This window comes from Argopecten irradians, chromosome 4, assembly GCF_041381155.1.
Source record: "Argopecten irradians isolate NY chromosome 4, Ai_NY, whole genome shotgun sequence".
In the NCBI taxonomy this organism is placed as follows: Eukaryota; Metazoa; Mollusca; class Bivalvia; order Pectinida; family Pectinidae; genus Argopecten; species Argopecten irradians.
In genome coordinates, this window is record NC_091137.1 from 15,817,416 (window position 1) to 16,093,634 (window position 276,219).

General features: G+C 34.5%; 11 protein-coding genes, 1 long non-coding RNA gene and 3 pseudogenes across 18 annotated transcripts; 9 read left to right on the forward strand and 6 right to left on the reverse strand.

Annotated features, from left to right (window-relative positions):
• Nucleotides 1-3,605: 3,605 nt before the first annotated feature.
• On the forward strand, nucleotides 3,606-5,592 carry LOC138322405 (uncharacterized). Its single transcript, XM_069266436.1, has 2 exons — nucleotides 3,606-3,692; nucleotides 4,945-5,592. The coding sequence occupies exons 1-2, from the start codon at nucleotides 3,647-3,649 to the stop codon at nucleotides 5,361-5,363; spliced, it is 465 nt and encodes a 154-aa protein (XP_069122537.1). The 5' UTR covers nucleotides 3,606-3,646; the 3' UTR covers nucleotides 5,364-5,592.
• Nucleotides 5,593-14,243: 8,651 nt separating this feature from the next.
• LOC138320744 (uncharacterized) lies at nucleotides 14,244-56,078 on the reverse strand. Of its 3 annotated transcripts, none has more exons than XM_069263921.1 (4): nucleotides 55,939-56,078; nucleotides 55,075-55,215; nucleotides 15,862-16,014; nucleotides 14,244-14,623 (listed from the first exon to the last, which is right to left on the reverse strand). In XM_069263921.1, exons 1-4 carry the CDS (start codon nucleotides 55,946-55,948, stop codon nucleotides 14,457-14,459), a joined length of 471 nt encoding a protein of 156 aa, XP_069120022.1. In that variant the 5' UTR covers nucleotides 55,949-56,078; the 3' UTR covers nucleotides 14,244-14,456. The 3 variants fall into 3 exon arrangements, with proteins under 3 accessions (XP_069120022.1, XP_069120023.1, XP_069120021.1); XM_069263922.1 differs by having other exon boundaries at nucleotides 55,883-56,067; XM_069263920.1 differs by lacking the exon at nucleotides 55,939-56,078 and having other exon boundaries at nucleotides 55,075-55,353.
• LOC138321998 (uncharacterized) lies at nucleotides 20,274-21,274 on the forward strand (annotated as a pseudogene).
• On the forward strand, nucleotides 24,894-27,229 carry LOC138320743 (integrase/recombinase xerD homolog; annotated as a pseudogene).
• LOC138321999 (uncharacterized) lies at nucleotides 36,722-52,791 on the forward strand (annotated as a pseudogene).
• A 206-nt stretch (nucleotides 56,079-56,284) lies between the features above and the next one.
• On the forward strand, nucleotides 56,285-86,261 carry LOC138320747 (uncharacterized). 2 transcript variants are annotated; one of them, XM_069263925.1, is made up of 5 exons: nucleotides 56,285-56,841; nucleotides 73,824-73,961; nucleotides 78,564-78,710; nucleotides 79,813-79,922; nucleotides 82,199-86,261. In XM_069263925.1, exons 1-5 carry the CDS (start codon nucleotides 56,565-56,567, stop codon nucleotides 82,448-82,450), a joined length of 924 nt encoding a protein of 307 aa, XP_069120026.1. In that variant the 5' UTR covers nucleotides 56,285-56,564; the 3' UTR covers nucleotides 82,451-86,261. The 2 variants fall into 2 exon arrangements, with proteins under 2 accessions (XP_069120026.1, XP_069120025.1); XM_069263924.1 differs by having other exon boundaries at nucleotides 56,288-56,841; nucleotides 78,546-78,710.
• LOC138320746 (protein OS-9-like) lies at nucleotides 86,255-105,212 on the reverse strand. The gene is made up of 16 exons (XM_069263923.1): nucleotides 105,028-105,212; nucleotides 103,708-103,887; nucleotides 103,193-103,256; nucleotides 102,767-102,846; nucleotides 100,989-101,096; nucleotides 100,472-100,673; nucleotides 99,799-99,912; nucleotides 98,830-99,180; nucleotides 95,566-95,764; nucleotides 95,333-95,418; nucleotides 94,397-94,530; nucleotides 92,988-93,111; nucleotides 92,733-92,870; nucleotides 91,875-92,030; nucleotides 91,366-91,481; nucleotides 86,255-89,866 (listed from the first exon to the last, which is right to left on the reverse strand). Exons 1-16 carry the CDS (start codon nucleotides 105,181-105,183, stop codon nucleotides 89,762-89,764), a joined length of 2,313 nt encoding a protein of 770 aa, XP_069120024.1. The 5' UTR covers nucleotides 105,184-105,212; the 3' UTR covers nucleotides 86,255-89,761.
• Nucleotides 105,213-115,975: 10,763 nt separating this feature from the next.
• LOC138320748 (DBH-like monooxygenase protein 1) lies at nucleotides 115,976-125,708 on the forward strand. Its single transcript, XM_069263927.1, has 11 exons — nucleotides 115,976-116,536; nucleotides 117,219-117,365; nucleotides 117,707-117,889; nucleotides 118,813-118,896; nucleotides 119,083-119,256; nucleotides 119,831-119,933; nucleotides 121,036-121,202; nucleotides 121,885-122,067; nucleotides 122,347-122,406; nucleotides 124,905-125,144; nucleotides 125,557-125,708. Exons 1-11 carry the CDS (start codon nucleotides 116,141-116,143, stop codon nucleotides 125,638-125,640), a joined length of 1,821 nt encoding a protein of 606 aa, XP_069120028.1. The 5' UTR covers nucleotides 115,976-116,140; the 3' UTR covers nucleotides 125,641-125,708.
• Nucleotides 125,709-133,511: 7,803 nt separating this feature from the next.
• On the reverse strand, nucleotides 133,512-172,485 carry LOC138322407 (C-type lectin domain family 1 member A-like). Its single transcript, XM_069266437.1, has 3 exons — nucleotides 172,427-172,485; nucleotides 141,398-141,577; nucleotides 133,512-134,196 (listed from the first exon to the last, which is right to left on the reverse strand). The coding sequence occupies exons 2-3, from the start codon at nucleotides 141,552-141,554 to the stop codon at nucleotides 134,006-134,008; spliced, it is 348 nt and encodes a 115-aa protein (XP_069122538.1). The 5' UTR covers nucleotides 141,555-141,577; nucleotides 172,427-172,485; the 3' UTR covers nucleotides 133,512-134,005.
• A 2,109-nt stretch (nucleotides 172,486-174,594) lies between these two features.
• LOC138322408 (uncharacterized) lies at nucleotides 174,595-177,364 on the reverse strand. Its single transcript, XR_011208389.1, has 2 exons — nucleotides 177,062-177,364; nucleotides 174,595-175,994 (listed from the first exon to the last, which is right to left on the reverse strand). It is a non-coding gene; the product is annotated as an uncharacterized lncRNA (long non-coding RNA).
• Nucleotides 177,365-187,559: 10,195 nt separating this feature from the next.
• Nucleotides 187,560-203,333, reverse strand: LOC138320749 (transient receptor potential cation channel subfamily V member 5-like). 4 transcript variants are annotated; one of them, XM_069263931.1, is made up of 3 exons: nucleotides 203,105-203,333; nucleotides 195,761-195,887; nucleotides 187,560-193,314 (listed from the first exon to the last, which is right to left on the reverse strand). In XM_069263931.1, the coding sequence occupies exon 3, from the start codon at nucleotides 193,265-193,267 to the stop codon at nucleotides 190,571-190,573; it is 2,697 nt and encodes an 898-aa protein (XP_069120032.1). In that variant the 5' UTR covers nucleotides 193,268-193,314; nucleotides 195,761-195,887; nucleotides 203,105-203,333; the 3' UTR covers nucleotides 187,560-190,570. The 4 variants fall into 4 exon arrangements, with proteins under 4 accessions (XP_069120032.1, XP_069120029.1, XP_069120030.1 ...); XM_069263928.1 differs by having other exon boundaries at nucleotides 195,756-195,887; nucleotides 203,105-203,330; XM_069263929.1 differs by having other exon boundaries at nucleotides 195,756-195,887; nucleotides 203,101-203,330.
• A 5,152-nt stretch (nucleotides 203,334-208,485) lies between these two features.
• LOC138322122 (arginyl-tRNA--protein transferase 1-like) lies at nucleotides 208,486-213,291 on the reverse strand. Its single transcript, XM_069266181.1, has 10 exons — nucleotides 213,198-213,291; nucleotides 213,018-213,081; nucleotides 212,256-212,524; nucleotides 211,727-211,908; nucleotides 211,343-211,405; nucleotides 210,824-210,985; nucleotides 210,244-210,425; nucleotides 209,510-209,609; nucleotides 208,896-209,013; nucleotides 208,486-208,676 (listed from the first exon to the last, which is right to left on the reverse strand). The coding sequence occupies exons 1-10, from the start codon at nucleotides 213,289-213,291 to the stop codon at nucleotides 208,486-208,488; spliced, it is 1,425 nt and encodes a 474-aa protein (XP_069122282.1).
• Nucleotides 213,292-220,754: 7,463 nt separating this feature from the next.
• Nucleotides 220,755-231,767, forward strand: LOC138320750 (gigasin-2-like). The gene is made up of 10 exons (XM_069263932.1): nucleotides 220,755-220,848; nucleotides 221,570-221,663; nucleotides 221,822-221,938; nucleotides 222,238-222,345; nucleotides 223,319-223,536; nucleotides 227,355-227,458; nucleotides 228,033-228,172; nucleotides 228,744-228,825; nucleotides 229,438-229,627; nucleotides 231,081-231,767. Exons 2-10 carry the CDS (start codon nucleotides 221,618-221,620, stop codon nucleotides 231,147-231,149), a joined length of 1,074 nt encoding a protein of 357 aa, XP_069120033.1. The 5' UTR covers nucleotides 220,755-220,848; nucleotides 221,570-221,617; the 3' UTR covers nucleotides 231,150-231,767.
• A 9,111-nt stretch (nucleotides 231,768-240,878) lies between these two features.
• LOC138322409 (EGF-like domain-containing protein 2) lies at nucleotides 240,879-250,842 on the forward strand. Its single transcript, XM_069266438.1, has 10 exons — nucleotides 240,879-240,976; nucleotides 244,376-244,427; nucleotides 244,686-244,802; nucleotides 245,336-245,443; nucleotides 245,751-245,956; nucleotides 246,146-246,249; nucleotides 247,558-247,682; nucleotides 248,485-248,575; nucleotides 249,037-249,214; nucleotides 250,419-250,842. The coding sequence occupies exons 1-10, from the start codon at nucleotides 240,971-240,973 to the stop codon at nucleotides 250,479-250,481; spliced, it is 1,050 nt and encodes a 349-aa protein (XP_069122539.1). The 5' UTR covers nucleotides 240,879-240,970; the 3' UTR covers nucleotides 250,482-250,842.
• A 6,270-nt stretch (nucleotides 250,843-257,112) lies between these two features.
• On the forward strand, nucleotides 257,113-266,904 carry LOC138320751 (EGF-like domain-containing protein 2). Its single transcript, XM_069263933.1, has 10 exons — nucleotides 257,113-257,247; nucleotides 258,259-258,316; nucleotides 258,569-258,685; nucleotides 260,301-260,417; nucleotides 261,732-261,934; nucleotides 262,054-262,157; nucleotides 262,641-262,786; nucleotides 263,072-263,156; nucleotides 263,698-263,845; nucleotides 265,223-266,904. The coding sequence occupies exons 2-10, from the start codon at nucleotides 258,259-258,261 to the stop codon at nucleotides 265,283-265,285; spliced, it is 1,041 nt and encodes a 346-aa protein (XP_069120034.1). The 5' UTR covers nucleotides 257,113-257,247; the 3' UTR covers nucleotides 265,286-266,904.
• Nucleotides 266,905-276,219: the final 9,315 nt, after the last annotated feature.

Sequence of the window (276,219 nt, forward strand, 5' to 3'; positions counted from 1 at the left end):
ATCATCGAGTATCAGGGATACCAAGAAAAACATACTGTATACGTATCATCGTGTTACATGGATACCATGACAAACATACTGAAGCTACGTATCATCGTGTTACAGGGATACCAAGACAAACATACTGTATACGTATCATCGTGTTACATGGATACCATGACAAACATACTGAAGCTACGTATCATCGTGTTACAGGAATACCAAGAAAAATATACTGTATACGTATCATCGTGTTACATGGATACCAAGACAAACATACTGTATACGTATCATCGTGTTACATGGATACCAAGAAAAACACTCTGAAGCTACGTATCGTTTTATTTATTTTGCACACTGATTTGTTAGATTACCCAGTCCATATGTCATACTTATGTCTGCTATAACGCCGTGTTTACCTGTGTGCTATAGACAAATCTGTCAACGAGACTTAAATTTCAATATCGATGTGGTAGATTAATTTTGAACAAATTAGATTACTGTAAATGTCCCTCTTAAGATCTCACAGATGATTTACTTGATATAATTATCCTTAGATCATTAGCAAACGTATGTATGATAATTTTAATGTTATTTTTGGTTCTAGAACGAATTTCGTATAATCTCGGGAAAGGTCGAAAATCAGTCTAGCTAATTGTCATTATACGAGGAGATGAATTGAGATAGCATAAAAATATCATTCTAGTCTGACATCTACGTCATAGCAGCATAAAGGCAACCTGGTGCATCTGCGCTCAGTTCAATAAATTATCCTCACTATATCTGAAATAAAGAATTTGAAACTCTGGAAAAGGTTATTATTCTCTAAAAAAAAAACCAGCTAGTCATTTACGTATTCAGTAGACCCATACACATTTTCGTTGAAATAATGGACTTCATTTGAATATTGTAAATCATATATATTCAACAGGTTGTGCATTAAACAATCATATCTAAAATAGATTATATTTATACTAGGCCTATATAGACCTAATATACTATCTCCAAAATTATTAAAACCTGTCAGCTTTGGCATATATCTTAAAAAAGGCGACTGGTGATAAGATAAAGTATAGAAACTCTATAGGAAAACACTTGAAATAGGAAATCACTTGAAATAGGAAAACACTTGAAATAGGAAAACACTTGAAATAGGAAAACAGGATCAAAACTACATTATGATTCACCTGTTTACATTTTTTTATATTTTCTGTATTACAGATATGATATAACGATACACCAACAAAACACTAGCCTAAGAGAAGAGATTCAATGTTAACCTTGATTTAATGTTAGAAACTCTGATTTCTAATCCATCTAAGCTTCAGTAAAACACGTTATAACGAATATTCTTACAGCAAACTCACGGTTATAACGTTGTGATTTCCAGTCCCCGTCAAGGTTCTTATAGGAAGAATTTTAGTATGTGTATAATGCACTCTGCTTATAACTAGGTAATTACGCTAGTTCCCAGAAGTTAAGAGGGAATGTTGTCTGGAATCAGTGCTTGCTTGGACTGGTGCTGTCTCTTGTTTAGATAAGCGTAAAGATTGCTAATCAGGTTGAAAGGATTCAATTTTGTTTTTGATTGCCTTCTGTTGGGAACACATTTTAAATGTCTTTTTGGCGATTTTTTACAGGTACATAATAATTAGCTTAATTTATGCATCGAAAACACCAATACAAGTGTCATTTGATTAGATTTTATAAGAATTTGTTTGTGTTAATAATGTAATTTTCCTGCATCAACAGTTTTAACATGTTTTGAATTTGGCTTTAAAACTTTAATTTTGAACTTCCGCTCTTTCCCGTCCTATAAAGGTGTGTATTTTGTATATCCCACATATGGGCTTTTTTGTTTTGTTTTTAGGCGGTTTTTACTTTGTAAACCCCACATTGGCTTTTTGGTTTATCAATTCTTGAAGCAAATATTGTTTTATATATATTTCACATAAGTTTTGTCACAAATTGATTTAAAATACAGATCATTATAACCACTCCGTTCAATAGAGGATCTGACAACATCCCATAAGGGGTCATGTTCGGATGACATTTTTACCACGAGTACTTCAGATCAAATACATTTTAACACATCGCTACGTCAATTTATAATGCCATTTCGTCCCAGTAAACACATATATTTAGCTTTAATGTGCCCTTCCGGCGAGATGACTACGTACACGAAAAAAATTCGGACAGCATTTTAAAACTATTTCGTCCTTAGTCAAGATTCTGGTAGCAGTAATTGTATTGGCCATTTCCCAAGGTCATGTGAACGTGACCCCTAAAGGGATATTGTCAGATCCTCTTATCAAACGTAGTGATAATAAGGATATGTATTTTAACCAGATTGGTTGAGTTGAGTTGTTACTTGAAAGTGTGCAGATGCATAAAATGCACTATGATTAGAACTAAGTAATTACGTTGGTTCCCAGGGTTATTTAGGACCGTGTTCTACTGTATATGGTAACGGGTTTTAGATAATTTTACTGGCCAACTTTAGATAGCAAATAAAGTTATTAACCAAATTTAACGTTATTATATTTCTAACGTAACAAGATATTTTCAGCAGCAGGTGGTCCGTACATGTTCATTAGAACCATGGTTTACTGTAGATGGGAACGGATTTTGGACCAATTTAAGTACTGAAATTTACATAATGCTATTAACCATATCCAACAACCTCATATTTGTCACGATCATGATGGTGGCATTCTCACTTTTTAAGTTTGCTATTTATTTAGTAAGGTTGGCTGTGGTCTTAATGTGCATTTACTAACTAACTAAATTAGTTATAAAGTAAAACGGGGTTATAACGAACCTCTTCGGACCGACGAAATCACTTCAGTTTTTACATAGTTCGTTATATGCACATATTATATCTTATAGGAACCTTGACAGGAATGTAAATTACTACGTTAAAACAACGAATTCGATGTCAATGTGTTCCTTATAAACGCTTATAAACGTGTATTATTTATTGTAGTTTACTTTCGTATGCTTTAGTAAGAAATAACCTGGCCATAACCTCGTCAACAATGCTTTTATGAAGTAGACTTACTCAAGTACTTCGTGCAGGTAACAATATTTTGGAGAACTTGATAATAACTTTTATTCGACCATTTTTTGTTGTTGTTGTTTGCTTTATTTGCTGAACTCTCAAGTACAATCGATAATCAATGTCAAGGTGTATACATATATATATATATATTTAGCAATAAAAAAATGACACAAACTTATTCTATGATAAAACACCATTTTTTACCCGTCGTAAACGAAATCGATAGCAGCATCTTAAAATTATCATGATAAACACATTGACAAACACATTGTTTGATACTGATTAACCTAATGTGGTAGGAACAAAGCGTGGGGAATTAAACGTCAAATAGCTTCTTAAAAATGTTTTTGTTTGTTTAATAATCGCCAATTTTTCTATTCGTCAAATATCTCATAACATTCCATAATAAAATATTTTATTGCAAAATGTATTCGCTTTATGTCCATGGCACGTGGCTAGTGGATTAACAGATGTTTCCGCTGTCCAATGAAAAGGACATTGAAATGACGGGATAATTCGCTGTCATGGTATATATATAAATGTAGTAGTCATTGAAACAGGATTCGTTACTTGTTAATATCTTAACGAAGGGAAAAGGGAGTCGGCATGTCTGCTATGTCATCGGTTTATAACATACTGACATTATGTTCAGGTAAGTGTCATAATTTGTATGCTCAATTTCATAATCTTTAATCTAAAAGAACTAAAGAGAACATGTGATTCGATAGGAATGAAAAGTTCTGAAGAGATATGATGTGTTTAATTAATTAAGTACGTCACAATGAAAAAAATCGGAGTTCTATGTTAGATCAAAATTCAAGTAAATAACCGTGAGTTTGTGTTTTTTGTATGTTAGAAATATGGATGTTTGTAAAATAATGTGACACGAATATTGTATAACCTAAACCTACTGTACTGATAATTATCGTGTTTCGACAATGGAATAATCAGCCCTCCGGTTAACAGGATGATCGGAAAAAATATATAGGCTCATACGTATCGAAAACATACATTTATTTACTAGAAAAAAAGTAATGAAAAATAAACCTTTCAAGTCATTTCATTCAATACAAGAATAATTCCTGTTCGTTCCAAATCAGTGTCCTGTGTCTGCATATAAATATGTAGGTAGCAGATTTTCAATTAGATCAATTGACCTAAGTTGTTTGAATATAATAGTAATACTTTATACCTCACTGGGAACCATTGGTTTTGAAAATATCAAATATCATCTAAGGAGAAAACAATCATAACAATAGTTAGATAAGTTCAGTATAAGTTTGTGGGAATTGTTAGAGCACCGATCTGATTATTATCCTCCGGTGATCTAGCTTGTACCATAAACCAGTCTAATTAGCATCCTCCGGTGATCTAGCTTGTACCATAAACCAGTCTAATTAGCATCCCTCGGTGATCTGACGAGTACCTTCACAACTTAACACTTTCGTATCTAAATAATCATTTACACATATACTGAACAAAAACACAATTCGTTCATATATGAAATAAATTTCAGAATATTTCCATAAATTATGATTCGAAGTTATTTGCGGTTAATATGTATCGATGATTATATTCACAGGTTTTAAGAAACAACTTTGACGTTGAATACATCGACCGGAAAAAGCATTAAAAACCCATTTGAATCGTATATGCAAAAATATTTTATTTTATCAAATAGTCTGAAAAAACATCTTTAAGCATTGATGTTACTTTTTTTTTTTAATTTCATTGGGTAATGAAAAAAAATGTTTGCGACCTTTTGTCAAAATCCGCTACACGAATTCACACAGTTTGCAAAAAATATTTTCATATCCATATGAAATAATATAAAAAAGCAATGAAATCGATTTTGGAAACAATTAGGAAATTACTATAGAATTATATGGTATCTTTTCTTGCAGCGATATCCCTGTTTACGGTGGTGACGTCATGCAATTGTCCCGAGGATGATTGTATGAAGATACCAGACACTAGGAGGAGATGCGAGTGTTGTGTCTTTGTGTTCCTCGGTAAACGTTCCGGAGGTACAGCCCTCTCCTCGGGAGGGACACCCATACCTTCAGGGGCGACACTGTCTGAATTCAACAGAGAGCGCAGCGACAATAATTTTGAAAACCAGAGGAGTGTACAGTCTATGGCACGACTCTACAGGTTACTTATGGAGCTGGCGAGGTCGACACCAAACAACGAAAACAGGGGGAATGTGTCCCCACATTACAACAGAAGGAATGTATTTCCAAGAATGGTTCATATCTATGACCCAAGTGTGTTCGGAATAGATTGGGCTGATCAATCAAATCAGCTGGAAAAATTCACATAATCATCGAACGTGGTCTAGAAACATTGGAACGCTACGGAATGTTTTCTTAGTAATATATTGTAATAAAATTAAGTAAATTCCCAAAAAAACAAACTATCAAATACAGGCACTCAATATCCTGAAAATACTTTTGATTTGAAAAAACCCAACATACCTCCATTAAACATGATTGTTGATTGTTTTATCTGACACATGACGAATATTTATAAGTATTAAAGAAAGATGCGTTCGCAAAATGATTTGTTGTGTTGGTGATGTTGTTAACAGGGTTTTCAACAGGTGTGTCGAAAACAGAAATGGCTGGTTTCGAAAAAGCGATAAATTAATGAGAGGATTGATAAATTTTGAGACTAAATGATGTTGTTTTTACAGGTATATAAGAATTATATATGGTATTACGTCTAAAACATCAGATATATTTAAGATATAGTACATCTTTGATATCATGGACCCAGTTTCACGAACATTTCTTAAATATGTGGAATCAATTACCTTAGAATTCCCCATAGGAAAGCATTACAGATTTTAAGGAAGGCTCCTTAACATTAGATGGTTTCCTTAACTTTTGTAATGCTTCGCTTTGGGGAAATTTAGCCTACATGTTAGAGATTCCTTAAAGTTAAGGAATGTTCGTGAAACTGGGTCATGATCGTATATAAAGACTTGTTCTTAAAAGGAACAAAATGAGACAGAGTTGGTATGTAACTCTGAAATTGTTATAAACTACAAATATACTAGTTTTACTTACAGCAGTAGTGCTAGACAGTTTGATACAAAGAACTGATGACGTGACATTGCTGTACTATTATAGTGGGTGCAGTGCATTTACTGGTCTGATATCTATAGTATACAATTTCACATGCTTCGTTGCTTATTGATTTGAACAACCTGGCTGGAAATGGATTTATTTATCAAATTCAGAAATGAAATATCAGATTTTTTTTTCTCTCAACTACGAATCATAAATTAATGAGCGTAAGATATAAGATTTAGTGAAACGGGTAATTGTTTTGTCGAAGAAATATGGAGAATATACGTTTTACAAAATGACGAAGTACATGTACCATGCACTTTACAAACTTTACTTCTACCACACTAGAAGTGTAATTCCACTCTCAGACCAGTGTATATAGAAATTGAACAGTGTTTTTTTAGCGTTAAAGGTGGCATGAACGCAATTGGATACAGACATATTCAATGTTGCGCGTTAGCAATCAAAACACTGTTCAATCTATATATTTGCATAAACAAGTTATGTTCGTGATAAAATTTAAAACGATGTTGGTTGCTAGGCTGGGTCACTACAGTTGTCAGGAAGACCGAAGATATAGTTCCGATTGTTGAATGTTATAGTTGCTGTTTGGTTTGAAATATAACAATGACAGCTTTCAATTATTTTAAAGATATGTTTTTCTCACCTCCCCCCTCTCCCCCCAATTTATCATATATCAATAATGTCTATTTCGAATAGAAATTGAGATAACCGAGGCGGAACGACTACCGGTATGTATCGTTGTCAGGGTAGTGATGCGGTCCGAAGTGGAGCGAGCCGCCATATTTGATTTTCAATCCAGGAAAGTTACTGTGCTATAGCCTATTGAATCATGATGTTATGACCGTTGAGCTGCTGAATATTTGTCTTGTACGTTTCGGTCTACGAACGCGATATAGACTGAATTATTCATAGTGTGTGTATGCAAAGTTCCTATACATAACCTGGTTACCTATTGATCGCTTAGACGCTCCCAGAATTGTTCTCCGACAATCAGATGTTCTGTATATTTAGGCGAGTTGACTGACCGTCCATGTGCAAACATACTGACGTAACTATGGAATTACCCGAAAATTCCTGAGGAAAGCCCCCCGGTTGTAGCCCTGACCAGCGATTCATTTTGTTGTTGATCTAATAAAAACTCTTATTGTTATTTTTTAAGTCCGTCAACTAATGACCCAAAATCTTATCGAAGCGTAAACTAGAAGTAGTCCAAACCTGCACTGCGTTTGTATTCATACGTCATTGCAATTACGCTAATTTGGACGCAACTCCCCTCCCATTGACTATATAGGGGCATATGTAAATATAAATGTGTTAAGTGTTCGATAAATAATGTAAAAATACCTTTCGAACTTCTGGTTGGTCGAGAGTTTTAATTTTGACCTGAACTACTTTTTTCTCAATGTCACATCATCAATGATCAAATGACGTCATACTATAGTACACTAACTTTGGTTTGGTTTGTTTATTTTTACGTCCTATTAACAGCCAGGGTCATGTAAGGACGTGCCAGGTTTGTTGGTGGAGGAAAGCCGGAGTACCCGGAGAAAAACCACCGACCAGCGGTCAGTACCTGGCAACTGCCCCACATGGGATTCGAACCCGCATCCCAGAGGTGGAGGGCTTGTGGTAATATGTCGGGACATCTTAACCACTCGGCCACCGCGGCCCCCTTACACTAACTGCTGCTTACAGAATAAACCGCTGTTGAAACAGGATGAGTGCATTCGTCATGCTTTAACACTAGTAGTATAAAATATCGTCAATAGTTAGTAATGGTCTTTTGTTCAGTGTTATATCTTGCTGTACGCGGGCCCTGTGGTGATTTCCTTAGGATTAAGACATCTAGACCGGACTTGAACTTGGTTACACTGATTCATGATTATTTGGCAAAGTACTTCTGTATATGTCACTTTACCGTTCACATACCCGCATGTAGTTCGAAAACGAGTAGTTTATTGTTCAAGTTCCAATAAGTGAATGCTTTTCAACTCTCAGGGTGTCGATTGATTTAAGGCCAACTACCGAAATAAAAAGATACACAATTGGAAGCCCTTTTAATCCTCTTTTCAGTAAATAAATATCCATGTTAACAGTATCAAGTTGTCAAATACCAATAATGTCAAATAAGTTAATAAAACTGTGATCGTGCTTGAAGCAATGCGTAGTAGACAGACTATCTTTAATTACGAAAAATATCAGGCGGGTGACTCAATTCTGCGGTGATGAACAGCAGTTTAACTCAACTTGTGTGTACAAGATACTAAGTTGTACGTACAAGATACAATCTTGTACGTACAAGATACTAAGTTGTACGTACAAGATACTAACTTGTAGGTACAAGACAAATAAAATTTTGTAGTGGCCCTAATACGCCGCCGTAAGAATCCGCTACGCGATTTTTATTTAGAAATTACCAATTTGGCGTCGATTTCGAAAATGATGATTTCACCTATAACTGTAAAAAAAAACTTTTATTCGCGTGCGATTTACTTTCGCGAATTTCGCGATCGACTAAAAAAATTGCAAATTATTATCGATACATTTGTATGACTGTATAGTTAAAATGCTCTAAAGTTGGTTCACAGTAATAAAAGTTAGTTTACGGTAATAAACGTTGGTTAACAGTAATAAAAGTTGGTTTACGGTAATAAACGTTGGTTTACAGTAATAAAAATTGGTTTACAGTAATAAACGTTTGTTTACAGTAAAACAGTTGGTTAACGGTAATAAACGTTGGTTTACAGTAATAAAAATTGGTTTACAGTAATAAAAATTGGTTTACAGTAATAAAAGTTGGTTTACAGTAATAAAAATTGGTTTACAGTAATAAAAGTTGGTTTACAGTAATAAACATTTGTTTACAGTAATAAACGTTGGTTTACAGTAATAAAAGTTGGTTTACAAAAATAAAAGTTGATTTACAGTAATAAAAGTTGGTTTACAGTAATAAAAATTGGTTTACAGTAATAAAAATTGGTTTACAGTAATAAAAGTTAGTTTACAGTAATAAACGTTGGTTTACAGTAATAAAAATTGGTTTACATTTATAAAGGTTGGTTTACAGTAATAAAATTTGGTTTACAGTAATAAAAGTTGGTTTACGGTATCAACAGTTAGTTTACAGTAATAATAATTGGTTTACATTATAAAAGTTGATTTACAGTAATAAATGTTGGTTACAGTCAGAAAAGTTGGTTTACAGTAATAAAAGTTGGTTTACAGTAATAATCGTTGGTTTACAGTAATAAAAATTGGTTTACAGTAATAAAAGTTGATTTACAGTAATAAAAGTTGGTTTACAGTAATAAAAATTGGTTTACAGTAATAAAAGTTGGTTTACGGTAATAAACGTTGGTTTACAGAAATAAAAGTTGGTTTACAGAAATAAAAGTTGGTTTACAGTAATAAAAATTGGTTTACAGTAATAAAAGTTGGTTTACAGTAATAGAAATTGGTTTACAGTAATAAAAGTTGGTTACAGTAATAAAAGTTGGTTTACAGTATATGGTCACGTACTTCGCCTGTGCGACGACATTTTAAGCTGAATCAAGTTAAGATTTGCTTTAAATCAAGCTTCACTGTCAAAGACATATTAAGCATAAATTTATCTAGCAATAAATGACCCCTGGCCTAGAATTGGAATATCTCGTTGCATACTATACATTTATATAGCTATAGTCAACCACTCCGAATATACCTTAAGCGGCACGCTGATTGGCTAACCCTAGACGTCATGCTGAGATGACTTCGAACGGGGAGTTGTTACATCTTGTATTCGAGCACAAAAAAGAGGCGGAATTACACTGAGTCAGTTAGATTTAATCAGTCAGCCACTGATAGTAACCAATCCACAGGGTTTGAATAAGAATGTGTTACCTGATGTTACCTTTGTGGATAAGGCGCGATCACTATTTAAAATATAATGAAATCGCTTCAATCTCCCATTAATAGATAACAAATGTTGTAATATCAAACAGTAAAAACCTACATTGTTTGACAGTCAATGTCACATGACGTACTGATGTACCTTATGTGGTAGCAGTAGGACAGACGCGTGGGAAATGACGACAAAACGCTCCTTAAATTATTTTTCTTCACGATAATTGCAAACACTATATTAATCAAATGTCCCATAATATTCCATATTAAAATATTTTTAATATAAAATGTTTCTGTTTTTACGTAAATGAAACATAGCTAGCGGATTAACAGATGTTTCCGCTGTCCAATGAAAAGGACATTGAAATGACGGGATGATTCTTTGTCATGGTATATATATAAATATAGTAGTCATTGAAACAGGATTCGTTACTTGTTAATATCTTAACGAAGGGAAAAGGGAGTCGGCATGTCTGCTATGTCATCGGTTTATAACATACTGACATTATGTTCAGGTAAGTGCCATGATTTGTATGCTCAATATAATATTCTGAAAAATTACTTTATAAAGCACATATAATTCGATATGACTGTAAAATGCCTTATAGTCTGAATTAGATATGAAGTGATTCATAATTGCAGTTCAATAACAAACGGTTTTACTATCTCAAAGGATCTTGATATCAAACGATCCATTTTGAGTGTGATGTTGAGGAACAAACCGCAAGAAGTGTTGTTTGAATATTTATGTATTTAATGCCTATGAAATTACTAAAATTAATCTGATCTTTGTAAAACTAATTATTTTCGTGTGCAGTTCTTCACTTATTTCGTGAGCTACATGAAATCGTGAAATACAGGTAGATTAGAACCATATAGCTCTAAGGTAGCACATAACTGAAGAACAGCTCGACCCCCGTCTATATTTTAATTAAGTGGGGATCTCCTGTTTTGAACCATGCAAAAAAAAAAAAAAAAAAAAATCAAATATATTCTGAAATTGGTACATCCAATATGGAGGGTTTAGTTTAAGTTTCATTTTTTTTAAAATAAACATAACTAAAATGGGTTAGAGATTACAATTTTTGGCTCCTCCGGAAGTGCGTCTTGACTGGAACTGTTAGTTTTACTTGAAGTAAAATCCATGGCGCGGGTTTAGGTTAAAATATAGAAAAATCCACAAAATTGACCTTTCAATGAATCATCTTTTTTTGAATTATCTTATTTTGCCATTGTGAAAGAAATGCTCAGATAAACTCAGGTCTGAAGGGAAAAAAACGTGTACAATGTTTTGAAATTTTGGGCTAAAAACATGATATTTTGAAATTTTTCAGGTATTTTTTTGTTGTTACCATGGTATACACGTGCATGAATAAGCGCAGAATATGGCCAAATCTTTATCAAAATATCATATTGTAATTGCAAAAGTAGTGAAGATTAATTATATATATACACTTTTTTACAGGTATTTTTACAGTTACAGTAAATGACTCTACCATTATTACTAAGGCATGCGCCTTGTTTTCTTAAATTGTCTAAAGCTACTGTTTTCTGCTACCTAAAATCGCGAAATGAAATCACAGTGAAAAGGGCGTTATCATTGACCGCGCAAAATTAAGTTGTCGCAGAAGTAAGTTATAATTACAGTACTTAACAATTGTGTATCGAGAAATAGATGAGTGGTGATTCGTCTGATCGTATTAAATTGAATCAGTGACATGCTAAGAATAGAAAACAATATACATTTAGTTTCAATCCTACCAAAAATGGGGATATGATCCAACGTTTTCTGCCGCATTGCAGCATTGACATAAAAAAATAATTCCCCGTTTCTTTTAATGGTCATCATGTTATAAAAATAATTCTTTAACAACATTTCTTTATGTCTCGCGAACTTTATCCTAATTTTTTTATATCGAGTTACCTTTTTTGACCGATTGTCTTTATATGTAACAGAATCGCCGCACGTGTTGTACTGTCATTATACACTGGTATTGAGTCCATGTCAGTGCAAACTGTGAATGTTTTTCTGTCACACAGTTTTAAACTGAAAGTCTATTTTGATAGTAAACTAAGCGATGTCAATGGTAGGTCTGATATTGTGTACAGCTACTTCAGTTAATAATTTATATATAATATAAACGTAGTAACTAGGCGGCTCGAATAGTCATCACAGGACTGTGTAGAGGTTGGAACTTCAAGATTTGTTTATTTTCGCTTTCTACTACAATAGAATGTGTTATTCAACTCTCAGGGTATCAAATAGCAATGCCACTTGACGTCCAAACTAGTGTTGGAAAGCGAACTGTATGTGTCTATAGGACGATAAAGCTCATGTCTTTTGTAAATTTTAAAAAATTATTCACGAGTGTGGAATAAATTCAATATTCAACAACCACTGATTGTGTAACCTTTATGTATTCGCGTTTTCTCTGACCTCCACGAATTCTAAATATCAGCGAAATATTCAGAAATCTATTGATGTACATTGGAACAGTATTGGTTATATTCTCAGATAACTTGGATCGATGCACAGCGATATTTAACCTCCGCAAATATGTTCCTTATATCATTCATACTATAGAATAATATGGTGTCTTTTCTTGCAGTGTTATCCCTGTTTACGGTGGTGACGTCATGTGATTGTCCCGAGGATGAGTGTATGAAGATACCAGACACTAGGAGGAGATGCGAGTGTTGTGTCTTTGTGTTCCTCGGTAAACGTTCCGGAGGTACAGCCCGCTATTCGGGAGGGACACCCATACCTTCCAGATGGACGTTGTCCGAGTTCAGAAGAGGAATCAGCGATAGTAATTATATTGAAAACCAGAGGGGTGTACAGTCTGTTTCACCATTCTACATGCTACTTATGGAGCTGGCAAATCCAACCCAAAACAACGAATACAGAGGACATATGTCACCATATTACAGAAAAAGAAACGTATTTCCAAGAATGGCTAATAGATATAGCCCGAATGTGTTCGGGTTGGATAGGACTGATCAACCAGAACAGCTCGAAAACTTCGCAGATTCATGGAACGTGGTCTAGAATCTTTAAAATCGAATGAAACGTTGTAATATGTTATAACATATATATCGGTTAACAAATCACTTTAATACTTCGTTGATGTTAAATGTCTGTCGCATGACGAACAGCTATTACCAATAGGTATTAAAGAAAATTACAGGATTTGTTGTGTTGGTGGTATTAATTAACAGGGATCTGAGTAAAACCGATGTTGAATGATTATATGTATTCTGCTCTACGATAAGGTAAATACGCACAACTCATCAGGTCTGAGCCCACTGGTTGATTTCAACATTTAATAAGCTATATGGTATTATATATCAAATGAACATACACTGATAAATATAAGTTCCACATCATTCTTTAAGGTAAGCATTTTTATATTGGATGATTTATTCCTTTTTTATTTCTTTTCACAAAATACACCATACCTGGCTATTTTATGAACATAGATACTAGCATGTTTATATCACTTTGAAATTGATGATGACAGATTTAGACACCACGCCCCTATATAGCTGTTATTTATATAGTCATATCATTAATTTCCTATCGTTTTTTTATTAAGAAAAATACATTGCTAAATGATTTTTGATGTACTACACAACAGCTATGGAATTAAATGCAGAAAATAGAAACATATTTACATAACAAGAACAAAATCCCTGAAACCAATATTGCTATCTAATAATAGGCTTTGGTTACTGATCGGATATTTGCCCTGCTATAAGACGTATGGTTAAAACGTTGTTATGTTAGATTTATTTTATGAACTTCTATTAGCTATAAATCTATTTAGCTATATGTATTATGACTGAATTGTCATATCGACTACTTTGTCGGTTTCGGCTGCGCTTAAAACAACGGATATGTTTTATAGTTAAGCATGTATAACAGACATATACAACTTACAATAAACAGTCAGCTACGTTCAACGTTAGATCAGAGTCATAGAGAAATCGCTACTTAAAGTTGTCGTTCTTTTTAGTCCGGTTGCTAATGTAATTCCGTGGGCTTTTCGGGATGAAGGGTGACACCATACATATACGTATATATCAAAATGACCTTCGACCCCTAACCTTGAGCCAACTTATTGGTCAAAACAAGTGACACGATCATTTTTCCGCATAACTTGTACATTCAAAATCCAGGAAAATTTTGAAAAAAATACCGTTACAGTCAATGTTTCCTCCCGTTGAATGGTATTTCTAGTGAAAATTACAATATTAATATCAATGTAATCAAAGGAATCTGATTTTTTCTGTGTTTTGTAGCGATCATTTTTTTAAATGGACGCCAAACTTTGCCAGGAAATGTTCTCAAGTGTCTCCTTATCAGAATTCACTCAGTACATGTTTCTTGACGTATAAGAAAGTTTCATGTTTGTAACCATAATATCACAATTTTGTCACAAATCTTCTGTGTTAATAGTGCATAACACAATGACGTTGATTACACAAAGACCAAGCGCTGCAATGTTGAATCCAAACGACCATGATAATCCCATCTGGTTGGTCAACGCATAGTCTGGGAAATTATCACCGTAAGCACATACCGTAATAAGCACTGCTAAACCTGTAAGACAAGTGACAATGTTTAACACAAAACTTAACCTTTTACAGGTATACTTCTCGGGACATATTAGTGTGTCTCAATACAGTGATAAAAGGAGATGAGTTACAAATTGATCACCACAGATAATGTATGCTTGTTAATTGGTCTTACAGAATTTACGGAATTATGTTGTTTTTACCATTAACATTTCTCACATTGCTGAACCTCAAATCATTTAGTTTCATATCGATTAAACGAATGATATGGAACAATATAATATAAAGAAATAGAAAAAAGAATAAGACTGAGTACGTAGAGTGTACGAGAAGGATGGCTATAATAAGTATATTAGATGAGGATGATAGTCAAAAGAAGATTAATAGAAAAATAAGTGTTTGATTTTGATTAAAGATGAAGAAACTATATATACTGCTGTTTTATAAGACTTAATCTAGAAAAAAATAAAAAGAGTCTCGTTTTACATGTAGTTGTAAACGGAAACGATGACTATGTGGATCATATGTGAACTCTTATTGTGAGTGTAAATGACTGACATTTTTTTGTAAGTAGTTAAGGTTTTAGACGCTGTTTAAACAAGTGATATTTTGTATACCGATACATATCGCTATTTGTATTTGAACATAACTTAGTTGATAAAAAGTATCTATGCATCGGGCCTAACCTTGATCAATACTGTAGACTCGTAGATTTTTGTGTTGTTTGTAATTTTTGGCACAATTTGCATTTTAATTTAGCAAGTTCACAGGGTTCGGTACATATTTTTATCACCAAATGAACATGCCATTTTGTTAACTAGTGTATATAGCATGTGCAAGGACCGCTTGTTTGTCCGGATACGACTTTACAAAAACATACACATCGAGTCTTTTTTTATCTTGTCATGCAAATGGCGATTGTAGATTATATCATGTAAATATCTAATTATTCAATCTAATGTGAACATGGTGGTAATACGGTTTTTAAGAAAATGAATTTTAAGAGGAGTGTAGGTGCATTTCAACAAAACTGTGTGTTTGCCGCAAATACAGCTGTTAATTTTTTTTTCTAAAAACTAGTCTTCGTTTGATGGCCAGTGCTCCGTAAAGTGTATAAAAAGTAATAAGGGTCTAAACCATCTTAAAATGAAATATACAATAAAAGGTTCGTTAGCTTATACAACATGTACATATGTATATTATCGTTTCATGGAATGGTCAGAAAATTATCGTTTATAAATAGGTCCCAGAATTTTAAGTTACCTGAAACCAAAGTAGCGGCTATGTTTCCACCTCTGTACTTTATGTATGCGTTTGCCTCATATGACTCTCTTATTGTATACGCACACAAAACCATTGTGCCAAATAGCAAACAAACACCCATACCAGCAAACACTCGAGTCGCTTGAATGAATTCTGAAACGAAAGATCAAAATCAAAATGATAAACAAAACAACAATATATAACGTGAAAGTGTCACACTGCATGTGATGTATCATACAACAGGTAAACTTTGTAGTTTCCCAATTAAAATTCATTGTCGTGCATGCGATGCCATCCACAATACTTGTTATTTTTTCGTGTACAATTATATTCAATCGTTTTGATACTTCAAATTAAGTGAAATGGATTTTTTTAAATGCGAGTTGCTTCAACTCCGCCAGTTTGAAAGTTGACGATGACACGGCGAAAGACAAACGTAACAATTCAAGCTTTTTAGCCCACCATCATCAGATGGTGGGCTATTCAAATCGCTTTTTGACCGTGGTCCGTCGTCCGTCCGTCCGTCCGTCCTTTTCCGTCCGTCCGTCCGTCCGTCCGTCCGTTAACAATTCTTGTTATCGCTATTTCTCAGAAAGTACTGAAGGGATCTGTCTCGTATTTCATATGTAGGTTTCCCTAGGGCCCTAGTTGTGCATATTGAATTTTGGGACCAATCGGTCAACAAGATGGCCGCCAGGCAGCCATCTTGGATTTTGATAGTTAAAGTTTGTTATCGCTATTTCTCGGAAAGTACTGAAGGGATCTGTCTCAGATTTCATATATAGATTCCCCTAGGGTCCTAGTTGTGCGTGTTACGTTTTGGGACCGATCGGTCAACAAGATGGCCGCCAGGCAGCCATCTTGGATTTTGATAGTTAAAGTTTGTTATCGCTATTTCTCAGACTCAGAAAGTACTGAAGGGATCTGTCTCAAATTTCATATATAGGTTCCCCTAGGGTCCTAGTTGTGCATGTTGCGTTTTGGGACCGATCGGTCAACAAGATGGCCGCCAGGCAGCCATCTTGGATTTTGATAGTTAAAGTTTGTTATCGCTATTTCTCAGAAAGTACTGAAGGGATCTGTCTCAAATTTCATATATAGGTTCCCCTAGGGCCCTAGTTGTGCATATTTCGATTTGGGACCGATCAATCATCAAGATGGCCGCCAAGGAGCCATCTTGGATTTTGATAGTTGAAGTTTGTTACTGCTGTTTCTCATGAAGTACTGAAGCGATCTGTCTCAAATTTTGTATATAGTATATTTGCAAAAGTTTGAAAAGCAGAGAAAAAATCCCTCTTTCCATTGTCAGACATAGATAATTCTTTGGTGGGCGCCAAGATCTCTCTGGGATCTCTTGTTTTCGACTGTGATTATAAACAAATAGAGGGGTTCGTACCTACCGATTGATTCTCACTCTACACTCAATATATCGGCATAACTTTTAAGTGAGTATCTTTGCGAGAATGCACAGATGATCAAGGAGATTATGCTTTAAATGTTGGATGGATGTTTGTGTCACTTTTGTTTGTGCTGCTTTCAATATACAATCAGTCTGGTGTCGTATTGAGGTAGGCCTAATTTACTGTGCACTTCCTAGAAATGTCGTTATTTATGTTGATTTATGAATTATTCGGTACGTATAACTGCAGGTTCCATATACAGGATATTTGCAAATAAATACATCAATAAATATTTGGCCTAGGCCACTTCTGAATTAATTTATAAGCGGCGATTGTTTGTATCTTTCGCCAGCATGATTCAAGTTTGATTTCAGATTATTGACAAAACAAATACAGCGTAGTAAACAAAGACCTAATGAAACAAACCAATGGTCCTCGATGCGATAAATTCGTTATACAGTCAGTTTGACCCCATATAAAGGCATAGAGGTCAGTAAGAAGTATAGGAGGCTCAGGCTACGCCCTCGCCCCTATAAATCTTACTGACCCTCTATGCCTTTATAGGGGCAGTAACTGACTAATTTGTTTATTTGTTTTAACGGCCCATCGACAGTTAAATTAAGGCCAAACGTTAAGATACAATACTTACAATGCCTTTGCCTTATTTGAATAAAGGATTACGTTCCGAAACCATAAATCAGTTCATTAAATTGAAGGATATGTGTTGGGCCTAAAGTTTTATAAATCCCTTTAAAAAATCAATGTCAAAAAGTGAAAAAAATATCATAAAAATCCTAAAGTTACATAAAGAAAAAAAATAAGTTTTGACTTTAAGTCTACACTTTTATATATGTATGCATAACTACAAATGCACATGTACATATCAATAGTGATCATAATTAATTTAAAAGGTCGAAGGTCGCGCATTATAATTACTATTACATTCCAAGCAGATCCGGAATTTTCATTCAATATAGTCATTAATATAGGAGTTTGTTTTTATATAGATTTAGGATTGTAAACATGTTGTTTACAACATTGAATACAATTTTTGTATCTCTTGTCTACATAAGCACACACATTTCTAGGAACCAGACCCGAGTTCGGTTTTACATGAATAGAACTAGGAACCAGACCCGAGTTCGGTTTAACTTGAATAGAACTAGGAACCAGACCCGAGTTCGGTTTATCTTGAATAGAACTAGGAACCAGACCCGAGTTCGGTTTAACTTGAATAGAACTAGGAACCAGACCCGAGGTCCGTTTAGACCCGACGCTTGCATAAATGTTACTTTATGTAGATTTTTTTTATGAATATCAAGATGCGTTTTGTTTTACAGGAGTCGTCTTCGGAACTTCAGGACATGCAATCACAGTAAAATCAATATAGCGAAGATTTCTTTACACGGAGCCGACAACCAGACCCCAGTTCCGTTTAAGATTATACGGATCTAGGAACCAGACATGAGTTCCGTTAAAGTCAATGCTGGCGTAGACATTGCTTGTAAAGACTTTTATGAATATTTTGATGCTTATTATCGCGTCGCAATACGGGTGCATTATAGTAATCAGGTTGTCCGTCTATCTGTCGGTCCGTCCATCTGTATGTCGGTCCGTCCGGCTGTCTGTTTTTTGTTACCACTATTTCTTCAAAAGTCTTAAAGTATCTGGTTTTTTTCTATCACCTACAACGCAAGGGCGACACTTATTAATTAGGTATCACTATGTCGGCGTCGCAGTCGGTGTCGTCGACGTCGGCGTACGGGAAACGGTTTCGCTCTATAACTTAAGTATTTATGACTTTACTTTGACTTTAAACATATTTTATTGTCATAAAAAGTACAAATGGATTAAGCACAAGTAATTTTAACTTAAGAAGCCTTCTCCACTCAACATGAACTATTTACAGGTAATGACATAGGTATAGATAATAATTGAATTTATCAAAGTACAAAATAACAAGATATACTATATAATATTATATAATTTTCAAAATCTTCAGCAGGACTTTATATATGATTGCACATGTTCAAATATATAACAATTTAATTCCAAAGCCAAGTTTTTATTTTCGTAAAGTCATAATTTAAATTTACTTGTATATTTAGATAATTCAAAACTTAGAGATCATGATTGCGCACGCGTCGAATATGGACGTCTCTTCCTGAGTAGAAAAAATCTGTTTATAATCCTATTATAATTTGCAATCCGAGTTTCTAGATGATTTGAGAAGTTTATTTAGTTTACCATCCAACTTACGGATCCATTTCTTTTTGAACTAAATAATCTGTGGTGGACCAAAATGATTGTTTGAAACATTCATGGTGAGAAGGCCAATAGTGAGGGAGGGACGGCGCCATCTTTGAAAAAATGTTATTACGGTGAAATGATATATATTCATGGGGTTGTGGGAGATGGAATTTCACTACTGAAAGTAGAATCTTTTTTAATTTCTACATACACAACAATACTACCTTATGATTTTATCAAAACTGGACAAAACTATTCGTAAGCTCAGTGCGGAACTATTGTTGACCGATAGATGATATATTATGTCTCTGTGAGACCAAAACTGATTATTTAGATGTTATCGATTTACCTGGTTTTCAATTAATAAAACCGTTTTAGAATTAGAAAAGTCAAAGCGGATGGAATAGCACTGGCATTTGAGTGTGGCATGGAAAACCATATGAATAGTTTAGAAATTGATAGTAAGTATGTAAGTTGGTTTAAGATCAATGTAATGTTTACAATTGTGAAGAAGACTTGGTGTTTGGTATAGTTTACATACCACTTGAAAATTCTAGGTAAATTATTGGTGGTCCATATTCAGAATTAGAAAATGAATACTTACACTTTGCCAGTAACCATAACTATGTTTGCGATTTAGGCGATTTTTATGCGCGAACCTGTACTGCAAATGATTTCTTTGATATAAGCGAAATAGATAATAGTATTGACAATACCAGTGAAATTCTTAATCACTCCCAAAATACTAGTGTTTCAGATATTATGTTTATAAAATATAGAGCAAATTATGATGAAAAAAAACAATTTAGGAAACCGGTTAATTGATTTCTGTAAATTTAATTAATGTAATGCTCGAACCGGTAACGACAAAAGTGTTGGCAAACTTACCTGTAAAAACGCTAGTGTGGTTGATTTTATATGTATATATATAAATTATATACTATGCTAAGTTTGTTCGAAATATTGATGAGTTTGAAATTGCTGATTTTGACTCCTTATTGTCTGACGCACATTGCCCGATTTCATTAACATTACAATTTGCTGATACTTTGAATAATACAATTTTATGTGACAATCCCACAGGGATTAGGAGGGAATTAACAATTTGAATGCTGAAAAGAGAGCTGGTATTGATGATGATTCAATCAAATGTATTACTGAGCTGATTGTTAACAGTAATGACCCCTTGGAACTTACTATTGACGAGTTGGTAGATAACTATTGATATTTTTTTATTAAATTAATGATTGGCACTCAACACATATTAAAGTGTATAAAAAATAAGAAGTCAGTCGCTTCCAATAAGCCGGGGTTTGATTGTGATTGTAAAAAAGCTAGAAAAACATGTCGACGATGTAAAGGGCAGTACATGCACAGATGACGTCGAAACGAGTATTTCTATAGTAAATATAAAGAATATGAAAAAGTTTTTAAAAGTACTATGAATAAGAGAATTAAAACCTATAAATATGATGTTCGCAAAAAGTTAAAAGTTATGAAAACTAAAAATCCAAGAGATTATTGGAAGCTGCTGAATGAAAATGGAAAAAGAAAACCTAATAGTAATATTACTATAGATTCTTTTTTTCAATTTTTATAAAGATCTCATCGCTAGAATTGATGAAGATTTTACTGATGTACCAGATCTAGAAGGTCCTAATAATATTTTTTTAAACTCTGATATAACCAAAGGAGTTGAAAAAGCGATCAGATCTTTGAATCAAAGTACTGTAAGCCTTTGTAATCATGATTTTAGAAGTTGAAAAGCTTCACAATTTGGTAATGGTGTGAAAATTGAATTAGCTCAATGCATTATGGTATTGGTATCATAAATTAGTAAACTACTAAATATTTTGATATAGTAATAAATGGTCTGAATAATTAAATGACATGCTTTGACATTAGGGGGCCGCGGTGGCCGAGTGGTTAAGATGTACCGACATATTACCACATGCCCTCCACCTCTGGGTCGCGAGTTCGAATCCCATGTGGGGCAGTTGCCAGGTACTGACCGCTGGTCGGTGGTTTTTCTCCGGGTACTCCGGCTTTCCTCCACCAACAAACCTGGCAAGTCCTTAAATGACCCTGGCTGTTAATAGGACGTTAAACTAATCAAACCAAACCAAACATTCAGGTGGCTTACTGTAGCTCCATATACTATATATAGCTAGGGGCCAATATATATATAATTTCAACCGTTTGACCGGGGAATTAGGTTGAAATTGTTTTCTCCGTGATATGTTACGCCAATAGGTGGCGCCTATTTGCACGTGCGGGTTGTGCAAATACGGGGACGTACACGTGTCGGTATATCTGTGTTGGTCATTCAGGCGACTCAGGTAGCGGGATACACACGTGTTAATTTTACGGGTCCCAATTCATTCGTCATTATAAATGGAAGAAAGAAGTGACGATACTGTTGATGTGTCTTCGGATAAGGAGGGCGCTACATTAAATGATATTTTGGCGCATTTGAAGGAACAAAAACGTGAGTTACGTACTTATTTGGACTCTAGGTTATCGGTGTTGGAGAATACTCAAGATGTATCCAAACAAATGCAGAAGTTAAAGGAAGAGAAAGATACTATATGGAAACGTGACGGAAACAAGGAACAATATAAGTTTAACTCGGAAGTTCTGGAGGAGGTACAGCAGGTGCTCTGGGCGGTGAAGGCTGGGAAGTTTGAGTATTCAGGAGAACTATTGGAGGAATTGAGTACAAAACTGAAAAAACGAAACAAGCTTATTAGAATAGCTGATTCTTCGGAGGCAGGATGGGGTGCTGTCAAAGAATATGTAGCAAACCCATTAGCGAGTGATTCGGATGACGATCGGAAAATTGCCAGGGCCGACAGTAAGGCTGTGAAAAGGTTGAAAGACAAGAAGAAAAAGTTAAAGGACAATAGGCGCAACAGATCCAGTTATGGAGGACCGAGTTTCGCGTCGGGGTCGGCACGCCAGGATTCTTATTCTGCTCCAAGTGTGGTTGGTGATAAGCAGCTTTTTCGTCCCCAACAGAATGGAGCCCGGGGGTGCTTTGCATGTGGTGAATTCGGGCATTTCCGGAGGGAGTGTCCAAAAACACGGACTGGAAATCAATAAATCGGATTCTAAGGAAGGGCAGACAATCAAAGATAAGTATGATACTATTCATGGTGGTTTTGATGAAGTAAATGACTGCAAAGAGAATAGTAAGGAATCCAATTCAAGTGCTATGTTTACTGATGATTTTTATGAGTACGAACAAGGCCAGTTAGATATAGTAGTGAGAGGTCGGCTTAAAAAGAGCATTGGTTTTTGGAAAACTATAGGAAGTTCAGATTTTGTGTTAGATGTAATTGATAATGGTTACAAATTACCATTCTATTCAAAGCCGTTAAATTCCGAAAGTTCAAATAATATATCGGCTCTAAAGAATAAAGATTTTGTCGAGTCAGCTATTTTAGATCTAGAGAGGCGAAGGCTGGTAGAGCGGTGTAGTACTATTCCATCGGTTGTGAACCCATTGACTGTATCAGTACAAAGTAACGGAAAGAAACGCTTAATTTTAGATTTAAGATTGGTGAATTTACATTTGTGGAAACAATCTGTGAAGTACGATGATCTTAGAACAGCTCTGACATTTATTGAAAAACAAGGTTGGTTGATAAAATTTGATATCCATTCAGCGTACCATCACATCGATGTGTTTCCTCCACATACGCAGTATCTTGGTTTTTGCTGGAAGTTTGGTGAAGAGAAAGTCTATTTTAGGTTTTTGGTTTTACCGTTCGGTTTGTCAACGGCACCTTACTGTTTTACTAAAGTAACTAGGCCATTGATTGCGAAATGGTGAGGTGACGGATTTCAGGTTTTGATGTATTTAGACGATGGTCTGTGTCATAATACATGTAGAGCTGTGTTGGAAGAGCAGAGTTCAAAGGTCAAAGGTGACTTGATCGATTCAGGTTTTGTCCCAAAAGTAGACAAATCTATGTGGGATCCGGTGCAATGTATGTGTTTTTTAGGAGTAGATATTGATACCTTGTTAGGGGTTTTAAGAATACCGGATAGGAGAATAGTGAAAGTACGTACGTGCATTTTGGACATCTTGAAGTGTGTTTCAAGTGGCAAAGCAGTACATGTCAAGGCAGTGTCTAGTTTTATTGGTCAGATTATTTCTATGGGTATAATACTTGGTAATATCACCCAACTCATGACTAGATGCATATCTATGTGCGTGGCGCAGGCACAGTCCTTGAATGACAAGATTTTGTTGGACGAGGAGAGTACGAGTCAAATGCGGTTTTGGCTGAATCACTTAGGTTGCATTAATGTCAGAGAAATTTGTTACACCCCTCATTGTAATAGAATAGTATATTCAGATGCTAGCGGTACTGGGTACGGTGGCTATTGTGTCGAGTCTAGCACAGGGGTTTCACACGGGTTGTGGTCGCCGTACGAGGCAGGTCAGAGTTCGACGTATCGAGAACTAACAGCCGTATATAGGGTTTTACTTTCATTGGTACATGTATTAAGAGGTACCCGGGTCAAATGGTTTTCAGATAACCAGGCTGTGGTGAAGATTGTTGAGAAAGGAAGTATGAAGAGTACTTTACAGCATATAGCTTTGGACATTTATAGTTTTATGGTGCAGAATCATATTTCATTGGAAATGGAATGGGTACCACGAGATAAAAATGACAGGGCTGACTTCATAAGCAAACTTGTTGATTTTGATGATTGGGGTGTGGCTGAATGTGTGTTTCAGCAGCTGAACCAATGTTGGGGTCCGTTTGAAATGGACTGGTTCGCATCGTGGTATAATGCAAAAGTTCCTATGTTCTATTCCAGGTATTGGAATCCAGGTTCTACAGGTATCGATGCGTTTTCGGCGGATTGGTCAAGTATAAATGGTTGGTTTAATCCACCTGTGTATCTGATTACTAGGGTCATTAAGCACATGCAGATCTGTGGAGCATATGGTGTCCTTATCATTCCGTTTTGGAAATCGGGTAGGTTTTGGCCATTCTTATGCCCAGATGGAAAGCATTTTATATACGGAGTACGAGAGTACAAAGTTCTAGGTACTGACAGGTGTTGTTACATTCCCTCCAGGTCAGGGACAGGTATATTTGGTAATGTGGATTTAAAATTCCGTATGTTAGCATTGCGTATGGATTTTCGTAGATAGATATTAGTAGATTGGCTGATGTTGATCGGTTATGGTGCGGCAATATGACGTGTGTAGTCAGTTGTCAGCAGTGTGTTGCTGAGGTTGACCGGTTATGGTGCGGTATTATGACGTGTGTAGTCGGTTGTCAGCAGTGTGTTGCTGAGGTTGACCGGTTATGGTGCGGTATTATGACGTGTGTAGTCGGTTGTCAGCAATGTGTTGCTGAGGTTGACCGGTTATAGTGCGGTAATATGACGTGTGTAGTCAGTTGTCAGCAGTGTGTTGCTGAGGTTGACCGGTTATGGTGCGGTAATATGACGTGTGTAGTCGGTTTGTCAGCAGTGTGTTACTGGTGTTGCCCGGTTATGGTGCGGTAATATGACGTGTGTAGTCAGCAGTGTGTTGCTGAGGTTGACCGGTTATAGTGCGGTGATATGACGTGTGTAGTCAGTTGTCAGCAGTGTGTTGCTGGTGTTGACCGGTTATGGTGCGGTAATATGACGTGTGTAGTCAGTTGTCAGCAGTGTGTTGCTGGTGTTGACCGGTTATGGTGCGGTAATATGACGTGTGTAGTCAGCAGTGTGTTGCTGAGGTTGACCGGTTATAGTGCGGTGATATGACGTGTGTAGTCAGTTGTCAGCAGTGTGTTGCTGAAGTTGACCGGTTATGGTGCGGTATTATGACGTGTGTAGTCAGCAGTGTGTTGCTGAGGTTGACCGGTTATGGTGCGGTGATATGACGTGTGTAGTCAGTTGTCAGCAGTGTGTTGCTGGTGTTGCCCAGTTAAGATGCGGCAATAGGACTGGAGTAGTTAGTTTGTCTGTAGGTTATGTTTTATATGTCACGAATGTGCTGAATTGTAACGGTATACATGTAGATATGAGAATATGAAACACATACAATGCTTATTTTGTAAATTCATTGGTGTTTTCATGGTAGATTTTTATTTTGCTTTTATTATTTTGTTTTTTACGATTAGTTACTCATGCTCTGCGGGAGGAATTCGAAATGGTCCCTAATCACCTTAAGGATTTAGCGATGGGTGTGCCCGAGCTGCTTCAGAATTGTAAAGCTAACAATACTGTTAGAAAATATTGCTATGGATTTTTAAGATGGAGGAAGTGGGCTAAACAGAATGGTTTCGAGGAGGAGAATATTTTTCCAGTGAAGCCTTTTCATTTGTGCATATACTTATCGTTTTAGTGAGAAACAATGGGAACATCGGTTCATTAACTGATGCAATGTATGGTGTTAAATGGGCACACGATATTGTAGGCAGAGTTTCGCCAACAGTGTCATTATTGGTCAAAAATGTATTTGAAGGTGCTAAAAGGTTATTAGCGAAGCCTGTACAGAAAAAACAGGTGATTACTGTTTCTATTTTAGATAAACTTTATGATAAGATTTATGATAAGGAAAATTTATATAATCAGAGGATTATTACAATGTGTTTGTTTGCTTATGCAGGATTCATGAGGAGCGCAGAGGTGCTGGCATTGAGGAGATCGGACGTACAGATACGCACATCGCATATGGAAATATTTGTTGAACAGTCCAAGACGGACATTTACCGGGATGGTGCATGGATTATAGTGAGTAGAACTGGATCGCGTTTGTGCCCGGTGTGTAATTTTGAATTATATTTAAAATTGGCTGGAATATCAGTTGATTCGGAGGAGTTTGTGTTCAGAAATCTTACGAAAATGGCTTCCGGCAGGTATAGCTTAAGGAATGTCGACAAGCCTATGACATATTCTAGATTCAGGGAAATTTTCATTGAAGCTTTCACTACTATTGTTCAGGATATCAGTCAATTCGGTTTACATAGTTTGCGTGCTGGTGGTGCTTCTGCCGCTGCGAATTCTGGTATTCCGGACAGGATGTTCAAACGACATGGCCGATGGAAGTCGGAAACAGCAAAAGATGGATACATTAAAGACGATTTTCGTGAACGTTTGAATGTGTCTATGCATTTAAATTTGTAGTTTGGAGAACTATCCTTCAATATAGTAACTTGTATGCGTATCTGGACATTTATATAGACAGACTATAACCCGTTCTTTAGTCTTCAGCCAGTGCCTCTGTCGCCGTGAAAATACATTTCTTGTGTTTTGGTTGTTTATCCTATTGGATAATAAATGGAGAAATATAATTTCAACCGTTTGACCGGGGAATTAGGTTGAAATTGTTTTCTCCGTGATATGTTACGCCAATAGGTGGCGCCTATTTGCACGTGCGGGTTGTGCAAATACGGGGACGTACACGTGTCGGTATATCTGTGTTGGTCATTCAGGCGACTCAGGTAGCGGGATACACACGTGTTAATTTTTTTGTGAGTTTTGGGGTGAAAATTCATAAAGAATAAGATTTTGTTGTGTCGAATGAAATTTTTCTAAATAGGGTATATTTGAAGTAGTTAATTATCTACTTTACATGCATGTGTAAGTAAACATTTCCATTAATTATAGATGAATGTATATAAATGGCGGTTTTGTAATAAAGCCAGTGCCTCTGTCGCCGTGAAAATACATTTCTTGTGTTTTGGTTGTTTATCCTATTGGATAATAAATGGAGAAAAATTGCTATGGTTGGTCTACCTATAGGAGATTTCAGAAAAGATGGCGTGACGTCACAGAAAGTTTACATCCGGGTCCTCAAAGGTACAAACACAATATGGCGACTAATAAAAACAATAACAGATACGTACAGCCCTGCTACACAATCGATACTGTGGCAAAAGTATACACTTTCATACTTGCAAATTCTGACATTAAAATAGTTTCTTATTGTTTCAGAGGTTACAGACATTTATATTTACAATTTCTTATTGCTAAATATATTTGTGTAGATTTAGTGTTGAGGCCAGCTTGCGAAGCGGTGCCGGGCCGTCACATGTACACGCTTTTTGTTCACACATAGAAATCCATGTTGTGAAAAAGTTATGAATAAATAATTGATTTCAATGTATCATATTTCTGTAATACACGGAAAATCTGTTCATAACACTATTTAATATAAATATAACGAAATGTGAACCACCTGGTCAGACCACGGCCGCTCGTGCATGGCTTCGCCGGTAGATCACCTCGGTCAACAGCCAATAGTTGGGAAATTAATAATATTTATACGTAATTACCAACGTATATCTCAATAAGTACTTGTAAAAGATATATATTTCGTTATTTCCTATGTATATCTGGTTTTAAATAAATGGTATAAACCACGGTTACACATAAATGAAGATGTATGTGTACGTACACGTACAGTATTGCTGCCGATATCTCGAAAAATAAAATAGTGAAATCGTTCAATTTCATGAGTTTATTTTTTAGTCACTTTTATTCCATGTGCCGTTATATGAAATGCCAAATTGAGATGATATTACTTTTAAGTAATTTGAATGCATGTTAGATAGACTACATTTAGATTTATGAATTACAACATAGCTAGATCGTAATACTAGAAATGCCGACCAGGACACATTGCGCACGGCATCGAGAATCCTAAAATACTCGAAGTTTTGTTTTAAAATATGATAAAAAGAAACTACAAAATGACTCTTTTGAATGTCATAAACTAAATTCCAAAATTTCTGACGAAAAAGTTAACCAGAATATATAATTTTGTGACTCTGAAAAATGACGAAATTCGGGATCTCGGCAGTACTGTACGTAATGGCTGCCGTGCGCTTGGGGCAAGGATTTATAAGTGATAAACGTCCTTGGCTTGGGGTAATCTACGAAGGCAAATTTTAATTTAGTCATAATCACACATCGTAAGATGTTTTACCAAGTTAAACTTAGAAAACAGTAATCGATTATTAAAATATCATTATATTATTTGGGAAAACTTGGAATTTTTATATGTAGTTTCTGATAATTTTGTAACTTCTGTCAATGTTTATACGTACATTTTTCTGTATGTCTAACGTCGACCGTGTTTTTACTCGTGGCGGTCGAAAATGGAGTATAAATAGAGTGAAATATATGAATACCAGATGTTTATATCTAAATATTTTTGTTAAATATATTTATTTACCCTTTTTATAATTAAAATAACGCAATAGTTCTCGGATTGTCGCACTATTCATTACAATAGAATGTAAACAATCATCGCCAGCGGCTGTGTTCCCACTATGTTTATGTGTAGATATACAGAGTTGTACCTTTGAGCGCCCGGATGTACCTTTGTGTGACGTCATCGCCATCTTTTCTGAAATCTCCTATTGTTTCTGTCCTAGCCCAATACTTAAGATGTGTATTAGAGATAATGCGACTTTTCTTTAGAACACACCTGAAGCCCGAAGCCATTGACCCCGATTCGGGACCCCAGACCTGTGACGTCACGAGGACAACGGGATCGACTCTACTCGCATAAGTTAGAGTGGCGATTTTCGGAGTCTGCCATCTAAAACAAACTATCTGTTTGTAAATATCGATTTTGAAGACACAAATACCTGTGTACATGTCCGATACCTATTTAATATTATCCTCGATCACAGATATGAGTTTGGAATATGCTTGAAAATAGGGATTTATACCATGCATATATGGTGTACATGTATCAGTCGTAGATAAATGTTATTACACACAATAAAATATACATAACTATACACTTACGTTGTATACATGAATTCAAGGACGTACATGTTCTTGATTATGTTATCCAAAATTGCGTTGTCTGAAATCGATCAGGTGACTTAATTGATACATATTTAAAGGATTTGTGCAGTCAAAAATGATAATTTCAGTTTATGCTGGAAATGGCTTTAATAGACCGTGTAGAAATCTCTCCGTGCCGCGCGCGACCGGAATAACCTGTAAACCACCGATATCGTAGGTTGTGAGAAAGTCTGCTGTGTATACATGTGTACTATATACTATATAAAAGGACAAGGGAACCAACGGCTCGCTTGGAAGAGGTACACCTGCCTCTACAAAAGTCGCCCGTATTCCGTCAAACATTGATAAATATGTACATATTTAATACCAATATATTCTTAAATAAATTTTCGACATGGAAAACATAACTTCAAACACGAAATAATATATTAACATACCTTTATTTCACTATGAACGTGGAAAATGCAGTCAGATATCACCGATGTCGTTTTGCCTGTCCACTGAAATCTAGGTTAAACACGTTTGTGTGGATATTATGTACCCCATACCTGGACCCGGACTGGAAACACCATATACCCGGTGTCTGTACACTAATGAACGCTACAATATCAATGTGGTAACGGTCAAGTACAACATTAGAGTCTCCATTTAAGTTAGATTCTTCAATTAATGATATATGTATCTCAAATAAAGGTTCTTCTAAGGACCTAAACCATGAAACTTAATATATACAGAGTCTGAGTACAGAATTTCAGTGTAGTATCGGGTAAGGGCGAGTACACCAAAAAGGTACCCATCATCAATTACAATATGGCGGATTATACGAACAAGAGTCGAGTGCTGGATAAAAAAAGTGTGATTCCTCGCTTAGCTGTTGGATTGGATTAATGAAAGAGTTATCAGAGATAGCCTATTTGTATTTGCAATGGAAAAATATCACCAGAAAGTGAAATGAATGCATACAAAATCTGTTACAAGGGAATATGGATGCTTTTGACCTAGATTTTACTGGACAGGCAAAACGACATCGGTGATATCTGACTGCATTTTCCACGTTCATAGTGAAATAAAGGTATGTTAATATATTATTTCGTGTTTGAAGTTGTGTTTTCCATGTCGAAAATTTATTTAAGAATATATTGGTATTAAATATGTACATATTTATCAATGTTTGACGGAATACGGGTGACTTTTGTAGAGGCAGGTGTACCTCTTCCAAGCGAGCCGTTGGTTCCCTTGTCCTTTTATATAGTATATAGTACACATGTATACACAGCAGACTTTCTCACAACCTACGTTACAAGTCCCTGTGGGAATAACCTGTAAACCACCGATATCGAGGTCAAATTTTCTGACCGCCCGATCATGCATATTTTCTAGCCCTAAACCGTGTGACGTCACAATAGTCCGTGGCTTATAGCTGTACTTTAACTGATGTGCTATCACACTTACATCGACGGTCACAGGAAATGCCGATCAAAGATTTTTTATGAATCGTGCAATAACTTTGTCCCGAATATACATAACTAAAAGAGTGAAATTCGATGTTTCAAATACTCTAATTTATGCTCTAATAGCAGGTATCTTTGTGTAATTATGAAAGAAAATCCACACAGAAATAAAAGTTTCCGATTTTTTTGTTGAGGGGTTCAGCAACGAATACGCTTTAATTAGATAATATTTTCCTGTAGTCTGTATCTTTGATACATTGTGAATTGCAAAGTTTGTGACTGTAGAATGAAATTTTACGCAACAATTGAAAAAATCCTTGATTAAAGCATCAAGGATATGATGCTTGACATACGTACACACCGATGATTTATCATTACAAACATTGTGTTGTGTGTTGCTAACCGAATAAATCGAGATACATTTATTACAATACCGTAAAACGTTTCAACATGTGGCAGAAAGAATTTACTTTTGATATTATAAAAGATCTAAATATTGAGATTTTAAGCAAAACAAACTATTTTTCAGACCGTGCGGTCGCTTTCAATTTTAAATCGATATACGAGTAGATACACTGACATTATAGATATATAATTAGCCATGTCTTTGGTTTGCTGGTAATGTAATACCTTGACCAGGATGTTATTTACCTGTACACAACGCCATTCATCGAACTCACCTGTAATTACCTGGCCGCGGGCAATTTGCTATTCGGTGGACTATATCGGGTATTTGCTATTGTCCTACTCTCAATCAGGTTAGGACATCCGTTAATTGGATTGTGATTTTAATTATGGAAACCCCGTACATCTATGCTCTAGGTTTTTTTATTGTCACCTCCATTTTTAAAATGAAGATGTAAAAGCAAATGGAAATAAAATATACCTGATCATACCTGGGAATACATATTACATACACATATATATATGTCGTACGCAGGTAAAACAAAAATGGAAGGTGACTTATTCGGAAACGAAAAAGGTTCTAAGAACTAGTTCAACTAAAGGTTTAACCTTAAAAATTATTCCAGTCTAGACTGTAATTACGGAATCGTGGCATATAGCAATCTCCAGTAATTTCTAAGGTTTTAGTAACAATTCTAAGCATGTATTTTCACCGTTTCGAATCTTAATGTACATGTATAGTCATCTAAGAAGGGTTACAACATTATCACACTAAATATACTTATTTGAATACCACTTAATATATTTTTAAAAAGATACAAGATATCATATCTATTTTTAATGCCTGTATACGAGTAATTTCAATTTTCATTTGAACACTGTATGTGGTTACTTTTTGGATTATACGATAAATGTTCATATATCATACTATTAAATCTCGGTATGATATACAAAACGGTCGACAATGAATATACTATTTTAAGTATTTAGTATAATTTTGAAATAATAAAGTTAAATCTATACTTAAACTGTAATATAGGAACATACATCAGAAATACCATTGATGTATTTCTGCTTTTTAGTAAACGTTATGGATAAAGTTTCAAAGGCAACAATATAGATATACATATTATTTTCGGTATAAGTTCGGTACTGTAACTCCAATATCACATAACTGATAACCGTCCACATTTTATTTTTACTCAAAAACTGTGCCGTGTTTGCATCGTTATAGCAGAAGTTTGAATGAAATAAAAACACGGATTCTAGATATATTCATGCTAAATTTTGGGATTTTACTCGTAAAAAGATAGTGTTACATTATACTTTTTTTTATTACACTGAAATTTACATCATATGCTATCTAAATCTCAGTCCAGACTGATCCGAACATCATTTTGATATCGCTATCAAATTGGACTGATTATCTAATCGAAAGTTAAATATATGCTTGTTTGAATTTTTGAAGTGGTGTAAATGGAATGTTTTGAAACTGAAAATATCTACATCATAAAGCTAGAATGACCATTTACTCGAAAAAAATCAAATTGTAGATCTAACGTATACGTATATATGCTGTATACATGTATAGTACTAGGCTTACCTTGTGTAGCCGCGGACTACTCTGACATCACAAGACCACGTGACCACCAAGCTCATTATCTCTGAACCGTAGTCGACACTACCCGTAAATCACGACCAAAACCAACCGATAGCGCTAAAAGTTAGGCGATTCGTTGGGTAGGACTTAATTTTTCATTCATCAAAAGCAATATCCTGACGTATTATCAAAAAAAATTTTTGGCCGCACAATATATATTATCAGTATATAAGTACATAATTGTTTGTTATTTAATTCTACCGTGATTTGGCGGATTTATTTCTACCAGAAACATATATTTCTGATTCTATATACCAAGTTTTGAGAACCTTAATATCACAAATATTTATAATTTAGCAGGAGTGATATTTTTGATCCTTTTATTTTTTGACTAAATACATTCAGCTTTCAAATAATACAGTTCATCCGACGACTTGTTAATATTTCGCTCAAGTTGATCCATTGGTGTCTTTAATTGAAAAATAAATCATGCACGGGTCAAACGGGAAAAAATGAGACTGAAGATGTCTATTTCAAATCAAAACAGTAGATATGAGGTTTCAAAATTCGAATAGCCAATGTCGTGCTGCGTTACCTGTATACTGCAGTAACTAAAACGCGTGCTCAACCGAGACTAATGAGCTGTGGGCTAACCAGATTACGTAATAAAGGTGTTTAGTGACCTGTCAAATTTAAATTCAAATTCAAATTCTTTATTTGCATTAAGTTTTACAACTTATTTGCTTTTTACGAAGAATAATATCAAACTACAATTAGCTATATATAGCATACATACAGGATAAGTGGAGAATGGACAAAGCATTACATTAATGACTTTCTCAAAATAGTTGTATTATAAATATATTTACTTAGTAGATTTAATTCTTTTATATTTGTAGTACTCAAAAGTTTGGTTAATTTAAATACAGATGGTTTTTCCCAATAATGTCTTTTTATAAATTTCTTTCTAATATCTTGATAAATTGGACAAATGAGAATAAAATGGTATTCGTCTTCAATATCACGATGAGGGTCACAAAACTTACAAACACGCTCACTTCTATCTAAATTTGAAAAACGTCCAGATTCAATGCACAAGTTATGTGCCGATAACCTTATTTTTGTCAATACAATACGGTTTTTTGTTTGGAATATACTTTGTCAAATAAGTTTGTAAAACAACTTGATTCACCAGGTGACGATATAAATAGCACTTAGAAGAGTTTTCTAATATAGATGACAACTCTTGAAAAGCTATATCATTAATTCTTTGTCTGATTATTGGTAAAATATTTGATGGAACAACTTTATGCTGGTTTACCCAAACATCACCAAAACCATGACTGTACAATATATCTTTAACACATTCTACCCAATTAAATACATTGTTCGATTTTGGTAAATTCAATAAAACATTATAAGCAGTTTTTAAAATACAGTTATTAGAATCTATAATTTTCAACCAGTATTTTATCATTCGATACTTTCTGGTGTAAAAAAGAGGAAAACGCCCAAGTTCAAAATAAACCATTACAAGCTGTATCTTTTCAATATCTGGAGCTTTACAGCCACCCCAGACTTCCGATGCATAACTTAATACACTGTTAACATATGTATCAAATAAATTTAAAAGAGTAACAAAATTCATTTGCATAGATTTACATTTTGAAAACAAAGCAAACACAGCCTTTCGCCCTTGTTCTGACAACTTTTTTTGTAATGCATTAAACTTATTATTAAATTTAAAAACAACTCCCAAATACGTAAATTGGTCTACAACTTCCAACTGTTTGTCATCATAAAACCAACAATCTTCTTTACGTAACTTGCCACTTTTTCTAAAAGCCATTATTATAGTTTTTTCAACATTCACAGTTAGATTCCACGTTTCACAATAATTATGTAGGCTGTTCAGCATGTTTTGTAAATCTCTGGCAGATTCCGCAAACAAAACTAAATCATCAGCATACATCATGAGAAAAAGGCTTAACTCACCAAATTGGTAATCATTTACTCCATGTTCTATAAAATAGTGTTCAAAGTCATTAACATACAACGAAAACATTATCGGTGACATAATTTCTCCTTGAGCGAGGCCCATATTGTTTACAAAAAATCTGAACATCTCGATCCCATTTACAGTTACACAAGATTTTACTTGGCTATACATTGATTTAATAGTTTTGAGTAAGTTTCCTCTAATTCCAAGATGAGATAATTTAAACCACAATTTGCATCTATTTAAAAAAATATGGAACGCTTCACGAATTTGCGTGTCAAACAGTGTTTGTTTCTTCTATTAATTAAAGAGTCAATATTTGTTTCAGAATATAGTTTATAATGAGATGTACCTCTCCTCATACCGGTGAAGTGCTTCGATCTGTATTTTTTTCAATTTCACTGGAGAGATACATTGTACAATTGTTCCATACTATATCAGCGTATTCCAAAATAGGTCGTATAAAACTTTTATATATAATTTCGAGGGATTAAAATCATATCTTCGATTCCGCTCTGATACTCTACGATCCAGTACGAAGATCTGAGGACACCCGGTAGGAGGTCATGTTCTGGTGACCTTTGGGACAGCCAATCAGCGACGCGCTGCCAAAAATCGAGATGTCAATCGGAACTCCTCGGGCATTCTCTATTATTAACAGAGCCGGAAACGTTCCGAGTGTAAAATGATGTAAACATGAACGCTGTCACAACAAAACACGGCGGAGAAAATTGCTTACATCCTGACGAGAAGTATATTTAATACGAAGGAAGCTGCCGAAATAAAAGTCAGTTAGAGAAGTCTAGGTTGCGAGTTGAGAATGTATTTTTAACAATGCCATCTCCACGTAAAACAGTCGCTGTAAAACGGGGATTACGGTCACCACTTCAATATCAACCATCCAATAAACAGCGTAATGGAGTTGAAAATTTCCCTACTGTGTCAGAGTTGGTTGTAATAAAAAAAGTATGCATACCTCTACAAACACAACACGAACAACACAGGTTTCTACTTCCAAAGACTGTTGATACTACCAGCGCCGATCAAACTGCAGTTCTCGATAGTAAGTACATATGTATTTTATACCATTAGTTAAATAATTATTTAACATAAACCTAGTGTGAAGCACCGACTATGCTCGAGCAGTTTTTAAAATACTAAAACTGATAGAAATTAAATGACAAGTTGATTTTGGAATGGTCATTTTTTTACAAATAAAAAAAATAGTATATATATATATATAACATATATATTAGAGAATCCATCAGTATTAGACATGAACTGGCTATGATTATTATCAATGATTATATCTGATTTGTCTGCAGAATATATAAAGAATGGATTACATAAATGTAGATTTTGCTGAGAAAGATTAGCCTTGACTAGCCACATGTTGCACAGCATGCATTTCAATGGTTTGAATTGTTTTTATTGAGTAATGTAACAGATGTAAAACATATTTTAAATCTGTGTGTATTGTGTCATTTTGTGTACCTGTTGCAGAGTTAACACCAGGAATGTCAAGGACCAGTCAAAAGCTGCCAGAAAGTCTTTGGAGTTCTCAGACAAGGGTGACAAAGATAAAGAAAATACATTTTCCCCCCATTGACAGCACGTTACACGGCGAAGTGGAGGTGCATATTTCTTATTTTTAAATTTTTTATTTATAAGTTTAAATGTTTCAAAGTTTATTCTCATTAAGTTATTCCGGTTTTTAGAATATAGTAATTTTCAGTTAGATTTTAGTATGAAGTTCAATTACATCAAGTATTTATAAGTGAAAAGGATTTGTCATTGTCTCTTTACACTACAGCAGAGGCCTATGAACCGGAAATATAAACCATTTTTCTAGTCAAATACTTATCTTATTGAGTCATAAGAAACACCAATGTAAAGCTTGATATATTTCACAATATCTAATCCTTGTTTTAAGGAAGGAAGATCCAGAAGAAATGTTTTAAATCTTCATTAAAAAAATATGACAGCTCATGACGGCCTGTCTCAGAAAGTAAGACAATAAACCTGGTACCCTCAAGCTACATCAAAGGCTGTGCTGGCGGATATCAAAGGAAAATCAATTATGAGTAGGCTGTAACAGTTATCGCCCAATGTTCAATGCACAAATATGAAACCTTATTTGTCCAAAACCCAGTGACAAATCCTTCTCACTTATAAATCCTTATAAATAATTATTTATATAGTTGCAAGTTACAAGAATCAAAGACTAAGTCTTTTGTAAATATTAATTCGTACTGGAGCGTAGAGTATCAGAGCATAATCAAAGATATGATTTTAATCAGATTGACTTCACACACCACACCATGGCTAGTTACATATCAATACGCCAATATCGTAGGAGTTATTTCCCTTTGTTCAAGATAACGTCGGTGCGAGATAAATCAGAAGATAAATTGCAGCACCCAAAATGATAATAAAAATATTTAAAAAAATAACAATTAATTTTAAGATAAATTCCCATATCATACAGCTCCGCTATGCCATATTTATGTGCGGAATGCGAGCACCCGTTGCGTCGTCTGCTGTGCTCAACATGTCGGACGAAGAGCTTACCCCTCAAGAACTTGTAAATATTGGGTACGGTTCTTTCTATATACCCCCCGATGTAATGGAATTTTCGTTGGACGACGATTTAGAAATTTTTAACATGTTGACAAGTGTTCCCGAAACTCAAATTGAAGCAATGAATGACCAGGAGTCCATCAACTCAACTGACCAGACATCCCCTGCCCCAGGGGAAATTGTACCCGACCAACCACAAATGGCTGAGATTGAGACAGTACCTATTATTTTGGAAATTATTCAAGAGGTAAATAACTACACTCCGATATCATATTCAAGGAATAATTGAAAAAAAAAAATTAATTTATAAAAAAAAAAAAAAAAAAAAATTCCGACAGTTTCTTTATCAATTTGACAATTACTAGGTTCCTAATGCTCTGGTAACGTTACAGAAACCTAACACTGAAGACCCGACCACTCCCCCACGGGAAAGTTTGAACACATCCCCAGTAGTGACAGTTAATCAGGACTCTAATTCAGAGGTAAATATCTCGATCACAAAGCCTACAGTAATTAAAGAAGACACCGGTATTGACCTGAACGAGAAAAAAGAAGAATCTAAAAACTTTAGTAGATCTAGCATCTATAAGTATAGTAGCTTATTTTTTTAACTAATCAATGCAGAAAACAACAAACCATGATCAACAGCCACAAAAACGGTTCAAATCAATATCCTTGGAGGACCAAAAAAAAATCTGGAATCTGCCAACCATATTGGCTTACGAGACACTAATTTGAAGAAAAAAAAAAATCACTGTCACACTGAGACAGGTAAATGAATTAAAACTGTACATGAGATCAAGTGAGTTTCCTCCTCAACACTATTTAGATGAGCATATATAGAGTACACAGATGATCCTGTAATTAAATGTTTCGACTTTTAGCTTAGGTTACCACAACGAAATTTTGCTAATAGTAGGATACTTTATATATTTATTTCCATTTGTTTGGGCAATGTCATTCCATAGTCGTCGATATCAGTCGGCTGCATCTTCCCGGATAGATACATGTACATACATGGCTTTTAGAAGGCACTGTTTAACATTAGGAATAGGTACATAAAAGTCGATCAACGATCGTTCGGTAAGTAATTTGTCTACCCGACATTCCCAGCTTCTCCATTTCCCTTTTGACCACTGATGATTTTTTGAGTCGTTAGCCACAGCCTACACACCTCTATTTTTTGTTTCACATTAAAAATCTCCATTCTAGATCGCCTCTTGTGACGACTTTGGTTGCATTTGTAACAAACTGGACGAAACGGTATATATGAATAGAATATTTTGCTAGTTCTCGTGCATAACACGACGGTAGATTTTGCTAGTTCTCGTGCGGGCATTTCCATATTCAGAAATTCGGTAAATCATAATCCAAGATATTTGTATTTGTCGGTAATGTCGATTAGCAGATAACCACAAATAAAATGAAAGTTAGATATGCACTAGTTGTCATAGCTGATAATGAAGTCTCGTTCAATACCATTTGCGTAAAATAAAATAGAGATATTGAAGGCTATTTCGGCAGCCAGGTCGTTTATATAAATCGTAAAAATTGTCGGCGAAATATTACAGCCTTGTTTTACGCTATTTGTGACGTCAAACCAATCATCAAAGAACAGGTACGTGTCAAATTATAACATCAGTATACTAGTAGTGAAGATATGACCGAATCATTACAAAGACGATGTAGAAATGGAAAAGAATTTTCAATATTTAAACAGTAAATGCAAACTCCGGAGTAAAGTTTGGTAAATATAGTAACTGAAAACTATATACATGTATTCCATGTTGTGTTGCACAGATCGCACAGCACATGCGCTGCGGTATCAATATAGTCGACTTATATTGCGAGCCGTGCTCTTGTCATGGGTCGGTGATGAGCTCGCCCGCCGGCTCACTGCGCTATCGCCGTAGGTGGTTACTGAGAACAATGGAGAAGTGGTATTTGCATGGAAAAAAAAACCGCTTTCACGAAAAATAACGTTTTCAACTTAATCGTAACGTGGTCACGCAAATAATTACATGTTCTGTTGATCCTAACAAAGTTCCACATAAAAATCACGTAATATGCTAGCAATAACAAGGTAAATTAAAATAATAACCATGCACAATAAATAATAACATCAGCCACTGAATCTAACATCATTTATATAAGACTAACGCATGCAAAGATAAAGATAACTCAGTAGCAAAAATATAACGTGTGCTAGAAAATAGTCACATGCTATTAGTAAAAATAACTATATATAACCAACGTAAATATTTAAATAATAACTAATATGATTAAAATAACAGTTTGAGATCGAAAATTAACAGAATAGGGCTACCAGTGTATATGGTACTATATGGCGGGAAAATGTCGGAAACCTACTACGTCAAACAAGGCGTCGGTCAAGGCCGCATCATATCTGCCTGGGTGTTTCTCGTCATGATTGACAGCTTAGCGCATGAATTGGACGTCTCTCGAAATGGAAAGTTGTGGGAAATATACATATTCCATGTATACTTCTTGCGGACGATACTTGTGTCATATCTGGAAGCAATACCACACTGCAACGACTCCTCGATATCGTATACAACTACTCACGGAAATGGAGGCTCAACTACAATTCTACTAAAAGTGCAGCAGTATTATTTCGTACAGAGAGAAGAAGAGTCGATTTAGGAAAATGTAAAGTATCACTTGGTGAAGAACAACTTTCTATTGAAAGGTCAAAAATATACGTGGGCATTACTTTCAACGAAAACCTCAAAAGCGACCTCGCTATGCAGGAGTCGACTGCCAAGTATAGGAGGAAATTGAACAGCTTCATTTCGATAGGAGTTCACAAAAATGGAATGAACCCTATCTCAAGTGTTTCAATTAGGAAAAAAGTGATTTTACCATCTCTCTTATTCGGATGTGAACTGTGGAGTAATTTTTCCAACACCACGTTAAACGATATGGAAATATTTCAGCGTCCAGCAGCACGCAGAATACAAGGATTCGACACCCGCTCTCCGAAAGCTGTAACTATATCATTATTAGCTCACCTGGTCCGAAGGACCGAGGTGAGCTTATGGGATACCGCAGCGTTCGGCGTCAGTCGTCCGTCGTCCGGCGTCCGTCGTCCGTTGTCCGTCGTCCGTCAACAATCGACTTCTTCTCCATAACCGCTGGTCGGATTTCAACAAAATTTGACTGGTATTATCCTTATGAGCTACTAACTGAAAATTGTACAAATGATGGGGGTGATCCCCCGGGGGCCTGAGGGGCGGGGCCAAAAGGGGTCAATTTGGCTATTTCCATAAAAACGAGTTCTTCTCTGAACCTAAGCAAGAGATAGCACTCATAATGCAATGGTAGTATCGTTATAGGGTGGGGATTCAAAATTGTACAAATGATGGGGCTGACCCCCGGGGGGCCTGAGGGGCGGGGTCAAAAGGGGTCAATTTGGCTATTTCCATATAAACGACTTCTTCTCTGAAACCAAGCATGGGATAGCACCCATAATGCAATGGTAGCATCCTTATAGGGTGGGGATTCAAAATTGTACAAATGGTAGGGCTGACCTCCCGGGGGCCTGAGGGGCGGGGTCAAAGGGGCCAATTTGGCTATTTCCATATAAATGACTTCTTCTCTGAAACTAAGCATGGTATAGCACCCATAATGCAATGGTAGCATCCTTATAGGGTGGGGATTCAAAATTGTGCAAATGATGGGGCTGACCCCCCGGGGGCCTGAGGGGCGGGGCGGGGTCAATTTGGCTATTTCCATATAAATGACTTCTTCTCTGAAACTAAGCATGGCATAGCACCCATAATGCAATGGTAGCATCCTTATAGGGTGGGGATTCCAAATTGTGCAAATGATGGGGCTGACCCCCCCCCCGAGGGCCTTAGGGGCGGGGTCAAAAGGGGTCAATTTGGCTATTTCCATATAAATGACTTCTCTGCAACTAAGCATGGTATAGCACCCATAATGCAATGGTAGCATCCTTATAGGGTGGGGATTCCAAATTGTGCAAATGATGGGGCTGACCCCCCCCCCGAGGGCCTTAGGGGCGGGGTCAAAAGGGGCCAATTTGGCTATTTCCATATAAACAACTTCTTCTCTGAAACTAAGCATGGTATAGCACCCATAATACAATGGTAGCATCCTTATAGTGCGGGGATTCAAAATTGTGCAAATGATAGGGCTGACCCCCCAGGGGCCTGAGGGGCGGGGTCAAAAGGGGTCAATTTGGCTATTTCCATATAAATGACTTCTTCTCTGCAACTAAGCGTGGTATAGCACCCATAATGCAATGGTAGCACCCTTATAGGGTGGGGATTCCAAATTGTGCAAATGATAGGGCTGACCCCCGGGGCCTGAGGGGCGGGGTCAAAAGTGGTCAATTTCCATATAAATGACTTTTTCTCTGCAACTTAACATGGGATTACACTCATAATACAATGGTTAAATCCATATAGGATGGAGATTAAAAATTTTGCAAATGATGGGGCTGACCCCCCGGGGGCCTGAAGGGTGGGGTCAAAAGGGGTTAATTTAGCTATTTCCATATAAAAGACTTCTTCTCTGCAACTAAGAATGGAAGAGCACTTATAATGCAATGGTAGCATCCTTATAGGGTTGGGATTTGAAATTGTACAAATGAGAGGGCTGACCCCCGGGGCCTTAGACGACAATAGATGCGAGGTCAAAAAGGTCAATTAGGCTACTACTTTCATATAAATTACTTTGTCTCTGAACCTATGTATTGGATAGCATATTTGTATGGTATCAATAGCATCATTGTATGGTTGTGATTCAAAATTAAAGTTTGGGAGTCAATTTTGCTTATTTTTCTAATTGTCAGAGTCTTGTGATAATTACTAACAAAAAACCAGGTGAGCGATACAGGCCCTCTGGGCTTCTTGTTAGGACTTAGCGAGTTAAATGCAGAAATTCAGAAGTACAAGCTCTTCTTCTGGAATAAGCTTTATACAGGGGATGACGTCTTTCTATGGACGAAATTATTTGATGTCAGACTGAAAAATGAAAATATATACGACAAACAAAATCAATTGGATTGAACAACCCTGCCTACGATATTCCTTCAAAGGGACGATGGAAACAGTTCATAAAAGGGATAGTACAAAATCGCGAGGAGGAGAAATGGAGAGAATCTTTGGCTGCTAGAGAAAGTCTACACAATTTTGCTAGCATACATACTAAGCTGGATACACATCCACTGTGGAAGATCTCTACAGAAGTACAGCTATAAGCCACGGGCTAGAAATGATGAAATACATCTCAAAATTGATACCAAAAAATGTATGCAAAAATTGATGAATATTTATTAAAGACAGTGACGAATCTGAGAAACAACTAGAATATGAACAATCTCTAAACCTGACATAACGTAGCAACGTTGCTCGAACTTGTAAATATCAACGTTCAAGTATTTCACATGAACTGGTTCTACACTGCATTTTTTTTCTTTATTCCTTGCTGTTGTAATCTCATAAAAATGAGGAAATAAAGAATATCTATCTATCTATCATCGATCTAGAGGAATTTATGGCCCAAAATAATGTTAATGGTCTAAATAATATTAGCACCAAGTAACAAATGATTTGAATATTTATTTAAAATTATTTATTGCTTTATGCTGACGATGCCTTGATACTCTCAGACTGACCAGATGATCTGCAACTGCAGTTGAATGTTTTTAATGAATATTGTAAACAGTGGAAATTGAAAGTTAACATAGAAAAAACTAAATGTATGGTTTTTAGTAAGGGATGTAGAAATAACATAATAGAGTTGAGCTTTTTATTTTTCTTCAGTTACATATGTTACTTACTTTACACCATTACCACCATTGGAAAGTTTTAGCTTCTTATTTTTCTTCAGTTACATATGTTACTTACTTTACACCATTACCACCATTGGAAAGTTTGAGCTTCTTATTTTTCTTCAGTTACATATGTTACTTACTTTACACCATTACCACCATTGGAAAGTTTGAGCTTCTTATTTTACTTCAGTTACATATGTTACTTACTTTACACCATTACCACCATTGGAAAGTTTGAGCTTCTTATTTTACTTCAGTTACATATGTTACTTACTTTACACCATTAGAACTATTGAAAAGTTTGAGCTTCTCGTTTCACTTCAAGAGAAAAATATCACAACAATTTTTTGCATCCCGAAAAAATCTGTGGCACTATATCCTATATGGAATGAACTACTAATTGCGCATGCACTAAAAGCAAAATAAATCATGTTGTATTGTTTTTGTGTTAATTAGACATACATATACACGATTAAACATCAATTATAGTTCAAATGATGAATATCGTTTATGGTCCGTCGGCGTTGCAGCATCTTTAAATAATGAAGTGATAGAGTGTGTGGATAATTTAACTTATTTAGGTGCGATTTTCAGTCGTTTATTTAAGGAAGCAATAGAAATACATTATTAAACATGCCTCAATTGCCATGTACGATGTTATCAAGAAACATAGACGACACAAATTATCAGGCCAGTGTATATATGATCTGTTCGACACAATTGTTAAACCAATTTTGTTGTATGGTTGTGAAGTATGGGGTTTTACTGATCTCAAAGTAATTGAACGTGTACATTTAAAATTTTGCAAATTATTATTTGTATTAAAAGCCACTACTCCTAATTGTATGGTATACGGGAAGCTGGGTATTACCCCACTTGAAATTTCAGTGAACACTAGATTAATTTCATACTGGTCACAGTTGACCCATTCTAAAAGTAGTAATTTTAATGTCATTTTATACAGACGTCTTTGTTACATTCACCACTTTGAAGATAAGCCTGTTATATAATGTTTTGTAAACTCTATCCTTAACAAGTGCGGGATGAGCTACTTGCGGAACAATCAATTTAATTCTGATTATGATCCTTTATGGTTAAAACATATTGACAAAATTAAGATTACATGACCAGTGCTTACAGAACTGGGAGAGTGATGTGAATAACTCCTCTAAATCTATATGTTATGGAATTTTTAAAAATATAATTTAAAAAAATATTCAGATATTTTAGAAGATAAAGAAAGAATAACATTATGCAAATTTCGTACAACCAACCATAAATTTATTGTTGAAACAGGCCGATGGCAACATATTGTACTGTATACTATATCGACAAATAGTCAGCAAATTGGCGATGAATGTATTTAATGAAGTACCTTATCCGCCAAAAGAACTGTGTATATTGATCGATATATTGGCTACAATAAGTGATATAAAGTTTAATGAACTTATTAATTCTACTAACGTAAAAACACTGAAGAAATTGTGTACTTTTATTAGGATAACTAACAATATTATGTGTTCTCCTTAGCTTATGTTATTCATATAAACAACTACTGTATACATTTTTCAAATAATAATGATTGTATATAATATTGAAAATATGTTTTATCTGTGTATTCATAATGAATAATATATCCCAGAGGATCTTAGGATCTTTTCTCTGCTTTTCAAACTTTTACTGCTGGATACACTTTACTACATATGAAATTTGAGAAAGATCCTTTCAGTACTTTCTGAGATATATAACACTAACAGACTTCAATAGTTAAAATCCAAGATGGCTACCTGTAGGCCATCTTGTTGACCGATCGGTCCCAAAATGCAATATGCACAACTAGACCCCTAGGGAAACCTGCACATGGAATTTCAGACAGATCACTTAATTACTTTCTGATAAATAGCGGTAACAAACTTCAGTTGTCAAAATTCAAGATGGCGGCCTGGTTACCATCTTGTTGACCGATCAGTCCCGAAATGCAATATGCACAACTAGGGCCGTATGGGAACCTACATATGAAATTTGAGAGAGATCTCTTCAGAACTTTCTGAGAAATTATGAAAACAAACTATTAACTATCAAAATAAACAATGGCTGTCTGGCGACCATCTTGTTCACCGATTGGTCCCAAATGCAATATGCATAACTAGGGCCCTAGGGGAACCTACATATGAAATTTGAGAATGATCCCTTCAGTACTTTTTGAGAAATAGTGATAACAAGCTTTGAATATAAAAATCCAAGATGACTGCCTGGTGGCCATCTTGTTGACCGATTGGTCCAAAAAAGTAAAATGCACAACTAGGGCCCTAAGGGAACCTACATATGAAATTTGAGAATGATCCCTTTAAACCTTTCTGGGAAATATCGATAACAAACTACCAATCTCCAAGATGGCTGCCTGGCGGCTATCTCGTTGACCGATTCGTCCAAAATGCAATATGCATAACTAGGGCCCTAGAGGAACTTACATATGAAATTTGAGTAAGATCCCTTCAGCACACTGAGAAATAGCGATAACAAACGTTAACTATCAAAATTTAAGATGGCTGCCAGCTGGTGGCCATCTTGTTGATCAAGAATTGTTAACGGACGGACGGACTACTGAACACGGACGAAACGCGATTTGGATAGCCAACCAACTGGTGATGGTGGGCTAAAAAGGAAAATAAAATGAATTTGAATATGAATTTATGCTTGTATTAACATATACATGTACATATACCTTGTATCCTTCTAATAAATCCGTTGTCTCTAAGTCTACCCATGAGGATGTATATACACATGAGTATTATATGTGAATGTAGGTGGGTAACCCATCACCAATCTCAGTTTCTCAATTAATACATGTAGGGGTAAATTGCTACATCTGAATACATGTGCTCACTGTATTGTAATCTAATTTAAAGCTTGCAAAGTTTAAAAAATATAAGGAGTACGTGGGAATACCCGACACCCATATCCATAGTTCACAACAAAATACAACTACTACTACTGCTACTAGGCTACATCTAAATGTTTAGAAACAACCACGGCCGATAATAATAGGTGACCTGTATAACTGCAATATATATAGATAAAACTTATATAACATCTGATTAAGTCCACGATTACAGCTTGGTAACTATACTAGTTGTATGTTTCTCATCAGTCCAGCATTAACATAATCATGTGTGGTATTAATATATAATTTTATTTTGTGCATGAACATAGTAGGTATACATGAGTGTATGTGTCAGTGGATTAGATATTTCCAATAGTAAGCTGAACGTACTACGCGGGCGGACTCGGTTGCGTTATAGTCGATTTCCGGGGTCATCTAGCTCAAAGAAAAGTACCATTATCTGTCTTTGCAATGAATGTAACTTTAAATAGAACACTGCATCCATTAGTTATAATAGAATAACTCATTCGGATATTTTTCTATAATGGTTCGCCTGTTGTCGGCATTATGTGACCGGATATGTTTGTTACTTGGACAACAGTTCCAATATACCAGAAGATCTAGACACGACAGGAACATACCGCAGTCTCCTAGGACTCAACTCGCAAAAAAGTTGACGGACGAAGGACGGACGACGGGAACTGGAGGCCGCGCCATGACATTAGCTCACCAGTCCTTCGGATCAGGTGAGCTTTAATAATGTCTATGCACGTATGGGGTTACCCGGAACTCGGGTTTGGTTCCTAGTTCCGTATGAGCTTGAACCGAACTCTTGGTGTCTTCTTCTTTTTAGAACTCTACGTTTTAGAGATTTCTATTTTTTTATTTGTTGCTAAATGCTTCCATTACGATTAATTTATGACATTTGTAATTAAACAACTGATCATAAGTAGAAATAATAATAAACAGACCCCGCTCAGTAATACAAGCCTGAGGTTAAACGGAAGTCGGGTCTGGTTCCGAGTTCCGTTTATGCTTATACGGATCGAACTCGGGTCTCATTCTGAGTTCCGTTAATGCTTAAACGGATCGCACTCGGGTCTGGTTCCGAGTTCCGTTTAACTTAAACGGAACTCGGGAATGGGAGTTGATCGAAAACTAAATTAAAATGGATTCATCACTAGTAACCAATAGAAAAAAAAGATAACAGGCAACATTTCTCATATGTCTAAAGCATAATGACAGACTTTATCTAAAATGAATAAAAATTTTCTTAAACAAAACTCGAAAATGGGGATTTAATTGAAAACATATTTAAACTGACTATATCACAAATCATCCATCGCAAAACACAACAGACAACATTTGTAATATATTTCAGTCACATGAACTGAATTTCTTTAATCTTATTTTAAAAACAAAATCCTTAAACGGAACTCCGAGTTCCGTTTTAATTAAACGGAACTCGAAACTGGTTCAGAGTTTCATTTAGCTTAAACGGAACTGGGAACTCGGTACCAACTTCAGCGTGTGAAAAGACTTTTTTCATGTAAAACCTACTATCTCGCGTTATAAACCTTTTACGAACTCACGTAAAACATGTTAATATGTAGGTCATTTTATTATATTTTTTCAAACTACATTGTACATAGAATACGTTTTTTTTCTCTACAGAATAAGAATATATTCTCAAGTACTCACTATGTACACAAAGTACTCAATATGCGTACTGTAAATTGAGATATTTTGGTCCTACATTTAAAATATATTTGTTGAGTCACCATCTGTGTCGTTGTAGTAAAGGATTGTACTAAGAACAATAACAACAGTTTAAATTAATTGGTATCGGGTGTATATATGATATGAATACCATGCATAGCGGACAATTAATTTCCGATTGAGTTATTGTTGTAGTTATTTAATCGGAAACCATTTGTCTGTCCTGATCTTTTTTCTGTTAAATATATATAAAAGAGTCGACAGACCCTGACTCTGAGCTTTTATTTAACATATGTTTCAATCTTAATTAAATATATGTTGTAAGATATAGTTAGTTCTGTACAGCGGGTAGGTGTGATTTGTACTTTGTACATTATTAGTTAAAGGTATAGTGGCATGGGTCAGTAAGATATTTAGGGGGCGAGGGCGTAGCCCGAGCATCCTATACTTCTAACTGGCCCTCTGTGCCTTTGTAGGGGTCAGTAACCTACTATTATAACGAATTTATCGCATCGAGGAACATTAGTTTGTTTCATTAGGTCTTTATTTCTTATTCGTATTGTAAAGAATCTGAAATCAAACTTGAATCATGCTGGCGAAGGATACAAACAATCGCCACTTTTAAAATATTTATCGATGTTAGGCCGGGATCTGGGGGGGGGGGGGGGGGGGGGGTCCACGTGCCCCCCCCCCCCCCACCCACAACTTAACGAAACAATGTTTTTCTGAAGCCTTATGACCCACTGATAACGAAATCGAGAGGTAACATTGTATAAACTGGGATGAACTTCCGGTTATGACGTCATCAAGATGGCCGCCATCTCGAATTTCACTAAAGATTGAAAAATAGTCATAACATTGACATTTTTCAACCGAAGAAGACAAATGAGGCATCAAAAAGACCACAATAGAACAACAAATACATATCAGAACCATATAATCCAATATATGAAGTTATTTCTACGCAGGAAATGAAAAAATCGGGGGCAATCGGATTTTAAGCTCAAAAAATGGTAATTTTTTAGCAAATTTTTTCATATTTGGCTTGACACAGCAAAAATGTTTGCCAACAGCAAACTATTATTTCTAATCAGTTATTTGACCTCTTATCAATCAGTAAAAACAATAACAACAACAAAAAAACAATGTTAACATTGTATAAGCTCTGGTTATGACGTCATCAAGATGGCTGCCATCTCGAATTTCACTAACAATTGAAAAATAGTCATAACATTAATATTTTTCAACCGAAGTAGACAAATAAGGTATCAAAATGATCATAATAGAACAACAAATTCATATCGGGACCACATAATTCAATATATGTAGTGATTTCTAGGTAGGAAATGAAAAAATAGGATTTTAAGCTCAAAAATGATAATTTTTTAGCAAATTTTTCATATTTGGCTTGACGCAGCAAAAATGTTTACCAACAACAAACTATTATTCGTAAACAGTTATTTGACCTCTAATCACTCAGTAAAACAATAAAAATATATAGAGATACAAAAAAGAATTATTGTTATACCATCATTAAGTTTACAAAACATCACCGGGTGCGTATACTGGGTATATGCTATTTTTCTAACTCCAAACCGCTGACACTACAGTTTCCTGGTGTATTATAAGTTCCTCAAATAAGTTTGACTATTGGTGATTTATAAGTAGGAAACATGAATGTAAAGTTGACAAAATATCTAGGTAGGACAAGCCACAGTTTAGTTTATTTCCTATGCATAGTATAAGCAAAATGTCAGATGGTTACCACAATGTCACATATTTCTTTCACTGGTTCTCAATTATAACCATTATCATTGTGTGTGCTTTCCCGCCTCACTGCACTATCCTCTGACGTGACTCGGCATGTCTGGTAGCTGGTACATGCAGTCCGGATCAGAGTAATCGAGATAACAGTATCCAATTCGTCGAAAGCCAGAGCGTCGTCTTCGATGTCGATGAGCTAATGTGACACTACATTACCAGTGGTGTTCTAGCCTCTTATCTTTCATGACCCATCCATGGTCAGAGTTTATATCAGGAACCACAGGTCCAGGGATGTGGGATCTCCTTCAGATTCTAACATATTGTATATGCTGTTTCAGACCTCTCAGGAAATTACACCAGATCCAGATTCTTCGAATGGTGGAATGATTCAAGCACCATTCATCAACCTTGTGGACACTCGTGCGACTATAGATGGCACAGGTGATATCCTCGGGGTCTTTAATGAGGTCATAAATGTTAAAAATTTCATTGGTCAGACTTTCCCCAGTCCCTTGAAGGTACTGGTTGTATCGCATCTGGTGTATGCGTGGATACACCATTGAAGACTCTCCAGAAAAAAATTTTTTCTACAGTGCTCTACAGACTTGGCAAAGAGAGGAACTTCACTGTAAACCTCATTTATGACCTCAAAGAATTCACATGTGCCATCTATGGTCACTGAGGGTTCACAAGAATGAGGAATTGTGCTTCATACGAATTAAGGAAAAGCAACTCAACCCTTCGCAGAATGTGGCTCTGGTGTCTTTTCCATCCTACCGGAGAGGTCTGGAACATCATATACGATATGTGAATCACTAGGTTGAAAACAGGATGAGCTCCCACATCCGCGAACCCGATGTTATTGATGTTACCTCTGGACGGTTGACAAGTTAGAATGATGAACGATGATAAACCGGTAATGTGATGTCACATCAGCTCATCGACACTCTGGCGAGAAAGCACGCACAACGATTATGCTTATCATTAAGAACTATTGAAAGAGATATGTGATACTGCTGTAACCATCTGACATTTCCTTACATTATACACAGAAAAATAAAGTTAACAGTGGATGCGCTATTTCTAAAAGAAACAAATTTCGGAAAGTGTCGTGTTAATTAACGGAAACAAATGCTTTCTTCAGTTTAAATTTGATACCCTATTATTTGGTCCTGATATGTATTTGTTGTTCTATTGTGGTCATTTTGATGCCTCATTTGTCTTCTTCGGTTGAAAAATGTCAATGTTATGACTATTTTTCAATCTTTGTGAAATTCGAGATGGCGGCCATCTTGATGACGTCATAACCGGAAGTTCATCCCAGTTTCTACAATGTTACCTCTCGATTTCGTTATCAGTGGGTCATAAGGCTTCAGAAAAACATTGGTTCGTTAAGTTGTGTGGGGGGGGGAGTGCACGTGGACCCCCCCCCTAGATCCCGGCCTATGTATTTCATTGCAAATATCCCTGTATATGGAACCTGCAGATATACGTACTGAATCATTCATAAATCAGCATTAATATCGAACCTTCTAGGAAGTGCACAGTAAGTTAGGCCTACCTCAATACGAAACCAGACTGGCTGTATATTGAAAGCATCAGAAACAAAAGCGACACGAACATCCATAAAGTTTTAAAGCGCAATCTCCACGATCATCTCCGGATTCTGGCTGAGATACAAAGGCATAGAGGGTCAGTAAGATTTATAGGAGGCGAGGGCGTAGCCAGAGCCTCCTATACTTCTTACTCACCCTCTATGCCAGTAACTAACTATATAAAACGATTTTATCGCATCGAATCTCTGCATTCTCTCTGAGATAATCAATTTAAAGTTATGCCAATAAATTGATTGTAGAGTGAGGAATGGTCTTTAGGTCCTTCGAACCTCTCCATTTGTTTATAATCACAGTCGAGAAAAACGCGTCATCAATTTTCAGCTGGCGTAGCGGAAGTAACTCGTATTTAAAAAATGCATTTCATTTGATTTTAAGTATTAAACGATTGAAATTAATTTTACACAAAAAATAACAAGTAATATAAAGCTTTATGGTAATGAAATGGTATATTCAGTTGAATGTTACAAACACAGAACTCATTTTAATAGAACTGACATAGTCGAATTGATTTGTAACATTCGCGATATAGCTATTCGACACGAAAACACTAGAATTGACTTTGACAGTGTCAATGCACTCCATGATAGTGATTATATCAATCTTACTGGCCTGTCAAAGACTGAATTTGAAGATTTGTGTGATCACGTAACCACTATACGGACAACAAAAAACAGAACAAGTAGAACATGTCTAGCATTACTTTTAGTGAAGCTCAGATCCGGTATGTCAAACCAACTTCTGTCGACTTTATTTAACATGTACCATTATATGGAAATGTTAAAGATTTAGAAAAATTACCTTTATGTATAGATTTAGATAATGGATATCAATTAATACACTTTGTCTAGTATAGTTATTCATGTGCCTTATTCATGCTCCGCATCCAGCGATCATATAATTTTGGCGGCCTCTTTTCAAAAATCTTCTACAACTCATGCACTGAATATTACTTTTCCTACACACAGACACCTTAATATTTCTATGAGTTCTTTATGGACACCTTTTCATCAGAAATTTCCAAACTATTCAACTTTAACCATACCTAATCACCTTTAACATATCGACAAACTATCAATGACATCATTAATTTCCGAACTCTCATCTATAGAACCTGTTGATTGTAATTTTTCGGGTATACAGCAATACATTATACCAATTGTTTCTGTAATAGTTATCATTTGTTTATTTATAGTTTCGTTATTTTTGTATTGCAAATGTTCACACAAATGTAAAAAGAATGTTAAATCTGCTAAAAATGTAAAATACCACAACAGAACATACAACAAAACCTACAGAACATCTACATTTCAAACATAAGGAAATAAGGAATACGACGAGCCATCTCATCTGCAAGAGCAGCATTGAGTTTGTATTTCATGCCTGTATGTTGGGTTTTCTCATGTTTCAAGAGATACCATTACTAAGGAACACACTAGACCATTGGCTCAAGAACTGTTTGGCAGTTTGTGCAGTCTCCTGCAATACTCGTACTCGACGGAACATACATATACATACAAAAATCAAACAATTTCAAGTTCCAGAGGAGAAGTTACAGCAACCACAAAGGCCGTCCCCTTGTGAAACCGATGATGTTTGTTTCAACAACAGGATATATTGTATAGATTATTGACACCATGTATTTTAGACATTCGATTCTCACATAAAAAAACTTGTTGACTATGGTAACCCTCTTTAACCATTGTTGATACAATGATTTAAAGTTATTGATATTGTGTTAATTTAGATTAGATGCATTTTACATTTGCTGATTATTTTCCATTAACCATGAAAAGAAAGAAATAGTAGGAAATGTTTTCAAAAGCGTTGCAGGGATTGCAGAATCCGCAGTATAGATATTTGTCAGCTAAATATTTTGTTTTATCTATAACTCCTGATATGTTTCCAATTATAATTAATTATATAAAACACATATCCTATGTTGGGGATACATCTAAATTGTTTTTGAAAATTGACAACCTGAAATAAGTCAATATTTACCTTGTTTCAATTAACTCAGTCATCTGAATTGTGTAGAAACATTCCATAAATATGCTGTTGCTATACGATTGATTTGGTTGCTATGGCCGTTACTTGTTGTTATGGCATTTCATACTGTTAATAGTAAACCATTTGCAGTGATACTTTATGTTTGTGACTTGTTTTCAATAAATATGATATTAATTGTTGATAATATAATCAAATAATTCAATTTTGCTTGTTACGATCATTTTCATTGGTTTAAAAATTTACTTTATCAGCCCATAAAGGAAAAAATGGCGTCACCGTTTGTGACGTTGCTTCTGATTGGCTGAGATGACGGCGTAATGATTTCATAGACAAAAGAGTCCCAGAATGAATTTTGAGTATTGAAGAGATCATCTTTAGTAATTTGAATTATAAGGATTAATTTGAATAGATTTTTTATGTTATGGAGATATAACACAAAAATTAGAGTGTGCTCTCATCATAAACCGCTTCGCGGCTTATTTAGAGTACACTCAGATTTTTGTGTTATATCTCCATAACATAAAAAATCTATTCAAGTTAATCCTTAAATAACATGATCAGTCTCATTTTTCGGATGATAATCAACTAATTTTGGTATGTTGGTATCTAAGGTCGTTGCTAGGCAACGAGATGCCCAAATTCATTGACAGTTTTCGTTTTAAACCCTTTAGATGACCATCTATTTAGATAACTTCATTATAAACATATTTAAAGTTGGGCCAAAATTGGCCCTTACTGGACCTTGTCCCTTGATGATTTGATCCCGAACATTCCAGTGACGTTACTTTTAGTAGGAGTGAATGAAACATCAGTCAGTCCCGCCAAACAGTGACGTCACAATCACCAGAATGAGGTCGCTTACATATTTCCTACGATAGTAAAAAGGAGTACATACTCATTCGGTTTAGTGAATGCATCTTTTCTTGATCATCAAAGAAGCGTCTCAATTTAAGCGAAATTGTGTAAATAACAGGCAATTTGCATTCGTTTTGAATACTATCTTCTGGTATAATGAATTAGTTGCAGGATATACAAGTTTTATTTTGGTGTCGACACGGAAAACCAAGATATTTACATAAACCAGTAATTACAATAAATCATTGAATTCATCAAGACTAAAAATAATTTGCAAATCTCTTACATGTTGCCGCCTGCAAGGGGACGTCCTAGACCTATCGTAACCCATGATGCTCTCAATCGTGGTCTTGTTTTATGTAACTTTTTATCGGATATTAGATCTAGATATATCTGTTTATACTACAGTTATAGTTTTATGAACATGTGTTATGAACATGTGTACAACATAAAACAAACAGTCTCAACTGCTCATTCGAGACCATAAAATGCCATCTTGATCACCTCAGCCAAAGCACAAGGGCACGCAAATTATGACAGAAACGTTTACTAGTAAATTGATACGTATGTCATTTGAAAGTATGGGAGACCTTTTGATATGCACGTGTATATTATGACGTTTCAAGTGACTGCTCGTATTATTTTTTTCCCTATATATGTTTTAAAATTCGATTAGCCTTTTTATTATCATTATCAATATATATATACCAATTATGTGATATTTGCACGAAAAGATAGATTTTACCCAAGAAGCTAATGATAAAACAATAACGACTGACACGTGAGCGCTTTCGCCCCATTCAAGGAAGCTCTTCAGTCTGAAGATCTCCGGATCAATTGAATGGGGGGAAAGCGCTCATGTGTCAGTCGATATTGTTTTTATTTATTATATATTGTGTCCGTAAGGATTTTTAATGCAAGTATCGGTAAGCTTGTCAGAATGAAAATAATAAGAAACTAGATTTGATCGCGAACAAAAACAATAGGGATTTCCAGCCTGAATGGACGGAAATCCCTAATTATTATATGCCTTACAATGTCACTATGAATAAATTCTATCAGATAAGATGTATAGAAATGACTACCTGGCATCTCCATATTATTTGCGTCCACATATTCCTCTAGCTGAGCACAGCATTCTGTGTTATTCTGCTTTACACAATACCAGAACAGGCCTTGGGTCGTGTCAGGGGTTGATTCCGACATCCAATTGCTTGTCGTCATTCCTATTAAAGTTAGAATTAATGCCACCGTTACTAGCGTACAACTGATTCCGAGGGGCATTGGACATCCACCCACAACTTTGATGACGTTGATCAAGAACGATTTACAACACATTTTAAATTCTCGTGAAAGTTTATGTCACTTTATGTCACTTTAAAACAAATGGTTATCCTCGTAATGATAATTGGTATCCATATATAAACCACTAAATGTAGAACCTCTCTTGAATCAAGTTCTTGGTGTGTGTTTAAACAAGTATCAAGTATATTCACACAGGGAGGTAGCTATGGAATTCTATCACAAGTCTGAACATGTTTCTGCACATTTGATTAGTAAGGCAAAGAAAATATACGTTTGTTTAGGGTCACATCAGGCCAAAAAATAGGGTAGGTAGGTCGGATTTAAAAAAAATATATATAATTTTCTTGTGTCACAGATTTATTGTTATGAACTTCCATGAAATTGTTAAATGTGCATTAAACAGTAAGTTTGTATTGTTCACCACACTTTATGTTTCTATACAGTCTCTTTCTCATTTACAAATAATTGCCTTTAAATTTCGCTTATTTTCTTGTGTCAATTTTGCAATATATATATTTAATAATGGAAAATATCGCTTTATAGACTGGTAAATATACATTATATACACGCAGAATTTTTGTCAAATACCTCAACACTAAGCACTGTCACTGACCGGCACCGCAGTACTGACACAACACACTAACCATTTACCATGCTGAAAGTGGTCCACACACCAAAAGACCTAGAATATGGTGCCTGAGGTGTTAATTAATTGGTGATTGACATTCAAGATCAAATTTTCATATGCGGTTGCCGTTTTGCGTCTGTACCTCGGTTAGTTTGCCTGCGTTTGGTAAAATCTAGGTAGGGTCGGAGGACTCTAAACAAACATGTTTTTTTGGCCTAACGTAAAGTTTTAAAATAGAGCGACGCTTTGTTTTATGTGAGACAATGCATGGTATCATCGCCGTTACCGAGAAACATGCAAACATAACGGGACACAATGCCCTTCTAGGTAAATGACTCGATCAAGTTCTCGGACAGACAGATATAAATCGCACTATTCCCAAAACTAGTCAGTAGAATCATAACCTAATCGTCATCAATTGCCATATGGACTATATAACAGTACAGACATTTAATGGTTAGCTTTTCTAAAGACACATTGATTCTTGAAAGAATTCTCGACATTTGCGCATTACTGCTTTATAAGTAAAAGCAAATAACATTTGATACATGCTGAAGAAGATGACATGATAAATATCTGAGGATAACTGTTTCAACCATTGTCATATTACCAACTTTGTGTGTTTTACAACGATCTGATAAAATGACAGGGAGGACAAAAACAGAAATAGCCATCGATTGTGTCGAGCGGTTTTCGTCAGCGCCTCGCGTAATTAAAATATCGTTTGTCCTCACGAATCTAGCATTTTTACTCGTCATTGTTGGCTTTGCGACCAGTGGCTGGGTATACATCACCCGTTCAGGTCAGAAGGCAAGCGACAAGCAAGGACTATTTAACCACTGCGCAGTGGCCGGAATTTTTACGTGCTGCCAGAGTCTCAACTCGTACCTGAGTGATAACGATGTCGAATCTGTACCAGGTAAGCTTTTATGATTTAATCAAGCTAGAACATTTTTATTGTAATTATTTAAAGGGCTATTGGACTTGACAATGTCAGTTTATTAGGTTATATGCAGAACACCTGAAACGACATGTTTAATTTTTAGCTATATCTTTAAAATCAAATTATTATAGCCAAAACAATATATATATACAAAACTATCACACATTTTTTACGTCTAAATGCGAGTCGAGTATCTTCTAAAATGGTTTCGCTTATCAGATATGCCATTTAGGGCAATGTCGTGAAGAAATTAACAAATAAGAATAATTACCAAATTGAGGTACACCTCGTTTGCTATGGGCCGTACACCCGCCAAATAAAATATCAGCTATGAGCCGTGTACACCACCGAGATTTTACATTCCTCCCATAACACAAATAGATGGGTCTGGGAAGCATTTTTCTTGTGAATCTACCCTTATATATCATAATAGAGTAATGTTGTACTAAAAATATGTATTTATGGTCGATGGAAAGTTCTTTTCTGTTCTAACGACAGGCGATTTACGTTGGTATCTCCATTGGTGGTGTAGCTGCATGTTTTTTTTTTGCGACGCATCATTTATATATCATTGTGTGGCTAATATATTTGGAAACCCGTGTACCAAACGTTAGTGTCCAAAAACAACTCAAAATGCAGATAAAAGCGATAATCTAAGCTCTGTTCAAAACTCACGCTTCAGAGGGTACCTAGTTCCGGTGTCATTACCATACGGCGATAATCTCATTTGCTGAATTAAACCGATGAGAGTATTGATATAGTATTTGATTAAAACTTTAAAAATAGCACACTTGTATTTGAAGAATTCTTTATGAGACATTCCCCTATCGAAAAGTACCAATTATCAAGGACACAGCTGTAACAGCTGTGCGATCCGTTCGGTCAATCAAATTTGAAAAATCATCGTGTTGATGAGTCTAATCGTTTTAGTAATATCTAAATCTAATATTTCATTTCTATTTAAACATGTTTCTACACATGTAGTATTCCATCATAATATTTGAAATATAGTTTGATTGATATATCTTTAATTTTGATTTATTCATTGTATTGTCAGTTTGGATGATCTTCTTTATATATATATTATGTATAACATGAATGTGAAAATTACTATAATAACTTATATTTAAGCAATAAACTGTTACCAGATTGGACATACAGTTGATATGAAGCCCATCCGGAAGGAAGATAAATAGAATGGCGCCCGTTAGGGCGCCATGAATATTTATCTTTCGGACGGATGGGCTTCATATCAACTGTATGTCCAATCTGGTAACAGTTTATTACTTATATATCCATTACGATCATTCAAATTCAAAACTATACATGTATATCTTTTGAATTTCCCGCTTGCGCTAGTGTTGACGTCACCAAGTTCAATAAACGGAACAGCCATAGCATCAGATTCTGAATATAGTTCAACACAAAACGGTTTGAAACAAGCTAACAAATGAAAATTATGCGATAATATTTTTTAATACATGCTATTTTGTCAATACGATAATACCATTAGATTTCATAGACCGCACAACTTTAAAACCACTTTTAAAAATATTTGACCGTTGTGTATAGGCGTAAGTATACAGTGTATACATTCTCAGTGACGCAGCGGAAACGTCAAATATTCATACGCTTGACCAGATTGGAGTTCATAGCCAGATATTGCCCATCTGGTTTAACATAGATTAAACGGGAAACTGAAAGTAGAATGGAAATATAAAAGAAAATACCACACTAAGTAATGTTAATATTGAACAACTTCTAGAATCTTATACTGTTCCTAAATTATCCTAAATAATCTTTAAATATTGAAGGACCCCTTACAATAAATCAATTAAACAACACACTGCTAAAATGAAAAATGATAAAAGTCCTGGCTCTGACGGTTTTACAGTGGAATTTTTGAAAATATTTTGGAAGCAATTGGGACCATTTGTTTTAAGATCACTTAATTATAGTTTTAGCACATTAGAACTTTCAATAACTCAAAAACAAGGAATAATTACATGCATCACAAAAAGTAATAAACCCCGTGATAATTTAAGTAATTGGCGGCCGATAACACTTTTAAAGTTATATGTGCCGTAACTGAGATATATTTGTTTATCGGCGTATTTTTTATTGGAAATTTGATGAAATTGATAAATATTAGTTTTTAAATTATTCGCCCCATGTAGTCTACCTATAATAATTCTAAAGATGTAATTATAACGCTGCGAAGACACTGTACGGGAAATGCTTAGTCCCGCCTTCTTATGAATATTGAAACAGAGAGGTACCGAAAAGTCACGTGATCTTCATTCGGAACACATCAAAATAGATACCGATCGTAAGTGCCATGGTTGTTTTTGTTTACCTTACTGCAAAGTGAAAGTATGTTTTCGATAGGATTTTTCCGTAGAAAGTTGCAATTTGTTTCGTAATGAGAATTTATCAGAATAAGCATCAGCTAAGAGCGATATAAATAATGTCGTTTGTGGTAATTGTCACGAATAAAAATTACGAAGAATGGCGGGGCACCATAGGGGTAATTCTTTACGAAATATAAGGGAACATTAGCTGTCAAACAAGCCAACTATTATATAATTTAGTGAAGCTGTTATAAATCATTTAAATCTCAGTATACCGTGGTATACAAATGCCGAAGTCACAATAAACTTCCATGCTCATCTGGTAGAAAACTAAATGGTGACTTATCCGACTGTACAGTGCATGTAAATGTTACATCTGTATGCATTATAGAGTTGTGTATGTATACGTATATCATAATTACCGATAATAAGTGTAAGCAAGCACACAACACACAACTATACATTCGCAGAAAATTCGGCCCAATTGTAAGTCTGGAGACTTACTTTATTATATGTATATATGAGTAGAGGCATTACATATAAATATGCTAACTGATGTTTTACGCAATTCCATCAAAATTATCTCCCCCTGAATGTACCTGTACATTGTATTTACAAAGAAATGCCCTTTTACCCCATGGCTACAGAAAATTTGAGTTACTGTTCAGATCAGGTATATAATATATTATAATATTACTCTAATACAAAAAGGGATGAAAGGGCAATTACCAATATATATAATACATGTATAATGAATCTGTATTATAAATACAGTGTTGTATATGAATTAATTACAGTGAAAAAATAGCATTAAACATTATATATACATGTACATGTATATATAGTTATAATATGCAAGTTAACATACAGGTATAAATATGAAGAAAAAAAACAAATTAAAGAAAAATTTATCCTGCACAAGTAGGTGTGCTGTGTAATGTTCTACTTATAAAAAAGTGTAGCAGCTTGTGCTAACCACATCCTAGATATTTATAGTTATTTATAGGGAGGGATAGGTGGGTGCAGAATGAAATAAAATCTCTGTGAAAAAAACCCACCTGCAGTCGTCATTGGAATCAGAATTGGACTGAGGCTAAAGATGACTGACCAATGAAAAAAGATACGCAAACGTATCGGTCAAACTTGTGTCAAGGTTGCTGAACCGTGGGGTGACCATAACTCGGGTCTTGGCCTACCAGGCAACAAATATAAAAGCATACAATACCGTGTTTATACAACGAAATATACATGTTTATTTATGTATATAAACATACCTGTATGAGGGTAGCTAATTAATATAATTAACCATTTTGAATCAAAATATACAAATCGAAGGTTTTATTGTAGTGGATTAGCAGTGGTCGACCCAGTCCAATCCCGCTATAGGTATATATATATATATTGCTGTTCCTTGTTTTCTGCACCCATTATTTTTACATTGGCTGTCACCAGTCTTTTTGGCAATCCTTTTCACTCAATTTGAATTATCATCGACATCAACTGTTTCATCTCTTTCGAATTCTGTCTCATTTCACTGTTTTCGTACTCAGACCAATTTCCAGGAACCCTTTCGAAGATATTAAACGTGGAGGTCCAGATACATGTTTTCATGAACTCTGGATATTACTGGTCCACTGAAATCAACATGGAAAATTTTATGGATTTTAATGGATGTAATCTTATTTCTCATACATTAGGATAGCATGTCATATCAGTACTTTACATAGGCTGAACTTACACAATCTTTGTTTTGTTAAAAACAAGCAAATTCGTGGAATTTATATCCCCGATTTTGTTAATCAAAGGCCAATAATTCTGCCAAAAAGGGTCCAATGAAAGTGTCAATCAAACTTGGCCAAAGTCCGAAGACATTAAACCATGTTACAAAGTTTTCGAGAAAAGCAAGTAATATTTTTGAGAGTTACTGAACGGAAACAGACGAAAATGTCATTTTTCATTATTCAAATGGCCATAACTCTGCCAAATAGGGTCCGTCTAATTGAAGTCCTGATCGAATTTAAGCAAGGCCCTAAAATATTTATCCAGGTTCCCAATTTTCAAGAATATCCGGTAATATTTGTGAGAGTTATTGAACACAAACTGACAGAAATGACATTTTTCATTAACCTGACAGAAATGACATTTTTCATTAACCTGACAGAAATGACATTTTTCATTAACCAAAGGGCCATAACTCTGCCAAATACGGTCCGATGTGCTGAGCGAATTCATTCAAGCCCTTGGTACATTTGACCATGTGACCAAGTTTGAAGAAAATCAGTTAATATTTAATTATTACAGTTATTGTACCGAAATGGCAGAAACTGACTTTTTTTTTTATTTAAGCAAAGGGCCATAACTCCGCTAAATTAGGTCCATTGAAAGTCGCGATCGAAACTGGCAGAGCCCTTAAAGCATTTAAACTTGTCACCAAGTTTGAAGAAAATCGGTTTACATTTGTAACAGTTATTGCACGGAAACAAAGTGTAACAGATAGACAGACAGACAAACCCAAATTAATGTCCCCGTTTCGGAGAAAGCGGGGGATAAAAAAAGTATCAATATATACCTTAAGCTATGAATTAATCGGTGCTGATGAATCTTCTGATGAAATTTCCAATTTTATACCATACAAAGACATGTAAGGTGGTCTGAAGGTAGTCCCTTTGTCAGGTGTTGATATCATATTGGATGGAGGGGCCTGTCTCACGTTACTATAGCTATCATAGCTAAAAGAAAAAACATACATGTACATGAACAACTATATAGTATTGTAACAGGTTGAGAGTAGTGAGCACATGCTGCAGCAGCACTTGAACCTGTGACCCCTGACTTACTGGTCCGCAGCTCTATATAGCAAAACGGAAATTCCCCCTAACGCGAAGGTAGAAGGCAACCGTATCACTATCCATATGTACAATAAAACCTGCTACAGCATCAAACATGTACAGAGATATTGTATTAATGTAAATGAAAAGATGTAGAAGCTCTATATAGCAAAATATAAACAACAATAAACTAGTAAATCTACTGGAAACCATCTCTAATGGTACCTTCTCTCACATATTACTGGTGGGTGATTTCAACTGTAAAGAAATCGACTGGAATACCAACACAACCTCTGTAGGTGAGGCACATATCGCCACGAGGTTGTTGGAGGTAACAAGGGACTGCTTTTACACCCAACATGTCAAAAGACCGACAAGAATTAGGGAGAATCAGATTCCATCTTTACTCGACCTCATCCTAACAAATGAAGAAGGAATGATTACAAACATCAAGTTCAATCCAGGTCTAGGCAAAAGTGATCACCTAATGTTAGAATTTGACATGTTATGCTATGCTGAAATCCTATTAACATTTGAAATTCTATTAACAAAGAGTTGGCTGAACACGCATCAGAAGATACTACAAATATGGATGCGGATGAACATTGGACACACCTTATGAATATTTTATCTACCAGTATCGAAAAACATGTACCATTATACAAGAGGCGATCCAATGATATCCGCAAACCATATATCAATAAAGATGCAATATCTACTGTAAAGAAGAAACACCAAGAATGGACAAAGTATCTCCACTGCAAAACAGACAACAACTATCAACCATACAAAATTGCCAGGAACAAAGCCACAAGACTGTTGCGATTATCACAAAGATCTTACGAAAAATCCATAGCTGAAAACATAAAGGATAGCCCAAAACTCTTCTGGAACTATGTCAGATCAAAAACAAAGACAAAATCTACCATCACCAGAGTCAATAATCCAAATGGAGACCTAACAGAAACAGATAAAGAAACAGCCGAAGTTATGAACGATTTTTTTTGTCAGTGTATTTGTGGAAGACGGGAATACCAATTTACCCCCGTTACCCAGGAGGAATATAACGAGTCCACTGATAGATTTTGAAATCACGGAGGAAATAGTACTAAAGGCACTATCTAAGCAAAAACCAAATAAATCACCTGGTCCGGACGGAATTCATCCGAAACTTCTACTAGAAACAAAGGACATCATAGTAAAGCCTTTAACCTCACTTTTCAAAAAATCAATAGAAGAAAGTGTAGTGCCAAAACAATGGACCACAGCAAATGTTTGCCCAATACACAAGAAAGGATCAACAAAGGATCCAAATAACTATCGTCCTATTAGTCTGTCATCTGTACCCTGTAAAATCTTGCAGAGAATAATACGTGACAATATCATGGAACACCTAAAGATCAACAATTTAGTGTCACCAGAACAACATGGATTTACGCCAGGCAAGTCTTGCACAACACAGCTCCTGGAGGTATTAGAACACTGGACACAGGCCCTTGACAACAACAACAACATCGATGTTATTTATTTGGATTTTAGTAAAGCCTTTGACAAAGTGTCCCATAGACTCCTCATATACAAATTAAAATCCTATGGAATTGGAGGCAAAATTCTGTCATGGATTCAACAATTTCTGTCGGGACTACAACAAAAGGTTATTATAAATGGAACAAGCTCCAAAACCAAAAAAGTAAAAAGCGGTGTACCTCAAGGAAGTGTACTCGGGCCCATACTATTTCTAATTTATGTCAATGACATCCCAGAGGTAGTGAATTGTGTTACCAAACTATTTGCGGATGATACCAAATTGTATTCAAAAATCAACACATTACAGGACTGTGAAGAGCTACAGAGAAATATTGACAGGATCTCCGATTGGACTGACCTCTGGTTAATGAAACTAAATAAAGAAAAATGCAAGCATATGGAAATTGGAAATATCCCCATTAACAGACAATACACCATAAAGGACGGCGACAACAGAATACGACTTGGGAAAACCAACAGTGAAAAAGATCTGGGAGTCACAATAGATAATACCCTGAAGTTTACAAATCAAGTGAATAAAGCTTCAACAAAGGGAAACCAAATCATGGGTATCATTTTTAGAACATTCACGTATCTTGACAACCAAACTATTAAAACACTGTATAAGACTCTGGTTAGACCTCATTTGGAATACTGTTCTGTCGTTTGGTCTCCTTGGATAAAAAAAAGATATAAAAACCATCGAAAATGTCCAACGAAGAGGCACAAAAAGACTAGTAAACCTCAAAGATCTCTCCTATCCGGACCGATTGAAGACCCTGGGTATCCCAACACTTATAGAATATAGAAGACTGAGGGCCGATATGGTGGAGACCTTCAAAATTATCAACAAAATCGATATTGTTACCAGTGAGAACATGTGTACTCCAATGAGACACACAGGTACAAGAGGTCATAATAAAAAAACTCTACAAGAAACCCTTTCGTCTCAACTCGGCAAGAAATGTTTTCAGTAACAGGATAGTGGAGTCCTGGAATTCTCTCCCTGTTGATGTGGTCAATGCTGAAAACCTGAATATTTTCAAAAATAGGCTAAACAAGCACTGGAAAAACCACGCCACGAAATTTTCACCATCAACCTAGGAAAGACATTATATTATACATAAACCTAGGACATACTATTAAGAATTTAAGCAATCATTTTAAATATTTTACCATTATTGTAAATATCACTATACATCTTTACAAGCCGTTTGTGGCTTCCCAATGATGTTGGACTGATGAGAAACTGATGATAAATTACAGGGACACGCTAAAGATTTTAAGCATTCTATGGCTATATTTTACATCTAAGAAAGTGTCATATCAATCACATTCAAACTTTATTGACATTACCATGCTCACTGTACGGTAGATTACCCCTAATCGGGCCCCACAATCTCTATAAACACCATCTGCATTGTCAGAGTCATTTCCACTCAAAAAGTAAATACATGTCCACACTTATCGATACACGAGAGCGAAAAGCGATGATCGCGTTATTTGCTGTAGTCATCTAAGATCTATGTCACAAGTACTGTTAACGATAACGATACTCACATGGCGAGGAGGAAAGCTGCTAACTTCAAGATGGAACTGGATCGAGGTTTTCTCTTTCTTTCACCGAATTCCAACGCTAGATGTTTTCGCCGATAACCACTTTGCTTTCAAGGCGCTGTTGTTGATATTCTAGTTTGCTTTCCTTCTTCTCAGATGGCTTTACGTATGACGGCCTTCCACGCTTTCGTTTTGAAGTGGGGGAAGCCATATTGTTTTTGTTTGTGGCCTGCTGCTTTTGTCACGCATGCGCTGACAACATTAAGTGAGCGGAACCTATGATTTTTAGCAGTACTGCCAAAAATCGAATTATTAATTTTGTAATTTAATTACTTTTAAACCAGTAACTTATTTGCATCGTAATTAATTAACGAAAAGTTCATAACTTTTAATGTTTATTAATATATATATAACTCTGCTATATTCGCGTCAGAGCTAGTTACGGCACATATAACTTTAAAGGATTTGTGCAGCCAAAGTTTTTTTTTTTTTTTTGATAATACGTCAGGATATTGCTTTGGATGAATGAAAAATTAAGTCCCACCCAACGAATCGCCTAGCTTTTAGCGCTATCGGTTGGTTTTGGTCGTGATTTACGGGCAGTGTCGACTACGGTTCAGAGATAATGAGCTAGGCGGTCACGTGGTCTTGTGATGCCACAGTAGTCCGCGGCTACACAAGGTAAGCCTAGTACTATACATCTATACAGCACATACACGTATACGTTAGATCTACAATTTGAGCTTTTCGAGTAAATGGTTATTCTAGCTTTATGATTAAGATACTTTCAGTTTCAAAACATTCCATTTACACCATTTCAAACATTCAAACAAGAATATATCTAACTTTAGATTAGATAATCAGTCCAATTCGATAGCGATATCAATATGATGTTCGGATCAGTCTTGACTGAGATTTAGATAGCATATTATGTAAATTTCTGTGTAATAAAAAACAGTATAATGTAACGCTATCTTTTTACGAGTAAAATCCCAAAATTTAGCATGAATATATCTAGAATCCATGTTTTTATTTCAAACTTCTGCCACAACGATGCAAACACGGCACAGTTTTTGAGTAAAAATAAAATTTGGACGGTTATCAGTTATGTGATATTGGAGTAACAGTACCGAACTTATACCGAAAATAATATGTATATCTATATTGTTGCCTTTGAAACTTTAACGTTTACTAAAAAGCAGAAATACATCAATGATATTTCTGATATATGTTTCTTAATTACAGTATAAGTGAAGATTTAAATTCATTATTTCAAAATCATACTAAATCCTTAAAATAGTATATTCATTGTCGATCCTTTTGTATATCATACCGAAATTTAATAGTATGATATATGAACATTTATCGTATAATCCAAAAAGTAACCACATATAGTGTTCAAATGAAAAATGAAATTACTTGTATACAGGCATTATAAATAGATATAATATCTTGTACCTTTTCAAAAATATACTAAGTGATATTAAAATAAGTATATTTATATATAATTAGTGTGGTAATGCTGTAACCCTTCTTGTATGACTATACATGTAGATTCGAAACGGTGAAAATACATGCTTAGAAGTTTTACTAATACCTTAGAAATTACAGAAGATTGCTATATAGATATGCCACGATTCCGTAATTACAGTATTAGACTGGAATGATGTTTAAAGTTTAATCTTTAGTTGAAATAGTTCTTAGAACCAGTTTTGTTTCTGAATAAGTCAACTTCCATTATTGTTTTACCTGTGTACGACATATATATATTCTAGGTATGATCAGGGATATTTTATTTCCATTTGCTTTTACATCTTCATTTTAAAAATGGAGGTGACAATAAAAAACCTAGAGCATAGATGTACAGGGTTTCCATAATTCAAATCACAATCCAATTAACAGATGTCCTATCCTGATTGACAGTAAGACAATAGCAAATACCCGATATAATCCACCGAATAGCAAATTGCCTGCGGCCAGGTAATTACAAGTGAGTTCGATGAATGGCGTTGTGCACAGGTAAACAACATCCTGGTACTGGTATTACATAACCATCAAACTAAAGGCATGGCTAATTATATATCTATATCGGAGTATCTACTCGTATATCGATTAAAAATTGAAAGCGACCGCACGGTCTGAAAAAAATAGTTTGTTTTGTTTAATATCTCAATATTTAGATCTTTTATAATATCAAAAACAAATTCTTTCTACCATATGTTGAAACGTTTTACGGTATTGTAATAAATGTATCTCAATTTCTTCGGTTAACAATACACAACACAATGTTTGTAATGATCAATCATCTTTAATCAAGGATTTCTTAAATTGCTACATGTACGTAAAATTTCATTTTACAGTCACAAACTTTGTAATTCACAATGTATCAAAGATACAGACTATAGGACAATATTATCTAATTAAAGCTTATTCGTTGCTGAACTCCTCGACAAAAAATCCGAAACTTTTATTTCTGTGTGGATTTTTTTTCTATATTACATGAAGATACCTGCTATTAGAGCATAAATTAGAGTATTTGAAACATCGAATTTCACTCTTTTAGTTATTTACATTCGAGCCAAAGTTATTATACGATTAACATCACTCAAAAGTAATCATAAAAAATCGTTGATCGGCTTTTCCTGTGACCGTCGATGTAAGTGTGATAGCACATCAGTTAAAGTACAGCTATAAGCCACGGACTATTGTGACGTCACACGGTTTAGAGCTAGAAAATATGCATAATCGGGCGGCCAGAATTTTGGACCTCGATATCGACTTCTTAGGGGTTATTCCGGTCGCGCGCGGCACGGAGAGGTTTCTACACGTGCTAATAAAGCCATTTCCAGCATAAACTGAAATTTTCATTTTTGACTGCACAAATCCTTTAAATAATATATACAAATTAAGCATCAGACGCAATAGCAGAACGATTCAAAAAGATAATCAGTAAATTAATTAGCAATGATCAAATTGGTTTATCCCTGGAAGATATATTGGTGAAAACACAAGGTTAATATATGATGTTATGCAATATACAGAGGAAAATAATATACCGGGACTTTTACTTTTAATAGATTTTAAAAAAAGCTTTCGACTCTGTATCCTGGAACTTTATTGATAAAACTCTAAAATACTTTAATTTTGGTCCTACAATAATCAAATGGATAAAACTCTTTAGAAATGATATACAGTCAGCAGTAAATATTGGGGGAAATCTCTCCAACTTTCTACATATAGAGCGAGGCTGTCGTCAAGGTGACCCCGTCTCTTCATATATTTTTATTTTATGTGCAGAAATTTTATCCATACTACTAAGAAATAATGAAAATATTAAAGGTATACTATTACACGAAGATAAAATTCTATTATCTCAATTTGCTGATGACACGTCTGTTATTTTAGATGGCTCAAAAAAATCTTTAGATCAAACTCTCAAATCACTAAATTTCTATGCTAATATATGTTTAAAATGAATTTCTCCAAGACCCAGGTAATTTGAATTGGCAGTATGAAGTACAGTAATAATGCATTTAATTTTAATTACTTAAAACTTAAAATGGGGAACCACATGCTTTAATCTATTGGATTTTGAATATGATGTAGATCTAAGCAGAATAATCCAACTGAATTTCGACAAAAAACTTACAAAACTAAAATAACTAATATCAATTTGGAACAAAAACAAGAGGCCCAAAGGGCCTTAACGGTCATCTCCCTACTTTGGCAATAGTAAAATTGATTATATATGGTGTCACTTTGTCAGGACCGTGTCAGGATCATTTTCAATTTCTTTCAACAAATTTTATTTCAAACAAGAGGCCCAAGGGCCTTAACATATAGGAAATTAATTAGATATAGTGTCATGGTAGCCATCTTCGATTTGTGATCAACCAGAGATATAGCAATACTTTGTGGGGACCATGTCAGGATCATTTCATGCAAGTTTCAGTCAAATCGCACCAGTAGAACTTGAGAAGAAGTTCAAAATGTGTTTTCAAGATGGCTGCTGTGGCGGCCATCTTGGATTTCGGATCGACCCGAAAAATAACAACACTTTGTCAGGACCATGTCAGGATCATTTCATGCAAGTTTCAGCCAAATCGCACCAGTAGAACTTGAGAAGAAGTTCAAAATGTGTTTTCAAGATGGCGGCTGTGGCGGCCATCTTGGATTTCGGATCGACCCGAAAAATAACAACACTTTGTCGGGACCATGTCAGGATCATTTCATGCAAGTTTCAGTCAAATCGCACCAGTAGAACTTGAGAAGAAGTTCAAAATGTGTTTTCAAGATGGCGGCTGTGGTGGCCATCTTGGATTTCAGATCGACCCGAAAAATAACAACACTTTGTCAGGACCATGTCAGGATCATTTCATGCAAGTTTCAGCCAAATCGCACCGGTAGAACTTGAGAAGAAGTTCAAAATGTGTTTTCAAGATGGCGGCTGTGGCGGCCATCTTGGATTTCGGATAGACCCGAAAAATAACAACACTTTGTCGGGACCATATCAGGATCATTTCATGCAAGTTTCAGCCAAATCACACTAATAGAACTTGAGAAGAAGTTCAAAATGTGTTTTCAAGATGGCGGCTGTGGCGGCCATCTTGGATTTCGGATCGACCCAAAAATAACAACATTTTGTCAGGACCATGTCAGGATCATTTCATGCAAGTTTCAGTCCAATTGCACCGGTAGAACTTGAGAAGTTCAAAATGTGTTTTCAAGATGGCGGCTGTGGCGGCCATCTTGGATTTCGGATCGACCCGAAAAATAACAACACTTTGTCGGGACCATGTCAGGATCATTTCATGCAAGTTTCAGCCAAATCGAACCAGAAGAACTTGAAAAGAAGTTCAAAATGTGTTTTCAAGATGGCGGCTGTGGTGGCCATCTTGGATTTCGGATCGACCCAAAAATAACAACATTTTGTCAGGACCATGTCAGGATCATTTCATGCAAGTTTCAGTCCAATTGCACCGGTAGAACTTGAGAAGTTCAAAATGTGTTTTCAAGATGGCGGCTGTGGCGGCCATCTTGGATTTCGGATCGACCCGAAAAATAACAACACTTTGTCGGGACCATATCAGGATCATTTCATGCAAGTTTCAGCCAAATCACACTAATAGAACTTGAGAAGAAGTTCAAAATGTGTTTTCAAGATGGCGGCTGTGGCGGCCATCTTGGATTTCGGATCGACCCAAAAAATAACAACACTTTGTCAGGACTATGTCAGGATTATTTCATGCAAGTTTCAGCCAAATCGCACCGGTAGAACTTGAGAAGAAGTTCAAAATGTGTTTTCAAGATGGCGGCTGTGGCAGCCATCTTGGATTTCGGATCGACCCGAAAAATAACAACACTTTGTCGGGACCATATCAGGATCATTTCATGCAAGTTTCAGCCAAATCACACTAATAGAACTTGAGAATAATTTCAAAATGTGTTTTCAAGATGGCGGCTGTGGCGGCCATCTTGGATTTCGGATCGACCCGCAAAATAACAACACTTTGTCGGGACCATTACAGGATCATTTCATGCAAGTTTCAGTCAAATCGCACCAGAAGAACTTGAGAAGAAGTTCAAAATGTGAAAAGTTAACGCACGGCGCACGGCGGACAGCGGACGGCGGACGACGACGGACGAAACATGACGACTATAGGTCATCCTGACCCTTCGGGTCAGATGACCTAAAATTCTTACACCACAAATAGCTGTAATAAAAACCTTACTAATATCCCAGTTCAACCACTTATTTATATCGCTTCCAAATCCTGATAACTTGTATATTAAACAAATTAATTGTCTGTGCTTTGATTTTTTTTATGGAATGGTAAACCGGATCAAATTAAAAGAGATGTAATTATCAAAATATATGAGGAAGGGGGGCTTAAAATGATTCATCTAAAATATTTTATAACTGCTCTAAAAGTATCTTGGATAAGAAGAATTTATTGTAAAGAAGTAAACTGGGATATTGTTCTAAGATCTCTATTCGACAAACAAAAATTAGCGAATACTGGATTTGAACATTGAAAAAAAAACTACCTAAAAATTGCAAAAAATATTTTGGAGAGATGTTCTAGATGCTTGGTGTATGACCTTAAGTTCAAGTAATATTTACAAAACAAAAATATTTAGAAAACCGTATTTGGTTTAATAGTGAAATCAGAATAAATCATAAAGTTATTTTTAAGAAGTCATGGTATGAAAAGGGTGTTATATTTATCTATAACATTTTGAAAACAGACAAATCCATATACATTCTAGAAGAATTTCGTGAAATGTATAATATTCAGACAAATTCTAGAATATCAGGGTATATAAATGCCATTGAACATGCCATCAGAAACAATCAACAAAGTTTTGACTCTGAAAACAATATAACTCTTCCGAACATACCAATAAACCTCAAATTGATTTTAAGTTGCAATAAAGGTGTTCAAAATATATATAATGTTTTAATTAAAAATGAAGTTATACCTACTGACTGCTCAAAATAAATGGAATCAAAATTTTGAAATTGATCGGGATGGATGGGGAAATATTTATAAACAACCTTTTAATGATACCACTAGCTCTAAGCGTCAATGGTTACAATTCCGAATAAATCACAGAATACTAACTACAAAAACATTTCTATTAAGAATTGGTAAATCAAACAACAATCTATGTACATTTTGTAAAACACATCCAGAAACAATCACTCATATATTTTGGGACTGTGAAAATGTATCAAATTTGATTGAACAATTAGAATTTCTATAATTACTAATAATTCAAGTCTTAATTTTGAAAAACAGGATTTTATCTTCGGCAAGATAGTACAAATACTAATTTCCATATTGAAAACATGATACTGCTTCTAGTAAAACAATACATTTACAACTGCAAATGTCTAGGAAAAGAACTCAATTTAAACAGTCTTAAAAAATCATATTAAATTTTAACTAAAAGCTCAAAGGATTATAATATCCAACAGTAATTTAAAGCGGAAATCACAAGCACTTGCAGAATTAAAAAAATGGTTAATGTATAAACAGTAATATTTTAAAAATTATTGAAAGAGATGTGACCTAGGTTTACATCCCTTCCCCCCCCCCCTTTTTTTTTATCTATTTTTGTTCTGTCTTTGGTGTAATTTTTTATCAAGAGTTGTCTCCCCTAGTTCACTTTCTCACTACATCAATCGCGTCATCTCTGAGTAATTTCTCCGAAGATTACCGGAAATTTCTCCGATGGGTAGGGATATTACTCTTGATAGATCTTTTATGTGAATGGTAGTATGTGGGTATTTGTTACGTTAATAAGTTACTTGTAAATACATGTATGTACATACGTTAAAATATTCAATTTGAAATAACTCTACAAATCTAACTTCTACTGTACTTGTCTTTCATGTATATTTTCATCACAGATTTCAATGATTAGGTAGCTTTTTTTGTTGAATTTTACTGTTATAACTATATTTTCTAAATAACGCATGCGGAAACGCTAACCGGTATGTATATACATGTATACACTAAACAACATACAAGGCAGTGGATACATATTAGTTCCTCAATCATTTCTTCATTTTCAAAATAGTACGTGCTGCCGCTATAAGATGATTGAAAAACTATGGTTTAGATTGTTATCTTTTCTCTTCCTACCTTATTTTCTCCTTCGTAACGTCTCCCTTGACACCGCCTGACACGAGGTAGGATTTGAAATTCTTGGGACTATCAAAATTAAGCGATCTTGATCCGTTTCCATAAGGAAAGGTTAACTAGGTTCGAACAATAAAACAACTAAAATATCGTGTGTATACATTTGTGTGTTGTCATGAAAATGACTTTAGACTTAAGAAATGATATCTTAAGAACTACTATCAACTGCCATGCATATTGTTTCAAGCGTTCCATATGCGTATAGCTATACCATGGCCAGTCCGCAGCGTTTCCGCATGCGTAATTATAGCAGTAACATTCAACAAGAAAAGGTCACCAAATCATAGAAATATGTGATAATTTTTATGAAATGAATCCAGTTTTATTTCTGTCTCTCGTTAAGATATATATCTGTTTGAATATACGACAAAATCATACTTTTCAACCATGATATGACATACCCTTCTAAATTGTGCGCGAAATACAGGACAAAGTATAATACAATAAAACATCATTTTTTCTTCTACGCATTGGTGAAACACTCTATTGTTCCATGGGCAACTTGTATTTTTGGATTATTGGCCGTGAGTTGAACACCGAGCAAATATTTATCACGTACATTATTATGTACGCACCCCTAGACGACATTTTCTATGTAAAAGAAGCGTTTCCACGAGCGTAAATAGCGTAGCCCGGTTTGTACGATGTTTGATAAATTAAGCTTTATAACCTCCAAAATTGCGATAGTGTCGTGCAATAGCCCTTGATTCGTAATTATGTTATTATTAAGTAACGTAAATTGTGATGTTGCTGTCTCTGATTATTATTTTGATATTGCAATTGACAAAATTAGGAAAAAATCGATATGTCCCATCCGCTGGTTACCAAAATGATGTAAGCACTAAAATTAGAAATGTACTATTGGGTGTTTATGTCACAATTCAATTTAATTCAAATCTTTTATTTCTCACAGATACATATATTTATCGACTTTATGCTTTATGGAATGAAAGGCATAATTAAATAATCTTTTCCATTTGTTACAGCGTGGTTTCAATTTACTAGGGCGATTGTTGGCATGGGGGTTACCACTTCATTTATAGCCACAGTAATATTATATATGCACTCTTTTGGAGATTTTGATTTCCTCAGGCGTCCCTACTCAATCATCTCTTACATCAGTGGTAAGTATGAACAAACAAACAAACAAAAAATACATTAAATATCACAAACAGTCGAAATACAGAACAAGTTATCTGCAGTTTTCATATATAACGCTGTAAAAACTCGTTTTCATTTTTACATACATTTAGATTAGCAAATAAGGTCTGTAGGGAAGTTTCAAATTTCCTACATGTACATCGACACACGCGTGTTGTCAATCAACAAAGCAAATATCAAGTGCCTGATCTTTACTTATTTCATTGCTCAATTGAAGGATGTGTACGGTGACTGATTTAGGCCATATAAAAATATTTGTACACAATTTTACCGTACCATCGAATTAAATTCACAAAAGTTGCTTATCAGAATTAATGCATCCCGAAAAAATTCCGTGGCACTATATCTTATATGGAATGAAGTAATCATTGCACATGCAACAAAGGCGAAATAAATTATTTTATGTTATTTTTTGTGTTAATTAGGCATATATATACACGATTAAACACCAATTCTTGTTCAAATGATGAATATCATTTATGCTCTGTCGGCGGTGGAGCATCTTTAAGCAAATGGAACTACATATCTTCACCGAATACACGTCCAAAGACCTTGACTCAAATGTCTTAAAATGTGTACAAAATTTTATGAAATTAAGTCATTGTACAAATTGTGAAGATTATAAGTAAAATGACATGCATGTTAATTTGTAATTTGTATTTGTTATACTAAAATGTTTAAATGCTATTTGTGTTTTATACGCTGTTGTTTGTTATTTCAAAAACAATTATACTTAAATCAGAGAACGTATCTAGGCAAGGGTAAGATTCACTTTCCGAATAGATAAGTATCACGTGGTGTGCATATTTGTAGTCGTCGATATTTCAATGTGTGGGATTTTTGGTGTTTGATTTCATGGAAGAGGAAAATGAACCATTGTAAGTAAAAGCAATTAATTGTGGGCGTGCTACCTATTGTTTGCGATAGTGTGAGTTTATTTGTCGGACTGGTGAATTGTTTCCGGAATGGGAATACGTAATATATTCCGCCACAATATTACCAGAAAGTTGTGTTTAAACGCAAGACTATTTTCAACAATTGATACCTAATGTAATAGATACGTGTATGATTTACTAATAATATATTATAGCTACACCTATTTCTGTTGTGAAAGCGTTGAAATGACCCAGGGAACAATGTTTTACGTGTTACCAAAGATCTGTAGAAGCATATATTAACAGGACAACAAAACGTCTGCTGGGATACTTTTTCTTTGATAGCTCAGAAAAGAATCGAGGTAGAACTAACATATTATCGATATTAAAGCTGACAATGCAAGTTAAAATGTATTTAATTGAGATTTTTTTTTAAATAAGTACACTTGTGTTTCAAGAATCATTTATGAGACATCCCTCTCTAGAGGTCAGCCATTTATGGTTTTCTCTCTATCTGTATTCCGTTGCTATATAAAACGCGTGAATTGACACACGTGCGCGCAGTCTATACACGTTCACACACAGCTAGCAGTTGTCCACTGTATATCACCTACTAATACGTAAACAAAACTCTTACCTGTAAAGCTGTATGGGGCTTGTTTTTAGCAACAAAACACGTCAACTCCTCTAAGCTGACATTTACATATTGGTACAAAATGATATTTTTACACAAGTAAATAAAAATCCAAATAATAAACCGTCTACATATCTCCACGTATATTATCGTAACCGATGTACTCGACTGGCCATGTCCACGTGACTACCTGTCCCAAATAAGCGGCAACTACCAAGGACACACACGTTTTGGACATATTTTGGGATTTAGCTGACATCACAGTCATGTATTACTTCAATGCAACCTTGTCGGGTGAATGCAGTGTTTCTTTGCAGTTTGACATTGTTATTTGCAATATCGGGGCATGTGTATCTGAGAAAGCTATGTCTAGAATGACGCATAGGGGGTTGATCAGTGAAGGTAACTAAGCAGAGCAAAAAGAAAAAAATGACTGCTACTTCCTTGCATACAACACTGTCATATATGGGGGTTGTCTCAGTTTTTGGAAAAAAAATATTTCATTATACTGTATATATATATTTTTAGGTCATCTGACCCGAAGGGTCAGGATGACCTATAGTCATCGTGATTTGTCCGTCGTCGTGCGCCGTGCGCCGTCCGTCGTGCGTAAACTTTTTCCTTTAAGGATGTACACCTCTGAGAAGTCAAAATTTTCTTGTATTAAACATTTTTTCTCTTATAGATTTTTGGAAAAAGGAGTTCATACCATAAAAGAAAATGGAAGAAAAAACATATGTCCGTGTGCTCGTTTTTCAGCTTTTGTCACTCAAAGACACCTAGTTGACAAAATATTGGATTTTATGGGAATTTTGACCATATAAGATAGAGATTAAAGCCATAATTTCCTTATGAGGTGTTTGATATGTATGGATGTCTGTATAATTAATTTTCTGGTAGTCTTCTTTAAAAATATACCAGTTTTGGTCAATTAGACCAATATTTTTTCTCAGAATAACAACATATGCTACCCCTACCCCTTAATTTTGTGCTACAAAATGCACCATTTTCAGCCATTTTTGCCAAATTTAACCCTTTATAGAAAACGTTCTGGTATTAAACTTTTGTTATTATTTTGCATTTCAATAGGGAAACGGTTGTTCTTTCTAAATCAGGATGAAAAATTGGGGGTACGTGTGCTTTACTTTTTTGCCCCATTTGAATTTTTGTTATTTTTCAGTATTTTAGAGTAAAACATAAAAGTGCCCAAATTACCATTAAATGTAAAAATAAAGTCACAAAAGTGTATCGTTGCACAGATTGCTACTCAATATTTTAATTACTACGAACCTAGTAACGATTTGCAGTGAAAATTAGCTAAATACAGCAAAAAATGCTGGCGCAGTTATGATTTTAGCAAAAACAATTTCCAAAAAACGGGTGAAAGGGTGAAATTATTTCAGTAAAAAATGGTAAAACTGTGGCTCTACTTGAAGCAAAAAAAGACACAATTTCAAAATGGCCGCCAAATGGGCCATTTCTTAAAATCCGCGTATAGAAAAATCTACTTAAAATAGAAATGTAATTTTTTGACAAAATTAGCATGTGGCAACTTGCTACAGAAACTGATAAATTATATTTGAAAATCTCATAACTTCTTTGGTCTATGTTGAAACGAGACTTCAACGGGACTGAAACCTCAGAAGAATACATCCTTAAAACGCTACTCCTCCTTAACCGCTAAGCGGATTTCATCCATATTTGGTGGATTTCATCCATATTTGGTGTGAAATATTATTGGGGAAGGACAATCATATTTTATATAAATGAGCTTGGTTCAACCCCTAGGGGCTTAGGGGTGGGGCCCCAAAAGAGCGAATTTTCTTAATTTTAGCTTTAAAATCCTACTCCTCCTTCATCCTTGGATTGATTTCATCCATATTTTGTGTGAAAACATCATTGGGGACGGACAATCATATTTTGTATAAATGAGCGTGGTCCAACCCCTAGAGACTGAGGGGTGGGGCCCCCAAAGGGCAAATTTTCTTAATTTTAGCTTTAAAATCCTACTCCTCCTTCATCCTTGGATGGATTTCATCTATATTTACTATTTAGTGTAAAACATTATTGGGGAAGGATAATCATATTTGATGTAAAAGAGCGTGGTCCAACCCCTAGGGGCTGAGGGGTGGGGCCCCAAATGGGCAAATTTTCTTAATTTTAGCTTTAAAATCCTACTCCTCCTCCATCCTTGGATGAATTTTATCCATATTTGGTGTGAAACATCATTGGGGAAACACAATTATATTTCATTTAAATGAGTCTGGTCTTAACCCTAGGAACTGAGGGGTGGGGCCCCTAAAGGGCAAATTTTCTTAATTTTAGCTGGCCCACTTCCTGTTTTAAGGTTTCAGTCTCCGATCTCAATGAAAATTGGTATATAGGGGGTTTTAATTGATGCCGAACAACATGCAAACATTTTCGTAAAGATTTTGGTATTACAAGATGGCCGCTGGTCCACTTCCTGTTTTCAAGTTTCAGTCTCCGATCTCAATGAAAATTGATCAATAGGGGTTTTAATTGATTCAGAAGGGGGAACTGTAGGTGAGGACAATCATATTTTATAAAGGACCGAGCTAAGACCCATGGGGATAGTACGGCGGAGGTCCAAAATGGGAGCTTTGCTGGAAATTTGGCTTTGAAATCTGACTCCTCCTTATATTAATCCATGATTGGGGTTACACCCATATATGGATGAAGGGCTACCAAGTTTGTTCAACAAATGACATTTACCTATTTCAGAAACTTACATATTCAACTAAGGAGTTCCTTGTATTGTTTATATTAATCGTTAACCAATACTTTATACTGTGACTTTGTTGTTTTGTGCTATGAGTCAGATGACTGTTAAGGCCCATGGGCCCCTTGTTTGAATTTCAAATACATGCTTTTTAACTTGCATTGTCAGCTTTAAGTATAGGAAACCAGTCACTTATGTTTGTAGTTTTTAGTCACACTCTTCGCTACCGGGAGTTAATAATAAAGTTAAAGGAATTAATATTGATGAAACCGATCACTAACCTTTTCCTTTTGCAAAGGTGTATTCCTGCTTCTAGGCGCCTTAGTGTATGGGGTAATGTTTGGGAAGGATAACTGGCAGAGATTGGCGACCATCCATGGCTCTTATGGCGTTACACCATTTGCCGGTGTCCTTTTCCTCGTAGCCGGATTTGTCACCCATTGCTTAGACAACCCAAATCAAGGTGTGTAAATTTCTGATTGTTCATAAGATACTTGTTGTTTTACATGACTTTCTCAAGTCTAAGTTTACGCTATTGAACGATTGATGACACATATCAGTAAGGAAACATCAGTGTTTACACTCCCATCACAGTTCTACCTTTATTGTGTATGCAAAAGATCCAAAATGTGAAGTTCTTAACTCAGTTTGAACATTTAAAAGAATAAGACCCTATTCGTAAGATGGCCTAAAATACATGTATCGACGGAGAGAAACATCAGAAACACGTGATTAAGAATTGGCGATAACCGGTCAGGCCATGTGGCTGAAGAACTACTATCGCAACAACATGCAACAACTGATTCACATGATGTGATATAAGAGCTCGACAACAGGAAAAGAACATGATAGTTTTTTTTTTATACAATCGTATAAATACGTGACACAATGAAAAAGAAAGACGAGCGGGAAATAAGGAGTTGATGTGTAGGCCATGGGCTAGGAGGGTCCCACATGCATCCCCCCCAACCTCCGAACCAATATTTTTCTGAACCCTTATGACCCACTGATCACAAATCAAAATGTTAACATTGCATAAGTTGGGATGAACTTCCGGTTATGACGTTATCAAGATGGCCGCCATCTCGAATTTCACTAAAAATTGAAAAATAGTCATAACATTGACAATTTTCAAACGAAGTAGACAAATGAGGTATCAAAATGACCACAATAGAACAACAAATACATATCAGGACAAAAAAATCCAATATATTGAATTGATGTTCGTTGTTGGAAAAACAGAAATTTACCTAAAAAAAACAGTACATACTTGCGTATCAAATCTGAATTCACAATTTCAGGATACCATTTATTAATGAACAACAAAACAGCTAAAGCTCCCATAGGTGTATGATTATACATAAAGGAAAGTCTTGGAAGAGTAGAGGTGAATAATAAAGGCCAAATTCAGGAAAGTGTATGGGTTAAAATCAAACCAATGGAAAATAATTAAGTTGTTAAACATTTACCGTTGTAGTTTGAATAGTATCCGACTTTTTGTTTACATATATTTCAAAAATGATAAAATATTCTCTTACACGTGTATAAATATTGACATCTTACAGTCGAAGACTTGTCAATCGCCCAGACGAACGGAAGGCAGTTAAATGTAGTAGTTCATCCATGGCAGACTCAAACTCCGATTGGGGCAAACCAACAAGGAAACGGGCAGCCGGTAAGAGCCGTACCTAGTATTCTGTCGACCCTATATATGGAACGCCATAGCTGTCTCATATGGTTCAAATATACTATATGAATTTGTGTTCTCATTATATTGTATGGTTTTATCATTATCTTATTTGATTTTATCAATAAATGGTATCATTTTATCAATATTTATTTGATTTGACCAATATATCATTTGCTTCCATCACTATTTTATTTTCATTTGTCATGGTATTATTTTCTTTTATCATCATATCAATCGATGTTATCATTATTTGATTTGGTGACACATATATTTGATTTACATCTATCATTGTTTTATTTGGTGGTATTATTGTATTATTTTCATTTATCGTTATATTATTTGATTTCATCTTTATTTGATTTGATTTCATCTTTATTTGAAGTATAGCCATATAATGGAAAAGTATAAGCATAGAATGGAAAAGTATAACCATACAATGGAAAAGTATAACCATACAATGGAAAAGTATAACCATACAAATGAAAAGTATAACCATATAATGGAAAAGTATAACCATATAATGGAAAAGTATAACCATACAATGGAAAAGTATAACCATATAATGGAAAAGTATAACCATACAATGGAAAAGTATAACCATACAATGGAAAAGTATAACCATATAATGGAAAAGTATAACCATATAATGGGCAAGTATAACCATATAATGGAAAAGTATAACCATACAATGGAAAAGTATAACCATACAATGGAAAAGTATAACCATACAATGGGCAAGTATAACCATATAATGGAAAAGTATAACCATACAATGGAAAAGTATAACCATACAATGGAAAAGTATAACCATACAAATGAAAAGTATAACCATATAATGGAAGAGTATCACCATACAATGAAAAAGTATAACCATACAATGGAAAAGTATAACCATATAATGGAAAAGTATAACCATATAATGGAAAAGTATAACCATACAAATGAAAAGTATAACCATACAATGGAAAAGTATAACCATACAAATGAAAAGTATAACCATACAATGGAAAAGTATCACCATATAATGGAAAAGTATAACCATATAATGGAAAAGTATAACCATATAATGGAAAAGTATAACCATATAATGGAAAAGTATAACCATATAATGGAAAAGTATAACCATACAATGGAAAAGTATAACCACATAATGGAAAAGTATCACCATATAAAGCATTAATGGAATAAAATAATGACGTTTGAAAATAGCGTAAAGTAGAATGATAAGTTTGTAAAAGGGAATCAAATAACGATGGAATCTAATAATATTACGATGGATGAAAATGATATTATGATAACATCAAATAAAACAATGGTAGATGTAAATAAAATATATGTGTCACCAAATGAAAAATGATGAAATGGATTGATATAATGATAAGGGAACACAATACCAAGACAAAGGGAAATAAAATAATGGTAGATGCAAATGATATATTAGTCAAATCAAATCAAATATTGATAAAATGATACCATTTATTGATAAGATCAGATAATGTAATGATAAAACCATATATTATAAAGAAAAAAACCAAATTCATATGGTATATTTGAACCATACGAGACAGCTATGGCGTTCCATACCTATACGAGAATGTGTAGTTTGTTTTCATAAATAGGTGAACACAATTTTTGTGTCATGTTGACACAGCAGTTGCTGTACATTTTGTGCTGAGACATGTTCGAAGAAATGTCAGAGAATTATAGTGGTCGTAATAAACACGTTATCACAGTATACAAATAGGAAAAAAATATTCGATCACGATCTGTGATTGAAATACTAATGTTTAAATAATAAGAAACAGAAGGCGAAGAGGGATGCAGCCTTTAGTCGACAAGGGATCGAGGGTCAGGCAGAATGGGGAAACATAAAGCAAATGAAACTGTTTTTGCTGTAGTTTAAGGACATTTTGTTAAGCTACATGAAGTCAAATCTAAATACTGTGAACGTACAATGTACGCTGAGGTCGCTGGATCGCGAATCTTTCACCCGTGCGTAATACTTTGTGACGTGTCGTATTTTAAGGATAAAACAAATAAAAAAGTTACGTTAAAACTTTATAGGGAAAATAACCCCCTTGCTTATAGTTTACCACAAGAAATCGTGAAATTAACCACCCGCGAAAATATCGACGTCAACAGTACATAGTGTTATGTTATTGCTCAACGCATCCTTTTTAATTAGCTTTTGAAATGTGTGTCTGAAACCACCATGTTATTGAGTCTGTATTACATTATTTTTTTTCTGTGTTGATTGGCAGACGAACGGAAGGCAGTCAGATGTTGTACTTAATCCATGGGAGATTCAAACTCCGATTGGGGCAAACCAAGCCGTACCTAATGCACCGTCGCCGCTCCTGCAAGAATGTGTAGTGTGTTTTGATAGAGAGGTGAACACAGCTATTGTGCCATGTGGGCACAGCGGTTTGTGCACAGTTTGCGCTGAGAGATGTACGAAGACATGTCCAATTTGTAATGGGCGTATTGAACAAGTTATAAGACTATACAAATAGGAATCAAATATTCGATATACATCAAGATCTGTGATTGTAACACTAATGTTTGAAGAAAAAAACAGTGTTAAAATAATTAAAATATATAGGGGGACGAACGTGTCTTGATATGCGAAGGTGTAAATAAGTTTCACTGTGTATGCGAAGGGTATAGGGCGTCGAAAGCTCCGCTTCGGGTATCACCCGTGATTGAGAAATCATTCATGTCTCTTTTATGTTTCATGCAACACTCTTATAGATATTGCGTTTCGGTGACAAACGGAATGTAGTTTCTATAAATACAAATATGTATAAGAGATGATTACTGTCAGAAAAACCATGCCATTTTCACGCAAAAACAACACTTGGACATGATTTATATTACAGGGCTTACACAAATTACACCTTCACATACCATGACACGTTGGACCCCTGATATACTGTTTATATATTCATCATAGTTTTATCAATAACCGCAGCGACTAAATGACTTTGGATTATGAAAGAAAATGATTTATGATAGAAACTTGGATACAACATGTTCAGCGCCAACTTCCTAAAATATTAGTCTTTTGAATGCCTTTCAGATGTAGCATTACTAAGCTTTTAAATGACGATGAATTATCTGCAGGTTTTCTTTTTATGAATTTAAGGCTCCTGTCTCAAGTCATATTTAATAAATTCCTATGAAAACGCTAAATTTACCCTTCAAAAAATTAGCTGATAAATTGTTGAACTGTCGTGACGTAAATCGGGCAGAAATGGGAATGGTCGGAGTATGAAATAGTGATTTCAATGATAAATATACAATGTATTTGAGTGAAAATTTGCATTCTCAATTTAATTTAGATAAGTTAATTATTTTTTAATCTATTATCTTTCTTTAACAATCGGCCAGAAACGGCAGAATAAGCTTCATGAATTTGAAGACAAAATAATGTAAATTGATAATTATCTTACAAAATGCACAGACATGAAAAATTGTCTTAAGGAAATGAATCGCTGAAACATGTACACAACAAGCCCAATCCAGTATATCTTGAATTAGTCACTTCCACTGATGTTCCTCGATATCGTTTAATATCACCTAATTCACCTAGTTCCAACAATGATTATTATTGCAAAGGGCAATAACTCCGTAAAATGCAGTCAAATTAAGTTGAATTTTAAAGTCGTCCGAGAACTTTCCACTGTTAGTATATACACAAAGCTTCATTAATATCGATGCATATTTACTGAAGTTATCGTATTCAAAATGATTTATTATTTCAAAGGACTATAAGGGGCCGCGGTGGCCGAGTGGTTAAGATGTCTCGACATATTACCATGAGCCCTCCACTTCTGGGTCGCGAGTTCGTATCCCATGTGGGGCAGTTGCCAGGTACTGATGATGGTCGGTGGTTTTCTCCGGGTACTCCGGCTTCTTACATGACCATGGCTGTTAACATGGCGTTAAAACTAATAAAACCCATAAAAACCAGGACAACAACTCCGTAAGTTACAGTCGAATTACGCTGATTTTCGAAATTATTATCATGTTCACAAGGAAATGTTTCCGGAATACGAATATGTCCAGTAAGAGTTAATAAACAGGACTAAATCACCTCAATATGCGCAAGATATATATGTTATTAAATAATACGCCTGATATCAAGTGATTTCGCACATGTAATATTTTGGAATATGTCCGTATAGAGAGTTTTCCTTGTTTTTTGATGAATAACAGTTATATTTCATCGAATGGGATGGAAACTTTGATATATTTGACGAGATGAGATAGAACTGTTATTTTTTGTATCTGTGGTTTAGTCGAAACTAATCATCATTTCTTTATCATGTTCTAACTATACTACATTTAGACAAAATACACTACATCAAAATAGATACATGTATAATTCCTACCGAAAAAAACTTTGGGGAGATAATACATGTAGCTATTCAATACAAAAAAAACGAAGAAAGTTTCTAGTAATACCTATATCAAATTATATATTAAGTAAAAGATTTTGTTGAAGTGTAATTTCATCAGTGATGTTAAACTGGCTGTTTATTAATAACACTTCATACTAAATTCTATGAATCAATTTTCTTATATTGTAATCACCACATGTATGTTCATTGTATGTATTTATCTTGTATTCACCACCTGTTACTATGTACACGTATTTTTCTAAATCTAATATTTTTCTACGTTAAACTTTCTTTATACATATCTTGTAACAAGTGATTCCAGTGCCGAACTTTCCTCTGGCCTGATATTTCAGAGAAAGGAATTTATATAATCTTTAAGCTTGTTTTCCGATTCCGAAATGTGTTTATGTACTGTATTATATGTATCATTATATGAATAAAATACTGTTTTAAACTAACTGTTATTCATCACGAAACATGGAATTTTCTATTTATTTACGTATCTTTACGAGGTCTAAAGTAGGCCAATTATAGTCCGCTAAATCTTCCAATATTATTAGGCTTTCTTTTCCCTAATATACATAGATAGAGGGGGAGGGGTCACAACCAAAATGTACACAAACTCTGTTCCCCATCCCTCAAGGTGGTTTCTGCCTAAATTTGGTTACAATACATGTTGAACTATATGACTAGTAGCGATTTAAAGGAAATTTTAATGAACGAAGGAAGGACGGACGCCGCACCCTTCGGTCCAGGTGGGCTAAAATGAAAAATTTATAGGAATGATGCACGTAATATCATATTTTTGGTTTAATATTTCCGACAAAACGATAGTCTCACTGTAAATGCCGTGTTCTATGAAGAGAAAATATCAAAAGTGATATTTTCACTCGGGTGAAAAATACATGTATTTTCACCACAAAAACTTATACATGCATACGTATTTTACTCTAGGGCAGCGGGACAAAAATAGTGCTGTCTTTCAAATACATTTGACGCGAGATTCTTCGAAATGTAGGTTGTTGTAGTTGTGTAATATTGTGTAATTTTATTGTTCATTATATGTGAGACTGTATGAAACTCGTCTCGATGTTTTATCTTTAATAACAAGAGGCTCAGAGGGCCTGTATTGCTCACCTCATTGACATTTTTAGGAGTTAAAAGTATATATGTTCGTCCGGTAATATTCTGACGGGTAATAAATTATCAATTAAGGAATGATTTTGCATGTATCTCACAATATACACTTATTTGTATCAACAAATTCCACTCGTTTAAAAGTATGTGATTACCCAGTACGTAGTGATAATAATGGATTTAACGAAACGGATGAACTTGGATATTAAATCGTATTTGTCTTTGTTACGACACTTCCAATCAGTTATTGTTGCAAAGTGTAGCTTATTTCGAAGGATTTTACCACAATAATAAAACCCAGTACCAATTACCACGTTGCACAAAGTTAATATACAAACAGAAAGTTCATCAAAATGTTCTTTGTACATCTTTTATATATTTTATCATGAAAAAAATCCTTGATGACATAAGTATTTCGCCGCTAAAGTGTTCATCCCTCCTGGGCATCTTCAAGGCGACCTAGCTATCATGACGTCATGATAGTAAGGGGGAGATAATATAGCAAGGGACGTAATAAGATGAGGATATTGCTCATATCATAGCGTCATACACCTATTTATAGTTAAATGGCGGTTCAAAAAATTCTCTTTGTAAGTTGGACGATTGATGATTTTTCCGTTTTACCGTGTGATAATAGTTTCAATTTCATGTATATATATGACATACTCAAATATATACGAGTGTATTTAGTTGAGTTGTAAACTATCAGAATGAATTTCTGTTCGCTGCAGTCAATTACCGGTATATACATTTCTGAGAAATAACCAAAAAGCGATATTGTTTTAGATAATATTTTATTGTAAACCTGTCATCGAGACTTAAAACAATTATGTACCTGCTTTAAGGATGAATTCAACACACGTTTGTAATTAATAAATAGGTCTCATATGGCGGTTTTCTAAACTAGTCATGCTTCTGACGCTCTTACCATGAAACAAGTCATGGAACCAGTTTACTTAAATTTGGATACTTTCGCCATCCGTTTCCATTAATCTCAATTGATATGTAATTACGAAGCATGTAACAATTTTACTTGCTTGACTGGTATTTATAAATATTAAGCCAGACAATGATTGAGTATGTGTCCCACTATGGTTTACCCTCATTTGTATCACGAAAATCTATTTGTTTATTATATAAGAATATGCTATCAGCCAATAACGCAAACATGCTTGAATTCAGATATGGAAAAAGATAGATTTCGTTAATTGTGTTATTGTGGCTTTAAGTTCAATCTTGAGAATTTCTCTGAACAAATCATACCATGTATTTTTTACATTTAATATTAAATGAAGATTTTTTTTATCAGAGAACTACTTAACATTGGATGTCATTCTATCATTGATCTGAGAACCATTTAGTTAATATTGGATGTATTACCAAGTTTTGCAAAAACACATGCGAAATGACTGGAGTAAAAACACGTCATCCCTATTCCTTATTTCCGTAGGTACCAGTGTGTATATCACCATTTACGTAGTATTAATTAGTAAAATCATTTTTTTCAAAGTAAACCCAGAGATATGAAAACAAAGTCATTTAAAAAAAGAGTCCATAGTTCGTCGTGTCTGATTCTATCTATACTTTAAAACAAAATAAATACATACATGATACATAACAACAAACCACATTTTATCAAAATCATACACAATAATAACGACCATCATCACAATGTAACTACTACTTGTAACAATAGTTATAATAGGCTATTCAGAGTACAGCCTTAAAAGACACCACTTCGTCCCTCCACATCGGAGTGACTTCCTCTCCGCACGCTAGATAAAATCATATAAAAACCCATATATTTATATCAAAATATGTGGTGGTATAAGATTCAAAATAGTACACAAACCTTAAATTCACAATGTTTTAAACATTAGATCAGAGTTTTGATACTTCGATAACGAATACCACATTTACTTTTAGGCTAAATCACTAGTGTACATAAAGGAATGTTTAATAAAATAGTTCGTGAGTTTGAGGCCCGGATAGGGCACGAGTCCATTAATTGTCACGCTTTGTTAAATTGTGTTTCTTTGATATTTAATATTCACTAAACACAATGTATCATATACACTATGTGTTGTTGATCTAAAGATTTAATTTGACAATTTCAACAGTGACCATGTCAGCATATCGAACCGATTATCACTTCGTCATAGAGACGTCCTTCTTTGCGGACGTGGAAGTGGCATAGTGGTAGAAGGCGCAGGTATGTTTGGCTAGGCGATTGGGTGCCGTAGATCGTGAGTTCGAGGCCCGGGTAGGGCACGAGGCAATAAATTGTCATGCTTTGTTAAATTGTGTTTCTTTGATATATAATATAGGGTGTAAACTTTCACCTCTCATCTATAATAAACATAACATATAATATCTTTTGAATTGTGTTCTGGTTGTTTTTAATGGACAATCGTTAATATTGTACACTCATTTTCTATGTAGTGTGATATGAAATTAAAGATTAAAATCTAACAGGGGAGTGCGTATAATATATCTGGAAGTTATAAGCCATAAAATATGTGTAAAACATTTCTTTTAAATCTTGTGTCGCCTTTTTCATATAAAATGGAATAAAGTAAAATAAAAGATTTAAAAATATACATAAACTTGACATCTTCTATGAATCATTACATGTATTATTTATACCACAAAATAAGATGGCAAATGCATAAGAAAATTCAGATTTACCTACAGTATATGTAACATGTCCTCAAAGGAAAAAAAACAATTTTTAACTTTACAATAAAAATAATGACTAGATTTACTTACCTATTTATTTCAGTTTCTCACATATACACAATATATTTATGAACCTTAGCTTGTTACATATTTTTTTAGCTTTTTATTATCATTACAACTTGTGTCTAGTCAGAATAATACCGCTGTTAACATATCTACACCAGCAAAGACAATGGCGTGACCCTAAAACCTTATTGAAATTTTATCCCACTTGACCAGTACATCAGGTAAAACCGCATTACACCAAACACAATCAAGTTACCTGATGAGACATGTTCTTTTTTACATTGAATACAGCCCTCTGTGTTTTTGTTTTGTTACAGTGTTGGTAGTTCTAAGAATGAGAAACAAGCATATCCATATTTTTAGACAGGGAGCAACAAAGAAATACTGCTCCTTCACACCTTCAAAGAGGTAAAATTTACATATATAACCAGTGCCAATATAAACTTCTCAAAATCGTCAACTCTACACTGGAGAAGAATGCTTGTTTTCTTCATTACGTTTTTCGGCTAGTTGAAAATACATTGTAGTACGTTTAAGAAATTAAAACAGACATAAAACAAAACAAAAACGAAAATAAATCAGTTATTAAATTTCTAATTACAAAATCAACAAGCTCAACACCTAATTCAAACTAATTTACAAAATATCGTAAAAACGATATATATATATGTACTATCATAGCCAGTAATTAACCAACCCTTCAATCAGTGATAATATGACGAGTATCAAACCCATCAAAGTTGTTATTATCGCTATATGACATGGCAATATAGAAAATGAAATCAGGGTCTAGTTCCCACGATAGAGATTTCCAATGTGATTTACTAAAATTCTGTATAAAAAGTGTTCATCATGATTTTTACAGACAAGTTTAATGGTAGACAGTGGTATCTTTCATCAATCTTTGGTAGACAGGTGTCAAGCTAACATGGGTGTTCCCATTGACGGTGGTCATAGTTCATTGAATCCATAATCTATCTCACACAGTACTGTAGTGGCTGCTCAGCGTCATGAACATTGTACTATGAGTTTTATAACTATAATATTCTTAATAATGAATTCCTGGATATTTGCGATCTCCATCAACATATTTCGAGGTATTTTTTGTCTTTTTTCCCCTGGATTCTATGGATTATGGGGTTTGTGTTGATATCAAATAATTTGTAATGTAACTTGCAGGCAGAAGTAATCAACTACTTATGCACAGTTCTGTACACCGACTCCTAATTTATACAACTGAAAGAAAACTACAAATTTGGTAAACCTACCTTTAAGTATCTCTTTTATCAAATGTACAAATGATAATTAATGTTGAGATTTCAGACTTCAGTAAGGTCAGACTACTTTGGTGAAACAATGTCTATAAAGGAATAGTTATCTTAATAATTACCTTCTAAGTCTGTACTGCCAGTTTGAATTTAAGATAACAACTCAAGTCTTCAAAAAACGTAAACAAAAATATGATTATATTATTTCTTATGAAAGGCTAATGATTTTTTTTTGATTGACTAGAAAATGTATTAGATCAGCAAACTGTTATTAAGGCTTGGTATCCTTTTTCTTGTCCTTCCCCCAAATAAAATTATAATTTTCCTCTAATGACTGATGATGCTGCTCCTCACGGGCCGCTTCACTGTCTCCTTCCTATAAAGGAACGAAACACAGCAGTTAATTCATCAGATAAACTCGTTTACTTTCATCAGGTTAGTTGAAATTTAGGGTAAGATTAAGGTTATTGTTTGATAATTGATCAATTAAATGTGTTTTGTAATTTCTATCAATCATTAGTTTTACAAAATATTATTCTTTCAATAGTTCGACTTTTGTTTCATTTGGATATTAATCTTTTAACGTTGGACATTATATTTATCTTTCTGGTTAAAAATATCTTTAAATGGTTAAACATTTTGTTATACAGAAGTTTTACTTCCATGAAACAGTGTGGCTATCACTCAATAGTCTATGCTACATTTCAACAGTTCGGATCATATTCATCTCACATCAATAAAGATAACATTTTTTTATCATGTCTGTCATTTTATTTTGTTTGCCTTAAACTAATTTATAATATATTTGGTTTATTTTTTTTCTTTGATCATGCAATCTCACTGGTTTAGCTAAGATTTCTTGCCTCAACCTTTTGCTTTTTCAGAAGTCTAATTTTCATTTTTTCAGAAGTCTAATTTTCATAAGTCTTTCACTAATTTGCCAACAATTTATCGTTTAATGGTTGGACTTCAAATCGTTTATCATCAGAAATACTGAAGGTCAAATGTTATTTTGTCTAGTTGGTATGACATTTATTTTTTTCAGCTTAATTTGGCTAACATTGAATTGATTCAACTTTTACTTTCATCTTTAATCAATTTGGCTACATTTTACTTTTAATTCATCTGGTTGATATTCATTTTTGAATAAATGTTTTTTTTTTGAATTGTTTGAATCTCATAAATCCATTCATAATGCATTTCAGTAGTTTTAATTAATTCTATCCGACAAAATCTACATATTGTTTTTATTTCTTAATCAGAATATCGCTTTTGATTTTGAGTTTCATCTGTCTATTTCCCAAGATGTTATGCTAAGTTATGATTAATGTTTTACTATTTGTATACAGAATGTAATATTTGGATTATATTCTACATTTTATGGGTGAAAAGTAAAATAAAATTTTTACAACAAATATCACAATGTCAACATCTTCATTTATATGTTTATATATTGCATGAATAATTTAAGCTGATTTGTTATACTCTCTTCTATTAGTTAAAGGTTTGCCCTTATGTTTTCATAGCCTGAAATAACTGTATGTCAATTGTTTATGATGTCAATAACAAGGAACATTTTTACAATATTTTTTTAAAGTGGCACAGTCATAGGCCAAACTTAACAAATGGCTTAGATATCAATATACACAGCTTAATAGTGTATGCCTAATTATTACCTCACTGAGTTTCTTTATTAAATATAAGCATTATTCTAAATATTTTTCCAGTTTACGATGTAATATACAAAAACAGCACATTCTTTATGGTCTTCCGTTTCTTGTCTGACTTCATAATTATAAACCCATTTAACAAATTCGAAATATTACTTAAATATATTTAGTGTTATAATAATGAAACGTTCAGATGAAAACATACCAGTATTGAGACTATCATATTTTTGAAACTTTTGGACTCTTCATCAGAGAGAACATGTACACTATCGTCGTCTCCTTGGTAACCAGCTGTTATAATTTTCACTTGGATCTTCCCACCTGTTCAAAGTACAAAATAATGTAGTAGTATTTGTCATATACTACCAAAGCTGAAGGAGTCAGTGTAAGAATTCCATCAAAACACCAGCAACCTGAAATGTTTATCCTGACAGCAGATTAAAGACCTTACTGTTACATATATACTCAAAATATTTTGTTATGATTATAGTTTACATACAGGTGATAGAGTTGCATGATAATTTATATTTATTATATATACCTTTCAAAAGGTATCCAACCTTTGCTGTATTGTATTGCAAAATATTTCTGACTTCCATTAAGAATTATATACATGTAGATATGAACCAGGATGTGGTAAGTTACACCAATGTATTTTGTATGTATATTATCCTCGTCAGAATATTTTAAAATTCCAGGTACTTTGTACTTTACCTCCCAGATCCAGACCAGCTTCCTCAAGGCCCTCCTTCACCTCCTGTTCTAGTTTATCAGTCTCAGCCGTCTGTTTGGCCTGCAGTGATCCATGATTTAACTTCGTCACTTTTGTAACTCTTATTTTCACCCTGTCATTGTTGGATTTTAATGGTCCTACAAACAGAGTAAAGGTTTACATTCTAAAATAATATTGTATATACATGTATAGTAATAAAGAAACCAGATAAAGAAGTATGCAGTAGCTATACAATATGCTACATATCAGGACCTCTGATAAATCAATCACTGTACACACAAATGTAATGTGAACCAACTTTCTTTCGTATGCAATTTACTTTGAATTCGTGAATTTAGCAATCCAAGTAAATTCACCAAAGTTTATCTGTGAATTACTGTAAACCAAATCATCTTTCGTTTTACTAAATTTCGCGATTTCCATTTCAAAGCAAGCTCGCAAAGATTAATATTAACAGATTTAACAATTAAATGATAATTCCTTTCAATATAGATGATGTAGATATTAATTCATAAAGATAACCTTTTGCGAATTTACTTGGATCAAAACATTTGCGAAAGTAAATCCCATGTCAATAAAAGTTGCTTTACAATACCATCAAACTTATATATATTGATAGGAATTTCCATTCATCTTTTCAATCTGCAAAATTTAACCTTTCCAAAATCTTTTTGAAATGAAAATCACGATATTGGATCGCCACGACACGATATTGGATCGCCACGACACGATATTGGATCGCCACGAAAGAAACTTGGTTTAGAGTAGATCTGATATAATCCTTAGCACTATACAAGGACAAAACAAAGCTACATGCGTGTTGTATTAAAAAGTCATACCTTTTGCTTCATCTTTTAATTCGTCTGATAATGAATTTTCTTCTTCATCAAAAATGCTATTTGTTTCTTCAATGTCTTCTTCAGAATGATGGGATTTTTCTTTCAACATACTTATTTCCTTATCAACTTTCTTTATGTCTGAAAAGGGAATGGATTTTAAATGTCAAAAGGCAAGTCATTTCTGAATATAGAAACATAAATAACAAATATAATTTAAAGTGCCTCAAATCATTATTTTGTCTGTGCGTCACTCACCTTTTTCTGTTTTATCCAACTTGTCAAGTAATTTATTGAGAACTTTTGACATGTGTTGAAATGTTTCTGATCTGTCTATTTCTGTATCTAGTTCCTCTTCTGTCATCCCTAACTCCTCGCCTGCCTACAATATAGAGTTCAGTAAACATCAGTCTGTATACAAAATAAAAAAATAATAACCATTCTTCTGCTGTGGTAGCTTTTTAAAACTTACGTGTTATCAGTTACAGAAATCTCATGTAAAATTGCTACCAAGTGTAATTTCTACTCATTTGTCACCCTTTTTCATGTCAAAAGTTTTAATTCAAATGTATCTTAAAGGGATAATTCATTGAAGCAAATTTTCACACATAACCATAAAGTAAATTATTACACAAAACTATTGTTCTATATTCCTTATAAAACAAGAGGCCCAGACGGCCTGTATCGCTCACCTGGTTTGTAATGACAAGTAATGATCTGAATTCAGGATCATTGTTTCTTTTCTGAAGGAATTTAAAGATTAACCTCTAAATTCCCTGTTGGACATCGCCCCTCCTGCTCCCAAGGGGTCAGAGCCAAAAATACAAACTCTGTTCCCCTTTCCCCAAGGATGTTTCTGGCCAAATTTGGTTACATTCAATGCAGAACTCTATGACTAGTAGCACTTTAAAGGATTTACCTCTATTTCCCCTATTGGGCCCCGCCCCTCCTGCCCCCCGGAGGGTCAGAGCCAAAATTTATACAAACTCTGTTCCCTTTACCACAAGGATGTTTCTGGTCAAATTTGGTTACATTCCATGCAGAACTCTATGACTAGTAGCGATTTAAAGGAAATGTTTACGGACAGACGGACGGATGGACGGACTGATGACGGACGCCGCACCATGACATAAGCTCACCGGCCCTTTGGGCCAGGTGAGCTAAAAATAAAACAAAAAAATACTAAGCAATATCATGTTATTGTTAAGAATCTTAATTCATACTGCTAACATTTATACAATTGTATAGATATACCAATAGGAGTCTGATGTGCTTGCTATACCCATATATGAGTCGGACTCCTCTTAGGTTTGTATATGCAACAAATAGTTACATTTTTACCTGTGAATTGCTAATTGCTTCTTATGTAAATGATCAAATAATTTTCACAAGTTTGTTTAGTCTACAACATAGCCATCAATGTGTAACAGCAGAGAGCGAGCTAATTTTCCCATCCCTCACACTGACCAGGTTGCAGAGATTTACAGCAGATCACAGTGATACCCCAATTTTCATTAGAACAGGTTTATTCTGATGTAAATCAGAATCACAGTGCATTCTTTGACCAAATTGTTCCTTTCATACTTTAAGACAAAGAAAGTAAAATTAATACCATTTTTCTACTACTATCAATGTTGTTTATATAGTTATTGTTATAGTGATCTTACCTCATTTATAATATTGTCAAATTCTCGCATCATGCTTTCTTGAATTCTTTTCTTCATGGAAAGAAATCTGTTTTTATTTTTTTTGAAAATATCTTTGTACTGTGATATCTTTAATGCATCCATTTCTTCTAAATCTGTAATGTGGATATCCAAACCATTACTACATTTTTTAAGTAAGATAAAAATGATTTTGTGTTATTATTAGATTGGATATTTTAAATACAATATAATAAACGAAAAATTTAAAAGACTTAATTTCAAAGATGCTTCACCGCCGACAGAGCTTAAATGATATTCATTATTTGAACAATAATTGATGTTTAATCATGTTGATATATGTCTAATAAATGCAAAAAATAATATAAAATAATTTCTTTTACCTTTGGTGCATGCCCAATCAGTACATCATTCCATATAGGATTTAGTGCCAGGGAATTTTTTCGGGATGCAATTAATTATTTTTGATATTTTAAACTTGAAATAAAATTAGAAGCTCAAACTTTTCAATGATGGTAATGGTGTAAAGTAAGTAACTTTTGTAACTGAAGAAAAAGACTAAATCGTCTGCTGCTGTTTTTGATAGTGAATAAATATCATTTGTGAGTGGTGGAGCATCTTTAAATGCTTCCATGGCTATTACACTAACTTTGCATTTTATAGAGTTACCTCCCTTGCGGGTAGGTGTCCATTGTGACATGATTATTTTGTGAGCGAAACTCACGTCATCTTCTGTAAAAAGTATGATGTTACACTCACAAACAGATGATGTATCAATAAATACATACCCGCAAAGGCAGATAAATCTGTAATATGCAAAATACAGATTATCTAAAGGAATGGTACATAACACAACAGGGTAGGATATAGACATAGATTACCCTCAATTTCTAGGGGTATAAATAACAGCCAACGACAGATATAAATGCACATAATTACCTTTGTTAAATTCTTTTATCATATCAAATTCTGTTTCATCTAAATCTTCATCAAGCGCTTGAGTCAAGCTATCTATTTTCTTTAATCTGAAAAAAAAGAAGATTATTCTTTTCCTAATATCTTTTCAATGACAATTCTACACATCCACAGAATCAGATTGCTAATTTTGAATATTCATATGATTATTGATTGGATTAAAAGAATTATTCACTTATGGATCAGCCCTGGCTTACCTTTTGTCTTCAGAAGACTTGTCTTTTATGAGAGCATCAGAATCTGTGGCTTCATCACCTGTCTCCTCCTCCTCCACCATCTGAGATTGAAGGTAAGCCTCAGTGTCCTCCTGAGCCTTCTTCACTGCCTCTTTAAGGTCCTCCATGCTGCGAATTATCTTCACACCTTGTGGCTTCGTCTTCAGACTGGTCTCTCCTCCTGTCAAAATAATATACAGAGGATCCAACGAACATGTTTAAAATACTGCATGTGGAATTTTGAATAATCAAATATCATAATTTGAAATCTAATCTATAGAATTGTTTAAAAAGTGTTACAAATCACCTACAACAAAGCCACAGCTGTGCTAGATTATTGTTATCTAATAAATTACATAATTATATCTTTGAAAATATATAAAGCTTCCATATTCATTTCTATGGTAGAAAAAAAAGAAGAAAATAATTTTAATTTATACTTTAAACATGCTTGTACATATTTATTGATATGACAAAGCATATAAAAAAAAAAAAGCCCAGAGGGCCTGTATCGCTCACCTGGTTTTTTGTTAGTAATTATCACAAGACTCAGACAATTAGAAAAATAAGCAAAATTGACTCCCAAAGTTTAATTTTGAATCACAACCATACAATGATGCTATTGATACCATACAAATATGCTATCCAATACATAGGTTCAGAGACAAAGTAATTTATATGAAAATAGTAGCCTAATTGACCTTTTGACCTCGCATCTATTGCCGTCTAAGGCCCAGGGGGTCAGCCCTATCATTTGTACAATTTCAAATCCCAACCCTATAAGGATGCTACCATTGCATTATAAGTGCTCTTCCATTCTTAGTTGCAGAGAAGAAGTCGTTTATATGGAAATAGCTAAATTGACCCCTTTTGACCCCACCCTTCAGACCCCCGGGGGGTCAGCCCCATCATTTGCAAAATTTTGAATCCAAACCCTATAAGGATGTAACCATTGCATTATGAGCGTAATCCCATGTTAAGTTGCAGAGAAAAAGTCATTTATATGGAAATTGACCACTTTTGACCCCGCCCCTCAGGCCCCCGGGGGGTCAGCCCTATCATTTGCACAATTTTGAATTCCCACACTATAAGGATACTACCATTGTATTATGGGTGCTATACCGTGCTTAGTTTCAGAGAAGAAGTCGTTTATATGGAAATAGCCAAATTGGCCACTTTCGACCCCGCCCCTCAGGCCCCCTGGGGGTCAGCCCCATCATTTGCACAATTTTGAATCCCCACCCTATAAAGATGCTACCATTGCATTATGGGTGCTATACCATGCTTAGTTTCAGAGAAGAAGTCGTTTATATGGAAATAGCCAAATTGGCCCATTTTGACCCCACCCCTCAGGTCCCCCGGGGGTCAGCCACATCATTTGTACAATTTTGAATCCCCAACCTATAAAGATACTACCATTGCATTATGAGTGCTATCTCATGCTTAGTTTCAGAGAAGAAGTGGTTTATATGGAAATAGCCAAATTGGCCCCTTTTGACCCCGCCCCTCAGGCCCCCGGGGGTCAGCCCCATCATTTGTACAATTTTGAATCCCCACCCTATAAGGATGCTACCATTGCATTATGGGTGCTATCCCATGCTTGGTTTCAGAGAAGAAGTCGTTTATATGGAAATGGCCAAATTGACCCCTTTTGACCCCGCCCCTCAGGCCCCCGGGGGGTCAGCCCCATCATTTGTACAATTTTGAATCCCCACCCTATAAGGATGCTACCATTGCATTATGGGTGCTATCCCATGCTTGGTTTCAGAGAAGAAGTCGTTTATATGGAAATAGCCAAATGGACCCCATTTGACCCCGCCCCTCAGGCCCTCGGGGGGTCAGCCCCATCATTTGTACAATTTTGAATCCCCACCCTATAAGGATGCTACTATTGCATTATGGGTGCTATCCCATGCTTGGTTTCAGAGAAGAAGTCGTTTATATGGAAATAGCCAAATTGACCCCTTTTGGCCCCGCCCCTCAGGCCCCCGGGGGGTCAGCCCCATCATTTGTACAATTTTGAATCCCCACCCTATAAGGATGCTACCATTGCATTATGGGTGCTATCCCATGCTTGGTTTCAGAGAAGAAGTCGTTTATATGGAAATAGCCAAATGGACCCCATTTGACCCCGCCCCTCAGGCCCTCGGGGGGTCAGCCCCATCATTTGTACAATTTTGAATCCCCACCCTATAAGGATGCTACCATTGCATTATGGGTGCTATCCCATGCTTGGTTTCAGAGAAGAAGTCGTTTATATGGAAATAGCCAAATTGACCCCTTTTGGCCCCGCCCCTCAGGCCCCTGGGGGGGTCAGCCCCATCATTTGTACAATTTTCAGTTAGTAGCCCATAAGGATGCTACCAGTCAAATTTTGTTGAAATCCGACCAGCGGTTATGGAGAAGAAGTCGATTGTTGACGGACGGACGACGGACGGACGACGGACGACGGACGACGGACGACGGACGACGGACGCCACGGTATGGCATAAGCTCACCTTGGTCCTTCGGACCAGGTGATATAAAAAAAAAAAGATTATGATGTCACAGAAGGGATTGTACATGTCCTGTTATTTTAGGATATGGCTGTCTGAAATAGTATTATTGCTAGAAAGGGTAACCGGATAACCGGTTCACGGTTCGTTTTCAGCTTGTATCCGGTTAGCATATTAGCTATCCGATAACCGCCATATACATTTTGTATGGCAAAAATACTCCTTAAATTAATGAAATTCCTGTACTAACGATCGTCTTCACCTATAGTATAAAGTATTTATTGGCTTCTATGCAAACGTTCTAGTGTGGATGATGTGCGCAAGTGCTGTGTGCAAAAGAAACCATGTGCAGGAAGTAGGCCTACTTTGACATTGTAAGTGTTTACAGATAATACACCGATTTCCATTCACCATCATGGTCTTATTAAAAACAAACAAAATACCTCTAATTCAAAATAATAATTCTTTGTGTTAAATGAGTGTTTCCTGAAAGTTATGAACAATTGTTATGGAATCCAGAGGAAGTATGACAAATTCATGGCATTGATGTACAACTGTAACGTTAAACAGCAACAAAATTTGTACGGTTATCCGGTTATGGTTCGGTTAATCCGATCTGGTTAACCGGTTGGCATTTTTACTAACCGTTCTAGCACTAAATATTACAATTGTATACACAAGTTTCATTAAAATTAGATAGCATATCAATATAAAGTGTTAAATTATGCCTGTATTTAGAAATATTTAATACCTTCTTCCATGTATTTCTTCATGTCTTCATTTAATGAAGCTTTGAGAAGCTTTTCAAGCTGTTTGTTGTCCCCAATGGATGCTTTTATCAAGTCATCAAGATCCTCATCAAGTTCATTTTCTATCTCGGTGTGTATGTCTGCTGCTCTTGAAGTCTCGAGCTCTGTATCAGTGAGATCAGCCACATCAGCATCAGTTGACCTCATGACCCCATCCTGATCAGATGGTCCAGATGCTGTATCAGCTGGTCCATCTACATTGCTATCTGCTGATGTTGCTGATCTTTGTCTTTGTGAGTTTTTATCATTCCAAACAATATCAGATTTCAACATTTTTTGTATAGATGACTTATCTGCAAGAAAATAACTTTAAATGTCTTTATTTTATCTCACTTAATTAGTCACCATACTCCAGACAGTATATATATGGTGTATCATTATCTTATAAGCTTGACTCATTTGATAAAGTATTAAAAAATATATTTATGAGGATTATAATTTACAGATGTATAAAGAAAGTAAAGTCTTGATTGCATGTCACACACATCTGTTACATATAAAAGTGTCAACACAGATTAGAAAGGAAACGATCAGTTCTAAAATGGTTGGCTGATCACAACAGGGAAAAGTGGTAATATAAGAGTACATGTATGTGTTGGCTCAAAAGAGAGAAAAAAACCCTTTAACAAACTAAGTGCTGACTAATATGAAATCTATTGAACTAAACAAGTATAACAGTCTGGTAAGGAAATATTCTGTCTTTGCATATAACAGAGTTAGCTTCGTTGTGTTTATGTATCAATTGTGACGTCATTATTTTGTGAGCGTAATTCACACCCTTTTCTCTGAAAAGTTTGACATTACACTCCCAAACACATGATGTCATAATCAATACCTACTGTACCCGCAAGGGCAGATAACTTTGTAATATTGTATATGGAATATGGGGAACACCAGTTCAAGTCAATTACCTGATTGTTCTTTTAATTTTGAACGTTGTTCTTCCTGAAGTTTCTGCTTTTTTAATTTTACTTGTTTTTCCTGTTCTTGCTTTCTTTCTCGTTCTTCTTGAAGTTTTTGATTTTCTTTAAAAGAATGAAGATCACAAATCATATTGATAAATCATAATTATGAATATCATATTCTAAAATCATAATTACAGACATCAAATGCAATTAACCTATGGAGATATTTTAAATATTAGTACATTTTCTTCTTATAGTTACAAATCAATGTTCCCACCATGTTTTCCCAATGCCTTATATCATAATTCCTCTATCCACTGTACAATTAAAGTTTGGTATTTGTCGTGTTTTGCAATATTACAAGAATATTTCTTCATGTTTCACAATATAGAAAGAATATGATGACTTTATATAAATCTAAAATATTCAACTAAAAACATACAATATACTGTACATAATTCCTCTATCCACTGTACAATTAAAGTTTGGTATTTGTCGTGTTTTGCAATATTACAAGAATATTTCTTCATGTTTCACAATATAGAAAGAATATGATGACTTTATATAAATCTAAAATATTCAACTAAAAACATACAATATACTGTACTTTAACCATATGTCATTATGTAGTTAATGCTAGCTAATGGAGGAGAAAATGTCCTCAGAAAGATAAAATTACCCAGTTGGTGTTGTTTGTACTCCACGAATTGTGTTTCAGAGAGGAGTGGCTGACAGGTGATGGGTACAGGTGTATTTTTGGTGGGAGGTTTAAGGTACGGATGATGGCAGATCTTGGTGGTATGAACTGTCACTATGTATCCACAGGTCTCTGGCTCATCTATCCGAGCAATGGAATCACCAGCTCCCTCCTCACACACAAACTGAAACACAAGATCAATTGTCTAAAATCACAACACAGAATCACTTGTCTAAAATTAATCTATTTAAATTTATCAAAACACGTAGGAAATCATATACACAAAGTCACAAATACCAAGGTTCGAGTCATTAACTATTGACTCAAATTTGATTGAGTATCAAATTATATCGTTTTATTGATAGTTTTTCTTCTTTTTATTTTTATAGCAGAATAATATCTTTCTATCATAATTTTCCTAGAGCATGAATGTATAAGTAAAACGTCAACTCATTTTATGATACTTTTAATATCCTGTCTTCTGCCCCTTGAAACTCACCCTAACTTCAGTTTTTCTTGGTCGGCCTGTCAGATCACATCGTGTACCGTTGATATATTGCTGACTGTGGTACCGATTCAATCTATTGTAGTTCTTTACTTTCTTGTCCTGCAAAATTAAAATTATTCACATACATGTAACTACCGGTATGTACATTTATCTATAGATACTGAACTGACAAATCATATATATTGTAATCTGCCAGGAAAATAATGAAATAAAATTCTGAATATCATATTTTGAAATATACTATAACAGAATAATTCATAACAGGGGCAAAACTCTGTGAAAGACTACCCCTCCAGCAATTTAAGATTGATATACTAACCAAATCTGAAGAAAAGTTCTGATGTGTTGTGGCACAAAAACAAAATATGTCTGATATACAGAGATCAAACTAGACTTATCATCTGTTATTTCAATGGAGAACAGGTAAAATTGTACTAGGAGAACAGGTAAAATTGTACTAGGAGAACAGGTAAAATTGTACTAGGAGAACAGGTAAAATTGTACTAGGAGAACAGGTAAAATTGTACTAGGTGAACAGGTAAAATTGTACTAGGAGAACAGGTAAATTGTACTAGGAGAACAGGTAAAATTGTACTAGGGGATATTACAGCAGTACCATGTGTTACCTGATGTCTTATTAAATAGAGTCGAAACTTGTTATCTCAAAAACGCTTGACTCAAAATTCCGGTTGAGTCGAATTAATTTTGAATTCCCGTTATTTTTCCTCCTTTGTATATGTATTTTAAGATCGGATGACTCAAATTTTGATGACTCAAAACTCCCGTTGAGTCAAAGTCAATTCCTGGTCCCTAGAACTGATATTCAGCTCAAAAAATAGTTGCTATCTTGAATTTCATTTCAGTCAAAATTTCAAATTGATATACCATGCATACAAACAATTGAAATTCACCTGTGGTTTGTCGTAACTCATGATCGGTATATGCAGGCCTTTGAAAACATACTACAAAAATGACTGCTAATTATTAATAGTTTAATAATCCTCTCAAGTCAGGCTTACATAGATCTAGACACAACTTGTGTTCACACGATCATAAGCATGGCTCGATCAGCGTGGTTGATCATGACCGGAAGCATGTTTGTTTAAGAATCATTAGAAACGAAAGTGTTTTCTAAGGCTTGTATAGAATATTAATAGTGCAAAATAATTTAACAACCCCACAACGTTAGATTTTTAACTAGACATTGTATATGTACTAGTATCTCAGTCATACAATGTATTTCTTCGTTGGTATTGACTGTACTTTTGTTTCTTTTACTGTAAATTATATTAACCAGTATGTGTGAACATGGGTGCGAGAGCTGGAAACGGAGAGTGTAGTCTGGCTACGGTAGGTGAAACATATTGTTATTTTGCTATGTTATTATTTTGAAACAAAAAATGTACCATTTATTCTGAAATAAGAAAGATGCTTGTTTTTATTTTTTCAGCTACTATATTCCACTGAAGTTAGTATACCACCTATGGGAAATCAGGGTGCATGCCTATTATCGTGACGATCATGTTACCGTAACTCGAATTTATTTTTTTATTTAAAAAAAAAAAATAAATTTGAAAACATATAATCAATATGATTTAATACAAACCTTATAAATTGGAAAATCACGATAATATGCTGATCAAGGTCATAGGCATGTACCTGGTCGTAATTTACGTTTGAGTCGAATTCCGGATGAGTCAAATTATTTTAGTTGGTCTGTTGAATTTCGAGATAACGAGTTTCGACTGTATATGACACCTTTTTATTACCTGCTGGTCAGTGGTATTGTTCCAATCATATTCTGATTCATAATATCCAAGGAATGTCACTTCTCCCACAATCTTTCCATCTGAAATGCACCTCTATGTTTATGTGGTAAATGTAAATGTAAGCTTACAATGAATACTGGTCATCTAAATATATGATACAGGATTACAAAATCCAACAGTTTATATATAATAGATCAATGTGTTACTGCCATATTCAAAAGAATTAAATATATTTATATCCACACATAATATGTACCAATGAACCTACTTACATAGTGTAATAAATACAATATATGTTTAATAAAAACAACTACATGTAATATATTATGTATTTTACTAAAAAGTTTATATAGGACCATATCGATGATACAGAGCATGTTAGTTAGTGAAATATTTTAACAAACATATAGTTTGTATTTTTTATACCTTCAATATGAAACTGCCTCACATATTTTCCATAACAAAATTCATAACTCCACCAGTCTTTATTCTGCAAAAGTAGACAAACAACATTAAATTGTATTGTACAAATGGATGCAATTTGGACTAAAATTATGACAAATACACTAATATTGGCAATGTATGCATAAAGAAATGTCTTAAGTTCTTTTAACATAGATATTATGATGAACACATGTACACATTTTGTCAAAAAGGCACACCCCTTATGCATTCGAACCTTACTACATGTACAGTATGTAATATACATTGTATTAGCTGTTAAGACAAATTTTATTCCAGCTTTTCTTTGCCAAGCTAATATATTGTGTATTGGCTTAAAAAATACATGCATTATCAGTTTTTTCATTGATGTTTTTAAATGTGTATATAAATCATTTGATAAAAATACATGTATGAATCTGTTTTATTATATCTACCTGATCGATATAAACAGTATTTTTCATTTAGAAAATATTTATTATAAAATCATGTTTACAAACTTTAAATAAACATGGTCCAGCTTCTAAAGGTTTTAACAATTCTGGAATGCCTGTCTCCATGGCGACTTTCTCTTTCTCTTCTTTTTTCTTGTCAGCTTCCATTCGATTAGGATAACTACATCTGTAGTGTTGTCCATACTTAGAGGTGACCTGAATGCTGTTACTGGTGATAGCAGTGTTCTGTATGAAAAAAAAACCCAAACACTTACAGTGAAATGAAAATAAAGGTTGCTATCCACTACCTCAAACTTAGCCATGTGGCATTAATGTTTATTAAAGGAAAGTATTTATATAGTTGACAGCTTTTACTCATGCAATTTCATGGTTGCCACAACTATACCAATGAAAAAGCATAATGAATGTATTTTAATGGGTTTTTTTTTCTATCTAAATGACTGATTGTATAGTGCATAATACTAACATTTCTGTTTGTTCTTTGCTATATAACCTTACCAACTGGAAAATCGTTTACACTTGCGTAAACGCAGTCGGTTGTCGCCCAAGAATACATACACCAGAACACTGACTTCCGCAAGTAGTGTTAATGCGTATCAGATTGGGCTATTCCGTCTTTGCATATTACAGAGTTAGCTCCCTTTCGGATAGGTATCGATTGTTACGTCATTATTTTGTTAGTGAAATTCACACTGTTTTCTCCGAAACGTATGACGTTATGCTCACAAACATATGACCTCACATTCAATACCTACCTGCAAGTGCAGATAACTCTGTAATATGCAAATTCCGAATATCTTAACCATTCGGCCATCACGGCCCCTACAACATTAGTTACAGTACTGGGACCCTACCTGTCGTTGTGAAGGAACGGTAGTCGTGATTTTGACAAAGTCTATTTTTTGCATCTCATGAAACACATTATATCGTTTTCACATAAACAAAACAACATCATCCTGAAGAGTGAATTATTCGTCTGCAGCTCCAGACATTCGGAAATCTGGATTCACAGTAGAATATGCACACAACCACGACTACTGGTTGTGTCCCAGTAGACTTAGTAACCTAACTATATATATATATATAGCTAGTGTACCAATGCTCTGTCACAAAAACAATCTTTTTGGGTTTTGGAGACTCTACATGTAGATCGTTTGAAAGATGAAAACAAATGAGGTAGACAAAGAAATCAAAATAATCGTGGTAAAAAGTTATAATGATTAAAAAAAAATTGCGGAAATACGTGCTAGGTGACCGAGCATGATTGGTAGGTTGAGTCTAACGTTATACGTTTAATTTAACCATTAGATTTTTAGATGACAGGTCGATTGCTAATACATTGCGAACACCTGGGGAAAATGTTACCTTTTGCGTCCATAGCACTGGTTCGCTGATTATATCTAACCCGTAGTTGACACTTTTGAGCTCCTCGATGTCAAGAAAGCCGTCAGCTGGATGGCAGTTGCGAATACAATAAATAAACAAAAATGCAACTAGAAAAACATCTGTTCTGGTAGCCATTTTCTAAACGACGCATGCGTGATTGAAGTTATACGTCTTCGTGTATGATGCATTCTGGGGAAAAAAGGCTATATTTAGGACTATTTAGTTTCACTTTACGTACCCTTGAAGGACAGGGTAATCAAATCTTCTCGGATATCAACAAACCAGCAAGATATAAAATGTACCAATTTCATCAACACAAATTTCTCCATGATTTGTAAAATGGTTGAAAATTGGCAAAATTACCCTACATTAACGATGAACTGGGATCGGCGGGGTGGGGGCGGGGAACACTATTTTAGCTGGTGACTGCGCATGGGTATAGGCTTTCCCCCTTTTTTTGTTGCCTTATATCAGAGATTTAAATAGTTTAGCGGACTAGGGTAGGCTACATTACATTGTACAGTGATCAGGGCACGAGTCATGCTTTGTTAAAGTTATATGTGCCGTATTTTTCATAGTCACGAATCAAGAAGAGCTTTTAATATGTTATTCAACTCCAAAAGTTACCAACATTTTGAGAATTACTATACTTTTAATGTATAGGTTTTAATTTTACAAGTACAAAAGAGAGCTGAAAATGATTTTTGGCAGTACTGCCAAAAATAATTATATTAACATCTTTAGTGTAGTGAAATGAGTTCATAGGTCAGACCATGAAGCCATATTATTGTCCTCCATTTCATTGCACATTTTTACAGTATAATTAATAATTGTAAAGTGATTTCTGAAGGTATGTTTCCATCTAAACGTGTATAAGGCATAAAAACAAGAATTTCACAGTGCATAACCTATGTGTTCCAACTAACGTTTATAAGGCATTATATATGTTTGTCTGTCCAGATAATTGAAGAAAAAAATAACATGTCAAAATTTTCGGCCAGTTACGGCACATATAACTTTAAATGGTGTTTCTTTGATATTTTATACATTGTACGTTAATATAGGCCTACTTTAATCTGCAGAATGTTTTCCTCAGTTAAAGTTAATTAAGATGAGTATAATTTCCACATGCATATATACTTCATTTCTTTCAAACATATTCCTACATTAATCATTAATATTGTAGACAAACAATATTCAATCATAAGCTATGAAATAAAATTTGATTCATATATTTTAATTATCTTTATTTATTTATTTTTTGTTGTTGTTGATATTATCATTTCGGGTGGTATACCTATCGACATTATATCTACATTGTACATTGAAATCACGCCAAATTTGCAGATGATGTGTCATATAATTATGTTGTCAGAAACATTCTAATTGTCAATCTGTTTTAGTCCTTTTACACACAGAATAATAAGTTGTTTCTATTTTCACCCAGTAAATTTATACACTCCGGGATCCTGAATCGTATCATTACTAATCTACATGTATGTGTATAACCAATGTATAGACATATTAACATACAGACACAGATGGGGATACAGGTATATAAATGTATATGCAGTTGTGTAATAATTATAATAAATAATTTAGATGGTTTACCTGTAACTATCTTTAGCTACCGAACGACACCACATCCTTTATTGAATACGTAGTGAACCAGCTGGATTGAGGGCGACACAACCATGTGGAACCACTACACATACAGACTCTATATACAGTGTAATAGTAAAATATGTATGATACAATACATTCTATTTTTTTTACACAAGGAACCTCTCTAGTGAGATTACGATCTCATTGAAGTTTCGTTTCAATATTGATCAAAGAGTTTTTTTGTGATTTTCAAAAAAAATCTCAAATGTGCCAAAAATGAGACTTAAATTGTTTCAAGAAATTACAAATTTGGCAGCCGTTTATTTAAAGACAACATAAAAATATACTATAATATATACTACGGATCTCGAAGTAAGGTTAAAGATACAGATTTTAGCATTTCAGAATATTTATATTAATAGCTTAACTATGTATAGATAGCTGATTATGTACAGATACCAAAGAATAAACAATTATTAATCACATCGATTATCTTTAAAGTGATATATGAAGATAGTATTGATGCTCCACATGACACTCATCACGCATTTTTGAATTGAAAATGGTCATCTTATAAAAATAATAACATCTTATTAGCGCACCTGGCCCGAAGGGCCGGTGAGCTTATGTCATGGTGTGGCGTCCGTTGTCCGTCGTCTGTCGTCCGTCCGTCTGTCCGTCACCATTTCCTTTAAATCCCTGCTAGTCATACAGTTTTGCATACAAAAAGTAGATTGTTACCAAATTTGGCCACAAACATCATTGAGTGAATGGAAACTGAACTTATATAATTTTTGGCTCTGACCCCCCCCCCCCCCCCCCCCCGGGGGGCAGGAGGAGCGGGACCCAATAGTGGAAATAGAGGTAAATCCTATAAATCGCTACTTGTCCTAGAGTTCTGCATGGATTGTAACCAAATTTGGCCACAAACATCCTTGGGGGACGGGGAACAGAACTTGTATAAATTTTGGCTCTGGCCTCCCCGGGGCAGGAGGGGCGAGGCCCAAGAGGGGAATTTGAGGTAAATCCTATAAATCTCTTCTTGTCCTAGAGTTATACATGGATTGTAACCAAATTTGGCCACAAATATCCTTGGGGAAGGGGAATAGAACTTGTATAAATTTTGGCTCTGACCTCCCGGGGGCAGGAGGGGCGGGGCCCAATAGGGGAATTTGAGGTAAATCCTATAAATCTCTACTTGTCCTAGAGTTATACATGGATTGTAACCAAATTTGGCCACAAATATCCTTGGGGAAGGGGAATAGAACTTGTATAAATTTTGGCTCTGACCTCCCGGGGGCAGGAGGGGCGGGGCCCAATAGGGGAATTAGAGGTAAATATTCCACCTGTATTCATAACAGTACTTGGTATTGCAAACCAGGTGAGCGAAATGACGGTTTATAAAAACTTAACCATGTTAAATATAACAATAACATGAATATCATCAAATGATTACTTACAAAATAATGAAATGGTTATATCATAGTAGTTAGGACTCCATACTAGATCAACTGGACACTTTGAAAATGACCATTCCATTAAACATTGTTACAATACATGTACCTGTTCTCTTTTCATATAAAGAACAATAAACACAAATCATTACAAAATATTATCCATATTGTTGGGATAAGTTAGAATAACGCCACATAATGAAAATGCTGACAAGTAAGAGAGTCAAAATGTTCACTGCCCAACAAAATACATATAATGAATGGTTTTCTTTCTACAATCTTAAATAACCATTTAGTGTTTTCAAATAATACAAAGCAAAACATCAGCCCACACATTGTGCAGAGGTCTTCAGAAAGGGCAAAGATACCTCCTAACTAGTGAGACTATTTTAATGTATGACACAATAACTATCAAATACACGCTTTTGTATTTGTGAGACGCAGTAAAATTGTTCTTACAAAACGAATGAGATGATAACAGTATAGGAATAAAGACAATAAAAACAAAACCTTAATAGAAGGTTCATTCATTATAAGCACAATATACAGTAGTATATATATATATGATACTACGTATGCTGTCACCACACAGAAGGAAACCCATTCGCCAATCACACTCGACATTCTCTCACTCACGCTAGACAATAAGTATTATACTTTAAAGAGTATGAAAAGGCGTTGCTAATCAATGATAATTCCGAACAGTTGGGAAATAAAAGGGATGAAAACGTAAATTAGATTTACAAGAAATATGCTTCGTTGCTTCCTCATCAACAAAATTCCTCCTAAAGCTGTAAAATTCTGTGATAATTTTAAATGACAAACCATATGCATTCATTCGCTCTTGAAATTTAATCACTCTTAATTTCGATATTATTTTTACAGACAAATACATCCATATTTGCTGTGAATAAATAATACGAATGCTACGTTTAAGAACGTGAAGGTTTTTGACAAAGTGAAACATTCCTTTTAACTTGTGTGGTATATAACCATGAAGGACTTTGCGATGTATGTCATGATATAACTTGAAAGTTTTATCACGTTCTTTCTCTTTCATACTAATACTAAACCAGAAATGCTCAGGGTCGAAGATATTTCCATACACATAATCAGTGTCACTCAGCCCCATAAAACGGGTTTTCAGTTGCGTTAACGATTTGTTTGATATTCTATCGAAATATAAACATTGATGTATTAATGATCGCTTGAAAGTTGTATTGTTGATTCCTATGATAGAGATATGGATGGGATGATTTGACAATAAAATGAACGTAGTCTGGAATATATCGTAATTCCGAAATATCACCTGTACCTAAAGTTTCCAAAAACATTGATTCTGTCATCTGATTAGGGTATACCTCATTAACCGATTTTCTTTGCAAATATTCTATCATATCCGAATGTTTGAATATTTTAGCAACGTACTAAGAAGTTAATTGATAAAATGTTCTTGCACTGCAGAAATTTTATTTCCTAAACGTTTATAAATAGTCACCATGGGATTTAAGTGACCTTTAATAGAAAGTTGGTGAACAAAACTTAGTTGTGTAGACTTTGTTTGGCAGAAGTATGAAAAATTCATTCTGTTCTCTTTTGATATTTCCGATAATACATAGGAAGCGGTTTTGTCATAATTCTTTGTTTTGCTATTAAAATAATTTTCAATGTAAGGCTTTTTTGAGAAAACGTGTCCTTTGATAATTGCATTAAATATATATTTCATGCTGTGTCGTAATTTTTTGATGCCATCCACATAGATATCTGAATGCGTAACACCAAACGAAATCATCTGTACATGTCTTAACAAAGGTTTCTATATTTTCATACCGCTATCTATAAGAAATTCGACAGCGACAAAGTTCCTTCCCATAATAGCATAATGAAGTCAATTGCTACCTTCTCTATCATAACAGTTTTCCCAAAAAGTAATAGGTTTCTCTAGTACAACGATTAGGAATTCTTTCCCGTGTACCCAATATATCCAATGTTTGCTGTCTTCTCTTATTGTTCTATGCATAAGGCTTTCTTCAAAGGTTTTATTACAAAATTCAGAAGAGAAATATGGCAAAAGCAGAAGCGTTCGTATTGGTGGTTGCTCTGCGCAGAAGAATGCATTAAGTAAGTTTTTGTCGACATGTACAACAAAAGTATGCGATCAGAACTTTATGATTGAAAGTAATATGAATGTATAACCTTTCATTATGGCAAGTCTGAGATACTTAGGAAAATTAACTCTTTGTTGAATATATGGGAATGCTGAGATAATATGAAATATTTTAATACAATAAGTTCCATCTTAGTTTCTAGGTAATTATTTTTGGTATCATTAGCTTGTTTATGAAATATATTTTAATAAGTGAACAGTTTACACAATGTCTGTATTCTTTTTGGTTTGGTAAATTGTCGAATGTAGTATCTATCACACATTATTCATATAACTTTCTTCTTATAAGAGTGATACATTTAAAGATGCTCCACCGCTGACAAATGGTATTTTTTCACTATCAAAAACAGGAGCAGACGACTAAGTAGTTTTCTTCAGTTACAAAAGTTACTTACTTTACACCTTTACCACCATTGAAAAGTTTGAGCTTCTAATTTTACTTCAAGCTAAAAATATGAAAAATAATTAATTGCATCCCGAAAATAATCCGTGGCATTATATCCTATATAGAACGAAGTACTGATTTGGCATGCACCAAAAACAAAATGAATTATTTAATATTATTTTGTGTGTTAATTAGACACATATATACACGATTAACCACCAATCATTGTTCAAATGATGAATACCAATTATGCTCTGTCGGCGGTGGAGCATCTTTAACCTAAATGCAACTTCAATAAGGATGTACATTTCTGCATGTTCAGCAGCGTAGTTCAAGGAATTACTTGAGTTATTATCTAATGTTGACGTCTTTAATATATATTTATCGGATAATAGTAGCCCCATTAAATGGGGTTCGCCCGGCACATAATCTGAAACTATGGTAATGGAACAATCCTCGCCCTTCATTGTCTACCAAAATGCTGTAGAACTACATTGTCTACCAAAATGCTGTAGAACTACATATGAATGAAGTGTATTACACAAAACAGCGGAATGTATTGACTGCGAACCATTTGTCGCTGAATCGTAAATATCTACATATTCATATTCGATTATATGACACATAATTACCCATTCGTTGTTACAGACTGCATAGTGAAATGGTGCACTACTATACTCATTCTTTACCATCCAGTTCAACGATAAACCGCGAGAACGTAGATATTGTAATATTTGTAGCCTACCATCCATAGACAGGAAATGTTCCACACTAGCTCCTAGTGGTTAGATATCGTTGAATATACTTGATATGTCAATGGAATTTTGCATCCACGCAGACCTATAGGTACATTCCTCACTTAGACTCCCCCGTTATATATAATAAGGTAAATGATTTCAGACTGATTGTATTTTATTGCCGTCAGAACGGGAGTTCTACCTCCATATTCACGACAGGACGTTTCCATTTTGCGATAACAGGTGAAAAACAATATCTTTAAAACCTTTTTGGATGGCGTTTTCTCATGCTGTTGTATAAAATTTTCGTCACCATTTCTAGCATATGACACATTTTCAATCTCTTCACATTTCGACATCAAGGACAGATCACAGTCTAATCCTTTACCAGTATCATAATAAGGGTGCAGCATCATTCGTTTCTGTAGTTATTGTACAGGAAGAATATATCTAGGCACGGGACGCATGTGTCTATAGCTCCATGATGTAACAAAGACAACATAGCTGCCAAGCGGTCGTGAATGGACGCCAGATACAGTGCATGACTATCTGAGTGTAATTTATAGCTAGAAGTCTAGTCAATATTTCTCTATGGCCACGTTCTGCAGCTAAATGGATAGCGTTAAAGGATAACTGGTTATAGGAATACAGTAGTAATGTTTGATCTTCATAGAACAAAAGTTCTACTACATCTAAATGTCCATTTAGAGAAGCGCCCGGTAAACTATATCCCCATACATGTTTACATTTGCAGTGGTTGACCGCATCCCTTCTTCCTCTTGTTTCAGATGGGTTCGGTACTCTACTCTAGTGGTAATCTCCTCCTTCCTCCTCCATGACTCGAAGCGTTTCAGCGTTTTTAAAAGCTGCTGCATGAAATGTTGCGTGAAAATTTGATGATCTGTCAGTATTGATGTTTTCTTTGCTGAGGACACTTATAAGCAACTTTGTACCAAGAAAAGAATTTTTGAATTTTGCCATTAGATGAAGATGATAGTCAGATACTAAACTCTCTATTAAAAATTGTGTATCATGCTTAAGCGAATGGTGTAGGTCCGAATTATTAGACTTTGCTACATGAATTAGCATGTCTATTTTATCAGTCCTGGTGAGATTATATCTATAAAGAAAAATAGCTCGCAAATAATTTATGACCATTGTGTTTAGATATATTATACTTTGACTGGACGGAGGTTTTGTTGCTAAGGTGATCGCATATTGCCTTGTATATGCTTATATGCATTGTTTTGAATTTTACGAAATGGGGCATATGATTTCCTAGAAGTCTCCTCATGTGTTAATTAGGATTCTTCGTTACATTTAAAATGCCTTCCAACTCTTCCAGTCGTAATTCTTTATAAGATGTACACAGCACCTCAAACAAATTCCTACCGAGATCGTATAACTGCGGAGTGTTACCAAAGACGTGATCTAAATTTGCATTGTAAAATTCAGTAAATGTCTGAGGGATATTAGTCAATGTGCTACCCCGGGAATCACGCAAGAATCAAACTGCAAGGTCAAAATATATGAAATTAGATCCAATTTTTCTTAGAATAAGACTTTTACCTCCTTAAAATCAGTATATTTACCAAACAAACGAGCTAGTGCAAATGCGTGTGTGCTTAGAAATGTCGATTTTGATTTTTGGATATTTTCATAGCTTTCGTGGAATATTTTTACACCAGAAAATTTGTGAGTCACCATTGTGATGTCTCCTGCAGTTACGGAGAATTTTAGCCACCACGGCATTTTGCTTATTCTCCTAGACAGGACATCGATATGAGATTTATCCCTAGCGGAGGAATCCCCACACTCATCAAAAGTATCGATGAAAACGTATCTTTCCTCATCAAACTGAAGCCGCTGTAACGGATGAATAATAGCGGCGTCCAAACAACCAATAGGATCATCAGAATATTAACTGGTTTCTAAAAAAATAATTCCGAGTTCATTAGTCAAAATGGCATTCCCGGCGTCTGGAAGATTCATGCGAGGTATTAACAGAATAATCTGATCTCTCAGTGCTTATTACGTCAAAATTACAGATATGGTATGGCAATATAAAGTTCCGTATTTCGCTTTCGGAGGTACACAGAAAGTGCGAAACAAATGTAGATTAACCGTATCCCATTTCCGCTGTCAGCAAGACGCCTCCAGAAGGCTTAGCAAACAAAGAAGTCTGAATCTTGTTAAGAAGCCATTCCCGTTCAGGTAGCCATCAAAGGTAATATCTGGCTTCCTTGTGCAGGTAACAGAAAACTTCAGTGGCAAACAAACTGAAATACATAAACACTTCAGATATCCTTCGATACATAGGATGGCCATTTGGACTTAGTTATATTTTTATAGTTTTCCCCCTTATTTTGACGCTGTTTTACCAATTGTAGACCTATTTATGTGATTCCATGGCCTATATATTTTATTTTCCTCTTCAGGTTTGTCCTACTTTTGTGCATGTATGATTCACATCTATCGCATTATGTGCGAACTATGCCTAGTTTCTGATTTAGGGGAATTCATTGTATGGTCGCTTTACTCTTTACGCCCTCTTTCTAAAATGCTTTTCTCTCCCATCATCGACAAAAAACAGTTAGATAGGTTCATGACAATCGAGAAAGTACTTAGACCTATGCGTTATTTACTCGACATGTTCGAGAAAAGATGGGATGCACACAAAATGTAAGTATTATTTAGTATACACAATTAAATAAAACCGGCTACCTATCTATAAGCACGAAATAACTGTAACCCAATCAGAGGCACAGAATATTTAGTATACACAATTAAATAAAAATTTTAACCTTTCCATATAATCAATAATTGTTATGTTAGTTTTACACAAAATTACCCATATGTATATATAAACAACCGATAAGAAGCATATGCAATTTTGCCGGAGTGATTTTCTGCGGCAGTGCTTCACTAACACGCATAACATTTAGGGACCATTTCGTACCCGGTAGGAGAGCATAGTAGGCCGGGTACGTGTATTCGTTCTAGTGTTACATGTGTGCTTTATTCATAACAGATAACCATTCCTTGAATCCATTCATTAAGATGAGACATTGAAAATTGATAGCAATACGCCATGTATAATTAACAGGCTTCCGTTAGATATCGACAAATTAAAAGCCAACAGGCAACATTTCTCATATGTCTTAGGCATATAGAATGATTTTATCTAAAGTGATAGAAAATTTCCTTAAACAGAACTCGGAACTGGTTCCGAGTTCCGTTTTACTTAAACGGAACTCGGAAATAGGAGTTGATCGAAAACTAAATTAAAGTGGATTCATCACTAGTAACCCATGAAAAAAGACAACAGCCAACATTTCTCATATGTCTTAGGCATATAGAATGATTTTATCTAAAATGATAAAAAAGATTCGTTAAACGGAACTCGGAACTGAACTGAGAAGGTTAAAGTTTTGTTGATGCCGCCAATTCTTGGATTTATTTAAATCACTGCTAAACCGACTCTTTCAAACTATCACTGTCTTTCCGCGAGCTGAAATATCACAATGCTAATGATATGTATCCAAACAATATTGAGTCAATTCCATAGTAAACTGTACATACTAAAGCGTATAACTCAATTCAATTGGCAATGATCCTTTGAATGGACTTATACGCTTTAATATGTAGTGTCTCTTGATGTGAGCCACATATTATATCTTATTTTGTAGTTCACTTTATTTTATTTCATTCTATATTTGATTTGGTCTATACCAGAATGAATGCCAATTTGACAGCGGTATATGTAGTAAAGTGAACAACGGTATCCTATTTGATAGGAAATTTTACAAAGATCTGAAACCATTCTATCGCTCGAACAATTACCAAACATGTTATTACCGTAGAGGACGGAACAGTTATCGTAAAGAACACTGGCAAATGGTATTTGTTCTCTATCAAAAATTGGAGAAGACATATTACTATCTTTCTTCGGTTACAATTGGTATTTGAACCAATAACTGAATTGAAAACTTTGTGCTTCTCATTACAATTTTAATTAAAATTAAAAAAAAAAAAAATACAGTAAACTGTAGAAAGATAATTATTTTTTTCCCGAAAAAAATCAATGACACTTTATCCTATACGGAATTAAGTTCTGATTGCACTTTCACCAAAAGTGAAATAAACCATTTTATATATTTTTGTATTAATAAGACAAATTTACACTCGACTAATAACAATTATTATTCAAAAGATGGGTATCGTTTATGTTTCGATGGTAGTTGAGCATTTTTAAGAATCATCTTTCGTAATCGCCTGCATAACCTCACAATGACAGATATATATTACCATAGGATATATAAGTGACTGACAGTTACGTAGCCTATAATGCTATCTGGTATTGGCTAGATAACATTATAGCGGGGTTACAATGAGTGTTATCCTATTTTCTCACAGATTCTTCAGAGAAATTGAACGCTGCACCGCAGTCTATATTAGGGCCTGATATCGTGTTTATTTCAATACAGTAAAACTTCTCTCTGGCATTCAGCTCATGTAAACATATTTGTCATTCTTAAATGAAAGTAACGCTTTTGGTTTACACGAATATCTTATCTGGTCACTAGAAAGATGATACTTCATAGTTGTAACACGTAGTAACACAAAAACGTCTGACTGACCTGTGTCCAGAAAAACCAACAGTTTACATAAGTGGACATTGATAGACGATAGCTAAAATAGCACAGACATTCGATTAAAAGTAGAAATCTGCGGCCGACCAAATATGGCGTTTCGATTCGTCTTTCTTTTGGGTTCGCTTTTATCATTTATTGCATTTTCGCATAATATCGATGTCGATGTCCCTGTTCCCTACTGGAATGATATTATGCATAGATTTCGAGTTCACAACAGAACCGTGGCCCCAACACCTCCCGGAAATCTACCTACTGTGGACCAGACTAGTACACCAAGCCGTCCTACACAGACATACGAACACACGAAACAGTTGGACCAGAAGGGTGATTACATGTTGTTTTGGCGTACCAATAACACCCACATTACGTTCGAGACCCATGTTAAAACCCTTGGATATGTCGGCTTTGGAATTTCCCAGACAGGCGGAATGTATCCAGCAGATATTGTTCTAGGCTGGGTCAAAGACGGTCAGGTCTTCCTAAAGGTGAGATACTTTCACTTGCTTATCATTTTTTTTGCAGATAATCGAGAGTTTTGTAAGTTAATATATCTAATTATGTGTAATTCGTAAATATGTGACGCATTTCTTGTTGATGATAGTGCTTGTCCAAAGTTAACGTAATTTCAAAACTTACAATTCATATGACAAACCGAAATAGCAAACATCGATATCGGTGTCCGGAAGTAAACGTTTTCCGCCATGTCGACGATAGCTACACTCAAGATTTGGGTAACATTTAGAAAATAGTGTGCAGTGTATGGAATTTACAATGCAACCTCTAGGTATGGTAAATCTTTTATCAGATCGACAGATATAACTACAACATACCTCCTTACCTAGTTCCATTGTTACTATTTTTTTATTAATCTAGACTGGATGACTGGAGTCGTTAAGGCAAACTATTCTATTGCGCTTGTTTTCACGGAACACATGTGTACTATTTGTTTATATTTCCCATTTTCATTCGGTTTTTCAGTTGTTTATATTTGGTTGTTTATATTATAGTTTGTTGATGCTTGAGGACACAATGGAAATCGTCATCATTATGCTTTAATACTATAACAACCAGTGTATCCATCAAAAATAATGTTGCTGAGTTACATGTGTTTGAACAATCAAGTAATGTTTAATGCAAAGATATAAACATCTCTATACCATCCACCAGGACTGTCACACTGTCGGATATGTGGCGCCAGTCGTGGACCGATCCCAGGACTGGGTGTTAGAGTTCGGTAGTGAGACAGATGACTGTACCATTTTACGCTTCTCCAGGAAGATCGACACATGCGATTCTGATGACATTAAAATAACGGTATGTAATTATAAAAATAAACAGCAAGCATTGGAACGATTTTTTGGGTCCGTTATCATTGCCAATTATATGCTTGAAAAAATGCTGTAATTTATTTGTGTTGATCATAGCGTGCGCTTACAGATAATGATTATGCCGATTTGTGGTGTTAAAAAAAAAAAAAAACCCGACACATAAAAGATAAATATATAGATAACCGGAACAAAGGTGTAAAAGCTATAGAAATATATATTGTTTTATTGAATACATCATCACAGTTAAAACAAAAAGTATGGAATAAATGATCTACCTACTGCCAGCCAGAAAGATAAAAAAATCTAATGCTTTTATTGTATTTACAGGACGATACAGCCAAGATAATATTTTCTTACCATCCAGATGACCCTGTGTCAATGACGTCACTTCCATGGCACGGGACAACTCGTCGGGGTACACAGAGTCTCATGTTATTGGCTACAACTCTGTCAGAGGAAGCCTCCGGAATGCCAGAAAACGTCATCACCCACGACTTCCTCAACCAACACGTATGTGTGTTTTTGACACCGTGTAATTTGAAGTAGATTATTCTACATGTATAAGAAATATAGGATCTTACATGAGTGTTCATTCATATGAGATTTTATGAAACGAGTCTAAGAAGTTTTAATTTTGCGAGAATTGGCGAGCAAGAATTAAAACTTCAAGACGAGTTTCATAAAATCTCATATGAAATGAACACAAATTTAGGATACTTTTAATCACATTACTACAAAAACACACATAACAATGAATTTCACGTCAAAATGTATTCCCAAAATCCGGCGAAGGCCGCCATTTTATCCCGATGTCCTCATAATCCTGACGTCACGTCATTTTTCCTGAGTTCATGTTATTGTTCTTTGTGACGTCACAATGGATTTCCAGCCAATGAAAATCGCCCCAGGTTATATTACACTAGTGTCATTTCAAAAAAAAGAATATTACACGGGCGAAATCATTGGATCTCAGGCGGATTCTGTGATAGAACAGAGTTCTATTTGATTTGTCTGGTCATATTCAGATAATGCCGTCTTACAAACATTCTGTTATAGTGATAAAATTTTATATATCAATACACACAATGTATTTCTGTATTCACTTTCTAGTATGGATTTGCAAAAATAAGGGTGATAGAAGTACACTACCTTAATATAAAATATCAGTAAGAATATATCTCAGCGTCTGATAGACGTAGTCATTAATCATGGCTATTTCATGCAAAAATAAGTCAAAACATGACCGCATCCAATGTATGCAATTTACGGTTTTGCCTTCTTGCATTCATGGAAAACTGTAAATAATTGTTATAGAAACATTATATAACGAACACTACCATATACATATATGTAACAGTATATTAAAAGCCCGTCCGTTTCCTGTATTGACGTGTACTTGTGACCCTGTAAGATGTGTTAACCATTTGTTGTAGTACCGTATTCCACCTGTACCCACCACATACAGATGTACCACATTCGACTTTCCTGACCTGGGCAAAAAACATCATGTTGTGAAGGTGGGAACATATTTACTGCACCAGAGAAATTATTTATATTAACATCTTTAATAGCATACTAATGACGACGATCTTAATTGTCAAATTATGGACTATATAGAAATGATTTTATAGTGCAACATTATTTTTACATCTGTTTTCGGTGCGGATCTGGGCATTATTGTTTGCTCAATTGTTTATGCTTAGGTAGAGGCTAACATCCAGGAAGGCCACACACCTTATGTCCATCACATGTTGTTGTATCACTGCGCCAACATATCATTGTCCTTGGCTAACAGCACATATATGTGCTATGACAATGCACCTGCCGCGTTCGTCAACTGCAGAGCTGTGTTTGCAGCCTGGGAGATCGGCGGAGGGGTAATCTTATGTTGTTTTGTTGTTGTTTGTTTTTGTTTTGCAAAACATAAACATAATTTCATGGTTGTATAGTATTGTTGGAATCGGTGTTATATTGCATGTACAAATAATTAAAAAGTTAAATTATAGTACAAATAGTAGAAAATTACATTATGGTTCATATCCAATATTGGCATTTATCTGTTATTTATTAACTTCGCATATGTTCTTCCAGTGAATTTGCAACAAGTGTGATACACGGTTTGTATTGGCTATGTCGCGCAGGATTTTAATTTTGAGCAAGGCTATAAACAATGACGTGATGTCAGAAAACAATGGTAAAGTCATAAAGTTATGCTTATAATTTAAATGTTTTCGGTTTTATGATACATGCATTTTTTGTAAAATACTCGCACAAATGTAATATTATCAGACTTGTTCCATAAAATCTAGAAAAGAAAGAAAAATGATTTAAGATCAGTAATATATCTTATTATTTAACGTTTTCTGAAAGAACATATATGTGATTAAATTAAGTTCCCAATAGGTAAATGTATTCATATATATACTCACTATAAATCTAATATTTTTGTAGGCTTTTTATTACCCTCCAGATGTTGGCATGTCTTTAGGAACAGACCGAGATCCTCGATTCTTTATTTTGGAAACTCATTATAACAATCAGGCTAATATATCGGGTAACGCATACATATATTCATTGGTAGTACTATTTACATTTAGGTTTTGAATAACATGAAAATTAAGCGCCGATGAGTTCTTCGTTCTTTAAAAGTCAGATACTTATGAAAGGTCTTTCTATATTTGTATATCGTTTGAGGAGGTGATAACCATTGTGCAACTGTTGTTAGGGGATTGTGGATAGTTGATACTCTTCGATCATTTTCCAGGTTTATTTTTTCTTTAGTTATAAGGACTCTTCATCAAAAGAAAAATCAAGTATAATATACATATTTACCAGTACACACAATAATGAAATGTTATCAAATATCACATACAAGTAGCAGTATAGACAACAATGAAATGTTACGAATTCTGAAAGTCGAGACAAAATGCTAACTCTCCAATTCATGTGGTACTCAATATGGTTTCTTTACTTCATGTTGATAGATAACTCTTTGAAGTTCAGCAACTTTTAAGTCATTTATGATATAACTGGGTAAAACATTTAGCATGTTATTATTTCTTCGGTGATCAATTAAAAACCATCTGGTTTGATGAATAAAGCTCTGAAAATCATTCAAACGGACAGACAAACATATATGATGCTTTATAAACGTTAGTTAGAACACAGATGTTATTCATCGTAAAATTATAGTTTTTTTTATTTATGTATGTTTGGATCGAAACATACTCGCACGAATCACTTTACGATTACTAAAAAATACTGTAAAATTGTTAAATGAAATTGTAGACAACAATTTGACTTCATTGTCTGACCGTGTGTACTAATTTCACTGCACTGTAGACTTTAATGTAATGAATTTTGCCAGTACTGCTAAAAATCGTTTTCAGCTTTTATTTGCACCTGTAAAACTAAAACCTGTGAATTGAAAGTATGGTAATTCTCAAAATGTTGGTAACTGTTGGTGGTGAATAACTTATTAAAAGTTCTTCTTCATTCATGAGTATGAAAAATACGGCACATATAATTTAAACTCTTATAATTTATACATAAAGCAATTTCTATAAGGTATACTTAATTGCATTCCGTAGTTTATAAAACCACAACAATTTTATACAAATGTTTGTACGTACGGCATGATGTTTTCATGTTATTAGGAATTGTGGACTCTTCCGGCATCCGGATAACCTATACACCTGAGGTCCGGAAGTACGACGCTGGCATGCTCATTACCGGTTTCTTTGTAGACCCTTCTGAAATCATCCCGCCGTACGAAGAAAGTTTTATTTCGAAAGGCTACTGCTCCGAACAGGATCTTGCAAGGGTTTGTCACGTCCATTTTACTGGCATTTTACCATTCTATCAATGGTTACGTTTATATATAAACTATTTATGTTTTAATCATTGAAGTGCGTTCTTGGGGATTCATGGTCCTATCATTCCCCCAGGATTGCATACAAATTAAATAACGTGCGTTATATTTCCGTTCTCTGTTATTTTTTAGCCAACCTGTAATGCACACTGAAATCGCTATTACCAAATCAAATTCTCCGCTTCCCCCGTCAGTAGAACCTCTTCTTCTGACGTCACAAGTACCCCCGACGTTATAAGAACTCCCGACCTCACTTGCGGTAAAAAATAAGTTCATGGAAATAAACAAAATCTTCAATACACTTCCGATATTTTCATCAATTTGTTTCCTCTTTAGGATATTTAACTTTTTAAAATCATAAGTACAGATATTGTTGCGAAAAACATAGAACAATTGGGGGTTTTCATTCCGGTAGCACGCAATTACGCACAAAAATGCGCATTGCGTCATAACGTCATGAGGTCGTTCAGAATGACGTCACAATACATGTTGTACTTGTCACTATATTAACGGGAGTTATAGGAGAATTATTATCTCATAAATTCCCTTTTCTGTTGGTAAGGTTATATAGTGTCAGCAAATGGAAATATTTAATTAGTTAAATAATTAGTTTGTTTATTTGTTTTGTCGGTAGGGTGTCCCAGAAGAAGGCGTGAATGTATTTGCAGTGTTACAGCATTCCCACCTGTTAGCGAAGAAGTTCCGCACACGTGTGTTTAGGAATGGATCCGAGATGGAACCATTCGCTGACGATAACTACTATGATTTCAACTTCCAAGAATTTCACTACCTTAAACGTGAACGCAAGCTCAAAAAGGCAAGTCTATATATTTGAAAATGAACTGGGTGTTGTGATCAACTGCTTCAACGTATGGGTATACAAATAGAAGGGTTAATAAAAAAGTACTGCATGGTTATAACGTCATAGCTTTCTGGATATTACCAGAAATAAGACTTTTATTGGTCCTTATTCACTTTGTAATGCTGATAAATCAAGTCTCAATTACTTTTACAATAATTATCACTAAAATGAAATGATTGTACTAATTGTTACTATTGAAATTTTTTTCTAACATTAAGTTCGGTTCCCTGACAGGGTGACAGTATAGAGGTGAACTGTGACTTTGACTCTAGGGCACGGACATCCCTCACTCTGGTAAGTGGTACAGATTGTATACAGGGAAAATATTATAAACAAATCTATATTGCGATAATGAATGCGTCTATAAAGTTTGATAAGATACATTTATTAATTTTGAGTTTTAACCTTTTTTGTGGTATGACACAATAACTAGGGTGATCTCATTACCTCTGTTTGTGTACGTTTGTGGACCTGGAAATAAAAGAAACAATGTTATAAGTGTGAAGATATGTGTCTTTCCTGTTTAACACTGTACTGCTCTATAATTCAATAACCACCACGGAGTGTATACATAATTGCGAGTTGTCTTTCCTTATTTACAAATACAATTATTGCAATAACCAGGGATCTATCTTAGTATTTATTCTTTTTCGTTTTAGAAGTACATTTTAGAAGTACACAGGGTGGTCTATATACATATGTCCTTCCTGTTTTACAAATACACATTATAATACCCAGGGTGGTCTATATACATATGTCCCTCCTGCTTTACAAATAACCAGGGCTGTCTATCTTAGTATATGTCTTTTTCGTTTTAGAAATACACATTATAATACCCAGGGTAGTCTGTCTACGTGTCTGCTTATTGTTTTACAAATACACATTGTTATTACCAGGGTGGTCTAAATACACATTGTAAAAACCAGGGTTGTCTATCAAAAAATGTACGTATCTCCTTCCTGATTTACAAATTCACATTGTAGTAACCAGGGTGGTCTATCCACGTATGTCTCTCCTGATTTACAAATACACATTGGTATAACCAGGGTGGTCTATCCACGTATGTCTCTCCTGATTTACAAATACACATTGTTATAACCAGGGTGGTCTATCCACGTATGTCCTTCCTGATTTACAAATTCACATTGTAGTAACCAGGGTGGTCTATCCACGTATGTCTCTCCTGATTTACAAATACACATTGGTATAACCAGGGTGGTCTATCCACGTATGTCTCTCCTGATTTACAAATACACATTGGTATACCCAGGGTGGTCTATCCACGTATGTCCTTCCTGATTTACAAATACACATTGGTATAACCAGGGTGGTCTATCCACGTATGTCTCTCCTGATTTACAAATACACATTGGTATAACCAGGGTGGTCTATCTACGTATGTCTCTCCTGATTTACAAATACACATTGGTATAACCAGGGTGGTCTATCTACGTATGTCCTTCCTGATTTACAAATACACATTGGTATAACTAGAGTGGTCTATCTACGTATGTCTCTCCTGATTTACAAATACACATTGGTATAACTAGAGTGGTCTATCTACGTATGTCTCTCCTGATTTACAAATACACGTTGGTATAACCAGGGTGGTCTATCTACGTATGTCTCTCCTGATTTACAAATACACATTGGTATAACCAGGGTGGTCTATCTACGTATGTCTCTCCTGATTTACAAATACACATGGTATGTTGTATAACTAGAGTGGTCTATCCACGTATGTCCTTCCTGATTTACAAATACACGTTGGTATAACCAGGGTGGTCTATCTACGTATGTCTCTCCTGATTTACAAATACACATTGGTATAACTAGAGTGGTCTATCCACGTATGTCCTTCCTGATTTACAAATACATTGGTATAACGGTGGTCTATCACGTTGTCTCTCCTGATTTACAAATAACATTGTAAACCAGGGTGGTCTATCTACGTATGTCTCTCCTGATTTACAAATACACATTGGTATAACCAGGGTGGTCTATCTACGTATGTCCTTCCTGATTTACAAATACACATTGGTATAACTAGAGTGGTCTATCCACGTATGTCCTTCCTGATTTACAAATACACGTTGGTATAACCAGGGTGGTCTATCTACGTATGTCTCTCTCCTGATTTACAAATACACATTGGTATAACTAGAGTGGTCTATCCACGTATGTCCTTCCTGATTTACAAATACACGTTGGTATAACCAGGGTGGTCTATCCACGTATGTCTCTCCTGATTTACAAATACACATTGGTATAACCAGGGTGGTCTATCTACGTATGTCTCTCCTGATTTACAAATACACATTGGTATAACCAGGGTGGTCTATCTACGTATGTCTCTCCTGATTTACAAATACACGTTGGTATAACCAGGGTGGTCTATCTACGTATGTCTCTCCTGATTTACAAATACACATTGGTATAACCAGAGTGGTCTATCCACGTATGTCCTTCCTGATTTACAAATCCACATTGTAGTAACCAGGGTGGTCTATCCACGTATGTCTCTCCTGATTTACAAATACACATTGTATAACGTATGGAAATAACCAGAGTGGTCTATCCACGTATGTCTCTCCTGATTTACAAATACACATTGGTATAACCAGGGTGGTCTATCCACGTATGTCTCTCCTGATTTACAAATACACATTGGTATAACCAGGGTGGTCTATCCACGTATGTCCTTCCTGATTTACAAATACACATTATAATACCCAGAGTGGTCTATCAACGTATGTCTTTCCTGTTTTACAAATACATATTGTTATACCCAGGGTGGTCTATCCACCTACGAGGAGATGTGTCTATCCTTCCTGTTGTACTATCCGCGGATGGACGTGGAGGCGTGCTGGAGTTTCCCCCTCTACCAGACAGTCAGTAACGACACTCTCCTGGCACAGCAAGAGATGTACAAGTGGGACTGGACAAAACCTGAGGTCCGCCGAAAGTTTGATGTTGTTATGAATGAAACACTGTATCGGCATTCTTCTTTTGGAAACTTCCTTGAAGGCGGGGTAAGATGAAACATTCTTGACATTACATCATATTACTAAAATCAAATTTTTATCTGTAATCTTTGCATAACTTTCAATGTTCACAAAAACACACCTTGTCTACTGTGTAATTCAACATGTAAAGTTAACATCGTGAAGAAACAACAATTTCACTGTATGATTCAGTATGTCAGTGATGTAATTCGACAATTTCTGAAACGTCCTCATAAGCCTTGATTATTTCATAATGTAAATAATCCCACGTGTAAAGATGGTTTGACTTGCAGTATGTTCGTGTTGTGTCTCCTTGCGATAATGGAACCCTTAACCAGTGTTATCTGACTGACGAGAATACAAGTAAGAATAAAATAATGATTAATGTTGTATAATTTGTATCATTGATGTTATGTTACAAACCCTATCTATATTTCAGTGGCAGTTTCATGACTTCTATCCACCTCAGAGGAGAAACCTGTACGTCAGACCCGAGGTGGATATGTGTTCTAATTCCCCGTAAGTGATCGGCATGTACTGGGTCTTGGAATATGATCTGAATAAATTAATGTAAATAAACTTTCAAATTGCTTTCATTTTATCTTTTTCTTTTTGTGATACACGATCTCGAAGAATTGGGCATGCATACTAATGACAATCCATAAGTAGAAAAAATAACTTCGAGACGTTTAACGAATCGTAACATGGTAAGTAACAGCAATAGAAGATAATGGAAAATGGTAAAAAGAATATTATATTATAATAGTTTATACGGTAAATTGAGACACTTCTTTTTTGATTAACTCTTTGTAAAGCAAGGGCAAGAAAATCTCGTTTTGACACAAAAGGGCATTTCAAGCCAATTTTTGCGATGCAATATCGTGGACATATAACTGCTCTCATTGGAGTCCGCATTTTCATTGAAATACATATTTTCACTTCTGAAAATCAGCTTTAGTATGGCTGTGTTTCTTGTCGGAAAAATGAATGACCTTGACCTCCATGCAAGGTCACGGGTATAAAAAGGCTAACATCTTGCAGTGTACTTCAGTTCTACTATAAGATGCATCGTCTAATTAATAGTCGAATGACCGTTAAGGCCCATTGGGCCTCTTGTTGTTGCAATACATATTCCCGCTTGTCAAAATCATATGTGAATGCCACAGAAATGTTTTAAACAATTTAATTGAATTACGATTTTATCGACACGTTTCCTGGAAGCTCACCCAGACTGATCTTCCATCGGAGTATTACACCACGAAACTCCGAAAACCGTTGATTAGTCAAGATAATGGAGAGTTCGAGGCCTGGAGGGTCGAGAATTATTGATGATTATTGATTATTGAATTAGAGATGTTTCTCTACTAAAACAAGGCACTCTCCTGATGTACAGTGCTAACTATAGCTATTGTGAAACTAATCTACAACTACAGGTAAGGTCTCTAATCACTTTGACATTGTGACATTAGGCATTGTGAAAACTGGACAGATAAATAACAAATAAATCAAATTTAATTCAACATAAATGTTATATATAAAAAAATATATATATTACATTTATTAAATATTTTCTGTTTTATGGGCATTCATTGACATCAGCATCAATCCAATCACATCAACCACAATACATAAATTTACTCCTCATGTTAAAAATCCAAACACTTTAGTAGTTCGACAGCACTTGCATTCCTACAATGGTGTTTTGATTTCAAATAAAAATATGTACTTTCTTTCTTTGAAAATTGAATGAATGCTTTCGGTATATTTCCCAATAATTAGACTGTTAATTGCTTCATTTCTTGAATACATAGACGTAACACATATAAATCCAAGTTTCCTAGATTGAATGCTTTATGTGGTATAATTCCTTATACAAGAATCACATAAATCTAATGAACAAATCTGAAAAATTAAGCAGGTAAACCAACAATCTCAAAGCTTCCTATTCATTACTTTGTCGTTCTCTTTGAATTTCAATGTAGTTTCCTGTAGAATTAACTAAATCTTGATAATATGTTTTTTCAAAAGACCAATCATATTCTTTATTGTTGTTATTACTGCATTTCATAACGTAGAGCGGTATATTCAAAATTAAAACGTTTCCATGAAAATCCTCCATATCTCGTGAATTTCCAACAATTTGTCAATGGTCTGCTTCTGACATTAACAGCAGCTAAATTAAAATATCACAAATTAAACTCCCTTAATGGAAATTTGATAATCATTTTAGATTCGACGTCATAAGATCTGATCAGCACTGTCTGCCATGTTGCCTCTTGTACTGCTCCACTCATAACGAAGTGAATTTAAACTCACAAATAGTACTCTGTTAAGAACATTGGTATGGAATTTCATCGAAAAAATTCATGCAATGCATGACCAGAGTAAACAGATTACAATTGTGTCAAAGTGATTAGAGACAATAACTATAGTTAGCACTGTACATCAGAGTGCCATGTTTTAAGTAAGAGAAACACCTTTAACTGTAGATTAGTCAATATAATGAACAAGTCTCGGCCTCCGGGCCTCGAACTGTCCATTATCTGGACTAATCTACAGTTTTCGATGATTCTCCTATACTTAATTTGATTTATTTGTTATTTATCTGTCCAATTTTCACAATGCTGTGTGCAATGTTGATCTCTACCTTTCACTGTACATTTAGTTTACTTGGACCTGAAGATTTGTTGAAACTAAACTACAACTACAGGTAAACTAATGTATAGTAAAAGGTGTACTAATCTACAGACAGAACAAGTACTTGAACAATAGTCTAAATAAAGTTTTGGTAACAACAAAAGATGACAGCATAGCCATGTTTTAAGCATTGTTATAAGTTTTAATTTAAACAGTAATTTTTTTTCACAAAATTTCGGCCTCTTGGCCATCCTCAGGTGCGTGGAAACAAAAACCAGTTATGTAAAATCCAACCTGAACTTCTTGATATGATACCATAGCGAAACATATCTGGTTTATGCTTTCATGTACCTGAGGTCAAAAAGTTATAAAAGAAGAGACATTTATGCTGTTTAGATTACATACATTTTCTTTCTCTGCAGGGCGATTCTTTGAAAATTAAAAAGTTTTAAAGTAATTATAGGTACGGAACTAATCCATACAAGTCATAAAATAATATTCACACAGCTGTGCTCTATATCACCTAAATGTTACTGTTATTGAATCACCTTAACATATTTTGATAGCGATGATGTGCTGTTTTATTGAACAAGATTTGTTTATGTAACAGACATGTTAAAACATTTCGATACAAATCAACTTTTATTTGTATTTTATTGTACAGATATCTTTAAATGCTATTATATGAGACTGATTCGAGAATGCACGGGGCAGGAATCAGTATTTTAGGCGTCGTTTCACGTCATACTGTTCGCCCTGGAGTGGTCTGGTGAACTAGCCTATGTAAGGATCGAAACAGTTAATGTTACAGATACTCCGCTTTGTGGAGCACCCATCAGCACACGATATCGGGGTTGGCGAGGATTTACATATCTCCATACACGCGTTATGGGAATCCTTGCATTGTTCCTGGCATAGGTTGGTGTCTCCCAATCCGACTAGACACATCAGAAAACATACGATCAGAAAGGAACGCATGCTTCAGGAGGTACTGCAACCTTCAATTATAAAGACAATAATAATCAAATATTCTTCAGACACAAGCAATGAAAATGTAAGATCCTAAATATCAGAAATGTATCAAATATAGCACATAGTCAGAAACATCTTCCTATATTATGGATTTACCTCCGTTACAGGAAGGTAAACATTGATGTTATGATTTTATCAGCGCAATTTACTTCATTTTCTCTTGATCAAATAGTCAATCATCCCCAGGGTGCATTGTAGTCCCCAGATTTTCGTGTAAACGTCCTATGGAAATGTCAAGATTATTGAAAAACAGTCTTTCGGACACATATTAAATTCTTTAATAAATGACAGAAAAATGATGTGGTCATTCAATATGAAACCAAACGATAACTGGATGATATTGCGGATATACTAGATTAACTTTTAAATAAATGGTCATGATTTGCAGACAACGTCCGCCGTTTCAAAAAACTGTGACATATGTATACAGGGTTCGTTGTTTATTAGACAATGATCAGTGACTCTGGGTCAATAGCCCGCCAGTCCGTGAGTTGTTAACAGGCATGACTGTGAGGACTGCAATGAACTCTGGGAGATATTGCTAAAAAGTATGAAGTAACGATAATACCTACCCGAGAAGGCAGATAGTTCTGTAATATGGTCATACAGAATATTATAGGAGAAGAAATGACACCATTCTTATCTTACACATTTTTCAACTCTAATAGTAATGGTTTTATTGATCTACAGGTAAACAGCATTCATAGAGGGATATTCACATTTTCACTGCAACTCCACTATGTCACCTTGCCAAACGCGGTTGGCATTCATCAGTACATGAAATGTCATCTGCTTATTTTGACGTTACATGACTTGATAGTGATCTTGGAAAATGGCTTTTTGAATAGCTGTTCCATTCTTGCCAATAATGAATAGAATTTTATCATAAATTAAAAAAAAAAGTAATTATAAACATTTAACTAAATTCATATCGCAAATATGGGAGCCTGAATGCTAACTGAACAAAGTAAAGTTGGCCGTTTTCAGATGGTATTCATAGTATTATAATTGCCATCTGAATACAGTTTAACGCTTCAGTATTTCACTTGTTGAAGCATAATCGCTTAAAAGTCTGTTGACATAAAGTGTTGAGGTGTTGAAAAGAACCAATTTGCAATTAAGCTATAAATAATCATGAGAAAAACAAAGTTGTGTTAGGAAAAGTATTCTGATCTCGCTACTCATTAGACTGCAGGCCATTTTCGCAGACAATAAAGTTAAGACATAAAGTGATAAACGCTAAAGCATGTAGTTCATTTTATAAGATTGGGTCAAAACTAGATACAGATATGTAAGTAATTTATTAAAAATGATATTGTTCTATCTTAATACTCATGAATAAAATAAGTCGTTATGGGGTTTCAACTGATCAACTTGTCAATAACGTCAGGCACATAATGTGAGACAGGCGAAACACAGTCCCAGTTATGTTTAAAGTAATCAATAATTTCAATGGTAAGATCGATATTTACTGATTTTGATTTTAACAAACATAACTAATAGTAATTTATTCAGATTAACAGACACCAGGAAAAAACCGTTATTAAATTATTTGAATAGGAATATATTTCAAGTTTTCATTTAAAACATCAAACACAAAATTTGGTTTCGTGATATAATTATAGGAGAAACTAAATCAATACATATTATATTTATAATTTAAACTTACTATAGGACATTAAACTATATTTATAATCAACAAAGCAGATGGTCAATTTGTATAGCCGAATCAACGATTGTGTTAAATGATACGTAGCTAGGAATATTGATAGCTGATAAACGTTATATAAATCAAGGTAGAAGTGTTTGTATCAAACATACTAAGTATAAGACAATTGCAAACGAATATGATTAAAATCTATAGTTATTGATAAATAACAAATTGAAATACCTCACCTTTCTGCAATCCAACTACAAAATCAACAACAGGTCAAGCACAAAATTAAATACTCACTGATTCTAAAAGTGAACGTTGGTTTATTTCCTCGGCCGTGAGGAAGACGTTGGTTTGATTCAAAGTTGTTGATCTGATTATTAAATAACGACGGGATCTTCCTTAAATAGCTGGCATATCAACAGCTATCAGAAGTTCGTCCAAACAATAACACCCGGCTTACTATTATCGGTTGTGTAAGTAGGTTAGTCACTCTGCTATGTTTATATACAATGTACTCGCTTAACTCCCACGACTAATAGACAATCGGCAACTTTTGATACCTGAAATGTGTTATTTAGGTAACTTAAAGAGCACGTTTTATTTATCGTTTGTTTATTAATGAACCAAATTACTAATAGGGGCTATTCAGAGAAGCTGTAATTGTCTCTGTTAATGTACCGTTATGGAAAATAACACCAAACCATAGAGAAATCTCACGGTATTGTTAACTATTATAATCGTTATCGTAGAAAATTCTAGTATATAGCCATGTTTAAAGACAATGCCATTAAAACGATGTTCATAAATATCTAACAATACCCCATAGTGGTCACGATCTGGTGACATTTGCTTGCATATTTAATCGCCCAATCAAATCGCCGATGCCAGGATTGTGGTCGGTTAGTTAGAAAATAAAGATATACAAGTATTAGCTTCCCAAAAAGCTAAAAAAGCTACCATACAGCATTATTTATTATGAAGCAATTATAGGAAAGCTTGACGAATTGTTCTGTTCACAGTTAGCTGGCATAGTTTTTATGACAATTCATTTTTGAAGAATGATAATTTAAATGTTTTCACATTCAATGTAAAAGATAATCAACTTGATGATATTCATGAAAGGCCACTAGGCTACTTTTCCGAAACAAAAATTTCTTTAAAACAACTACAACAATTGATAATGATGGCCAAAGATGAGGTTACAACACTAAACACATTCAAATCTATTTAAGGAATAGATGTTTATTTTGTTGAGGTTATTAGGATATAATGATAATGGAGCCGGGGTTACATAGTTTACACGTGCTCCATTATCATTATACCCTCATAACCTCAACAAAATAACATCTATTCCTTATATTTACAGTTTTTCAAGTAAATGCATATTATTTTTTCCGCGGCAGTTGCATATTTTTTATTAAAATACCCATATTTTTTTCTCTCCCGTCATCGTCACTCATATGTTCCCGCCAAAAGTGGGGTCATGACCCCACGTTGCTACGCCATCGACTATTCACGTAACAATAAAATCGGCGCGCGTGTTTTGCTAACATTATACACTGATAATGATAATACTAGAAAGAATGCTTATTGAGTCCATGTCAGTGCAAACTGTAAATATATAACTGTATTTACAGTTAAGATACAGGTCTCTGTTTTGCCGCTGGCGCAGTAATAGTCAACTGACGGCAGGTATTTAGGGCGACGTCGGGAAACATAATACTACCTGCGTGATGAAAATTAACGTTTTGAATATTTTAATACGGTTGCTTTGAAGGTGTGGTGGAATTTTTCCTAATGCTAACAAGTTTTCCTTCGAATATACCATGTACGAAGTACGGATATTCTTGAACAAGTTGGTGAAATACAAGCGTAACATTTCGGTTAAAACTGCACTTTTTTTAGCGCATACAGTTCCACAGATATCCCCTAAGTAAAGCCTAACATTTTGTTTTAGCATCTCCCATGTACGGACAGTAAGCTACAAGTAGGTCATGTTATATATATAGATGAACATATATATCACCGAACATTTGAAACCCCTCTAGACTTACCCTATTCAGTACTAGTCTCGTTCAACCAGATGCATTCTCTGTCTGACGTAGCAGACAAAGCCAACAGGAGTCTGGTTGAATGAGACTATATTCAGTACATGGAGCGTCGCCTTGTGTGATTTTTAGAATAATGCCAGATAACCAGAAAAAAGCATTCGGACTTCTCTGGGTTAATCTAATGATAATTTGTTTGCAATAATTCCCCAACTGGTACCCCTTACACACATGACATCTTCAACAACAAGTAACAAATCTCCCCCGGGAAAAAATACGATTTAGAATGGCTGAGATGAGTTTAACGATGTGTTTTAATGAATTTGCGAGGAACGAAGACGCGAGATTTTGTTGTTTGTGGGGCCCGGGGGTTTCCCCTGAGAAAAAAATAACGATTTGGAATAGCCTGAATTTCAACGTTACCATATAGCTACTTTAGAAAAAAAAATCCACTGGCATATGTTCGGGTTGAAGGCCACGAGACGCAGCTACCACCAATATGATAGAGGAAAGCCTGTGTATCCGTAGAAAAAACACTGACAAGCGGCCAGTACCTGACAACTCCTCCACATGTGATTCGAACTCGCGGTAAAGGACCTGTGGTAATATGTCAGGACATCTGAACCAATCGACCACCGCGGCCCTTTTATTTACAAAACTATGATCCTGGTTGGGGTGCTTTTTTATCTCAGCTTTTAGAAACTTAATCAAAATTTTTTTATTTCTTTTATTTTCCTGTGATGATTTATAAATTACAGTAAAATTGAATTACTGAACTAAGGCATGAAATTATAAATTATTTTAAAACTGTATATCTTATTTCAATGAACACTTATTCAGGTAAAACACTGTCACAAAGAGTAGGGATTCAATGGCTGGAGCCAATGACCATAACGTGATCAATAATTAAAGGAAGTCGGATTTAAAACTCTTCAAAAAGAAATAATCATAATGGATTTTTATTTTTATTTTCACAATACATAAAGTACATGTGAATATACAATGTATCGAAATCCAGACCTGACTCCCAGAATACGATGTTTCTAGACCTAACCAAGACATACCGACTTCCACAACATACTACCTACACGCGGTCCTTCTCATCAAGACACCAACACAACACTAACTAAGCACAATATATTACATCATTTCCACTCATTAAATAAACCCAAACTATTTTAGTTTTTCTTTTCTGATATATGAGGAGGAGGAGTTACCTCCCTTCGTTTCGCTCCATTAGTACCGACTTAGTGACACGAAGGGAAGTAACTGCGATAAGTCAGAATGGTGTTTTCATCTCGACATTACCACTATTGTCATTATCAGCATCCGTGTTTTATTGCTATTTATCAGCCATACTTAATTACAATATTCTACACCTTGTGTTAGCTCGAGTTTCTAAACGCGAAATGTTTACACCCAAATGTTAAACGGTTAGCATGTTAGTTCTTCAGCAATATATCAACGTAACGGCCGCACATCACATTCAGGAAGTCAAGCACAGTTGGACGGTGTCATTTTTCGCATATTGTTTTTTCTTTCCAATTACAGTCGTGGTCATCCAGTCCGTTCAAGTAGAATCCGAGACAAAATGCGTACTCAGGTTGATTGTTTAGAACATACAGGTCACTGCTTAGAGGCTCACCAGTACTCCAGGTCCACACACTGTCCACCTTTTGAGCACCGACCCACCAGTTTGTCTCGCCTGAAATATGAAGTCTTCATTGATCGCAGCAACACTAGGTTGGATTTTGAATGCTTCACTTTTTATCGATTATTCATTTATAGACTTCACAGCCATGTCTTTAGTTTAGAAATTCATTCCCATCTACACTTGTTATGAATTGTATTGCCTTTGAAAGAAAAATCGTCTCTTGTATGTAACGAACTATTAGCTTAAATTCTTTGTCATCCAAAAAAGTTCAAAATTCACGCCGTAATTTTTATTGTTGCCTTCGGTTGGCTATTTCTCATCTATTTTCAGAGAAAGGAATTCCTCTAGAAAATGGAAATCCACACCATAGAATATAATAACAAGGATTAACTTGAACATGTATTTAAAGGATTTGTGCAGTCAAAAATGATAATTTCAGTTTATGCTGGAAATGGCTTTATTGGCACGTGCAGAAACCTCTCCGTGCCGCGCGCGACCGGAATAACCCGTAAGAAGTCAATATCGAGGTCCAAAATTCTGGCCGCCCGATTATGCATATTTTCTAGCTCTAAACCGTGTGACGTCACAATAGTCCGTGGTTTATAGATGTACTATAACTGGTGTGCTATCACTTACATCGACGGTCACAGGAAAAGCCGATCAACGATTTTTTATGATTACTTTTGAGTGAAGTTAATCGTACAATAACTATGTAAATAACTAAAAGAGTGAAATTCGATGTTTCAAATACTCTAATTTATGCTCTAATAGCAGGTATCTTCATGTAATTATGAAAGAAAATCCACACAGAAATAAAAGTTTCGGATTTTTTGTCGAGGAGTTCAGCAACGAATAAGCTTTAATTAGATAATATTTTCCTATAGTCTGTATCTTTGATACATTGTGAATTACAAAGATTGTGACTGTAAAATGAAATTTTACGTACATGTAGCAATTTAAGAAATCCTTGATTAAAGTATTGACGTACGTACACACCGATGATTGATCATTACAAACATTGTGTTGTGTGTTGTTAACCGAAGAAATTGAGATACATTTATTACAATACCGTAAAACGTTTCAACATATGGTAAAAAGAATTTATTTTTGATATTATAAAAGATCTAAATATTGAGATATTAAACAAAACAAACTATTTTTTTCAGACCGTGCGGTCGCTTTCAATTTTTAATCGATATACAAGTAGATACTCCGATATAGATATATAATTAGCCATGCCTTTAGTTTGATGGTTATGTAATACCTGGACCAGGATGTAATTTCATTTTTCATTTGAACACTATATGTTTGTTTACCTGTACACACTTATACTGTAATAAAGAAAACATAATATCTAAATTTATCTTTGATGTATTACGCTTTTTAGTAAACGTTAAAGTTTCAAAGGCAACACTATAGATATAACATAATAATTTTCGGTTAACAGTTCGTGTTACGTTCTCCAATATCACATAACTAGATAGACCGTCCTAAATTATTTATACTCAAAAACTGTGCCGTGTTTGCATCGTTGTGGCAGAAGTTTTGAAGATAAAAAACATGAATTCTAGCTATATTCATGCTAAATTTTGGATTTTGCTTGTAAAAACTCACTGATGAAGTTATTATTGTCCATTGTGTCCTAGATTATCACTTGTTTGAATGTTTGAAATGGTGTGAATACCTATATTAAATCATAAAGGCTAGCATAACCAATTATTCACGACTCTGAGTTGACTCTGTATAGATGAATGAAGTTATACTTGTCCATTGAGTGGTCTCTTAGAATTATCCATCGTTTGGTGGGGCATACCTATCAGACTGAGTTGACTCATGATGAAGTTATACTTGTCAAAGACATTGTGTCTAGATTTATCACCTGTTTTTTTTATTTATATATTTTTTTACTTTTACTCCCTATCATTTGTATAGATTATTACCTACCTGTCATGAGAGTTGAGCTCAAGATGAAGTTATATCTTGTCCATTGAGTCTAGATTGGACTCATATCATACTGAGTTGACTCATGATGAAGTGTATATGTGTCTAGAGTTATGTCCATTGTGTCTATAACCATTGTGTCCTAGATTCTTACCCTCCTTCATCTATACTTTCCATAAACAGACGATTGTGTCTAGATATTCCGCCTCATACCAGGTCATGTCATCCACGTCCGAAAACAACTTTACACACATCCCTGAAGAGTTCATATATCCATCGCCGAGGCACACATCTACAGGAAAACGATAACTTAGTACTTACAGCAACAGTTTTTAATTTAATAAATGTACGGCGAGATAATCTATATAATGCATGGCAATATCATTTTATGTTTTTGTTCACCAGAAAACCACAAAGAGGAAGATGACTCATTTCGGCCCGTTTCGACCTAATGTTTCTCGAAAATATGAAGTCATGTCCACCATGTCCGAAATGAACTTGATACACGTCCCCGAAGAGTCCATATATCCATATAAGGTGAACTGAGATTCATTAGGTAATGCATGCATAATACAGCAGGGTTTATCGAAAAAAAGGTTCATTTACGGTGGGCGTTTTAATCCTCCCAAAAATATCATTTTGACTCTATTTTCAGAAAGCAACAAAGATAATTGATACTACATTTGCTCCCGAAATATAACCAGAACGGATTCGGAGTATACTTTCTTTAGTTAGTGCATAGTGTGTAAAATTGCATATCGCAGTCTAAACTAAAAAAAAAACATTCATGAGATTGTTCACATTCCTAGTGCTTTTCATTTTTGATTTTATATAGAATGTGATATTTAGTATCATTATCTTTTTGATTTTATATAGGAGATTGATATTTTGAGCGGAGTAGAGTACTTCTAATTTTGATTTTATATAGGAATGTGAGATATGGCGTAATACTTTTCTTTGAAAATAAATATCAATGTCTCTTAAAGAAAGAAGAGAGTCAAATTTTTATTTGACTGAGATTTTTTATATTGCTGGAACATGAGAGAAATGATAAGCTTGTGTCTAATCAATCTTAGTGTATATCTACCTTTGTCGCTTGTGTAGAGCTGTGCTGTTAGAAGAGGAGGCAGGTCCAGGTATTCGAGGGTACGAGTAAATCCATGACAAACCTTGTTTTCTGACTCCCAACTGATGGCGTTACACCACGATTTCAGGCCACAGGTTTTAACACAGTCTATCTTGGATCTGATGCCAGTAATCGGTTCGGCATTTCCAATTTTAATGTTAAGAATTCTTCCTGATGGCATTTTAAAGGTATGCTCTATGCCGAGAAATTCTGAAATATATATAGATAATGACGTTTTACAAACTAGACTTCCTGAATGTATCATACATTAAGGATAGTAACGGTTTTTTAAATGAATGCTATGTAAATGAGGATATAAAATGATAAAAACGTGACTTAAATATTAAACATTGAAACAATTGTATGAAGAACAATACAAAAAATAAATAATTTATTAATATACTTAATATACATTATCTTTGTTAAATCATGTGCACGCTTATGCCTATGATGATTCCCTCAAATCTTATGTATATTGGAGATTCATACGGATCAGTGTATTTCACTGTATGACTTGCGACTGTTGATACATATTGATTCGGTGTGGAAATAAAGTTAAGATTTATTACATTTACATGATGTCTAAATGCAATAATACTACTGATTGTTTGATTTTCTGATACATATTTTCACATCTGAAAGTTTATACATTGTATGAAGGTATGGCTATAGTAAACGGTGATTGTTTTCAATTTTCTGAGAAATTTGAAATATCGTATATCCTCGATCATAGCATTGTATATAAGAAACAACACTACTTGCGTAAAGGTATCCTGCGATCAAACATAACAAAAGAGTATAAGGACTACAGAGTAAAAGGTAAAGAAAACATAACATGTACAGTATAGTGTAAATTGAGTTAAGAGTTAAAGGTAGTAAAAGTAATGAAAACATAACACCATAGCATAGTAGAAATGGTAAGGACTACAAGAGCTACAGAGTAAAAGGTAAAGAAAACATAAACAAAAGGTAAGGGACTACAGAGCTAAAAGACAACATAACAAAATGGTGTAAAGAGCAAAAACATAACAAAAGTAAACGTAAAGTACATAAGGACTACAGAGAAAACATAACAAAAGGTAAGGAAAAGTTAAAAGTAAAGAAAACATAACAAAAGTTAAGGACTACAGAGTAAAAGGTAAAGAAAACATAACAAAAGGTAAGGACTACAGAGTAAAAGGTAAAGAAAACATAACAAAAGGTAAGGACTACAGAGTAAAAAGGTAAAGAAAACATAACAAAAGGTAAGGAGCTACAGAGGTTAAAAGGTAAAGAAAAACGTAACAAAAATGACAAAACAGAAATCGTAACAAAAGGTTATGAGTCAAATATGAACAGAAGATAGATTAATAAAACAAAAAAAAACGTAAGAAAAAACCCAAAAGATGAATTAAACCATTCAAAAGGCTTTGCAGATATTACTTAACTATATTAGTATACTTTTGATAACTTATAGCACGATTACCACTCTAATAATGTATAAAGAAAGCAATATGTATATAGTTTTTAGTAAGACATAATTTCAATATTTTACCTGTCATTACGGCAATGAAGACAATCATTATAGATTTCACGTACATCCTGCCTCACGGTACATATTTTGCAAAGTGCTGTGAAGACTGCGTTCAACAACCGTAGCGATAACTGAACAATTAACTGCTTTACTGGTTCTGATTTTGTTTAAAAAAAATCAATAATAGCGTATATATTTTAATAATATAACAATAAAATCTGACGATCCGTGAAAACATCTTAATGTAAAGATGTGAATTGGTTTATTCGAATTCTAACCATGATATTCCACAGGGGATGAAAATTACTAGTTTGTGTCAATCTGAATTAGATATGTACATTGTATATGAAATCGAATTGATGAAAACGCTATGTTGCAGTGATAATTGTATATGTTTATAAACAATATCAGTTGTACTATGTTATGTATTATTCATGAGATCTCATGGCCAGATAACAATGACTGCCTAGAGTAAGGTTTCGAGATTTTCCATCATGTAAAATGTAAAATTCGACATACAAAAAATTGTATGTTATGGTAAATAGTATAAACTTATCAAGCGTATATTTTTATGCCAAAGAGGGGGTATCACGCAAAAAGGAGCATACAAAAGAAAATATCTTGAAAAAGTTCTGTACATTTCCATGAGATTTCGCAATCAAAATCATATGTTTACCATCAAAATGTCAATCCTGTATTCAAACTGTATTAGCTGTATTAATCCTAACTCAGACTTTTCAAATACGATTCCAATACATCTGTACGCTTCAAAAATGTAATTAAAATAAATCATTCATTAAATATAAATGTCATATGTTGTATCACCATCCACACCTCATACCGTCAGCACAGTGTTTCCTAATTGTAACATTAATATCCGGTACTACCACCATTTCTAAGTGTGTCCTATCGCGTCCGAATGACATCCACACGGTACAATGTGACTTCTGTATTTGTAACAGCGGCATACTGTGTCCACTATTTGTTGTTTATAAACAGTGACCTAAGCAGTTTATTTTTCGCAAATTGGTTTCTCTTGGCCAAAACAGCCGTGGTCATCCAGTCCCTTGAAGAAGAATCCGAGGCAAAATGCAATATCCGGTTGATTGTTTAGAACATACAGGCCACTACTTAGAGGCTCACCAGTACTCCAGGTCCACACACTGTCCACCTTCCGAGCACCGACCCACCAGCCTGTCACGTTTGAAATTTGAAATCAATTAATGATCGCATCAACACATACTTTCATTTGGAATAACATTATTATTAGTGACGAAATACTAGACATAAAGGCCCACTAACTTTCCAAAAACGCCTTTTTTTTTTTTTTTTTTAAAGGGAATTCTGTAAAACGAGATTGATAATTCTGTAGTCACTGTTTGTTGGCTTATAGTTAATACTACACTGTTCATCATCTTCTGAACAATTCAATTAAAGTCATCAAATGCTAACTTTTATAACGAGGTTTATCTTATATTTCTCGCTGTTGGCGTCCTAGCTACAATAGTTGATTATTAATGCGCCGGACGGCAAAGGTTCACCGAAATAAATCTTCACTGTTACACCACATTTGTTGGTGTTGTACCTCAATCTTGTGTTGTAACCTCATCTTAATGTTGCATTTGTTTGGTGTTTGTAACCTCATCTTAATTTGGTGTTGTAACCTCATCTTAATTTGGTGTTGTAACCTCATCTTATTTTGGTTGTTGAACTTAACTTAATTTGGTGTTGTATCTCATCTTAATTTGGTGTTGTAACCTCATCTTAAACCATCGACATATATTTCTTTATGTTATTAGTGTTTTGTACAAACTTTGAAATTTTGTTTCGGAAAGGTAGTGAGCCTTTACACAAAAAAAAACGACCACGTCCCTCTGGTCTGAAATCAATTGTCCACAATCTACAACATCAGCAGTAATACAGTCTTCAATGTAACGCATCATTAAATACATCCCATAACGTGATAAACAAACGTTCCATTCTGTAGTGGTCGTCTCCCCTGGTTGGCTGATTTCACACCATCCTTTTTTGAAGAGAAACAAAAAATCATAAATCAAAGTGTTAAATTAAAACATATTTTTTTTGTTATGGAGTACACAAAAAATCTGGGTGTACTCGTCAAGCAACATGGGCAGCCATGTGTCTAGATTATCACATACCTATCATGACTGAGTTGACTCATGATGAAGTTATACTTGTCCATTGTGTCTAGATTATCACATACCTATCAGACTGAGTTGACTCATGATGAAGTTATACTTGTCCATTGTGTCTAGATTATCACATACCTATCAGACTGAGTTGACTCATGATGAAGTTATACTTGTCCATTGTGTCTAGATTATCACATACCTATCAGACTGAGTTGACTCATGATGAAGTTATACTTGTCCATTGTGTCTAGATTATCACCTACCTATCAGACTGAGTTGACTCATGATGAAGTTATACTTGTCCATTGTGTCTAGATTATCACATACCTATCAGACTGAGTTGACTCATGATGAAGTTATACTTGTCCATTGTGTCTAGATTATCACATACCTATCAGACTGAGTTGACTCATGATGAAGTTATACTTGTCCATTGTGTCTAGATTATCACATACCTATCAGACTGATTTGACTCATGATGAAGTTATACTTGTCCATTGTGTCTAGATTATCACATACCTATCAGACTGAGTTGACTCATGATGAAGTTATACTTGTCCATTGTGTCTATAACCACGATTCTTCCTCCTTCACTGATACAGAAGACTTCCGCCTCATACCAAGTCATGTCATCCACGTCCGAAAACAACTTTACACACATCCCTGAAGAGTTCATATATCCATCGCCGAGGCACACATCTACACGGAAACGGAGATTAAGTAGAAACGAACAACAGAATTGTTTTATTTGAATTATTTTATGGCGGAGTAGTTGATAAGATGCATGACAATATGATAGTAATTTTATTTTCAGAAAAGAACGAATGGCACACTTCGGCCCGTTTCGAAATTTAAACCTGATATCGAAATAGGTAATTTCTGAATTCATAATTGTGCTTCACATCTCAGATATAAATGTTTTAGCAATAATTGATTAAATAACTACGACGTTGCATCGTCGTGCGATTTCCCGCTTCTTAAAGGGATATTCCAATTTTTAATCCATTTCGATAGAGGCATCAGAATACTTGCGTATGACTTAATGTAGAACAAGTTACAGTATCAGGCTGTGTAGCTCAGATGGTTCAGACGCGTACAGTATTTGTTATACAAATGTACCACCAGGTATTCTTGTTGTTTTTATTAAAAACAAAAGAAATCCTTTGGTTTTTTTTTTCAAATTAAATAGTGATATTAATTAAACATAATTAAGGAATGATTTTTATTTTTTGTTGTTTACTGGTGTGTAAACTGCAGTTTTTTGTACATATATTTTAAATGACGCGCGTCAGCGCGTCATGTTGAAATATATGTACAAAAACTGCAGTTTACACACCAGTTAACAACAAAAAAATTAAAAACATTCCTTATATTTACATTTCGACCGACCATTTCATTTAAATTTAGTGTTCCGGTGAAATAAACCTTCGTTTTTTCAACGTTTTAAACGATTGATGAAACAGCTGAGTAATTGATGGAATCGCGAAACAGCTGGCTCCAATTTGGCGGGAACATGTGTCAAGTTCCGGGAGTAAATAAAATATAGTTCCACAATAACTTTATCGTTTTTAATCCATTTATTCCATATGTTTTCATTTTTTATTTTTTTAATATTAACACAATGCTTCCCATTGCATTCATACTGATGTTGATATCGAACCCTTGTAATGGCATATATTTTAGCCTAACCGGATGCGCATTCACATAAGGGCGGAAGCCAGTGTTTTAGTTTGTGTTCTTGCGCAGCAGCCCCTCTGCGTTTACGCAAGTGTAAACGATTACCCGGTTAGTAAGGTTATATAGGAAAGTGAAAACGAAAATGTAAATATTTATAAATAAACATGATAAGAGAATGACAAAAAAATATAATAAACATTATTATATGACCGGTAATTTTGCTGTATTTTGATTGGACGAAATATTTCTCATAAGTATTCATCAACTGCGATATAAACCCCGAAATTGGCAGCGAAAAGCACGCGAGGTTACCAGATACCTCACACGAGTCCAGTAACCTGTGTCAAAAATAGATTGAGGGAAACACCTTCTAGATGTGACGTCATAACCACTTTTGACGTCGACTCGTAATCAAATATAGCGTAACGGAATTTTCCTAATTCAATGACGTCGAGATAATCTATTGTGGCGTTATTATTATAGTCGACAACATTTATAGCGGAATGCAGCAAGTTCACTGCGATCACCGGTGATCAACTTCAAACTTTAAACTTCAACTTCAGCGATAAAATATTCCGGTTCTACCAAATTAAAAAAAATAACAAGATGCATTTTGATATTTAGCATATACTACTTGTAATAGATAAACTACTTAAAAAACAAACAACAAAAAAACATAAAAATCTTTTGCATGTATCATCCTGTTTAATGTAGTAAAGTCTGTTTGAAGAGCCGGGCTAATATCCTTTAATTTCATAAAATAAAACAGTTATCGACCTATTTTCAGGTGGATACTGTGGGTCATCAACCCTCGAAAATGATATAACCGTCAGCCTCCGGCCTCAGGATACATCACGCACTCAGGTTGATAACTCACTGTATGCAACTGAATACAGGTCGATAATTGCAAAATACGCAGTTTCCGTATCTCGTAAAAGATGAATTGCAATCGTTGTGTCACTACAAAAAGTACCCTGAAATATGCCATGGCACTCTATTTTGGACGTGGGCGACCCATATTACGGCACGTGATATTTAACCTATTGTGCATTTTAGATCGGGGAAGAGCTATGCGTGGCCTCGATCGGAAATTGACCATACTTGTTACAAATAGACAATATTGAAAAAAACCCACTATGGATCGTAAAACAGTCTGGTGAAAATCTTATAAAGTGCGGTATACACTTGCTGCAATAATTTGGGTTTTGCATATTTCTGGAACATGATAAGAATGATTGTTTGTCTGACTAAATTAACGTCCTATGTATGCGGTGTGTAGCGGATATGAAGTTCGTGGTGTGTGTTTTGCGATATACTTGTGCTGTGTAGCGGAACTCTTGCCCTTTTAGCATGCCACCGATTACACACGCAACACAACCCACACGGTCACATTATATATTGAAAACGGGCACACCAGTCGTCCCACTCCCGGTATGCTGAGCGCTAAGAAGGAGCACAAAGAGAGGAGTGATAGGTTTTTGTCTGACCAATATTAGTGTATACATGTACCTACCTTTGTCACTTGTGTAGAACTGTGCTGTTAGAAGAGGAGGCATTTCCAGGTATTCGAGAGTACGAGTAAATCCATGACAAATTTTGGTTTCTGACTCCCAACTGATGGCGTTACACCACGATTTCTGGCCACAGGTTTTTACACAGTCTATCTTAGATCTAAAGTCAGAAATCGGTTCGGCGTTTCCAATTTTAATGTTAAGAGTATTTCTTGTGGACTTTTTAAAGGTGTTCTTTATGTTGGGATCACTGAAGAGAAATGCTGAAATGCACATACATATTCGCTTCGATTTTAATTTATTCTGCCTTAATGTACATAAATATAGGATCTCATACTAGTGTTCATAAAATACAAGATTTCAAGAGTTTTCAAATCGAAGCAGTTTGTAGCAAAGATTAAAATACAAAATTACAATAAAAAGCATTGTGAAGAATTTTAATGAAAAAATTAAAATATAAAGCGAATCAATACACTTGATATATACTATAAAACTCTTTCATATGTGGATATGAAGGATAGGTGTGTTCTACCCGAGGGTCACAAAATCCCGAAGGAAGAATATTTCTATCCCTCATATCCATATTTGATAGAGTATCTTGTCTCATTAGACGTTTTATTGCAATTTTATTGCTATGATTATCCGACATTTTGAAATGAATTCGGAAAAAAATCTCCAGACATGAAAATTGTGTGATATTTTCAACGCTAATCCCCTTGTTTGTATATTTTAAAGAAAGCCCACCCTGGTTTCTGAAAAAAAATGTTTAAGTTTTACATAGAAAATAGAAATTTTGTTTACGCTGTGACGTCATGAGGCTGTATTGCTTGGGTAGCCATTCAACACAGCCTCAGGAAAAATGAGTGTTTTGCCAGAGAATGCATCCTGATTCTGTGTGGAAGGAACACGTTAAAGCTGTGGATTGTAATATATAGCGTTAACATGAAATATTTACTACTGACTAAGAATATGTTTTGAATTAATTAACATTATAATTGATCTGTTTTTGTCTTCATACATATTTTATATAAGTTTTTATATTTACATTGCCACAACACAATATCTTAATATGATAACTTGCACCATTAGCAGTTCGTCTCTGGGGTACTAATACATTCATCAGACGCAAAAAGGTCACGAACATAATGGGTTTACGTCGTTGTGAGAATTCACGAAAACTATGAAAGTATTTTTAGAATATATATTCAATATCGATTCAAAATCGATTGAAATGTTAAATTTATCTGTGTATATCCGTTTTATCGATCATCCACTGTTTTCCATGGCAACACACCTGAACCAACTGGCGCCAACTATTTCCCGCAAAATCAAATAATATTTTGCTTTATACAGACGATGGAAATCAAACCATTTACATTTTAAACGGAGAAAAAATTCTTCCAGGATGTAGTTGTAAAATTCGATAGTTTTTTTTTATAAATAGTATAAAGGTATCAAATAACTTCACGCGAACTATACTGCATAATAAAGCAGAAGACTTAAGTCACCAAAACTCGTCAAGGGTCCTATAAATGGAGATCGAGGTTTTCATGGCAGAGGAAATGTGGTGTGAACATATTCATTGTAATTTCGGAGGTCAAAGATCAAAGGGTGAAAATTCACATTTTCATTTTTTATTAATCAAGTATTAGAATAGAGATAATTTTGGTATTTTTTGAGTTGAAAATAGTTCGCAGCTGCTCAACTTAATACTCGTAAAAATTCTGGTGTTAATACAATAAACAATCACGTGTGATTCGAAATATTGCAGAGAACAATACTAAAAATTATTGGGCATATACATATTGTAGCTGAATTCAATTTCTGTTTGGTTATGAAACATGTTATAGCAAACGCTAGTGTTATGTATGACACTAAATACATGTAGTTATTTAGTATGTGTTAATTTGGTACCTTGAAGGATTAAGGATTATACCAGGACATTCACATACAGATAAGTAACATTTTAAATTCGCGTATTACTCTTGTACTACCACCAATTACTTTAGATATTGTAAACCATCTCTGAATAATATTGTATATATAATTAAATTGTATTGTAAATTTAGCTGCTGGTTTCTCATTTCTGTTAATCTTTCTTGTAACACTAGTTTGGATCTTAAGGATCTTAAAACTTTAAAGCCAATTCTATACAATATATGCAAGAGTTTTGAGATCTCTGAGATACCGAGAGAATTAATCTTTATTTATTACTTTTCAACCAAATATTAGCTTCGGTCTATGATTTCGTTAGCGTTCGTTTTTTTTAAAGAATACATAAAAAGAACGCTTCTACATTTAGAATACTGTATACTTCACCCGGCCATAACATATGAAGCATCTGACTCCTGTATATTGTATTGAGGCCAAAATGAGGATTTATGTCTGTTTTCATGTAAAACTACTTTCTATGCTCCAAACCCTTGAATTACCGTCGGTTGTTCAACCGTGGCGTTGCTACAATATGATACTACTGATACATGCGCAAAAGTGCGCATAATGATTTCAAATTGAAATGCCTTTGTGATAGATATATTTTGATGACTGCTGTGTTGAATTTGGGCCAAATACAAGAAAAAACCTACCATCTACTTATTTTGTTTTGTGGATTAAAAGTCGCAAATAAGGTACCAAATTGACTGGGATAATTTCTATAGTATTATGATTGATTGCGACATCAAGGAGGGTAACAGGAAAAAAATCATAGTTAATAAAAATAGATTAAAACAAAACTACACTGTATATAGTTATCAATTAAAGATCAATGTACGTTATGAAGAATTTTTTTATCCCATATTTTCTCTCTGAACACTCTTTCATTACTCTACTATAATTTAATGACGTTTAATGAGTTGGACTGAGCGCCCTGTTAACCATTGTATCACCATAGTTGGCAAGTTGTATTTTTTATATTCCTTTTAATCTGTTTAGAATGTTTCTTGTCTAATTTGATGTGATCTTCACATTCCCACCGCAATTCTGCTACCTTGGCTATGATAAGGTGTGAAGGTATCTGACTCACGGATGGTGGTTATTCCAGTTTTAGCTCTTTTGAAACATAAATAAAAATCATTTTGAATAGGGTTTTACTTTTAAAATATAAATTTTAATATCTTACCTTTCACAAGGGCAATGGAGACTATCACTGTGAATTTCACGTACATCCTGCCTTGCGGTACATGGACGTGTATAGTCTCCACAAATGATTGCGCATTCGCCAGATGCGAAACATTTCATTAACTGTTATAGATATTTAGTTATATCAATGCCAAATAAAAAGGAAATCATTGTCCTAATCAAAATAATTGTTTACGCTTCGTCGATAGCGTTACCACAGTTTATTGTATTTTTCTTATGAATTATTTTCTTATCATAATTCGTATTGCCTTTTTATTTATCAATAACCAGAATTTATCTATTTAATTAATAAATTGTGCCATGGGTCGGTGCCTTTCAAGCAATTTCTTCCTCAAACAAAATGGATAGATATGACCAGACTAATGGCTTGTATGGCAAATTACTCGTAGAAGTTGACAATGCGCCAAAAATTAGTATCAGTGATTCACGATTCGATTTATTCTCTCTCCCCGAAAATATACACAACTATATACATTTATATAGTACTAATAAGTAGATGTTCTTACACACTGAAAACGGGGTCATGGAAGTCTTTCCGTTATGGAAATGTTAAGATTATCTTATGATCAGGGGAGCTTGACTAAAGCATTAATATAAACTTACTCATTAATATATATTAAAACATAAATGTGTAATCTTATTTTCCCCTTGTACTTCCAATGTATTGTGATCGATAGGATCACTGACATTATTGCTCATGACCTCAATCCAGTGTCTGAATAATATGTTTAATCACCGCCTTTGTTTTTGCGTCGTTTGATTATGTATATCCGGGAGTCATGCACCCGATGTAACGATTGTTGTCAAGCGAGGAAACTCAATATAGAAAATAGTAATGTTTTTAACGCAATAACTTTAACACTATATCTCTATATATTTGTAGGATTATCTGCACCATATCAGACTTAAGTGGGCAATTTGATCGTTATGTAATGACAATCGAGATGACATATGAATAGATGATTTCTATTCTATTTTCCCCATTGGGCGTTGTTTGAGAAACAATACCATGCATATTGAATGCAACTTTAGTATTAGATTTTAAAAAGGTGACAGATCATTCTAAAAACCGTTTATAGTTTACCAAGCTAGACTTGAAAGTGATCCGATTTAAATTCAACAGTATAACTTGCAGATTATGTATATAGGCAACTTCGCTAGCCAAGGGTATTAAGTCCGATTCTCTTCCTACTACCCTTGGCATATCTCGCTTCAAAACAGGTGTTTTTGCTTTCAGATTTTGATTGGATGCGGCTAGGTTCAGGCGACCAATGAAAACGCAGCTTTGAGATGTCAACAAAACTGAACTGAAGCGATAGTATAGTGACCTACATTTGTATGATGAGGCATCAGGCATGTCATGCCTGTCAACATCAACTCCTAACGAAGTTTTATTACTATCTATTTAATCAATTAGATGTTATATATACCAGCTAAACCAGCTGAACGTCTTGGAGACGTTGCTCTCCAAACAGATTAAAAAGTACGTGCGTGGTTTATGTTTCACAAATTAAAGAATTAAAAGATATACTGCGATCTCGTTACAAAATTGGACATTGCAGAACTTCTGCATGAAACACAAAAACTGGGTGTCCGAACTTATTAATAAACAAATGACACACACACATGTTCATCTTTGGTATTTTGAATCTGTTGCAAACAACACACTTGTTTCATAGGGCGCTGCCATTTTTTCATCCATACAACAATGATACGAGCTTTTTGATTGGTTGCTTATTACGTAATGGAAGAGGACACAACTTTGCGAACCCCGGCACGGATGTGAATTGGTTAGGGGTCACCGAGCCCGATCACGTTGGATGTTTCTCCGGGTACTCGGTTTCCTCCCACACTGAGGACCCCTCGCGCGCTTACATCCGGGCAATCCCGAGAAGGATGTACATTAGTTGTTATAACTTGTTTCTCAAGTCGATGAGAAGAAATAATATATATATTTGATATATATTTAATTCACTAGAATTTAGAACATTTTTTTGACCGTTCGCAACACATGTGTATCCGTTTGTAGGGATATTATCTTATTTTATGGTATATATAAACGGAATATTTATCGATATTGAGAGCAGAATACTATAGTCAATTATCAAGATGGATTCCTTTATCTACGAGAATTTCTCTCTCTGTCTACTACTCTGTCTACTTTCCAAAAACCGATAGCGTGTTTTCATGCCCGATTCGTTTTAATTCTTACTACTCTGGGTTTTCGTTTGGTCTTGACACTATTTTTGTAATTCTAAGGCCTGTTCACAGTTTTTAATGCCTTAGATATGTTATTTCGTTCTTCAGGTTTGCCATGCTGTTTGTGACTAATGTGTCACATTAATTAAGCTAATGTATATAGGATGTTAGTAATAGCCATTGCCAAGTTTTAGTTTTTAGTCTGTCAATTTTTGTATACTTATACCTTTACAGTATCGTTATCTCCGTTTAAATGATATCAAGGAAAGGTATAGTGCCATTGTTTTCTTCTTCACAAGTGAAATTGGCGCTTTTACTGGCATCGATTGTGTTCATGTAGGAGGTCAGCTGCTGTTGTGATTTTTCTTGATAATTCTCTATAAACATATCTCTAACATATTACCATGTATTAGAAAAAGAGTAGCAAATTTAAGCAATTTAGGCCCATTTTTCAGCAGAAATATAAAGCATCGATGCCCGACTTTAAATTTGAAGACAACTCGTATACGTCAACACCTTTGTGTACTTGTCTGTGAATTTGCCTGATGCAGGCGAGAGTGTACGCAACGTGCGAGTCATCGAAACGGCACACATAATGTTCAAAGATTGTGCATCAATGTGATTACATAAACCATAATTTCAACCCGACGATTCTACTGCTAAAGCCATGTTTGTTAATAAGTCTGCTAAATAATGGCTTGGGTTTTAATAGCTTAACGTCTTATTAACAGCCAAGGTCATTTAGGGATGTGCCAGGTTTGTTTTTGGAGGAAAGTCGGATAACCGGAGAAATACCAACGACCAGCGGTCAATACTAATTTATTTACAAATGGAAAGAACGTCATATATGAACTTATACAAAATAGTCACACACCCTCGCTAACACGCACACATTCAAACAGTTTCCTTAAAATGTGCTGATATTGTAGCCTCATACAGAGTTACATAAATAAGACAAATAGCTTACAAATTACTATTGACAAAACACTCAATTCAGAGTCTCGGCAGTATGACCGTAAAGGTATACAACTCAATCTAGAGTTAATATACCATCCTTGTAGCACAATCTAGAGCAAAGAGAGTAGTAGCTTACTCTATTCACACGTGTCCAAGACACGATAGGTATAGAAGTTATGTTGTTCACAAACAACCTTCGCTGCAAGACCACCATAGCGCACTATCGCTGACCTTGACCCAGATGGAGGATATACATATTCCTGGTCGGTCAAGTTGCTTGGGATGATGCTGGGTTATCTATAGCTTGGTAATGGGTGATGGTTTCGTAGGCTTCCAACTCCGATCATATGAAGCTACAAGTGATTTATTGATAATTATCATTTTCAGTTTTCACACAAACTCGAATACATAATCCTATATAAATTATATATATAATAAATCCATATACAATTCAAACTATTCATGCTTCTGTTACACATCCCCGGGCTTCCGAAGGAAGTGATTCACTTTCTGAATAATCATGATGCATGTAGGTCCTATAGCCTACTCAAGTAGTCTGCCGCAACGTTGTCAGATCCCTTGATGGCATGAGTCTTCGGTCAATATTGCTGCAGGAGTAGCACCCAACGCATAAGTATTGAGTTTGCAGTTTTCGATCAGAGAATAAATTCCTGATCATAGATATATGGTTCAAACTTTTGCCAAACACTCCTTCTCTATAAACGGAGTTCTTCTGCCACGGAAGAAGGTTTCTGCTAGCATAGGCAATCGGCATCTTTTTTCCATCCTCTAACTGCAACAGAACAGCTCCTAGACCAGTGTCTGATGCGTCGAAGAATATACTTTTGTTCCAAATTTGGTAATCTTAGATTTGGTTTTAGTTTGGTTTTATTAGTTTAACGTCCTATTAACAGCCAGGGTCATGTAAGGACGTGCAAGGTTTGTTGGTGGAGGAAAGCCGGAGTACCCGGAGAAAAACCATCGACCAGCGGTCGGTACCTGGCAACTGCCCCACATGGGATTCGAACCCGCATCCCAGAGGTGGAGGGCTTGTGGTTATATGTAGAGACATCTTAACCACTAGGCCACCACGAATCTTAGAACAGGTCTGACCGTCAATATACTCTTGAGCGTCGAAAATGCTCTGTCATAAAGATCGGTCCAAATCACCTTGTTCGGCCTACCTTTCTTCGTCATGTCCGTCATTGACATAGAGACTGCAGCAGAATTGGGAATAAATCGTCGGTAAAACCCGGCCAATACTAAAAATGACCTCACTTGCTTCTTCGTATGTGAACGCTGTGCGTCTGCGACAGCCTTCCCCTTAAATTCCTCTAGCAGCATGTTCTACAATATGTCCCAGACACGATAGACTAGAAAATCCGATTGCACATTTAGCTGATCTCGCTGTCAACACTGCCTCTCGAAGTCTTGCGAACAAATCCTTGAGCACCTGCATATGTTTCTCTCACGTGTCTGTGAAGATCAATATGTCATCTATAAAGTTGTCTCCTTTCAGGAGTTTCTCATTAATCTACTGAACTTCGCTGGCGCGTTCACAAGGCCAATCGCCATCACCTTGAACTGAAACAGGTCATGAAGTGTTGAAAAGGCTGTCATGGACTTTGCTTACTATAATGGCAATAACTTTTGCTAAGGTCAAGTTTGAAAAAAAATGGCTACAGCTATCCACGAGAAAATGTCATCTGTGTTGGGCATCCGTTCAGCATCAAATATTGTGACACGATCATATCTCTTGAAGTCGATGCAAAAACGATTTGTTCCGTCCGTCTTTCTTCTTTACCATGACCACAGCAGCCGAGTATGGTGAAAATTGCCAATTGTTCTAACACCTCCATCTCATTCATCCTATTTACTTCTTCTTTGGTAACCTCTTTGGTGGTATGAGGTAGTGGATAGAGTTTCACAAAAACTGGAATCTCATTCGTTGTGTTAATCTCATGTTGTGCAAGGTAAGTCCTTCCCAGCAGGTCCATCAACACAATCTTGTATGTATTCAAAATCTTTCAACACCCTCGTCTGACCCCTACAAATCCTTACAAATCACTGGACACATGTTCAACATGCTCCATCTCTCTGTCGCCTGGAAGTACTTCCACTGTACTAGAAAAAAAACATTTCTGTTTGAGACTCTCCTTCCTCAGTTACCACACTGGTCACGAAACACGTAAAATCCCTCCGTCAATTTGTGTCACTGCTTTTTCTGTTTCAGTGCATTTCTTCAAAAGATTAATGTGCGGGGTTTTGACTTTCCATTCCCTGTTCACCTGGTAACCGTAGGTTCCAACCTTTTCCACCACCTCGTAAGGGCCACGCCATGGCATCAACAGCTTCTTTGTTTACGTTGGTAAGAGGCGATTACTTTGTCTCTGGATTTTAATTCTCTGAATTTCGTCCATCCTCCTAATGAAATTCCTCTTCTGAACCCGTCTCCTTTAAGTTATCCATAGCCGCTCACGAAGGTCCATCACATACTGATAAATTATCTTGATGTCTTCATTTCGTAGTTCCTTAGTGAGCAGTTCTCTAAGAATCTTCATAGGGCCGCGGACAACTCTGCAGTAGAACAGCCCAAAAGGCGAGAATCTAAGACTTTCTTGAGGAACCTCTCTGTATGCAAATAACAGCGCGTTTAGATAACGGTCCCAATCCTTCGGTTTTCCGCTGCCATCTTTCTAAGCATCTGTTTCGATGTACCATTGAAGCTATCCACAAGGCCGTTGCATTGTGAAATGTAAGGGGTAGAGGCCAGCTGGCGAATTGTCAATAACCTGCTAACTTCCTTTTTCAATCCAGATGTGAATTGAGCCCCTTAGTATGTCAACATCTCTTCTGGTACACCAACACGACTGAAAATTGCAATTAGCGCCTCAGCAACTATTTCCGTCTCATTCCCTTTCAGTGCCACAACCTCTGATTACCTTGTAGCGTAGTCCACAACCACAGTTAAGATGAACCTATTACCACGCTCCTTTGCTGGTTTAATGGGTCCCACTAAATCCACAGCGATCCTCTTGAAAGGAGTCTATATATCAGTGACATACTTCCCAGTGGGGATTTCGGCACTCTTGCCATTGGAAACGTGCGTTAGCAAATATCACATGAACGGCAGAAACGCGTAACGTCCGCTTGGATCATAAGCCAAAAGAACTCCGCCAGACTCCTGCTTGAAGTTCTCTTTGCGGCGAGATAGCCAGACATTATCGACTCATGCGCACGCTCTATCACCATCTGTCTATACTTCGTTGGAGCGATCAGCTGTCGAAACATCTTCTTGTAGCGATCTTCGGACTCTGACACCTGTAGAGTAATCCTTTGTGGTAAATAATCACAGACTTTCCGCACGAGTTCGGATACCTGCAGTGGTTTAAACGGCTTCTTCACTGCTGCTCTTATCTCTACTGCATAGACGGAATCTGTCTGACACTGTTCATTAGGCAAGAAAACGTGAAACTTCGTATATGGCCTCTTTAGGCATAAGGTTTCAGGAAAAAAATCGACCTAAAACAATGAAGGCCTGGCGGCCGCCATATTGGTTTTCAAGATGGCCGCCAAAAACTACCTTCTGCTACCCATACCTTACGTTTTATGCCAGCGAGACCAAAACAATGGACGGCTACACGCATATTATTGACGCTTAAGTACATTCAGGTAGTTTTAAACCTCATGTAGAAGGACCATCAATTTGTATCTCAAGATGGCCGCCAACTTTGGCGCTATATCTGTATATAATAATCTTATTGGCTTGGCTAGGTTGACTTTAAGCAAATACATATCTGCAAATAGAATGAGACTATTTATACTTTGTAGTGTTTGATACAAAAATAATTTTATTCTTATATCAATTTTTAAATAGCCGTCATTTTGAAATGGAAAATGGCTGTTTAAATTCACGTTATTTCCGTTATTCACTCTTTAAGAGATCAAGCAAAAACCAAGTACACACTCTTAAAATGTTGATACATAAGAGATGTCTGAATGATAATGGAACAAATCCCTGAATTGCAATTCTACAGGCGTAAACAAAGGGTCATCTTTATGAGCTTTCAAAGTCGCAAGTCAACAGTGATTGACCGAACCACTGCTCATCTGCGGATAAAGCCTAGCTCATGCGTTGTCATCTCTACTGCGATCAAGTGGATATATATCTCGTACTAAATAAAATAAGATTTCATGACAATCGAGTAATTTGATTCTTAACATTATCTGTTTATTCCCATTAAACTGAGAATATTCGACACTTGTAAATTAATACTAATACATGTATATGTTTAAAGGAAGAATATAGTCATATACAAATATAGTCAAGATATACAAATTTTATAAGCTCCTACACGTTCGAGAAATAAGACTAAACATATATCTACATGTATTTCATATGCATATATCTACCCAAAAACATTAAAACGACACAGTTGTAAAAGAACATTTTTGTGATCGAGTTTAAGTTGTCTATTTCGATCATAGATGTTAAATAGACATGCATTAGATTACTGTCCGTCAATCATTGCTCAAAGAATGTCTAATGATAATATTCCGTCAGTGTTGAAGAAATTTAAATATATCTGACGAGGAACAAGAATATTGTACATCGATGATAATGAGTAAATAGAGAAACATATACCGTTCGTTCCATTTGCAGATACCAGTTGTATCGATATAAATATGCTGTATCTCAAATGGAACGCGCCTTACCAGCAGAACTGTACCGGTACAAGTGGTTCGTTTTCAGAAGCGAACCACTTTTATCCAAAATGGCGGACCCGAGAATTTCATTTGACACCGGAATGTTTTCTTTGTTGAAAACACATCAAAGAGTATACATACCGAATAAAATTACATGAATGATTTATTTATGTGTATGCCAAAAATGTTCAGGTATTACTTTTATATCCATTCTATTGTTAACATCGAAAATACTTTTCACATGAGTGTCGCCATCATGGTAAAATCAAAACGCGTTTCATTTGGCGGTGCCATATCACTTTAGTACAAGTGGTACGAATCCGCAAATGGAACGCACGGTAAGTGATGATTATACCCCAAAGTTACTATAAAAAATAATAAAGTTGTGTGGTCTGTTTCTGATTTTGTCACAGGAAAAACGTGTGATATTTCATGTTACATTTACCACTATATTTGTGCTTTTATGGATCTGACCTATCATACATAATCACCCTTTATCACACATTGTATGTTTTATGACTGTGAAAAGTATATAAAAAGAAATACATGATGTATTGTCTGCTGCTTCTCCGAGTTACACAAAATTCAGATAAAAGAAATATGCTTGAAATTTCTTTGGGACAATGATATACATTTTGTTTTGTCTAAAAAATACTAAAGCATTATAACTAATATAACGAGCAAAATAGAGACAGGTTTATACTGTACAATCTTCAGAATAATCATCGTTCCCATATACTGACTGATATATAGCTGGGGTATCAATTTAAAAACCATTTAACTTTACTCTAGTCAGGATCTAAGCCTTCTTTTATCACTTTTGAAACAGACTCGAAAATAATACATATGATAATACATACCTTTAATATTTCATATATGGTATTTACTTTTAATGTTTTAACCAAAACGGTGAAAAGTTAAATGCAGACACCAGCAAGAGCACCTGATACTGGTTATTGAAGCAATATCGTCGATTGGTGAACTTCTATATTGCATTTTAACGTGAAATGGTCGATGAGTTCATTTTTCGCATATGGGTTTTTCTTTTATGTAACAGTCTCGACATCCAGTGTGGTAAAGTAGAATCCGAGACAAAAAGCATTAAGTCGATTGTTATGAACATACAGGTCAATGCTTAGAGGCTCACCAGTACTCCAGGTCCACACACCACTTACTTTACGAGCACCGACCCACCAGTTCGTCTCATCTGAAATGTCATTTAGTGATAGTAGCAACACTTACTTTCATTTGGAATTATTTTATTACGCAATACTATTTAGATTTTACAATCGAGTCTCTGGTTAAAAGTTAATTTCCACTTATCCACAATACATGCAGTAATTCAGTCGTGATCGTAACGTCTATTTGAATTGGCTGAACAAACAGATTAGCTGATTCACACAACCTTTAAGAGAGAAAAGATCCCCCTGATTAGGGAAATTTGTAAATCTGAGAAAAAATGATCTCGTCATAAACTGCGATAGAAGAAACTCATGTATCTAGATTATCACCTACCTATCAGACTGAGTTGATTCACAATGAAGTTATACTTGTCCATTGTGTCCATAACCACGAGCCTTCCTCCTTCACTGATACAGAAAACGTCCGCCTCATACCAAGTCATGTCAACCATATTCGAAAAGAACTTGACACACATCTCTGAAGAGTTTGTATAGTCGCCGAGGCACACATCTACAGAGAAACGAACGAACAACAATATTTTTTATCGCATTGTTTTACGGCGGAGCAATTGAAAAAATTAATGCCATTATCCTTGTAACTTTATTTTCAGAAAACGACAAAGAGAGGTGGCGCATTTCGATGAAGGTGACCGTTTTCAAAATCCAAAACTTAATATCGAAATATGAAGTATCAACCCTGGTAGGGGAAGAGTCAGTTCATGATGTATGAAATAATAATTAATTCTCTTTTCGCACCTAATTGCGTTTTGTTAAAATAATAAATATTGCTGTGTTTGCCGTTTATTATGCGATCAATGAAATATAAAATGGCAACATACATCACGTGTCATTTCACCTGTTGTATTCAAGCATAAGTGCCACGCATGTAAATGATGCGTGGCAATTTTCATATGATTTTCACATGAATCTTATGCGTAAGTCATATGATTTTTCACACGCTTGAATTACGCATGCAATTTCTTAATTCACATGTGATTATCATGCGATTTCTATGTCATTCATTTCACACATAAGAATCACATGATTCATGTTTACACGTGAAAAACATGCATATGATACATATGAATATCACATGGGTCAAAGAAGTAATATCAACAGGATTTTCCAGATGACACGGGATCCAATCAAACGTAAATCTGTTGGATACGAATTACTTTAAATAATAAATATGGGACAAGGAAGTAATTCCAACCGTGTGGACAAAACAAAATTGTCAAATTTTCGAGGCGATCTGCCCCTTTATCAAGACATACAAAACGAACACGATTACATAATAGGATACGAACAGTAATGCGGGACAAAGTAGACAAATATTAAACTATATAGCAGCACAGTGGAACGCAATTAACCCTTCGGCAAGTGGCAGCCGAAGGCCGGATCTACAAAAGTGTATCCATGCTGTTCGGCAGAACGCTAAAATTTAATATGAGCGATGACTGGAAAGCGTGCCACGTGTGACGTCAAATGTGTGGCGAAATAGATTTATAGTGCTCATTGGTATAGGATGCAAATTTAGTCGCCTATATCCTCGGTGTGTTGGCAAAGAAGCAAAGTTCCAAATTTAATCGCCTTTTGCTGGGCAGCATATGTAAAGGATCAAATACGCGGAGAACAGAACGGGAAAATGCTGGAAATAGGGATAATTAATTGAAAAGCAAGTGATCAATTGATGTCAATTTGTATATTTAACGTTCGTTAATGCCTTTGGGATAGCGGGTCTGTAGATAGGTAATCCAGAATCTCTCTCTCGATCGACGCTTGGTTTGTGTCCAGTAGGAACAGTGCTCAATTGCAATCACCTGCATGTCTTTCCAACTATGGATGGGCAAGTTGAAATGTCTGGCAACCGGATAGTCAGGTTTGTTCTGTTTGATATACCAGCGGTGATTGTTGATTCTGACGTTGAGTGGACCACCGGTTTATGCAATACGTTGTTATTGTGACACAAGCATTAAAAAAAGAGTATTCTTGACATCTTTATTTACAGCAAAATTTATTCTTCGTTGATTTTATTGCAACCGATAAACATATCTTGGTTTAAAAATGATTTTAAAATATATTATATAAATTATTGAAACCAGTCGGTATATCTGCGCGTTTGTGCTATCCGCTTCGGAAATTACACCATCCTTGTACCAACGGACGCTGCCTGACGAACGGCCGTTCGACGAACGCTGACAGGAGACGAATAACAGTCAATGTACGGTAAGTTGTGTTAGAGAGGAGATATAAACGGTGGTATGCGGGCTAAACTGTTTTCATTAGCTCACTTTGCCCGAAGTATCAAAGGATTTGGCCACAAACATCCTGTGGGAAAGAGAAACTGTCTGAGAGTTTTTATTGATGCTGTGAAACAGCATTCCTAGGTAAATTCAATCAAATTAGGCATACTTATATAACATACAGCACAAGCTACATGTATCAGTAGCTGATATTTTTATAATTAGTTGTTTATTTTTTTAGTCTTGTAATATTTGTATAATTATTTGATATATACTTTTTGAGAAAAAGTGTTTTATTTCTATATAAAACGTTTTTGTTGTTAAATACAAAGAAGGAAATGATGTCATAAATAAAGTAATGTCATAAAGTTACTTATATTGTCCCGTGACTGTAGTTGTATTTGTGCATGCACTTTAATACCTTTGTGTTAATGATTATTGTAGAATACCTATGGTATTATCTTATCGTTTTGATTTTTACAATGAAAGGAAACTTCAAATAAATGCAAGCATTTATAGCATTTATGTACCAATAAGAGGTAAAATGCAAATGGTGAAGTTATCATCGATGGATCACATCAGCATCGAACAATTAAGAAATTGTGGGCTCAATAAAAAAAGACAAAAGGGTGTTAATGAGATTCTGGGAACTTGAACACATGTGTGGCTATTCATGATTTACGCATGTTGAAATTTACGCACGAGACACATATTTTAATGTTGAGAGTGCTTCTTGTTGACCTTTTAAAGGTGTGTTTTATGTCGGGAACATTGCAGCGAAATACTGAAATGCACATAAATATCGTGTACATAAATATTGGTTTCGATTTGAATATATCCTAATTTAATGTACGTACATTTAATACGAGATTTTACGAAACGAATCTAAGAAGCTTATATAGCAAACATTAAGAAAAACTGCACAAACTACAAGAATGTCAGCGTCAAATGTATATATAAATGCGAATCAATAAACTTCATATCAATTACCTTTGGTTAGATTATGTCTACGCTTGTGCTTAATATGCCCCCATCCCCGAATATTTAATTCACCTATTTAAGACTGATTCCGACTAGTGTACCGAATCGGTTTAAGATTGTATGACTCGAACTGCACATGTCATTCTGATTCTTTGTGAAAGTAAAACGTAAACGCTGTTAAATATTAACATTGTCACTACAGTAAGGATCAAATTGATGTTAATTTCCAACATTGGCTCTCGCGTATTAATACCTGAAATCAGAGCGAAAGAATTCACGGAAAGACTGGATTTACGTCAGTGCAATAATTAACTAAATTATAATATTCATAAATAGAAAAATGATCATTGAATATGAAATATATTGTATTTAGAATATTTGAAACGGATTGTGTTGTATTTATTTTTGTATCTGCTTTATTTCTTCCTTTGTTATGGTTTAGTCGGTTGTCCATAGCAACCGACCGGAACTGGCTGACTCCCACGATTTCCTGCCAAATCACAGTTGTTTCAGCAAATGATATTTTTCTGTATGCAGACGATGAAAGTTAGACTGGCCAACAGACCCGAAGTTGCTGATAAGACTTTCTTGGCAGAGTTCTTTACTAGATTATCTCCCTGTTATTTAAAATTTAGGCAGAAATGTGATAGAGACAAAATCATCAAGCCATTTGCTTTTTCTAGAGACTGATGGCCAGTCTAGATGCAAGTGTATGGATGGAAATCAAATCATTTTCATTTCAAAATGAGTAAAATCTCAAAAATCTTTAATAAATTGACAACGATTTAGTTGTAAAAATATATATCTATTATGAATAGAATACAAGTATCAAACACCTTTAAACGAACTACGAACTATATTGCTAAATCAAGCAGGCGTCAGATTGGTATGTTTTTGTCACCGAGCCTCGTCAAGGTTCCTGTAAATGATTGAGGTTTTCATTGTAGACAATGCATGATGTGAGCATACACAATATCTTGAAACTGTAATCTGGCTTACAGTATACACATGTACAAGCTTGCAGATAGTAGCTGTAACCTGGCTTACAGTATACACAGATTTACGGACATTAGCTGTAATCTGGTTTGTAGTCGATACAGACTAGCGAATAGTAGCTGTTATCTGGCTAACAGTATATACAATCTTACGGCCAGTAACATATTAATCTGGCTTACAGTATATAAAAGCTTGTGGATAGTAGCTGTAATCTGGATTTCAGTTTATACAGGCTTACGGATAGTAGCTTTAATATACTTTTAGTAGATACAGGCTCTAATCTTTCTTTCAGTATGTACAGCTTGTGGTTGGAAGCTGTAATTATTTTTAGCAGTAGATCTAATTTTTGTGTTATCCCTGGTGTAGGTGGTAAAGGAGGTGTTGCATGGCCGCCCACGATCGATTTTTAATTTTTTGATGCAAATACATCAATAGGCACATAATACGTATCGGACTAGTACTTATTCCATGAATAGATTAATCATGCGACTACAGCGCCACCTTTTGTAAGTTTTACGTCCGATTCCTACTTGTGCGCCTTTAATGCATCATATTAAGACATACAAAACAAAGAGATAAATTATTTTGGTGTAATAACATAGCATTTCGTATTATCTTTTTAACGATATACAATACGTCATTAGATCTGTTGGGGTTTTCTTGCAATTTCCAGTTTTGCTCTTAATTTTTCATGAAAATAGAGGAATTTCATTTCATTAGTTTTTAATAATTCCTTAGATAACAATGGCAAACCCCGAGTACCCTAAAATTTCAGCAATCAAAAATATCTTCATATATCATTTATTGACTCAAGAAAATATTGTGTCGATGAATCACTGGGTATGCCGACTTTTTTGCACTTTTGTACGGCTACCCCCTTTATTTCTTACCCAATATCAAAGTACTGAGAGTACTGAGAGTTAAATATGTTAAACGAAATCTGTCCTTCTCTCGGCTCTATCATGTATCAAAAGCCGCTTTAGCGACGTCATACTTGAGTAAAACGTATCCTATGTAAGTTGGTGTACCAAAGTTGGTCAAACTGACTTATATATTGACCTTTGACCTACATCTAAATAAAAACTTCTTTTGCCTATATCACAAAATGTTAATTTTAGGGTCATATATTGAACTAGACAATATGTTAAATAGGGTCCTATAATATTTCCTACACCAATCGTCAGAAGTATTTCTGTCTTAATGGGTTCATTTACTTATTAATAAGCAAATGTTCCGTTTAGCGAAACGTATAATGCTATATCGGTGTAACTTATATGTTGACCTTAGATATTTCTCAAAAGAATATACTGTTGTTTTTATGTCATAAACATGTCATGCATAATTTGGATTTCATTCTTCAGCCAAACAGCCCATCTCGGACTATTATTCACACAATAAAACTAGTCAAACTATACAGTAATGAAAAAAGAATACAGTGGACTGAAATTGCTTAACTTTTTGGGGCACAAAATAAGATATTTCACTCTAGGAACTCTTCAATTGACGTTCTTGGTGTCTGATATATTTAAAAACTGTTACTATGAAAGTAGGTAAAGTAAACAAATCATGCGGAATATTACAGACCCACTATCTGAGTTCTTTAGGCCTTTAACATATTGAAAAGCTGTTTGAAGATTTTCATATATTTGACTTGTCTGAAGCCCTTTATTCCAGCATACTGCAAGGCGTCTTAGTTATTGTCAAGAAGTCGTTTATGTTTGCCAATTTGAACCCTGTGACCTTCAATTAACGTCAATGTCATTCATTTGACAAACAACTTAGTAGCCCTTTATTTAAGAATATGTTAGGTCTAACATCATGTATTGATGCCTTCCAATTATTGAGAAGTCGTTTGAATGAAAAGTTTATGAACGACGGCGCACGAAGTACGATCACTCAAGGTCACCCTGACCTATCGGGCAAACTGATTTAGGAACATTTGCCCTTCATCCTAACATGCTACATGTACAATACCAGGTGTCTAGTCCTCTTAGTTATCCACAAGAAGTCGTTTAAAGATTTTAGTCTATTTGACTCATGTGACCATGAAGGTAGGTCAAGGTCATTCATTTAAACAAACTTGGTAGTCGTTTAAGCTATCATTCTACAGTCCCAATATCAGATTCCAATGCCTCTTAGTTATTCACAATAAGTCGTTTAAAGTTTTTAGCCTATTTGACCCTTGTAACCTTAAATGAACTTGGTAGTCGTTCATGCCAGCATACTTAATGCCTTATATCAGGTATCTAGGCATCTTAGTTATTCACAAGAAATCGTTAAAATATTTAGCCTTTTTGAATTCTTTGACCTTGAATGAAGGTCAAGGTAATTCATTTCCACAAACTTGGTGGTCCATCATTTCAGCATTCTACATGCCTAATATCAGTTTCTTGGGCCTTTCGGATATTGAGAAGAAGTTGAATGAAAAGTTTATACGTACGACGAAATGCGAACAGCGCACGACCATAGACAAAGCATGGTGACTGTAGGTCATCCTGGCCCTTCTGGTTAGACGACCTTATGACATTAAAATGAAATAACGATGAAAATGCGGTCCTGCAGGTAGGGCGTTAGAATTGTACCTACTGCCCTTATCGCATGATAAGAAAAGGCGACTAAATTTAGGATCGTATCATATATATAGCATCTCTTCTTCCTAACTTAATTTATACTTCTTAACGTCTTCCTTGACACTGTCTCACATTTGGCCTTCGGTTGAGAGCTCGCCCCTGTGAGGTAGGCTCTGGGTTCTGTCACCTGGCGGAGACACACCCTGCTTAGCGCTCAGCATTAAGGGAGTAGGACGACTTGTTCGTCTGTTGTCAGTATGATGTGACTGGGGGATGTGTTGCTTGGTGTCTTCGGCGGCATGTTTCAGTGATATAGCACTTTGAAAAGGGCAAGAGTTCCACTATAGAAGAAGACACAACATGAATATACCGAAGTCTCCCATATCGCACACTACGCACTTCATACACTCAGGACACTGCATACATAAGATGCCTTCCTTACATGATCCTGGCTATCAATAGGGCTTTGATTTAATCAAACAAACAATGAAAACAATTTTATAGAGTCAAGAATGCAGGAATTGGTCTACTGCAAAAGTAAACTGGTTGATTCGCTGATTTTTATTGACGTACTACTACAGCTATAGTCATTTAAGGACGGCATCCCGTGTATGTCCTTTCATATATTCTATGGTGTTGCCCCATCAAAGGACAGAACCAAGATATTTCATCAACGTTTTTCCCCTATAATTAATTTAGTAACAATCGTATTTTTCTTTTGAAAATAGTGAATCTGATATAAACATTGGCCGACCAATTCTAATAAACTCATTGATATAGGTATTTCGGTCTCCTTTTGTTTTAAGAAGTTAGACGAAAATATCTAGCAAAATGAAGCTGCTAGAAATCATGCACTTTCATGAAGGTTGTTGGATGAAAAACAAACTTATAACTTGTAATCAGTACCTGGTAAACATTTTAGTGGTATTATTTCGCGATACCTATAGGTTACTAAAGGTAAAATGAGACATAGCGCCTCGTCTGATGTCTGATTGACGCCAGCAAAATAGTTACCAAATTCAGTCGCCTTTTACGATCATGTAATGGGTATAGCAGGTGCAATTCTAACGCCCTACCTGAGACGATGGCAACGTTGATGGTTCCCTTTAAATAACAATGGGCAAAGGACACATACTGTCCTATTTATTACCTTAATGCTTATACAGTTTCTGGAATGCAACATGGCATTGTGTATATGTTAAATCATAACTGTCAGTTTTATGTGTCCCACTGTTTCAAAACGGATAAGTAGAATTTCTGAAATTAGAATTTAAACATGAGTTTATGATGATTATTTCAAGGTTTGGTCGAAATACGCACCTCATCATCACATTCTACTCCAACAGTAAAGTCGGTAATATTAGACAGTGTACTCTCATTACTTTGATATTATGGAAAAAACAGGGGGTAGACGAAATTAACCTAAAAAAACGTGGCATATCCAATGATTCATCAACTTGAGCTGTTTATGGTAAATCGATGATAACCTGAATATAATTTTAAACATCAAAATTTTAGGGTACTCGAGTAGTGCCTTATATATTCTGGTGCTCGAACGAAAAATTGAAAACTTCAAAAAGTCGTATTTTCTGTCAAATTTGATATTTACGTTCGATTTGTGATCGAATGATATTGGATACAGCCAAGTGTGATATGTCGTTAAAAAGGCAATTTTATGTGGTATTTTAAATCACAAGAAAAACGTGATTTCAGTGTTTTTACTATGACTTATGCTAGGTAAAAGGCCAAATGGACATTAAATTTACCAGTGTTAATGTAGGGGGCGCTGTAGTCCTAATAATGGTCCAATCGGGTTTTAAGTATTATAGACATATGTGTATTAATGCAATTAACTAATTTAAATTCAAAAATAGAAAAAATATCGTGGGCGGATTTTCACCCTGTATGCAACACCTCCTTTCTGGGGGCAGCAAGTGTAATTGCTAACAGACAGTTTTAAATGTCTCCGATTGAACTATGTATAGCTCAAAGAAATCATAATTCCATTGCATTACCATTCGAAATACCGACAAGGGCTTGATGACAGTCATTCTGAAATATGGCCAAATTCGAAAAAATGCCATAACTTTGTTTTATTTGTTAATCAAAAGTGACAAATGAGGTAACAAATTACCTGGGATGACTTCTATAGTATTATTTTTTTAAATGATGTTCAAATCCATGAAAATAGCTAGAAATCCAATAATAATTAAGAAAAAAAGAGTGATTGTAACAATACAACTACATTGCATATGTAGTTATTCATTTAAGGTCAATGTACGTTATGAAGAATTTCTTCTTGACTATCCCATATTTCCTCTTTGAACTCATCACTAAACTAAAATAATGACGTTTCGGAGTTAGTTTCAGCGTTGTTTACAAACGTATCACCATAGTTGACCTCTTGTATTTTTCATATTCTTTTCTCCCGTTCAGAATACATCTAGTGTCATTTGATATGATCTTCATTTTTCCGCCGTCAATTTTCTACCTTGTATATGAAAGGATAAATAGAGACACACGGACTAAAATTGCACAATACTTTTGGTGGGTTGATCAAGTTTCAGATCTGTTGAAACCCAAATGGAGTAGCAGGTCAATTTCTAAGGGCAGAACATTTTATTAGTTATAGACAGTTTGAAATGTATCCAATTTACCCTTTGTATAGCTCAAAGAAAGAATACTTCCATTACATCACCATTCGAAATACCGTCACGGGCATACTGGAATGTGGCAAAATACGAAAAGAATTGCCACAACTTTCGTAGCGACGGCAGAATAATCAACTGCTCATTTGTTTCTGAGGCTGTATTATCAACTCAAAAGCTGTGTATATCGATTACGATATAGCAATAAAAACTGACTATCCGTGAAAATATCTTCAGATAGTGATGTGAAAGGGTTGATTCGAAATATGATTTTCCATCAATGATAATAATGTTTTGGTTGTCAAGATATGAGTAACCTCGAGCTCATGTTTCAGTGATAACTTGTCTATAAACGATACATATAATATATTTTATGAATATTCATGATTCTATAACAATGATTATCTAGATTAAGATTCTCCACCAGGTATCATTCTCATTTCAAAGTGAGTAAAATGAAAGAGCTTCAAACGAACTATACTACATAAAAATCAGATGACCGTTTGAACTTATGTCACTGAGGCTCGTCAAGGGTCCTAAATGGAGATCGAGGTTTTCATTGTAGACGGTGTGTGGTGTGGACGTACAGAATACATTGTAGCTGTAATCTGGCTTACTGTATAAACAGGATGGCAGATAGTAGTTTTAATTCCTTTCACGCAGTATATATACGTTTTGGGGGTTGTCTTTGGAGGAGCAGCTGCAGTTTCTAGAGGCATGAAGTGTAAACTAGCCTATTCCTACTTATACAAAAATATTCTAGACTATTTTCTTGCGCGCAGACCGATGCTAATCTACCAAAGTTTACGAGCAAATGAAACAGGATTTATTCAGTAGTTTTAATGAGTCCAGCTTCAGTATGAATTGAAATGTTTTTTCATAAATTATATAAAGATATCAAATAGCTTCACATAAACTATACTGCATACTTGCGCAGATGAGCGCTTGGTCTTTAATGTCACTAGGCCTCGTCAAGGGTCCTGCAAATGGAGATCGAGGTTTTCATGGTAGAAGTTGTGTGGTGTGTACATACAGAAAAGTAATATTCGAGGAAAAATCAAAATTCCACCTAAATTAAATGATAAGTTGACTACAAAATTTGTAGACTAATGGTTTGCATGGCTTTTTACTGTTAGAAGTTTACAATGCGCCAACAATTAGTATCAATAACATAATCACGATTTATTTCCTCTCCGTGGAATAGTACTAAAAATTAGACGTTCTCAAACACCGAGAACGGGCCCAAGGAAGTCCTTTCCGTTATGGAAATGTTAAAATTAACTTATGATCAGGGGAGTTTGACTTAAGCATTAGTATAAACGTACTCATTGATATGTATTAAAACATAAATGTGTAATCTTAGTTTCCCCTTGTACTTCCAATGTATTGTGATCGATAGGATCACTTACATTATTGTTCATGATCTCAATCCAGTGTCTTAATAATATGTTTAATCACTGCTTTTGTTTTTTGCATTCTCTTGAGTCATACACGTACGCGATGCAACAATTGTTGCGATGCGAGGAAAGTCAATATAGAAAACATAGTAATGCTTAATGCAATAATTTTAAACTTATATCTATTTACGTTTGTTGGATTATTTACACAGACTTCAATGGCCAATTATATCACAATGAAATGACAGTCGAGATGACATATGAATAGGTGAATTCTATCCTATTTTTTTTTCTTTTGGGCGGTGTTGGAGAAATATTGCATTGCATATTAGATACTATTTGTTATTAGATCTTAGGGGCTTGAATTCTAACAATAGGTGACAGATAATTTTTAAAATCGTTTATAATTTACCAAGCTAGACCTCAAAGTGATTTGATTTAAATTCAAGGGTACAAATTGTTAGATTATAGGTCATCATTACCTAATTTGGTAATTTCATGTATTTGAAATATCACTATAGCTCTACTGTGTATCCTTAATGTACGGAGGTTACTAGAATTTAACCATTTTGTGACGTTTGCGAGCACATGTGTATGTGTTTAAACGGATTTTCTCTTCTAAGCTATATATTAACGGAATGTTTATTGATATTGAGAGCGGTATACTAAATTATTATCCAGATGGACTCCTTTGTCTACCGAGAGATTTCTCTCTGTGTCTACTACTCTGGCGTTTTCCCAGTCGATTGCGTGTTTTTTTATATAAGTTTCACGGCCCACTCCGACTGTTTTCTTTCATATCGGTACGTTTAATTCTTAATATTTACATTTTCGTTGCATTTTTCTTACTATATCAGCCTACCAAGTTCTATTTTATTTAAGCAATAAACTGTTATCAGATTGCACATACAGTTCATATGAAGCCCATCCGGAAGGAAGATAAATAGAATCTAGGAATATTTCCTTTACGATAATTCAAATTCAAACTATACACGTACATTGTATATCCTTTGAAGTTCACGCTTGCGCTAGTGTTGACTTCACCACGTTCAATAAACGGAACAGCCAGAGCATCAGCTTCTGAATATAGTTCAACACAAAACTGTTTGAAACAAGCGACCAAATATCAATTATGCGATGATATTTTTAATACATGTTATTTTGTCAACACGATAATAGCTATTCGATTTCATAGACCGCACAACTTTATGTATATGCGTAAGTATACATTGTATACATTGTCGGTGACGCGGCGGAAACATTAAATATTCATACGCTTGACCAGATTGGAGTTCATAGCCTGACATTGCCCATCTAGTTTAACATAAATCTACGGGAAACTGAAAGTAGAATGGAAATATATGACTATGATCCGAAACGAGTATCTAAACGAGAAGTTGTTGTAAATAATAAAGCTTTGATATTTTCACTAAAATTGAAAGAGTAAGTATTTTTTTCTGGATCATAAAAAGAAAAAGAAAATTCTAATAATTTTTCTGTATCGACTTAAATCATTTAAAAATATCTTTGATGAAATTTTGTCGTCTGCTACTGATAATGCCGGAAAACATACACGGCGATTTCCTACTGGAATCTACAGAGATCGGAGACTTCGGATATGACCTAGAGCCGTTTGATTTAGATGGAGATGCTATTTTAGCTACCTTAGATTTAGGTACTGGATTATTTACAGCATCAACGGTGTCAAACGACAGAAAAATGAAAGAAGAACTTATGGTTCCAGCTATCTTAGAGCTCCCGACCGCTGAGACACCGTGTATAGAAAATTCGAGAAAACGATTTAAGCAAATGCCAACCGAAGAAATTGAAAAGAATGTTTGAAACTAGGCAAGCACCATCAGCCAAAAAGAATACAATATGGGGAGTGAAAATATTCCAGGGTAATACATTTTAAATGATAAATATTGTTTTCAAAATCCAAAAAATAAACATTGAAATACAATGTATGAAGGTTTTGAATACATAATTGTGTTTTACATCTAACATATGCAGGTCTTATTTGGGAATAATTCATCAAATGACCATTTGCATCAACGTGCTATTTACGACTTTCCTGCGTTAATGTTCATTTTTGTCATAGAGCGCATCAGAAGACCATTTTATTTATTGCTTGACTCATTTTATTTAAAAAAGTAGTCCTCCAATGCGTATGTACCGAAAAAGAAGAGAAAAACCTGTTTGATGAAATACTTTATTTCAATATCAGCCAGCAGATAGACTGCGTATGTATTAATGTCAGAGCAAATTACAGTATCAGGTATGTGTAGCTCGGAATGTTAAGACGTGACCAGTGTTCAATATACCACCAGGTATGCTTGTTAATTTCATGAAAAACCAATAGAAATCCTCTTTGTTTCATTATACTGCATAGTTATTTTGAAGGGAGTGTAAACATAATTTAAAAAAAACTAAAATAACAGAATTATATGTAAAAAACATATTTCTACAATAAACGACGCACATGTTTCGTATCAGGCGATATGAATTGTAATCATTGTGTCACGTTAACCGTGGTAGAGAAAGAGTCATTACATTATGTATGGATTAGTAATATGACATATGTAATACATTTCACAACGAGTGTATGTTTAATTTGCAGTAGCTGATTTGTGTCATTTTGTCTTTTCGTTGTTTTGCCCCGAAAAGCGAAAGATGACAATTTAAGTCGCTATTTAGCGTGCATCCATTTGTTTCATCTTTTCGCCTCAAAAACACTAGATACAAAAATTAGGTTTCGTCTTTTTGGGACAAAATGACAAAAGTCAGACACCGTAGATATTATCTACTAATAGACCTTTCTTAATATTAGCTCATGAATATTCATCTTTGAACCAAAACGAGGCTTAGTGAGCATAGCGGTGGTAGTAATACATGTGCAGTAATAGTATAATGTGTTGTAATAATTTTACTTACCTTATCATTAGATGGAAAAACAAATTTAAGTTCACATAATATTCCCATAGAGGTACATGGATCAATTTGATCACATCAGTGGCTGAATTATGGCATAAACATGTATAATATATCCCAGAGCCGAGAGAAAAGAAAATGCAGGTATTCATGTCAATGATTTCCTTTAATGAGGCCAAGCTAAATTACAGTATTGGTACCCATTGCCTTAACTGGAATAAAGCTATATATTATACATGTATGGTGCCAAATAAACAAGGGACATGAACCAAACAATTAAGTAACATAAATACCATTCTTAACCTTCATTATCAGAGTCTCAAGTTGCCTCCCCCTTATTTCCTTTAGGCCAGTATTTGGGTCCCTGTCTGTTTATATTTAACAGCTGTCCCCTCTGATCACATTTTGTCATTAATTTCCCTATTAGGGTATACATAAATTAAGTTGTTATCACAAATTTCACCTAGCTCTGGCTGTCCCCTTTACCAATCCTTATTTACTCCAATAATCACCCTTTGTCTATGACATGTGAACAATGACAAACACCAATTATGTTCACGATATTGCAAAAAAAAAATGATATTTGTAATTAGAGTAAAGCATTCCTTAAAGACTATCTCTGTATAACGACCAACTGCTTAATAAGACCAATTTCTTTATGGCGCAAACAATTTGGTCAATTTTACATTATATGACCTTTTGTTGTGACCACTTGGCTACAAAGCCCAATTTCTCATTGCACTTTTGGGTTTAGATAGGCTTCCCTGTATATACTGTATGTGGTGCCCTGATTTTCTCATTTTTATGTATCACAAAATAAAAGTACATTGTACTTGATATATTGAGAATGTTGCAAGTATTATTTTAACTGAAATATGTGTTGGTCATTTCTAAGTATTTAACAATGCTAGAGGGGCTATTAACAAAGAAATATTAAGAAATTTTCTGAAATATAGGGATCGTTTTCAAAATCTAAGGATCATAGTCCAAAGGGTCACTCTAAAATTACAAAATTATCCCTGAAGTTGTGATCACAAAATACATATCCTATAAAATCAGTTCACAAATATGTCATAAGCAAGAGAAAACCTTAAATATAAGTATAAGTATACCACCCATTTAAACTGAAACAAAATGATTAATAAAAAGAGGGGTTGCGATTGAAAGCCTTATTTTTTCATACATTATAGAAAATATCGCAAATGTGATTTTTTCAGTAAATATATTTGGTTTTCTTCTAAATAAGTGAACCCTTGTTCAGATTTGATTATTGATGTCCATAAATCATTATATTCAGTTATTTTATTTAAGCTTTTCAATATATACCAGAAATATGAATTTAAGATGTTAGTTTTAGAAATAATTCACTCTAATAATTGACATTAAAATATATCAGCTTTTATCAGCTCTAAGATAGTGTCCTCGTGATAATGCACAAAAAGTGTTGTTTCATTTTAAGGGAAAGGTTATGCATGTATACATCAACCGGCACGTTCACTTAGAAAATTACGGTAAAGAACTAAACACTTAATTTGATATTTGTTCCATTTATGTAAAACACATGTATGGAATTCTCCACTCTTGTACTTAAATGTGTGAAAACAAACTACACATGCAAACAGATAAACAACTGATGATAAAAACCCATAATGTATTGTTATACAGATAAATCTACAATGATCTTCAACATAATGCATCCTTTTCTCTGCCTATGTTGATAATCAACCTTCTTTTACACTTCAATATTAAGAATTTGATGAAAATGAGAAATTGAACCTATTTTCATGACATTGAACAGCAATTCGGTTTGCTTTGTAAGATATGTTGCATTAATTGTATATACGTTGCTACGGTGCCCGTGCTCACTAAGCCTCGATCTGAATTAGGAATGTCAGGCATGCATATAATTTGAGAAAGGTCTATTAATATACTATTAAAGTAATAAATGCTGCTGTGGTTGTCGTTTATTATGCGAACAACGTAATCGCCCATGCTAATCAATTTCGGACATGGGGAACCATAATACATCACGTGACATTTACTTGTTCTGCATTTTAGCTCGTGGAAGAGATGTACGTGGCCTAGGTCGGCGCGGGCCGAAAGTGACCATGTCCCGATTTCTCGAAACAAAAATGCAGACTTAAGTCAAAACTTAAGTTTAAGCTTCTTATGTAACTTATATTGCAACTTATGACTTAAGTCACTTTCTGACTTGTTTCGAGGAATCGTGTCCATATCCCTTTCCAATACACAATATTGAAAAAATATAGAATCTTAAAATAGTGTGGTGAAACGCAACCCATATTAAATAAGTATGGTATATCACTAACTGCAATAGTTTGGGCTTTGCATACTGCTAGGACATGAGAGTAATATTAGGTGTTTGTCTGACCAATCTTAGTGTATATCTACCTTTGTCGCTTGTGTAGAGCTGTGCTGTTAGAAGAGGAGGCAGTTCCAGGTATTCGAAAATACGACGTGTAAATCCGTGAAAAGTTTTGGTTTCTGACTCCCAACTGATAGCGTTACACCAGGATTTCTGGCCACATGTTTTAACACAGTCTATCTTAAATCTTAAGCCAGAAAACGGCATTGCATTTCCAATTAAATGTTGAAAGTGCTTCTTGTTGACTTTTGAAAGGTATGCTTCATGTCGACAACATTACAGAGAATAGCTGAAATACATTTATATATCGGCTGATTTTAATATATCCTTAAATGTACGTGTCATAACTATATGATCTTAATCTAATGGTCATTTTATACGAAATTGTTTGAAACGAAGATTTTGTAGCTAATAATAAAATAGCATACATTTTGAAGAATATCGACGTCAAAATGAAAAACTCAACGCGAACCAATACAATATACTTAATAGATAAATGAATTGCATTTTGCAAAATTATTTCCACAATTGAAATTATACAAATGTAATAACCCGCCTCCCCCAGAATCTTTGAAATATATAGAGACTGATCCGGATATACCATAACATACTACACTCCAAACTAAACTCGTTTTGGTGTTTAGTGTTTGGTGTGTCTAGGGCCCTCCCCCGGTAAAATATTACTATTTAGAATGGCTGAGATGAGTTTTTCGTTTAATTTTGATGGTTTTAAGCGTTCTTAAAATGGTATTTTTTATTTAAAGTTACCTGCATTTAGAAATGATAATTGTGAATGTTGTCATATCATTATACAACCCTGCTCGATTTGAACATAAACTGCGATAAGCCAGTGTGGCTAATAGCGAAACATCCGTCGTTAATATACTTTTCTGTACACGCTTATTTTAACAATTCTCTACAGCTCAAAACGCACAAATTCGTCAATTATAAATATTTTGTTTCGTGTGGATGGTTTCGACGAAGGAAGCCATCCAAACTAAAAACCTCAATTTGAAAAGGCGAAGCAGGAGGTGCATCAGCCCTCAAGGCTTAAGACTCTGTGTTGAAGTTTTTTTTTAATAAACGTTCAAATAGATTTGTATTTCAATGACATTTTGATGAGAACATTATATCTTAAGTGATTCGCAACTGAAAAATAGTTCTTCCGATCAAAATACTCAAAATAATAATAAATTGATTGTCTTGCTAAGACATATAAACAAATTAAATCTTTTAAGAAACATTTTTAAAAATAAACAACCTAATCTCTGAATCATCCCCGGGTTTTCAATCGTAGCATTGTTACAATGTGATAACACTGTAACATCGCCAACCAGCGCGTACTAATATCCCATTGCCTCTATGATTGATATTTTTGTATCCGCCTCTGCAGAATGACGAGTGGTAATGTTTTGAATATGTTACGGGACTTGATTTGAAATACATTTAATTCTCACTACACTGGTTTACGTCTGGTCTTTTCATTTTATAATTGTACCCATTCTAGGATCCATTTATAGGTTTAATTGTCTCAAATATTTTGTTTCTCTCTTCAGGTTTACCATGCTGTTTGTGACTATCTGTCACATTAATTAAGTAATGTGCCCACTACGTCTAGTTTCTGATGTATACAGCGTTAGGAATAGAAATTTTTGTATTGGTCTTTGCTGGGTCATCCTTCTATATACTTATACCTTTACAGTAATGTTATTCGTTTAAATGGTGCCTAGGAAAGACATAGCGCCATGTTTACTGGCAGCGATGGTGTTGATGTAGAAGGTCAGCTGCTGTTGTGCCCTTCTTGTTAATTCTCTATAGACTCTCCCACATATATTATTACTATGTATTAGGCAAAGAGGAGCAAGATTGAGTCATTTCGGTCCATTACATAGATAAAGCATACAATGTAGTACTGTATACTTGTGCCGAAATCGACATCAAGCATCGATGGCCGACTTTAACTTCGAAGACAACTCGTACACTGTACCACCTTGGTGTACTTATGCTGTCTTTGAGTTTGTCTGATGAAGGCGAGAGTATACAAATCGTACTAGTCATCGACATATCACGTAGAACATCTTCATGGTTATGTCATTATATGAATCATACTTTCCAACCTGAATATTCTACTGCTAAAGTCGTGTTTGTTAATAACTTTGTTGAATAATATACAGAAAATAAGAAAGAAAACAAATCGCTTAAACATATTTATTTGTGCAACAGAGAGAGAAAACCATTTACAGCAATCATTACAAATGATAAGGGAGAGGTAAGAATAAATAGCATTGCAAATAAACAGTCATCATCTAGCCACATCGGTCTCCATCTGGCAAACTTCTACATTTCATTAAACACCAATGGTAATCAGATACACATTTGTATATTTGAAATGGTATTTACAATAACATAAGTCATCATTAAAGATGCTATACACCTCCGTCAAATAATACCTTTTATCTATTCAAAATAAGAGACGATGGCTATATATTTGTATGGTATATGTATTCTTTCACTATTACAATAATTGATAAGATTAAATATCATATTTACCTTTAGAATAAAGAAATTCAAATAATAAATTGGAGCATAAAGAAATTCCTTGTCTCTTTTTCTGAGATGGAAATATTGATTGCACATACGCCTAACAGGTGTATATGCTATAGGTAGGTGTTAATTAGACATGCATTAAATTATTGTCTGTCAATCATTGCTCTAAGAATAATAATATTCTGTCGATGTTGAAGCATCTTTAACAGAAATTTAGATTTATCGGACGAGAAACCACAATGCTTTACAACCATGATGATGAGTAAATAAATAAACATGAAGTGATGATTCTACCTCCAAAGTTACTAAAGTATATCAACAATATATAGAGCGAAATAGAAACAGGTACATACTGTTCAACGTCAAGAATCATCATCGTTCCCATACACTGACTGATATATACATATCTGGGGAAATACATTAAAAGCCATTGAACATTAGGTCAGGACTGTGGCAAGACCTTAGTCTTCTTTTATCACTTTTGAAACTGATTCGAAAATAACATATATACCTTTATTATATATCAATCAGGTATTCAATTTATTATTTAACTAAAACGATGAAAAGTTAAATGCAGACACCAGCAAGGTCATGGGAGCAGTATCGTCGATTGGTGAACTTCTATATTGCACTGGAGTGTGCAAATGGTCGGGAACTTCATCAGGGAATGTTATATATTTACTACACACAAACCCCATACATCAAACACAGTTTTACAATTGTCATATATGTTATAATGTTACATTCATCACAGGAAAGTACAGGAATGGTGACACGAGTCTGTTTCAATGCTGCCATATCAACTCAAGAGATAAGTGGAGAACTAATTTATAAACCACGTGTTGACACAATTGATGTTGCAGATACTTTTCCTAGCAGCACATTGGTCAGAGCATTGATCAGGTGACTGTTCGGACTTACAGATGGTGAGACACGAATGCTGGAACTCTAGGCATTGCTGTTGACAAAGGTCAGCGTAGAGCACGCCAACAAGGCACAACAGGCAGCACAATATCAATATTGATCGCATGGTGCTTCTGTAGGTACCTATAACAAAAGGAATAAGTGTCATTTATATAGCTTCGTGTATAGTAAACTATATCAGTACAACCAAAATACAAGGAAATTAAATGCATTTATTATGAAAATAAATTCAAATTTTATAGCATATGCATTAATTGTGAACATAAATTAAAAATTTAATAGCACGTGCCTTTATTGTGAACATAAATTAAAATTTAATAGCACGTGCATTAGTTGTGATCATGAATCAAAATTTAATAGCATGTGCATAAATTGTGAAATAAATTAAAATTGAATAGCACGTGCATTAATTGTGAACATAAATTAAAATTGAATAGCACGTGCATTAATTGTGAACATAAATTAAAATTGAAAAGCACGTGCATTAATTGTGAACATAAATTAAAATCTAATAGCATGCGCATTAATTGTGAAATATTCTTTAAATTATCAGTAATCTATATTTAAAAAAAAAAACTTTAAATTATTATGATTTTAGGATAAAGTATATTAATAATTAATATTACATATAAACATTGCTTTTCTAGTACTATACAAATACATTGGTTCATGTTAAAGAAACTGAGCATGCATCCTGATCTATTGGAACGGGAAAAAGTCATAACCTTATAACAAAGCCATATAGGTAGAAACTGATTTAGGATAAAATACATGTTTATAGATTTCTATTGACATAACTTTGAACGACTTGATTTATCGTTGTATTGCCAAACGATATTATCCTCGCTTGGTAGTCTTTATCTTTTTGTCTTTTCTATCGTATACCTAATAAACGCCAATTCCAAAACCATTACGCTAGGTTATGTCTTAGTATGATATCCGTAAAGATATTATAAATTTGATTTTATATAGACGTTCAAGAAATGTTTTAACGATAATATCTCTGAAATTCATGATTTATAAATGAAGTTATTGCACATAGATTATTAATGTATTTTACTTTTGTAACAATACTAGTCTGGTATGAATGACTTAAGATATTTATGAGTCAGATCGCAAAGTAAAAGACCGGAAAATAAAAATAAAATATAAATAATAAATATAAAAATAAAATAAACCAAAATACTTACTTGGTTTTGTTAAGCAATGAAGGGATATGGAACCCTGGATGTTTTCAGTGATGTGTGATAACGAGGTGGTTTTTTCGTCTACTATTGGGTAAAAACAGGCTGGAGCCGGTTTAAATAAGCCTTTGAATCACGTGCTGTTATTCCACGTTTGTTATCAGGTCGTGACATGGGGGCATTCTGGAGGTAATTGTGTTAGCTGTTTGTCGGTGATATATCTCCCTCCCGCAGTCTTATGGTCACGACCAGGTACCCCGTTTACCGGCCTGAAACATCCGTGGGTCCATTTCACTTATCTGTATGTGTACATCAACTTCAGGAAATATAGTGAAAGTTATCTTCTTGTGTAGACTTATAATCATAAACAAAGTTCGACAATGTTTTGACGAGGAACCTGTATCAGAGCATTGTCAGCTTTATATCATTCTCTTGTTGTTTGAAATCTCACACGTAATATAAATTAGAGACTAAAAACAAATATAAAATTATATGGTATGTTCCAATATGTGTGAATCAGAATATGTATTGAAATTATCATTAAATGATTTACAATGAAATGATATTTTGAGTGGTCTGATTTCATGCTGTTAAAATTTGTTGTAAGTGAAAAGTGTTATGGTTTCAGATGTTGATATACCGTTGGTGATCGACAATACAACTCTATCATGCTTTCTGACTGAACTACCCCACTGATCGTGATGGTACTAATACTTGTTATCTGTGTTTTTAAAACCCCTAGAGAAACAACTACCCACTCAGGCCCCATAGTTCGAAATCATGTATGTTTGGTTTTATTTAATTCGAAGTCGTGTTGTTTTGGCGGAAAATTTGCGTCATTGACTTTCCATTCGTTAACCTTTTACAATGACACCAGAAAAAAGCAAATCTAATTATTATACTCTGCAGCAACTTTCACGATATAAAGTCAACCTCTTTTTGTTTCGACAGCAGTGATGACTTTCTATCAATTTTGTTAAAGTGAATAGTCGGGCAAAGAAAACCAGTCTAAATGCGTTCATTGGCCTTCCAAAAGTTCTCACATATTAATACGACGGTCAAGTTCTGCTTAGTTTCCCAGTTCTGACCATTAAAGTAAAGAAAAGTTGAAAGCATTGAAAGCGAGGCTGTGTGGAAATGTAACCACGGACATAGTGAGCCGGGAGGACGTTTTAGAATTCCCATACTTTAAATCAATTTCTTCGTATGCAGACAGATTTTGACGAGAGATTTTATTTTTCCATTTCATAAGAAATTATACTGGATACATTCACACCATTTTTACCGACTTTAGCCATCCTTGCCCGACTGTTCGCTTTAATGAATGTGTGTAATCTCCAGAGAACAACAAATGAGATATATTTCATATAAAAAATTACAGCATAAATAAGAATCATTAAAACAAATTTCAACTACTTTAAAACGAAGTTTTAACACACTGGTAGCATTACCCACAGTTAAGATCAGATTCAAATTAAAATTGATTGTCAGTAATACATAACATTCGTTAGCTAATAACCGTGTTGAGCGGCAGATAAAACCCAACAATAACATATGTAATTATTAATAAAATCACATTGTAGCACGCACAATATATCAAGATACATGTAATTAATTTCCTGGTGAGACTGTGGTGTTGGTTATATTGTTTTATCAACCAGCACTATTATAACTTATATCTCGTGTGTCGTTACCTTGACCTAGACGTGAAATGGTACATATACCATGTATATAAGGTGATAGCTTTGTTAAGCAGAGGCGATTAGCATTCTCCTGCAGCTCACCCACAGCTATGTAGAACCAAATGGTACAAACAGTATTAATTGAAAATATCATTAAATAATCAGGCTGAGATTCCAGGTATATGTTAGGTTGTCAGAATCCCGGTACTAGTTGACCTATATTGTTCGGGTGCTAGAAGGAATTTCTTAATGTAAAGAAGATAAATTATTCCGAAACTTAAATTAGTGATTAGAAAGTTGCCAGATTATTTGACATTTTCTAGCCTAGTACTGGCAAGCTACCAAGTACCCATTCCCGCCATCGCATTTGTGTTTGTGTGATTATTGGATTTTTTGTTGTTTTTTTTTAGAAAAAGTGGAAAAAGAAGATATCTCTAAACTGATTTTCTTGCCTGAAAATTATGAATATATATGTGAGAGATCGTATCATAAACTGCAATTACTGTCTACCAAAACATATAAACCCTAATATTTCACAGTGTTGTATTTTTAATCAGTCTTTGAAGTATGATTACACCGATCCATCATGAATTTTAAACTACTTTTATTGACTTTGGTTTGGTGGCGATCAATGGATATGTTTCCTGATACCGTTTATATAACAGTATACCAACAGTGAGATGGAAATTGGCTTGGCATTCACGTGCAGGATATATCGGTCACGAACTTGGTACACATTCCACCCACATATATAGTTACGTAACTTTGATTCTCGTCGGTTATGTAAACCCATTTATAACATTATATCTTACTTATCTTGGCCACGTATGCTTTAAATTTAGAGAAAAGGTTTACCATAAACATAAATGAGGTCTACAGGCTATGACTTTATTTTATTTTAGAGAAATTGTTTTCCGCTTATCCATACGATGTTATCCGAAACGAGTGTTTAAAATATTTTCAAAAACATTTTATAAATTACTTCTTGGTAGATACCTTTGGTTAGAAACGCTATTACGATATACATTTCGAGTGTTGGGTCATAGTAGTTATATAACAGTAAATGTTTTTTTAGGAAACACGGTAACTTTTGTTTGAAAGAAGAAAAACGTATCAGATAAAGAAATGAAAAGGAAAAGTTATATGTGCCGTATTTTTCATGATCACGAGTCAAGAAGAGCTTTTAATATGGAATTCCCCATCACGACATTTTTTACTTACTATACGTACCAAAGGTGTTCGATTTACAAGTACAAATAAACGCAGTACTGCAAAGAGTCATTATAATTACATCTACAATGCAGTAAAATGAGTGCATACGGACAGGCAATGAAGCCAAGGTGTGGTCAACTATTTCATTATACGTTTTACAGTGTTATTAGTAATTGTAAAATAATTTCTGTATGTTTCCATCTAAACAAAAGTCAGTATAAGTACATCTACAATGCAGTAAAATGAGTGCATACGGTCAGGCCATGAAGCCAAGATGTGATTAACCGATTCATTTCACATTTTTACAGTATTATTTGTAATTGTTAAGTGATTTCTATATTTTCCATGTGAACACACACATGGCTCACAAAACCAAAATTTACGGCGCATAAAACGTTTAGAAGACATCATACAGGTTTGTCTATCCATTTGAATGATATTCATAGCTGAATTAATCAGACCTCATGATTTTCAATAGATAACATTTAAAAGAAAACTTAACACAAATTTCGCCCAAAAGAAGGGTTTGCCAGTAAGTAATTGTAAGGTTTATGCTATTTATACTAGAAAGTATGACTTAGGATTTATTTGTCGGAGGCAACTTACAAGATTTAAGTAAGTCAATGTCATTTCTTACTGGTCCAAAACTGTTATCAAGAACTAAAAATGAAGGATTACGTCTATAAATAACATAAAAGCAAGTCAGATTTAATTAATCAACACAACTTTGCCCTATTACTTACGGTGTTTATTCTTGGATTTACACGCTGATCACATTCTATAGCCTTCACCTAGAATAGATTTATATAATTATGAATCTTTCATAGGTCCACTAAATTAACACTAAGATATAAAATAGAAAATGGTCATGTGTTCCGTAGGGAGTGACGTTTAGACATAGTCAATGGAAATTATCATTGCTTTACACAGAAGTAACGATATAACAAAAAAGGGTGTTGAATGGCGTCATGCATTATTTTAATACATGTATATACATTTAAATGTTCTAATGGTAACTTAGCCTATGCTGTTTGACATTGCTTTAATACATGATTTTCCTGATTGTTGTCACTTTATGTACAAGGCCTAGTTACGTCGTGGGACAGAATTTGTTGTCAGAACAAAAAAAAATGTTTTCGAGGCCCATTTTATAAATAATATTTTAACGGGTGCTGCATTAAAGCATTGTAAATGTCAATTTTATGATATTAATTAACCCTATAAGAAGATAACGATTTCCCATGGGTTATCATTAATATCCGTCACATAATTATCAAATTATATCAAATGAGTTCGCCCAAATATTTTTGCAAATGTCGATAACTATTTAATGTTTGAATGCAGAATACAACATTCAAATAGGATATGATAACTTTTATACTTATACCTCTATGATGAGAAAAAAGCAACATAATGGTACGGTAAAAATAGATGAATTTGTATTAAATTGTAATGGAATCGTCTATATATGCTGTAAAATACATGTAAGTCTCACAAATTAAGTTATTACTGAGATCCGTATTTATCTAATTTCATCGGTTATGAAAATAAATGTTTCCCTTCAAGTGACTATGGTTTATCTAACTCGATTTAGGTAATTTTTCTATTTTGAAAACGCACAACCTTTAATTAGCAAAATAGGTCACTGGTCAGGAACTACTCGAATTCACAAAGACGAAAACAAAATTTATTTCAAACCCAATGAAATTATAAAAAAAAGTTAATGCTTAAATGATAAATGGGTCAGTTTTATACACAATTTATCTCGTAAATATAATTATTGCTCATCAGATAGCTCGCAAAAAATCTTGCACATGTTTTATAATGTCTTATGAAATGAAAACTTGTGTAAGATCCAATTTGTTTACTTTAAAGTGCTAAATATCAGTTATGTGACCACAACTCTAGCTGTTGCCAACATTGCGGTATTGCTGGGTAGACGAAGAACCTGGTGTTTACTGTTGTGTCCAAGGTAAGTGACATCACCTATCGTATAACACCGTTATCAAATTAATGAAGGTTAAATAAACCGCACCGGGTTATACTTTATGTTGGGAACCCTGAGATTTATTCAGCTACGTATTCTTCAAAGTCTTCACATAATTTGACTACGCTGAATTTAGCCCATAAACAAATGTATTTCAGAGCATACAAGATAATGTAAAAAACGTTTTATATAGCCTGTAGCAGTTGTGACCGCTAGAAGTAATATCATATAGACTTACTATCAAGTATATTTAGAATCATGTCATAATTTTCGCATATCATATCAAAAATGAAAATTAAATGTAAATTTTTTCATTATCAAAAACAGGAGCAGACGATTTAGTATTTTTCTTCATTTACAAAAGTTACTTACTTTACACTATTACCACCATTGGAAAGTTTGCGCTTCTAATTTTATTTCAAGATAGAAATATGAAAAATAATTAATTGCATCCCGAAAAAATTCCGTGTCACTATATCCTATTTGGAATGAAGCACTGATTGCGCATGCACCAAAGGCAAGATAAATTATTTTCTATTATTTTTTGTGTTAATTTGACACGACATTTAAACACCAACTATTGTTCAAATGGTGAATGTCATTTATACTCTGTCGGCGATGGAGCATCTTTAATTTATAGAGTTACAATAAATATGATAATAAATATATGATATAAAAAATCCTGTAAAAATGACAGGCTTTTATGTAGGGAAATCGCAAAAAACAACAACTAAAATCGAAATAATCATCCAAATTATGCAGCCAAATGTCATGCTTTCTCATAGGATTCTTTTTACTCTATATAATCTATCAGATTTGTTTCCTTTCGTCGACGGAATGAAACGAAGGGAAGTAACTCTGATATATCAGGATGCGGGTTCTAATGCAAGTTCTACGGAATATATTATAACATATATTTGCACGTAATCTATAATCACCACATTTTATACAACTGATGGTCTTTAATCGAGTTTGAAAATACTCTTAAGGTGCTTCACCGCCGATAAATGGTAATTTTTATCTATTAAAATAGAAACAGGTTAATTATTATTTTTTTAGTGACTAGTGACACAAGTTACTTACTTTTACATTATTACCATCATTGAAAAGTGAGAGCTTCGCATTTTACTCCAGAATAAAAGTATTTAAAATAATTAATTGCATCCCGAAAAACATACGTGACACTAGTACTACAATGTACGTCCTGTATAGAATGAAGTCTGATTGCGCGAACAACACTAATTATTTTAGATATGGACTTTTGTGTTCATAAGACTAATAAAGTATGCGATTTAACATCAAATATTGTCCAAAAGATAGATACATGTATTCTTTATGCTCAGTCTATAGAGAAGCGTCTTTAAATATACCAAACTCACAGAAGTTATTTTCAATCGGTTTAATCACGATTGTTTTTCCCTTAACATTCTTGTTACATTTGATGACACTAGCTTTTTGAATATCGATGTCATTTGATTCATAATACATGTACATCTACATCAGATTTTAGTTAAATTATAGTATTGAGTTTCTTGGTCATTCCAATCTACTGTAACCCAATGTTCTTTCGCGGCTACTAAATTTCGCGATTTCCGTTTCAAAACATCATCGCGGGGATTAAGTTTCGCAGATTTAAATGGAAATACCTTTTAATTTAATTTTGCAAGAATTGTGAAAGTTATTAATTCGTGGAGATAAACTTTCACGAATTTACCTTGATCGCAAAGTTTGCGAAAATAAATCGCACACGAAAACAATTCGGTATCTGTTTCGTATTGTTTGATTCATCCGAGGGTTCATATTCAAACTGAACTAACAAGGACGTTAAACCCCATCAATCAATCAAAAAACTGAACTAAACTTGCAAAAAGCCGAGGTTGTCCGCGTCCATTTGAAAACTCAAAAAGTACGCTAGCTCTTTTGAAGACACTTTCAATATATTATCGGGAAGCACTTCCATTTCGATATGAGTTGAAATACAATTAGCGTTCGATTAAAGTTAAATGTGCCTTAATTTTTTTGGAAATGAAAGAAACCAGAATCAAGAAGAAATTATAATATGTTGTTCAGTACTTGAAATTAAGAACATTATGAGAATAATAAGACTTAAATTGCACAGGTTTTACTTTCACAACGTCAAATAACATCTCAAAATGGATTTTGGCAATATTTCTAAAAAAATGATATTTTGCAGTACAAATAGTGTACAGAGTCAAATCAAAAGCAGGAGTCATCTCACTGTTTGCAGTATTATATAATTTTGAAGTGATCTTTTATGTTATCCTTTTAAAATGCATCAATCATTCAAAACAAAAACAAAAACCCAAAAAACAAGAAGCCGGAAAGCAGTTGATATAAAAACTCAAATACATCAAGATCAAAGTAACTATTATTCCAGTTTTTGGAGTCATAGTCCGGAAACAAAACTAAACGGTAATTTTGTATTTTTGACTAAGGTGACATGGTAAAAGAAAAAACACCAAACATGAAAGGTCCGTAATAGGCAAAGGGCACAACTAGGGCATTCATCAGATCTCTACAGAAAGTTTCAAGGGACTGCTTTGAACGGTTCTTGAGTCATAGTCCGGAAACAACGGGAAACAGTAATTTAGTCTTTTTGACGAAGTTTCCATGGTAACCGGAAACAAAGTGGAAAATAGAAGGTCTGCAATAGCAAAAGGCACAACTAGGGTATTTGCCTGATATATCCAGAAAGTTTCAAGGAGCTGCGTTGAACGGGTAGTCCGGAAACAAAAAGAAATAGTAATTTGGCATTTTTGACCAAGTTTCCATGGTAACAGAAACAGTACCGAACATGGAAGGTCTATAATAGCAAAAGGCACAAATAGAACCATTGTCTAATGGATACAGAAAGTTTCAAGGAGCTGCGTTAAACGGTCTTTGAGTTATAGCCCGAGAAATCATCAAGGACAGAAATACGAACGGACAGACGAACGGACGGAATCCAATTTAATATCCACATAAACGCGTTTCGCGGGGGATAAAAACAACAACAACAAAAAGAAAATTAAAACCAAATAAACTAACAAGCAAACAAACAAACAACAACAACAACAACAACAACAACAACAACAACAACAACAAAAAACAGCATTTATTAAACAACATACACATTTTTGTGCAGTATAACGGATTTCATCAGCTTTAAGGAATAATAACAGGTCCAAATATTTGTCGCGTTAGGACACATATAACTTCTCCGTCCTCCAAATAGATTCAGGCCATCGATACCGACGAGTTTTGGCTGGCCTTTTTGAGATTCTGGTTTGTCTAGGATTTCAATTAGATTGGGAAATGGATAATGCTGATGAATCAGAAAACGCCCATCCTTCTGTATCCTCTTGGTCTAGACTATCTATACCTTTCCTATCTCATCACACATAAATAATTAGTAAGTAGAAGTTAAAATCTTCTTTACTTTCAGTACTTCGTTTAAGTCCATTTTTTCAGGTTAAGTGTGAATAGAAAACAGAATATGATATCAATGAAAAGCGAATCTAAAATCAAATGTAAGGCTTTTCCGACATTGTACTAAGGAGTGATTTATTCTTTTTGACTTTTCCAGCAGATTGTATAAGGAACTTCTTTATGAATTAAGCCGTGGTCACAACTCGGCGTACTTACAAGTACGTGCTGTCTACGTGAAAAAAGCGCAGACAAAACGCTGAGATACGTAAGTGGCACGTAAGGCTCAGTACGCATTTGGGAGCACGCAGACATAAAGTAGCATTTTTAGAGCATGCAGAACTTCCGCTGAGCACAGGCTGCGTTCGGGTCTGAGTTCGGGCCACAGATTTAAAAATGAGTGTACGACGACGCACGTGCACCGCACGATCAATGCGCGTGCACATTATTTTTTCATTGTTTTTTTTTTTTTTTTTTTTTTTTTCTGTCACATTCATATGTCATATACACAACTAATCATTACGACAATACACATAAGACAATACGAAGAAGGAACTTAAAAGGCATTGTACACAAGTTGTGCACACCTTTACATTAAGATGTGCCGAAAATATATACAAAGTTGATTTTTTTTTTACTTTTCAGAGGTGTACATCTTTAACAGTAATTTAAAGGAAATCACTTAATATTTGAGGATAGCATTACAACTGGTGTGGCATATTCAATAAATGTTCTTTAAAATTATGTTATTAATGTGATTTAACATCGTTTATCAAGGCGGGGTTCTGACCACGGCTTTTTTTAGTATCGTACTATTTGGAAGGTAAGAACTATTTAACAAATTAAAGGGAAGCAACTTTTATAAACTGGAAGATTGATTTAATTGTTTATATAGAGACTATTATGTGTGACGTTGCTCTACCTTGATGTATAGTGATATTCTGTACGTGTACCAACACCACAGGGGTATACATAGAGATACTATGAGTTATTATATCTACATATTATTTGCCTTCATTTTAGAATATAAAAGGTATAACCATTAAAGAGACAATCTGTTTTTGAACGTTCTACAAAGCAACATCAATACCCATAATGGATTTACTTTTACTTAGTTTTGAATGCATATTAGTGTATCTGAACAAATAGATGCGATTGCCTATAATTCCCTAGGATTGAATTATTACCAGGTAGCGCAGACAACATAGGGAGTTTGTTCTACTTTCATAGGTTTGACTTTAAAAATAAAGAACACTGCAGTAGAAATATGTACACCATTTTGACTTCTTCAACAATAACCCACCTTGTGAAACAAGCATGGATGTTGACAAAAAACTTTTCTAACCACATGTGGGAAGTTTGTAGTAAATCGGTTGTGTTAATTGGCAAATCAATTTCATACTTTGAACTGATCTTATCTTCATGGCCTACTATCTTTTCGAAAAAAAATTTAAAAGCGTCTTAAAACATTTCTATAACATTTATAGATTATAACATAAGAACATTTATATCGATGGCCTAAGACGAGGTTACAACACCAAACAAATGCCATGTGCAATCTATGTTAGCAGTTAGGATTCATCTCGCTGATAAACCTTTGTTATGAAAATTAAGATATTATTTATTTAAATCAAATTGTTCAGTAGGTAATGATAACTGTATTATTAACGTTAAGCTAACAACTTTTGTGATCCTAAACAATTATCAATCTCATTTCACAATCCTTTTTTTAATTAAAAGCCATTTGGAAGCATTAGATCAGGTAAATAAAGCCATATGGTAAAAGTGAGGTACGCCTTGTACAAATCTATGTTACTGACTTATCCGATTCCATACATTCCAACAATTCCGCCAATGTAGAGACTTGTTCCAGAAATATTCAATCTTTATATATCCGAGAATTTCATTTCATTTATATCATGACAATGTGCGGCGAATAAAGTTTTAATTCTGTGTTGCTGCAACCAAGTAAATATACAAAATTACACCTTTGTAATTTTTTAAGAAATAATACAGATATTTTAGAATCAACACATTTTTGAATGGTTACCATTACCATTAAGTTTAGTTGCTCATCCGTAAGGTTTTTATGATACTATTGTTTACCTTTTATAATAGCAAATTAAAAAATAAAATAGATATTACAAAAGTATTTAAAAAAAACCAAATAAAATGGTAATGAATAGCAAACATACAATTAAACACTGAACAAAATATTTTATTCAAACTGCACCAATATATAACAAACAAATGTAAACAATTCAAACATCAAAATACTTGTTGATTATCACAGTATAGAAATTAGTTTAAATGCGGTCTAAGTAGATTGTATTTAACCTCGATCCAAAACAACAAGTGCTAGCACAGCCAGGATCTCCGTATGGTAGCTATCACAATAGGAGATTATTGTCAAACCTATATCGCAAAAGTTGCGAAAACGAAATCAAACTTTAATTTTCAGTTTTGTCTGTGTTCTTTATTGTTTCGTATTTGGGTTAGAAACTAAAAAAAATCAAAGTAGATTTTCTTGCTACAATTAGTATTCGCAAACATAAAATTGAATGATTATTAAAACAATAACAACACCTTTAAGATATTTCGAAAACATACACAATGACAAAGGAGAACAACATATTGTTTTTGTTACAATTACAGTTCACCATGCGAGGAACTTTAATATTCCTGGAGTTACTTCCCTTCATATAATGGTAGGCAGAATTCCATTCCGATGTAAAATGACTTACGTTGTTCCTTTAGGTAAAGTCATTTTGATAAAAATATATTTTCGAAAAGTAAACTTTATGGCAAAATTAGATAAATGTTTGAACAATATGAAATACAAAAAGAAATTTAGTTACTGACTGGAAAGTAAGCTTTGTCGACAAACTCGATCATTTATGTAATCACTACTGTATTGGCGATAACATAGATTTCAGGTAGATTAAAGCAATCATAACAAAATAGGAAAGTTTTGGTATTTGTATAAAAATAAAAGATATAAAAGATAAACATATGTCTACTCAATTAACGTATCATTTGTATATCGAACATTCAAAATTATCTCCTCAAAAAGTGAAATCAATAAAAAAGGACGGCATACATTTCAATTCAATGATGAGCTTATGTAGAGTAAATTATAAAAGCATGTATATACCTTATCTTGAAATCATAGTATCCAGGTGTTTTGCACGTACTTTCTTTACTCTAATACTCATTGAGTATAGATGTCAAATGTTGATGGATTAACATAGGAAAATACGTATAGCCCATGTGTAAACATCAGCGAAACATAAGAGGTTCTCGTTTCGTTACGTGCACACACGTTTGACCAGTCAAATTTTCGAGATCAGTAAACGAAATGCACTCAAGATTGACACCGTTCAAGATTATTCTTTAAACATACAGCTTCCTATTCAAACATACCTTATTTTTTATATAAATCAACAAATATGCTTTTATATTCATAAAAAACAAACCCTGTAAATGCCGTGTGTACGCTCTTATAAATTCCGCTGTCAGAATCACATTGTTGACATTAGATTGATACAAACGATTAGCACAAAACTAGCAAAATATTGAAAATAGACAACTTCCGACTTTGATAAATAGTTGTGATTTGCATTGAAATCTTAATACATATCATTAATCAACAACTGTAATTTCAAAAACAACTGAAGGTGCAAACATCTTTCATTTCAAATAATAATGTAACCCTCTGCCTTGTTTGGTCCCTGTGTTGTATAGGTGTAAAGGTGCTTGAGGATTTGTTAATTACAAAAGCCTTTGGTATCCTAAAAGTAAATGCATGTTTGTTCTGATTAACTGACACATTATAATACACATGCATAATACAATATCTGTATTCACATGAGGGGGGTGATTAGCTGACATATATAGAACAACTCTTTAAAATTAGTCTTATATAATAAACACAGTTTATGAGAAACACACAAACACTATATTGTGTAAAACGTTTTTTTCAAATAACATGTTTAATGCTTCAAGTATAGTATTTACTCTGTACGGTACATTGCATGAAATGGTCCTTGTATATATCAGGTTTCGAAATAGACATCGAACAAAGTATTTATTTGAAATAATTGTGATTATGCATAATAACAACACATATCTTTGATCAACAACTGTGATTTTAAAAAAACCCACCTTGACAACGGTGATTTGAAGGTGCAAGCATCGTTCATTTTAAATAATTTGGTAACCCTCTATTCCCATTTGGTCCATGCCAAATACTATGCTTTTATTAGATTATCTGAAGTTGCAGAAGTTTGTAGAAAACTGCTTGCGCTTTCTTCAGATATGTTTAAAATCTTTCTCCTTTATTTGATTTTTGGAATATAGAAGAACTTTGACGTCAGTTTGTTTCATGTTCTGCTTCATGATTTCACTAGTGAAATTTACAATATCTGAAAAGAATTTAATATCTTTTAAAGTAAAAGACGAAAAATTATACATTACATATTTTTTTAAGAAATTTACAAACATTCCCACGGAATTTAAAAAAACGAGATTGTGATCATTGAAAATTTATCAACATATATAGATAGATGAAATATGTATCATAAAAATATGACGTACTTTTGTCCGATCACTTCCGTTATAAAAGGTGATTGAATGAGATGTTTTATCGTAAGGCTATTTAAGTCTTCAAATTCAAAACTATAGAGTTATTCTAGATCTGATTAACACTTTAGCATAAATTTGACCATATACTTCAGTATCCTAAAAGTAAATGCATGTATGTTTTGATCAACTAAAACAATATAATACACATCGTATAATAGACATAATGCAATGGGAGTCGCGCGAGAATGATAATTACATATAGCTGTCATAAAAATACCAACTTTTTAAGAATTAGTTGCGAATATATCTAATCAACACAGGTTATGCCAAACTCACAAACAACATGAAATTAAAAAATATATAATTATGTATATCTATTCTTTTTAAATAACATGGTCCATGCCCTACTTATTTACTATTTATGGTACTAAATCTGTGTCACCTTCAAACCAGCATTTACAGTAATGTAACTATAATTACTATCATTACAGTGTCCCGTGATAACCATGAACCACTGATATCAAAGCTTATAACTAAGAAAGAAAATCCAGGTACCACTTCATGATATACAGTAGAAAGTAGTAAAAATACCATATCTCCTCTATTAAAGGAACTCCTTTCTGTCTAGGAATGAGTGGAGTGTACAGTTTGGATATCGACCTCTCGTCTATCCCCTACAGCAGGGAGGCCTTCCGGGGCTGAGGCGTACATCGATCCATTCGACCCTGGGTTCACCATCGTGGGCGAGGAGGGCTTCTTTTCATGCAGATTTTCCGACTTGTGTCTTTTTCTCTTCGATCTTTGCTTTTTGAGTAATATTGGACTAGACTGGCTTGGTTCAACGTCTGGAAATTCGCCAAAGGTGTCCATTTTTCTTCTCCTCGGGGGAGGCGTATCTATTTCTGAATCTTCCTCTTTCAACACGTGCAAATTTCGTCTTGGCGGTTTTATTGGAGAAAGGGTGTCCCTGTAAGACCGAGAACGAGAACTAGGCCTCCTCATCATAGTCATTGTGCTCTCTCTTCGTCTTGGACTGAAACTTAAATCATCCCGATACACACTAGTCGCATTTAAATCAAACTGTGATGTCATATTCTGTATCGTTCCCATGCTATTGGGTATTGTTGGTTGAACTTGTGTTTTCATTACACCCGTTTTTTCTTCCTCTGTTGCATACGTCATTTGCAGGGAATGTATTTCGAAAAGGTAACGTATATCCGACTTGTTCTGTTTCGTTGCAGTGTCAAAGCCGCGTATTTCTCGTGCTTCAGCGTGACACGGTAACACGTTGGTTAAACAACAGAAACAGAAAATATCTTCCAAAAACAACATCACGGATAACTGCTGTAGCCGCCATTGTGGATATCTGTCCTCCAGAACGATCGCGCATGTCTGTGACATCATTGCGATTAGAGCATTCAGCAGCAAGACATAAGATATTATAACAAATATTACAAACAGCGTCACCGACAGCCACGGAACACGGGAGTCGTATAGGCTCTCAATGTCACCGAGGCCGAGCATCAGTTTAAACATAGCAAGCATGGTATACCAATAAGTGGAATATTCGGTTTCAGCACCATCATCATTACTGGAAGGATCATCGTCCACTTGGAAGAGGATATGCATTGCTGCTGTGAATGAAATAAGTTCAAATAGCAACACTATCCCAAATCTGAGTAAGTCTCCAAATATCACACGCTTGATCATTTCAGTAAAGAAGCTGAATATCCTCAGAGGTCGCAGAAAGAAAACAGTGAACCACCAACCAGTGATCAGAGCTATAATAAGGGGAATACTGTCATGTGAGTCATCTGAAGCTGTCATCAGCGCGTCTATGATAATACAGCTAGAGTGCACAGTGAGCATCACAATATACGCAAGGTTATGTAAAAAATACTGACTTGAATTTGAGCGACGAAATTTTGGCACAAACAATAAAATTGACACTACACCATAAATCAGTCCAACGACAAACGATAGCCATTGGTATGTTCTGATAAAGCTATTCACTTCCGGATGCTCCAATTCCCGTTCTGTCCGAGATTTGCCGGTTGTGTTGTAGATAATATGTGGTCTTACTACCGCATACCCTGTCAAACCTATGATAAATAGTACATGGAAGAAAAACCAAAAGTAATATATCCACCGGTAGAATGTCCACTTGGCGCGGACCAGATTCTTGAACGGAGGCATTTCTGTTAGTCTAAATGCGTCTTTGCTATGATAGCTATAGCTGAACACCATCTCAAGAACACTTTCAGTCTCTGGATAGACCCCGCCACATGACACAATCTGTTGTTTTGATTTCCGCAGTTGTCTAGTAGCGATACCTTCACGTTTCGGTAACACACTTCCTCGACCGTGTGCTTTTTTCAAAGAGACGTTGTTGGAAGCATTCGCTTTGATTGTAGCGATTGAGTCTACCTCCGTGACGTCGTACATTTTGATATCGAAGAGACCATCGTGTGTACTGAAAAAACAGTATACGTCTTCTAAGTTAACGATGAAGTTAAACGCTTCCACCACACCATGCTTGGCTGCCAGTTGTAGCGGTGTGAGGTGGTCGTTATTACGTATAAACCATACATACGTGTATTGATATTTATATTGCAGACTATTACTTTCTTCTGACAGTATACGCTCCGTCGACCCCTTTTCTTCCAATTCTCCTTGAAGATATCCAAGCATGGAAACAACATCGCTGATCTTTTCTGGATATATAGCAGCGTATTTGATTAAAGAGTGGAATACGGTATCACCTTCCTCGTTTGTAAATTCGATTTCTGCGTCATTTTCAATGAGTAAATGGACGATTTCAGGACAAAACGCCAAAGCAGCAACACTAAGTGCAATTCCGCCCATCATCACCGTGTTCACAAACCTTGCACCTGTCGCCTCTGTATACATCATCCTCTTTAATATATCGGAGGTAAGTCCATCTTTCGCGTGTCGTAGCATAGCTTCAACGGCATCAGTGTTGCCCTTGGTGATGGCGATATGGAAGGCAGTCTGGCCTTTGTAGTTCTCAGAGTTCTCTCTCGCCTGGGTAAGCAGCTGAGGACACAACCTGACAAGAAGTTCCACCATGCTGCTGTCGTCTTGATATTTGACAGCTGTATGCAAAAATGTTTCATCTTCATTTTCCCGGTACTTGACGAGAATATCTTTACGGTTATAATTTTTAATGAGATCTAAAAGATCGGATGCCTTTTCGTTTTCGCCGTCCTTGATGAAACGCGACAGAGCTTTTTCACATTCGGTGGAACCGGAATCTGTAACCAGTTTGTTTTTATAGTGACTTTTCTCTCGCTTTTCCATTACTAGTTTATATGTCTTTCTTGTACCTGAGTAAGGTCCACATCCGCCTAAACGAAAAAAAGAAGAATTTATTAAATATCTTTCGTCATAAAATAAATAGTAATTTTATACCACATTTATTTATAAGAGTGTATGAAAAAACGAATAGAATTAAAATATACGATATTTATAAACTACATTCACGCATAAAAGTGAATGAAAACTCCACATTCTAAGCTTGTATGTTGGTATAAACTAGTGCTATGCCATTAAATTACGAACATCGGTAGGAAATATTTCGTTTTTGAAAACCAGACACAATCAATGTCATCCGATAGCATTCAACAGAGTACCATGGTTCCGATACCACGACGAAGATAAATGGCATACAAAAGCACCATAGAAGGAAAGTATATCATTTATTATGATACCGAGTGAGTAATTTATAAAAGCCATGTTGTCTAGCAATAACCGTCAATAACGGCATGAAGTTTTAAATTAGTGTACAGATACAGTATATATATTTAGATATAATATATGACTTTTCCATGAGGAATGACAATGCTATTTTATTTATTATTCATTAGTCCCTTTTTCACTTCTAGCCTACTTATTCCGTCTTTGCATATTACAGAGTTAAATCTTAATTGCTTGGATGTTATCGATTGTGACGTCATTATTTTGTAAACAATACTCACGTTACGCTCACAAACATATTACATCATAGTCAATGCATAACTGGAAGGGCAGATAACTCTTCAATATGCAAAGACAGAACAAAGGTTGTATTTATTGCAAGTCTTAGATTGAGATCAACTCTGATCATTTAAATATATATTATTAATAAAAAAAAATAAAAAACTTAAGACAGGTGAAAGATCTGCAGTGTATTATTGTATTTTGATGTTAGTCCAGGGTCTCATAGTATTAGCATAATATGATATGAAGAAACCTTACTATGTTCAGTGCCATCCACGTTTTCACATATAACTTGGCAATACTTAAAGTGAATAGTCGGGTAAAGAAAACCAGTCTTAATGCGTTCATTGGCCTTCCAAAAGTTCTCACATATTAATACGACGGCCAAGTTCTGCTTACGTTTCCCAGTTCTGACCATTAAAATAAAGAAAAGTTGAAAGCATTGAAAGCGAGGCTGCGTGGAAATGTAACCACGGACATAGTCAGCCGGGAGGACGTTTTAGGATTTCTATACTTTAAATTAATTTCTTCGTACGCAGACAATTTTTGATGAGAGATTTTATTTTTCTATTTCATAAGAAATTATAATGGCTACATTCACACCATTTTTACCGACTTTAGCTATCCTTGCCCGACTGTTCACTTTAAATACTATCTCGATAGTCTTATTATGTTGTTTTAACTGTAGGTGTATATATTTTCATATATTGAAGCGTTTAGCAATGTTACAAAAGATTCATATATCATTATAATGCAGTCTACACTCGTTACATGTAAACGCCTCCTACCAAAATATAAATATCCTCTGTCTTGTGACTGTGTGTGACTGTCTGTACTATGTGTGTGTGTGTGTATGTGTGTGTATATCCCTTCTTCCCCGGTAGTAACTTAAATATTAAAGTGTTTTCGTCGAATTCATAAATAAAACATTGTGATAGAATCCATTCCCCAGATACTGTAAACCAACTTTCGTACAAATTTCGCGATCCAAGTTTATTTCCGCGAATTACCGTTTACAACATATTTACCGATATGATTTTCCATTCAGTTTTTAAATTGAATATGTTTTAACTTGTTTGAAATTAAAATCGCAAATTTGAAAAGCTGCAAAAGAATGCTGTATTACAGTAATCATTGAAACCTGAAACATGATCTTGCTAGCAAGTCGATATACGACAATTCCACATACAAATACTGAATAAGAGATCCCAATCGATATATCGTGTAGTGACATTGGTTGGTTATTCGACAGAAGTTTATCTGGTAATTGTCCATTTTAATGACGATCAAATATTAATAGGTATTGGACAAAGGTACATAACAGACTGGGCAGTAACCGGACAGTCCCCCGATGTAGGTCATTAAATAATCACTGTATGACTCTACAGGCTTGCCCAGTGTGGTCAGTCAAACATATGTTCTCACCTTTATTTTGATAGTTTACAAAACCAACCGATCAATTCACAGGTAATTAGAGTTCTGTGTTGACAGATGTTAGAAGGATGAACTTTTATGTTGATTGATTCTACATTAAAGTCTCCAATAAAAGTGTTCCAATGGGATGATTGTCAAAAAAAGACATCTCCTTGTTTTACTCATTCATTACATTACCCTGCCTCTTTCAGAAAAAAACCCATATATATTAAAAACCAGCATAGCTATATTACTCAGAAATGTGACTAAAACGTATAGAACATCATAAGTCAATGTTAATGTGACAACTGATATGTTTAGGTTGCGAACCTGAACGCAATGTTCAATTTTAATGACATACACATGAGTGTTTAAATATCTTGATTCTAGTACAAACCTTACTGATAGTCGGGATCCATTGTACGGATGCATTGAATTGAAGATTCCATCATGGAAGTAGTGAGAACGCTAAAGAATCCATTAAATCAGTCGCCAGCATTTTATCCGTAAAAAACGTCACTGATGAATTCTGGAAAAAAAGAAACATGTCAAACTTAAGTAAACACAGAGTTAAACTTCTATAACAAGGATACTGATAAATATGATATTTCTTGGTTCTTGGTTTTTCTACCAATCTCATTGGTAGGTCGCTACCCCGCGTGATCCCCTTTGATACACTGGTCAACTAATAAAAGTTGATTAAAATAACTTGATGGTTTAGTTTGAAAGATTAAAAAAATACAACTGAGACAATGCCATGCCTGAATTGTGAGGACATACAACAAATAAAACTGAATTTTAGTCCCTTTATTTATCTTAGTACCATTGATTCATGTTAATTAATGACACCATACCAGTACTCGCTAATTAATCAATCTATTAGTATTTATTTAGTCATCTTAGAAAATTGCGGCTAAGCCAAAGAAGTTTGGAGTAAATCCAGTTTTGGTTTATCTCCGTTTTACATTGATTAGTCGATGTGGCCAAGTTAGCCTTCACTACTAGATTTATCATGTTTAGTATATCTGGCTCCATTCATCATGTAAGGTCATGTAAGGTCATATAAAGGGTAGTGCCAGTTTCTTGCCCCTCATCAATGACAGGTTGTGTGGTAAACAGCGTAGTTTATAGATATGTATACCCTAGGTTTGACTAGAGCCCAGTGAACACATACATTACTAACTCATTACTAACTGATTGTATATACTTTCCACTGATGCTAAATCTTTACACTCATTGTGAAATGTACATTTTAACAGGTTCTTAATCTCAAAAGATATCGGTATAACTTGGCTGCTTCCTCCTTGATCTCGCGACATTCGTATGACTGACCAAAGTGGAAAGATTAAAATACATGAGTTTGAATTAGAAGAAATTGAAAAAAAAAGAGATGTATACTATTCTTAGGTTTATCTCGTACCACTTTACATATGTCATGAGAATTAACTATTTACAAGTTCAATGCACATTTATAATCAATTGAAATTACATTTCCTGTAGTTTTCACAAAACTATCAGGAAATCAGGTTGTCAGTAACGAAAGTCCTACATGCAATAAATTATGTTGCTGGTTTAGGAGTTTGGTGGCTTGAGTTTCTGGTCGACCGTTTATGTAAACCACATAGCAAGTTATACTGGAGTCAACCGCAATGGCTAACAATCTGTATGAGAGTGCACATTTGTCAAATCTTTAGATCACTGCATAAACTTTCTTTTAATTGTTTTAAACGATAATGATTTTTGTAAGTGTGGACCCATATTCGTTGATTTTAGATTTAGTTCCTATTAGTTTTGTATTGTAATATTGTAATACACAAGCTGAAATGCAACCGGAGATCTGCTTAATATCTCATATATATCTTATCGTCACACGTCACATGTGATTGTACCACTTAAAGATGTTACATGTACTTCAGTTGAGTGTGCGGTTGCCTTAGTCAAACAAGTACCACAATGCACATGCTCCTCCGAGTCCCAGTCATGTAAGTACAGGCCAGTTTTGGTCTCAGCACGATCGACCAAGTCCTTACTATTATATAATAACATTGATAAAGATTGAACAATATAAACAGACGCTGAACTTTTCAGATTTTTTTATCTCAAGAGGACTTAACTTACAACTGCTAACGCGATAAATAGTCAGATAACACTCGTGTTACGGTCATTACAATACCTGCTTCAATGTTTGAAAATTTCACCGATGTTATATTTGTGGTAAATGATCTTACTGAATCTTTAAACATTTCTAATTTCTGTATGTTACTTTCAAGTTCCATTTACAGACCTATAGAATATCACTTAATAGTCTAGGAAACAGATAGGTAAACATTATAATTGTTTAAGCTCTCTACATGAATATTGCATTATATATTGGCTAGGTTGTGTATGTTGTAGTTACGAGACAATGTTTTCGTACAGTTTGTGTTGTACTTGAAACAATGTGTGTGACACTATTGATTGACAGTGTAAGGCACGCTTCATTGTGTCTGCCATTGTAGTAACAGATCAGTAGATATTCCGTTTTAACAGGTACATTATCATGCCTTATATAATACGTTATTGTCTATACTACAGTTGTGTGTAACAATAATGACAGATACTACCAATTCTTCGATTTCTACCATAAAGAAGAATGGTCTATTCATTTAGATGAAATCTACCTATCACGCCATTCTTTCTGAAAAGGGGCACAAATATCATGTTTCTTCTTTTAGATTTTCTTTTATAATACCATCAGTTATCATTAGTCCTGGTTAGCACCATTCACTCTTAGAGAAGGATTCTTGTCAGTAAGGCAGTATGACATTTAAAGTAATTAAACTCGTCAACCTATCAGGAGTTCATGTATATTACTAAATAATAATACTTATTCTACATTTTTATTGAACAAATCCAGGACGGGTGATCATTTTATCGAATTTCATAAAACACCGAAACGTTTGAACATACTGTTCCAATGGCGAACTAAACCCAATCCAAGGACAATGCATTGTACAATAAAATTGGTGATTGAGCATTTTCTGTTTGATTCAGAAGGTAAGTGAAGTCACAGAACATCTGATGGCGAGATTTGGCGAGAAAGAAGTGTGTCATCTAAAAAACACAGAATACCTAAATTATAGTACTGTAAGAGGTAGCAATTGCGTTCATCTACAAACAAACATGGTAGGCCATTCTGTTTAGACAACGGATGACACAAACCTGAATATAATTCAAGTTTTTTTTGTGATTCTAAAGTATCGCATCAATAATGGTCATACATATAGCGAATACTTTATCATTTTGATAACATTTTCAAATTTACTATTAATAACCTAATGTTTGTAAGCGTTCTTGTTACACTGAACAAGATTTCTAGATAATTTAAAATCCTAATTTCAACTTTGACAACAAAGGATGTAAATATAAACCAATTTTAAGGCTTGATAAAATTGACGAATTCCGAATGGCCGTGCCATAGAAATAGGATTAGCTGCACTACAATGCATTAGAGCTATGTTGATAAGTTATTAAAGGAAACCTAAATCTCTAATAACTTTGTACGTACGTATGCTAAAAGGGGAAATTCTATTTCAATACTTGTAGTCCATATCCTTGTACGAGGATATCAAAGAGGACTGAACATGAGAGACTTTGTTCGCGTATCCGCGTTTAATCTTATAACTTCATTTATGCATCTACACACTTACAAGTAACAACTCAACAACCATATTGAATGAATAAGGCCATGTCACCCTCACAGAGGGTGACAGGGTATTTATTAAATCAACAGCAAATGATAATCAATAAAATACATGACAAAATTTATGTGAAATACACATAAAACAATATTTGCTTCAAGAATTAAATAAACCAAAAAGCCATATAAAACATTACATGAGTTGAGTTTAAATACATGTATTGTAATGACCTAAGGCCTGTAATGAGCTATATAGGCCCAACTCCTGAGGGTGAAGTACTGTACTACCAGTTCAAATGAAATAACTGGGAAGGTGGAGGCTTCATTCAAGTCATAGAAAATATAAACATCGAAAACCGTGCACCGAATCAAGCCACTTAAACCTTATTAAACCTTATAGAACAATCCTGTGATTGCTTACCAGAAATATCTCAGATGCTGATTTAATCGCTAATCGTATGCTACGAAAGAATTTCACCATTCCGACAGAATTCAAGTGGCACCCATCTGCGAGAAAAAGCTCCAACGGGCTATGGAAAATGCGTTGGTTGACATTCACACGCCTGTCCTCGTAGACTTCCGGGGCCATCCCACGGGGTTTAGGCCGAGTGAACAACTCGCATACATAAACAACTACCTTCCACCGCTCATGTAGGAACACCATGAGATCGTAAATATCATACGCAAGCTTCGAGGGGGGGGGGGGGGTAGACAGGAATTACAACAATCGTTACCACCAATCTGAAGAATTACAGCGTGAGGTTGAAAATTGTCTAATAAATTACAAAGACGCCGATCATTACGCAGTCCCCGTACCGTACCTCCTCCAATTCCAAAACCCTGAATTTCACACTGAGCTAAATCAAAATTGTCAGGGAGAATACCTGCACGAATGTCACTAAATAAACGCCTGATAAAACTATGGCCGAGAACAAGTATTCTTGGCCGAAAGTCTACATTGTTGTGATCCATCTATGATAGTAACATAAAAGGCGTAAACATAAAGTTATACTTAAATCTGTGCTTCAGTCGTCTTCATGTGGCTCTTCTAGTCATGCAGCTCTCCCCATCATCCAGACCAAATAGACGAGAAAAAGTGTCTCAAATCTTTTACAGGACGAGAAAACAGCAGTTTTTGTCGTCGAAATCCAAGTGAAGGCTAATACCTTGACCTTGTTACATAGTTGACCGCTGAATGTAATTCAAAAATAAAGTCTAAAAGCCAAATTCAAAACAGGTTAAAACTGTTGAGGAGGAAAATTTCAATATGGCTGCCTGACGCTTAAGGTTCTGATGAAATATTTGGGGTCTGGGAACCCTTTCGGACACATTGACCAATCAAATGCCCTTCCTCTATCCCAAAGGGGCATAACTCGTACCGACAAAATGTATGTAAAATCCATACGAGGGGGCATAACTCGAATTAGTGTATATGCTGAAGAAAAGGACATTATTAACACAAACAAATTCTACAAAAATCTAATAAAATAAAACTTGTATTGGTGCTTCCGATGCATAAATTAAGCTAAATACTTAGCTGCCTTGTATGTACCGGGGTATTCTGATATCAGTAAAATTATGTCACAGAGATCATTTAAGACTGAACTGGTTACAAATGTTTCCTATAATGTCCATTAAGATGAGCCCCAAATTGTTAATATAGTTTATGCAAACTATTTATCTGTGAACTAAGATGAGCCCAAAAATATTAATATCATTTATGCATCTACACACTTACAAGTAACAACTCAACAACCATATTGAATGAATAAGGCCACCCTCACAGAGGGTGACAGGGTATTTATTAAATCAACAGCAAATGATAATCAACAAAATACATGACAAAATTTATGTGAAATACACATAAAACAATATTTGCTTCAAGAATTAAATAAACCAAAAAGCCAATGTGGGGTTTACAAAGTAAAAACCGCCAATTTATGTGAAATACACATAAAACAATATTTGCTTCAAGAATTAAATAAACCAAAAGGCCTAGCCCGTATATGAGATATACAAAATAAAAAACCTTTATAGGGTGGGAAAGGGCGGGAATTCAAAAATAAAGTCTAAAAGCCAAATTCAAAACAGGTTAAAACTGTTGAGGAGGAAAATTTCAATATGGCTGCCTGACGCTTAGGGTTCTGATGAAATATTTGGGGTCTGGGAACCCTTTCGGACACATTGACCAATCAAATGCCCTTCCTCTATCCCAAAGGGGCATAACTCGTACCGACAAATTGTAAAATCCATACGAGGGGCATAACTCGAATTAGTGTATATGCTGAAGAAAAGGACATTATTAACACAAACAAATTCTACAAAAATCTAATAAAATAAAACTTGTATTGGTGTTTCCGATGCATAAATTAAGCTAAATACTTAGCTGCCTTTTATGCAAACTGTAAATTCGTGAACTGAGATTAGACCAGGACTATCAATGCTGTTAATGACAACTGTACATTTACATCTTAAATGTACAAATTGTAAAATTTAGATTGAAATAAGTTGTGGAGATGAAAAATCAAATATGTAAACAGAAATCCCATTTAAACAAAAAGCAGTTCTGTATCAGGAACTTGGAGAAGTGTCAAATCTTTTTTCACATTTTTAAAACCTTAATAAGATGAATAGATTCTTATCGAGCTTAAATCAAAACTCATACAACGTCTCGGTATACAATAGGTCCAAATACACATGTATACATTATAGCGAATTCCAGATACCAACTATTTGGCATTAGACGACAGTTCAATATGTAAATATATAAGTATTGATTTAATAAGATCGATATTTATTCTGTTAAAGCCTACTACGGATAAGACGGCGGTGCTAGTTGGCTATCGAGACATTTCCTTATGTGATTACATTGTAGTATCATGCATCTCTGTATCTCTACATTTTCAACGCTAACGTACGATATGTATTATATTTAGATATTAACAGCTAGAGTCATTCATTAAAGACCTTGTCATAGTGTAGGAAAGTATTCGGAGAACACCGACCTATCATATAGAGGTAGTACATATATATATGAGTTTTTCTGTGTTGATTTTAACGATGTGTCTAATTACAATAAAATAATGTATAACAGGAGGATAGCTATTCAGAATACCGAACACCTTAACTTCCCTGTCAACATGTCTTGAGAGATTCTGGTGCAGTTCTCTAGCACATTTATTGTATAATACATGTTGAATATGTAGACCACTGTCGAAACAGAAACTCTCTCAGCTCCAACAAATCTACGGACGTTTATGCAAACAGAACACGTTCCTGATATTCACCTTGGCCACTTAATCTGGTTATATTTATTTCGATATCGATTAGGTTTTGTCGGAATTGCAACGTATGCGAAAACCAGTTACCATCTGGCTAAAGAGATCGATAAAGTGTTTTGTTTTGAAACGCCAGCTCAACATGCACGATTCATTAAACTATCCACACTTAGACATTTAAATTTTGTTTTATTACTGTTATGCGTGATCTTATTAAAGTACACATATAGCGTTTGATTTTGTATAGAATTGTATTTGATTACAGAGTAATGTTATCAAGGACCAGCAGTTACAGATATGTATCGCCAATTAACCTATAGATCGATAAAACAGCTGGTTCTCCGCATTTTAGTCCACTTTTTTCTCTGATAACGGCACTGGCTTACACTCTCACAGAAATAGTCGTCGAATGTGTCAGAATGTGGTATCAGGGTCAGAGGATACTCGGAGTTTTTTTATTCGAAAAAAGTATTATATATATATATATATCGATCTTAATCAAAGAAAACCAGAGATTCCTTATTTACATCCAAGGTACTAGTTATTTAAATGACTTATAATGTGTGCCATTTAAGATCGAGCTCGACAGAAAACATACATAGTTCGACTATCTCTTAATGAGTTGATATGAGTTTAACCGTATAAAAGGTTATGATAAAATACATATAGCTAATTACATACAGATTTCTTAGTTAAACACCAATGCCTTCCAATGGTCGATTATGTAATATCACGATGTGACGGGAGACATTTAAATATCACGCTGCCTCATCAACAATGCGTACCTACCTGACCGTGCCCAGGGACGAATGTCGTTAGCTCTCCACATCAGGTATAGTCTCCTTCCGTACAGGTAGGCTCTGCCGCCTTCATTAATAATAAAAAAAGTGCGCAAATTGGTGTATTCTTTGTCTCACAGCCAAGTAGGCACATGTGTATCTGTGTATTGTCGGGTATGTTCAGTTAAGGCTGAGAGATAAAGGTAAGTCTAAAGATCGATACCCGTACATGTGTGTATATACATACACTATCTATATTTATACACAGGTATATTTTGCACCTGAGAGGGTTTTACCCTATGACGTATCGCCTCCCCTGGTGTTTCTTTGTGTGGTAAGTCAGGAGTCACTGAATCCAGTCCTTTGTCCTGGTCAGGCCAAACTCCATTGTGTATTGCCAATGCTCAGATATACATGTACATAATTATTAGGAACATATTAGCTACTCAGATAGAATAAATTATGACTAATACAGTCCGCATTAACTATGTACGCATATCGTTTGTACAATATATAGTGGTGACAGTACACAAATGAAAAAAAGTCCCAGTGAAAATCCAGTAGATAGTTTTTCCCTTTAATATAGTTTACATGGAACACCTCGTGATGTATTGAACATATGATTTAAGGAGTGTATTTATAGGTCCACTCGCATATACGGTGGCTTAATCAAGTGAAAGTTTTACCAGGTGTTCTGTATAATTAAGAATTATAATTGAGATTATTCTTTAATTTCTGTATAGAAAAAACTGCATAATTTTGGGAACCGAATCTTTTGTGATACATGTACCAACCACCGCGGAGCTTGAACTTCCTGATTGGTTTTGAAAATAAAATGCTTCCCCTTCAGTACAATGTAAGTTTGTACCGTTACTTCGATTTCCTTGGCCATGTACTTCGTCTTTAATATGTTTAAAAAAGGAAGAGGAAAATGAGAGATGAGCATTTCGGTTGGATAATTGCTTAATGTTAAGTCATAACTACTTTTGAAAATACAAATTTGGTCAAATATAATTTGGTGTCACGTCAAATTCATTTGCTAAACGATGTTATCAAATTTTTAATTTTATGGAGACAGCTTTCTTTATCTCATCCAAGTTCATTTTTATTTTTGACAAGTCCTTCATGTATAAGATTTAGTTGTGAACTTTAAACAAATTACAAAAGTAAGGAGTACGACATGATTACGTCAATACAAACAGAACGGAATGCGAAACATGATATAGGTGTTATATCTTTGACGGCTTTGAAGAAAATTTAAAAGAAATGTATGATCTACAGTGTCCTTAGATATGGTAGTTTTTCAGTTTTGTGGTATTCAATCTTAATTTGGAACGTGTGTATGATAATTATGTTAATAAGGACATTTAAGTTTGTTGTATACCAAGGTTGAAATTGCAACGTTTTGTCCGAAGAGCATAATTTTCCATTGGATATTGTACTGGTTTCTTACTGACCTAGAAAAAGTAACAAAACAAAAATAATGTTCAATTTTTAATTTGTTATCATTTAACCACACGTTTATCAGCACTGATAGAAAATTTCAGCCACAAATAGTAGTACATACTGTTCAAATATGGCTTGATGTATTGGCTCCATATGTAAGGTTCTACGAGCTGTGAATTACAAGCTCTATGTGTTAGACCCACTTCTATGAAGCATGTCCTTCTGTTTTTTGTCTATGACTTCACAACCCCCACCCCCCACCCCCCACCCCACCCCCCCACCCAAAAAAAAAATAAGAATAATGCTTATTACATAGATACCATAACGTTTGTGTGGTAGTAGGGTCCCCATGCCAGTAGTGATGGGACGTATTTCTATGTGATCTTCCCGCTGAAATGACGTTAGCGCGGGATATCATCTTTTATCGTCATCAATCGCACATAGAAACAATATAGTCCCCCTCCTATGTGTTCGACATTGGTCGTCTGTACTGCTGTAAAGTAATTAGAATTATGTCCCTTCGTCCAAAGTGAAGATAGTGGGAAATGCAATAAAATACGAAAATGTTGAACGGGTATCAGGGTTATCCTCTTGTTTACAGTATAATACGGTTGTATACAGTGTATCATTCCAATATTTCCGAGGTTTTACTGCATTAAGAATTTGGTTTGTAAAGTCATTTGCAAGAAACTGATATAGGGGTAGATATCCTATATGTCGTATGCTAGAAATGTATTTCAGTATCTTCCCTTTCTTAGGGCCAATCAATTGATACTCATATTAGAAATAAAAACACAAATGATAATGAAACAAGATATGAACACAGACTTCATACAAAGTCCTCTGTCACAGTCAATCTTACCTGTTTTACGTTTACAACTGAGTGGTGTATCTGAGCGTCGAGAAAGAGAAACCCAATATTTAAAGTAAGTATAAAGACATACAAATCTAGCGAATTTTCAAGTTAGCTGAGCGGATTTGTGCACAAATACATAAGAAATGTGCTATTTTGATTACAATAATGAAACTTAGTATGCTTCTAGATAAATATATTATATGTAAATTAAGATTAGGAGCCACCTGAAATCATGTCTTTTTTAGCGTAAGGCGCCATTCAAGATGGCCGCCATTCAGAATTTTCGCTAAAATAGACAAATCGATATAGGATTGTAAAATATCAGTTAAATGCTAAAAAGAGGTTCCAAAATGCAGGAAATCATGCGTGTGGTATGATAGATTCCAAAGATTAATATTCAATACCACCAGGATTCAAAATGGCCGCCAAAAGGGTAAAATTAATTGCTTTTCCCAAAATCAGTGTCCAATTTTCAACATAACCTTTTTTTTCCAATTCTTTGGTGGCTTATTGTGTTCAACAATAGGCAGCAATATTTCAAATATTGGACGCACTTCCGGTTTTGCCATAGTCAAAACGGACGCTATATACTGAATTTCCGCCAAAACTTTAAAATACCATACGGATCTTTTACATAGAAAAATGTCGTCTAGGGTGTGCACGTGATAAATATTTGCTTGCTATTCAACTCACTACCAAGAATCCAAAATTACAAGTTTCCCACGCAACAGAATAGTGTTTCACCAAAGCGTAGAAGTAAATTTGATGTTTTATTGTATCATATTTTGTCCTGTATTTCGCGCACAGTAAAAGCGTGTATGTCATATCATATTTGAAAATTGTGATTTTTGTCATATATTCAAAGAAATGTATATCTAAACGAGAGGCAGAGATAAAACTGGATTCAGTTCATAAAATTATCGCAGATTTCAATGATTAGGTGACTTTTTCTTGTTGAATGTTACTGTCATAACTAAATTTTCTAAAATACGCATGCGAAAACGCTACAGACTAGTATAACTGTGCGTATATTGAACACTTAAAAATATACAAAACAGTTGATATTAGTTCTTAAAATGTAATTTCTTCAGTCGAAAGTCATATCCGTGACAATAGTACCAACCTGACATCAAATTAAATACGACGTTCCGTAGGAACGAAACCGATTCGTCTAGTAGGATTCGATTTAGGGTTTCAAGTTCTAAGACGCCTATCCGTCATGTTAAATAAAATTTGTTCTTAAAATGTGATTGGTTCACAGCAAATCCTTGGTTCATAAGAGTATAATTTAACCAGAATGTTCCCAAAACTTTAATTTCGCTGTTCACAGATAAGCGTTGAACTATTTTCAGTTGGCTATATAATAAGAATAGGGTGAATAACAATGCTAAAGTTGAAATGAATTTATTCTTCATACACTGATATACTTAAAAATTACTTTTTCTATTATTTTACTGAACCAAGAGGTGATAGAGATGGTACGATAGTTGGAAATATCATTTATATCACCTTTCCCTTTGTATATGGCATTAATGTTAGCAGCTTTCCATGGCCAGGGAATACAGCCGGTTTCCATAGTTTTATTGCAGAGAATGGTAAGAGGAATAGAAATAGAGGGTGTCAATAGTTTTATGAATTTTGGGACAATACCATCAGGTCCCGCAGGTTTCTTTTCATTAAGATTAGAAAGCTGATCTTTGATATCCTGTTCAGTAAATACAATATTGTCAATCTTAAAACTCGGGAGGAGGGGGAAGAGGATCAAGATCATTAGAAGAAGTGGAGATTGAAGAGAAGTATGTATTTAGGTGTTCCGCTTTTTCAAAAGGATGTTGGAGAAAAGACTCATTTTGTTTTAGAGGGGGGATAGACGTTTGCTTATAAACAATTTTTAACAAAGATTTAGCAATTTTCCACCATTTATCTGGAGACAAGCTATTATTATTTAACGATGATTCAAGTTTCATGAAATAATTCTGTTTTGTTTCTCTAATTAGGATAATAGTTTAATTTCGAACTAATCTGTACCTTTCCCATTGAGTAGAAGAATTTGAATTAATAGTTTTTTTGTGGATGCGGTTCCTCTGTCTAATTTTTAATCTAATCGTGTTTGTAAACCAAGGCTTATCATTCGGTCGCACTGTAACTATTTTTTGTGGTACATGGTCATTTATTTGTCTGTTAATTGTTTCAACTAGAATATTATTAAATTCGTTTACATCATAATTTTGTGAGATATATATCTTGTCAATATTACTAATATTACCATTAATCCTATCAATATCAGCACCATCATATTCATATATCGTTTTCTTATATGCAGTTTGTCTATATACTGAATATGATATACAAAAGTTAATAAGACAATGATCACTGCAAATTGGAGCAAGAACATTTGTATCCCTTATAAGATGATTGTTGTTAGATAGAACAATGTCAATAGAAGAAGAAGAGGTAGGAGTAATGCGAGTGGGTTCTTTAATAAAACTGTTTAGATTATGTTTTGTAAGTAAACGGCCTAGATGAGAGTGTGGCTGAAGGTTTGACATATCAACATTTACATCACCAGTTATAACTACATCAGTAATATTATCATCAAAGACAATATCGAACATGTCATCTAATTTTCGCCAGTATTCTACATTAGATTCTGGTCTATATATACACGCTAGTAAGAACTTATGGCTATCTACTGAAACTTCTAACCAAATAATTTCAATATTGTTAGACTCCAAATCTCTTCTTCGCTTACAGATTACAGTATCACAGTCACTACATGTTCTAAGCACGGGTTTATGTCCTGCACTCGTTACCTTGTGGAGGGTAATAACACCCAGCTCTTCTTAGCGAGAAATGTGTGATGTCGCCGAGATTTCATTATAAGTTTCCCTGGGATAGGGACCTTCAGAGATGTACCATTTAAAGTATACACTATCTTCTGTTACAGACAAAACAGTACTGGATTTACGGGAGTTTTACGATCCGACCAGTGGAGAATGATATCTAAAGTCGGAAATTAAACTTGTTGCTGTGGACTGGGAAACTCACCGTTCAAAGAAACTTCCGAAACACTTTTTTTATAAAAATTCTCATTGGCTTCGTACCAATATCAGTTTTCGTGCACACTTTTTGCCAACAAGATATGCATACTCCGTGACTTCTTTTTCTTCTGAAGTTTGTCCTAGAAGAGATTTCAGACTTCCGAAAGACATCATTTGTCCACGAAACAATACAGATACATCGTCAACCTCATCCACCCCATGTTTTCTATCAACGTCCTCTGAAAAGTTGAATATGGAATCTGCTTAAAATCTCGATTCTTTCGACGCATTACTATTTATCTGTTGTTGCTTAACTACAATGAAACGCAGGTAAACGCATAGCGTAGAAAATGCCAAAAACATTCAACGTAGATCTTGAAAATTTAGACAGACTATCCTCTCACAATATCTTATCGTTTGCGCGTAATCAGATTATAAGAAATTTAAAGATTACTTACTGACGTTGTCGGTGGCCAGTCTACTATATTCAGATATATCCAGCTTTGGTAAACAGTTCGCTACAAGATGCCAAGTATACGTCTCCGGACACAAAAGAGAGGACGGAGTAAAATGAGTCTGGGAACATATAGAAATCACAGGTAGAAACATACAGCTTAATTTGTAACTAGTTATCAACTTCATAATATATACCTAATAATATACATTATGATCATGACTTTCTGCACCCGAAGAGAGCGCCACATACACCACGTGATCTGATCCAGATTAACCAGCTCATTTGGTGTTTGGTAGATATATATAAATGTATCTGTCTGTGATGTCTTTGTTAACCAATAGAAACATACAGTCTAAATAACGTTTACTAAATAACGAAAGCCATAAAATGGAACTAGAAATGGCGATAAATCATGGTGAAAATGTAAAATTACGAAAATTAAAAGTCACGTTTTCAAACGTTATCCGTGATGAATAGATTAATACCACAGAAAATTACAGTCATTATACTTTAAGTATTCAATGATAAAAACATTTGATTATAGGAAAAGGAAATATTTAGTATAGAATGTTTCTACAATGTTCTTTATATATGAGCTGTATAAAAGTAACGTACCTTGTACTCGAGTTTGGAACACGAGTGTACATAGTAGCCGAGGTAGTAATACCTAAGGTTTGGGAGTGATTTGTTCAGCTTCCGAACTAAAGCAATTTCTCTGTAAAATTATAGAAATACATTTGTACTTACTTTCATAGTGCAGTACTATATACAATCGTGATTTAGCAAAAATATTTTTTTCTTTTTTCTTCATTTAAGCTTTGAAGTCACTATTTTTTAATTTCATCGGGGTATGAAAGAAATCAATGTTTCTATTGTGACGTCACGATAACGTCGGGTTTCCTCGCCATTCTCGGAACATTTTTTCATCGTGGAATGAAAAAAGTAAATAGGCCAATCAGAAAGCCAGAAACAAAGAGAAAATAAATATTCTCATTTTAACTCAAAATGAAAATATTCAATAAAACAAAATGTCACATGTAGCAGCCTGTGGAATTCATTTAAAGATTCCAAAAGTTGTGTGATATAGGTTTCGTTATCATTCAAAACTTAATTAACATAATAGTAGTCAAATGATATTATTTACTGAAGAGTGTATAACGCTTACAAATAATGGACTCCGTAGATATAAAGTAAAGCATAGGTTTGAAGCAATATTCCATGTGATAACTTTAGCTATGCCATTTATTTACAGATGCTATCCAACCATGGTCTGTTTCTGAGCACCACCACGTTATTTGCAAATCATTGCCTTATTATCTGACGTAAAGTAAGTAAAATATGATTTATACCTCAGAGCTGTGTAGGTCCCTATAGACAGAAACCTGTACTCTGGGAGGTAGTACAGGTAGGACGCTTGGACACAGAGAGGCAGTATGTCTAGGACCCCTACAGCGACCAGGGTCCCGTCCAGGATGTAATGTTGGTGAAACGTTCCGTATCCCAGCGGGGGTCTGTCAAGGTCGCTAGCGTCCTGTGAAAAGATCAGTGGGTAGAAATATTCTACAAAAAAGTTGGACTAACTGTTTTAGGATATGTACCTGAAAAATAGCATTAAGGTGCATTTGATATTAAGATTAAATCTGAGCAAGTTATCTGTATTGCATATAACGCCAATAAGCGCCCGCGCCGTCTTCTATTTTATCCTTCAATTTCACTTACTTTGAATTGAATGCAGATAGAAAGTCAAAGTAAGAAACTTTGTTGGTTTTCTTACCGAATTCTTGGGCAAATTGATTAATGCTTACTTTGTAGAATACTTTTATGAATGGCAAGTTCAAATTTGTTTCTATTAAATGCCCGTTGAGTTGCGTCATGTGTGCTTATTTGGTCGAATAATGTACTAACACTCTGATACGTGTAGCGTTATACCTTAAGTGGTGAATGCACTAGGAATCTGAGCCAGTCATCTCTTCCTGATTCGGCTCGTGTATAATTATGAATCTCAGTTCGATATTGCTGAAAAATTGCGGCCGATTCCTTCTCCGTCTCGATGAAGTCTTCACTTTCCGATGTCGGTCGGATCAGTCGTATCTGGAAGAGTTACGACAAGCGCGTACTTGGTACGTCTCGTGCTTTGGTCAAGAAAAGTGACTTATTTCACCATAAAACTATAAATATCTTTATCATTAATATAAAATATGTTCTCGCATCGGAGTTCCCTCCCCTTATTCTCTTATAAACTTGGCCATGTAAAATGTTTAATGTTAACTTTATGTATTTACCAGGGTCTGCACACAACACTATGGTAATTAACCACGATGAAATGGAATTAAAATCGAAATATATAAATACATTTTTAAAATCGGTGTAGAAGACATTCACAAAACCTATCGTTACATCCTATGATAAAGTATGTTAAAATTAACCTAACTACAAAACAACTTTTACCTCAAACTTGTGAGCACGCGTTTGAGCTTTATCAGGTTCATCTATAAAGTCTTCCAGTTTTTTCTGAAAAGAAGATGATTACAATGTCTTGTGAGACATTTCTTCAGGATGGAGTATTGCTTTTTTCCTGAAAAATGTTGTATTATCGTGTAGGACAACTATGTAAATCACATTCAAAACATTGATTATGCTGCCACATTTCAAGGACACATCCCAAAGAGAATCTCCAAAATTATAATAGAAGTGTTTCTAGCAGGGGTATTGAACGATGGACATCCGTCATATGAGCCTTAAAACTTTTGACAATTTTATACATTTTGTTTTTGTAACATGAACTTGCATTCTGTATTTAGACGACGTTATGTCTGAACGTAGAAGACAGACCTTTCCTTTAGAGCGCACTGGTGCCTTGGTATCCCCAAGACTGACACTATCCACTGATGACCTGTCAGGTACCACGCCTCCCTCTACCGTAGACGTTCTCTGCTGATCCCGTTGTCGTTTCTTCTCTGACCGACGGAACTTAGCTTTCCTCATTAGAGGTTTGGAAGGATCAGCACCAACGCCTGATTGGGAAATATATATATTCGAAGACTACGAATGGACATAAACGTCTATTGAAACAATATGATAAGAGTATATTTGTACGTATATTGCACAATGTATTTGACAATTTGAAATAAATACAACTATAACTGTATTCAGATACAACTACATAACAACCATATTCTTAATAAAAAAAATCATTGAAGGAAAACTTTTGGAACTTTCTTAGTATTGTTAAACGATACATATAACAGTATAACAATTATCAGACTTCGATAAATCAGTCATCTTGTGGTTTACAAAATAGATTGATGTCCAACGTATTCATATTTCTGTAAAAGTAACATCATTCGATTGGGAACAATACCTGCTTTGGGAGGTGGTTTAGTTATGTGAGTTGGCTCCGAGATTGTTTTATCCGAAGGACCGCCTCCTACTTCTGCCTGTAGTTTATGTTTGTCCTCTTTAGGTTTTACGGATGGTCTTTTTCTATGTCCATAAATAAGGTATTTATTCATTTGCTTCAGTACCTTTTTATGAGATTTGCTTAGTTTGAAGTCCATGGCGTCCAGCCTAATGGTGTACGGTGGGCAACACGTTTTGTCCATGGTTGGTTTATAGAGGGACTGTCCACGTCTGGCAATTGTTAACGAAACGCACATTACTACTGGTAGGAGTTCAATCGTCAATGACGATATATCAATTCTGTACTTTGTATTTAAGATAATAATAGCATTATTCGCAATCCCAATCCCCCTTTTAACATCATTGTCATCTTCAATATATCTTTTTATGATATTACTGTTCATCAACATCTCTGGCCACCACAGTCATCAAATTAGTATTTTCATAGTTTAGCAGCTATTGTCGCTTTGATCATTATTTTGATACTTTACATGAGTAAATGTACCCTTTGATGTAGTCGGTATAAATAGGTAACGTTTGAGTGATACCGATAAAAATAAAATAGATAAATCTGTTTTTGAAACACTTACTTGAAAAAATTAGAGGAATTATTTTACAAGTTTAGATCTACAAAAATAACAAAAAGCGGTTTTTTTAGTTACGTAATCATTTTTTGAAGATTAAGATTTAGCTCTCAATTTCAAACTAAAAATATTGTACTTACCTTCTCCAACCTCTATCGATCAGGTCTTGGTAATCAGTAACGTTTAGGGATTCGGACCACATTCCTTCAACAAAAATAAAGCATAGGTAATGTTTGTTTCCAAATAACAACAAACAGAATATTTCCTACACATTTGAAGATCAATTTATTCCCGGAGTCCTAACACGTAGAATACAGTACCGTGTGATCTGCTGCTGGTGTTGTTACAATAGGTACATCTTTGTTCCTCAGCCAACCCAGTGTATTCCACTATACTGGTAAAGGTGTCGTCCATAGTAGTAGCTGTTTGACTGTCTGTCTGTCTGACTGTCTGTCTGTCTGTATCACGATAAGTAAGTTGCTAGTTGTAGAGCGTCGATCGTTTGTATATTTATACATGAATACTTGAAAGAGACGGAAGCCTATATTTGTATCTAATACCATCCGCTAGATATAATACACATTGTTCATTTCCTTTCCGGATATCTAAACAGTTTAAACATAAGGCACGTTTCCATACATGTAAATAAAAACATCAAATAAATCGGAACTTTACATTTGATCATAAATCATGAATTTACTTCATGTTTGAACTAAACCGTCTAAGAAATCTTCCTCATAGACTCTCCTGTGTTATCAGAAAGATAGACATTTCGCTAGAAATTCTAAGAGTGGAAGTAAGTCACAAAATTCCAATGGACATACAAGCACCATGCCGAGCATATTGTATAGGAACGTATTCAAGGTGCATGCATGGTAAAATCTGAACTAGTCTATATAAGTTCTGGATGTGTTAAGTGGCGATGGAAATTTCTGAAGATGTATGCTACGTAGTGTTTCGGCTAAAAAGACACTAGGAATACAACTAATATAAGTCTGAAAAACATATGTACAGTGAGTACATTTATTCGAATGAAATGGGATTGCATATATAATTATCACATAAACCGCCCGATATCCAGTGACTTCAACCATGTAATATCTGCATATGTCAGTAGAGTTATATATTCTGGAGGGCATTTCATTGAGTAGAAACTAATAGGAGATTTCAGAAAAGATGGCGATGACGTCACACAAAGGTTCCGGGCGCTCAAAGGTACAACTCTGTATATCTGTACACATTAACATGGTGGGAACACAGCCGCTTCGATTACATTTTATTGTAATAAATAGTACGACCATCCGAGAATTGTTACTTTATCTTAATTTCAAAAGGTGTAAATAAAAATATGTAACAATAATATACAGATATAAATATATGGTATGCATATATTTTACGATGTTTATACTCCATTTTCGGCCGCCACGAGAAAAACACGGTCGCCATTATGTGTAAACATTGACAGAATATTGCAAATATCAGCTTGAAATTACAAATTAAATTCCAAGTTCCGCAAATATAGTACTGAAATTTTAATAAGCGATCACTGTTTTCTTAGTCTTACTTTGTAAAACACCTTAAGATGTGTGATTGTCACCAAATTAAAGTTTGCTTTCGTAGATCACCCCAAGCGCACGGCAGCCATTACGTACAGTACTGCCGAGATCTCGAATTTCGCCCTTTTTTAGAGTCACAAAATTACGTATTCTAGATAATTTGTTCGTCAGAAATTTTGGATTTTAGCTCATGACATACAAATTAATATCACTTCAATTTGAGACTTCACTAGCAGTCCATGGAATAAAAGCGACTGACATTAAAAAATAAACTCTACAGCATTAAAACTGAACGATTTCACCATTTTAATTTTCGAGATCTCGGCAGCCATACGTTTACGTAAACATGTACATTGCGAAGATCTGCATATAAGTGTAACACAGTGGTTTATAGCATTCCTTTAAAGGAAGATATACACGGAAAAGAACGAAATATATATTTTTTACAAGTACTTATTGAGATATGTGTTGGTATTACGTATTTATATTTTAAATTCCCAACTACTGAGACTTCATGCACGAGCGGCCGTGGTCTGCAATGTGGTTCACATTTCGTTATATTTATAGTATTGTGAACAAGTTTTCTGTATACAGAAACGTTAAACATAAAATCAATGATCTATTCATACTTTTCACAACAGATTTCACTGTGAAAAAAACGGTACTGTGACGGCCGACACGCTTGGCAGTGACATAACTTTGTCAGACGTCTATTGTGACGTACAGACTTTACATAGTGACATGACGTCAGGATTTGAAAACATCATGACAGAAGCTCGGCCTCCGCTAGAGTTTTTGCAATGCTGAGATTCTTGGAAATGTAGGGTTATGAAGTTATTTGATTGTTTGTGTCTTACATTTGTATTCATATCATGCGATTTGTTATGAAACTCGTCACGGATGTTTAATTTTCGGTCGCCTATAAACTTCTAGGTCTCGTTAAATGCATGTATAATGAACACTGATCTTATATATGTATTCTAAGTGTTAATATAGTACTTTAAGTCTACTCTAAGATGATATGGGACTTTTATGGTTTCTGCGAATACATAATCCTCTTGAATATTTTAGCTGTCAGAATTACTTCCCTTTGTGCACAAACCCTCTCACCTATTCCACCTTATATTCCTTTGTAAGTATTGATTTGTGTAAATATTTGCTACAGTAATGTACAAACAACATGCAAAAAATGTTCTTTGTTTCTTTAACACAATTAGAGGATGAGATTCCATGTCACTAAACTCCACAAACAAGCATTTCGCATCACCATTTTCCTCGATTTTATTTTATTTTTTCATTAAAATAACGAACACTTTTATAATAGTATGAAGGTTTTGGATATCCTTCTTACGTAAAACATTAAACCAGACATTCAACGTCGACTAGATAAACAAAAAGTTACTTTCTACTACGATGTATTTAAAAGCAAACAAATGACAATAGCAATTAATGGTGGCAGTATAACGGTTATCCGGTTAACACACATTTCGTGTCAAGTTTTACTATAAGGTATATTGCAGAAACTAACTCCCAAATTATCCTTTAGTAAGGACTTGGCCTTTTGAGGTTTTAGGAAGACTAAAACTTCCACTGCAAAGGATAACAACTCATTATGCCAATATCAAATTGCTATCATTTGTCTAGTCGGCCTGTTTTCCTCTACATTTTGACCTAGATAGAGAAAATATTATGTTAACAATCCTTGTTTACCTAGTGTTAAACTAGAGTTTCGATACCTGGACATGTCACCTAAATTGATAAATAGACGACAGTTATTACCTGTCACATGATAATGGGTTTGTGGTGTAGGCCTTAATTAGATTTATATTTTTGTCATAGCTTAAATGGGTGATGGTAGCCTATATATTATCCAAAAGTTTTGTGAAACAGGATGTAATTTTAAAGTGTTGGGCATCATCACAAACAGTGTGGTGTGGTCGTTGATCAAATTATTTACTGATGTTTATCTTCTTTTCATTATGGTTCGTTTCCTCTATTCTCTACATCAGATACTACGTGTAGTTGGGGAGGAGAAAAAGGTTCCCATGGGTCTTTCTAGCAGTTTTCCGAAACTTGTTTTATTAAGGACCGGTATTATGTCTAGTTTAATTTTATACTTGATGCCATTGACAACTGATGTCCCATGGGGTATTCCGCAGCCATCTTGGATTTCAGTTATCAAAAATGGCCAAACTCATACATACGCATATGCGCGCGTAGAGAACCAGACAACACACAGTGGCAAATCAACACATTTTTTTATATGATTGAAACACGTTGAATACGGTACAAATCACAATAAAGACGTTACGTCTTCTCAGTTTTGTGAAATGGCGCGAAAATAATGAAATTTTCAGCTTTTTTTACTAAAAAAAGTCAATTTTCAACGCAAGAATAATGATTTATGGACAGAACACTAAAAAGAAATGGATAATTACGGTTATCACTGCCTGATTCATGGATAAAACATGTAAACTGGGCTTTGGATGTTTACTGGCTCTGGGAATATGTATATTTTGCAATTATGTTATTTTTCCCTATGGATGGTAGAGTTGGAATGTCCATCTCGTTTCTTCTTCTAAAAACCATAATTCTGTCCTTTTACAAAGCACAGATAAGTAGACAAGAGTCAGTTCAATTCAAAATAACTGTTACTATGTGTTTTGCCAGAATCATTTGGTGGGGGATCCCTCTTTTCCCCACCTTACTCATGCGATCTATCTTTTTATAATACACATATGTTTACTACACAAAGGTTAGTTCAATTCGAAATGACTGTTACAAGATATTTTGTCCATCATTTTTTGTTTTTTGAAAATTATGTTATTATGTCTTTCTAAGTGGAAAAAGGCGGATAATTTCAATATTTTCCCGCCATTTCACAAAACTGAGAACACATAACGTCATTATTGTGATTTCATCGTATTCAACATGTCTCAGTCATATTAAAATGTGTTTTTGCTCTGTGTTGACTGGTTCTCTATATATGCGAATGTGTAATTTTGGCCCTTTTTGATAACTGAAACCCAAAGTGGCTGCCATATGACCCCCATGGGCCATTAGATGTCAATGGCAACAAGCATAAAATGAAACTAGACCTCATACCGGTCATAAAAAACATGTTTCGAAAAACTGCCAGAGGGGTACATGGGAATCTACTGTAAACTGGAATACTGTAAACGCGGAAACTTACGCGGAGGGGGGAAGGGCATTTCCGTTTACTTTGCGAATGTTGCTTGCTCGCAAAATATTTTATGAATGTTTGAACAGTGTAACGTAAGGTCTGAAGGTTTCTCTGTCGCGAAAATAACACCCCTGCAAATGCTTTTTATGCTTGTATATCGTGAAATTAAATACTCCAGAAAATTCTCACATTTACATAATAGATAACTGCTCACTCTATCATCCTTACTTACACCGTAATTATTTCTGTCGTAGAAATATATTTACCCAGCAGACATCTGTAAACGTCATCATCGACAGACCAATTATAGTCATCTAGACAATGTCGTTTCATTACCATACGACAACCCCTAATTGATTACAGGAAACAAAGAGAGTAAGTTGCTTAAAAAGATTGATATACTGGAGGATTCATGCGTAATATAAATGAACGCGATCAAATTGGCACCTTTCCAGTACTATATATCTACATACATGACTTCTTTTATTAGGCACATTCTTCAGCTTTGACAGTCGCTCATTGTAATTGTAATTGATTTCAGGTGTAATATGTTTATTTTTATTAGATTAAGTAATGGGTGCTAACTCTCCAGGCCATGACTAATAGTGCATCTGTCAAACAGATGATGCACATGTCAGCTGTATCACGGATGTAACTTACCACATATCAAATGCACATTAAAGACAATTATACAACCTACATTTTATTGTCACACCATCATAAATTGTTGATGACGAAGTGTAAAATGGCTACAAATATTATAGCTCATGTATTAACAAATGAGAGAATCATTTCATTTTATATGACAATCATTGTGTGTATACTGGCATCTTTTGTACTTTTTTAATAAAACTAATGAGACTAGTGATGCCGTTTTACTAACATTACTAACTAACATTATGCATGAAACGTTTAACTATAAAATAACATAAAATTATTTCACAGCAAACCGATATCCTTTCATAACCTATGGTGACTTTACCTCTGAACAATTTTAAAGTCTGTCTGTTCGGTGACTTATAAACACGATGACAGTCAAAGTACAATGTCGCACGTTTGTATTAGGTAACATATCTTCTGGCTAAACTTAATAACTCTTTAAAAGTTCTTTATTTGCACTCAATCTTAAACTCAACTGTCGAATACATTGATACCCATATCAAGGTAGTTCGTGAATAACGACCACACATAACCCTAATTATATATATATATATATATATATATATATGTATGTATCTACACCTAATTAGCGCTATTATCGTAAAAACATAATGGTATTATAGATAGAACATAGGTCTAACAAAACACACAACGTGTATGATATATATGTAGACATTATAATTTATTACATCAGGCATGCGTTTGAATCTTTATTCACTTACGACAGGACCGACTTACATTTAAATAAGGTAAGCTGTCATCAGCGACAGTCGTATGCTGTATATACAAGAACAATGCTTAATTATTGTAAATGGTATATCACCTGAAACATGAATTTCCTTCTTGCTAATTTACATGAGAGGCTATAGAGCTAGTATCCAACGTCTGTTAGAATCAGTCTTATTACCATACATTACAAGAGAGGCCTACGTGGGTAATGTTTAAAGTTAAAGATTCGTTAGCAAATCTTCGTCTAAATGAGTAGAATATCTGACAATCAGTTTAGAGAAACTATTCAATTTCTACATGGCGTTAAATATTTCTTGATAAATTGAACAAAAAATGTATCATTGAAACAATGAAGTACACATGCGCATAAGCTTTTACGTTCATAGTATGATATTTAACATCATGTGACATTGCATTGCAAAGTCTGTCAGTTTTTAAAGACAAAAACCCACACACGCGTTAATCACCCAGGTCACATGAACTTAATGCATAATACATTCGGAAACAAATGGATATTTCGAAACCGAATATGGCGAAATTCAGATATGCTAATTCGATCCGTATTACATGTAGCATTGCAAAACATTTTGTCAAACGTAAGATAAACATGACTTTAGAAAAAAGAGACTGATATAAACATCTAACAACTTATGGGGAGAAAGACGAAAATATAAAAACAATATAAACGTATAAATGAGCATAACATATTTATATTAATTATTTCAACAATATCAAATATTTCGACTTTATCAATTATTCTTTTATAGTTTGCCTGTTCAGACGCCACGTTGTTTATGATAAATCAAGTGCAATTATAACACTCCAATATCGTATTGGTTTATAATAAGCGTTCAGCTATATAAGGAACGTGTACTAAACCAGCCCTATGTACATTGGTTATTCTAAAGACGTTGCTCCCTATAAGCTAAAGGAAAATGATAACACACACGTTACGATGATGAATGCCTTCAACGAAATCTCAATGTAAAACGTATAAGAGAATATTATGCCCAAACAATCAATGATTTTTTTTCATATTTGAAATATGATATTTGATTATTTTTTTATTCTTTTAGCAATGTTATTTAGTAACACATTATGAAAGCTGTCCGTTGGATAACTTTTTGACACTTAGTATCAAATTCGCATCCCGTTCTTAATTTGCTGAGGAATCAATATCGTCTTGATAGCAGCATAGCCTGTGACAATAAAACATTACTCAGTTATCCATTTAAGGGTCTGACCTGTTTCCATTTAGTAAATCTCACGTCGGATAGTGAGATTAATTACTCGGGGTTGGATGGAGGGACACATGTAGACGAGTGATGAGATTTTCTATGTTTTATCACTATGATCCCATCCTGGAAACAGGTTCTGTTGTACGTAGCCCTACTATATTCTCGTCTCAGATAGAAACATAGGTATGATATATTCTAGATAAGTGTACATGGCCTATCATCGTGTACTTGTTATTATTATATCTTAAATTATGATGATAATGATACAAGCCGAAGTAGAATGTAAACGATTACAAACATTGTGTTACTGAGTACTATTCTAGCATGTTTCCCTAGTAAGTATCCAAAGAAGCATCATTTTAGGAAATATACAATTTTAGCTATTAACGATTCCGTCCTGATTAAACATTGATCGAAAGTGTCGATGTTATTTTGTCTTCCTGTTAGGTATCGCTACAATGTAACGATACAGGTGAATCAGATGTTTCTAAAAATAGCATCATTCATCTACAGCCTCACAATGGATTCGCTCGACTGACGTCCGTCTCGCTACACCACAGGGACCGAGTGACACAGGGAGGAGATTACACCTCTGGCAGACTAGGTAAGTACGAATGTTTACTTTCTTCTCTTTTTTTTTTATATGTAATCAGAAACTATTTAAAGTTGTACAAAATATATGTAAAAAGCATTGTTATCATAATCGTTCAACGTTCTTGTCTAAAACGTTTTGGGGATCTGATTGAAATTCACATTAACGGAATTACCAAAAAACAAATACGTTTAGGCTAAAACCTGTTGCTGCCGTTTTATCACATCATTACCTGATATAAACCAGCATATCAAAAAAATCAACAAATCAAATTAACTACGTAGAATCAATCTAATATGTCAGAAAATTCCAAATATCTTACATATAATTTATATCTTGTGATTGGAATACACGTCAATAATGTTCTTTTAATCACAATCGTAAAATCACAAAAATCATCTACTAAATAAGACGAGAAAACAATCTAGATTATGCATTTAGACATGCACACTAAATTGTTAGTTAGCGACGTTTGGCTCTTGTTCATTTCAATATTAAAACAAAAAAATAAACACTAGAAAATGTATGACTGTGTCGGATATGGAATACATGATTTCAGTGCTTACCATTTGGTAACCTTGACGGAGTTACCGACAGTACCACAGTGTTCGTATTACTTTGTACAGTGTTATCTCAGTGACCTAGATTTACGTAACGAGATGGTATCAACACAACTTTAGTTACAAACAACTATTATTAAAAACCATGTGATGTAAAACGCATTCTATTTCAGATATTTACCATCCTTTCTAACTGAATATATAAACCTCCAGTAGTAGCGATGAAGTGGCCGATACTTGTTCTTTTGCTGGCTTATTTTATCCAAGGTAAGTTAAAAAAACTTGTGTGTGTACTTATATATCACTTACCATCAATGTATGACCGGTGATTTTATTTGTGATTATCAATAAAAACCATGATAATTAAATCGCAGTACATCCAACCACGACATTACTTTGATACGAATGGTTTCTGATTTATACAGTCGACGCCAGCCTGTGTAAGAGACGGGGATGTTATTGTAAGGGCAGTGGTATCCCTAATGGCAAAACCTGCGAATGTCCTTCTGGTTTCCATGGCTACGATTGTGGACTGAAGACACGTAAGTTTATCTTTACAAGATTTACATACTAAGCGTTATTTGTAATGACCAGCGTAGTTATCTTCATTATATGCTGTTTTAATACTCTCTGCCAAAATGCATATCTAATTTCTTGTAATAACTGTCTAAATCATACGTGTTGTATAATGTCACATATAATTAATCAACGGAACTTCTCTAAGATAATTAATCATTTAAGTTTTTTAAATAATTATACTAGAATTTTTCACATTATACCAATTAGCAATGCATATTTATTTTGTAACGATGCTTATGTATATTCTGTTATATTTAAACAGGAAACTTATGTCCAACCAATATTTGTAAAAATGGCGGAGTCTGTTATGACATGGGGAAATGCTATTGTCATGGTGACTTCTATGGAGACCATTGTGAACATTCTATGGGTAAGGCTTTATACCTGTAATTTTCTATATTCTATGAGTAAGGTTCTATACCTATATCGATATATCTCTGTATTATATGGGTAAGGCTTGATACCTACATCTTTTACATGGGGAATGCTCTATAACTTCACTTCTCTGCAATGGATTTGTATGGTTAAAACTATATACAAACATTGTCTATCTTGTATGGATAAGACTGTTTGTCTATATTGTCGACACTCTGTGCATATAACTTTACACCTATATTGACTACATACTGTAAATATTTCGCAATTAGGATTTTATGTTTCAACATCCGATCACAATAAATATTACGCCCTCATTGATTTGAAAAATATGCAGAAGACATCAAAAGTTAATTAATAAATATATATTCATAAATGACTTATTGTCTATACACGTGGTGCGTATGACACGATCACGGCCCTGATATCGTGTATAAGTTTATTAGTGTTACCTGTTGATGTATAGCTTGTCAAGTTCTATATTAGTAATTTACCTGGCTTACTTTCTCGCTCTTAAACTAATACACGTAATCATACTTAGAAATATTTAACAAGGATTTTTTCTATTACGTAGCGAAGTAAACAACTATCCATGCAATATCAGGTTTGAATAATAATGAAAATATATCAATTAATAATAATAATATTTATAGGATATTTTACGTCAATAAAGCGATATAGTATCATCAAAGTAAATTGTGTACGTAGTTTATTTATATTTTACATTTTCAATAAGTACACTTTATTATTACATTCGCTGGCTGTAAAATTATGTCTGGAATGTTACCTAAACTTAATATTGTGAGAAATAGTCAGACCTCCAGGTATATAAACGTATTGTACTTTATCAACTCTTTGAAAAATCTACTTTGAACCACCAATAAAAATGCTAAATAATAAAATATATATAAAAAAAATTCAATTTGTATACATCAACTGTTTTCTAAAAATTTCAATTCTTTATTAAGAGCCCTTGAATTGTGGAATGGACAGTATGCAAGTGGGATTCGCTATACCACAGAATAAGTACAACACTGAAAAACCTGATATCTTCGCTCTACCCAACACGGAATGTAAATTCAAACCAATGTATGAAAATAAGAAACACACTATTTACATGCTGGAGATCAATCTAACAACAACAAGAACAGTTCCCTGTATGGATGTTATCCAAGAAACAAGACATGTGAGTACGATATTGTGTTAATGGCCGAATTATAAAATGATCAACAACCTTGAACTAATTACTGTCAATATGAATCTTTAACTAAAGACTGCTAATATGAATCTTCAACTAAAGACTGTCAATCTAAATCTATAACTAAACACGGTTAAATATCAACATTGAACTAAAGAATCAATATGAATCTATAACTAAAGACTGTCAATATCAATCTGTAACTACAGACTGTCAATATGATACTATAACTACAGACTGTCAATATGAATCTATAAGTAAATACTGTCAATATGAATCTTTGACTAAAGACTGTCAATATGAACCTCAAACTACAGACTGTCAATATAAACCTTGAACCAAAGACTGGCTGTATGAATCTTTAACTACAGACTGTCAATATGAATCTTTAACTACAGACTGTCAATATAAACTTTGAACCAAAGACTGGCTGTATGAACTTTAACTACAGACTGTATCAATATGAATCTTTAACTACAGACTGTCAATATGAACCCTTAACTACAGACTGTCAATATGAATCTTTAACTACAGACTGTCAATATGAATCTATAACTACAGACTGTCAATATGAATCTATAAGTAAATACTGTCAATATGAATCTTTGACTAAAGACTGTCAATATGAACCTCAAACTACAGACTGTCAATATAAACCTTGAACCAATGACTGGCTGTATGAATCTTTAACTACAGACTGTCAATATGAACCTTGAACTACAGACTGTCAATATGAATCTTTAACTACAGACTGTCAATATGAACCTTTAACTACAGACTGTCAATATGAATCTTTAACTACAGACTATCAATATGAACCTTTAACTACAGACTGTCAATATGAATCTTTAACTACAGACTGTCAATATGAATCTTTAACTACAGACTGTCAATATGAATCTTTAACTACAGACTGTCAATATGAACATTTAACTAAAGACTGCCAATATGAATCTTTAACTACAGTTTGTCAATATGAACCTTTAACCACAGTCTGTCAATATGAACGTTTAACTAAAGACTGTCAATATGAATCTTTAACTACATATTGTCAATATGAACCTTGAACTAAAGACTGTCAATATGAATCTTTAACTACAGCCTGTCAATATGAACCTTTAACTAAAGACTGTCAATATGAACCTTTAACTAAAGACTGTCAATATGAATCTTTAACTACAGGCTGTCAATATGCATCTTTAACTACAGACTATCAATATGAACATTTAACTAAAAACTGTCAATATGAATCTTTAACTACAGACTGTCAATATGAACTTTGAACTACAGACTGTCAATATGAATCTTTAACTAAAGACTGTCAATATGAATCTTTAATTACAGCCTGTTAATATGAACCTTTAACTAAAGACTGTCAATATGAATCTTGAAATACAGACTGTCAATATGAACTTTGAACTACAGACTGTTAATATGAATCTTTAACTACAGACTATCAATATGAACCTTTAACTACAGACTGTCAATATGAATCTTTAACTACAGACTGTCAATATGAATCTATAACTACAGACTGACAATATGAATCTTTAACTACAGACTATCAATATGAACCTTTAACTAAAGACTGTCAATATGAATCTTTAACTACAGACTGTTAATATGAACTTTGAACTACAGACTGTCAATATGAATCTTTAACTAAAGACTGTCAATATGAATCTTTAATTACAGCCTGTTAATATGAACCTTTAACTAAAGACTGTCAATATGAATCTTGAAATACAGACTGTCAATATGAACTTTGAACTACAGACTGTTAATATGAATCTTTAACTACAGACTATCAATATGAACCTTTAACTACAGACTGTCAATATGAATCTTTAACTACAGACTGTTAATATGAATCTTTAACTACAGACTATCAATATGAATCTTTAACTACAGACTATCAATATGAACCTTTAACTACAGACTGTCAATATGAATCTTTAACTACAGACTGTCAATATGAATCTATAACTACAGACTGACAATATGAATCTTTAACTACAGACTATCAATATGAACCTTTAACTAAAGACTGTCAATATGAACCTTTAACTACAGTCTGTCAATATGAACCTTTAACTAAAGACTGTCAATATGAACCTTTAACTACAGTCTGTCAATATGAACATTTAACTACAGACTGTCAATATGAATCTTTAACTACAGACTATCAATATGAACCTTTAACTACAGTCTGTCAATATGAACCTTTAACTAAAGACTGTCAATATGAATCTTTAACTAAAGACTGTCAATATGAATCTTTAACTACAGACTATCAATATGAATCTTGAACTACAGACTATCAATATGAATCTTTAAAGACTGTCAATATGAATCTTTAACTAGGAACAGTCAATATAAATCTTTAACTTAAGAGTTTTAATATGAATCTTTAAATAACCACGGTAAATATCAACCTTCAACTAATGACTGTAAATATGTGTCTACAATTAAACACAGTTAATATGAATCTTGACCTAATGACTGTCAGTATAAACATATAACTAAAGACTGAATCTTGAACTTATGACTGTAAATATGAATCTATAACTTATGACCGTAAATATGAACATTTAACTAAACATGGCAAATATCAACTTTGTACTTATGACTGTCAGTATTAATCTGTAATTAAACATGGTTAATATCAACTGTGTACTAATGACTGTCAGTATGAATCTATAATTAGACATGGCAAATATCAACTTTGTACTTATGACTGTCAGTGGCAAATATCAACTTTGTACTTATGACTGTCAGTATGAATCTATAATTAAACACGGTTAATATCAACTTTGTACTTATGACTGTCAGTATGAATCTATAATTAAACACGGTTAATATCAACTGTGTACTTATGACTGTCAGTATGAATCTATAATTAAACACGGTTAATATCAACTGTGTACTAATGACTGTCAGTATGAATCTATAATTAAACACGGTTAATATCAACTGTGTACTAATGACTGTCAGTATGAATCTATAATTAAACACGGTTAATATCAACTGTGTACTAATGACTGTCAGTATGAGTCTATAATTAAACACGATTAAATATCAACCTTGGAATGACGACTGTCAATATGAACCTTTAAATAAAGACTGTAAAGATGAACATGTATCGAAACACTGTCAAGAACATTTACTTAAGACTATCAATACGAAACATCTTAACCTAACAACGATCAATGTGAATCTTAAACTAAATGTTGTCAATACGAACCTTAAACTTGTTATATTTTTCAATACGAATTGTTCACGAAAGACTGTCAATGCGAAACTTTTAACAAAATACTGATAATATAAACCTTTCTCTAGTGAATGTCAATACGAACATTACAGTTAAGACTGTCGAAATAAAACTTTACCTTAAGACTTTCAAGATGAATCTTAAACTAAAGCTGCCAATATGAACATTAAACTAGACACTGTCAAAGTGAACATTAAATAAAAACTGTCAAGATGAACATTTCTTTAAATAGACAGTGCATTTATTGTGATGTAAGTAAAATGGAGTAACAACTTCTTGTGATTTGGTTCCTTCGTGTTCTTGGCATTACTCTTTTCAACACCATGTAATCATGCAAGAAACACATAAAGTACCATTGAATGATTTTGGAGGATTTTGATATTAATATCAAAACGCCTAGACAATTTCAATTTAAAAAATATATATGAATTAATCTGAGAAAATTTTGAGAACCTATACCGACATGGTCAGACGCTCTACTAATGAACACTACCTTATACATAATGTGGCTGACAAAACCTATCTTTATCCTTAGGGTGATATGACAACTTACACAATCGATGCGCATGTGCGAACCTTCCCCGGCCTTGAGTCACCTAGAGATTGGACAACAACATTTGAATGTACCTACACATCCATGTAAGTATATCGTCAATGTGAGCACTGCAATTCTTAAAATGGGTGCGAGTTTTGGAAAATAAGAAACAATAGTGTAATGTCGGAAAGAAATGGTGATTACCCAATGGTCAAATATGAGTGTACTCTCATCATAAACCGTTTCGCGGTTTATTCACAGTACACTCAAATTTTTGTGTTATATCTCCATAACATAAACAATTATCGAATGTAATGTCCAAAATAATATTCGACGGATATGTAGTGTATATAAACACACAAAAAATAATAGATTTTATGCATTCACTCTTCTGCGAGCACATATGATATAGTCATATAGATATATGTGAATAGATGATTTTCTGTATACATGCAAACAGAGAATTAATGTGTTAATTACATAGTGAAAAATGTTCTTGAATTCAGCGTGACAATGTCATTCATATCGATTTCTTATCTCGAAATATTTGCAGTCGCATGGTGCAATTGCTAGAATATTTTATTCTTGATTTGGTCAGCACTACTCCGAAAAACGATTACTTTTTTATATACAAGCAATAATACGTAACCGATAATGTAAATCCTTGATGTATTTCAGCGGAACAGCAAGTCAGCGGGATGTCACGGCGGAAGCGTCAGACATTTTGTTCGCATTCACAGATGTCAACGAAACATTGGTAGACCACATTGGGGCCCACGAACCATTCAACATTGCCTTCTTTCTCAGGCCAAATTCATGTAGGCAGTAGTATACATTTATAAAGATTACACACAATTGTGTCATTCTTTCAATCGTTTGACAGGCATGGACAATTAAAATGATAAAATGAAGACATGTAATTTAAAGTTTTGCTGCATGAAATGACATCATTTTTATCATTAAGAGAAAGCATCAACATTATTACTTTTAATATATTGACATGATAGGAAAACATCTTTGAGGCGATTGTTTCCTTTTTTTAGCATATGTTTTATTGTTATGGTGCTGTTATAATGCTCCATATCTGACCATATTGATTCCTTTATATGGGATTTTTAACAGTATGGCATAATATAAGGCCAAAATTAAAATTAGTAAACACGACACGTTTTCCATATGCCGGTTCAAAACGTCATGGATAATGACGTTTTTAACCATATTTTCTCAGTCCTATACCTTTCATAAAGAATGTTGCTAAAGTGATAAAAATTTTCGTCCAGCTGTTTTGAAAAGTAGGCATTTTCACCGTGAAATCCTCTGTAGAATTCTCTTTCTTTATTATCTTTTTACTATATTTCAATGCTGTTGAGTTTTTGTTTGTGGTTCCAGCGTACGCCAATCTGTGGCTGAATAAACTTGTGGTATACAACCAATTGAGCAACACCAAGATGTTCACACTGATTGAGCGTGGGTAAGGTGATACGGCAAACCAACTACATAATATTGTATAAATCAAATATACCTTTTACAATTTTGATTTGACAATTGAATATTAAGAAAAAATCATCGATGAAATATGCCGAAGCAAAGGTGTTTCTACTGATGAACAATATCAACTTCAGTCATCAAATCGTTACGGAGCACTATTTCTTGCTATTTTCATTTCTATTTGAAAAATCTTACAATAATTTACAAACAGGTATTGGTAGTTCATTGTAGTAAACCTGCTGGCCTCCGTCGCATCTTACTGTACGATGACGTCACAGTAGAGAAACTTGACGTCGGGGAAAGCGCTTTTTCGCTTTATTTGGGAACGACCTGGACTTGTTAGTATTTTATATCAACCTCGGAAATGATTTTGACGTCATAGTACATGACGCAGCAGTGCCAGATTTCTGTATTTAGGTATGACCTCGATCTGATGGAATCTCAAATCAACATTGAATGATATCACCATGCTCGGTTTTGAATTTTCTGATGGATATCATGTTGTATAATGACAGCCAATCAGGAGCGCCCAAAATACACAGTCATTTTATCATATGTATAATTGATTTTAATACAATACAGTTTTCTTCTTCAGACGTAGTGACTACATGTCTAAGCGAATGAAGCTTTACCGTGAGGAGGGCCAGATTCCATTCCGGTTTGAAGTGGCCGAAGGTGTGACCGTACCGGCTGTCCAGGTGAAAGTTAGTGGACTGAGGGAAAAGGCCTCCATATATGTAGACTACGAAATCCAGGTGTGCGAAACAACCGTCTGTCCGAGTACGGTAAGTAATGCTGCCTACATTCTAATGACCAACTCGATTGGCCCTCTTCTCAGAAGGCTCCCCAAACGATCTTCCAGACAGAATAGCTTCCACTGCGAATCGAGTAATCGATCGGTTATAGTCTAGAAGAGGGCAATACTGGTTTATCATATCATGGTATGCACAGAGGAAACGTGTACTATTTCACAGCACATCATAACGCAAAATCAAATTAAATGGATAAATAAATTTAAAAAAAATACAGTTGGAGTTTGTGTCTCGCCAGCAAAATGAATTTACTATCAATTATCTTCAAATTTATATCAACTGGTATAAATTATAAATTGCATTTTGAAACGACAATCTACAATAAAGACAAACCCTGAACGTGATCTAATGAGACAATAGTTACACCTTCTCCCTCCGACACTAATATATGACATATTATATGAACCTTTATCTAATGAGACAATGGTTACACCTTCTCCCTCCGACACTAATATATGACATATTATATGAACCTTTATCTAATGAGACAATGGTTACACCTTCTCCCTCCGACACTAATATATGACATATTATATGAACCTTTATCTAATGAGACAATGGTTACACCTTCTCCCTCCGACATAAGATATGACATATTATATGAACCTTTATCTAATGCGACAATAGTTACACCTTCTCCCTCCGACACTAATATATGACATATTATATGAACCTTTATCTAATGAGACAATAGTTACACCTTCTCCCTCCGACACTAATATATGACATATTATATGAACCTTTATCTAATGAGACAATAGTTACACCTTCTCCCTCCGACACTAATATATGACATATTATATGAACCTTTATCTAATGAGACAATGGTTACACCTTCTCCCTCCGACACTAAAATGACATATTATATGAACCTTTATCTAATGAGACAATAGTTACACCTTCTCCCTCCGACACTTATATATGACATATTATATGAACCTTTATCTAATGAGACAATAGTTACACCTTCCCCCTCCGACACTAAGATATGACATATTATATGAACCTTTATCTAATGCGACAATAGTTACACCTTCTCCCTCCGACACTAAAATATGACATATTATATGAACCTTTATCTAATGAGACAATGGTTACACCTTCTCCCTCCGACACTAATATATGACATATTATATGAACCTTTATCTAATGAGACAATGGTTACACCTTCTCCCTCCGACACTAATATATGACATATTATATGAACCTTTATCTAATGAGACAATGGTTACACCTTCTCCCTCCGACACTAATATATGACATATTATATGAACCTTTATCTAATGAGACAATGGTTACACCTTCTCCCTCCGACACTAATATATGACATATTATATGAACCTTTATCTAATGAGACAATGGTTACACCTTCTCCCTCCGACACTAATATATGACATATTATATGAACCTTTATTGTTATTTGCAGGCGGACCCATTCGGTGGACAAACAGCATCAGGGATATTCAATATGCATGGACCCATGGGTAGAAGATAAATGAATGAATTCTTTTCTGATTTTGTAAATGTGTTTAGATATGAGCTTGGTGTTCAGATTACCGTGTCTATATATGTAAGATCATTTACACGAACAACATATTATGTAATTAGAGTCTATTTTATAAAGAACCAAGTCAAAGTGAAGTTTTTACAACACACAAGTTCAAATTGGCTTCTGAGAAACCTTCTGCAATCCAACAAGAGTCGTTATTTAATTAAAACGAAATAAGCGACGTTCAAAATGGAGCAAAATATGTCTCAAATGCTAAATATTAGGCCCAGTGCGCATTCGGCGTTATCACACATAAAAATATCACTGTCATGTCCTTTGTGTGAGATTCGGTAGCAGCAATGGTCTTCATCATATTCTTGTCCGTAATATACTCTTGACAGTTCATATTAAAGTAGTCTACTTTGTAAGGATTAAGGACACATACATTTTATTTATGTAAGTTGCGTGTAAAATCAGCAACAATCTTGTCAATGTTGATTGATTCGATAAAACATTTATGATGGTGTTTTTACAGATACGTTTTGATAAAAACCACTTGTAAGCATATAAATTGTTAATAATGCCGGATGTGTATTGTTATGGAATAAAATATTTTACAATCAATGAAGTTGATATCGTTTATTATTTCTAATATTCCTTTATTTCTTTGATGTTCAATTTTCATAACGTTATTTCAAATTTCATATTGATTTTACGTCGTTCACGTACTAGGTAAACTTCATTTCCTTGAAAATGTAATTATAATTTACCTTCAATCTAATTAGAATCACGATTTTAGAGGTATACAATAACTCGTTGTATGGAATTCATTAGTAAAGAGAAACGCTAGTCAATTATGTAAATCAGATACAATGTTAGGTAAACCATATCACGAACATGAGTTTTATATGTGAATTAAGAACATGTCATTTAACACCCTCGTTAATCAAACGTATGTCACGCACGCTTCTCACTTAGGACAGCCTGACAGCCGTGGCGGAAACAAAACACTAGTTCAACAAATCCAATTAGATTTCTTCTATATACGTTTTATACAGTAGCAAGTGACAGCGTAGTACATTGAAGATGTTGAAGCTGGAGAAATTTCAGGGAATTAAAGCATTTTTTAATTAAATATATTATCAAAATTCTAAATGTATCAATGCATCGTTGGTTTTGAATCACATCAGGTACCATTTTAAATGCAATCCTTCCTGACTTCAATCACTGGATTTAAAAGAAAATAATATTTAAAAATGGCATCATATATATATATGTATATACAAGTAAAAAAGAACCGGTTCCATGTGATGGTTTCCATATACATAAAAAGAAAACACAACTATAAAACAGTTTTTTTCCTCCCTAGAGCTTTCCCGGCTCAATCCGGTCTTCAGGGGTTTGAATTCTTTTATTTGTAAAACATGACGTCATGGTACAATGACGTCATAGTAAGATTACGTCATGACATGGTACATAAAGATATTGTGAATGGTTCTGGAAGAAACTAACAAAAACATGAGGACAAAATAAAAACTAATATGAAGTTCCTTTGTCCCATTCTGAATTTAACACAGGTTTCATAAGTGGAATGAAATACATTTCTTTATTTTCTCTTTTTAAAAGATCTGAATTAGACATTGGATATATTGGTGAAATAAAAAAGTTATCATTAGCACACATATGACAATGTTCGTTTACTGTTAAATATCTGAGATGGTCTGTTTTGGTTTGTTGTCGGTGTAATGTAACTCTCTTTCTCAATTCCATTCCTGTCTGACCAATATAAAAATCTTAGCATTTGCTACAAATAAGTGCGTATATGACATTTTTGGATGTACAATTCATATTAGTTTTAATTTTGAAATTAAAACCATTTTTGAATGTATAATTTTAACACTTAGGTTGACGCTTGCAATTTATTATTAAAACCATTTTTGAATGTATAATTTTAACACTTAGGTTGACGCTTGCAATTTATTATTTTCTTGTTAGATAAAATCAATTTCATTCTGTCGCTATTTTTCATGTAATCTTCACAACCTTTTACAATTGGAAAAATTGGATTAAAAGTACTGACAAAAGGTATTATATTGCTTTTGGATTCCACTTTATTCGGTTTCCTTAAATGAATAGGGCCTTCTTTTTTTGCTCTTTCAACTCCATAATCTATAACTTCTTGTGGATAATGCTGTTTGCGCAGATAAAAGACTAAATTATCTAAGCGTTTAGCTAAAATAGTTTTATCACTTACGATTGTGATTATACGGGACGCTAAATTAAAGGGGATATTTAGCTTTACATGCCTTGCATGATTTGAATAAAAATCAAGATAGTTATGCGAATCCGTCGCCTTACAATACAAGTCAGTAGTGATTTCACCATTTTTAATATGTACAGATATATCAAAATGGTACATATATATGACGCGATCCTGAGAGAAAGAACTATATATCAAATTCATTCGAGTGGAGTCATATCACCACGACAGTAACTAATATTTAGACGGATAGCGTCAATCTTTATGTAATCTTCTCGTTCAAGAATTTCCTGAAGGAAAACATCTATTCAAGTATCTGTACTTAACCATCAGCCGATGTTGTTGCCTAATGGCGGTGTCCCAATATCGAGGTAATGTTCCGATTGTAAATACTGTTTTTATGTTTTGAAAGATCGGCGATGAGTCTACCCTTGTCTTTATGTGATAGTGAAGTTATCTGTCATTATCATTGCGCTACAATGTATTTCACTGATGCATACTGCAACATCGACGAACAGCACAATCTATCCATCCATGGCTACTTATAAAGGGTATACTAGTCGCCTAACTCCCTTTAAATTAAACGCTAAACGTAAACTACCATTACAAATGGTATTTCACGACCAGATGACTGTCCCTAAAGTCTACGTTATCTGGAGATTTAAATTAGGAATCACGAAGGGATATTTTAATGTGTGAGGAAGAATTTAAAGTCGCCTTTTACAATCATGTAATGAACGGGCCAACACACATTATTCTAATGTCCTATCTGCAGTGAGGGGCTGCTTGAGATGTAGATAACTACTAGGAGATGGTTAGTTAACACGAGATACCAATATTGATTATGACAAGCTTAAGTCCGTCACCTGATCCATACCACTCTGTGATATGTAGAGAATGCATGGTTAGTATCTTACAATGCCAGGTTTATTTTGATGCGAGACTTAGGAAAGTCTCGTCATCTCGGCTTTCCGTACTAACCGTGTATTCTGTTTATCCTGCAACTATTATGGCATTCAAAACGAAAGCAAATTGACAGTTATTTACTTGGTTTCGCTCGAAGCGAGACGCTTCTTTGATGCGGAGGTAAAGATTCATTCACTTAATCGAATAAGAGTGTACTCCTTTTTACTGCCGTGAGAAATAGATAAGCGCAGTTACAAACAGTATCCGTTATTCTATTCAGTGTGATATATCACTGAAACAAATTGAAAATGCTCAAAAAACAATAAATACCATTGCCATGAGCAAGAAAAAGACGACACTGCCATACGAGATTTTCGATGTCGTAAAAATGACGTCATTCCGGTGAATGTGACGTCACGTTTAAGCGGGACCGAATGACGTTTCATTCACCGGAAGGTTCAAGTTCTGGGTCAAGTTAGAAAAAGTTCCGTCAGATATGGAACAAATTCACGTGATCGTATAGACGGATAAAGCATTTCGTATTGACGGATACAGCACAAGTTTATCCGGTAGTAGTTATCGGTCAGTATGTGGGACAGTTGCAGGATAAATCTATATAGACTCTATATGTATGTAATCATCAGAAACAGACTATGCCAAGACTCACATGTAGTCTAGCCTACTTAACATCAACCTCAACCAATAAAACGGTTACAAAATGTACAAAATTGAAACTTCAAACATATTATTTGCCCTCCAATACTTACTTTCTAAGAACTTACGCAACAGAACCTTCATTTTTCACCCTTTAACCTTTAGCTCTGCAATTAGCAAGAGTCCCAGAGGAAACCGGATGTTTTGGATAGCATGCTTTATTTAGCTGTAAAATACCATGCAACGTTCCAAATCTTAATTGTTTCATACGTCCAACCATGAATTATGTTTTTGAATATAAAAGAGTGATATGTTTTAGACGAGGGTAGGTATTGATTGTGACGTCATGTTTTGTGAGCATAACGTCATATTTGTTAGGAAATCAACGTGAAGAATTTTGTTCACAAAGTCATGACGTCACAATCAATACATAGAGATAATTTGATAATACGCATCGACGTAATAAGAGCCGCATTAAGTAGAGTTTACAATATAATACAATGCTTTAAAACGAGAGAGATTAATAGAATGTAAAGGGACGGGCTAAGTCACTTCAAACCACGCCAATTCTAAAGACATGACCAACATCAATAAACATCTTTATAAAGGTATATTGATACTGGTAAAAAGTGGTGTCCGAGAGTAAAATATTTCGCAGAACTAAGGATACATGTACATCTTAAAGAAGTTAATTTAGTAAGAGTAAGAGGTCAAGAAAGAACACCAATGATACCTGGACAAAGTCATTTTGATTGAGGTACATAGAAAGAACTACGGGTAACGTCTAGAGAGAATACACCCTGTAGATAAGGAGGACGAAACAGTGTATTTGTCAAATAGTCTGTGACAAATATAAATCACGATGTAATAATTAAAAAAAATTAAGCAAAATCCATCAATGAATCATGTAATACAGTAAATATCGAAATTATGCATGATTTTTCCATGATCTCATTTGAATACCGCTGCGTGGGTGCATTGTTTAACAAATATGTCACAATAATAAATCACTGTGAAAATATTGCACTAACAATTTAAGGAAGCGTTTCGTCGCTTTATCATATTGCACTAACAATTTAAGGAAGCGTTTCGTCGCTTTATCATAAGAAAATAGTGTGTCAGTCAAAGTGCAATGTGGATATAGACATCATAAAATGGAAACTGTCCAGTTCAAACGTTCAAACACAGACATTTATTGTAATCGCGCTAATCAATGACTTCGATAGTTGTCATCATTTCATTCTTAGAAGCTTATTATGTTGCAATGCACCTGTCTTACACTTAGATGTACATCTGAGTAATTCGTATTAAATTTCATGACTCACAAATATATATGGGCGTATTTTGCACATGAAAAAAACCATTACGATTACAAGTATTTAAAATACACTTCCAAATGGATAATAAGAAATCGTCACCATTGTTTTATGTTTCAATAGGGACACTTACAATAGGGATACTTACAATAAGCGGTATATGTATACGGATACGTATTGAAAGGGGAGTGACCATTATTCATAAAACATTCCATATTTTATTTTGCGTCTATTTTCATATGTGATATAACACATTGATATTCTCTCCTCCTCTGATCTCATGATATGAAACAAACGTTGTATATTGGACAAACTATAATGTTAACCGTATAACCCTACCCGTTACCCAGGTATCACACAGAGCATACTGTGACACAGGTACAATATACACGGCAGTCACGCAATGATCGAATTGAGCGGGTTGTCTTCCTGAGATCATGATATGTTTATTGACACGCTAAAGAGCATTGTATTTCTAGCATGCAAATTACGATAGTATGAGTTTATTTTAAATTCAATATTCAAAACTGGAACAATTAAAATATATATGAAATACTTTAGGAACAATGGTCGCTCCCCTTCTAATACGTATGTATATCCGTATGCGTATACGTATACCGATTAAGGCTATTTACAATAAGCGGCATACGTATACGCATAAGCATACGGATACGTATTTGAAGGGGAGCAATAATTATTTGAGTTTTCTAAATATATAATTAGACTTATGATATCGTAATTCATTTTGGTTGGATTTAATTGGTTGTGAATGTCTTAGCGTGAATTGTTCAATGTAGTTGGCGGATAGTTACCTGTTTGACTTAGAATACACGATCATTGCATGACTATTGTGTGTACCTAGGTGAACTTGTATACCGCCGTAAAGGAGCGGAACTGCACGCTAGTTATAAATGTGGTTCGTCGAACCATTCATTATGGTGGCTGGTGCGACAATGCGCCAAGCGAAGTGCGACGATGCGCAATGCGATAATGCGCCATGTGATAAACATATTGTCACATGGTGTATTGTGGCTCTTCGTACGGCACTTTGTCGCCAATGGCAAACCTGCAATGAAACAGTGTGAAACAATTGCTCATTCGCTTGGCTCACTGTCGCATAGCGGGCTCGCCAAGCGACATAACCGAAAGCAGCCACCGTAATGAACCACACTAATTACTAGCGTAACTACAAGGTACACACGTGCCATGCAATGATAGTGCGTTTTAGTTCAAGCATGTAGCTATCCTGTGACGATATTATTAGTCTAATTTTAAATGTAAAAAAAAAGTACAAATAATGATTGCTCCCCTTCAAATACGTATCCGTATACTTATGCGTATACGTATACCGCTTGTTGTAAATAGCCTTATAAATTGTACCTACAGCGCTGTAAAGTTTCATGAATATTCATTAATTGTTTGAGCAAACTGCCGCGAGTTGTAATTCATGAATAACTCATTAATTATCACCAATTAAGATTCATGATTGGTCATGATGGCTTAAAATATTCATGAACTTTTTATGAATTTTCATGAATGGGTTGTTCATTAATGTTCCTGATTTCATGAATATAAGTGATTCATGAACATTAATGAATTCATGAATGAAAGAATTCATGGATGTTCTTGGAATATGTTTTCCTAAGTTAATTTAAAAATAAATTCATGAGTTGCATAAAAATATTCATGAATATTGAAAAAATATTCATGAATATTGAAAAATATTTTCAATATTCATGAATTTTTTATTCGTAAATAATTCATGAATTATTCATGAATGTTCATAAATTATTCATCAACGTCTCACAGGGGTTATGTCTACAGGGCAGTGCAATAAGAACAAAAGGTAAAACCGAGAACTCAATTTCATTTTATTTGACGTTTTTTACAGTGATAATAATTATTATGTAGTTTTTTTTTCAAAAATGTTTTCATCTAAATATACATAAAGCATAGAAAACAATAACTATTGCAGTGTAAAATCTGTGTTGTTGTAAATACTTATACAAAATTAAAATATTTCACCGTGGAATACATATTTCTCCTTGCCTTTGAATACTTTTCTGAGTTTAGCTCATCAAAACCTATAACTTGCAATAGATTACTGATGTAAAAAATAACATGTCAAAATTTTCGTCCAGTAATGGCACACATAACTTTAACGGATTTGGCTCTCATCTACAGCATGTCACTAATCTTTATCTTTTCAAACTGTCATGAATGTTTCTGTAAATTTTGAAAAGTTTTCATTGTTTTATATACAAAAAGAAAATTGAATCATAATTCTATCAAATAGAACATCATTCCCTGTCATAAAATTCCCTAAATAAGATGAAACCGCACATCTGACAAAGGCAGTCAGCGTCATTTCTAATCAAAAATATTAATCGATGACTTTTACAGTTTATTAATTGCACTTGCGTAATTTTATGAGAATACATTTAGTGCTTAAACTTTACATTAAAATTTAGCACATCTGCGAAATTCGTTTGTCATTTCATGATTCATCAATGACGTAGTTTTAATTAGAACTCAATCGAGATATCAGTATTGCATTAGGTAACACGTGAACAATTGCATGTATTAAGCCACTCCGAAAGGATGAATATCATGCATCAGGAATGATTAATCTTTCAAATGAACAAAAACATGAGTAATATTATAGATGTCATAACTTAATCAGTTCTTCATGTATACATATCGTTACGTTCATGGTCATCGCTAACCAAATCCTGTAAATTAGAGAAAAATCGGGTCCGGTTTCTCGATAACATTCGTACATCGTTACATGTATGCACCCTCAAACTGAAGTTGTTTCGATTAATCGAGACAATGACTAGTGTTTAATTATCGGCACAACACATGGGCTTCCACATCCATTGCTAGAAAACACGACTATGATGTTCATTCCTCAGTATGATGTAAACAACCGAAAACACATTCGATCTATCTTAAGGATACATTTTTGCCAAGAAAGTAGCATTAACATAGAAAGTTGATTCTTGATAAAAACCAGCTTGGTTTTTTTTATTTGTTCAAGGATGTCTAATAGAAATCAAGATTTATCCATACATCTGTTTATTTATTTTTTATCGACATTGACACCATTCAATCCTTAGCCTTCGCTTACCCAATCAATAATTTGTGAGGCTGAAGTTGGTTCCGGTTCCGAGTTCCGTTTAAGATCTTTGTTTTTAGAATGAAATAGTTTGCAATTGGTACATATAACAAATGTTGTCTGTTGTGTTTTGTCATGGGTAATTTGTGATATAGTCAGTTTAAATAAGTTTTCGATTAACTCCCATTTCCGAGTTCCGTTTTAGATAAAATCAGTCAATATACTTTAGACATATGACAAATTTTGTCTGTCGTCTTTTTCCATGGGTTTCTAGTGATGAATCCATTTTAATTTAGTTTGCGATCAACTCTCATTTCCGAGCTCCGTTTAAGTAAAACGGAGCTCTGAGCCAAGTTCCGAATTCTGTTTAAGGAAATTTTCTATCATTCTAGATAAAATCAGTCAACAGGCTTTAAAGATATAATAAATGTTGGCCGTTGTGTTTTTCCTAGGGTTACTAGTGATCAATTCACTTTAATTTAATTTTCCATCAATTTCTATTTATACACATATGGAAGCATTAGCCCAGCAATCTGCCGTCCTGTGTTCAAACATAGGAGCGGGTTATGTGAGTATACAACCTGTTTTATATGAACATACAAGTTTGGATTTTGTATGTCATAATAAAATGAAGACATCATTGTATTATCTTAACGTATTATTTATTCTGTAGCTAATGATGAAACTCGGTCACCCACTCTCGTTATACCAGGGCGTGGTGGACAATAGATTCCATTGTCCTAGGTACACGTGACTGGTATCACTAATGAATAATACATACATCAGCCATTCGTATATCTGGTCTGAAAGACCCATTCTGTGTGTATATTATAATGATAATAATGAATGTTTGCTGTGTATATTTTGAAATCTGCCCAAGTAACATGTGAGCGGCTAGTTCAGTGTTTCGCATAAACTTACTCACTTTTGAAACTTTTAAATCCCTAGCCTTCTTATTGAATAACTATATTCTATTTATTTGCTCATATATCCTTGAACAAATGTATTGTTGTTTTTGTGTGGGTTTTTTTTCCAGAAGATTGATAAATAATCGTATATTATACACATTGAATTACTATAAGTGGGGACAAAATATTGTATATATTTCAATAGAAAATTATTAAGATGTTGTACATTTTTATATATATAACAGCAATTCCTGGTAACAATCACTCTACAAAACAGAACTTATCATTGCGTCTTCTTAAATAACACTTCGCCAGGAATTGTAGCTTTTGTAACATTATGTGAATTATATAAATCATGCTGAATATATTAATACCATTTATGTAATATTTAGAACAAAACGACATGAAATGGTATGAAGGACAAAGAAAATTAAACATGAAATGGAGCATTTTTTCTACATTTAAGATACATTTTTTGGTGATTAAATTAAAAGTTTGAAAGGATGGTAAATTATTGATGGGTTGAATAATTGTGTAGACAGTTTCAGATTGAATTGCGCCTGAGATATCAGGCCAGCAGACTGGCAGTCCTTGACACCTGCGTGACATCATCCCTCCTCTCTACGGCTGTGTCGCTTCTACCTGTACAGACTGAGCCGTCCACAATGCCGGTAAGTTTTCTTCCATTTTATTGCCAGCACATACTAATGTTTATATTGACATGTAAAGTTCACAGTTGTATATTACATTATTTATTTGGAAGGTTTAATTTCTTTGAAAATGTCTGTATCAGAAAATTATTATAACCCTGACATTTATCTGGACACGTATGAACTATTCAGCGTTTTGGTTTTTGCACTACCTGTCATATTGTTTTCCGCTTTGATTCTGTACTGGAATGAGTCCTGACCTTATCACCTAACATCTGTTTACTGGATGTAACACTTCGCTAACGTGATCAACATACATTAGTTCCTATATCAAACCATATATCATTAATTTGTTATATCTTAATATTCAAATCATCCACATGCTATTTATAAAGAATGGTCTCAGTCTATCACTACCTAAGATCCTCTGTAGTTTGATGTAACACTTAAACTATTCATTACTGCTCTAATTGCATTTACTTTTAATGTTGTTCTTAAACAACATCATTTCTCATCACTTTGTCTACATTCATGTTAATTTGAGCACCAGTGGTATGTATCAACCTTGTTTTGGTAGTGTCGATATAGAATAAAAAAGACCAAGTTTGGATGTTTTGATATATTTTTTATTTTTATTATTATTGGGAGCATATCTTGATATGCACTCATGTTTTGTAATCGTTTCTATCTCTAGAATATTTGTAATACTATATTTCCCCTGATTTATTCACAGCTGTAATGTTAAATTTTTAATGCTGGCACTCACCAATTGGAAGGTTGATGCCGTAAAAATCATTGCTAAATCGCATTCAATGCGTTCTGTCCGTCCGTCTCAGCTTCCAAAAAATCCTACCAATTATTTCTCAGTCGATTTTATCATTACGAAAACTCTGAACATTTAATATAATCAACAGGTGACACAGGTGAGACAAGTGGTATGTTGCGCAATCGCTGTATAGGTACATGGAATCTTAAATTCAATACTGTCATGCTTCGCACAATCTGACATTTGTCACGAATGTGAATTGTCTAAAACGTGAGAAAGATTCTAAATTTGGAATGTAAACTCTGGAGCATTTTAGAATTATACACAAAGCTTTTCTAATTGAAAGAGGAAACAATAAATCATTTATTTATGGCATTAGCATTAAAAAGATATCAAAGTTAATTATCCATGTAAAGCTATCACTGATGTTGGCAGTGTAGTTATTATATTTATTTTATAGAAGTTCAAAGAGACACATTTTACATGATTAAAAGAAATATCAATTGAGATAGGTTATTGCTTCAAATCTTCGACCTCTAATTATTGTAACTATATAGAATGTTTTAATTGATATCGACCATTTTAAACCGAAAACTCCGAATTCCTTTTAGAACAAATTAGATGTTTGCCCATTGCTTACGGTCTATCAACAAAGGATGCTATTTGTATCTATATGAAATAAGAACTAAATAGGAATTGGTATATTTGTGTGATGTCTATATCTTGATACGATATTTTAATACAGTGTACGATTGTAATACCTTTCGTAGACACCCAGATTATAATAATATGTGAACATAACTGGTCACAAATCCATTCGATAGTTTATTACATAACATGTATTTCCAATGCTAAAAGTAATTGCTTATTCTCAGAATGAATACTTTGAAGTTCATAACACCACCACACCCCACCCCCACCCCAATTAACTGATATGGGTATGGATATAGGCTATGGAAATATATTTGAGAAACAAAGCAAATCTAGACAGTTTAGTTCGTCCAAATTAAAGGAGACTGAATGTGTATGCATAACTGTACAAATGAAATCGCGAGTGTATTAAATGTGAAGGGCCGGGACAATAACAGAATATTCATAATTAAACATGACAATGTGATCTCTGAGACGTCACGTACAGTAAAGTCAAATAAATAGTTCTATTGTATTATCACAGCTAGTGCAAATGTATATATTACATTAGTTTGGACGTTGGCTACCTACACCTTCCTTTGTTCTAAAGACAAAAGAACACAGCTTTAGCATTAGTTAAGTAATGAGGTAAAAGTCTACGATAAACTGACTTTTCTTTTGTTGTCAGTCAGTTACCTAGACAGTTGTAGTAATAAGAAAACGCGCGTTTTATTTACCATTCAGACACTTAATTAATTCGTTACTACATCGAGTCCTCCGTTAGCGAATTTTACACCAGGCACAATGTCAAAACTGTATAGTTTTATACATTTATTAACTACACCAACACACATCATTCCGTTACCGAGAACACGCATATTTTCCTCGTCAAAGTAATGATTTGCATGTAAGACTATGCATTCATTGCATTTTACTGAGTGAAATATGAAGATTTGTTCACTCAAAAACATGAAATTTCCCAAATGTGAGTTATAACGGCGAATGTTACCTGTATTTACATACACCATTTAGCAACACGTTAAAGTAGAAATGATCCACAAAATCAAATAACTTCTAGACCAAGTTATTTCCCTTATTGGAATAGGATGACTTGTAATATTTTCGTTACATGTATGTTTCATTCATAATATTTGTAATCAATTAGCAACAAATATACATTGATTTACGATTAATTTGATAAATATCATAAACAGGAATTCTCTAAGATCCCGTACTGCTACATGAACAGGAGATACATCAGATGGACGCTATGTCATGTTTCAGCAATAAACGTCCATTATCTAATCTGATGTCGCTATAATGTAAATATTATTAATTCTCTTTTATGTTTTATACGCAGTCTTATGCATAGTCAAGTTCACATATAACAGAGCATCCTAATAATTTGCTTTGCTACTAGATTGACTTCATTTTTTGCAGGGTAAATATTTACGGATATCGAAGAAATTTACTCATTAAAACTAAGTCAATGCATATTTCTATCATGGTCACTTATGAACGGATATGGACATTTAAAAAATGTTAAGAATACACGTACATGATATAGATTTAAAATTACAGTGCTTACCATTCACGAAAGAATAACAAAATTAATAGTTAGTAACTCATGACATAGTATATATATTTAAGGACTTTTCTCTTATGAAAGGGTAGCAATAATTATTAAGGAATTAACTTAACCTTAACATTAACAAATATTCAGATCAATCATTTGAATTTCCATATTGATGGCTCATTTTTTTTCTGAAATAACCCTACGCTGTGTAGCAACTAATTAGAACCAACGTTACAAATGGCGACATTATTTGTACATTGTAACGTTATGATACGATAACATATATTGAAAAATAAAAAAAGACAAAAAAATGCTTGCTACAAACTAAAATGAATTATCAGCTGTTAACGAATGATATAGCATTCGGGACTGCATTACATTAAAAGATATGAATTTTGGATTTGTAAATTTGTACTGAATCCAGAATTGTAACATTTGCCTTTTTCAGAACCACGTGATGCTGTTACAAGCAGTCGTGTTTCTAGCCTTTGTGACGTCAGGTAAGTTGATTGAATCTTTTTATCCAAACGAAATACAGTTACTTAGATGAACTTAAACTATTTGAGAAGTGCGATTTATTTTCATATGAATATTTCTTCAGATCAGCAAATAAGTCATGGGACTACGTTTACGTGATAACGTGAATGGAATATATCGATACAGTAGGACTGATATCAATACAAAAACAAATTTTAAATTTTCATTGAGATAAAGAATGGCAGAAAACTGAATACAAATTATGTAATTGACTTTTACAGTAATTAGCTACTGTCAGCGTCCTGGCTTCATATGTATGAACAGGGGAAACTGTACTGAGGAAAAGAAGTGTCAATGTGAGAGAGGATGGGCGGGCTACGACTGCCGGGCACCTGCAAGTAAGTCACCCATATACCATTAACTTTTCATTCTCTGAGAAAGCAAAACGTTTTTGTAAGTTATATTTCATTTCACTATCGATATCTTTTTGTTTTATTTTGAAATATTTTGAGTGTGAGGTGCTATGAAATATTTTGATTTTGTTCGGTTTTCATATCTGTATTTTTTTTATTTATTTATTTATTTTTTTATTTTTTTTTAATTCTAAAAGATTTGTTCCTGTTAACCTATACACTTTGGTTTTGTATTTTCCCGGATTGTATAAGTAATAAACTGTACACTAATTTAAAGTTGAACAGAAAATTATATTGAATTATATATCTCTTTCAAGGGATTGTTTAAACTTTAATGAATAAAAATGATTAAATAGTTAATTGCTTATAATAAAAAATAAGGTAGAAATGTGATATTTTATCAAATATCATCGTGTATACATAAAAAATAAAAATGAAAAATAAAAAAGGTGTTCAAAACTTAAGCGCATCTTTATTTTCATTACATATTTAACATGTTCCTGATCTCCGATTTCCAGAGTATTTAGATTGTTATAAGAGGTGCAGTAACCATGGGACGTGTGTACTAGGAACCTACTGTTATTGTGACTTTGGATATTACGGCGATAACTGCGAAAAGAAAAACGGTGGGTATTATACAGTAAGCCTTTCGTACAATTTAGAGCTAGGGTAATTCGTCACCATGCTTAGGTTTGAAGATTGATCTAGGAAAGTCAAAATAACACGTATCTTCTAAAATTTAGGGCACTAAATTGATTTCTTAAAACACCTTATGTATGTCAGGTATGTGTAGGAATCTTCAATTAAGCAATTAAAGAGCTGAAATATACGGTTATCTTTAAAACATAAACCTAGATACAATAATAAGAAATATTTTATAAAACATAAAATCGTTTGTCATTATTTTACCACATTAACAATATTTTTCTTCAGAAACAATCCAATGTAATATGTTCAGTATGGATATCACTATGAAGACACCTGGAGATCGTGTTATAAGTCTGCATGGTGCAGATGGGTGTACGCTGAAGCGTGACAAGTCGCCTGCTGCGAAAAATGAATATTCGTTCAAGCGAACTTTCTCAATGACCCCTTTGCCTGGTTCACCTTGTGACGGCTATCGCCGAGAACAACTTGGGGTACGACAGTAACTCATTTATGATTTTATAATGAGGTAGTATTTTTGCTGAAATTGTGAAATAATATTGTGATAGTGTATGAATGAATGATGATGAATATGACGATGATGATGATGAACCATTTGCTCATTTTAACACTTAATCACATGAATGATTAATGTAACTTGTTCAAATTTGGTATCGTTTCAGCCTGGAGTGTTTTCATATACCTTACCAATGTCTGTGCAGCGCAAGAAGAAAACATTTGCACCATTAGACTGGATGACCGAGTTTACGTGCACATATGAACGAACGTATGTTGATCCTCTTATGAAAGTAAAACTATTTGATGCTTGATTCATTTGCATAAATTTCAGAGTGAAATTTTCAATACTGTTTTGCATCAATATAAATCCATTCCAAAGGTTAAACCTGTGATATGATCTAACTATATAATTGTATCATGCAATTTAAATAAAAAAGATCACTCATGCTAGGATACACGGCAAACTTGTAAGGATTGCAACACGGACGCCGTGACGTCACGAAATTGTATAGTATTGGTAGCAATACAGCCTCACTCATACGACCGGCTGTAGTGCTTAGGATTAAAGCCTGTAATACACCTGTAGGCATACAATAAAGATGCTTATATACCAATTCAAAGGGTAAAGACAATAGTGATGACCATACAATATATATTAAGTGCTAAAGAATGCCTTCTGCTCTACCCACTTTGTCATTCAAATGTGACACTGAAAGGTTTTGTAAATATATAAATTGTGTATTAATATATGTAATGATTAACCTAATCATTAAACACGAGTTTGTGTCTTGTACGTAATCGGCTAAAAAATATATTAAATATGTCTATTCATAAAATCTTTACTTCTATAATCTGGACAACGAAGCTTTTAATTTTCTTGGCATTTTTCTTAAATGGATGTTGAAAAAAACACTAATCAGACTACACATTTAGATAATTCATTAATTATGCATTATCCCTTTTATTTCTATGGTGGGAAATCAATTGCGATAACAGACCACAGAAAGGCCACACACTGAAGGGTTTTCTGCAATAAGACATCAAAATTTGATTAACCACAATTTATTTTAAAATTCATAGTACATGTATCTGTCAAATTTGCATAAAGCGTAGGTTTTAATTTTGACGTCTTTTGTATTTTCTGATCTGTCTTTACTTTTTTGCATTCCAATATGAAAAGAAAATCCGAGAGTGGTGCGAACCAATCACATTAGAGACACTGCTGTTGCGTATTAATTCGGAAAAAGAATCAATAAAGATTACTAAAATGGTACATTTAAACATATTTTATTTTATCACATAGATTAAAAAATTAATTCTAAGTATTGTTGTCACCATTTTTCAATTTCATGGGGGTATGAAAAAAATATTGCAAACTCTTAAGAGAATTCGCTACTCGAATTCACACGGTTTGCAAACAATTTGTTATTCATACCCCCATGTAATTAAAAAGTAGCGATATCAATACTTAAATGGTTCAATAAATACTATAAAAGAGTAGATGAGAAAATATATTACATTGTAATCATACAACGACTGATGTTAATTTCTAATGTGAATAAAAATTGTGTTACAGAGCCAAAAGTTCAGTACAGACGAATGAAGACTACAAGCGGTTTGAAGTTGATCTCGTTGATTATTTACAAAACCCCGTTGAGCCGCCACTTACACAGAGCAAAGAATTTTCTTTGGTATTTTTCTGTACGTATTCACACAATTACAGTTCAAGATCAAAAACCTTTTCGCATTGGTTTTTTTCTTCATATTCTATGTATTTTTACTTTTTCAATTGGAATTTTTAAGATAATATTTTTGTCCATCGCTTTGCGAATCATTTTCTCATTTGTAATACTAATATTGGTAATTGTAGTTTGTTTGTGTTTCCATATGAAATATGAATTTCTCAAAACATACATAACGGAAAAATATGCAAATATTATTAGCCTTAGCTTTATTAGATTTGACAATGTCCAATTATAATGGCAAACATTTAAATTCATCTGTGGATCAGGAACATGTTAAGAAAAAAGTAAAACTACACATAACATGTAGAAAAAATAGCAGTGCTGAAGGACGATTGACCCATAATATTACGTGATGTATTACATGTATTGTATAATATAATAATCAATTACAATATAATATAATAAATATTATACAAGGTACAGACTCTCATACAACCAATGATTAATTTGGCTATAATCATATGATTTGATAATCAATTTACGGTAATTAAGGCATAGTGTTTTATTCCTTTCTCTATAAGTCAAATTTATGGCCAATTTAGACAGTCGATATCTATGACAGTAATATGTAAAGTTTTGGAAAAAAAATTATGTAAGCTTTGAGTTTGTTTTCCAATCCCAAATAGTCCCTGCATACATTATCAAAATATGAATATAATACTGTTTAAGCGAAAGAATAATGTTAGCTCTTAATGCTTTTCGTTGATAATGTTCTCAAAGACAAAACATGTTTATATCCCTCATGCTTTTCCTTGCAGCCAATGATACAGACTATGAAGTATTAGTTATTGAATTGGTAATGTACAACGCCATGAATTCTGTAAAGATGTACGAAATCATCATGGACGGGTGAGTTTGTAATCAATGTTGTATTTTGATGCATTTTTATCCCATCTTTTTAAACTAATCAGAATCAAACTCAATGTTCATTGAACATACCATTCAAACAAGATGATAATATAAAGAACATCGTACATAAGGTAGACCGTTCTAATTCAGCCCAGACATGATCAAGGATAATTTCATCCTCACTTCTTATCGGTGCTTTAGTTGTTTATGTTAACTCTAATTGTCTAATTGGGGGGGTTGGGGGGTTGGGGGCGCTGCGATGATTTTATCACAAGCAAATAGGCAAATAAATGTCTGATCAATCATTGAACAAGTATTAGTGGAAATTTTCTCCTTAACATTTAAACTTCTTTAATGCAGTCTAATTAATTTCTAATATTGAAAATCATTTTATCATTTTACCAGCGTTTTCCTGTCATTAATGGACATGTAACTGATAAATGTGTTTGTTTACGGGCTAGGTGTAAGACATTTAGCGGCGAGACGATGCTAATGAGTGACCAGTATGTTGCTGACCATCTACGTAATGACAATAGGAGACAGGTAACTGGTACATTTGTAACCCTCCACCCTCTTAACGAAGCCATAGAAGTCTTCTTCGACTACAAAGTGCGTGTATGCAAAGGCCAGTGTTCCAAGGTAGGTCACACAACTAAGTGGCAATGTTCTTATCGTTCAAACGCTTTGTCATTTTACAATTTCGAATTGTTTAATTTTGCATAAAACACAATATCTTCAATTCAGAAAAAAAACATTGATTTTAGTAGATCTTTGTAGATAAGATTGTAATGCACAATTACATAGATGCCAATAGTGATTCACGTGTACAAACTTTACAATAGGGTTTATAATTTAATATGTAAGTATTCGATAGTGTTCACATAAAAAGATGTTTCAGTCTCATGATATAAAATAGAGGTTTTGAAACAAACACGAGACAAATATTTAGGTGTCTTTTTGATCATATCATTAGATACGTTCTGCGCTCCGGCATTATTTAATTCTACCAGGGCAGTATACCACCATTTGGACCTCAACAAAGGTCCATAACTTATATATTTGTTAAAATGCAATATCATATAGTCTTATCGGCAAGTTCTTAAAGTTATATGGGCCGTAAGTTTCATACTGACAAATTATGAAGAGATTTTATAATATTCCTCAATATCAAAGAGATATCTTAGAATTACAATATCTAAAGCGATAGATAGACAGTACATGGTTAGTCTCTTACAATACAAGGCTTATTTTGGGTCGATTCTTAGGAAAACCGAGGTAACGAGGTACCAGTTATTTACTCGGTTGCGCTCGAAGTGAGACGATACTTTGATGCGGAGGAAAAGATTCATTCACTAAACCGAATGAGAGTTTACTCATTTTTACTACCGAGAGGAATATAGAACCGCATACGTAAATAGTAACAGTAATCCTGTTCAGCGTGTAATATCTATGGAAAAAATAATAAAAAAAACTATAATTATCCATCAAAGATTACTTGACAATACATATCTTTGCCGTAAGCCATAAGTGATTTTCGATATCGTAAAAATGATGTCATTCCGGTGAATGTGACGTCACTTTTAGCCGGAATGAATGACGTTTCTTTCAACGGAAGGTTAAAGTTCGGAATGAAGTTTAGAAAAAGTTCCGTTAGATGTGACGTAATCGTAATGACAGATAAAGCATTTCGTATTGATGGATAAAGCATTTCGGATTGACGGATAAAGCACAAGTTTATCCGGCAGTAATAATCTATCAGTATGTGTTGCAGTTGCGGGATAAACTATGATAACCATTACAATGTGTGACTATCATCTAATTCTGTTTTATGTTATAATTGTAGCCCATCTGTGATCATAAAAGAATACCGGAAACACGACCAGGAACACGGATTAATCTCGCGTGAGGTCAAGTGCACACTTAAGGACTTCCAGAGCGAAATGTTCCCTGTGCCTATATTTAATATTATCTAAGGATACGCCTTTGTTATTTTCATTTCCGCGTGAATATAACGAACTATCATTTGTACAATCCATGCTTCAAAACACGTTTTACCAATGTTTGTGTTTATCAGTAACAACTGACACTTGCATAAAATAAAAGCGAACTTCTCTGAGGTTTATTCGGTACCAAAGGAAATGAACACTTGTCCAGCATTTGTTTACCACTTCAGACACCGATGGTGTATCTGGGGTCGGTGATTCGGTGAGTTGATGACTTTGATTGTTACAGCCATTTAAAAGATAATAAATACAATGGCAAATGTTGTAATGTGTTGTGTTTTCTGGAATGGGCGCTTGTGTTGATAGCATACCTTTCCTCGTCACATGTTTTCTCCGTTCTGTTAAGTGACATTTACTTGGAGCCGATATCATTATATAAGCCTGTTAAATACTTAATGTAAAATCAGTCATCACGTTGTTTATATTTGGTGTCTGATTTAGGTTGGGACACGAAAGGAATGACATTGCTACTTTTTTGTATAATTTGTTGACAGTTTTGGTTTTCAAAGTAACGCATATCTCTTTCTTCCAAAAATAAATGTTATCTGCTTGTTAAGGTTTCCTGATTTAAATAGATAGGTTTTTTTCTAACGCAATGTAATATAGATTTTAAGTTAGTTACGTTAATATGTACAAAATATCTTAAAGTATATCACACAACATTTTCTTTTCAAAAAAAACATGGGGCAATGTCAAAATATATGGTAAGACAAGCGTTAATAACACCATTTTGACATTACAGGTAATGATAACATTGTAACTAATATTTTAACACGTCTATATAGAAACGAAATTAAAACGAAATCAAAAGTGCTGTCATATGCCACTGATGATAATTTTACGAACAATTCAGTCTTACGATCTTAGGGTGAAGATCTATATACATGTAGGCAATGAATGCTATCTCATCCCATTTTCTTTTGTCGATTAAATGAGGTGTATCAATTCGGCCGATTTATGGTCACTCTGTGATAAGCAAAATATTTTGCATACAGATACCTTAGGGTCAGCTGCAGATTGTATGTTATTCAGAATATCCGATATTTTCTGCGCTCATGGTTATTCAAAATGTTAGAAAAGAGATTTTTTCATGTAAATATTGGGTTTGTGAAGTTCAGTTCAGAAAACTGATGAAAAATTTAAAAGGTATGTCACAGTGACCTAGTTAAACATTTGTTCCATTTAAGCATTAAAAAAGTTAGATTTTTTTGCTGAAAACTAAGATTTTTCAACGATTTTATAGCTTGAGATCGATGTTTAGTTCTGCATGTGGATCTTCACATGTCCTGCATAAGATGATTACATCCCAGGGTCACATTGGCTAGGTCACGTGCTTAAATTGCGTCATATACAATGTAATATATCATCTATCCACTAAACAAACGCTGTTTTCCCTTTTTAAGCAGGTTTCTAAATTGTTTAGGCTTGTTTTAATGCAAGCAATGCCTTCACTGAAGGTAGGATGTCATAATTGTGCCTCTTACCCTATTACATGATCGTAAATGGAAACTAAATTTGGACTCTTAATTTTGTGGGTATAGAGATGAAAATACTCTATTTTTTCAACCATTTCGAAGCTTTCTAGTATTTTATATGTATTTTGTCACAATATTCTTCAGATAGCTACATCCTAAGGTCACATTTGCTGGGCAAAAATAAGGTCACATTCAATGGAAAGATATCTTCTGCCTATTAAGTATCATCTGGGTTTTGCATGTTTAAAGCAAGTGTTTAAGCTTTTTAAATTTATTTTATAAGAAAAAAATAAGCCACATCTACAATGCAAGTATGATGTTAGAATTGAACCTGCTACCTCATTGCATGATCGGAAAAGGCGACTTAATCTGCGATCTCATTTCTGGTGGGTACCTAGATAAAGATATATTAGATTTCTGCCTCAATTATTACATAGAGAAGGTTTCTTTCTCATGAAGACTTTCCTATCACTATAAACTAATTATTTTCAGGATAACATCCGCTTATCGTGAACGCTAGATGTTAAATACATTATATTGTTTTCTAAAGCCACAAGATAAAGGTTACATATTTAGTCGCCTTTTATGATCATGCAATGGGGCAGCAGGCAAAATTCTAACATTATGTTTGCAATGTAGGTGTTGCGTAATATTATCTCATAAAACAAACTTAATTAACTTAAACATTTGCTTAAGCATTGAAAACCCAAAATCCAAACAAAGCTTTAAACGTCACTTTAAACCTAGGAAATTGTTGAAAAATTGAAACATTTCCATTGAAGTTACCACAAAATTAAGATTCCAAATGTAGTCGCCTTTTACGATCATACATCTCGAACCGAGTTTCCATAGAAAAATAATTTGTGCAAATTTTTGAAGCTAAATTAACTAGGCTAAAAGCAAAGCTAGTAATAGGTTTGTTTCTACTGGATATTGCAATGTCAAACTTAATAGTATCCTCGGTGATCCAGGAGTTGCTATCACTGTGGTTATATACCCCCTTTGACTATCTCATAGTAAAACTGGAGACAGCTCATGAGAAAAACAAACTGACCAATCACAGGCCTGAAGAGATTATAGAGAGAGCGATGCTCACCTTCAAAAACCACGTAGTCAGCCATAGCGTACCGTTATTCAAATATTTTGATGTGCATCAATGGACCACGCTGGAATTATCTGTGTCTTATGATGTCTTCAGTTTTATTATGACACAGTCCAGGAGTGTCTCATATTGTTCTGAGAGCAATGACCATTGAAGAAAACACTTTAATGGAAGATTCAAATGTTACATGAAAATTTCAACTTATGTAATCAGTACCTGACAAACACTTTGTTGACATTAAGCGCACGAACCTTGCTCAAGTGCAAAAATTAGACAATGTAGCGCCTCATCTAATCGACGATAGCAAATAGTTCCTTCTATCGCCTAACTTGATTTCATGATAACACGTGTTATACATATTGTTGTATTGGAGTTAATTGCCTTAATTAATTGCATTAATGTTTACATAGTTTCTTGAATTTATTATCGCATTGTTTGTATGTAAAAACACAACTCTCAGCATTATGCGTTCGACTCTTTTTCGATAAACAAATATATTTTCCAAAAACTGTTATAAATACCATTTCAGAAGATTTGAACGAAAAATGCAGCGGATCATCACATTCTACACATGTAGTAAAGTTTGTAATATCTGACAATGTATCTCAGTACTTTGAAAATTAAGGCAACATAAAAGGGAAGACGAAACTAAACTAAAAAATCTTCACATATCTAGTGATTCCCCAAATTGAGCTCTGTGTGGAGAACCGATAATAACCTATATATGATTTTGCACATCCAAATTATGGGGTACTCGGGTAGTGTCGTATCTATTATGTTGCTTAAACGACAAAATCAAATTATTGAAAAAGCCATATTTGCTGTCAAATTTGATATTTACCTAGGATTTGCGATAAAATGCTATCCGAAATCGGATACGGTGTGACATGTCAATATGAAGGCATTCTTATATATTGCAACGAAAAACGGGATTCAATGTTTACTGTAACCTTTGCCAGGTTAAAGGCCCAAAGAGCTTTAAATTTACAAGCGTCAATAAAGGGGGCGCTGTAGTCATAATAATGATCTAATCGGGTTTAAAAAACTGTGACATATTTGCATTAAAATTCTATTTCTTCGACCACATGTTTCGTTTTCGAAAAATTGTTGACATTTCTCTTGGTTTCGCATCTCTCGCGCTACTTCGAGATTGTCGCGACGATGTTCGGAAGAGTTCGGAATGATTCGGTCTCTTTCGAGCCCTCTTTCGAGCCTATTTTTTACGTGTACACGTTAAAAAGAATTTTTACTTTTATAATTAAAAATACTTCCAATGCTGCAACTTCATAAAAAACTGTAAAATTAGAATGTTTAAAATTCAGATAAACGGAGAAAAATATGTATAACACTTAAACAGAACAGTTTTCACTTTGACAAAAAGAGCGAAAGTGATAGACCATACAACTTTAATGCGATGAACTAATTCAAATTTTAAAAAAAAATCATAAATCTATCGTGGGCTGATTTTCACCCTAAATGCAACAAAGATAATTCAGGCAATTATATTTTGTTTTGTTATGTCACGATTATCTAACTTTGCGGAAAGGATTTCCGTGCATATAAAAACTGCGACAACTCAGTACAAAATTATCCAGTAGGTTGCATACTCGCCATTTAGTCAATTAACGAATACACTTTGAGTCCTCACAGTGTACGATGTATGTTCATTATATTTTCATTTGAGAAATTATGTTTATACTAATACTTGAGTACACGAAAGGGAAAACACTGTATGGCCTTGGCAAAGCAGCAGGTTGCGTGCGAATATTCATTTTTTTTTCAATCATGTACCAACAGCTATTCTGCATATATGGCTACCCATCGTATGGTGACGCTCGACTGCTTTTTCTAATAAAGTAAAAATCACATTCAATTATAAGATTTCTTTAATCGAATTCCATATCAAGAGCCGTACTTTTTGATTTTGAAGCATTAATTGGTTGTAATTGCAAGTAACATTAGTAAAGTATTGAACGCGAAGAAGTTTTTAACAAGGTGACAAATCTCTGTTTTTTCAAGTATGAACCTGTTCATTTAATTAAGCAAAACAACTCTATGCTTATGAGGCATATGCAGACAATAACATGGTCTCTAATTCATATTGTTTGAAAATTTAAACACGATAAATTGTATTTTTCAGACTTCACCCCTTAAAGTACGATGGCTTAGGGGAGAAATCCACCCTTTTGGCACGACAAGAATGTATGCAGCTGACTCTTATGGATGTATATACAAAATATACAGTAGAATGATAAACTCTCCACTATGTATTCATTAAGACTGTTGGAAAGGAAGGTATACCGGCAACTAAAAGGGAAATAGTAAAAATAGTCTTCAGTGTAGGTGTTAAACATTCCTTAGGATATAAATAGCCTGTATGATTAACGGCTGATCTCACAAACACATCTTACGTCACCTGTACACTCATTACCATAGGTCAATTCCATGACAGAATTATTCCAAATTCCGTTTGAAATTCAATAGGACGGATATGATTTAATATGTAAAACTAACTGTTGAATATTAAGGATAATGCATTAACATAGATCAATTCCATAGGAGTATTCTTTGGCGTAGACATAACAAAAGGTAAGTGGACTTTTCTCATACTCTTGAAATAACACCTTTGTTAACTGTGGCTTTTAGAAAATAAGTTTTTTGTTAAATGATGATTAAATAATGTAAGTTTTGTTTAAAAAATCTGAAAAAGGCGACAAAGAATTAAACAAGCATTGTTTTTCAAAGTGAATTTGAATTTATCAGTTCCATTTCATATGCATTATTCCAACTCTCTTATATAAAGACTTATCTACTTAACGAAGAACAATCCATAGTTCTACATAGTTTTAGATACATTATAACATCAGTGAAAGTATTGGTGGACACAATAAGACAATAAAACCGAATACGTCTTGTAAACTTTTTCATTATATAAACAGCTAGGACAGATACGTGCTCTTATATGGTTCACAGTCACTGTACTCCGCAGTGGTGATTTTAAAATCTTATTGCTATTCGTTTTCTCCACACTAACCATACCATTTGTCTAACAGATAGGATATATAAAATGCTGTTTTTTTATTGAATTTCAACAATCGATGTTGAGAAACTTTGACAATGAACTTGACACACACTTTTCTTTATTCATGCAGTTCAGAGCAATGTCTTCCTGTGAACCATAACCTTTTTAGTGTACCAGTAAATTTGGTATATGTAACAAATTTCTCCGTTTTTATCGTTTTCAAAACGGGTTGGTGTGATGTCGATAAGTGTTGTTGATAAAAAGGTAAAATTAATAGTTTAATTTCAATTCTATTGACAATGCCAAAGGGATAAGACATCATGCATTGCCTACACAGGTCTTTTCTAAATTATCTGTTTGCCGTAGGTTTTAACATAAGTTCAACTGCATGATAGAGTATTTGTTTAAAAGTATGAGAACGGGGTCGTTCTAGGATAAGTATTCACCTAATTCAATTGCTATGCTTTATTTTGGTTGAAAGGTCATAGTTTTATATTGTTATCCGTTGAAAACTCGCACAGAAACCTAGAACAGTACGTTATAATGATTTATCGCCCGAATATTATTTCAATCAGCAGCAAATAGATATAACAACGCAATAATTTTCTAATTAAGTTTTTAAACAGGTAAGCATGTTCTAAGATATGTCCGAATAAGCCTAATTAGGTAATAAACGATGAAATAACATTCGCTGGACATGTTATACCACTTTTCTTCCGAGTTTGTCAATTCTAATTAGACTTACTGTGACCTGTGTAGCGTAACTAATTGTCAAACAATGTACTATTTAATATATTTGTATTCTAAAGTGACGAAATAGATTTTATATGTACAAGTTGTTAGTTGATATTTGACGACCTCGCGAGACTGTCACGAAATGTACACTGATGGAAAGCCCTGAGGCTACACGAGATTTACTATTCCTTATTAGGTATTCAGTGTAACTCATCCTGGTGTTAGCCAGGTGATCGTTACTAATACCTACAGACACAGGCTGTGATTTTCTCCGATACATGAAGGATTTTCGAGAATAACCTGTCGCATTTCGAAATCATCAACTTCTCATAAAGGTAAGAATTTCTATAAAACAATAAAACTTTACACAGATATGGATTTTAAGTGACCATTCCTGTGATGTTTTGGACATTAGAATTCACTGATTATGTAAAAGGAAGACGTATAGACAAGAGAGAAGACAGGCCGTGACTGGTGTATAGTTAATATTCATTAGTCATTTACGTCATACGTCGACACGCTAACAACAAAAAACGCAATATTCTTACAGCATTTTATAATTAGTTCTTTTAACGTAAGTAAATCAGCCATACATATGTCTATTGCACCTATAACAGTTTACACCACTTTTAATTTTACTGTAGCGATTGATATTGGACATATTACATTGTACTTTATTTTGATTTGTTTTAATGATATTTTACTCATTTAAATAGGTAACTATACCAATGTTTTGTAAATTGGGGAATCATTTGTATACTGTATTTTCTTCTTTTTTGCACTGACAATTTTCATTTCAAAGAAATTGATGAATATCAATTGACCATGAATTACAGTGGTATAAGATTTAAAAAACAAAACTGTTCGAAATAATGATACGCCTAATTTGTTTGCTAACATTTTATCTTTTAACATGCCTAGCATTTATCCTAAAAAATTAATAAAATCTTATATGTAATGTATATTGATATTTTGTAAAAACAATTATACAAACAACATATCAAGACACAAGAAACATTAATGACAAACAGGTCATTAAATAGTTTTCAATATTGTAAGCAGTTGTTTTCTTATTGATTTAAATTTTGTACGTGTTTTCATTCTTATTGTTTGGACGGTAATCGTTGCTTGCTTCTTTATTTAATTAAGTACAATATTGTGTTGATATGTTTCATTAATGCATCATTGATCAACCTTTGACTATGCATATTTGTATTGTATTTAAAAGCAGATAACTATACGGATATATCATATTATGAAATATATTGGTAAGTTCCATCTCATGTATATACAATGTATGTAAATTACATTGTTTGAATATGTAAATTTCCTTTTTTTATTGGCAGATGTCATCCTTCATCGTGTTTTCGTCATTATTTGTTGGCCTTACATTTGTCGTCCTTGGTAAGAACCTTTGTCCTAGATTTACATCAATAAACTGTTAATAACGAATATTGCATATATATTAATGTATGAATTTCCAATATAACAATAAAAACTATTTGAAAATCATTAAAATCAACCATGTCAACGGGACAGTTATATATGTAATTTATCTGTTCTCCACCTGACAGTGAGTCTTACACGTTATTCTTAATTCCGTTCTGAGGTTATGTCTTTGAAAGATTGACACAATCACAGTATGATTGCTTTCAGTAAACAGTTACTGTCAGAGACCGGGGTTCTATTGCCAAAACTATGGAAAGTGTACCGAAAACCAAACCTGTGAATGCCCAACAGGATACAGAGGCTTCGACTGTCGGGTACCACAATGTAAGTAAAAACTGGTTATGCTATATCACTCAGAGTATATGTTGCATCAAGCTTTGTGTTCGTACTAACCTATTAACCTAATAAGTTTAGATTCAATTCAATTAGTTGACTATCAAAAATTATTATTAATGCAATAAATCAGCCATAACACAATGTTTTTTGTAATTATAAAAAAAACCTTTAAATCAATCATCTCCTCTGTTCATATATATAATTCATATTATCAATAATGCATATTGAATTTACTACCAAAAGATTTGCCTTCTATCAAGGCTATTATGGGGTTTTTTCTACAATTTATATACCGGTATATCAAAAACAAAAAGCTACATAATTGATAATTTACTCTTTAAAAAGGAGTTAAAAGACACTACACCGCACATAGATGCAATTGGATATATAAGACCATAATAATTATGATAGTGATGGTTTAAGGCCTGGGAAGTTCTGAACACATCTTAAATTAAATCAATGTTTCATTAAAGAATGCTGACAAATAAAGATGTGCACCACAAAAATGTCCTTACTCATTGAAAGATAGGCAAAAACAAATATATGTAAATGAGGGTTAAACGTAAGTGTGAAAATTAGAAGATTTGTATACACATGTTTTATTGAAAAGTGAATATCAAAATATCTTTGATCGTGTATTATGATATCAACAATTCCTTAAATGTGTTTTCATTAACCTTTAAAAGTTTAAGATACTTTAATTTCCAGCATATTACATGTGCTTGATCAGGAAACATCTGTCTATATTGCACAACAATGAATTAATCAGTAACAAGCAGTATGAATATCATTCCTGTATCATTATAATGAGGAAAACTAAGCCCATCTTCACGACACTACTTAATTAACATGCCTGACAACTTGATCCATCAATTGTCGCCTGTCTAGATATTATGCATACGTCATTACATTCTCCTCTTCTTAACTCTGAAATATGACTTGCTCTATATAACAAAAATCAAGACATTGAAAAAGTCATTTTTCGTGTAGTAATATTTATAATTCATATAGCTATATGCCAATGGTATATGCATTATAATTAAAAGCATCGTTTTTAATTTTATCAAAGCTTATTTTAACTTTTTAAGCTTTACTAGATACAATATTAAAGAAAGATGTTTTCTGCTTCAAATACATGTAGGATAGAATTATAATATAGGTCAAGGATAACTGTATATTGTAAACTATGATGTAGTAGTTCGTTATTCTTATATTTAAGTATAGGTATTCTCTAAAGCATTATATGATCATTCATACATGGTTTGCATCTTATTTGAAGGCAAAAGTCGTCCAGTTTTATTTGCTTTGTAAATCACTTTCTTAATCAAAGAATCTAAACTGAGTATAACTTATTCAGAAACTTAATACTTCGTTGTGTGAATTACAATGTAGGTGGTTGGATGATGATTTACCAAATAGATTTATTGATCAATATTCAGTAAACACAAATCCATCCATCGTTTAACAGACTTTGGCATTTTATGTGATGGGTAGATGCAAAATAATAATGAACTCAATGTTGACATAAGAAGTAAAATGCTGTTTATTAAAGACGTGGTTGGCTGACTGCAATGTAATATCGATGTTTTATTTTATTTCCCAGGGGTTCCGAAATGTAATAACAACTGCAGTGGCCACGGGGAATGCGTAACTACAATGGGATCAAGCTGGTGTTACTGCGATTATGGATACTTTGGAGAGAACTGTAGCATCAAGAATGGTAGGCGATTGCTTTAGGTTTACTTTGGAGAGAACTGTATAATCAAAAATGGTAGGCAAATGTGATTAGGTTTAATTTGCAGAGAACAGTAGCATCAGAAAAGTAGGCATATGTGGTAAGAGTTACTTTGGAGATTAAAAGTAGCATCAGAATAGTAGACAGATGTGATAAGAGTTACTTTGGAGATTAAAAGTAGCATCAGAATAGTAGACATATGTGGTAAGAGTTACTTTGGAGATTAAAAGTAGCATCAGAATAGTAGACATATGTGATAAGAGTTACTTTGGAGATTAAAAGTAGCATCAGAATAGTAGACATATGTGATAAGAGTTACTTTGGAGATTAAAAGTAGCATCAGAATAGTAGACATATGTGATAAGAGTTACTTTGGAGATTAAAAGTAGCATTAGAATAGTAGACATATGTGACAAGAGTTACTTTGGAGATAAAAGTAGCATCAGAATAGTAGACATATGTGGTAAGAGTTACTTTGGAGATTAAAAGTAGCATCAGAATAGTAGACATATGTGATAAGAGTTACTTTGGAGATAAAAGTAGCATCAGAATAGTAGACATATGTGATAAGAGTTACTTTGGAGATAAAAGTAGCATCAGAATAGTAGACATATGTGATAAGAGTTACTTTGGAGATAAAAAGTAGCATCAGAAGATAAAAGTAGCATCAGAATAGTAGACATATGTGATAAGAGTTACTTTGGGGAGAACAGTAGTATCAGAATAGTAGACATATGTGAAAAGAGTTACTTTGGGGAGAACAGTAGTATCAGAATAGTAGACAGATGTGAAAAGAGTTACTTTGGGGAGAACAGTAGTATCAGAATAGTAGACAGATGTGATAAGAGTCATTTTGGGGAGAACTGTATTATCAGAATAGTAGACAGATGTGATAAGAGTCATTTTGGGGAGAACAGTAGTATCAGAATAGTAGACAGATGTGATAAGAGTCATTTTGGGGAGAACTGTATTATTAGAATAGTAGACAGATGTGATAAGAGTAACTTTGGGAATAACTGTATCATCAGAATATTAGGCATTTGTGATAAGAAGTACTTTGGGGAGAACAGTGTCATCAAAATTGGTAGGCGGAGGTGATACGGTTACATTCGACAGAATAGCAGCATCACAAGAGTTATGTTTTGCAACTTTCAAATTTTAACTACGCATCCAAATGGTTCTTGCCTGGGTTACTACATTATTTCTTTTATTTATAATTTTTTTTTTCATAAAATAAGTTTTTCTCAAAATAAATTATATTTATATTATTAAATCATCTATCTATTCTTTTCTTTGCAGATACTGTCACCTGTGGTCCTAAAAATATCAGTATTGTAACTCATTTGTCATCGCCCAAGTCTGTGTCACTCCATGGTCATCCCAGGTGCCAGTTTACCCGTGTCAATGCCGGGCCAAATGTCTACAGGTACGAGCTCACGATTGACAGGATTCCAGCTCCAGGACATCCTTGCGCAGGCGCACTACACACTATGGTTATAGATGTAAGTATATTGAATTAAAGATATTTATATACAGGGTAGGAAAGTATTAACACGTATCAATTTCTCTGTCCACGTAGAAAATGCAATATGTTAAACTTGGTTTTGGGTTTCTTTTTAAGCCGACCACAACAGTGCAGATGTTTCATATGGAAATTCAGACAGGTTACGGATTAGTGGCGCCATTAGATTGGATCACAGAATTTGAGTGCACATACAAAAGCAGGTAAGTCCAGTAACGAAGCCACGATGGATAGTGCTGGTACAGGCATGGTTGTGTGAGAATGTGAATTTATGACGATTTGTCAGGATATGTATATATGATTAAGGAGCTCAAGGAGTGAGAATTTAGATTATATGTCAAAATTATTACAACTCATGCGAAAAGAAAGACAGCATGATTACCTCTTCTTGTAATTACTTGTCATTTTTCTAGACCAGCACGATGACTTTTTATTCCCAAAGAGTTTCCTCAAAATTAATAACCATAAGGAATTTAAGAAAGATGTCTTGTTTATTTAACGAAAATATTAAGACAAACTCAATCTTAAAAGAAGGTACAATGAAGGAAATCAGTTTAGCATCCTTGTTGGACAATATCGGATGCCTCCTAAAGGTTTCATTATTCAAGATATTATTTTATTATAATAATCACATGTTCATTTCCTATATTTTTTTATATGTCTGAATTCTATCATTTGTGCAACAGTACCATTGGCGCTACCCGAGAAAAGAAGGACGCGAAGCCATACGAGGTAAAGCTGTTGGACAGTCAGTATGACCACAAGACTAACGGAGAGGTCCCCATGTATCAGGAGTTCTCCCTCGAATTTACACCGTCTCTAACACTGAGAGGTCAGTTTTATCACCTTTAAATAGCATACCGTCTCCAATATTGAGGGGTTTTTATATCCCTATTATCGCATTTAAGTTAATTTTAGACAAACATATCGTATCAATAACTGTGAGGCCAGTTTAGAATCATTGATAACTAAATGGACTCTGAGTATGAACAAAATAGGTACTCATTATACTAATATATTAGACTACGCCTTGTATCAATTCAGTTGTACGTATAAAATGAAAAATTATCAAAGCAAGGTCTCATGATAATCATTTTTGTGATGCATTTTCATTTAGGGCCGGATGCTCACCTTATGGTTTGGGACCTGACAGTGTTTGAAACAAAGACATCACGACGGGTAGCCGAAGTTCTAAAGGAAGGGTGAGAGAAAAACGCAAATATCCGAAATAATCGAGCTTTATCATGACGCCAATAAGTAAATCAATAATAGTCCTTAGAAACCAATCACTGGGCTTTTACGTCCTATAAAGCTGAAATTATCTGACAGCCAATGGTTTTTCTGGATCTTTACCATGACAACACCAAATGCTATGTACTTAAGGAGTTGTCTTTGAAATGTAAATCAGCATAATTGAAATAGGTCTATAAACAGTGATGAAATATCATGCAACGTATCGATGTTGATACTTCACATGAAATAACTCTAGAAAGCTTAATAATAATATACAGTGTAGCTTGTAACATTATTGAGTAATGGTATATCCGACAGATTTGTAAATCGTAATTTGAATCATTCATGTTTATACATCTTATGTATTAAATTTATTATTTTGTATTTCACCAACACTTTTACAACAATTTACATCAGAAATCACAGTACCGGAAATGTTGCTAATACACAAGTGTATGGGCTTATCATACCAGACAATATCGCTAAGCATGATCGATTACGCTATTACAGGTGTCTCACGATTGCTGGAGAGGAGAGACTGTTGGGACCACCAGCACAATCACAAAAAGGCATCGTTCTCACCTTTGCTCCTGTTAATAAAGATACCCTCCTTTTCTATGACTACAAGGTGAAAATCTGTGAGGGACTGTGCCCACGGGTAAGTATGGAAAGTACAATATTATGTAACAAAACGCTTGATGTACTGCATGATAAAACTGGATATTATACTTTATCTAATTACCACATACATGCATATTTGTACCAAAATGAAGTTATATAAGATATTACTAGCGCTAATCAAAATATTTTGTCTATATGGCTGTTAAGTAAAATCAATATGGGTTACCTCCCCTTACAAATATTATTAATCCTATTATTTGTTTATAATATGTGTACGATTATATACAATTTTCACAACTATTGGATTTTTTCTTTATACTGACTCTATGTGTTTTGATGGGCTTTTTTGGTAATAGAAATGTAATCTAAATGTCCTGTCATATTTGTTTTTATGTCCCATGTATTTGTAATTATGTTATATATATTTGTATGTCCCATGTATTTGTAATTATGTTATATATATTTGTATGTCCCATGTATTTGTAATTATGTTATATATATTTGTATGTCCCATGTATTTGTAATTATGTTATATATATTTGTATGTCCCATGTATTTGTAATTATTATTTGTATGTCCCATGTATTTGTAATTATGTTATATATATTTGTATGTCCCATGTATTTGTAATTATGTTATATATATTTGTATGTCCCATGTATTTGTAATTATCTTATATATATTTGTATGTCCCATGTATTTGTAATTATGTTATATATATTTGTATGTCCCATGTATTTGTAATTATGTTATATATATTTGTATGTCCCATGTATTTGTAATTATGTTATATATATTTGTATGTCCCATGTATTTGTAATTATGTTATATATATTTGTATGTCCCATGTATTTGTAATTATGTTATATATATTTGTATGTCCCATGTATTTGTAATTATCTTATATATATTTGTATGTCCCATGTATTTGTAATTATGTTATATATATTTGTATGTCCCATGTATTTGTAATTATCTTATATATATTTGTATGCAAAAAAGATGGCGAAAAAAAAAATTGAGGGAAGGCAAATGGGTATTCTTAGCCTCTGCAAAAACAAATTCATTCATTACCTTTTTATTTTTTTTTTCTGAAGGGATTTACTGTTATTTCTCGTGATATTCTCTACAATAACACGATGCTTGTGTTAGTAGATTAACATATGGAACGCGATAATATCAACAATATCTAAGGCATCATGCAGTGATAAAAAGGTGATTTAAACGGGTTTTTTTTTTTAAAAAACTATCTGTTTCCTACGCAATTATAATTATGCTGCATCTCATCAATAATTAACATATGTACTGATACATACTGTTCAGTGTAATTCTTTAGGTACGGCATGTTCGACCTAAGTACTCGCTTTAATGGAGTCTAAATGTGGTTTTGTTAAGTTTTATCTTCTTTCCACAGCCTACCTGTACAGGTAATCCGATTCCCCGTGACTGGATGGGCTTCAATGTTCATGTCGTTTGAGAAGTATCATCTCAATGAAATCAGATCTGGTCCATCGTCAACTGTGTCCGCAAAAACCAATTCAGAACATGTCAACAACGTCTTTATGGATTGTGTTTTTATCATCAAACACGAAGATGGATCATATAGTTAAGATTATCGACAAACTTGAAAACAGAGAACATACCATAATATATTGATTTCTAGCTATCTATCCATTGATTTTGCACATTGTCTTCGGTTAGTATAACTAAACTATTTTTTGAAAAAAAATGATTGGACTAATGCACACCATTTAGCATTGTTAAATACTTTTTTTGTTATCATTGGCATATACGTAAAATGTTAAATGGCATGCGCTTTTGTTATACTATGTTCTGTTTATAAAAAGATTTGATGTAGGTGTAGATACATTATTTTGTTAAATCTATCTGAAATAGCAGTAGATATTTCCAATGATTTAAGGATTGTCTCCCCTTCATGCGTATATTGTCTGTCGGCGACAGTGTTTTGGAAACTGTAACAATATGTAGAAAATGTATTTACGCTGGATGTTGGCAGTGTTTCAAGAGACAATGCTTTCCATGCCAGTGTTGCCTCTTCTGTTCTATGTAAATTACCACTTAATATCAATGAAGGTTTTGATATGGTCATGGATTCTGTAGGCTCGATTGATTAACGTTAATGCATCATGAAAATCAAATTGAATAGAAAATATTTATTTCAATTTTGTCGTTCAGAAAACCCATTTCGGATCAACTTACGCCTGCATAATTCCTTAAAAATAACTGCTCTATTGTAAGGCTCGAATATAGTTCTTATAAAGTATTACCTGTATAAATACAGATTTGATCAAGACGTTTTTACCAAATAATGCAATACTGCACATTTTCGTCCTTTTCAAATGTTGAGTTATCTTCTCCTGTGCCCAAGCAAGTGGTAAAATACCCTTCTGGCATAACAATATTACAACTAGTTCACAAATGTAGAAAACTCTGGTTTACAGAGAAAGACAATAATTGGCATTTAGCTTTAGATTAGTAAATTATATACTATCAAGAATTGAACTTGGACATTTGTCTTTGTCCAAATTATGTTCCGGTGAGTTGTTGACTATGTATGAATATCAAGTGGATGTAATATACTGTTTACCCGTTTTATGTTTATACACAACTACAATATGTGAGATGTGTATAGTGTAAAGTGACGGCTACGACAAAATTATGAAATGAAACAGATAGACATTAAATTTGAATCCTGACTACGTGATACCTCTTTTTTCGTCAGTTTTATGAATAATTTATTATGTACACTTGTTTCTCCAATTTTCCATTTGGGGTTTTTAATTTAAAAAAGGGCCTTTGATTGATCGTTCAGAGTTTTGCTTTTATTTTATTTCTCTAAAACATAATTAACCTTTCGGATTGATGAATTCATCCTTTGACAATATCCTGATTCTTTATATTTCCTATTTTTAAAAGTCATTTAGATTACTTTTGTTTACAACAATTATAGCAATTAGGTAGTTTTAGTAACTAACAACTTTAGGATACAATGCATTTGTAGTCCGAACGTTTAATATTAGGGCGGTACTTTGTAGTATACCTGCTGTTATTAATAAAACAATGTTTCAAAAAGAAGACATTAACTTCTGTTTTATTTTACACACAAAAAAAACGAATAAAAAAGAAAAAAAAGGAATAAAAAAGAAACGAAAATCAAATATCCACGTGGAAACCTATATAACAAAAATCAACCAATAGTCCTTGACTCTTGCCAATTTGAATTTTATTCATGAAATTAGTTAAGGAATATATTTTTATTTTGTTGATATTATGAGAGTTTAATGACAATTGAGCATGTGTAAATTATATAACCCCGACGAAGCCGGGTTACATAAAATTTACACGGGCTCCATTATCATTATACCCTCATAAACTCAACAAAATAAAAAGTTATTCCTTACATTTACGCAAAGGCATATTGTTTATTCTCGCGACAGTTGCAAATTTTTTTAAATACCCATATTTTTCTTTCCCGTTATAGTTAACAAATTTGATTGAACAGCTGATTGTAATCGAGTCATTTCCATCATAAGTTTCCCGCCTGCGGTATTGACAACAAAAGAAAATTGTTCCCTGTTTCTTACAATTTTTAAAGGTCATCATGTCAGAAAACATTAGCCTAAATTTAAAAATATCAGTTAAATGTTTTAACAATGCTTTAATGTCTGTAGCATCATTTCTTTGTTTCGCGAACTGATTTCCGAATTTTGTATATCGAGTTACCTCCCCTTGATAGATTGTCTTTACAACATAATTGCCGCACGTGTTCTTCTATATTGATATATATTCCCCTAACCTGCAGCTTTCCGTGTTATGATAATATTTTAACACATACATACTCATTCAAAATGAAATTATATTACATATACATACACTACTAACGTCGATCACTTTAAAGAATACAAGTCTTTTTGGAATAAAGTTGGTGTTAAGAACAAATAAACCAGTCTGTTCATATCCTGGTAGAAAATATAAATGTAGTATTCATTTGTCTACGTTCTGCTTCTTCAATGTATTTTTTTTCGGATTGAAAACTTCCAAAATACAGCCATTCCAGTGATCTAGTTGACCAATCGTAATATCGTGTGTATAGCCTGTACTTGGTACTATACATATGATAAGCACAAACAAGAATTTCTACGTCTTCGTTTTTCCAGCCTAGGCGTTAAACCTAGGATAATTGTTGTTGGTTTGAGCAAGTGATTTTATACGATATAAAGGATGCAGGTACATTATATATATTAAAAGACACAGATACTTACCTATAACGGTTTTATCGTATATGTGTTTGAATAGGTTTCAAATGATTGGAAATAAACTTATTTAATCAATATTGTTAACCTTTGGCAACAAGAATGGAATTCCGGCAGTAATGGATCCCTATCCTTTAGACATATACTGAAAGACGTTTATACGCAAACAATAGCATCATTGTCTGTACCATCTGAACAAAAAAAAAGTTTTTCAAAATTCTGCTCGGTAGATAGATACCCATGATCTGTAAATCGATACCAAATTATCAGCCATTCGCATTGCTTTCAGTTCAGTTATGTACGTCTGCAAAATATTGAGGGTAAAACTGGTTCAAGTCTGTAAAGCTGACGATAACTTGAAAATATGCTTTTTAGACTCTTAAAGACTCTTTTAAGATTGTCAACGTGTATTTGAGACAAAGGCAATAACGGGCCGAACATGGCTTATATGTCAGTATCCATTGAAGATTTAATTATTCGCTTTACTTATCTACGATATATTTCTTTTCATATAATACAATTAATTGATAAACGATTGCGAGGATTTGTGGATTGAAGGGTTACTTAAGTCAGAAATGATTTGCATATTATTTTCTAATAACACACTTCTTTACAACTAAAATAATCAATATTACATTGCGAATAAAGTTCACATAGTTTACAAAAGTTACAAGGGTGGAATTATACGCTAGTTATTGTGGTAGGAGATAACCATTCCTAACAGGGCAGGGGAGACAACCCGTATTCCTCATTAAACGAGGCAGCGGCATAGCGTTACAAGGATCCACTTCATTATTATCTTCCATGTATATATATATTTTGTGAATTTGTGTAATTTTTGTAAATTAGAAATATAAGAGGACAGTACATGAACCAAATGAACATGACCTTTTATTTGCGGTGAAATGTTACATGAAATATGACAGAATGTATATAATTCAATCAGTTATCTATACTGCTATTAAAATTATTTATGTGTCACTTTATTCGCATTTGATTTACATAATACATAATCCCTTTAGGCAGCTACTCTTAACATGATCCTAAAGGCGACTAAATCTGGGGCTTGTCCTTTCATTAATTACTAAATGACTTTTCCCCTTAACGGACCATTGACAACACCTCACGTTTGGCCATCAATTGAGCGCTCGTCCCTATGAAGAAGGCTCTAGTTTTCCTGGCGGAGGCATATTGTAGCTCATAAAAGTGGTTGTTTTTGCTGCTGAGTTACCCGCAGTCAATATAACGTGACCGGTATGGATGTACTGTGTGTCTGACGGTATGACATTATAAGATATTAATTCATATTAACATACCAATAGTTTCACATCCTACAAGATGGTGTAATCATGTTATTGGCTATAACCTATTACCAGATTTAATATATAAAATGATAAAAGACAAGCGCAATGTGAAATTATCGAATTAATACGTCTCTTATGATCAAGTTCCCACGCGATGTTAGAATGACTTTATCTTATCAACTTGCATTTAGCTAAATTAATCAAATTAGAAAAAGATTATTATTATTTTAAACCCATGAAATGTTATTATAAATTTTACATTTTTGGTAGGTTGCACAAAGTTATAACATTGCAATAAATTTCGTACGTCATCAGATGATGTGAGGTTTCACTTCTATTGTACACATGTATGAGCCAAATGTGATATTGCAGTAACGCTATTTCAATCAGGAGTTAAAAGGCGTTATATTTCGTTTTTTGTATTACCACTGATTTACATTTGTCTTATTTTATAATTCGTGTGATTATCTTCAACATTAAAACAATTTATAAATCTATAAACAGTGTTAATCCTGCCACCGTATCACATTGCTGTACGTAATCGTGTGGGTTTATCGTCAATGTATCTTAGCATTAGTGTTCCCTGTTAACTAATCCTCTGTTACTATGACGGACGTGATCAGATTATAATTCAATAACATGATATTAACTAGGAAGTTTCTAGTAGTACATGTTGTCATCCCAACCATAGCAGACATTATTACCTAGATGGGATATGCCAAATGAAACCATATCCGAAAATAATAGAGATTGTTTTTACATTGGAGTTATTGCCCTTGTTTAATATGTCCCCATAGTGTACCACACAAAAACAAAATATTTTTATCAATGAAATCATTCGTTATACAGAATCACACGTATTTACATATGAACACTTATTTATATATACTTTATACATTTCTGGGCTAATTGTTCGTCACTCTTCTTGTGATGTTAATTTCATCCTTTTAATATAGAAAGAAAGTCTATCGATCAATAGCTAACTTCCGCCTTCTTCTTGGACGACTTGTTCGAGTCCGATTCCTTCATATTGCATCATCAGTATACTATAAAAGCATAAAACTTGATTATTTTCGTAGTTGACGATGTGTTTGTTTCGTACAAACCATTTTGATTGTCTCAACTCAATTTTCCGTCCGCATTTTTCTGTTATAGGACTTCCATATGAGTGATACTTATAAAGGGAAACGTGTTTCACGATATGGATATTGAATAATTCAAAACTTATTGTACTTTACCATTTCTTATTTTATTGTGCTTAGATTTAAAATCCAAATTCATTCCATTATCTCTTATATGTAGTTTAGTTATAGTTAATTCCAACGTGTTATATGTTTTCCTCGAAGAGATTTTTCACCGCTGGTGTATTCCATCATCCAAAGTCGTTTACTTTATGGAACGCATATGCTTCAGCTCATTTGGAAAAATATTTGATAGAGCTTTATAGTCCCTCTACATATGGTATCCGCAGTGGGTGGACCCATGATAGAGCTTTATAGGCCCACTACATATGGTATCCTCAGTGAGTGGACCCATGATAGAGCTTTATAGGCCCACTACATATGGTATCCGCAGTGAGTGGACCCATGATAGAGCTTTATAGGCCCACTACATATGGTATCCGCAGTGAGTGGACCCATGATAGAGCTTTATAGGCCCACTACATATGGTATCCGCAGTGAGTGGACCCATGATAGAGCTTTATAGGCCCACTACATATGGTATCCGCAGTGAGTGGACCCATGATAGAGCTTTATAGGCCAACTACATATGGTATCCGCAGTGAGTGGACCCATGATAGAGCTTTATAGGCCTTCTACACATGGTATCCGCAGTGAGTGGACCCATGATAGAGCTTTATAGGCCCACTACATATGGTATTCGTAGTGAGTGGACCCATGATAGAGCTTTATAGGCCCACTACATATGGTATCCGCAGTGAGTGGACCCATGATAGAGCTTTATAGGCCCACTACATATGGTATCCGCAGTGATTGGACCCATGATAGAGCTTTATAGGCCCACTACATATGGTATCCGCAGTGAGTGGACCCATGATAGAGCTTTATAGGCCCACTACATATGGTATCCGCAGTGATTGGACCCATGATAGAGCTTTATAGGCCCACTACATATGGTATCCGCAGTGAGTGGACCTTTGATAGAGCTTTATAGGCCCAATACTTATGGTATCCGCAGTGAGTGGACCCATGATAGAGCTTTATAGGCCCATTACATATTGTATCTGCAGTGAGAGGACTCATGATAGAGCTTTATAGGCCCACTTCATATGATATCCGCAGTAAGTGGACCCATGATAGAGCTTTATAGGCCAATTACATAATTATTGCATCCGCAGTGAGTAGACCCATGATAGAGCTTTATAGGCCCACTACATATTGTATCCGTAGTGAGTGAACCCATGATAGAGCTTTTTGGGCCCACTACATATGGTATCCGCAGTGAGTGGACCCTTGATAGAGCTTTATAGGCCCACTACATATGGTATCCGCAGTGAGTGGACCCATGATAGAGTTTATAGGCCTCCACTGGACCATATGGTATAGCCCACTACATGTATCCGCAGTGAGTGGACCCATGATAGAGCTTTATAGGCCCACTACATATGGTATCCGCAGTGAGTGGACCCATGATAGAGCTTTATAGGCCCACTACATATGGTATATCCGCAGTGAGTGGACCCATGATAGAGCTTTATAGGCCCACTACATATGGTATCCGCAGTGAGTGGACCCATGATAGAGCTTTATAGGCCCACTACATATGGTATTCGCAGTGAGTGGACCCATGATAGAGCTTTATAGGCCCACTACATATGGTATCCAGTGAGTGGACCATGATAGAGCTTTATAGGCCCACTACATATGGATCCGCAGTGAGTGGACCCATGATAGAGCTTTATAGGCCCACTACATATGGTATCCGCAGTGAGTGGACCCATGATAGAGCTTTATAGCCCACTACATATGTATCCGCAGTGAGTGGACCCATGATAGAGCTTTTATAGGCCCTACTACATATGGTATCCGCAGTGAGTGGACCCATGATAGAGCTTTATAGGCCCACTACATATGGTATCCGCAGTGAGTGGACCCATGATAGAGCTTTATAGGCCCACTACATATGGTATCCGCAGTGAGTGGACCCATGATAGAGCTTTATAGGCCCACTACATATGGTATCCGCAGTGAGTGGACCCATGATAGAGCTTTATAGGCCCACTACATATGGTATCCGCAGTGAGTGGACCCATGATAGAGCTTTATAGGCCCACTACATATGGTATCCGCAGTGAGTGGACCCATGATAGAGCTTTATAGGCCCACTACATATGGTATCCGCAGTGAGTGGACCCATGATAGAGCTTTATAGGCCCACTACATATGGTATCCGCAGTGAGTGGACCCATGATAGAGCTTTATAGGCCCACTACATATGGTATCCGCAGTGAGTGGACCCATGATAGAGCTTTATAGGCCCACTACATATGGTATCCGCAGTGAGTGGACCCTTGATAGAGCTTTATAGGCCCACTACATATTGTATCCGCAGTGAGTGGACCCATGATAGAGCTTTATAGGCCCACTACATATGGTATCCGCAGTGAGTGGACCCATGATAGAGCTTTATAGGCCCACTACATATTGTATCCGCAGTGAGTGGACCCATGATAGAGCTTTATAGGCCCAATACATATGGTGATCATACGTTCCGCAGTGAGTGGACCCATGATAGAGCTTTATAGGCCCACTACATATGGTATCCGCAGTGAGTGGACCCATGATAGAGCTTTATAGGCCCACTACATATTGTATCCGCAGTGAGTGGACCCATGATAGAGCTTTATAGCCCATACATATGGTATCCGCAGTGAGTGGACCATGATAGAGCTTTATAGGCCCCATATATACATATGTCCTGAGTGGACCCATGATAGAGCTTTATAGCCCACTACATATGGTATCCGCAGTGAGTGGAGCTTTATAGCCATCATAGAGTGATGGACCATAGAGCTTTATAGGCCCACTACATATGGTATCCGCAGTGAGTGGACCCATGATAGAGCTTTATAGGCCCACTACATATGGTATCCGCAGTGAGTGGACCCATGATAGAGCTTTATAGGCCCACTACATATGGTATCCGCAGTGAGTGGACCCATGATAGAGCTTTATAGGCCCACTACATATGGTATCCGCAGTGAGTGGACCCATGATAGAGCTTTATAGGCCCACTACATATGGTATCCGCAGTGAGTGGACCCATGATAGAGCTTTATAGGCCACTACATATGGTACTATGGTATATCCGCAGTGAGTGGACCCATGATAGAGCTTTATAGGCCCACTACATATGGTATCCGCAGTGAGTGGACCCATGATAGAGCTTTATAGGCCCACTACATATGGTATCCGCAGTGAGTGGACCCATGATAGAGCTTTATAGGCCCACTACATATGGTATCCGCAGTGAGTGGACCCATGATAGAGCTTTATAGGCCCACTACATATGGTATCCGCAGTGAGTGGACCCATGATAGAGCTTTATAGGCCCACTACATATGTATCCGCAGTGAGTGGACCCATGATAGAGCTTTATAGGCCCACTACATATGGTATCCGCAGTGAGTGGACCCATGATAGAGCTTTATAGGCCAACTACATATGGTATCCGCAGTGAGTGGACCCATGATAGAGCTTTATAGGCCCACTACATATGGTATCCGCAGTGAGTGGACCCATGATAGAGCTTTATAGGCCCACTACATATGGTATCCGCAGTGAGTGGACCCATGATAGAGCTTTATAGGCCCACTACATATTGTATCCGCAGTGAGTGGACCCATGATAGAACTTTATAGGCCTACTACATATGGTATCCGCAGTGAGTGGACCCATGATAGAGCTTTATAGGCCCACTACATATGGTATCCGCAGTGAGTGGACCCATGATAGAGCTTTATAGGCCCACTACATATGGTATCCGCAGTGAGTGGACCCATGATAGAGCTTTATAGGCCCACTACATATGGTATCCGCAGTGAGTGGACCCATGATAGAGCTTTATAGGCCCACTACATATGGTATCCGCAGTGAGTGGACCCATGATAGAGCTTTATAGGCCCACTACATATGGTATCCGCAGTGAGTGGACCCATGATAGAACTTTATAGGCCCACTACATATTGTATCTGCAGTGAGTGGACCCATGATAGAGCTTTATAGGCCCACTACATATGGTATCCGCAGTGAGTGGACCCATGATAGAGCTTTATAGGCCCACTACATATTGTATCCGCAGTGAGTGGACCCATGATAGAGCTTTATAGGCCCACTACATATGGTATCCGCAGTGAGTGGACCCATGATAGAGCTTTATAGGCCCACTACATATGGTATCCGCAGTGAGTGGACCCATCATAGAGCTTTATAGGCCCACTACATATGGTATCCGCAGTGAGTGGACCCATGATAGAGCTTTATAGGCCCACTACATATTGTATCCGCAGTGAGTGGACCCATGATAGAGCTTTATAGGCCCACTACATATTGTATCCGCAGTGAGTGGACCCATGATAGAGCTTTATAGGCCCACTACATATGGTATCCGCAGTGAGTGGACCCATGATAGAGCTTTATAGGCCCACTACATATGGTATCCGCAGTGAGTGGACCCATGATAGAGCTTTATAGGCCCACTACATATTGTATCCGCAGTGAGTGGACCCATGATAGAGCTTTATAGGCCCACTACATATTGTATCCGCAGTGAGTGGACCCATGATAGAGCTTTATAGGCCCACTACATATTGTATCCGCAGTGAGTGGACCCATGATAGAGCTTTATAGGCCCACTACATATTGTATCCGCAGTGAGTGGACCCATGATAGAGCTTTATAGGCCCACTACATATTGTATCCGCAGTGAGTGGACCCATGATAGAGCTTTATAGGCCCACTACATATGGTATCCGCAGTGAGTGGACCCATGATAGAGCTTTATAGCCCCACTACATATGGTATCCGCAGTGAGTGGACCCATGATAGAGCTTTATAGGCCCATTATAGGCCTACTACATATGGTATCCGCAGTGAGTGGACCCATGATAGAGCTTTATAGGCCCACTACATATGGTATCCGCAGTGAGTGGACCCATGATAGAGCTTTATAGGCCCACTACATATTGTATCCGCAGTGAGTGGACCCATGATAGAGCTTTATAGGCCCACTACATATGGTATCCGCAGTGAGTGGACCCATGATAGAGCTTTATAGGCCCACTACATATGGTATCCGCAGTGAGTGGACCCATGATAGAGCTTTATAGGCCCACTACATATGGTATCCGCAGTGAGTGGACCCATGATAGAGCTTTATAGGCCCACTACATATTGTATCCGCAGTGAGTGGACCCATGATAGAGCTTTATAGGCCCACTACATATGGTATCCGCAGTGAGTGGACCCATGATAGAGCTTTATAGGCCCACTACATATTGTATCCGCAGTGAGTGGACCCATGATAGAGCTTTATAGGCCCACTACATATGGTATCCGCAGTGAGTGGACCCATGATAGAGCTTTATAGGCCCACTACATATGGTATCCGCAGTGAGTGGACCCATGATAGAGCTTTATAGGCCCACTACATATGGTATCCGCAGTGAGTGGACCCATGATAGAGCTTTATAGGCCCACTACATATTGTATCCGCAGTGAGTGGACCCATGATAGAGCTTTATAGCCCCACTACATATGGTATCCGCAGTGAGTGGACCCATGATAGAGCTTTATAGGCCCACTACATATTGT

Bases quoted from the DNA above. Each gene is read 5' to 3' on its own strand.
- LOC138320744 (XM_069263920.1), bottom strand. From the start codon at position 55,327: ATGTGTTGTAAATCGTTCTTGATCAACGTCATCAAAGTTGTGGGTGGA. The intron at 16,015-55,074 runs GTAGTCATTTCT...CTTTCGTTTCAG, and splicing joins AAATAATATGGAGATGCCAG to AATTCATTCAAGCGACTCGA. The intron at 14,624-15,861 runs GTAACTTAAAAT...CTTGTCTTACAG, and splicing joins AGCCGCTACTTTGGTTTCAG to GTTTAGCAGTGCTTATTACG.
- LOC138322407 (XM_069266437.1), bottom strand. From the start codon at position 141,554: ATGAACTCTTCAGGGATGTGTGTAAAGTTGTTTTCGGACGTGGATGAC. The intron at 134,197-141,397 runs GTATGTGATAAT...TTCATATTTCAG, and splicing joins GAGTCAACTCAGTCTGATAG to GCGAGACAAACTGGTGGGTC.
- LOC138320747 (XM_069263924.1), top strand. From the start codon at position 56,565: ATGACAGGGAGGACAAAAACAGAAATAGCCATCGATTGTGTCGAGCGG. The intron at 56,842-73,823 runs GTAAGCTTTTAT...CATTTGTTACAG, and splicing joins CGATGTCGAATCTGTACCAG to CGTGGTTTCAATTTACTAGG. The intron at 73,962-78,545 runs GTAAGTATGAAC...CCTTTTGCAAAG, and splicing joins AATCATCTCTTACATCAGTG to GTGTATTCCTGCTTCTAGGC.
- LOC138320750 (XM_069263932.1), top strand. From the start codon at position 221,618: ATGAAGTGGCCGATACTTGTTCTTTTGCTGGCTTATTTTATCCAAG. The intron at 221,939-222,237 runs GTAAGTTTATCT...ATATTTAAACAG, and splicing joins CGATTGTGGACTGAAGACAC to GAAACTTATGTCCAACCAAT. The intron at 222,346-223,318 runs GTAAGGCTTTAT...TTCTTTATTAAG, and splicing joins CCATTGTGAACATTCTATGG to AGCCCTTGAATTGTGGAATG.
- LOC138322122 (XM_069266181.1), bottom strand. From the start codon at position 213,291: ATGGACGACACCTTTACCAGTATAGTGGAATACACTGGGTTGGCTGAG. The intron at 211,406-211,726 runs GTCTGTCTTCTA...TCTTCTTTTCAG, and splicing joins CAGTGCGCTCTAAAGGAAAG to AAAAAACTGGAAGACTTTAT. The intron at 209,610-210,243 runs GTATAAATCATA...ATAATTTTACAG, and splicing joins GGGACCTACACAGCTCTGAG to AGAAATTGCTTTAGTTCGGA.
- LOC138322405 (XM_069266436.1), top strand. From the start codon at position 3,647: ATGTCTGCTATGTCATCGGTTTATAACATACTGACATTATGTTCAG. The intron at 3,693-4,944 runs GTAAGTGTCATA...CTTTTCTTGCAG, and splicing joins CATACTGACATTATGTTCAG to CGATATCCCTGTTTACGGTG.
- LOC138320749 (XM_069263931.1), bottom strand. From the start codon at position 193,267: ATGGAAAAGCGAGAGAAAAGTCACTATAAAAACAAACTGGTTACAGAT.
- LOC138322409 (XM_069266438.1), top strand. The intron at 245,444-245,750 runs GTGGGTATTATA...ATTTTTCTTCAG, and splicing joins TAACTGCGAAAAGAAAAACG to AAACAATCCAATGTAATATG. The intron at 248,576-249,036 runs GTGAGTTTGTAA...TTTACGGGCTAG, and splicing joins TACGAAATCATCATGGACGG to GTGTAAGACATTTAGCGGCG.
- LOC138320748 (XM_069263927.1), top strand. From the start codon at position 116,141: ATGGCGTTTCGATTCGTCTTTCTTTTGGGTTCGCTTTTATCATTTATT. The intron at 118,897-119,082 runs GTGGGAACATAT...GTTTATGCTTAG, and splicing joins AAAAACATCATGTTGTGAAG to GTAGAGGCTAACATCCAGGA. The intron at 122,407-124,904 runs GTAAGTGGTACA...TGTTATACCCAG, and splicing joins CACGGACATCCCTCACTCTG to GGTGGTCTATCCACCTACGA.
- LOC138320746 (XM_069263923.1), bottom strand. From the start codon at position 105,183: ATGGCTACCAGAACAGATGTTTTTCTAGTTGCATTTTTGTTTATTTAT. The intron at 94,531-95,332 runs GTAATTATGTGC...TCCACATTACAG, and splicing joins GATAAAAGAATTTAACAAAG to ATTTAGAAGAAATGGATGCA. The intron at 91,482-91,874 runs GTAAAGTACAAA...TACTTTGAACAG, and splicing joins AGCTGGTCTGGATCTGGGAG to GTGGGAAGATCCAAGTGAAA.
- LOC138320751 (XM_069263933.1), top strand. From the start codon at position 258,259: ATGTCATCCTTCATCGTGTTTTCGTCATTATTTGTTGGCCTTACATTT. The intron at 258,686-260,300 runs GTAAGTAAAAAC...TTTATTTCCCAG, and splicing joins CGACTGTCGGGTACCACAAT to GGGTTCCGAAATGTAATAAC. The intron at 262,787-263,071 runs GTCAGTTTTATC...ATTTTCATTTAG, and splicing joins ACCGTCTCTAACACTGAGAG to GGCCGGATGCTCACCTTATG.